This window comes from Anolis carolinensis, chromosome 1, assembly GCF_035594765.1.
Source record: "Anolis carolinensis isolate JA03-04 chromosome 1, rAnoCar3.1.pri, whole genome shotgun sequence".
Classification (NCBI taxonomy): Eukaryota; Metazoa; Chordata; class Lepidosauria; order Squamata; family Dactyloidae; genus Anolis; species Anolis carolinensis.
This window is the reverse complement of record NC_085841.1, coordinates 168,510,959-168,799,316: the sequence shown is the minus strand read 5'-3', so window position 1 is coordinate 168,799,316 and position 288,358 is coordinate 168,510,959. Positions and strand designations below refer to the sequence as shown.

The window sequence follows — 288,358 nt, the reverse complement described above, 5'->3', positions numbered from 1 at the left end:
CTTCATTAAGCCATCTAATTCTCCTCTCGGGGCTCCAGTGTTATTTAGGAGAAAGAAAGACAATTCCCTAAGATTGTGCATTGATTATCGAAATTTAAACGCAATTACCAAGGACAATAAATACCCTATGCCCTTAGTCAAGGATTTAATTACCGTATTGAAGAAAGGGAGCATATTTACTAAACTGGATTTAATTGAAGCGTATCATAAATTAAGGATCAAACCGGAGGATACTTGGAAAACCGCATTTTCCTGCGCATTCGGCCATTTTGAATACGAAATTTTGCCTTTCGGGTTAAAAAATGGAAGCGGCTGCTTTATGCAGCTTATAAATGAAATACTACACCCGTTATTGTACAGAGGGGTGTTCATATTCCTTGATGATATCTTGATCATTTCTGAAGATAAGGAAAAGCACGTAAAATTGGTCCGGGAAGTTTTGCAGAGACTAAGAGAAGCAAAGCTGTACGCAAAACTGTCCAAATGTGAATTTAATAAAACTCAAATTGACTTTCTGGGATATCGGATGTCTCCAGAAGGGTTAGCTATGGATCCAGCTAAAGTAGCAGATGTGAAAGAATGGGGAGTGCCTCAAACAAGGAGGCAATTACAATCATTTCTGGGGTTTGCAAATTTTTACAGACCCTTCATAAAAGGCTTTGCACAAATAACCGCACCCCTTACAGAACTTTTAAAAACAAAAGGGAAAGGGGAGACAGCAAGAGTGAAAGCTCCCGGCGCCAAACTGAGTTGGACGCCAGAATGCCAAAAGGCATTCGAGACCTTAAAAGAATGCTTCACTGAAGGACCCATCCTAAAACACCCTGATATCAGGAGCCCTTTCATAATCCATTGCGATGCCTCAGACTGTGCGTACGGGGCAGTGCTATTGCAAAAGGATCAAAATGGGAACTTAAAACCCTGTGGATATTTGTCACGGAAGTTCAGCGAAACTGAAAAAAGTTGGCCAATATGGGAAAAAGAGGCATTAGCCATATTAAAAGCATTAGAATGCTGGCGACACTTCCTCGAAGGAAGCGGAATCCCATTCGAAATTTGGTCTGACCATAAGAATCTCCAGTATTTAAAGTCTCCTAGAAAATTGTCCCCCAAACAAATCAGATGGGCGCAATACTTCAGCAGATTCGATTTCCAATTAAAGTTTTTTCAAGGGAAACAGAATGTCTTGGCAGATGCTCTTTCACGCATGCCTCAACACGAAGGCCTAACCACAGCAAAGGAGGGGACAATATTCTCTGACAAACAATGGGGCTTAGCTGTCAGGACAAGAGCACAAACCCAAAAGGAGGACACGGCTTTTGTCGAACTCGGCGGGGAAGATAACTGGGGAAATGAACTAAAACAGTCTTATAAAGGAGATCAATGGATCGCGTCCAACGCAGAAAAGGGGGACCAGAAGGGGGGATTTTGGTTTGTAAACAAGAAACTGTATATCCCAGCAATATTAAGGATTAAGATTCTGCATCGTTTTCACAACAACCAGAGCGCTGGTCATACAGGAATTACCAAAACAACAAAGGCAATAGCAAAACATTGTTGGTGGCCAGGAATGAGGAAGGACATAAAGAATCATGTTGTCCAATGTGATGATTGTGCCAGAAATAAATCGGGAGGAGGGAAGCCTATGGGATTGTTACAGACAGTAGCGGAACCTACCAGGCCTTGGGAATGTGTAGCTATGGACTTTGTGGGAGAACTGCCAGTCAGCAAAGGACATCGTTATATTTGGACAGTATTAGACCTGTTTTCTAAACAGGCCCACTTTATAGCACTGACGAAGCTACCATCGGCTGAGAAACTAGCTGAATTGTACATAAACCATATTTACAAATTACATGGATGTCCAAGTAGAGTAGTCAGTGACAGAGGAGTACAATTCACAGCAAAATTTTGGGAAAAATTCTTGGAAATGCTAGGAGCAGAAAGGAGTTTAAGTTCTGCTTTTCACCCCATGACAAACGGGGCGGTAGAACGTACTCAGCAAACGCTTGGGCAGTTCCTTCGAATGTACTCTAACATGAGACAAAATGACTGGTCTAGGTGGTTGGCGTTTGCGGAACTAGCCTTTAATTCAACTATACATTCAGCAACAAATAAAACCCCCTTTGAAGTAGTTTACGGGTATGAAATACAACCTTTACCCCAATTGCCGAGGTGGACAGAAAATGAAGGAACAGAGGCAGGGAAATGGAAAACGCAAATGATGGAATGTTGGAATCAAGTGACTGCATCGTTAAAAGAAGCACACAAGAAGTATAAAACGTTCGCAGACAGAAAGAGGGTGGAAGGCGATAAATTAGATAAAGGAGATCTAGTGTGGTTAAGTACCCAAAACATCAAATTGGGGTTACCTTCAAGAAAACTGGGCCCCAAATATATTGGACCATTCAGAATACAGGGTGTTATCAATGAAGTGACTTTCCAATTGGCATTGCCAAAAAGTTTAGGGAAAATACACCCAGTCTTCCATCGCAGCTTGCTGAAAAAATATATGGGGACTTTAGACAAAATGGACCCATAGAGTTATTGTTTGATTTGTTTCAGGACTATGGTGAAAGAAGAACCGAAGAGGAGGACGAAGAAAACGGGGGCGCCATGTCATGCAGCCAGATCCCAGGGCTGAATTTCCAAGCCCTGAATCTGACTTCATAACATAAACATGCGAGCACCTGGCGGGAGAAGATAAAATGAGCCTGGGAACTCAGGGGTGAAAGTATAAACAATTATAATTGCTGTAGTGTGGGGGGGATAGAAACCTTGGTGGAAATGTGATCCAGAAGGTGGGGTTTGATGATGATATTTGCGTGTGATATTACGTTGCATCAGAAGTGATAAAATTAGATGTATGTAAACATTAGGTCATTCTCGACTTTTCCAAAGTCATGTATTCTTCAATAAAGATTGTGTTTGAGAGCAGCTGTCTTTGATCTGCGTTCAGACTGGTCCTTTGAAGTAAGCCTGACACACTATGTCACAGGCTTGGTTATCTACACAACTTAGTATGTTACCTTCAAATGTAATTAGTTATAGGTCATTCTAAGTCCCCAAGTAGAAAACATAGTCCAGAGTAGAGTGGGCAATTACTGCTATTGTTTTGATTTTTTAAAAGTAATCCAAAGTAGAAAAGCAGTTGCAACCTCATCAGATGAAGGCAGAGCAGCGTCTTCTCACCACTTCTCTGTGTGGCCGGCACAGAGTCCCCGGAGCTAATCTCATGACACAGGTCTACTGGCGGAGCTCCAGTGTTGTGGGAACGGAGCCCAGAGGAGTCGGGTGTACACTCAACTCTTCATAGAAGGAGCCAAGAGAAAGCGGGGAACATCAGGGAAATGTCATTGGAAAGCAAAAGACAGATCCCGATTATAGGGAACACAACGAGACAGTTCCCTATATTGCCCCACTATTTTTCCTGCTGCCCCCAGCTGTCCCTTGCTTCACAAAGGGCCAACTGATGAGGTTTCAATAAGAATTGGACTCTTGGCCCTTTAATGGTTGTATAGAACAATGGTTCTCAACCTGTGGATCCCCAGGTGTTTTGGACTACAACTCCCAGAAATCCCAGCCAGTTTAAGAGCTGTTAGGATTTCTGGGAGCTGAAGACCAAAACCATCTGGGGACCCCAGGTTGAGAACCACTAGTATAGAAGAAGGAATTCAGCAGGTGCAATGCAAGTATCATCTGCTGAAATTTCCTCCTCTATAAAACCATGAAAGATAGGCATCTTGACCTTATTTCACCCAACAAACTAGTGGTGAGAAAATCAAAGGCTTCCTAGGCATTTCCCTTCCTGTATTTCCTTCTCTCTGAAAAGGAAAAATTGTACAAACTTTGTATTTGCCCCCAGATGTATACATCTTAGGTAGGAAAGCAATTGGAAAGGGAGAAGTGCCTGCAAGGAAGGGATTATGTAGCTAGCTACCCTTCTCTTGCTGCCGCTACCATTGTTGCTGTTCTGCTCCTAACTGCAATATTTCAGTTTTTCATTTAAAAACACCAGCAGCTCGTGTTATTAAGAGGAAGGAGCATTCAATTGCATGTACCTTGACCAAATGCTGGAAGAAGATAGTGGAGGGCAACTGCATCCTCTTCAGCCCCAAATAAGCACATTGTAATTGTCAAGCCTGTTTGCACAACAGTACACAGTCTGTCAGCACATATCAATACTGGATGGAAAGCATCCATCTGCCCACGCACATTCAGAAGTCAGCTACATCAGTCGTGTATCTCACTTAACAAATCTTGACAGGAGTGAAGGCCTTTCCTTTTTTTTTCCCTTTTCCTTCTCTGAGGCAAGATGCAGACAGCATCGATGAGGCATTCAGAAAATAATTCCGGGAAGCAAGGTTCAATTTAGGGATAGATCAACACAATTGATTTCCCAGGGACAGTGAGAAAGTGCTGGCTTCACGTCAAAAATGCCTCATTGTAATTGATGCTGCTTTGAAATGGAACCTCAGCATTTCAATGTTAATCAGTTAGTTACATTGTGTTGTCCTGGATTCTCCGCATACAGAAGATAGTCTGGGCTTTTCCACTCCAGCTCCACTATTCCATCCACTTCCTAATTTCTCATTCTGCTCCTTGGGCAACTACAGAATAAGGAAGAAATAGCAACTGCAAATCTGTTATGCTGACATTCTCTAAAGTTGGATCTACACGGACTATACAGTATAATGCAGTTTGGAAATACATTATATAATCAGTATAGACCAGGCATGGGCAAACTTTTTTTGCCTTTAGGACGCATTGCAGTCCCGGTAAGGAGGGCCGGGCTAGGAGGGAGGGGGACCGCTCATACACTGGGTGGGGAGGGCCCAGGAGAGGGGAGGACCAGGAGGTGGCAGGGCAGGGCTGCTCGCCCCATTCTTATGCTGGGAGGAAGGCGGGACACATGGTGACTGCACCTATCCTCCTCCCCTAATCCTCAGGCTGTCCTCTTGATATTATGCTGGGAGGAGGGCAAGACAAGTGGCAGCTGAGAGTGCTCTGAGGGCTCTCAGCCACTGCGTGCCTTCCTCAAGTCATCTTCCCAGCATAAGGATAAGACCTCTCGCATCATCCTTATGCTGTGAGGAGGACGAGACACACGGTGGCTGAGAGCACTCCAGAGGGCTCTCAGCTGCTATGTGCCTTACTCCCCCATCTTTTTGCCATAAGTACATGTTAGGTCACTGTGTCCTCCTCCCAAGAGGACAGGGAAAATGAGGAGGGCTTGAGGTAAGCACCCAGGGGGCTGCATCCCGCCCCCAGGCCTTAGTTTGCCCATGCCTGGTATAGACACATATAACGCACTTTAATTGCATTGAACTGCATGACATGGGCCTACACTGACCATATAATGTGGTTCCAAACTGCATTATTGATTCCAGTGTAGATCCAGCCTAAGAGGTGCATTTTAATCTGATTTTTATATACAGTCAGAAAACAGCTCACAGTATATTGCTGTTTGAAAGTGGGTAAGATCCTCTGTGTGTGTGTGTTTCACACACGTACACACTCCAAGTGTTGAAGTTAATTGGATTTTCTGTTGACTCCTAGTTAAAGCCATGTTTTGATTTCCCTTGGGAGGCACAGACCCTTGGTTTTCAGCTCTTGTCTTAATTTGAGCACCTGAGTCAAACTGCACTGGCACCAATTAATCAGAGTACCAGTGGGCTATTCTCAAATGCTGTCAATCTGGAAATAAACCAGATCTGGGCCTTTGTGTGTCTGTCTCCAGTTTATGTCACCCTTCACTCAAAAAAAGTTAAAAAAAATATCTGCATCCATTGCTGTGGATGTTTATTAGTCTTATTTATTGTAATACTCTGACACAGAGCCGAAGCTGAACAGAGCTATTCCAGTATAACTATACTCAAAGAGAGAGCTTGAACTGAATTCTTCCATCTTGTCATATTGTATAGCCTTCTGCAACCTTGATAGGGCTGCACAGAAGGAGTTTTGAACTGATCAGAAACTCCAAAGTAGAATAATCACTTTAACAGCTCTTCTGAGTTACTGCTAATTAATCTCTCAAGAGTAGTCAGGGATTATAGGTTAGCTTTAACAAGATGATAGTAAATATATGGCCTGTGACAACTGAACAGTAGAAACATTTCCCAAATATTAAGCTACCGTGCTTGCAAATTGAGAACATAGACTTTTGTTGGCCTACTTCAGAATAATGCTGGCAAAAGTGTTGACCAAACCATTGATAGCCAAATTCAGTGAACGTGGGTTGCTGTGAATCTTTCAGGCTGTATGGCCATGTTCCAGAAGTTTTCTCTCCTGACGAATCAAGGAACATGAAAGGCACTGCCGACTAACTCAACCAGAGAAGTCAGCCATAGTACAGCACTTGATGAACCAACCTGGACATAGCATATTATTTGAGAATACAGAAATGCTGGACCACTCTAACAACCACCATGTCAGACTACACAAAGAAGCCATTGAAATCCACAAGCATGTGGACAATTTCAACAGAAAGGAGGAAACCATGCAAATGAATAAAATCTGGCTACCAGTATTTTAAAAATTCTAAAATTAGAACAGTAAATAAAGAACAACACTCTGAAAACAGAGAAATTCCAGACATGAAACAATCAGAAACAGCTAACACCTCCAAACAAAGGATTCTCCCAGACAGGAAGAAGCCAGGCCTTGAGGCCACAGGGCCATCAAATGCTAATCAAGGTGATTAATTACCACACCTGCCTCCAACAGACAAGAGTTCTTTCTCCTACCCTGGACCTCACACAGATATATAACCCCCCCCCCCCTTGTCTAGTTTCCAACATACCGCACATTTCTGAGGATGCCTGCCACAGAATGTAAGCGAAACATCAGGAGAGAAAACTTCTGGAACATAGCCATACAGCCCGAAAGTCTCACAGCAACCCAGTGATTCCGGCCATGAAAACCTTCAACAATTCAGTAAACATGGTTAGCACAAAATTTCAAAATCTGTTTTGTTTTTAAAGTTTTTTTAACGTAGTGAAAAGCAATGCCAGCCTGGGCCTTGGTCATACTGAAGAGGTATTTTCTCTGAACAGCTTATCTCTTTATAATTACAGAGACTATATTCTACAAGGGAGCCAGCGTGATATGATGTAGTAGTTTGAGTGTTGGCTGCAAAGATTCCCACTTGCCCCTGACCTTGGGCATGTCACACTCATTCTCAGAGGAAAGCAAGGGCAACCATCTCTGAACAAATCTTGCCACTACAATTCCATGTTGGTTCATCTTCAGGTTTCCAGGAATATAAGGCACACATTATCAATATATTATCATTTTATAATTTCTGTGTTTGTGTAGAAAACTCAGACAAAATAGGAGCATCTACTATTTAATCCCTCACTTGGCCGCTTCTAGATGTGTTGGACTACAACTTGCATCATACCCTGCCAAGATGGTCATCAACATGTTTTTACAGTATTTTAAAACATCTAATTTTCTTGAAACAAAAGAAACATGATTGTTGTTGCTTGAACCACATGACAATACTGCCCTTAAGATTTCTATCTGGCCTGTTATTCAGGCTAACCAAACCTATGGAAAACATTTAAAATTTGTTCAGGTTTTGTAAACCGTCTGCTTTGGAAATCACCCCCCAAACCAAGCTAGCAAAAACATGAAGGCAGGCTTGAGGCTGCTTCTTTTCTAAAGCTGCTCATCATCTTGAGGATCACTTTAGATTAAAACAAAGATGAAAAATGTAAAACTTCTACTATTTTAGACCTGACAAAATATCTGCACTGCATAGAGATCTGGTGGGGGCAGCATCAGGAAGGCAGGCACAAAGGGCATGTGAAGGATGGCCGCCATATGAGAGGCACATGTGCTGTCTGGAAGAGAGGGGTCAACACTGGCAGGAGAGATAGCACAAGACATCCAGAAATCCTCACCTAAATAAAATTAGATCTGAAGTTTACTTGAGTTGCATAACTTTTGGCTGAAATTAGGAGGACATCTAGAGGCAAAAGGATGCAGTTAGCTACCCTGAGATTGCTTCCTGCAGCTCCATTATAACTATGCCTCTCAACAATGCTTGTTGTTGATAACCAAGCATATATGTATCTATCTAATTACAGTAGCTTATTTGTAAATTCCACAAATCTGGATTCTGTCCTTAATCCTCTTAATCTTGTGTAGCTGCTGCAGTGGGGAATGTGTGAAGCTATCCGAGTCTTAAGAGTCTTAAAATACTTTGGGAAGGGTTTTCTCCAAGTCCTGCCACTGTCACTATTTCTACTCCTACTGGACAGGTTTTTTCAAGTGCTTGTTTTTTTTATTTTGAAGCATAAAAAGGAGGAAGGAAAGAAGAAGGAAAAACTGGAAAGTGGTAGCAATTGGTTTTTTTATTTTCAGATGCAGTATTGAGTGATATTAAAGCATCAGATATACAGTCTATATATACATTTGTGGGGGCTTCTGGTGGCACAGTGTGTTAAAGCGCTGAGCTGCTGAACTTGTGGACCGAAAGGTCCCAGGTTCAAATCCTAGGAGCGGAATGAGCGCCCACTGTTAGCCCCAGCTCCTGCCAACCTAGCAGTTCGAAAACATGCAAATGTGAGTAGATCAATAGGTACCATTCCGGCGGGAAGGTAACGGCGCTCCATGCAGTCATGCCGGCCACATGACCTTGGAGGTGTCTATAGACAACGCCAGCTCTTCGGCTTAGAAATGGAGAGGAGCACCAACCCCCAGAGTCAGACATGACTGGACTTAACGTCAGGGGAAAACCTTTACCTATATACATTTGTAGAAGTACAGTGTGATGTAATAGGATACTGAAAAATGCTCCCTGTTGAAAGCTAATCAACTTGTTTCTTAGCTTACTTTGTCCCTGGAATCTGCATCTTCTGTAGCAAGTAAATGGAAATCTTTCTGGATCCTATTACATTCCATCTTCCAGTGTGCCTTCAATAACTGATCACATATATAACTCTTCAGTTTTGATTATCTCGCCCTTATTTGAAAATAATCGTCTCCATTTACACCTCCGAATTCTCCTATTACACTACAGCATTTTATTATCTACCTCATCAGATTTTATTATTCTCTCCTCATACTACTGCCCAGACTTTTACTATTTTAATGTTGATGTAATTGTTTTTATGTAGTATGAAATTGTATTTAATTTGTTATATGCTCTTATTTGGTTGGTTTTACTTATTATCACCCTATTGTTTAAAATGGTCAAATTTTGTATAATTTTAATGTTGATGATAATTGTTTTTGCTCTGAATTGTATTTTTTATCTTGTTGTATTGTGATAATTTGAGCTTGGCCCCATGTTAGCCACCCTGAGTCCCTGCGAGGAGATGGAGGTGGGATACAAAAATTATTATTATTATTATTATTATTATTATTATTATTATTATTTTATTTTATTTTATTTCATTATGACACAGCAAACAAGATAGACATGCTGGATTTCGTATCACAAAATCACAAGTCGAACACTTCCCAAGTGTCTAGGACTGTGTGATGTGTTTTCGGATGATGCGTGCAGATCCCAGTAGGGTGGCCTTTTGCAGTTGGCAGATCGTGATTTTGTCAATGTCTATTGTTTCCAAATGCCGGCTGAGATCTTTTGGCACGGCACCCAATGCGCCGATCACCACCAGGACCACCTGGACTGTTTTCTGCCAGAGTCTTTGAAGTTCAATCTTGAGGTCCTGATAGCGACTGCGTTTTTCCTGTTGTTTTTTGTCAATGCGACTGTCCCCTGGGATGGCAACATCAATGATCCAAACCTTGTTCTTTTCCACAACTGTGATGTCTCGTGTATTGTGTGGCAGAACTTTGTCAGTCTGGATTCGGAAGTCCCACAGTATCTTTGCATGCTCATTTTCCAATACTTTTGCAGGTTTGTGATCCCACCAGTTCTTTGCTGCTGGGAGGTGGTACTTGAGGCATAAGTTCCAATGAATCATTTGGGCCACATAGTTGTGCCTCTGTTTGTAGTCTGTCTGTGCGATTTTCTTACAGCAGCTGAGGATATGATGATGATGATGATTATTATTATTATTATTATTGTTATTACTATTATTATCATCATCCCACAATTATATAAATTTGTTTTTTTTTACTTGAGATCTTAATAAAGCTGAGTACTGCATCCAAAGAAGTGGGTTTATATCCACAAAGGTTCTTGAGAAATTAAGCTCCAGTAAGTATTAAAGATGTTGTCACACACACACCCTTTCTCCTTTTATATTAATATATCTGTTCACCCTTTATACCATCTCAGTGAGTGGTCATCAAGAGACTTTGTGACAATCCTATTAATATATTATGCACTGTGTAATAAGGCCTCTTGAGAGTCCAATAGTCGCAGGCTAAAACCTGGAACCTCAATCTATGGCTGATACCAAATGACAGACTCCTTCCTGGGCACACAGAAGATTGGGCGACTTGGAAGGCACTGAACAGACTGCGCTATGGCACCACAAGATGCAGAACCAACCTTAAGAAATGGGGCTCCAAAGTGGAGTCCACAACATGTGAATGTGGAGAAGAGCAAACCACAAACCACTTACTACAAGGCAGCCTGAGCCCTGCGACATGCACCTTCTTATAGAAACACCAGAGGCATTCCAATTGGCCAGCTACTAGTCAAAGGACATTTAGTATAATGCCAAGTTTTTAACTTTGTTCGTATTTTCAAATACATTACAACTGTACTCTCGGTTCGCTTCTGACACAATAAATAAGTAAGACCTCTATTCTGACTCTCAGACCTATCAGCTGCATTGGATAGTCCTGATTTTTAGTAGTCAGCCATCTGCATCCTCAGATTCTATACTCATAGATTTAACCATCCATGGTTTGAAACTATTTTTAAAAATCCACAGAGCACACTTTGATTTTAACATTTATATTTTACTATGACACTGTATGTTGTGGGACATGATCACCCACAGATTTTGTTATCTATGGAGGGGCCTTGAAACCAAAGCCCAGCAGATACCATGGCATTGTGCATCCATAATTTTGCAAACCTCTATCCTGCCTCACCTCATTCTATTTATATTCATAGCATCATGCTCCATTTCTTTTTCAGTAAAGTGGTCGAGCATTACTAGATTTTTGTGAACAAAAGCCCATTGTAAAAAAAATCCACTCAGCATTTAAGAATGAATATATTTTTTAAAATGTTGAATTTTAGATGGTTTTTAGCAATGAACCTCTGTTCAAAAAAAATCTAGCAAAGCTCAAATCGCACCATTATGCACAATTTCTTTGGGAGTAAGCACCACAGAACATAGTGGGATTCACTTCTGTGAAAATATATGAAGATTGCTTTTAAATTATACTCATTTATGATTTCTGCAACAAGAAAAATAACATTGATTCCCCCCCCCCCCATTGGACTCATTTGCTATGTCAGCTGCTTGGATAACTAAATGTGATAACCCGTAACTGATTTTTCAAAATGAAATACAAATTTATTTGTCTTACCCATAGTACTTTTAGCTAAAAGCTCAAATTCATTGGTTTACCTAGAATCTGTGTCTTCAGTATAAAATAGAATATTAGCTTGAGAAAACTACAGAGGAGTTTCATATAAACCTAGTACATCCACTGGAGGTCAGCACAAACCTGCTGAAAAATTTGGTATGATCTACAAAAGCAATTTTATAATCGGATTACACAAGAACTGTTTGCAGGATGTGAAGCAAGGTAGGGAAGAAAAAAATGCACAGGCCTAAAGGCTGTGGGTCACTTGAAACAGCAAATGATAGTCTAAAGCAGTTAGAGGTTGCTGCATCCAGAAGGGAAGGAAATGTTCCTGGAGAACACAATACCTGAGAGATTTTCTTTTTGACTAATCCTTATTTTCACAGTTAATTGGTTCAGATTTGTAACGCTACATCCACAAATACACCATACCACAGGTGGATGCTGTAAGTGTCTCAACTTTCTCTCTATTAGAGAGTGCTGATGTCCTAGTACAAATGCATAAGATGGTATTTCCTAAAAGCAGCAGCAGCACCACTAAAAACAATTCAAAGGAAAGTATACACTCATCCAGGATACAACTGTGGGTAAATGAAAAGAAAAATATTGCTATTGGATGCTTTAAAAGTCCCCAAAAATGCCCTGGTAGCTGCAGAAAGCTATATATATATATCCTTTATATACAGAGACTGAAGATAATTTTACACAACCTTTTAAACAATTTTGCCATGACAAAAAGTTTGTGTGTACCAGCAGAAACCAACAGTGTCCCTATTTTGGAATTTCAGATAAGAGATGATCACCTTGTACAATTTTTATATCTCTGGGTTATTGTGGACACACCCCTGGAAACAAACAAATTTATCTAACCCAATGGAAAGAGAACATTCTACCCAATTCAGTTCAACCATTCAATTCAGAAGTCTAAAAAGAGAACTACAACATAGTTAAATAAAATCCAATATTCATAGACATGCACAACTGATAGATAAAACAACTGATTAATTTTTATCCTTTGGCGCTGTACACATTATGTTTTACACATGCATGATATGTAAATGTTACATTTATGCATGGATATCCAAGGTATGATTGCCATATCCAGGGTATGATGTGAATCAGAGGATAGGAATTATGAATTTTTCCATTACACAGTTGGGTAAGAAAATCAGTATACCCTGTTGCTATCCTCAATCCTAGTAGACTAAAATGTAATGCCTGTTGCTTCAAAGTAATGCTCATGGCTTCAAAGATCTTACCTAATGAAAAATGAAAAGTCATGAATATTCTGCAGAAAACCAAATCATGATGCCATGGTTTGAGTTTTGACAGAAAAGTGATTTATGTAGGCAGTGAATAAACATTATAAAATAATATGTTTCCATTTCACCTCTTACTTAGCAACTCTAAATACATCTGAGGAGAAAAAAGAAGGTCAAAGTAAAGATTGACTGGCAGAAAACTTTTAGGTTCCTACTGAAAATCTGGAACTTTATTACATATTTCAAACAAGAATAATACAGTAATTGGAAAGACAACAGAATTTTGAACAATGCTTAATATCAAATACAGCAAAGTAAATAAAGGCACATATAACTATTCCATCTTAAAATGCCTTCCTGTTGTTGTTTTTTAAAAAGAAGATAGTTAAAAAGGCAAGCTAGAAAAGGAACAAGAAGTTCAATTTTTTATTTCATTTTTGCACAACACTTCTGGGCTTCTTTGCTTTTAGCTATGTTGGTGGGGCACATTACAAGCTTCTATTCGCAGAAGAAATCAATGGCCTAAAAAAGAAGCAATGATTTGTTGTTAGAATCCATTTGCTTTCATAGGAAAATAGGGTTATTCAGATGCAACGCTAAACCAAATTTACCATTATGTGTTGTTCTTTTATATGCTGTTTATATTGTATTGTTCTGGGCATGGCCCCATGTAAGCCGCCCCGAGTCCCCGTTGGGGAGATGGTGGCGGGGTATAAATAAAGTTTTATTATTATATTATTATTATTATGAACAAGCTCCCCTTCCCACCCCAGCCATACACACTTGCATGTGCTTCCTCATTTTTCTTCAATAAAGTCATAAATACAACTTTGGAAACTTTTGCTTTGGTTGTAGATTAAGGAGCTGAACTGCAGATAGTATGGCACAGTAGCCAACTTCAAATCCCAGTTTATGCAAGAACTTCCTGCACCCAGACTAAAGGAAGAGGTTAGAAGTGAGTGTTGGTATATTGACAGCTAGACTGCTGCTTAATGTCAAAACACAGCCAATGTCTTACAGCCATTTCTGACTCAACTTTTCAAAAAGTAACAGAATAATATGCAAAGGTATTGTGTAAGAGTACCCTCACATGACTAGGCAGCATAGCCAGCAAGGAATGCTGGGGTTTAACAGTATCTGGAGGCTGACAGTTGGCCCACCATGGTCTAGGTTATGCCTTTGTGGCAGGGACTGACACAATTGAATGTTCTGTATATAAAAAACCTGTATAATGGGGAGAAAGAGTGGGCGGTGGGATCATGGATCTTCAACAATCTTTGATTTGAAGGCCCATCTGCCTGCAGCCTAATGTGGTTATTGCTGGGGATTTGCAGATATCAGGCTACCTTAATATATGGGTTTTTTTCTAACAATTCTACCCGAGATCTACTAGCATTTGTAGATGGCTTTCAGAAGAAAATTTTTTAAATATCAAATCAAGGGGTATTATGGTTTAGTTTTGAATATGTTTTTAACCAATGTTAAGGAATATAATCAATAAATGGCAAAGATGACATGGACTGAACTACGGACAAAGCATGAGGATGAACGGATATGATTTTATGTTTGAAATTTATATTTTGAAATTTATATTGTATTTTAATAGTTTTTAACTGTTTTATGCATTGTTTGATATTGATTTTGTATGGGCATCGAATTGTTGCCGTTACTGTAAGCCGCCCTGAGTCCCTTCAGGTTAGAAGGGTGGGATATAAATGTGAGAAATAAATAATAAATAATAAATATATTTCTTAATTATAATCAATACCATTGATGTATAAGTATATCTTAATGTTTGTATATTTTTGTATTTTAAATTGTATTAAAATGCTTTTAGTGTAAAACACTTTGAGCCTCCTTTGTGGAGAGAAAATGTGAGGTATAAATAAACATACTGCCATAATAAGCAAAAGCAGTCATAGCTGGTGGCTTTGGCATAAATGGTACAGTAAATCCACTCCAAGTTGGAGTCTGTACTGTAAATGAGCTATCCAAGACACTGAACCTAGTCTTCAGACAGGATTCAGCAACCTGGGCAGTTTATTTAAAGCTCAGGCAGGTTACCTACCCCAGTGACATAAAGGCACCAACCACCACTGCATAAAGATTTGTTCTCAGGGAAACTACAAGGCTCAGGCCACTGGGAACCTGAAACAAAAGCCTGACTTTGGCTGAGGGGCAGGGTGAAAATAACTGCACACATATACACCTCATTGCAGAAAAAAAAATTGACAGTTGTGCACTGTTTAAAATCAGCAACCCCCCCCCCCCCTAAAGCCAAGAGTGACAGCAAACTCAGGAAACCCTCCATGCCAAAAGACTTGGGTGAGCTTGCTTCCATTCTCATGTTGGGGAGAAATGATTTAAAATGAAAATGGCGCACAAACATGACCTAAAAAGTGCATGGCAACATCTTCTACCATAGTTAACTTGTTTTCTCCTCGGTCTGCCAGCCAGCCAAGTGAAGGGAAACCTCACTCTGTATTTCCAAGGATGGAGCACAGCAGGGCCATCTGCTAAAAATTAAAATAAAATGGGGCAGGGCCATTAGAGAATGACCTAATGACAAGATTGGCTCCAAATGTCAGCCCAGGCAGATGCAATGGTCAGGAGTGCTTACTATCAGCTTTGGCTGATGTGCCAGCTGTGCTATATTCGGAGGACCTGAAGATGGTAGTGTACACACTGGTAACCTCAAAGTTGGACTTCTGCAATGTGCTTTATATTGGGCTACCCTTGTACCAAGTTCGGAAACTTCAGTTGGTTCAAAATACAACAGCCAGATTGGTTACGGGAACATTTAGGAGTGAGTATATATCCTAACATCACTCCACTGGCTGCCAATTAGTTTCTGGGCAAAGTACAAGGTGATGGTTTTGACCTACATGCTTTGGATCCATGTTATCCTAAGGATTGCCTTCTCCTGTACAATCTGCCTCGAACACTTAGCTCCTCTGGTGGGGATGCCTGATGGGACCCGACTGGTACCCATCACCCACAGGACCTTTTCATTGGCTGCCCCACAACTCTGGAACAATCTACCAGAAGAACTCCGACAGCTAAATGAGCTGTCGGAATTTTAAAACCATCTAAAAACCTATCTCATCTGGCAGGCCTTGTTAGCAAAGGTAAAACCCTTAGCTTGCAGAGTATCATAGAAAAATAGAATAAAGCTGCAACAGAAACACAGCCCCGAAGTAATGTGGTCATTATATGCAAACATTATAATACTTTCAACAGGCCTACCCAGACAGTTGTTAAACATGAATTTTAAAGATGTGTCCTTTGTTTAATCTCTGTTTTGTATATTTTAATACATATATTATATGTTTTAATATGTATATTTCATAGAAATACATTTTAATGTGTGTATATGTGGAGTTTTAAAAATGTTTATGTCTTTTAATTATTCTGTAATCTGCCTTGAGCCACAAGGAGAGGTAGGTAAGAATTATTATTATTATTATTATTATTATTATTATTATTATTATTATTATTATTATTATTACCTAACAAAAGGTTATATTGATGTGGTTGCTAGCATAATGGTGAGGCCCCATCTTGGCTTCCCTCAAACATGGCAAGGCTTCTGTTTACCTGCGAGAACATTTCTCTGCATGTCATTTATTTATGGCATTTTAAAAATCCTGCTCATCAAACAGAAACTCTCCTGTGTTAGTCAAGAGATTGACAGAAATAAAGCAATGACCAAAAAATTACTCAAAAAGAAAGTAGTATGGGAAGGAGAAAATATGTTTTCAATAAAACAGAGCACTTAACACCCAGGCAAACAGGCAGAATAATAAAGTCCAGTTAGAGAATTCCTACCTAAGTTAGAATTAGGTACGTTTAGGGAACCATCCCATTTTCAGAACGCAAACAGAAAGTGGGAAAAGTGATCAATTTACTTCGTGGGCAATGCCTGCTGCAAAGGAAGCAATAAGGCAAAAGTAAAGAAAGTGGCATACAGCCCAGTCAGGAAAAAGGGAGCTTCTGGCAACAGGAAGAAGATCTAACAGCAAGTACAGTGTCTACCTTGTACTCAGAGACATCTGTCTGTCTCTCAGTACGTACAGGAAAAAAGTCAAAGACAGTAGGGAATCTTCTGCATTTATTCAGCAATTGCAGTGAAGCGACATTGTCTTTGGTTAGTACTTGGATGGAAAAGCATCAATGAAGACTGGGTGCAATGGGCTATATTTCAAGTAATTTTAACCAATTTCTATTTCCAACCTTTTCTATTATCATGCCTGTGGGAACTATTAGGTTTATGCAATAAGTTTAAACAAGGGAAATACAGTGAAAATTTGAGAAAGAAGATGGAGGAAATATTTAGAAAAATACAGAAATCAGAGAAAGGAATGCCAGGATCAATATATAAATTGATGATAAAGGATGATGAATACATGACAAGAATAATACAAACTAAATGATAGAAAGAAGGCCCACTCACAAGTTGAACAATAGAGAGATTAATGAAGGGGATCAAGAAAATTAAAATGGAGAAATACAAAGAACTGGAAAGGAAATTAATATTGAAATTATATATATATATATATATATATATATATATATATATATATATATATATAGGGTTTAGCTCTGTTACCATATATATATATATATATATATATATATATATATATATATATATATTTACTTGAAGTCACATTTTGAATAGTTTTTCCATTTTCTTCACCATTGTTCCCCCAAAGGGAACATTCCCATCGCACCGTCCTTTATTTAATCCCCAGTGCCAACATATTGGGTTTAGCTCTGTTACCATATATATATATATATGTATATATGGTAACAGAGCTAAACCCAATATGTTGGCACTGGGGATTAAATAAAGGACGGTGCGATGGGAATGTTCCCTTTGGGGGAACAATGGTGAAGAAAATGGAAAAACTATTCAAAATGTGACTTCAAGTAAATATAGATTTGATGCTAATGGGAGTATTAGGCAACTATACTCAACAAATTAGCTGCTCTGAGTCCCCTTCGGGGTGAGAAGGGTGGGATATAAATAAATAAATAAATAAATAAATAAATAAATAAATAAAGTAAATAAACAATATAATTAATGTAAAATATCAAACATTGTTTAAAGCCATGATTTTAGCAGGAAGGCAGTGATAGTGTAATGCTGGAAAGATAAAAAATGGAACATGGGAAACTGGAATAATTACCTTTACGATCAGGTTCAATCTGACATTTTTGCATGTTTATTTTAGCACAATATACAGGAAGATAAAATAAGAGAAATTAAAGATAAATTGATGGTTTATATGGAATAGATAAAAAGTGATGAAGCCAATGTAAATATTGTACAGAAACTAAGAAAATTGTGCTCATAGTTAAAGATATAGAGGACATATGTGGTGGTGTGGTTGGGAGGATTTAACAAATAAAAATTAATAAAAATATTATTGGAAAAAAGAAAAATAGGCTATAATTCAGAGGAAGGAACTGGTGAAGCCACCTGAGCATTCCTTAAGAAAATCCTTTGGAATCAATGGAGTCCTCATAAGTCTACAGGTAACTTGAAGGCACATACACACACATTGTCACTTGGTTAAATTCATAGACATCTCAACATGCAAGATGTTTTTCTCTGCTGTGGCTAAAGGTGATGACACTGCAATGATGAGCTAGACCAAAATATTTGTGTGGCAACATTAATGTAACTACTAGTTCATTTTTTAAAATTTTCTTTTACCTTTGTGGCAACTGTCTTGTTTGCTTCCTGATAGACATGCTGTTCTGTGACTAAATTCCTGGGGAAATAACCAACAGTGCCCATCTGATCCTCATAATGCTGGCCGTAAACCTGAAGAAGATACATCCAAGAAGCCCAGAATTAAACATAGTTATTATTGTGTTGTCGAAGGCTTTCGTGGCCAGAATCACTGGGCTGCTGTGAGTTTTCTGGGCTGTATGGCCATGTTCGAGAAGCATTCTCTCCTGACAGGCATTCTTAGAGGTTGTAAGATCTGTTGAAAACTAGACAAGTGGGGTTTTTATATCTATCTATCTATCTATCTATCTATCTATCTATCTATCTATCTATCTATCTATCTATCTCTGAAACATGGCCATACAGTCTGGAAAACTCACAGCAACCCAACATAGTTATTATTCATTGTAAACAAGCTTGATTTTCTTTTGGGAGCAAGGACTGCAGCTGTCTTTTTATATATTGTTTGAAATTAGTTTAATTATTATGAAGTACTAACAAAACACATTGTTTTTTTATCAATCATCTTTTGAAAAAGGGGTTATATGTGTGTGCATGCAATTATAGTAATGAAGTTCTGTGTAACACAAAGCAGCACACATTGGCTGCATCCAGTATAGGATCAACACTCATGGATCAGGGAAGTTTAAATCTTCCATCCAGTGCAGCAATTTTCTTTTCAAAAACGGCTGTTGTATGCTGCTGTGAATGCTGATCCTGCATAGATGACAACATTGACAATCTCTACTTGTTTTCATGGCCCTAGGAATGCTTTTAATAATAATAATAAAGTTCAATCCAGTTTATGGACCATTCCCCTTCTTCATTCATATTAGACCTGAGCCAGTTGTCCCTAAGCATAAAGCAGTCCCCTCTCCAAAATACAGTAGAGTCTCACTAATCCAAGCTAAACAGGCCGGCAGAACCTTGGATAAGTGAATATCTTGGATAATAAAGAGGGATTAAGGAAAAGCCTATTAAACATCAAATTAGGTTATGATTTTACAAATTAAGCACCAAAACATCATGTTATACAACAAATTTGACTAAAAAGTAGTTCAATATGCAGTAATGTTATGTTGTAATTACTGTATTTACGAATTTAGCACCAAAATATCACGATATATTGAAAACATTGACTACAAAAATGTATTGGATAATCCAGAACCTTGGATAAGCGAGTCTTGGATAAGTGAGACTCTACTGTACAAGGAAATATAAGGAAAATATAAGGAATATAAGGAAATGCGATATAAGGAAAAATGGTCTTTCTTGCTGCATTACAGTATTTCAGGCTTTTTTCTTTTCTTTTTTAAGATTCAGTCTTTTTGCTTCCTAGTTCCACTGTTTTTAAGCATGCAATGATCCATAGTAGAAAAAAAAGTAGATATACACCTGAACCTAGAACATGAACTATTATAATACAAGTTTAGGATTGCCATTTGACTTTTTTTATTTTTAATGTAACTTTAACAACTTTTAGAATAAAGTTATTTAAAAATGTCTATTACTTATTCATAAATAAAAAGTAGCATTGTGAATTCATTACTTTTCATTTAATAAGCATTCAAAATGCAAAAAAGGCCAAAATGTTCCCAAATTCTTCAAAATATCACTTAAAATATTATTTTGAAGTAGTGAGTAAACGTTATTCGTAACACTAAAATTCAATGTCACATTATTTTTCAAAGTTTGTCCATGCCATTCCAAAAAGTGGCACCTTACAAATAAAGTCATGACTTGTGCTATGTCTGAGCTCTGTCTGTCCTTCCGTGAAAAGAAGAATCTCAAATATGTCCCCCTGCTTCTTCGCCTTTCAAGGATTCTGGCATATCTTTAAGTTGTGTGCGTTAAAAGTAAATAGCTAAGAAAAGGCAAATATACTGGTGTTTATATTCTTTATATTCTTACACTTCCAGCCCAAAATTCTCCAGCTCCTCTTTCTGGCACAAGCTTGGAGTAAACATAGACCAATTCCCCCTTTTTAATATTAATAAATCGGCAGTCTGGTGCGTTGTAGTCGTCTTCTGCTCTTGCCAAGGAAATTGTATCTGCGGGATCAAAAGCACAGAAGCAAATCTGTAAATCTTTAAATACAACCTTTCTCCTTCATACAAACCAAGAGAACTGCCTGACTTCATCAATTACAGTTCTTTTTCAAAGCACAGATGCCTGCAAGCCTCTTGAGGTCAGATAACAGATACCCAGGGTTTTAGTTAAGAGACCCACAACTTAACTTAGGAATTGGGCAATTGCAGTAAAGAAGTCTAAACTTTTAGGTCTCCAAAGTCCACATTCAAAGCACACAGGTGAACAAACAGAAGTGAGAGAGACTTACACAAACACTCCTCGTCCGCACACAGCTTCTTGCTGGCAAGTTTGTCCATAAAAATTCCCTTTGTGATCTGGAATGTAAATCCTAGAGACAGCAGAAATATCAGCAAACTAACAGTGTGTGACATTTTCTTTTCCCGTCCTCTCATTCGCAAGTGCCTTGCTCTCCCTGTCATAAATACGACAGAAGTGGAGGAACGGATCTCTTTTATAGAAACTCTTTCACATTCATCTGCAGGGAACCACCTCTCTGGCCAATGGGAAGCAATGATGGCAACATTGCATCCTTTTTGCAGAACTGCAGCGGGACCTTCGATGCCTTCCTCCCTGCTCCACAGACCGTTTGAGGCAATGTTATTCAAACTACATTGAGCACATTTTTAAAAAAGAACAGAAATTTAACAACCCACTGATTGCACTATGTAACACAATTTTTGTTTCTGAGTTGTAAATGTTATTTCCTAATTGGTTCTATCATAATAACATGGAAAAAGTTTATTAAACTGCAAAAAACTTTTGTTTTGTGGGAAATCCTGCAGCACATTTTGCTATAGTTTTTCAATGAATATCTCATCGACTCTCAACCAATTCAGCATAGTTTGTGGCAGACACAAAAATGAAGTTTTCCAATGACAGAAGTGGAGGATGTCACAATCTCCTGCTTCTCTCAAATCTGTTTACTCTTAATCTAGAGCAGTGGTTCTCAACCTGTGGGTCCCCAGGTGTTTTGGCCTACAACTCACAGAAATCCCAGCCAATTTACCAACTGTTAGGATTTCTGGGAGTTGAAGGTCGAAACATCTGGGGTCCCACTGGTTGAGAACCACTGATTTATAGCGATAATGTATTGTAACAACACTTTCATCTGATCTCCTCTGCAAGTTTCTTTCTAAAGAATCTGAAAAAAATATGTAGTTTCCACGGGTTTTTACAATCTACTTCAAGTATTGCCTCATTTTTAATCTTAATTTTATCAAACATTTTGAATTTTTGGCCTGGACTCTATTTGTGTCAAGTGCACTTTGTAACTGCTTTTTATGTATTGTTTGCCAGCTGCTCTGATTACAGGTGTGAGATGGATTTATGCCTATTGTCTATCAACTGACGCAATAGGCCAGAATCAAGGTTTTTCCTTCAAGTAGAATCACAAGTGAAATTTTCTTTTCCATTTTGTCGTTCTCTATCAGTAAATTCCCAAAATAAATGGGTGAATAATGCATGCATTAAATTAAAAATCATGTTACCTAATACATCCCTATAGTCCTATCTTTGTCCTTTCATTTAGTAATATTGTATGGGCAAAAACTACCGATTGGCTTGTGCCAATCACCAAGGATAGAGATTTAGATGAAAGATAATTCAGTGCAATTTCTGGGGTGTATTATGCATGAATATAAAACACTTATCACATCAAATTAAAATTGTATCTTTCTTGAGCATCTTGGAAATCTGATAAGATGCTATTTTCTTTTCTTATGTGTCTTCTTTATTAAAAAAAGAATCTAATAAGTAATTTCTAAATATTATGCAGTAGGACAATAAGTGCTATAATTTTATAATTATGTGGATAAGGCAGACCTCTGAGCTGTTTAAACTCCTGCTTTACCAAAAAGAAAAGAAAATTTTAAAACATTTAATTTCTAAATCAACCTCTTTTCTATTGCTGTGAGCATAGTAGTATTATATCAAGATTGGACATAACAGCTGGTTGTAAGAGATAAGGACTTGCTACTACATTCAGCCAGCTGCTGTTTGCTAACCCTTTAAAATATTCAGATCTACAAATTGACTGAAAGGGATTCCAATTTGTTTGAATCTACAAATTACTCAGTTGTAAGAAGTTGATTTCTCTGTATTAAAATAATTCATATTCATTTTACTGTTTTATTAACTACTAAACGAATGTCTAATCAATTGAACATATTATGAGTGGCTTGTGTTAGCATTATACTGTATTCTGCAACTGTCACAAGTTCAGGTCTCCCTCTTGTAACTCATATTAATAACTCAGTGGCATAAATGGGTTTCTCAATCTCAATTTCCTTACTTTTAATCAATTTCAATTTCTTGACTTTCCAGAAAACAGAAACAAGAGTGGGAATTGGAAGAAGTGATAATTTAGATCAGATGTGGGAAAACTGACTCTCCGATGCTTTCTATTTTTATCACTCAGAAGCCCCAGCTAACACTGGCAATGTGATTTAGTGAACTGTTGTCCAAAACATCTTGAAGGAACCCCACTCCACATTTTTAAATAATCAGAGAAATGCCTCTGGACAGCTAGTAGTGCATAACCTACGGGAGTTGTATCAAAATATCTCAAAACAAAGGCTCTGTGGTATATGACATGATGGATATTCCCTTTAAATACAGTATAGCCTTTCTGATATGCATGTCTTCACAAAGACCTGGGATGAAGACAAGAACTTATTCCTTCAGATGCATTCTATTAATGTGGATGTCTCCAACAAGAGTTGCATTACAACATATGGAAAGGAAAACATTACTTTATTGTTCTAAGCAAGCTACATGACAGTTACAGCCTCCAATCAGGTCATCATATGTAGTCAAATCACATTCTACAGCAGCGTTGGGGAACTCTTGCTGTCACAGGCCTCAGGGAAAATAAGATATTTCTGCAAGTGGTGCATGTGCTGCAGCCATCAGGGCAGAGTTAAAAGACATCAATGAATAGGATACAGTACAATGGCTTTGGAAACATAAGTCTCCTCTAACTTTTCACAGGATTGGCATTTCATAGAATCATAGAGTTGGAAGAGACCACACAGACCACCCAGTCCAACCCCCTGCCATGCAGGAAAAGCACAAAGCACCCTGACAGATGGCCATCCAGACTCCGAGGCAGTGAGTTCCACTGAATAGGTCTTACAGTCAGGAAGTTCTTCCTAATGTTCAAGTGGAATCTCCTTTCCTGTAATTTGAAACCATTGCTCAATTGAGCCCTAGTCTTCAGGGAAGCAGAAAACAAGCCTGCTCCATCTTCCTTATGACATCATTTCAGATATTTAAATATGGCGATCATGTCTCTCCCCAACCATCTCTTCTGCAGGCTAAAAATGTCCAGCTCTTTAAGCCACTCCTCAAAGGGATTCTGGTCTCCAGACCTTTGATAATTAGTCTCTCTCCTCTGGACACGTTCCAGCTTGTCAATATCTCTTTTAAACTGTGGTGCCCAGAACTGGACACAGTATTCCAGACAAGGTCTAACCAATATTACTAGAATATATTACTAGCATTTTCCAAGAACATCCAGTTTCCATGTAATTCCTACATAACAATTTGGACAAAGTAAGACTGCCCCACGGATTCCTTACTGTATCAGGAAATAAAATGCAGCATTCTTTACAAATAGGCAACTTTATTGTGCAGAACGTAAGGTCACTGACCTATATACATAAACAAAATTTCCATCATCTGTAGTTAGCATTCCTTGAATGTATTCAGAATTCTTACAGTTGTCTACTGACTTCCAACAACTCTACTCAATATATTTCCCTTACAAAAAAGGAACTGAACTTCAAGTTATCAAAAAAACCCATAACATATTGAAAGAAAAAATGAGAGTTAGTCCTTTGAAGATTGTAGGTCACTTCCATCACTTCTTTGCATAAGTGATTTTCATGGCATGTGAGGGGGTGATTTTAAATCCTTGGAGGGCATCCCGGGCTGCTCCCGCCTGACCTTCATTTTCAAATTCCACAAACGCAATATCATGTCTGCCAGGGACCAGACGCACTTCTTTGAAACCAGGGAACCTTGGGAGAGAAATATTTATCATGAAGCTCAGGTTATTGAAAACTAATACCATTTTTCTACCTTTCCCTTCCAATAAGTTCTGAAAATTGAGTCGTAATTGAGAAACGAAGGTGAATGCTACAGGAAGATTGTTCCAAGCAAAACATGCCAAAGGAGTTAGGAACATAGTTACAACACAATGGAAATAGGTTTGACAATCAGGGATTATAAATTGGGTTTGCAGGGTGAGAACACTTTATAATTAACATGCTGAACTATTTTTACGAACTCTCATTCAATATAATATTTTAAATACTTCCTATTGAGTACAGTTAGTCCTCTACAAGTTCTGTGGTAAGGGATAAAGTGTCCCTGAGAAGGGCGGGATATAAATGTTGGAAATAAATAATAAATAAATAAAATAATAATAAAAAATTGTGGTGGGTTTTTCATCAGAGAGAACACCTCTCTAGTAATTTTTATATCTTCCAGTATGTCTCTATGGGTGACGTTCCTAGAAGCTGACTATACTCATACATGAGGGTTTAGTGGTTCCTAGGGAGATGTTCTCTCTAGAAATTGCTAAATTCTACAGCATAACTGGAAGAAATTGACCATAGGGCCACAGTGGAGGACCTAAAGATTCTTAGAGAGAATATTTTAAATCAAATCTGTGTGTAAATAAATCTGCAAATGTCAAAATCGTATTCATGGAGGAACAACTGTACTTTCAGCGAAGTCCTTCTTCACATCAACATAGGCTGCAGTCTTATACTGCATCAGACTGGTGCAGTGCTGTCAAAACAGAGTCTTCTAGATTTTAGGTCAGGGTTTTGCCAGATCTACTTGAAAGCACCATGTAAATAACACAAAACATACCAGCTACCATCAAAGTATGACTCTCTTAAGTATATTCTGTATTCCCAAACCATCAATTCTTCAGAAATTTTAAAACCCTAAGATGTGTGGTTCCTGTTTCTAAAAACCAAACCCTTTCAGAGTATAAAAATGAATCTTTCCAGTTAAATTTGAAGGAGGAACATCCACTAAAGAAAAATCAAAATGAAGCAGTCACTTTATTAGCTACTTTAGGCGTCCAGAATCAAATGCACATATGAGAGCGTGCACTACTCCTTTCGTCTTCAATCTCTATGTGGACAGCAATAATCTAAAAGAACCTCTCCTCATAATCCTCCCCCCATGAATTATCAGGGTTCTGGAGGCTATCATCTTCAAGCCTTTCTCTCTATAAGGAGAGGAACAACAAAAAGGGAGTATGGCTGAACAGAAACTGTGCCCTGTGGGCTTTTAGATTAAGAAATGGGTCTTTTTATTCCACTTCCTTTCTTCCAATTTAATATAAAACATCAGACTGAGAGCATGGAAAGTACTAAAGGCCATGAGACTACATTCTTTCAAGACAGTGTTTTACGGAAATTCATTATTTGGTGGGAGGGAACTTTCAAAAACCTAAAATCTCATCAATCTCAGTGAAATTCAATGTTGAGAAAACCAACACAGAATCGCAGCGGAAGTATATTTTACAAACATAGAATTACATCTATTTCTAGATGTACTTACTGGTTGAACAGCATTGACAACATCATTTCATTTGTCTCTTCTGGCAAATTGTTGAGGAAAAGTATATAGTTTGGTGGATTATCAGGCACCTGCAATAACACAAACAAGAAATCAAAGAATACTATGCAAAAAAAACTTCTTGCCTTAGTATTTATTTACAAGGATTCTGTTCACTTTCATGGATGCATTTATCCCATCGTGCTGTTAATTCTCCACTTGATCATAGCCAACAAACTGGGAAAAGCATAAGCAACTTTAGACTGCTTCTGTATTTCTAAGTTCTAGGTTAACAAAGGAGTTAACTTAGCAACTTAGCAGTACCTTTATTTATTTACAGTATTTATATATTTATTTGCAGTATTTGTATTCCACCCTTCTCTAAAAGAGTAAAGATTTCATTTGTGCAAGATAACCTTCTTGGTGTTATCAGAGAGGCACAATAAGACAGTATTGCACATGCTAAACCATTTTATTTTATAGAAGAACAAAAATTGTATATTAATAAATACTCTAAGCAAACGCTGACAGATAAAACTGATCAATTGCTAGTTTATCTTTTACATAAACAAGTTGCACACAAAGAAACTTCATTGTTTCAATACAATTCATCTATATAAAAGTTATATTGGCTCAAAAAGACCAAAGGCACTGATAATCTAGCTATACATATAATAAAAGTGAAAATCTGTATGTGTGTACGTGGCATGGGTGTCCATTCACACAGACAGTCGACAGCCTCCACAAACAGGCTATAGATCCCAGTGCTGAGGAGCCACCAAGTCACTCCCTCCCAGGACAATGCAGGTTACAGCGAGCACATTCCTCTCTCCACTTGCATGATCCACCTACTCCCTTTCTCTTAACCCTTTCCTACCATTCCTATGGCACAAAGCAAACAGAGCAATTGATCAGCAACCGAACATACTAGAGAGAAAGGTTTGGGAAGAATTTACCATGATTTCTAGGAGTTGTAGGGACTGGGATATATAGTTCACCTGCAATCTAAGAGCCCTCTGAACTGCACCAACAATGGACCTGGAACTAACTTGGCACACAAACCCAACATGGCCACATTTGCATACGGGCAGGCTTTGGGGGTGATTGCCCTGGGAATCTGGAAATTGTAGTTCACCCTTATCCAGAGAACAATGAACACAGCAGATGACGGACCTGGATTAAATTTGGCACACAGACCCAACCTGGCCAACTGTGAATACTTGGGGAATTTTGTGGCGGTTGACCCAAGATTTTGGTGAATTTTAGTTCACCCATATCCTTTTGCATTTTCTAATAGAAGCATTAATAATAATTAAAAAAACAAAAGCAATGACTGAGGTTTTTTCTAAGAAATAGTGTAACGTGTGACCAAACTGATATTACCTGACATCCAAAAACATACAAGGCCCTTTTCAAATCACCCAAACATCGCCGGGTACCCAGGCTAGTGATAATACATTCAGATCCAACTGATAAAGATGACAAAAATTACCTGCTGGTTCTGTGAGTTTGCTTGGGTGTTCGCTGAATTCTGATTTGCTCCCTATTAAGAAATAAGAACAGTAAATATTGTATATATTAATGTGAGTTACAGTTCCTCTTTTTAAAGAACACTGAATTATAAAACCGTATTCTAACAGGCTCCAGTTTAAAAAACAAAACACATACAGTACATGAATATAGTGTTCCCTCACTACTTTGTGGTTCACTTTTCGTGGATTTGCTGCTTCGTGGTTTTTCAATAAATTCTAAAAGACTATTATAAATCATAAAAAATTACAATTTACAGCCTAAGGAAGGGAGGAAGGAGAAGCCAAAGGGAGAGAAAAGGAGCCCAAGTAGCAACAGGAAGAGGAGGTGGCGATTTATCAACACACAACTGGTTGATAAAGACTTAAAATAGTGTATAACTGCTAAAATAATGTATAAATATTAAAATAAATATAATGTCCCTACTTTGTGGATTTTCACTTATTGTGGGTGGTCCTGGAACCTAACCCCCACAATAAGTGAGGGAACACTGTAGTTAGTTCACACAAACTATTTGTGATTTTTTGGGGGGCTACTAACATTTCTATTATCGTTTCAGGCACAAGAGACAGCGTTGTTGTTATTATTTCTTAGAATGGTAAGACAGTCAGGTAATACCAAATAACTTTGAAACAAAAACAATCCTGAATTCCTTAAATACTTTTCTTTCAATAAAACCAGCTGCTGATACCCAAACAGGCAAGATTTCACAATTCCCCTGCTTATTTGATCAGAACATAATGTTATGTTTGGACGACAACTACCAATGGCCATGTTGGTTTTGGAATTACAAGAATTGTAATTTCAAAAGTTATCTTTCTAATATCTGCAAATGTGGCAAAAAGTAGGTAGCATGTCCTCAGCTGAAACATTACAGTGAACATTTTTTTTTGTCAATTCCAACTTGCCTGAAGCTATCAGAATTCAAATTCACCACTTAGCTCTAAAATCCAAAATCATTTTAAGTCAGGGATAAAAATTAGATAGAAAAAGTGAATTAATGCAGCATTCTTTGACTGCAATTCTCAACATTCCTCACAATTTAGCTACGCTGGTTAGATTGCTGTGATCTTGAATAAAATAGTACAGTACATGCAGAGCTTCTCCAGTTTAAGTGCTTCTCAAATGAAATTTGCTCCCAAATTGTTTTGTTGACACGTCTATTTCATTTTTTAAAATTAAAAAATGAACTTAAATCATACTTCTTTTCAGTATGTGATGCAACTAATTATCCTACATTGTTATTCACTTTATTAAGGCAGTAGGCAATCATCAGTCTGCTTATTCCTTGGTGAAGGGTTTTACAAACAAGACTTGGACAGAAAATCTACAAGTCTATATTACCTGGTTTGGCTTTTTTGCAGCATTGGCCGACTGTTCCAAAGACTTGGTTTTCTTTTTCTCTCTTCTCTTCTCCTTATCAGCGAATGTACCACGCATTTTAGAAATTACATCAGAGTCTGTTTTTGCATACTGAATGCGCTGTTTAAATTAAAAGACTACATTAGGTTCAATCAAAGATGGGTGTTTCAATTAGATGCTAAGGAACAAATTTGCTACTAGAAGTGACAATCCTGTCTGTGTGTTGCATTCACGTCACCTGTCAACTTATGGAAAGTCTTCTTCTAGACCAGACATGGGCAAACTTTGACCCTTCAGGTGTTTTGGACTTCAACTCCCACAATTCCTAACAGCTGGTAAGTTGGTTGGGATTTCTGGGAGTTGAAGTCCAAAACACCTGGAGGGCTGATGTTTGCCCATGCCTGTTCTAGAAGATGGCAAACTATCCTTGAGGATTATTAGAGCTATTTCTGTTTCGTTCTTGGTACAATTGATACTGGGGCACAACTGATGCAGTTGTACAGTAATGCTAAATCTTGTGAGGATACAACAACTGAAGAATTTACAGTGTAAATTTCAAGAGTACAATTACAACAACAAATATTTTAAAGACTTTTTCAAGATATATGCACTCTACCACGTTTTCATACCATGTTTGCAATAAAATATTATACTCACCATTGGTTTGCTATAAAATGGAAAGCCTTGTAACTGTCGCAAGGCATTGGTGGATGAGCCAAGCTCTTTATATATAACAAAGGCCTGTCCTCTCATTTTCATTGTTTTTAGAGCTACAATGTCCACTACGTGGCCAAACTGAGAAAATAGTGCATATAAAGATCTTTTCAGTTCTGTAAAAAGAAATAAAAGAATAATTAAATGACTAGCACTTTCCAATTTCTAAAAAGCTGGTCTGTCTTATACACCAAAGACCAACAAAGGTGACAAACAACACCTGACTTGACAGGGAACTCAGTTGAACTTCTAACATCAAATGCAGAAGAGTAAGAACATGTTACAGGTCACATTTGAAAGTATGGTACATGTTGCCTTGGCATACTTCCCCTTCCACCTCCACACATGCTGTATTGCAGGTTTTGTTTACTCATGTTGCAAATTTGTTTATTGTGTCAGAAGCAAATTGAAGGTACAGTTATCATGTATTTAAAATCACAAAGTTTAAAACTTGGCATTATGCTAAATGTCCTTTGACCAGTAGCTGGCCACTTCAAGTGCCTCTGGTGTCAATGTAAGAAGGTCCTCCATTATGCATGTGGCTGGGCTCAAACTGTATTGTACTAAGTGGTCTGTGGTTTGCTCTTCCCCACACTCGCATGTCGTGGACTCCCCTTTGTAGCCCCATTTCTGAAGACTGGCTCTGCATCTCCTGGTGCCAGAGCACACTGGTATCAGCCATGGATTGAGATTCTGAGTTTTAGTCTGCCATTTTTGGACTCTCATTTGCTGAGGTGTTCCTGCAAGTATCTCTATAGATCTTAGGAAGCTGTTTCTTGATTTAAGGCATTGGCATGCTGGCTGATATCCAAACAGAGGATGGGCCAGAGATGTCGCTGACTTGGTCCTTTCATTATAGGCTGCTACTTCCCAACGGGTGTCAGATGATGCAATATCGATTAAACAGTATAATTTCTCCAGTGATGTAGGGCGTAGAGATCCTATGATAATGTGGCACGTCTTATTAAGGGCCACATCCACTGTTTTAATGTGGTGAGATGTATTCTACAATTGGCATGCTCTGTTGCAAATGAGGTAATGGAAGGCTGATACAGTACATTGTACCATTATAAGGTTAATGGACTATAAAACTGGTGTAAAAGCCTGCTCTTCTCTTTTCTTCACTTTCATATTCTTTAGCACTTTTTAGATTGCAAACTAAAGGACTATGCTGTAGCCATATACATTCACTACACAGAGACTAGGTAAGGTAATGATTTCCCCTGACATTAAGCCCAGTTGTTGTTGGGCGTTGGTGCTCATCTCCATTTCTAAGCCGAAGAGCCGGCATTGTCCGTAGACACCTCCAAGGTCATGTGGCTGGCATAACTGCATGGAGCACCATTCCCTTCCTGTTGGAGCTTTACCTATCGATCTACTCACATTTGCATGTTTTCAAACTGCTAGGTTGGCAGAAGCTGGGGCTAATAGGGGAGCTCAACCCGCTCCCCAGATTTGAACCAACAACCTTTCAGTCAGCTAGTTCAGCAGCTCAGCGGTTTAATCCTCTGTGCCAGCGGGGGCTCCAAGAGAGACTACTGTGTTGTAAACAGTGGGCTAAAAGTTTAAAAAAATCAAATGTATGCTTCTACCACGTTATTATTGTAATTGTCCTCAGAAAATATACCTATGAAAACCACCACAGCCTACAATAATAATTAAATTAATTTGTTTCACATAAGCTGCTTTCCATTTTCACCAAAATGGGAACCAGGAAGATCCTGATATCTACTGGAGATATGATGCCTGACACTATGGACAATAGTGAACACTATATTTTGACTGCACTTTTGCTGGAAGCATACCAGAGATTTGCACTGGAGCACCTAGAAAGGCCCACAAACACAATTGGAGCATGGGTAGTTGAAACTATGGGTATTAAATCTGTGGATAAGAGGGCCATACTATATAAATACTTTTCAGTGCAATCTTAAAATATGTGTCTTCACAAGAAAATCCTGCTGGATTCAATGGAGATTATGTCCAGGTAAAAGTGGAAAGAACGGAAGCTTAAAAGACAACAGTTAACTGTCAAGACATTATGCAGTTCACTCCAATAACAACCAAATCAGTTAAAGACCATTCCTATTAGAGCATGCATGGGCAAACTTGGGCCCTACAGGTGTTTTGGACTTCAGCTCCCACAATTCCTAATAGCTTATCGGCCATTAGAAGAATTGTGGAAGTTGAAGTCCAAAACACCTGGAGGACCTAAGTTTGCCCATGCCTATATTAGAAAGAGAATTATGAGCTGGAACATTGTCTACATATGTTTCTTTCTTGACTCAAGGCATCCGAACACAATAGAATGAAAGATCTTACCTTCTTTTTTAATTTTGTCATTAACATTATTGATGTAAAGAGTGTGATTTGGTCGAATATCCATCTTCTAACTTCCCTAGAAAAGAAAATAGTTTATTTAGCCTTTTCTCCAAGGAGCTCACTTCCTTTTTTTCTATCTTCCACACAATTCCAATCCAAGCTGATCCTACTTACAGGGGATTTCTTGGCAAGATTTATTCAGTAGGGATTTGCCTTTGCCTTCCTCTGAGGCTGAGAAAGTGTGACTCATGTAAGGCCACCCAGTGGGTTGCCATGTCAACATGGGGATTATGTAGTTCAATGTGCAATCCTTAATGCAGAATGATCTGAAGGAACTCACAACTCTTTCCACAAAAGTTTATCTCACTATATCCTTATCATTACACTGTGAAGTGGGCTACTGGCCCTATACCATTAATTGACTTTTGAGACAGGGACTAAGGCTAGATCCCAGGATCTGATCCCAGGTTATCTGTTTTCAGTCTACACTGTCGTATAATCCAGTTCAACGCAGATAATCTGGATCTATATGGTAGTGTGGATGGGACCATACACCTTCTCCCTTTTTTCTTTTCCTCTTCCTTTACACATAGTTCCCCCCCTTCTTTCTTTCCTTTCTCTTTCCTTTTTTCTTCCCTTCTTTCATCACTTTTCCATTCCTTCCTATCTTCCTTTTTCTTTCTTTCCTTCCTCCCTTCATACACAAGTCACCTAGCAACAGCCAATCCACTTCGCCCCCTTTCTTTCCCAGTCACAAGACAGAGGGCCACTTTACTTAGCCACAGCCAATCCATTTTTTTCTTTCCCTCAGCTCTGGATCTGAAAGGGATAGCATGGATGTGTGTCTCTGTGTGTGTCTGTGTGTGTCTGTGTGTGTATAACAATTCAATTATTTTAAATCGAATAGCCAAGAGTATGTGTGCCAAGAATGGTCTGGATCCATCAAGCCTTTTAGGAGCCTTTGTGGTATACACAAACAAAAACTTACTTGCCTGTTTACACAGAGAGATTTTAAATCACAAAACAAATCACAAAACAAGTAACACAACAGCAACACAAACCCTTATGGGAAAATAGGAAATAAATAGATTGGAAAAGGGCAGAACCTATATCTATATACATAACAGTGAACGTGTGTGTGTATGTATGTATGTATGTATGTGACAGTATACATTTGAGGCAGCTTTCCTATTGGCTCCCACTTCCAAAGACCACTTTGAGCCCCACCAATGATCGACCTGGACCAAACTTGGCACACAAATACACCATGGCCCACTTTAAGTCTTGGTGGTGTTTCCTGGGGGAAGAAACCTGGATGATGGGATTTGCGGTACCTTTACCCACATCCAGAAACTACTGTGAATCCCTTGAACCATGGATCTGGATCAAACTTGGCACAGAGATATTCCATGATCCACTTTAAGGCCTGGTGGTGTTTCTTGGGACAAGAACCCTGGATGAACTCTGCAGTACCTTCATCCACATCCAGAGATTGCTGCAAACCTCATCAGCCATGGATCTGGACCAAACTTGGCACACAAATACCCCATGACCCACTTGAAGTCCTGCCTACCTTCACGACCGCGTTGTCCCCTATGAACCTACGCAATCTCTAAGATCTTCCGGGGTGGCCCTTCTCTTGCTTCCATCTTCCTCACAGTTACAACTGGTGGGGATGAGAGAGAGGGCCTTCTCGGCTGTGCCCCCCCCCCCACTCTGGAACTCCCTCCCAATGGAGATTAGGTTAGCACCCTCGCTACCTTCCTTCAGGAAACAGTTAAAGACCTGGATGTTTTGGTTGGCTTTTGGTTAGACAGTCATTAGATAATCAGCCCCAGATGGTATTATTATATCCTGTATTTTATTAGGTCCTTACTGTCTATGCACTTAACTTATCATTCTATTCTTGTATTGCTGCTCCAGTTTCTTCACCTAAGTAGATGACAGAACCGCGCCTGGTGGTTGACTGATACTATCAACAGTTTTATTCTTGTTTTACATTGTATTACTTTTTTATCTTTTATACTGTGAATTGCATTTACAGTAGAGTCTCACTTATCCAACATTCACTTATCCAATGTTCTGGATTATACAACGCATTTTTGTAGTCAATGTTTTCAATATATCATGATATTTTAGTGCTAAATTCGTAAATACAGTAATTACTACATAGCATTATTGCATATTGAACTACTTTTTCTGTCGAATTTGTTGTATAACATGATGTTTTGGTGCTTAATTTGTAAAATCATAACCTAATTAAATGTTTAATAGGCTTTTCCTTAATCTCTCCTTATTATCCAACATATTCGCTTTTCCAACGTTCTGCCAGCCCGTTTATGTTGGATAAGTGAGACTCTACTGTATATTGTTGTTTAATGTGTTGTCGAAGGCTTTCATGGCCGGGATCACAGGGTTGTTGTATGTCTTTCGGGCTGTGTGGCCATGTTCCAGAAGTATTCTCTCCTGACGTTTCGCCCACATCTATGGCAGGCATACCTCACAACCTCTGAGGATGCCTGCCATAGATGTGGGCGAAACGTCAGGAGAGAATACTTCTGGAACATGGCCACACAGCCCGAAAGACATACAACAACCCTATTGTTGTTTATTTCATCAATATTGTTCGGGCTTTTGCCCCATGTAAGCCGCCCCAAGTCCCCACGGGGAGATGGTGGCGGGGTATAAATAAAGTTTTATTATTATTATGGTGCAGTTTCTTGGGGGAAGAACCCTGGATGATGGGAGCTGCAGTAACCTCACTAACTACTGCCAACCCCATCAGCCATGGATCTGCGAGATTTTCTAATGGGTCCATTCGCAACATCCAAAAACAAGCAATGCCTTTTTCAAATAACCCGGTCATCCCAAGCTAGTAGACCAGGCAAAGGCAAATTTGGGCCCTCCAGGTGTTTTGGACCCGAATTCCCACCTTTCCTAACAGCCTCAGGCCCCTTCCTTTTCCCCTCAGCCGCTTAAGGAAGGGGCCTGAGGCTGTTAGGAAAGGTGGGAGTTCCGAGTCCAAAACAGCTGGAGGGCCCAAGTTTGCCCTTGCCTGTGGTAGACTCATAAAAAAAAACCATACTTCGACCGTTAAATGACAAAACAAATCCGAAGGACCATAATTACAACGCAGAGCCACCTACCTGAGCGGGCGGAGGGAAGTGACTGCGTAATGCCAAGCGGAGAAGGCAGCACGAGAGACTGCTTCAGCCAACGGCTCACGAGCCCTGCCTTTCCGCTTCCGGGCCCAGCAGCTCCTTCCTGCTCTCCACGAAGGGGCGGAGCTTTCTCACGATCGAGTTGCTAGCGTCGTCATGGCCTCGCAGGGTGAGGAGAGCCTTCCTAGAGTAATAGTAACCCCTATAGAAAAACGTTTAGTGTTATTTTGGGAGAGCAGAGGGAAAAGGAGGACAGGAAGGCCTGGCCTTTTGCCTTCACCGGGTTCAGGAGCAGAGAGCAGGCCTGGGCAAACTTATCACTGTGTTCATACAACCATAGGGTAAGAGCCCTATATTTGGCTACATGAATGCTGCAAAGGATCTTTTCAAAAGAAGTAGTGCTTTGTATTATTCCAGTGGGCCAGGATAAAACAGCCCAAGAGCACGTTTCTTTTATCTATGATGTCCACATGGAACATGGAGTCATGAAACCATCATAAACAGAAAACAGGAATTCCATAATGGAAACAATCAGGGCCAGTGTGTTGTCGAATCAGGGCCAGCTAACCTCTCCCAACAAAGTATTCCCCGCCATGCAGGAAACAACCAGGCTTTGAAGCAGCAAGGCCATTCAGTGCTAATCAAGCTGGCCAACTGCAACATTCACGCTTGCCTCAAGCAGACAAGAGTTCTTTCTTTCTCTCACCCTGGACATTATTCCACAGATATATAAACCTCCCTCCCTTGCCTAGTTTCCAACAGACCTCACAATCTCTGAAGATGCCTGCCATAGATGTGGGTGAAACGTCAGGGGAGAATGCTTTTCGAAAATGGCCATACAGCCCGGAAAACACAGCAACCCAGAAATAATTTTGGACAATCTTTGACTCCATTTAATCCACTGGGCAGTGACTTTGCATATGTCAGTGGTTCTCAACCTGAGGTTCCCATATGTTTTTGGCCTTCAGCTCCCAGAAATCCTAACAGCTGATAAACTGGCTGGGATTTCTGGGAGTTGTAGGCCAAAAACATTTGGGGACCCCATTTTGAGAACAACTGCCATAGAGCGAAGTAAATGCAGCTACATACACTTTGGTAATGGCACGCTGGCATTGAAAGACACATGCTTTCAACCAACATTCACTTATCCAACATTCTGGATTATCCAATGCAGTTTGCCTCCCGTCCTGATCCACAGCTGTTTCTCTAGGCAGCAAGGATTGAACTTTTAATGGATTTAATTTCTGACAATGTTGCTACTGTAAGTTCATTTTGCAATTATGTAATTCTATATTTGTAGTCAATTTGTTAGTAGCCAATGTTTTCGTAGTCAATGTTTTCAATATATTGCGATATTTTGGTGCTAAATTCATAAATACAGTAATTACTACATAACGTTATGTTTTGGACTGCTTTTTCTGTCGATTTGTTGTAAAACATGTTTTGGTGCTTAATTTGTAAAATCATAAAGTAATTTGATGTTTAATAGGCTTTTCCTTAATCCCTCCTTATTATCCAAAATTTTCGCTTATCCAACGTTCTGCTGGCCCATTTATGTTGGATAAGTGAGACTACTGTATATGGCAGTGTAGAAGGGGCCATAGTTTGTGGCTGCCACAAGAACAAAGTTTTTGGAGTAGAACAACTGCTTTCAAAGTAAGGAATGCACAACTAAATAGGAAATAACACTTTGAAACCTGGAACAGAAAATCTTTCAAATTTTGTTGCATAGTGTTATTTAATCAGAGTTACAGGTACCATCTTAAATTAGCTAACATGTTTAAATGGTCATTCTTGCACAACCATGCAGTGCTGGAGTTATTAAAGCACAGAGTTGCAAACCTAAGTTAAAGTTTCTTGGAAAGTGTATACAACATACACACACACGCACCTACCTGATAACAATATGTACATTTTTTGTACTCATTGCATATTAGAAAAAAAGAAAAGGCAGTAGAATCTCTTGTGTCATGGCCAAACATTGGTCAGACCATTTCCATTTGCATCCTTTGTGAACTAAACTGTACAGCTGTTGACCCTTTTTTGTTGAATATGTGTACAATGCAGGACTCTGTGGTCAACATTTTTTTGAACTGGTTTGAATTGTTACTATACTTACTAACTTAGACTGTGATGGAACTCCTATCCCAGTTGGTTGTGTAACTCCAAATCTTGGGTTCTCTCCCCCCCCCCCAAAAAAAAAAGATACTTGCCTAGATTTGGCCCTCAAAATTCTGAACAATTGGATGTCTTGGTCTTTAAGTTCTATATAGTGAAGTATAATCAATCCTCCTTGTTTATTATTAAATAAAAATATCTAAGCACAGATGTAGCAAATAAAATCAGTAAAATAGTTAATACATATCATGCTACACAATAAAATCTCTGAAATTCTTACATATTTTCAGCTACCATGAAACTGAAAGTCTGCTCAGGTCTTACCCCTAAGACTCCCCTGTATCCATTTTTTCAGCTAAAGGCTTTCGTAGACAGATATAATCTAGTTCAAAGCAGATAATCCACAGATGTAGGCAGTGTAGAAGGATCCTAGGAATAAAAACCAACGGTTGCAGAAGAAACGAATATTATTTCTTCCTATTCTCTATGCTTCTCTGTAGTATGAATGATAGAAATTCCTGCTAATCTTGGAAGGCTACACAACCTGGGAATTGGAACCAAACATTTAGAAAGATGAAAATACTCAATGATATTCTTTCCTATCATCCTAAACAATAAAAACAAAAGCCAGAATTGTGTAAGAGATGTCAGCCTTGTCTCTTGGCTCATCCTCCTGCTTTCACAGATAGAGTTTGGGATCGAGCTAAAGCAATAAGAACAGTCTTATCCTTATTCATCTGGAACATTGGTTCTGACATAAAGATTATAATCTGAAAGCAAGAGCAGAGGCAAGAGATGAGAGAAAAATCCCCAGTTCTGCCAACAGAATTCTGGGCCTTTCTCTGATAAACATGTTTTTTCAAGGGAAGTTGCTGCCAATTGTGAAAAGGTTGAGCACTGTGAAAGCCACCCACTGCATGGTTATCAGCCTCCTCAAAGTAGACTTAAATCAAGGTAAAGTTTCATGAGAACCACCACTCTTCTAAATGTTCCTCCATCAACAGCAAAAATTGGGCAAACCAAGAATGAGTAACTTGGAAATCCCCGAACAGACTCAGAAGCATAGCTGGCCGATCAAAAGACAACCTGGCTAAAGAGCACTATCTAGAAGAATCCTCCATCTTGTTGAAAAATGTTGGAAGCTGTACTTCAGTAATATCTAGATGGTTGTCTCCCACCACCCCCTACCCCCTTGGTAAATATTTGGGAAAATTATTAATTGGCACATGTCACTCCTCTGCCACTTTGATAGTAGATTGCAAATGGTCATCCAGTAATATGTAGCAGCAAATTGGAAGGGGACATTTTTGCCATCAAGTCCACGTTCCTGCTCTGTGCAGGATCTCTAGATAGGACATACTCAATGGATAGTTCTCCAGCTTCATTTCGAAGACATCCATTGTGGAAAACCCCAGTTATACATGCTCCTATTCCTGTTACATAGGGTACCAAGGAAGCGGTTGGCAGAGCATAAAAAACTTCCCAATAATTGATTTAAGAGCTATAGAATTTTTATGCCTCTTCTATATTAAATTCAATATTAATGTTGTGATCCTACAAAGAGAACTTCCATAATCTGAGGAGATCAAAGGAGGTACATCAATAAAAGTGTAGTGTGCTTTAATAACAACTTCAGTGAGTGACAGAGGAACCTTCTTTTCCCTGTGATATGGACTGGGACAGAACCTTTTTGAAAAATAAAAAGATATAGTGAGTTCCGGTTATATATGAAATCCCAGCTGAAGAGAGCAGGAGTAAAAAGGAGACCACAGAAGCCTACAAGAGCCTGTTCTGATTGTTTGCAGAAACAACCCTGAAGGTTGCTTTTACACCCAGAGTTTCTGCATTGCCTACCTTCTGGGCCACAGGATAAGAATGTCAGTGAAGGCCCTTCTACACAGCCATATCACCTAGAATATCAAGGCAGATAATCCATAATATCTGCTTTGAACTGGGTTATCTGGATCCACACTGAGTCATGTAACTCAGTTCAATGTGGATTTTATACAGCTGTGTGGAAGGGGCCTGAGATGTGGCCCCTCCCAGTCTCTGGACACCAACTCCCAGCTGATCAGACAGCAGGAAAAAGGCCATAAAACCTATTATCTGTGAAGGGAACTTTCTCCTACAGAAAATCCAGAGGTTAGGAGCAGTGGGTCCAGTGCCAGTAGATTGTTATCCCAAGGTAGGGAGGGGGATCATGGCCCTCAACAGCAGTTAGCCCAGTTATACAGGGGAGAGAAGGATACAAAAATGGGGAACAGACATAATTGCCCAGTGGGCAAAGTTAACAATTGTGTTGGTCACACCAAAACTCCCCCATCCCAAATAATCATGATAGTCTTGGTAGCAATCCGCTGAGCTAAAATGCTCCTGCTTAATGCCGGGATGGTAAATGGCACAACAGCTGCCATTCAGAAACTGATCCTGGATGGGCATGCCAACCTAGCACGTATTACAGAAACCTAGTTGAAGGAAACTTGGGGAGCCAATCTCTCTCAGCGCTGTCCACCAGGGTTCTCTCTGCAGCAGCAGGCAAGGTTCTTTGGGAGGGGGATGTGGAGTTGCAGTGAAACTCTCTCTTACCAGGTGCCCTCAGTCTACAGAATTTGAGTGTTTACCTAAAGGTGAGGAGCCAGGACAGAATAGGGATTCTGTTGGTGTACCACCTACTCAACAGTCTCCCTTCCAGAGCTAGCCAGGGTGGTCTTGGGGTTCGTGTTGGAGTCTCCCATAAGTCATTGTGTTTGGGTTTACAACTTTAGAGAAATGAAATATGGATGCTTTGTTATGGAACAAAACATTTGCAGGTGAACATGAGATGAGACAGTTTTTATTGTTTTCCCCTACAGCATTAATATGTGACTCAGCAGGTTTTGAACTAGCAGTAAAGACAGAGCTTTCAAAATCCCTCTATAGACAAAGAATGTTTGTTCAATAAAACTTGTTTTAAATGATTGAAAAAGAAAGATTGTAAAAATATTTTGTTCCATTTTCCTGAGTTGCCTAGAGGAATAAACATTCCAAAAAGTTCAGATGATGAATGCTAGAAATCGGTTTGCTGACAAAATGCCTTGATCTGTGTGAATAAGCAGCAGGGATTTCTTCTTTCAAAAATGCATTGTTCAGATCTCTCCAGAAAACAATTATAATTCAGTTGGTATTCTTTTTCCTTGGATTTTCTAAAATCCTATTATACTTAAGCAAAAATCAGGGGTATGACATTCAGTTTCCCTACCTCACAGGTTAGCCATAAAATGGATGGGCAAACTTGGAAGACTTGGGGCCCAAATATTTATACCCAGTGCTCATCACTGCCAGATCCAGCTCCAAAAACAACAAAAAATGAAAATCAGAAGTGTGTGGCATGTGTTCAGTATCCATCCTTTCTCACTCCTCCGTTACACCTGAGTGACTTCCTTCATGTTTCTTCTTTTTCTCCTGGACTGCTAGAGTTCAGTGCTATTCTTCAGCTTGTATTGCCCTCCAGTCTTTTACCTCATGAAACAAAGGTAAGGAGCATATCCTCCAGGTGTTACGATTCTTCCATGTTATGGTCTATCCTAGTCTGCACAGCCAAAAGTGGGAAATTCTTAGAGTTGTAATCCGGTAACATGTAGAGGACCATACAGTCTCCCCTCACTTCCCATAATGTCAAAGCTACAGAGTTCATTGTAATGGACTGAAAGCTCAAAATTCTTACCTGGTATACAGTAGGAGAAAATTAAATAGGTGCAGATTTAGCAATAGCTATCACATGCAGATTAAATCAGCCCCTTCAGATATCATTGCTGCACCTCAGACGCAGGAAAAAGAAACATCAACAATCTAAGACATGCAGATGACACCATATTACCCATCTGGGATTTAGTGCTGGAGAAGAGTTCTGAAGATACCATGGATCACAAAAAAACACACACACACAAATGAATAAATCCAAGTCCAAATCAGGCCTGAACCCTCCCCACAAGCCAAGATGACTAAACCCAGGCTGTTATACGTTGACTATATTGCAAGAAAACATGACTCATTTGAGAAGACAATTATGTTTGATAAATGGAGGGCAGTGGGAAAAGAGGAAGACTGAATTTCAGATGGATGAACTCAATCAAAAAAGCTACAGCTTCCCTGAGTCTGCAAGACCTGAGCAGGACTGATGAGACTGGGGTGACTGAAAGGTTTCATTCATAGGTCCATAAGTCAAAGTCAACTTAAAGGTAACTAGGTAAAGGTAAAAGTTTCTCCTGACATTAAGTCCAGTCATGTCTGACTCTGGGGGTTGGTGCTCATTTCCATTTCTAAGCCGAAGAGCCGACGTTGTCCGTAGACACCTCCAAGGTCATGAGGCTGGCATGACTGCATGGAGCGCTGTTACCTTCCCGCCGGAGCGGTACCTATTGTTCTACTCACATTGGCATGTTTTCGAACTGCTAGGTTGGCAGGAGCTGGGGCTAACAGCGGGCTCTCATTCCGCTCCCGGGATTTGAACCTGGCACCTTTTGGTCCGCAAGTTCAGCAGCTCAGTGCTTTAACACACTTGGCCACTGGGACAACTAGCAACAACAAAAATCTCTGCTATATGACTTCTGAAACTGAAACAGATGAAGGTCTCATCTACAAATGCTGAGGAAATTCCACGCAGTGCAGGAACAAAGACCATATGGCCCTCAATCACAGGTTTTGCAGGCTAGGATTGATGGGAGTCACAGTCCAACAACATTCCTGAAGATCCACATACAGAAATTCCAGGAATGATGGACAGAAATAATTTCACGCATAGAAATTATTATTAAAAAAGGAATACTAGTAACATTCCTAGAATAAACAAAGATGCTTAAGGAAAAAATAGGTGTGGTAATAAGCACCTTATATAGAGAACTAAAATTAGTACTATATTTTAAAGTTGGCCATTTATCTAAAGAAAACGATAACAATATTTTTGTCAACATCTCCACATCTTAAAATATTTTGTACTTAATGCACAGATGATGTGTCAATTCATCTGTATGATTGTGTGATGAAAACATAAGATTGGGGTTGTCCACAGCAAAAAGCCCATAATTGTGAAGATTAATATACTGTTTCTCTCCGTCTGTTTCCTCTGAAATAAAAGAGCGAAGGAGAATGGATAACGTGATCAACTGATATTTTCAATAGAGTTAATGCTGTCATTTTATTATCTAGAAAGGTTCTTTCTTCAGTCTGATTAAAGTTCAGACTGATTTAACTTTTAAGTGTTCCAGAACTAAAAGCAAACTAAGTTTTTCCCATGGCGTAAGACCCAAATCAGAGCAAGGACACTAGTTTTTGATGCCGCCTTTTAATTCTTCAGCCATGTACATAAGAGATGCATAATAATGTTGTGAAAGAAAAAAGTGCAAAAGCTGGGTTGCAGTTAAACATCAATAAAACCAGGATTATGGCTACCAGACTGATTGATAACTGACAAATAGAGGGAGAAAGGGTAGAGGCAGTGACAGACTTTGTATTTCTAGGAGTGAAGATCACTGCAGATGCAGACTGCAGCCAGGAAATCAGAAGACATTTACTGCTTGGGAGGAGAGCAATGGCCAACATCGATAAAATAGTGAAGAGCAGAGACATCACACTGGCAATGAAAGTCCACATAGTTAAACCAATGGTATTCCCCATAGTAACCTATGGCTGCGAGAGCTGGACCATAAGAAAGGCTGAGCGAAGGAAGATGGACGCTTTTGAACTGTGGTGTTGGAGGAAAATCCCGAGAGTGCCTTGGACCACAAGAAGATCCAACCAGTCCATACTCCAGGAAATAATGCCCGGCTGCTCATTGGAGGGAAGAATATTAGAGGCAAAAATGAAGTACTTTGGCCACATAATGAAAATTCAAGAAAGCTTGGAAAAGATCATGATGCTGGGGAAAATGGAAGGAAAAAGGAAGAGAGGCTGACCAAGGGCGAGATGGATGGATGATATCCTTGAAGTGACTGGCTTGACCTTGAAGAAACTGGGGGCGGTGACAGCTGACAGGAAGCTCTGGCGTGGGCTGGTCCATGAGGTCACGAAGAGTCTGAAGCATCTGAACGAATAAACAACAACAAAGTAATGTTGTGTTGTAGAACCCAAAGGACAAAGTTACTATTTCCTTTTATTCTAAAAGAACATCTAAGTATTCACATTTCCAAAGGCTTTCTCTACTTCCTTCAAGGCCTCTTTGACACTGCCCCTATATCCCAGGATCTCTTCTTATCCCATATTAACTGGCAGTGTAGACTCATATAATCCAGTTTAAAGCAGACAATCTGGGATCAGATCCTGGGATATCGGGCAGTGTAGAAGGGGCCTAACAGAACTGAAATATCTGAATTACATGTCTAAAGTAAGACTTTCTTCTGTATCCTTCTTGTAAGACCAGGCAGTGATTTAAAGGCATAGAAACTTCTGTTTTTATACATAGACTTTATTCTGCATTTCCAGTTACTGGTTATGAACAACCAGGGGGAAAATACATAGATCATCATCCAGAGATTGTCATGTTAAATTAAGTGTTGCATGCAACTATTATTTTGAGATAGAGGGTGGACATGTGCATTTCCTTTAATCATTACCAAAATAAACCATCCCCAACAGATTGCTGAGTCTTCACTGTCACATCATATATCTGTCTGTTCCTGGTATGATTGCATCCTGTGTCATTTTTGACACAGACACTTAAAGTGCTTGAAACTTACTTGTAACTACTTTTGTTAAATGAACTGGCATGAATCAAGTTGCATCTTCTTGACATTTGGAGCTAATTGCATCTCACACAGACCGTGAAATCATGCCCCCTTGGAAATAAAGTATTACTTAAAAGGGTAACAGAAAGATGAAAACAAATGAGTATTACTCACTTAAAGTGAAGCATTGCCCCATACAACTAAGTCATTTGTATCATATATAATATAACATCCCAAATGCTTTCCCATCCCCTATGTTTTCTCATACTGCTTTTTGAGCACAGTATGTATCAAAAGTAAGAAGCCACAGTTTGTTAGGTCTTTAATGGAATGAACTACAGTCGGGCCAATTATTCAATGCCATTTGATGCTGCTTGGTAATTGTATAGATTCACTATTACCCTCTGTCTGCAACTTGTCATATTATTATCATTAGCTACTTTTCCAGATATACTTTTCAAACTTGCTTGGCTTCAACATTTAGTAACAGTATTGTTCAAACTCTTCCAAATTAACATTTGAATTAAATAGCTGGATGAACAAGTCTATGTGAGACAAAAAGCTAACATTAATTGCAAAGATATGTCTGTAGGACTGAAGTCTTCTCTGATGCTCATGACATGATCTTTCATAGGAGTTTAATAAATGGACAATGATCTATTTCTACTGGACCATATTTTAGAATGAGTACAAATGCCAAGCCTTAATAATGCTTTCCTACAATGAATTATACAGGAATGGGAATTTTTTTTTTCCTATCCGCAGACGAGAAAAACCATTGTACTTTAATGTATTGTCGAAGGCTTTCGTGGCCGGAATCACTGGGTTGCTGTGAGTCTTTCGGGCTGTGTGGCCATGTTCCAGAAGCTTCCTCTCCTGATGTTTCACCCACATCTGTGGCAGGCAATCTCAGAGGTTGTGAGGTATGTTGGAAACTAGACAAGGGAGGTTTATATATCTGTCTAAGGTCCAGGGTGGGAGAAAGAACTCTTGTCTGTTGGAGGCAGTTGTGGATGTTGTAATTAATCACCTTGATTAGCATTTGATGGCTAAAGAGCTGCCTGAGGTGGCAAAGAAAGAGTGGCACCCTTGGCTTCCCGCAGAAGGGTGCCTCCGACTACCCCAAGGTCATCAAGAGCAGGCCTCAATCCCTGAGCAGCCGCGTGGCCATCTGCCGAGCCTTCACATCACATTCGTTGGACGGTGACCTGAACCACTGTTGTGAGTCTCCCCAAAAGCATGAACAGAGCTGCTAAGCATGGAGCAAGTGCCGGTGGTCTCAAGAGCAGCAAAAGCAAAAGACTTGCAATATCTTCGGAGAGAAGATCAAGGCAGGACATCCCAATACAGTGAGCTTGTTAAGAGGTTGCTAATCCACCTTTCAGTGTCATGAAATATGAGGGCTGGATTGAATGGAATTGTATGAAAGGTGAATGGCTGGAGTCTATATAGAAGCTAGAGATGCTATCCTAAGAAGTGAAGCCTGGAAAACTACTAAATTCATGTACTGTAATTAAAAGTGACTGATGAGAACTGTTGATGACCAGAGATAAATGGTTAACTCTGGTAGAAAACAACATGTTTACACTACCAAAGACAATGACTCTAAGTTAAGAAGGAAGCAAACAGTGGTCCTTAAGAAGGAAAACCAATTATCGATTAAGGAAGAAAAGTCAACATCAGTCCAGGAACTAATTGAATCAGGATGTCTTAGCTTGAAAAACACCTGTCATTCATGTACAACTTTTTGGAACAGCACTAGCAAGAAATATGCTATAAGAGATACTTTAAAGTAAAGATAAAGGTTTTCCCCTGACGTTAAGTCCAGTTGTGATCGACTCTGGGGGTTGATGCTCATCTCCATTTCTAAGCCAAAGAGCCGACGTTGTCCATAGACACCTCCAAGGTCATGTGGCCGGCATGACTGCATGGAGCGCTGTTACCTTCCCGCCGGAGCGGTACCTATTAATCTACTCACATTTTGCATGTTTTCGAACTGCTAGGTTGGCAGGAGATGGGGCTAACAGCGGGCGCTCATTCCGCTCCCGGGATTTGAACCTGGCACCTTTTGGTCTGCAAATTCAGCAGCTCAGCGCTTTAACATACTGTGCCACCAGTGACACTTTACTATTCCAAAATTGTGGCAGACAATCTTCTCCAAGTAGCAGAGGAAGATGGTGTATTTGCAGATTTGCTAGGAATGCAATCTCGCCAATGTTCAGGGTCTCTTTTACAGGAGAAGGAGAGATGGTAATGTATGCATGATGATGAATGAATTTTTATGTGTGTGTGAATGTTGAGTGAAATGTAATTTTGCTTTGTTTGTATATCCAATATAGCTAGAGTCTGTGTGTCTACTTTCTTTCTCTCTGTTGCTCTGTAGTATACTCTGTCTCATTGCAAACAAAATAAAATGCCTAAATGTTTTATGTTGTGTCTGTGATTGCTATCACAGTTTTATAGTTTTAATGGTTTTATTCTATTGTTATGTGTTGTTGATTTGATATTTGATGTTTACATATGTGAGATATTGAATTTTGCTATTGATTATGCTGTGAACTGCTTTGAGTCCCCCCCCCCCTTTTTAGGGGTGAGAAAGGTGGTATATAAATGCAACAAACAAACAAATAAATAATATTTTTTTAAATGCTTTTTAATGTTTAAAAAGTATCCTTGACACCAGGAGATAATATCAGTGTCAATGTGAGAATGAGATGAGTGCTTTTTTCCCCCTGGAAAACTAGTCTCTTTTCCCTGTAAGAAGGTATACACACATGCACACAAAGAAAATAGTACAAAATGATCATCTAAGTAGTCTAATGATACAAACAACCCATCCAGTACTTATATTGCTTTTTTTGGTCCATGGAACACAACAACAACCATCACTTTATGCATTTATATAATCTACAGGAAAATTGATTGTGCAAATCACTGCTGAGACCAACTAAAAAAGCCACCATTTTACATGTGTTGAGAAAAATGATTATAAAAATGAGATGATATTGAGCAAATAAGGTTGGTACAGTAGTTTGAATGTTGGACTATGACTCAGAATCATAGAGTTGGAAGAGAGTACAAGAACCATCTAGACAAATCAAACCATCTCTGACAGATGGTCATGGAAGCTCTGCTTGAAAACCTCCAGAGAAGGAGAGTCTACTGGACTCCCAGACAGTGAGTTCGACTGCCAACTGACTGCCAGCTCTTACCATCAGGAGGTTCTTCTAATGTTTAGATGGAATCTTTTTTCCTGCAATTTGAATTCACTGCTCTATGTCCATTGATCTGGAGATCAGGGTTTAAATCCCTGCTTGACCATAAAAAACACTGGCTGACCTTGCAAAAGTCACTTACTCAATCTTTGAGGAAGTCAAAGGCATAATCTTCTCTGAGCAAATCTTGCCAGGAAAATCACATGATAAATATGCCTTAGGGTCACGATACATTGGAAATGGCTTGAAGACACAGAACAATAAAAAGAGTTGTATCCCAGTTTTGCAGCTCTTTTATCTTCTCCATTATTTTAGAGCCACCTTGGTCGCTCTACAGCTTCATGTGAATCTCTTCAGCATCAACAGATAGCTGCACTTATTCAAATGTCCATGAATAAAGTGTGACATGGGTTTTTAAAAAGGAAAATGTGAAAGCAACATGAGATTTTTTCACTTTTGCCAATTTTACATCTTGAAATTTGTTGAAAAGTACATTGCTTCCCTGAGGTCCCCTAAATTCAGCTTTGTATAGGTCCAAAGCAATATAATGCTGGTGGAGGAACCGGAAAGGAAAGAAACCTGAAGAAGCATGCACATCTCATGGAAAAAGCAGATGTAGGGTTTCAAAAGGATATCAAATAGAACAAATGTATTTGGAGACAGGGAAGGAAAGACTGCTTAATAGTAATCAAACCCTGTTAAAAATGCTTCAGTTTTACTAGGGCACTCAAGACATAAATTCTTCATTATAACCTTTAGTCCTTCTAAGTGCTTTTAATGGTGCAAGCAAACTCAGCCTTAAGAGTCAACTAAAGATCAGTTCATCTACCTCCCTGTTTTAATATATGCCTTTAGTTGCAACCTAGTATTAAGAGTGAGACAAATGCAACATATCCTAACATTACAGCCAAAAATCTGGGGCAGGGTTATAGGTGTTATATCTTACACTTAGAAAATTGTTTGACATTGTTTTGACACATAGGAGTATGAGAGCAGGAAGTCTGAAGTTGGTGCATTTATACTGACATTGAGAGGGAAGTGCAAGATCATTAATTTTGATATGATTCCAGGTTTGACAAAGGATTTAAGCAGTTTGTCAAGGTTTGGTCAGGTTTTTCTCTCTACAGGCATTGCAGGAGTTGGACTTAATTTAGCCAATCTTTTCACTTGTGCCTCATCTTTTAGAAACACTCTTTTGTGATAGCTGATATTATGTGCTTCACCCCGCTAATGGTATCTCCTGTGTAGTTTTTATTAAAGAAGCAAAAACGTGCCCTATTTTAGGCTCTAGCTGGTATGTTATCCTAATTGGCTGTCTTAACCTATCTATGGGAAACTAGATTTCTATGTTCTAGAAATATTATTGATGTAGTAAAATGTATTGTTATAAAGAAAGACAGAAAATACTTGTACATCCTTCAGTGGAGTTGATTAGCTTCAGCAAGGTTGGTTCATTATGTCTCTCATCTTTCTTCAGTGTCTTGCCCTTTAAATGGTTTCAGCTATATTTACAATCCCCATGGTGACAGGTAATGATGAAACTATATTCAATTCCTCCTGGAAGATCCCAAGCTAAGGAAGGCAAGAGAACAATTTCTTAAGTCTTTAGCCATATTAACGGATTCCCTGATTCTCAGAACTCCATCTATCATAATGTGTACCAGAGTTTGCCAGCAGATCATCTTTGTATTATAACCTGCATTATGTGGCATTAGCAGAATATTTTCAACAGTTCTTTGAATGAATGCAAAGTATTATTTTGAGCTGGTTAAAATTTGCTTACTGAGTTTATAAAAAGAAAAGCTGGTTAATATTTGGTTACTGTGTTTGTAATAAGATCCTTTTTTATCTTCCTTATAACCATCCTACTCATCACTCCCATCTTGAGCATGAGCATTTTGCTTCCATTATAGTCATTTGGTACCTGTGAGCATTACGTTATCTTGTTCATCTAAGCACCTCCAGGTGATGAATATTTGCAATTTTTTGCATACTTATTTATTCCATCATTTCTACATGCTGCCAGAGTAAAGATGGAACTGGTGGATGACTTCAGTTTAATCCAAATGGCAAAAATTAGTTCTAGCTATCTGTATTTCCCAGAAGATTATTGTGGATTAGGTATGGTGCCATTCAATTTTATTAGCACTTTTTGTTTGAGGAAAAACACTTTCCTTGAATATATCTACAATCATTCACCTCAGTCTTCCATGGGGTTTTGATTTCTAGCCGGATATACTGTTTTCTTTTAAAAATGAATAGCAGTAATGAAAGAATATGGCTGTGTTTTGTAAAAGATTGTATGATTTCAATTTTGTTTTACCAGTCTAATCCATAATTTCAGGATTACAATTCTTAATTATTTCTGTGATATAATTTACATCCACACATTTGTACATTGAGTTTTCCCTTAATATTGGCTGGCCATGTCATGTTCCCAAGGTATTAGAGAGAAATTGGTAATCAGATCATATTGAACTAGATGGACAAGATCTTTTTCCTGGAATAAGCCAGCTTTCAAACTGTATTAGGGTTGGGGAGCTACTGCATTAGCCCTTAATGCTGCGGATAAAGGATGCATTTCATTTGTAAACATCACAGCAGGAACTTAGGAAAGCCACTTCTCTGATAAATAAAGAAGAAAAGAACACCGTCTTTAGACATTACAGCAAATTGGACTTCAAAGAAACTCTGCTGAGGATGCAGCCTAATATAAAAATAGCTGAGCTTTAAGCTTTCCATCAATTTTTATTGGTGTGGATTATATTAATATCAAACTCTACATTTTCATGGAACATTATTGCTAGAGAAGTCACTGGAGATTGTAATTATCTGGTTTGAGTTATAAATTTGACGAAATAGGTAATGCTTTGATATATTTCAACTTCAGTGTCATCCTTCCCCTGCCTGTCACTTCTCCTGTTCTGAATATATAATAAGATTCTGCCCTTATGCATTAGCATTCAGTTGTTGTTTTGTAAGTCTCTCTTCAAAGACTGCTTGTTCTCAAATATTTGTGATCACTGCAGTATTATATAGTAAAAGATAAAAGACAGCTTCTTTAGAGGAACAGGAAGTCAACATCATTTAATATTAATATCTTTTCTAAATGAAACTCTTGTGACTTGCAGTTGACTGTACAACTAGAACTACCCAGGCCTTGGTTCAATAGGTCTAGCCCTCACTTTCTCTCTCACACACACAAAACATTTCTTCCCTTGTAAGAAAAAAAATGGGTTTTTTTTTGTCCCAGGTGACCATCTGTCATTGGTTAGCTCATTGGGCTTCAGAGCAAGATATGGAGTTGAGACTGCTAGGTCACCTTAGTGGATGATCTCCTTCTGAACACCAACGGGGAGTGTATCCATGTTGGTGCTTCTAGACCTCTCAACAGTTTTCAATCCCATTGTCCATGGCATCCTTTTGGAATGCCTGGAAGGACACAGAGGCACTGTGTTTCAGTGGTTCTGGTCATAGCTCTCAGGCAGATTCCAGGTATTTCTGTTTGGGAATAGCTGCTCCTCAAAAAAGGATCTGTTATGTGGCATCCTATAAGGCTCCATTCTGTTATGTGGGCCACAGTGTTATCAATATGGTGATACCCAAATATATTTCTCCATGCCTTCAAAGACAACCTCAGCTAAGGATAGTTTGTCCAGTTTGAACAAATGCCTGGAGGATGAAAAACAAACTGAAACTGAATCCAGGCAAAACAGAGGTGCTTGCCATCAAGAGTCCTAATCTGCAAATGGAGGTGTGTCAACCAGCTCTAGATGGGGGTTACACTCCCCTTGAAAGACTGTGTTTTCAGCTTGGGAGTTCTGGATCCATCTCTCCAAATATCAACCCAGGTAGATGTGACAGTCAGGAGTGCTTAGTACTACCATCTTCAGCTGATATGCTGTGTTCTCCACATCTTGGGGGAGGGGGAGGGGTCTTAAAGGGAAAGAGCTAACTATGGTTCCCTCCCATAGGCTATACAATAAAAAAATGAACCCCTTCTAACTATGGGAGGCTTGATTAGATGAAACCATTTCTGTGGGAGCAGGACATGCCTGCTGCGCCCCTTCCTAGATTTGGAGGACTTGACAATGGTAGGTTGGAACTATCTTGAAGGTACACAGAAACAAAAATGTTCTGAGCTCTGGTTGCCAGCTAGTTGTGGGGTTCCTGTACATGACAAAAGGAAGAGAAGCAGATGTGATATGAATGTTGAAGTTGTCCTTTTGGCACTGGTTGAGTGGTAATTCTCTCTGATTCAGCAAGCTAATGCCCTTCTATATATATAAAAGAGTGATGGCATCAGGGCAGCGGACAAAACAACAAAACTACAGCCCCCCCAACCTTGAAATTTGATAACACAACCCATCATCCACGGCTCTAGGTTGATACAACAAAAAGAAAAGAAAAATAAAGTCCTAATTAGAGAAAGAGGAATAATAGTTTTTATCCAATTGCTGCCAGTTACAAGGCTAAGTTCCACCTACTTGGTCTCCTAGCAACCTACTCAGACCAGGGGACAGGCACAGTTAGGCCTCACTTAGGCCTCTTCCACAGATTATCTAATTTGCACTGGATTATATGGCAGTGTAGACTCAAGGCCCTTCCACAGCTATATAACCCATTTATAATCTTATATTATCTGCTTGGCACTGGATTATCTTGACTCTACACTGCCATATAATCCACTTCAGTGTGCATTTTATACAGCTGTGAAGAAGGGGCCTCATATAATCCAGTTCTAAGCAGATAATATAAGATTATGAATATATAGTAGAGTCTCACTTATCCAACATAAACAGGCTGGCAGAACGTTGGATAAGTGAATATGTTGGATAATAAGAAGTGATTCAGAAAAAGCCTATTAAACATTAAATTAGGTAATGATTATACAAATTAAGCACCAAACATCATGTTATATAACAAATTGGACAGAAAAAGTTCCATGCGCAGTAATACTATGTCGTAATTACTGTATTTACAAATTTAGCACCAAAATATCACAATGAATTTAAAACATTGACTACAAAAACATTGACTACTAAAAGGCAGACTGCATTGGATAATCCAGAACACTGGATAAGCGAATGTTGGATAAGTGAGATTCTACTGTAATATGAAATAATTACTGTGATAATCCAGTCCAACCCAATTCTGCCATGGAGGACACAATCCAAGCATGCACAACAGATGGCCAGCCAGCCTCTCAATAATAATAATAATAATAATAATAATAATAATAATAATAATAATATCATACAATCATAAGGTTAGGAGACACCCCTAAGGATCATCAACTTCCTTCTACCATGCAGGACGACACAAACCAAGCACTCCTGACAGATGGCCATCCAAGATCTGCACAGTAATAATACAAATTGAATCATAGATTCAGACAGTTAGGAGAGACCTCTAAAGGCCATCCAGTCCAACCCAACTCTGCCACTGGACGATACAATCCAAGCACTCCCAACAGATGGCCAGCCAGCCTCTTAATAATAATAATAATAATAATTATTATTATTATTATTATTATTATTATTATTATTATTATTATACTGTGGGACTTCCGAATCCAGACTGACAAAGTTCTGGAACACAACACACCAGATATCACAGTTGTGGAAAAGAACAAGGTTTGGATAATTGATGTCGCCATCCCAGGTGACAGTCGCATTGATGAAAAACAACAGGAAAAACTCAGCCGCTATCAGGACCTCAAGATTGAACTTCAAAGACTCTGGCAGAAACCAGTGCAGGTGGTCCCGGTGGTGATGGGCACACTGGGTGCCGTGCCAAAAGATCTCAGCCGGCATTTGGAAACAATAGACATTGACAAAATTACGATCTGCCAACTGCAAAAGGCCACCCTGCTGGGATCTGCACGCATCATCCGAAAATACATCACACAGTCCTAGACACTTGGGAAGTGTTCGACTTGAGATTTTGTGAAACGAAATCCAGCATATCTATCTTGTTTGCTGCGTCATACAACGTCGTTGTGTCAATAATAATAATAATAAAAGCATAGAATCCAAGAGTTTGGAGAGACCCCTAAGGGCCATCCAGCCCAACCCTTTCTACTATGCAGCAGGACACAATTCAAGCATTCACAACACATGGACAACGTATAAATACTATACAATACTACACAGGGACATAGACCCCCTCTCCCCTCACCACTTTCACAGTACACAAACAACCAAATGCATACTAAACATAAAGACAACCATACAACAGACATTCAATACCACCACTACCTCAACAAGTTCTCACCACACCACCAGACAACACCACAGCAACGTGTGGCCGGGCACAGCTAGTACTTTCTAAATTAGTTGTCTATCATTCCTCTGTATTCCAGAAAGCAGTTAAGGACATATTTATTTGCATGAGCTCTTGCAGTAGCAGTATATATTTTAGCTATCTGGTGTTGATCGTTCACATTTTTAATTGGAGTTTTGCAATTTTTAATTGCTGATATTTACAATGTTATACTTTATAGTTTGTGGCTTTGTGTGCATATGACTTCTCTAACTTCATTTAAATAAGAGCAGAAGAAGTCAAATATACAAAAAACTCATATGAATCATAGAATTATCGAGTTGAAAGAGATCCCTTGAGCCATCTAGTCCAACCTCTGCCATGCAGGAAAAGCACAATCAAAATACCCAGGCCAGCCTTTGTTTAAAAGCTCCCAAAGAAGGAGCTTCCACCACACTCCCTATATTTGTTGAACAGCTTGTAGGGTCAAGAACTTCTTCCTAATGTTCAGATGGAATCTCCTTTCCTGTAATTTGAACACATTGCTCCTAGCTCTAGTCTCCAGGGCAGCAGAAAACAAGCCTGCTCCCACTTCCTTATGACACCCTTTCACATATTTATATTTGAGGATAAGAACATCCATAGGGATACTAAGGTGCTTGTTTATAAAGCTATTGTCCTCTCGACCCTGTTATCTGCCTGTGAAATGTGGACTGTCTACAGACATCACACTCAACTCCTGGAACAATTCCATCAATGTTGCCTCTGAAAAATACTGCAAAACTCTTGGAAAGACAGGCAAACAAATGTCAGCATGCTGGAAGAAGCAAAGACCACTAGCATTGAATCGATGCTGTTACACTATCAGCTTCGCTGGACTGGCCACATTGTCCAAATGCCCGATCACCGTCTCACAAAGCAGTTACTCTACTCTCAACTCAAGATTGGAAAATGAAATGTTGGTGGACAGGAAAAGGGATTTAAAGATGGGCTTAAAGCTAACTTTAAAAACTGTGGCATAGACACTGAGAACTGGGAAGCTCTGGCCCTTGAGTGCTCTAGCTGGAGGTCAGCTGTAACCAGCAGTGCTGTGGAATTTGAATAGGCATGTATGGAGGGTGAAAGCGAGAAAAATGCCAAGGGGAAGGTGTGTCAAGCCAATCCTGACCAGGACCACCTTCCACCTGGAAACCAATGTCCTCACTGTGGAGGAACATGCTGGTTAAGAATAGGACTCCACAGTCACCTAAGTACCAACTGCCAAGACACTGCAATTGGAGGGTCGTCATACTTGGACAACTAGGAATTGCCTAAGTAAGTAATATATATACATGGCTATCATGTCTCCTCTCAAACTTCTCTTCTGCAGGCTAAACATGCTCATCTCTTTAAGCTGCTCCTCTTTGATCATTTTAGGCACCCTCCTCTGGACAAATTCCATATTGTCAATATCTCCCTTAAATTGTGGTGCCTAGAATTGGACACAGTATTCCAGGTGTATTCCAGGTGAGGTCTCACCAAAGCAGAATAGAGAGTCCCTTAATCTAGACATTAAATTCCTTTTGATGCAGCCCAAAATCTCATTGGCTTTTTTAGCTGCTGCATCACTCTGATGGCTGATGTTCAACTTGTTGTCCATGAAAACTCCAAGATTTTTTTTCAACTGTACTGTTGATGAGCCAGGCATCCCCCATCCTGTGTCTGTGCATTTTGTTTTTTCTGCCTAAGTGAAGTATCCTACATTTCTCTGTTGAAATTAATGTTGTTAGTTTTGGTCCAGTTTCCTTATCTGTTGAAGTCATTTTGAATTCTGATCCTGTCTTCTGGAGTATTGGCTATTCCTCCTAATTTGGTGTTATGTGCAAACTTGATAAGCAAGTCCTTTAAAGATGTCAAACCGGACAGAACCCTGCATCACAACACTTCTTTCCAAGATGAAGATGAACCATTGGTGAGCACCTTTTTACAAATCTACCTAACAATAGTATTATATAGCCCACAATTTACTAGTTTGTTTGCAAGAAAATCTTGGGGAGCCTTGTCAAAGGTCTTACTGAAATCAAGATATGCTACATCCACAGCATTCATTGCATCTACCAGGCTTGTAACTCTATCGAAAAAAGAGATAAACTTAGTCTGGCATCACTTGTTTTTGAGAAATCTATGTTGACTTTTAGTAATCACAGCATTCTTTTCTAAGTGATTGCAGGCTGCCTCCTTAATGATCTGCTCCAAAATCCTTCCTGGTATTGATGTCAGACTGACTGGATAATTGTTTGGGTCCTATTTTTTCCCTTCTTGAAGATAGGGACAGCATTTGCTATCCTCTGGTCTGCTGGGACTTCTCCTGTTCTCCAATAATTCTTTATCTATTTTGGGTTGCACTTTCTCTATTACCTCGTTTGCTCCATATTGCTCAGGTTGAACACCAATCTCCTTTTGAAAGAAGACAGAGGCAAAGAACATTTTGAGCCATTCTGCCTTTTCCCTATCTCCTGTTAGCATTTCACCACCTTCACCATGCAGAGACCCTATTGTTTCCTTGTTCTTCCTTTTTCTACTGGCGTAACCAAAGGACCGCCATTTATTGTTTTTAATCTCTCTGGCAAGCTTGAGCTTATTTTGCGCTTTATCCTTTTGGACTGTGATGACTCATGGGCCTTGTAGTCCTGCTCAGGACATGGTAATTCCTGATGAAGATGAAAACTTGGGTTTTTTACCTTCCCAGTCTGAACTGGATTCCTCTCAGCCAGATCTTTCCCAGGCAGATCTGGGAACCTTGCACCTGCAAGAAAGTTGTCTCCCAGAAGTATGTCAAACAAGCCCAGAGCCTACTTCTCCCGTGTTCTTGCGCCGGGAGTTTTGTAAACAACAGAGAAGTTTGGATTCAGCTTCGCGCAGGAGTGCAAGAATTGCAGCTAAGAATGTAGCCAATTAAGACTGCTTCTCGTGAGAATCTTTAAGGAGTTTAACATCTGGTCTCAGAGTTTAGCTTTCGTTTCTGATTCCCAGAGATCTGCTTCGGTGGGAAAGTTAGACTCTATATAGGTGTTTTGCCCGCGTAGTAACTTCGCGGAGTCAATTCGTCAGCCTACGGAGCGAGTTGTGTCTGGACAGCGCGCTCCGATTCAAGCCTCGCTCCTGCTCAAGCCTTGCCTTGCTATCCAGCCTTCGCCTTGCTTCCCAGCCTTTGTTTATCTACGGACTTTGCCTTGTTTCCCAGGACCAATCCTTGCCTTGTTCCACGGATTTTACCAAGTTATTCCACGGACCTTGTTCTTGTTCCTAGTTACCTTGTACCACGTTTTAAGCCTTGTTTCAAGTATCAAGTTATTTCCTAGCCTCGCTCAAGTTTCATGGACTAAAGGACCTTGTCATCTCCTCTCACTTTGCTTGTCAAAGTGAGTGTTTCGGTTATTGGATTACAACTTTGGACCTTAATATTTCATATTGGACATTATTTCTTTGGACTAATTTTGACCTTTCCTGAAAGGTCTGCTTCTGGACTATCTTTTACATTTGCTTTTACTAACTTTATATATTTCCTTAATAAAGATATTAGATAGAATCTGGCCTCTGCGTATGGTTATTGGTGCTCTGTAGCCTGGGTCGTGACAGTTTGACTCCGCGCCCCTAAGCACCAATTAACCTCGGCCAGAATGTCTACCGGAACCGTGCCCGGTGGGCAGCCACTGAGCTACACCATCAGCAAGGACGAAGTGGATCGCATCCGCGACAGACTCAACGCCCAGGATGGAGAAATAAAGGGCTTGCGGGAGCGCGGAATCCGCCTCCCGGCCATGGCGTTGCCTACCAAGTTTACTGGAGAAGCTTCTAAGGTTCATGTTTTCCGTCGCCAATGTCAAGCTTATCTAGAGGCCCGTGATGCCGAGTTTCCCCAAGAAGACATCAAAGTGGCGTGGGTTTACAGTCTTCTAGACGGGCCAGCGGCCAATTGGGCGACGGCACTGTTCGACCAAGCCTCTCCACACCTAAGATCAGCGCAACACTTCTTGGACCACCTCAAGGAGACTTGGGGAATCGAGGACAATTTGGAGGCAGCCGGTCACAAACTCCGTCGCCTTTTCCAAGGAGACAGACCTATGTCTCAGTATATAGCCGAGTTCCGAGTGCTGGCCCACAACACCGGCTGGAACGATGTAGCCCTCAGAGGACAATTCCGGGAGGGTCTCAACATTGAAATGCTGGAAGAAATCTCCAAGGTGGATCCTCCCCAGACCCTCGAGGCACTCATTGATCAATGTTTACGGGCTGAAGTCATGATTGCCAACAGGAAACAGTGGGTTCGAGGCCAGGGCAGTAGAGCCGGGGCAAAACCCCCCGCTCCCGCCAGCGTTCAGCCACGTCCAGTGTGGAGACCCCCACCGCCAACCCCATACCCCAGAGGAGGCGAGGAGGTGCCGATGCAGTTGGGCAATGTGCGTCCCAGACTAGATGCCGCCGAGAAGGCCCGTCGTCAACGCTTAAACCTCTGTTGGTACTGCGGGAACGGGGGCCACTTCGCCAGAGAGTGCCCAGCCAAAGGGAAGCCTGCCGCCCGTCTTGCGGCGGCGTCCTCCACGGAGACAAAGGCGTCTGAGCCGACTGGCACACAGCCGGCGGGGGAAGCCAACGACCGGGTGTAGAGAGGCTCGCCAACCCGGTCAAAAAATCCATTCAAGAGCCGCCAACCGGGGTCCTGTTCCTTCTCGTGGTCACATTATGGTCAGCTAAAAGGGGACCCGTCATGATCCACGCCATGATAGACTCCGGAGCCACCAACAATTTCATTGATAGAGAGTATGCCGACTCTCTGGGATTACAATATCATGATTTCAAGAATGCCCGTGTGGTGCAAGCCATAGACGGCCGCCCCCTCAAGACGGGCCCCGTAAGTCAGTGGTCGGAACCCACCAGAATGTGGATAAGGGAACATATGGAAGAGATTTCCTTCTTTGTTACCGAGGTTCCCCATTTCCCTGTGATTTTGGGAATTCCATGGCTGACTCTCCACGACCCTAACATCTCCTGGTCCAACAGAGAACTGCAGTTTGCTTCACCGTACTGCCAAAACCATTGCCTCGTAGCCAAGGTCTGCCATGCCACGGACACCGAGCCCATCATCACCTTGCCAAAGAAGTACTCCGAGTATTGGGATGTATTCAATGAGAAAGAAGCCGAAAAATTACCCCCACATAGACCTTATGACTGTGCCATTGACTTGGTGGAGGGGGCCCCGATCCCGCGAGGGCATCTCTACTCCCTGACTGAACCAGAGCAAGAAGCTCTCAGGGAATTCATAGAGACAAACCTTCGCAAGGGATTCATCAGACCCTCTCAATCCCCAGCCGCCTCCCCAGTGATGTTTGTGAAGAAGAAGTCAGGGGAACTACGCTTGGTGGTGGACTACAGAGCATTGAACAATATCACCAAGTGGAACAGCTATCCCCTGCCCTTAATCTCGGATCTACTGGATCGGCTTCGAGGAGCCAAGGTTTACACCAAGCTGGACCTTCGGGGGGCTTACAACTTAGTTCGCATCAGGGAAGGGGACGAGTGGAAGACCGCCTTCCAGACCAAATTCGGATTATTCGAGTCCCGAGTTATGAATTTCGGGTTATGCGGAGCTCCCGCAACGTTCCAGCATTTTGTCAATGACATTTTTCAGGACTATCTAGACAGGTTCTTGATAATCTACCTGGACGATTTTTTGGTGTTTTCTAGATCACAATCAGAACATGAGAACCACGTCAAAATGGTGTTACAACGATTGCGGGATCATGGACTTTATGCCAAGCTGGAAAAATGCGCCTTTGATCTACGAGAGGTAGATTTCCTTGGTTACCGCATCTCGCCTCTAGGGCTTTCCATGGATCCAGCCAAGGTTTCAGCAGTATTGGAATGGCGGGCGCCAACTAACAAGAAAGAGGTGCAGCGTTTCTTGGGGTTCGCGAACTATTACCGCAAGTTCATTCCAGATTTTGCCCGCTGGTCCGACCCCATCACTAGCTGCATCCGTGGAAAGCAGCCTTTCCGCTGGACTGATCAAGCAGAGAAAGGGTTCCAGCAACTAAAGAAACTATTCACCTCCCAGCCAATTCTACAGCACCCAAATCCTGGAACCCCTTTTGTTGTGCAAGCGGACGCCTCAGATGTGGCAATTGGGGCTGTACTCTTACAACCGGTGGGAGATCACCTCCATCCCTGTGCCTTTTACTCTCGTCAACTAACCACACCAGAGAGGAATTACACCATTTGGGAAAAAGAACTACTGGCCATAAAGGCAGCCTTTGAAACTTGGAGACATTGGCTAGAAGGGGCCAAATTTCCCATTGAAGTCCACACTGATCATCGTAATCTAGAACATCTAAGAACTGCCCGCAAACTAAATCAGAGGCAGCAACGTTGGGCTTTATTCTTCGAACGTTTCGACTTCCAGATTCATTATGTGACCCCAGCCCAGACCAAGCAAGCAGACGCCCTGTCACGTAAACCGGAATACGCTGCAGGACGCAAGGAGACCTTTGAATCCCAACTACTACAACCCGAGAACTTTGCCACGCTCACAGTGGGGAACACCAAATCCATTCCCATTGGTTCAACTTCCTCTACTCCAGGACCCCTCTGTGCTCAAGAAATCAGGGCTAGTCAGCAAGCAGATGCCTGGGCGCAGGACCAACTTCGCCAAGGTCTGCATTTTCCCTTTTCGCTTAAGGATGGGCTGCTTTGCTATAGAAATCATGTTTATATCCCACCCGGACCGGGCAGGGAAAAAGCGCTTCGTCTGTGTCATGATTGCAAACCAGCAGGACACTTCGGACTATTTAAAACCATGCATCTGATCCTAAGGGATTTTTGGTGGCCCAAGATCCGCAAGGATGTGGAAAAATATGTCAACACCTGCCCAGTATGCCAGCGCTCCAAGATAAGAAGGGAGAAGCCCTCAGGACTTTTACACCCCCTTCCTACCCCATCTCGCCCATGGGAAATAATTTCTGCGGATTTCATCACTGACCTACCACCTTCCTGTGGATTCACCACGATCTTAGTGGTGGTGGACCTTTTCACCAAGTTAGCCCATTTCATTCCCTGCGAAGGCCTCCCCACGGCCAAAGAGACTGCGGATCTATTCCTTCAACATGTTTTCAGACTACATGGATTGCCCAAGAGTTTAGTCACAGACCGTGGATCTTAATTCACCTCTCGTTTTTGGAAGGCGCTACAAAAACTATTGGGCATAGACTCTCGCTTATCTTCAGCTCATCATCCCCAAACAGATGGGCAAACGGAGCGCACCAATGCCACTTTGGAGCAGTATCTTCGCTGTTATGTAAACTACCAACAGGACAATTGGGCTTCTCTGTTACCACTGTCTGAGTTTGCCTACAACAATGGAGTTCAAGCTTCTACAAAAGAAACGCCGTTCTTTGCAAACTACGGCTTCCATCCACGTTTCTTTCCCCCTGTCATTGAAACTTCAGAAGTTCCCGCAGCAGAGGATTGGCTGCAGGAACTCACAGCGGTACAACAACTTTTGCTCCAGCAACTGGACCAAGCCAAGGAGGACTATAAACACCACGCTGACAAACATCGCCAGCCGGGCCCCGAAATCAAGGTAGGAGATCGGGTTTTTCTGTCCACTCGCTTTCTGCCCTCCCACCGCCCTTGCCGGAAGTTAGATGCCCGTTTCATTGGCCCCTATCCAGTGGTGGCGCAATTAAACCCCGTGACTTTCAAACTCCAACTTCCGCGTTCAATGCGCATTCACCCAGTGTTTCACCGTTCCCTGCTCCTTCCGGCGGATGGTGTGCGTCCTGATACAGACCAACCGGCCCCCCCTCCTGTTTTGATGAATGGGGAGGAGGAGTTCGAGGTTGAGGACATTTTGGATTCTCGCTTTCACCGCCGCCGCCTACAATATCTCATTGACTGGGTGGGTTTTGGCCCTGAGGAACGCTCTTGGGAAGACGCCTCCACAGTCCATGCTCCTGAGCTAACCCGTCGCTTTCATCAGACCTATCCCGCCAAGCCGCGACCTCGCGCCTCGGGGAGAGGGCCCCAGTTTGGGAGGGGCCTTGAGGAGGGGGATAGTGTGATGACTCATGGGCCTTGTAGTCCTGCTCAGGACATGGTAATTCCTGATGAAGATGAAAACTTGGGTTTTTTACCTTCCCAGTCTGAACTGGATTCCTCTCAGCCAGATCTTTCCCAGGCAGATCTGGGAACCTTGCACCTGCAAGAAAGTTGTCTCCCAGAAGTATGTCAAACAAGCCCAGAGCCTACTTCTCCCGTGTTCTTGCGCCGGGAGTTTTGTAAACAACAGAGAAGTTTGGATTCAGCTTCGCGCAGGAGTGCAAGAATTGCAGCTAAGAATGTAGCCAATTAAGACTGCTTCTCGTGAGAATCTTTAAGGAGTTTAACATCTGGTCTCAGAGTTTAGCTTTCGTTTCTGATTCCCAGAGATCTGCTTCGGTGGGAAAGTTAGACTCTATATAGGTGTTTTGCCCGCGTAGTAACTTCGCGGAGTCAATTCGTCAGCCTACGGAGCGAGTTGTGTCTGGACAGCGCGCTCCGATTCAAGCCTCGCTCCTGCTCAAGCCTTGCCTTGCTATCCAGCCTTCGCCTTGCTTCCCAGCCTTTGTTTATCTACGGACTTTGCCTTGTTTCCCAGGACCAATCCTTGCCTTGTTCCACGGATTTTACCAAGTTATTCCACGGACCTTGTTCTTGTTCCTAGTTACCTTGTACCACGTTTTAAGCCTTGTTTCAAGTATCAAGTTATTTCCTAGCCTCGCTCAAGTTTCATGGACTAAAGGACCTTGTCATCTCCTCTCACTTTGCTTGTCAAAGTGAGTGTTTCGGTTATTGGATTACAACTTTGGACCTTAATATTTCATATTGGACATTATTTCTTTGGACTAATTTTGACCTTTCCTGAAAGGTCTGCTTCTGGACTATCTTTTACATTTGCTTTTACTAACTTTATATATTTCCTTAATAAAGATATTAGATAGAATCTGGCCTCTGCGTATGGTTATTGGTGCTCTGTAGCCTGGGTCGTGACATGGACCTTTTCCCTACATGTGTTATTCATTTGAATTCCTCTTTGGTTCTTTAGCCCCTTTTCCATTTCTTGTGCATGTCCCTTTAAAATATTAATTTGGTTGAAAGTTCTTTGGACATCCATTCTAGTTTTTTTTAAGACTTCTTTTTTTTTCCTCCTTGGTGGCATTGCTTGCTTTTGTACCTTCAGCATCTCACTTTTAAGAGACTCATCCATCATTAACTCAATTTGTTTTTAGCATTTCTATCCATGGGATCACACTCAGTATCTAAGCACTATAGTGGCAATTCAAAATCATACCATTACCAGGCCCTGATGTTTCTAGGCAGAGTTTAGGAAGTCTCCCTGGGTACATTTGGAGAATCCTTAGCCAGTAGCTAAAGACTTTTATTGAAACTTGGCACTGGATAGAATGGGCCCCAAGTTCTGCTCTCACTGCTTGGGTCGGGGTGTTTTTGTCTGTTCCAAGTATTTTCCTTAGAAAACAGCTCTGTGCCTTTTCCAGAAGGGGTACTTTTATTTGATTTCACAGTTCTGCCCCATAAGATAATATAGGCATGATTTTGGCCTTGTATACTTTTAGAATAGGAGATATGCTGGTGGGGTGGTTGTAGCTTTGCAATTTATAGAGTACATTGGAATTGGCTATAGCTCTCTGTTTGTTTCTACTGAAGTGGTTTGACTATGTCCCTATATCTGAGAAAAGTAGCCCTAGATATAAGTAGGAATTAACTTGCTCAATTGACACCCCATCCAGGTACCAATTATATTGTTTGTGCCTTTTCCCAAATACCACCACTTTGGACTTACCTTGTTAATTACTAGTGAGTTAAGAGTAACTAGATTCTGTAAAGTCAAGAATGATAGAAGACATGACCACAAACGTTGCCACTTTATCATCAAGAACAGGGGCAAGTCTGGTGGGAAATCTGAAATTATCTTCCAACACAACCTTAGAGTAGACCATATGGATCCCCGGAAATGTCTGTTTGACTCTCACAGATGTTTGATATTTATTAGTGATTTTATAGCTCTTGCAACTTTGGCTCACAATGCATTCCTGGGGCCTACTGCCATTTGCCAGCAAGAATATTTCCACACAAGCATCTGCCAAGTGTCTCTAAGTATTTATGGAAGTAAACACTCATTTAAATCCCATTAATAATACATGTCTTTACCCATTCCTACGAGAATTTCCCATGGGCAAGGAGAGCATATCTTGACTTTGCTAAACTCAGTATGAGAAGTTTGAGGCAAGAATCTGATTAAAGCTCTCAGAGCACCAGAAACAAAACACCAGACTCTCCTCCAGTTCCCTTGATAAAGTTTTATTTGCATGCAGCTTCTCAGCCTTAGATTATTACAGTAGCATGCCAAAAGGTTAACAATATAAATAAAAACCTGGTATAATAAAATTATAAAGCTAGCAAATTGTGGGCCTTAAAAAGTAGTTATACATGGCATATAATATGTGGGTTTTAGTTGAAAATACAAAAAACCCTAAAGTTATCTAAAATGATAATTATTGAAATCTGCAAATCTGAGCATTGATGCTGAACTCCCAATGATACAGCTCCTCTGAGGGCAAAACTATATGCTATATCAAATGTATTTAAAAAAAACAAACGGATTATTTCAATGAAACCCAAGGAGGAGCTAATTGGAATAAAAATTGATGATGTTGACAATGTTTTCTCTACCTCTATTGTATTGTCTTCCCAGTTGCTTTTCCATTCTGAGGTTCCAGTTTTCCAAAAACATGTTTTTCAATATTACGACCTGACAATGGCCTCCCAATTGTAAGTTACATATCAGGACAACCAAATGTTATGGTCTTATCTTCTGGCACTGTCCTCTGTATCATATTGGATTGTCTAATAGAGTTTTGTGGTTCAGGAGTGTCCTTTTGAGCAATACTAGCAAGAGTTAGCTAAAATGGCACGGCTATTGCCTCAAAAAAAAACCCTTTGCTAGTGATAGCCCAATACCACTGCTGCTGCCCAGTAGCTGCTTAGCCCATTTGGTCTGGCTCCTCAGCAAAAGCCTGTCTGACACGGATGACCTTACCAATAGCAGTGTTACTAGAAGCATAACTTTATCATGACTCTAGGAGCAATCAGTTACCACTGTGGAAAAGTAGTACCAAAGTGGTCTAGTTAAATAGAATAGGTCTGGAATAAGATGCATATACAGGAAATGATTAGAGAAATATTGTATTCTCCCCTTTAGAAATCTTTTGCTTGATTTTACAGTGACACACTTATTACTCATTGAAGTCTGAACCACACAGCTTGGTCTGTGCGCAGGTGGACTAAATGTCTTGCAGATCATGCAGCTAAGAGACTGAACTGTACTTCGGAAAGTCTTTAGTTTGAATCTCAGTTCATCTGGGAGCTTATTTGGGGGTTTTGTACAAATCAGGCATTTTGAACCCTTGAAAAGCACTGTTTATGTGTGTGCATGTGTGTGTGTGTGTGTGTGTGTGTGTGTGTATATATATATATTTACATCTGTCTTATTTCTTTCAGATCATAATCAAATGTAGAAACTATTTATCTTTTACTTAATCATATTGATTACTTGAAAGGACAAGAATATTTTGTTTTGTTGCCTTTTTAACCAATCATCTCAACCTAGCAATCAGCTCAAGCACACTCTCAGAATTACCCCAGTCAGCATGGCCATCTGTACAGTGTTCCCTCACTACTTCATGGTTCACTTTTCGCAGATTCGCTGTTTTGCGGTTTTTCAATAAACTCAAAAAGACTATTACAAATCATAAAAAATTACAATTTACAGCATAAGGAAGGGAGGAAGGAGAAGCCGAAAAAAAGGCGCCCAAGCGGCAACGGGGGGAGGAGGCGATTTATCAACACACGATTGGTTGATAAAGACTTAAAATAGTGTATAACTACTAAAATAATGTATAAATATTAAAATAAATATAGTGTCCCTACTTTGTGGATTTTCACTTACTGCGGGTGGTCCTGGAATCTAACCCCAGCGATAAGTAAGGGATCACTGTAGTTCAAAAAGTCATATCTCTGTATTGCAAAAATGATTTTTGAGCTCTAAAAACATCAGATGCTCCTCGTTGTCAGTCAACTGCCTTGTTTGCTTCCATTAATAAAATTTATCTCTGTGAGCCTTTTTGTTTTACAAATTCCCTTTGGAAAAAGGTGTAGGCTTTGAATTTTGTTCCTGGATTCTACACTTCCATGGGCTTCTATAAATGTACATTGTAAAATTAGTAAGCACTGCTTTTAGTCTTGTTAAAATTAGACATCTTCATTCTTGCATTCTAATCTACACAATTAATCCATCCAATTAATGCATTTGGAATTACTCTGATAGTTAGGCCAGGATAATATGGGTATTTCTAAAGGGCTGCCTAAATGGTAAATTTGCATACATTGTAAGCTTTAGTGATATATTAAGAATGAAAAGCTTCACAGATGGATCTGTTTTTTAAAAGTCTAAGAAGCCATTAGTAGATTCCAAAATGTAATCACAGCCTGTCCTTCTGTATCAAAAGCACCAGGTATTAAAAGGCCCAGGAAAGCAGGTAATTTAAGCAAAGGGTTTCTCCTGATTAAATATAATAATAGAAACAGAGAGTTGGAAGAGACCATAAAGGCCATTTAGTCCAACCCCATGCAGCCATGCAGCAAGGCACAATCCAAGCACTCCTGATTGGTGGCTATCCAGCCTGCATTTTAAAACCTCCAAAGGAGGAGTCTCCATTTTTCTGGGGCAGCATTTTCCATTAACAAACAGCTCTGACCATGAAGAAGTTCTTCCTAATATTTAGGTGAAATTTCATTTCCCATAGTTTGAACTGAATGCTCTGTGTCAAGAAGAATCTACACTGATCAATTAAACGGGCTGATCCAGCAAGTAAGCACTTCCGCAGCCACTGCAGAGGAGGAAAGGAGTCTCAACATTGAGCAATGCCAAACATAGTTGGATGATGCCGCATGACCACCCTTACCAATCCCTCCTATCCTTTGTGCTGCAGTGATCTCAGAATAGAGTGTTCCCCCCCCCCCCCCTTCGGTAGGCACAATGCTATTCATACAACCTAAAATCGCATTGGCTTTTTTAGCTCCTGCATCACACTACTGACTCATGTCCAGCCTATCATTGTCAAGACAGAAATCACATCCTATATCCATGCATTTCATTTTTTTCTGCCTAAGTATAGTACCTTTTTATCTTTTTGAAATCTATTTTGTTAATTTTGTTTCAGCTCACCAATCTGTTAAAATCATTTTCAGTTCTGTTCCTGTCCTCTGGGATATTAGCTACGCCTCCTAATTTCGTATAATCTGCATATTTGAGAAGTATGTCCTCTATTCCATTATCCAAGTCATGAATAAAGATGTTGACTAGCACTGGACCCAGGACAGATCCCTGTGACACCCCACTAGTTACTTTTCTCCAGCATGAAGAGGAGCCATTGGGAAGCACCCTTTGGGTTCCACCAGTCAACCAATTCCCAATCCACACAACAGCTGCACTGTCTAGCCCACATTATACTAATTTGTTTGCAAGAATGACATGGGGATGTTTGCCAAAGGCCTTACTTGAATCAAGATATGCCATAACCACAGCATTCCTTTCATCTTCCAGGCTTGTAATTCTATCAAAAAAGCTCTCTCTTATCTCCCTTTGACGGGGCCAGTAGGAGATGAGCACTCTGAGCCCATCCTTTTCAGCTGGCTGCGAAACCACAAGTGCGAACAGGGGCCTGGGTTCCTATTTGGAGCCTCCTGATGGAGGAAGGCAGGGGGCGGCCTAGGAAAGGCCCAGTATTCAAGCCAGGCCTGGTCTCTCCCGGTTGCCCCTGGTATCTCTGGTCCTCCTCGAGTCTAATGCACACCCTATTTTGGCTGACGAATTTTAGCCAATAAATTTGCTCGAGTAAATACAGTATGATCCAATAGTATTACCATAAGAATTCTATGTAAACTAAATAGCTACTTTACATAATATACCTTGTAACAGAAAGAAAAAAGTGTAAAAAAACAAGAAAAAAGAAAAAGGGAATAAAGGGAGGAAAGGAAAAATACTGAAAAATGCCTTAAAACCCTTTGTTTATCACAAGCAAAATCCTCATCTATATCTACACATTGCTCTGTTGATAGTTGATTGATGGAGTCCCATTTCTTCAAAATGGAGCCTTCTGTTCTTTTCCGTGGCCTTGTTCAGGAGCGATTCCTCCTCCAACTTGCAGGAACACCAGCAAACTCCTTTGTTTTCCTTTTCCCCTCAATCAGGGATTTTCACTCTCATCTGGGCACCAAGGGCAGCAAATTCTGTTCTTTTCCGTGGCCTTGTTCAGGAGCGATTCCTCCTCCAACTTGCAGGAACACCAGCAAACTCCTTTGTTTTCCTTTTCCCCTCAATCAGGGATTTTCACTCTCATCTGGGCACCAAGGGCAGCAAATTCCTGTCCTGTTGTCGCCACAAATCCCCTTCTCTGCCCCGTCTCACAATCTTCAAGGGAAAGCTCCACCTGTGTCCAGGTCCTGCTTTTCCATGTACTCTTGTCATTGGCCTCCACTCCATGGGTCAGCCACCAAGTCCTGGTAGATCTCAGACGCTTCTCCCCTGAGAGTCAAGTTTTGATTTTTAGCTAGAGTGCAGTAGGTTTTTCTTTTCTTTGGCACTCTTGCAAATCTGACATTGCAGTCTTTTACAGAACTCTTGGTAGATAAGGAGCTAAATGGCTTTGCAGCTCCTCCTTTTGTCCCAATGTCATCCTGTGATATTCAGATGTCCGGACGTATTTCGCTGCACCAAGTCACAAGGGCTTCCAAGGGGTTGTTCGTGGTTTTCCTCCTCCACCCCGAAGCTGTGAACACCAATATTAGCTGGTTTTCAAGCCTGTATTTTCATTGCTGAATGGCTTCCTGCATATTATTGAGCTTTTCCTCATGTCTTGGACTTATTTCCAAAGCTTCTCCCACTGTGTTGGTGTGTGAGACGGTGGCAGTCCTGTGATGGTCCTTCAAGCGCGAAGAAAAGGCAGCCATCCCACTTGAATGTCGTTTCATGGACACTGCCATTCGAGTAGGAAAGGAGGCTCACGTGATACGGCCATGAGGCCCTCTGCCGTTGCCCTGCGTTCATTCTCTGCCCCCTCCCTCTGTATCCCTCCTCTGTCATGGTGGCTGCACTTGACCAACTGTCGACCACCAACTGACTTCTCCTCCTTCCGATGGGCTGTCAATCATGCTCCCAACATTCCATTTTCTCCCCACCTGGCCTCCTGACCAACAAATCTCATGTATGAAAGAGCACACGTGCCCACCTAGAGCCCACACGGCAAGAAGGGAGTGACACAATAACCACTTCACCACATTGAAGCACATTGAGCTCAGTCTACACTAATGTTGAAGCAGGTAAGCGTAGAGCCAGAACTGTGTCCTGAGTTGGTTTAAATAGCTGATTTTAAAGTAGATATTACTGATTTTAATGTTTGTTTATATTTATAATTATTTTATGTCCCGACATGGAGTGTTTGCCGTATATATGTTGTTCTCCGCCCTGAGTCCCTTTTTTGGGGTGGGTGGGGGGTGGAATATAAATGTTTTAAATAAATAATAATAAATAAATACTCTGTTTTGAAATGAAACAGATGATTTCCCTACCTTAATCGGACTGCTAAATGTCTTGGTGTTACTCCGTGGTTCTCAGCATTCTTTCCATAGAGTTGCCATCCCACCATCCCTTCCCCTCCCTGTTCTTTGGGGAAGAAACCTCCTCTCTTTGAAATGCCCGGTGTTCCCTGTCTTCATTTCCGGTAGGAAGGAAGGAAGGTGGCAATGCTCTCTCTCAATCTCTTTCTCTTGACTGCCCCACAGAGAAGGGTGTGATCCTTGGAAAACGATAACTCCCAATTCTGCATAGTATGGAGCTGTGATATATTTAAAGTAAGGTCCAGCTGCATTGATTTCACAGTGTAGGTGTATCCAGAGAAGGATCATGGACCTTGCGAAACTGCAATCCCCAAGACCATCTCATGGAGACATGGCATTTAAAGTGAGGTCCAACTGCAGTCATTGCACAGTGTAGATGCACCCAGACCTTGGGAAACTATAACTCCCAGGAGGACTCCCTTGCATGGAGCTATGGCATTTGAAGTAGGGTGCAAGGACATTCATTCCATATTGTAAATGCACCAAGAGAAGGGTATGAACCTTGGGAAACTGTAACTCCCAGGACTGCACAGCACGGAGATATGGCATAACAATAATATTCCTCCTCTCCTGGCTTTCCCATGCAACACAAGGCACAGGCATATCACGGAGGGAAGGGAAGGACCCAGAAAGCCTATCTTTTAAAAAGGTATCATTCTGGCAAAGTAAACACTCAGTGAGCAAGCGGTACCACTTTCCTCCCATAACTTCCCCTCCCAGAAACTGGGAAATTGGCCAGTTCTCTAATGCTATCACATGAGAAAACAGGCCAAACATCTGGATAATTCCCCCAAAACTCTTCTTCCCGGCCACCTCCTGAAATATTCGAAAAGGATGCTGGCCCCGCGCTTAAAATACGCACAGAATGCTCCATCCGACACTTGAAGCCAAACTCATGTGATGGGAACAGTGGCTTCCCGGATTTGAAGTGTAGCACTCCGTGTGATGAAGTAATAATAAGTGAGGGTCCGGCTCTGTGATCCTGGCTGAGGCCGAAAGGGGGCTGAGACACAGCGCAGTTGTCAGCAGCTACGTGGCCTCCAGTCTCTTGGGGGCGCTGTGCATGTGACGCTGCATGTGCCTGGAACAGGAGAAAGGCCTTTCTCTCCCCCAAAGTGGCTGCCTCATGGTTTCGGCCTGCTTTGGTCTTGAACAGTTGTATGAACGTGTAGGCCTCCTTTGGCCTTTCAATTGGTTACACCAAATTTAGCCAATGTTTAGGCCTCCGAGATTTTAAAAAACCGGGCCTTTAAAATGAAGTCTGATTAAGGTGTCCTTTGTGGTTGGGTGGCTCACGCTCTCTCAGCCTCAGGAAGGAGGCCAGGGGAACCCCTCTGAGCCCTTCTGGCAGGACTGTGCTTTAAGTGCTGGGCGAATCACTCTCTCTCAGTCTCAGAGGAAGAAGGGAATGCAGCTCCTCTCAACCCCCAGGCTGGCGGCAGCAGCGAAGGGCCAAAATCTCTGGGGACAGAGCACTGGCCACATGTGATCAAAGGTTTTTGCATCATATATCGTTTATGAACAGGAGGTCCCCGGCTTACAAACAAGGTTGGGTCTGTTCTTAAATTGAATTGCTTCTAGGCTTTAACAATTCTTTAAACCCAGTACACATATTTAAACTATGTATTTATTCTGATCCTGTTTTGTTAATTTTCACTTGCTTATGATTCTTGGTTTTATATTATGTCCTGTCTTTTTGCTTATGTATGTGTTATGATTTAATTTTGTTGTAAGCCACCCAGAGTCCTTTTGGAGAGGAGTCGGGATATAAATAAAGTGCCTCTGTTCCTGTGGGAATTGGATTTTGAAAAAATTGGCTTGCTGTGGAAACAAGGATTGGTGAGAAAGCTTCCTTTGAGACATCTTTTCCCCAGGATAACTCTTTCAGGATTGAATTTCCCTTCCAAGGGGTAGATTTCTTTCACTTTCTGTTGTCTCACCCCTGCTCTTAAGTGTAAGTTGGATGTTTTTAACTCGGGGACAGCCTCTGTGGAAAAGCCTCCATAGAAGTAGACCAGCACACTCCCAGGCAGCCAATGCCACTCTCCAACATCTCTTACTATCAGGATGTTCTTCCTCATTTTTTCAGTCAAATTTCTTTCCCTGTCATTGGAACTTATTACCCTTCTACATCTTGAAACATGCTTCTCATGTTCCCTCTCTACTTTCTCTTCTAAACAGCCCCCAGGAGAAAGGGAGGAAGAGAGAAAGAAGAGTGGAAGGAAGGAAGGGTGGAAGGGAATGGTGTGAGGAAGGAAATAGAAAAGGAAGGAAGGAGAAAGCAAAGGAAGGAGGACGGAAAGAGGGAAAGAAAAAGAGGGAGGTAAGGAAGGGAAGGAAGGAGGAAGGAAAGAGGGAAGGAAGGATAGGAGAGTGAGAGACAGGACGGCCTAAGAAAAGAACGCAAGGGGCCACTTCCAGCCCCCGGGCCTGGGTTTACCCATACCTGTTCCAACACATCACAAATGAGTTAATTTCCATTGTATCAGTTTTCTTTCCTGGCTTGACCGCAGTACGTGTGAAAAACAGTGTCATGCGGCAGCTAAAAAAGCCAATGGGATTCTGACCTGCATAAATAGGAGTCTAGGGCCCCTGGTGGCACAGTGTGTTAAAGCGCTGAGCTGCTGAACTTGCGGACCAAAAGGTCCCAGGTTCAAATCCCGAGAGCGGAATGAGCGCCCGCTGTTAGCCCCAGCTCCTGCCAACGTAGCAGTTCGAAAACGTGCAAATGTGAGTAGATCAATAGGGACCGCTCCTATTGGCGGGTAGGTAATGGCGCTCCATGCAGTCATGTCGGCCACATGACCTTGGAGGTGTCTACGGACAACACTGGCTCTTTGGCTTAGAAATGGAGATGAGCACCAACCCTCAGAGTAGGTCACGACTGGACTTAACGTCAGGGGAAAACCTTTACCTTAAATAGGAGTCTAGTGTCTAGATTCAGGGAAGTCATGCAACCCCTCTATTCTGCCTTGGTCAGACCAGGCCTGGAATCACACTGTGTCCAGTTCTGGGCACCGCAATTGAAGGGCGATGTTAACATGCTGGTTTAATGGCAAAGGTGCTTCCCAGCACCTCCAATTTTTTCCTGGGAAGAAAAGGTTTCAAGCCACCGCCTCAAAAGCCTATGAATTCAGAGAATCCGCTCCTTCTCTCAAGTTGCAGCAGGAGCAACCACGTCTGAACGCAGCGGGGCGTGGAGCCACTTTTTCAGGAACTGCTTCCTGATGCGTAGGGGTGTGTATGTGGTTCACATAACACACGCCTCTTGTTTACAGGCTTCCCGAGTAGTGGCTCATAGACCCATGTCGAGTTGCAAGCAGAAAGCAAACACAAGACAAGAAGCACTGTCCTGGAAAGAAAGAGAAAGAGAAACTTGGGGCCGGGCAACGCGTTCGGGAGGCGTTTGTCCCTCGGCGGCACCCTTAGCCGGGGAGGGCGCGCGGCACTTGTTTTGGTGAGACGGTGCTGACGGCAGAGAGAGGAGGGCCTCGCGCCGGCGGAGTCCGGCCTCAGAGCAGCATGTGAGGACGGGAAGCGGAGGAGGACGCGCCATGGCCTCGGTTAAGGTGGCCGTCAGGGTCCGGCCCATCAACCGCAGGTGAGAGGGAGGGAAGGAAGAGGGAGGGAGCAAGCAAGCGCCTGCCTCAAACTTCCTCCTCCGGTGGCCCTTGTTATGCACTGGGATTTGGTTCCAGGACACCCAAACCCGCGGGTGCCCAAGCCCCGTTGCGTTCAATGGCATAGTCCAAGCATGGGCACACTTCGGCCCTCCAGGTGGTTTGGACTTCAGCTCCCACAATTCCTAAAAGCCGGTAGACTGTTAGGAATTGTGGGAGTTGAAGTCCAAACCACATGGAGGGCCCAAGTTTGCCCGTGCCTGGCAGAGTCGAAGAGTGCTACTTATATTAGTTTGGAATATATTTTTAACTGATATGTTTTTTAATACTAATGATATTTAATTCTATTTTAATATTTTTAAAACATTGTATTGAAATGCTTTTAATGGAAGCTTTGAGTCCTAGAATAATAGTGTTGGAAGAGACTGCATGGGCCATCTAGTCCAACCACTTGCCATGCAGGAAAGGCACAATCAAAGCACCCTTGACGGATGGCCATCCAGCCTCTGTTTAAAACAGTGGTTTTCAACCTGTGGGTCCCAACCTTTGGGTCCCAGGTGTTTTGGCCTTCAACTTCCAGAAATCCCAGCCAGTTTACCAGTTGTTAGGATTTCTGGGAGTTGAAGGCGAAAACATCTGGGGACTCACAGGTTGAGAACCACTGGTTTAAAAGATTCCAAGGAAGGAGCTTCCACCACAATCCGAGGCAGAGAGCTCCACACTTCATCACACTTGAGCATTTATTCACTTCAATCCACTTTAAATGCTGTAACTGCCTTCTGCAGAACTCTGGGGTTTGTAGTTTAGAGAGGGATCTAATCATCATCATCGTCATCTTTATTTATATCCCGCCCCATCTTCCCGGAAGGATTCAGTGCAGCTTGCAACATATATAAATACAATGAGCAATATGTGCAAAAAATAAATAAGCAGGTAATAATATGACAAGTCAATATAAAAGAGAAAACAAAATAGACAAATTAACGATAAGCGATATAAAATATTAGTTAAAACAATGGTTCCTATAGATTAAATAAAAGCCAAAATACTTGAGTCAAATTATATCTATAAACCAAAGACCTTGTCCATATTAAGGGGATATTAATTAATTGTTGTCAAAGGCCTGTTTGAATAGCCAGGTCTTCAGGTCCTTAAAAGGCATGAGGGTGGCTGTTTGTCTAATTTCCCTGAGGAGGGCATTCCAGAGCCGGGAGGCCACTATTGAGATGGCCCTCTCTCTCATCCTCACCAGCCTCTCTTGCGATCGGGGTTGGTTGGATCGAGAGGGCCTCCCCAGGTGATATTAAAGCCCGAACAAGTTGATAAAGGGAAATCAATTGCATAAATAGGCAGGACCTGGACCATTTAAACTTTTCATCCAAAGAAGCTCTGCGCCTCCGTAAACTACAAACCCCAGAATTCTGCAGGAGGCAGTCACAGCATTTAAAGTGGATTAAAGTGGACAAATGCTCAAGTGTGACCAGGTCCTTATAGTAAAGAAATTCTCCCTAATATTCAGGTGGAAGGAATCTCCTTTTCTGTAGTTTGAACCCATTGCTCCGTTGAGTCCTAGTTTCCAGGGCAGCAGAAAACAAGCCTGCTCCCCTCTTCTTTATGACAGCCTTTCACATATTTATACATGGTGATCATGTCTTCTCTCAACCATCTGTTTTGCAAGGTAAACATACCCAGTTATTTAAGATCTTCCTCATAAGGAACATGGTCTCCAAACCTTTGATCATTTTAGTCACCCTCCTCTGGACACCTTCCAGCTTGTTGATATCCATTTTAAACTGTGGTGCCAAGAATTGGGCACAATATTCCAGCTAAAGAGGTCTAACAAAAGCAGAATAGAGAGGTACAATTTCTTCCCCTGGTCTGGACACTAGACTCCTGTCAAGAGTCAGACGCCAATTAGTGAACAAAAATAGAGTTTATTCAGCAGATAAGCCAAAAAGTAATGTTAACACAGAAAAAACCTTGAAACACTTCACTATCAGTGCTTCAAGAGCAGTTCAAACAAAAATATAATTCAGCAACACAAGCAGGTAAAAACAAAGCTAAACAAACTTAGTGCAAACTGCACTTTCTGAGTCCAAGCCCTGCCAGCCGGCTCTGTAGTTTTCAAAGGAACAGTTCCCAAAAGAAAACACCAAATTGGTCAGGAAACAAACAAACTAAGAATGCAGTAGACTGCTTTCACAATGTGGATAAAGCCGAAGGCTCCAAAAGGATGGTGAAAAGACGTCGTCCGGGATTCCAAGGTCAGGTCAGGAGATAACAGCGGTGTCCAAAGAGCAAGCCAGGAGTCAAAAGCCGATAGTAGTCATCAATCACAGGGCGAAGGCAGTACAAGGTCAAATTCCGATCCAAGGTCTGAAGAGGGTGCAGTCATCCAAAACAGGTCCACGATAAGACACAGCGAGAGCCAAGCTAGGTGATAACAGCAGATTCAAATCATAGTCCAAGTCCAGTCTTCATGGAAACACAGAGATCCCAATGGCACCTCAGCAACACCTTGCCACACGCAAAGTGCAGTGGCCAAACATTCCCATTTTATTCCCCTTCCTCCTGGGTGACCAAACACTCACACCCAAACACCAGGTGTCCCAAATCTACTCAGAGTCTGAGCTCCACACAGCTAGAGCTCGTGGATCTGGAGTACCTAGCAATTCGTCGGAGTCCCAATCATCCTGCCCACACTTAGCCCCATGAACACTTAAAGAACCATCCTCCCTTCTCCAAGCATCCCAATTGGGATCAGCTCCTGCAGAAACCCCAGGTTCAGAAGTATCCATAGACCCCAAATCCCCAGACATCTCCGGTGGCTGTGCCCATTCAGTGCCCGCTTCCCCAGCCACCACCTGTTCCTCAGCATCCATCTCCCCATCTGAATCTTCCTCAGAAGATCCCCCATATAGCTCTCTAAGTCGCTTCCTGCGCAACTCCTCCAGTGAACCCTCATCACGAGGGTTTTTTCTTCCTCTTCGAATTCCATCCCCATCAACCATAATCCCCGAAGGCGCAGTCACAACACTCCTTTTGATGCAACCCAAAATCCCATTGGCTTTTTTAGCTGCTGCATCACACTGTTGGTTGATGTTCAACTTGTTGTCCACAAAGACCCCCAAGATCTTTTTCACATGGACTGTTGTCAAACCATATCTCATCCATTCTGTATCTTTGTATTTCACTTTTTTTGCTTGAGTGTAGTATCTTACATTTGTCATTGAAATGCATTTTGTTAATTTTGGCCCAGCTCTCTATTCTGTTGAGGTCATTTTGAATTCTGATCCTGTCCTCTGGAGTATTAGCTATCTCTCCTAGTTTGGTGTCATCTGCAAACTTGATAATCATGCCCTCTAAACCTTCATCAAAGTGCCTGCTTAGAATTTCCTTCTATATAAACAAAAGTGTTTGAACACTTTTGAATATTTATCAGAGTACATGCTTCAGGATTACATTGTTGAAAGGGGATTTAAATATACAAATGGACATCCTAAGGAGAATTGGGAGTTGAAATGGAATGGTCTTCTAGCCAGAGTAAAGGAAAGGAAAATACAAGGAATTGAATCAGACAATCTTCTTGATTGAACAAATGAAATAATATAAAGAGCAGAGGTACAACATTCCTGGAGGGAGGGAGGGGGAAGGGGGAAAATTGGATATGCATAAGTACCTAGCAGATAAGTATAGAAATGTAAAGGATAGGAAAATAGGAATCTTCATAAATGTTATGAAACTATATGGAATTATTTTTTAAAAGGTGACTGTGACAATGTTATAATTTACTTATGTAACCAAATAAAATTATTATTATTATTATTATTATTATTATTATTATTAATAGTAAAAGAACACCAAAGCTTTCAGCAATGGAAAAGAAAAACCTTGGGGTGCATATATGCTGTAGAATGAATCCACTTTAACAGCTCTTGTTCAGTGCTGTAGTGGGGGCTGTAGTTTGGGATCATAGGGGTCGCCAAAGAATGCTGATGTCTCAATAAACTACAAATCCCAGCATTGCATAGCATTGAGCATGGCAATTAAATTACAGGTGATGTCTGTCATTTAGGAGCTTCAGGTGTTATTTTGCTGTGGCTCAGTGCTAAGATTACCATATTATGTGAACATAATGCACACCCTCATTTTGGGAAGATAATTTAGCCAAAAAAGGTGAGCATTAGAGTCAAGTAAATATAGGTACTTTCAATTGTGTATGGTTGAATCAGTGGATTTGGAGGGCTGACTATATCCTGTAAAGCAGTGGTTCTCAACCTGTGGGTCCCCAGGTGGTTTGGTCTACAACTCACAGAAATCCCAGCCAGTTTACCAGCCATTAGGTTTTCTGGGAGTTGAAGTCCAAAACATCTGGAGACCCACAGGTTGAGAACCACTGTGATAAAGGAAGTTTTAATAATTGTCCACCTACAGGTAGACAGACAGCTGAACCCCTTGCTCTCCAGTTATCATCCTGAACTCTATTTGACCGTAAAAGAGTGAGTGGTAGTCATAGCTTCATCCTGGTTTTTATGTGTCACACAAATGAGGCTGGATTGACACTGTTTTATAATCCAGTATCTGAGCCCAGATTATCTACTTAGAAATGGATTATATGTCTCCATGGCCATGTAATCCCATTCAAAACAGATAATCGGGGATCAGGCGCTGGATTATAGGGCAGGGTAGACCCAGTGTGAGCGAGCTGCCCCATGACAGCACTCTGCTCGCCTGAGTCAACCAGATCCTTGCACAGGTATGCAGTTCTGGATCTTCTAGACCAGTGGTTTTCAACCTGGGATCCCCAGATGTTTTTGGCCTACAACTCCCAGAAATCCCAGCCAGTTTACCAGCTGTTAGGATTTCTGGGAGTTGAAGACCAGAAACATCTGGGGACCCCAGGTTGAAAACCACTGTTGAAGGGGCAAAGCCAGGCTACACCCACTTCTTGGAGCATCCTCCATCCACCTGGTTGTATTGGCAGCAAGGAGTCACTGGTTTGAGGCTGGAGGGCAGACATCCTCAAAACTGTGGCCTTCCAGCTGTTTGGGCCTCCAACTTCCAGACGCCCTAGTAGCTTATTCAATGGTCAGGAATTTTGGGAATTGGAGGCTGCAGGGTCACAGTTTGAGGAGGTCTGTCACAGGGGTTCACTGTTAAACCTGAAAGCATAAGATCCCGACTGGTCTTGGAAATCTTAGAATTTGTAGGTGAGACTGAGGGAAGAATTGGCAAAACCACCTTGCCTAAAAAAGCCCTGTGACAATTCATGGGGTCCACAGGCAGCTGGAACACAGACATCCACACTACGCAAATGTAGCAGTTTGACACCACTTTAACAGCCATGATCCCATCTTTTTTAATTTTCTGATTGGCAGTTTTTAATGGATTTAAGATTTTTCTGGTGCATTCTCTTGAAGTATAGTTTCCAAGCTATCCTGATTTAATTTTCAAGCTGCCTTCTCCAGAGGAGTGTACTTGATTCTCCTTTAGACAATGATGAGGACCTAGTTGCTTTGTGTCTTCAGGTTATTTCTGACCCGGTGACCCTAAAGTGAACTTACTACAGGGTTTTCTGAGGCTCAGACTGAGGAATCAAACCCTGGTCTCCAGTTGTAGTCCAACCCTCAAGCTACTGTTTCACCAAACTGCAAAGCTCACAATTTCACAAATGGAGCTGTGAGAGTTAAAATGATATCAAAATGTTATCTTAATACAATCAGGAGACACCCCTTATGTGGTAAAGGCACACCCATCAGATAAGCTTCTTTCTGTTTGGTTAAAAAAATGGAAATATATTTACAAAAATCTGGTTAGGAAAAACTAGAATGTTTTGCTTTTGCAAGACACAGTCAAGTGTATTTGGTATTCAAACATACAGAATGTAATTCTCTTGCTTAGGAAACTGTACTTTTTATAGAAATGTGTGTATGTGTCTGTTCATGGGAAAATGCCGGTGAACATGCCGACTTTTCTAATTTTTTCAAGTAGTTTTATGATGTTTGGTTGTTATTGTTATTATTTCAACAAAGTATGTTATTGTTGTGTCCCAAGACAAGGTGCCCGGTAGTTAACATTTGCTGAATGTATTTCCACAATTGACAAAGCCATCTAGGAATGAGTATCAGTCTAGCCCAGGGTCCTCAAACTTTTAAAATAGAATGTCAGTTCACAGTCCCTCTGATTATTGGAGGGAGGGGCAGACTATAGTTTGAAAAAAAAAAAAAAACACACACACACACACACACACAAATTCCTATGCACATTGCACATATCTTATTTGTTAATTTACTGTTATGTACAGAAACTGCATGAACGCATTGGGTAGTTGAGAAAAAAGTGAATAAATTCAAACTAAGTATGGTGTTCAGCATGAAGCAGCAGCTGTTCATCCTACTAAAGATAAAAGAATTATATGTTTGATAAAATATATTTTCTTTATAGTTGTTGGACAGATTCATCTTTAGACTTTCAACCAACCTGTAGCTGCCTAGAAGAGTTGCTAAGCTACATTGCTATGCATACAGAAATATGTGTGATCATGTGCCAGTAGATTCGAATAGTGTGATGCAAGCCAGATAAACATCTACAGAAAAAATTGGCAGAAATATCAGTGTTGGTCAATACTGGCAATTTTGCCTGCTCTGTTAGTTCAGGTATGCTACCGCTCCTGACAGCCTTGTATTTTTAAAGAGCAAGATAGGTTTCTGCAGTTTTTGAAATCAAGCAACATTTCCTAGCAAATGCTAGGTTTGTATCTGTTCCTGTAGATACATTCCCCTGTACACTTTACTGGACAACTAGGATTCAAACAATTAGAGCAACAGAATTTTCCACAGTGATTTAAAATTTGTCATTGCTACATGTACTTCAGTCTTTGATCCAGGCAAATGCTTTAAATAAATATTGGTTTATATCATTTTTGACATAACATTAATCTGTTTTCACCAGTATTCAATGACTTTGCAAAGCTTATAAGTTTGGAGAAAAGCTTCATTAAACTGTGGGAATTATTGATACTTTGTCTTTACTGTTAAGAGTTCTAGTGTTTGCTTATGCTTTTCTCAAGTTACATTATTGTATTGTCCAACACAGTAATTTGTTTGAACACAAATAACTTGCCAAACATTGTTTGAATACAAGGTACTGAATGTTTAAAATGTTTGCTCTTTCCGATGAAATTAGATTGGGTTGTGCACCTGGCTTTATTTTCATTAGTAAATGTGGCCAAGTTGCCTTCTTTAAAATGAGAAAGGTTAGGCTTGTAGGTACTAAAAATGTTTGCAGGATGTCTACTTTGCATCCAACTCAACCATGGGCGGACTTCGACCCTAAGTGTTTTGAACCTCAACTCCTGGAAACCCAAGCAGCTTAGCAGCTGTTAGGAACTGTGGAAGTTGAAGTCCAAAACACCTGGAGGGCCGAAGTTTGCTCATATCTCGACTGTATCAGTTCTAATTGCTTAGATACAGTTATCATGATTTTCTGTGGGTAAGCAGGTGGTAACTGGCAGATGCCATATATTCTGCTTCTCAAAAACTAGAGCTGATAGGGATAAACTGCTGTTAAAACACCTGGAGGGCTGAAGTTTGCCCATGCCTGATCCAACACAACCGCAGCAGTTGGGCAAGCTATCTTAGTGAATAGAAGCAGAATGCAGGCACTTTCCCCTCAATCTTGTGTTTCTGCCTCATCCCAAGGACTGGGAAACTCCTAGTCCTTGTGGACTGTTGACTCAAAATCCTGCAATATTGTGAACATTGTATGATTTTGATCCTGGACAACTACTTGCAGTTTTACTATGCTTCAAGTCCACTCCAAATGAAGTAAGTTCTATACTGAGGTTTTCTTGACAAGAGTTATTTAAAGGAGCTTTGCCACTGTCTTCCGCTAAAGTTGAGAGAGTGTGACTTGCCCAGTGCTATCCAGCTTGTTTCTTTGATCAGCTGTAAAACTCTTTGCTGCAGAGTGTGGTGAAAGTTCCTTCCTTGTAAGCTTTTAAACAGAGGCTGGATGGCCATCTGTCAAGGGCACTTTGTGCTTTTCCTGCATGGCAGGGGGTTGGGCTAGATAGCCCATGTGGTATCTTCTAACTCTGTTATTCTATGACTCAGTCGAGATTTGAATTCTGGTCTCCTAAATTTAGTCCAGCTTAAAATCACTACAAGACATAAACTCGTTTCATCTTTTTTGCTATTTTTAGTCTGTGACAGTTTGGTGTAGTAATCTCTGTGTTGGAGTATGGAGACCAGGGTTTGAACCAACTTGGACATGGAAACTCATTAGGTAATCTCAGGCAAGTCACATTCCCAGCAGAAGGCAATGGCCATATGTGTGCAAGAGAGAGAGAATACACGTGGCTTGCTAGCATTTTCTGGATGGAGAATTTAACCTTAAACCTGTTTCAGTTTAACATCCCCTCTCTAGATAATTCCTCATAATTTGAACAGCTCTTGTTATCAGGAAGTTCTTCCTAATATTCATATGGAATCTTTTTCCACCTGAATTATATAAGAGCAGGGAATTTCTGTGGATGTTCTTTACATCTCTATCATCTATTGTGGAGTTAAGTAGAGTCCTGGATTGGGACATGTTTTTGGGTTTGTAGTTTCTTAGCCAGTCTGTTTGCCAGGTATAAGGGCGTTGGTGGTGATGGAGGAGTAGTACAAGGAATCTTTGAGGATAGACGCCACGTGTTTGCTTAAATCGTTAACGTATTTAATATATTTTAATCTATTTTTCAGTCAGAAATTAGTCCTAGAGTAGCTTTGGTTTTGTCCTCTTTACAAGTTAAAATCTAAAAGATGGGGCACATCACGGAAAGAAGAATGGGAGAGTGCATAGCTGTTTTTTCTACATGCCCCCAAGTGTATAAAAAGTCACAGTATAGAAATAAATGAGAAAAATAGATAATGAAATTGTACCACCAGAGTTGACCCCATACTGTTTGACCTTTAAATTTTTCTCAGTATAGTAGGATAAAATCTCAATTCTTCTTCAATAGCCAGCCTCCCAGCTTTTATCTACAATTTATTTTGCCTACTGTTAAAGGGGCAAAAGGGTTTTCTATTATGCATTTCCTGACTTGAATCACAGTGGGAGATCTCTCAAGCTCTTTGGATTTAATCTTACTGCTACACCAAAAGGTTATTCAGAAGAAGTTGATCCAGTAATGAATTAAACATCTTATTACTCCAATAATGGCTAATAAGAGCAACTGGCTAAACTTCCTAGACAGGTATGTTATCAAGCAGTGGTGAACAGCCCAAATTATGAACAGTTATAGCCTATTCTTTATTTTAAACCTCATTAATGTGACTATCAAATAGCAAACTTGGTCTGCTATGTGTAAAAACATGAAATGATTATTTTATTATACTTTACCACTATAATAACAACAACAACAACAACAATGATAATACTTTATTTATATTCTGCCCTATCTCCCTAAGGAGACTTAGGGAGGATCACAGTACACATAAATGGCAAAGTTGTGTCTACGTCCAGCTTTATTTATTTATTTATTTACAGTATTTATATTCCGCCCTTCTCACCCTGAAGGGGACTCAGGGCAGATCACAATGTACAACATTCAATGCCATATGAACATAGAGACAGAGACAGACACAGAGGCAATTTAACCTTCTCCAGCTTCCAGCTTCCTGAGGGTATGCTTGATTCCGACCACAGGGGGAGCACCTGCTTCATCATCCACTGTGACACTGACTTCCTCATTCCAAATGGCAGCTGGACAATTTTTATGGTGTTGTAAATTAGTTAAATCAGCCTCCCCACATATAAGTGGTACCTAAATTTCCTACTTGATAGATGCAACTATCATTCGGGTTGCTTAGGTCAACAACGAGCAGGACTATTTTTTATTTTAATAGTTGGGTGCTCACTCCGCCATGGGCTGGCCTCGAACTCATGACCTCTTGGTCATAGTGATTTATTGCAGCTGGCTACTAACCAGTCTGCGCCACAGCCTGCGCCACAGCTTTGGCGCCTTGGAGGTTGTGCTTGAATCCAGCCACAGGGGGCTGCTGTTGCTCCATCCTCTATGATGAAAAGTCCCCAGGACTTCCTCCTTCCTTTTGGTTGCTGGGCATTTTCTGGTCTTGTTCTTTTATGGTGTCATAAAATACCACCCCTGCTTTTTTTTAGCAGTACCTAATTTCTCTCCTTACAGCTCTAAGCTGTTTTCAAACTGCTTAGGTAAACAGTGAACTGGGCTGACAGTCGGGTGCTGATTCCGACACTGGGCTTTGAACTTGCAACCTTTCGGTTGATAGATCTTATTGCTGCTGGTGATTTACCAGCCATGCTAAAGCCTGGCCCTGGGAGTTTGTTTCCATTTTAATAGTTAAGATGGAATATAATGGTATGGGATGTCATCTCTTCCGTTCTCCAACTTTCTGAAATCTCTCGACCATATTCCTTCAAGTATAGTCTGTCAGAAGCCAATATGGTAATATTAGGTGGATTTAAAGCCCAAAGTAGGTGAGTCTGCCTTTTGTCTATAACAATGCCATACAAAATCCAGAATATCTGCTTTGAACTGGATTATACAGCAGTGTAGATTCATAAAATCCAATTCAAAGCAGATAATGTAGATTATCTGCATTGATAATCTGAATTATATGGCAGTGTAGAGGGGGGGGGCTATGTCATTCCCTCCTCTCTATCTTTCTTTTTCATCTTCTGTTGATGGAAGTTGGGTAAGTAAGAGACAGGTTGCTCTTGCTCAGGCCCTGAACTATACATTGCAGCACTTGGCTGACCTTTGTTTCACCCTGTCCTATATCCTACAGCAAGTCCTGTGCATCAATTTCTCAGCCAAGTTGAAATTATTCAACCTAGTCTTGTGTTAAGAGTTTTCTGATGGAATTAGCAACAGCTATGTTCCCCTGAGCTTCTTTAGTCAAATATCAGAAAGTCAAGTAGAAGAATTTTCCCTTGTTGCCCTCTAAAAGATTTATAGTTATTTATTAAAAATGATTTTAAAAGGTCCACAGGATTACAAACATTGTATTTGACAGTCCCTGTTCTCTGGCTCAAAACCTAAAATAAGACAGGATACACAAGGGGGTAAGATGAAAGATAGGGCTGGAATTTAGATCAGCTCCAGCTTGGTCCCGGTAGGATGGAGATTTGGCTGGTTGCTGCTTTTCCTCTGTAGCAAGAACAGTGGCAGTGGGAATTTGGGGGAAAAGGCTTTCAATAGTTACAGTAGAGATGCGCCTAGATGCTCTTTTCCCCATCTGATCTTTGCATATCCTCCAGCAAATATGGCACACCTGTCTTGTTAAATAATTACATAAAACATCAAAAACCCAACACATTCTCACTTTTTTTTTCCAGTTCAGTGAGTGCTGTGCTTGGATGTTAAAATGTATTTTGATTAAGTAAGTTACATCTAATTTTTAAAAATGTATTTGTTATGCAATGCTTTTGACACGAAATAAATAAATTAAGTAAATTGATCTGGAGATGATGTTTTCAAATTACCTTCTTTTGCTTCAGTTCTCTTAGCTAGTTTTAATAATAATAATAATAATAATAATAATACTTTATTTATACCCTGCTCCATCTCCCGAAGGACTCGGGACGGCTTACACGGGGACAAACCCAAAACAGTATTACATCAATAAAAACAGTAACACAATAAAATCACAATATAATAACACTTCTCACAAAAGTTAAAATAATTTAAAACAGACTAATCCCAATCCGTAGTCAAGCACCATAGGCCATGGGCCATTTTAAGGGCTGTGGCGCAGCTGTTGAGCAGCTGCCTTAAATCACTCTGACCATGGGGTCATGAGTTCGAGGCCAACTCGTGGCGGGGTGAGCACCCGTCAATTAAAAATAAAAAATAGCCCCTGCTCGTTGCTGACCTAGCAACCCGAAAGATAGTTGCATCTATCAAGTAGGAGATAAGGTACCACTTATAAAGTGGGGAGGCAAGATTAACTAATTTACGACCTGGAATGAGGAAGTGCCGTCAGTGTGGATGATGAAGCAGCTGCTCCCCCCTGTGGCCAGAATCGAACATCCCCTCAGAAGAAGGTTAACTTGCCTCTGCGTGTGTCTCTCAGTCTCTGTTTGATGTGTTTATGGGCATTGAATGTTTGCCCTATGTGTGTTATAATGTGATCCGCCCTGAGTCCCCTTCGGGGTGAGAAGGGCGGAATATAAATACTGTAAATAAATAAATAAATAAATAAATGGAAATCTGAAAATGCATATTCTTCAGTGACTAGGGATGGAAAAGACTAAAGGTAATAAAGTGCATGGAATGGCCAAGGCTAGGTAAAGCACATGGACAATCAATTATCAGTTATGAGAAGGCACCTGTGAACATCCAAGTTTTCAGATTCTTCCGGAAGGAATCCAGGGTGGGAGCTAATCTAATCTTCTTTGGTAGGGAGTTCCAGAACCTGGGGGCCACCATTGAGAAGGCCCTCTCTCTCGTCCCCACCAACCGTGCTTGAGACGGAGGTGGAATCGAGAGGAGGGCCTCCCCAGCAGATCTTAGAGCCCGTGTGGGTCCATAGGGGAAGATGCGTTCACAAAGATAGTTTTTTTAGACACTTCTGTTTTCCTAACCAATCTTATAGGATATTTGTGTGGGGATAACTAGGAACTTACCCCTGTCTATCTTAAAAGTGGATCTGTATGCCAGTTCCTAAGCCAGAGTAATAATTCACCCATCTAATTTGGCTTACCTGGTGACTTCTACGGGTTATAGGAATAGGAGAGTACTAAAGACTTCCTAAAATATTCCAGAAATATTCAAAGGAAAAAATTGAGTTTATACCAACATAGGTATCAATTTAGAAAGAATATGAGGGCAGAACCTGTTTGAGAGTGGCGGATTATAAAGTTTTGTCAGGTAGAGGTAGGATGGATACAGCCAATCCAGAAGGCATGGAAATGCAGTCTTCCAGATGTCCCTTTGGAGCTTTAGTCCTTTTGGTTTGGTAAGGACAGAGGTGTATCTGGGTGCTATCCAGCAATTGTTAGACTATTGATTAAATGCCTTATACAGAGTTTTCACTAATGTTCTAAGAAGATTGTAGCCATTGCCTGCAACTCTTATTTTTCTACACTTGTGTAAACCTATTATAATTTGTTAATTTTACAGGGAGAAGGATTTTGATGCTAAGTTTATAATTTCAATGGAGAAAAACAAAACAACTATTACAAATGTGAAGGTGAGTGTTTTCAGCTACTATGGAGCTCTACATTTGCGGGCTTGACTTTGGCGGATTTGATTATTCACAGATTTGGTAAAAGGGGTCTCTTTAACAATGTTTAGATCCTTCAGTGTGACTCAGTGGTCAATGTCTGGCATACGTTGACTGTAATGTTGTGTTGGAGGATCTAAAGATTCCCAAAGAGAACACCTTGTCTAGGAATCTTTTGGTCCTACAATGTAATTCTATGGTCCACTGGAACATGAGCTAGAAATTTGTAGAAAGGTGTTCAGTCAATTTTTAAAGAGGTGGGTGGGTTAATTTTTTTTTAATTTTTTCCACTTTCACACAGGGGTCTTGCACCTCTAACCCCACTGAATGTGGACAGCTTGCTGTTCTCTTTCTTTTGTTTTTTTGTTTTTAAAAAACATTTACATCCGGTCAAGGAAGGTTAAAAAAGAAGAGCGTTAAAGTGCAATAGCAATGGGTTAGGGAGGCTATACATTTTTTATCATAATGATATGGAATTAGTAGTATGTTCAGGATTTTTAAATTGCTCTGAATCAAGAAGGGTCTAATTTGGTTTGTCTGATTTAGATGTAGTAAACAAAAACATTTGGTTAATATGATTTAGATTTAGTAAACAACATTATAAATTTGTTAATCTTATAAACATTATACACACACACACACACTATTGCCCTCTCTTTCCATAGTGAAAAATAGTTTAACTGAAATGTATGACTAAAAAGAAAATTCAGTAAAGTGTATTTAATCGGCTTCCTAAACAAAGAGAAATTCTAAACTTTCTGTTTGAGTTTTAAAGAAGAAAACACATTGAAAATGAGATATTGATAATAATAAATGTACAGTATATGTGCTTATTGGACATATGAAACTGACAATAAAACAGTACCTTAACTTATTCTGCCATGTGTTCACTCATTGTTACATCAATGAATTGTATGAACCAATACATTTTAATGAACAAATCTTTAGATTGACAGCTTTGTACTTTGTATTTCTGGCCTTAAACCAAAAACACAAAGACAACATTTATTATTACTGTCAAATAAAGTATAAGGTAAAGTAAATAATCAAGGGACTTTGGAATCCTATTTGAAAAGTTCAAACCGGAAAAGAAGTGTAAGAATTAAGTTTTGCGAGGAAAAGAATTAGAGTGTGATATAAAAATTGAACTGCTAACCCAGTTCTTCATTATTCTGTATTCAAGGAGCTCTTATCTTTTATGTTTAAATGTCATTTCATTGGACTAGTAGAGGAGACAGATAATTTCAAGATATTTTCTGTTATCTCCAGAGAAGGTACTGGAAATGCATACAATTATCAACTTAAATTGGAAACCAGCCACAATTTGCTGTTTCTTTTCCTTAGATACCTGAAGGAGGAACTGGAGATTTGGGAAGGGAACGGACAAAAACATTTACATATGATTTCTCCTACTTCTCAGCTGATCCTAAAAGTCCAAACTATGCGTCTCAGGAAATGGTAGGCAGCTAGAAATTTATCATTTTCATTCATAATGAAAATGTAGTGTTACAGTTTGTTATTCATTACTAATCTGTCTGCATGTTAAAAATGGCAAAGATGTTTTGTTTATCTAATGCACATTATGTCTTTATTTTAAAAATAGTGCTCTAGATCACGGCTTCTTAAGTGACCCCTTTTTGCCTGAGAATTGTTTTTATGACCACCAGGCCTGTAGCCAGGATTTTGATTCGGGAGGGGCTGGGATTATGGTTTGGGGTGGGGGGGGGGGGCAGGCAGGATCTACCCATGCAAACATTTGTATTGTTATCCCAATACCCCCATGCATATGGGATATATTGAGCATGGTGATCAAATCATGATATGAATAAACGTAACAGTTTAAATAATAAATGTAAGGCCTTCTCACAGACTACCCTGAGAATTCTTTTGGGGAGGGGGCTGAAGCCCCTCAAGCCCCCTCCCCACTACATGCCTGATGACCACAGTTTTCTAGATATATATAATACGTATAAAAATGAAATATTTGCTGATAATATACCAGTATTTTCAAGGCTTGCAAAACAGGCTGAATTTCCATTTTATGAAGTATAGCTGAAGCATTTTCTACAGGGTTCACCTTTTTGCTCACAGATTCATGTAAATGTCTAAAAGTCTCTGGGTGGTATTCAGAAACCTTTTCCTGTTTCCAAACTTTCTGTGATTGCAGCAATGAGCTAAGGGGACTCCTACTTGAGGCCAGGACCCACAGTTTAAGAAGCAGTGCTCTGAATCAGTGCTAATCAGTGTTGAAGTCATTAACCGCTGATCATCAGATCAGTCTAAAAAAATAATGAAACAGATGTCCCAGTGGGCACTAATATGGTGCCTGTCTCTAGTACACAGGAAGAAAATAATTGTAGATCACTTGCACCAAAAAGCCTAAAAAGCTAATGTTCTGCATTATTTTTAAAAAGGTAAAAGATAGTATACAAAATTTTAAAAGTATAAAATGCATCAATTAAAATGTAACCATTTTAGTTCATTTAAAGACATAAGTTAAAAAATTTCCTTGCATACACAGAGGGCAAAATTCAGACGACCAATCTGATTAAATGGATAGTGGCTGACGCTGATTACTGGTTGGGTTGATGTGTATGCATGGACAAACAGACAATTTAAGGCTCTCCTTATGCTCATTAAATAATTCAAGTAAATTTTGACTTCATTTTTAAAAAGACCCAACTTTTAAAAATACCTGTTTAGAAAGTATATTGTATTTTTTAAATTTCTAGAGTCTTAATTTTTTATTTTTTTCTTCGTCCATTTGATGGGTATGGGAAGTATTTTCTTTGGATCTTACATTTCAATGCTTTCCAATATTAACAGTTAAAGTAACTATTTACTATCATAGTAACATGCTAGCTTCTTAGTAATCTATATATATATAAAAGAGTGATGACATCAGGGCAGGGGACAAAACAACAAAACTACAGGCCCCCCAACCTCGAAATTTGACAACACAACCCATCATTCACGGCTCTAGGTTGATACAACAAAAAGAAAAGAAAAATAAAGTCCTAATTACAGGGAGAGGAATAATAGTTTTTATCCAATTGCTGCCAGTTTGAAGGCTAAGCTCCGCCCACTTGGTCTCCTAGCAACCTACTCAGCCCAGGGGACAGGCACAGTTAGGCCTCACTTAGGCCTCTTCCACAGATTATCAGATTTTAACTGGATTATATGGCAGTGTAGACTCAAGGCCCTTCCACACAGCTATATAACCCATTTATAATCTTATATTATCTGCTTTGAACTGGATTATCTTGACTCCACACTGCCATATAATCCACTTCAGTGTGCATACTAAACATAAAGACAACCATACAACAGACATTCAATACCACCACTACCTCAACAATTTCTCACCAACACCACCATACAACGCCACAGCTAGTACTAATAATAATACAGGCAATCCCTGAATTACAAATATCTGACTTAAAAATGACTCATAGTTAAGAACGGGGACGAGACAACAGGAAATGAGGGAAATCCACCCCGAGGAAGGGAAATTTATTGAAGCTTTCTCACCAATCCATGTTTCCGTATCCAGCCACATTTTTCAAAATCCAGGTATTCTAGGGACAGAAAGTGAGGTGAAATCTTCTGACCAGGGTACTGATAGCAAACAAACACTACAGGGGTGTTAACCCTTCCATATGCTGTCCAAAGAGATAGATAGATATGTGGGGCTGGAGTTACACTTTAAAAATGTACCTGTTCCGACTTGAATAAAAATTCAACCTAAGAACAAAATTACAGAACCTATCCTATTCATAAATTGGGGACTGCCTGTATTAACATGTTAGCTTTCTCAGAGTTTGTTTCCTGCAATCAGTCTTTCCACCAGTATATGCAGAGCCCCCCCCCCCCTTGCTCCTTTGATTTGATTTGTAGGTTGGAAAGCTGTTAATCCTTGTTTAGTGGATAAGCAGAAGATTGTGATGCTATTGCACATTTAATAGTGGGATACAGCACAGATACCACTGGCGTATGTTTATTCTATTCTAAAAGTGGACAAGGCCTTGACCATAGTTTGTTTTGTCATAGCAGATGTCATGCTTTAATGAAGATACATAATTAGAAGTTATATTTTGAACTTTATTAACTCTAACTTTCCCTCTTTCCTCCTTTCTCTCTCACTGTTCTTGTTTTCCTAGGTGTTTAAGAATCTTGGCACTGAAGTCCTCAAATCTGCTTTTGAAGGTTATAATGCTTGCATTTTTGCATATGGACAAACTGGATCTGGAAAGTCATATACAATGATGGGAAATGCTGTATGTCTTCTTTCTCGTAATTTTACTTGACTTTTATAAGTGTACTGCTTTTCTGTTATGTGTTCAAGGTAACCAATGTATGCAGTATTTATCATAAGCAAGGTTTTGGTTAATCCCAGTTACTCTATGTCAAATGAAATAATTTGGAGGAACTCTAAAAATAGTCAACACATTCTAGTTCGTTTTAAATGGCTGATGGGAAGAACTTACCAGACTGACATGATTGGGCCATTCTTTAGCTCAGATAATGGCACCTTTACTTTCTGATTGTTCAATGTACACAAACTTTGTTTAATGCATAAAAATATTAAAATTAAAAATAAGTTTTAAAAATTACTTTCAGGATATAAAGTAGATATGAAACATAAATGAATTTTGTATTTAGATTTGGATCACATCGTCAAGATATCTACATCATCTATATCTATACACACATACACACATAAATACAGTAAAAAGTACCATATATACTCTAAGATAAGCCGAGTTTTTCAGCCCTTATTTATGAGCTGAAAAAGCCTCCCCGGCTTATAATCGGGTCAAGGCCGGCAATGGAGCCTGCAGGCTATTGCTTGCAATATGATCTATTTCTCTCTCCTCCTCCTTTATCAGTATGTTTACTTTTGCAAAGCCTCCCTCGCTCTTAATCAAGGGAATGTTTTGAAAAGAGAGACACCCTTGCAAGTCAGGAAGAAGAAAAATATATGTTCATTAATCTTATGAAAGCATTTTCCCTTGAAATATTTGTTAAACTCTCCTACAGATATAGGCATTAACCCCTTGAAAGCTTTTGCTATTTATCTTTATATGTGTATCTATCTATATACATTCATTTTATATATGAATTTACCCTCATATGTTTGCAAGTCTCTGCAAATATCTATATAAAGAGAGATGTCTGGATAGATATGAATATATTCTTACCTACCTATATATAGGGCTTGGAAATATTATAAGGGGGAAATGAACACACAAATATAGATAGACATGTCTAGATAGATATGAATATATATAGGTAAAGGTAAAGGTTCCCCCTGACTTTAAGTCCAGTCATGTCTGACTCTGGGGGTTGGTGCTCATCTCCATTTCTAAGCCGAAGAGCCAGCGTTGTCCGTAGACACCTCCAAGGTCATGTGGCCGGCATGACTGCATGGAGCGCCGTTACCTTCCCGCCGAAGCGGTACCTATTGATCTACTCACATTGGCATGTTTTCGAACTGCTAGGTTGGCAGGAGCTGGAGCTAACAGCGGCTGCTCCTGCCGCTCCCAGGGTTTGAACCTTTGGTCTCTAGCTCAGTGCTTTAACGCACTTCACCACCGGGGGCTCCTCTGGGCTTGGAAATATTGTAGGGGAAATGCACATACACACACAGAGGGATTTGCAAACGTTTCCGGGGGAAATGCACATGTGAAATTAGTATCTGTAATTATAGATCTATATCAATATCTAGCTCTGCATTGTTTATATAAGCATTGAATGTTTGCCTGTTACTATGTTGGAAGCCGGCCAGAGTCCCCATGGGGAGATATGGTGGGATCCAAATGAAGTTTCATTATTATTATTATTATTATTATTATTATTATTATTATTAGGTTATTGTTGATACCATATTGTTTTTGTTGCCCCTACCTTTCCACTTATAGAGCTAGTTTATTGCTTTTCTTTGAAATACGGTAAATATTCAAAAACATTGGACCTACTGATACCTCAATTAATGAAATTTTATTGCTATCTATTTTTATTTTGAAATTTACCCATAACTGCTGCATTTCCCACCCTCGGCTTATACTCGAGTCAATAAGTTATCCCAGTTTTTTGTGATAAAATTAGGTGCCTCGGCTTATATTCGAGTCGGTTTATACTTGAGTATATACGGTATCCCAAAATCTGAAGGAATCTGAAAACCTATCCCAAGGATTTCATTACTGCCAATTTCACTTGTAGCTTTAGCAGATTTTAAAGTTAAATGATGGTAAGGTCATTTTTGGATAAAAGAGAAGCCAAGATGAAATTCCACCTCTCTGCCTTTTAATACTTTCCCTATAATTTTTCAGATTATCGTTGTTGCCTTTACAGTATGAAGTTGCTTTTATTGTTTTAGGGAGATGTTGGATTAATACCTCGGATTTGTGAAGGTTTATTCAACAGAATAAACGAGAAAACAAGATGGAGTGAAGCTTCATTTCGAACAGAAGTCAGGTAGATGTATATAGCAAATTCATAACTATAATGTTAACAGTGTTGTCTAACTGCCTCTACCATCCTTTTTTGCTGTCTTCCCCGCATCAAATTATATAGTTTAGTTTACAGCATATTTATTCAAGATGAGGAAAGAAATAAAGTTATGAAAGACTAAATAATAATTTCAAACTTGATGTTCATTAACTTTTAATCCAATGATCATATGTTCTTTTTAGTGTCTTGTAGTATCCTTAGAGGCTCTATTAAGTTCATTTCTGTAAGCTCAGTTTACTCCCTGTAGGCTGTTTCTCCCAGGATGGAGACAGTTCTGAGCTAGGCTAATCAAAAGGGCACAAAAACGTGTGCTAGCTTTGAAGATTTCAGTACAGATATTTAGAAAGGTATTACAAAATGCTGGTGGTGGAATTAGAAGAAAAACCAACCTGATATTAAGTCATTTTGTCTGCATTTTGTCTTGCAGCATAATGGAGCAGTTTTGAGTTTTGCAAACAAGATTATTCATTTATTTTAATTGGGCAAAAAACTCCCCCTTTTCTTCCACTGGCTCCTCCCACTGAATCTTGATCCCTTCTGTTTTGTAAAAGGGCAAGTCTGTGTCCAGTCTACTGTAAAAAGCATCATTCAAAGTATTAATAACAAAATGGTGTTTTTAAAAATAACCTGTGTTGCAAGTGCCCTAGCCCTTGAAATAGTTCTGACAATCCTGTGAAATAAGTTATTAGTACTCTCGCTTTACAAATCTGAAGCAAGGCCTGAGAGGGTAAAATGGACAGAACACTTGATGTTTGAAATTTAAAACCAGAACAGTCCATATTTTGGCCCACCTGGCACTCACATACTGGAGGTGTTGTGACTGCGCCTTCGGGGATTATGGTTGATGGTGATGGAATTCGAAGAGGAAGAAAAAACCCTCGTGATGAGGGTTCACTGGAGGAGTTGCGCAGGAAGCGACTTAGAGAGCTATAGGGGGGATCTTCTGAGGAAGATTCAGATGGGGAGATGGATGCTGAGGAACAGGTGGTGGCTGGGGAAGCGGGCACTGAATGGGCACAGCCACTGGAGATGTCTGGGGATTTGGGGCCTATGGATACTTCTGAACCTGGGGTTTCTGCAGGAGCTGATCCCAATTGGGATGCTTGGAGAAGGGAGGATGGTTCTTTAAGTGTTCATGGGGCTAAGTGTGGGCAGGATGATTGGGACTCCGATGAATTGCTAGGTACTCCAGATCCACGAGCTCTAGCTGTGTGGAGTTCAGACTCTGAGTAGATTTGGGACACCTGGTGTTTGGGTGTGAGTGTTTGGTCACCCAGTGTCAGGACCCAGGCTGCAGAACACCAATAACCATGCGCAGAGACCAGAATCTATCTAATATCTTTATTAAGGAAATATATAAAGTCAATAAAAACAAGTGTAGAATATAGTTCAGAAGTAGACCTTTCAGGAAAGGTCAAATATAGTCCAGGAAAACAAAGTCCAATATGAGATATTAAGGTCCAAAGTTATAATCCACTTCACCGAAACACACACTATTTACCAAGCAATAGTGTGGGGAACTGTCCTTAGTCTTTGAGGCTTGAGGTAAATCCGAAGTAAACTGGAAAACAAGGCTTGAATCTGAGAAGCAAGATCCGTGGCTTAAAACGCAAGGCAAGGCAAGGCTTGAAACAAGGCAAACATGAATTCGAGAACTGAGTCCATAGAAGTCTATGGTACAAGGCTGGGCTGGAAACTTGATCCGGGAACTGGAACTGGAGTACGAAGTCTACACACGATCTCACTCCTCCAGCTGACGAATTGACTCCGCAAGGACCCCTTTGCGGGCAAACACCTATATAGGATCTTGTTTTCCCGCCAAGGAACACTTTCTCTGGGGAACAAGAAACGAAACCTATACTGTGTCCAGATGCATTGACTCCTTAAAGTTTCCCAAGGGAAACAGACTTAATCAGCTAATTGTCTGGCAGCTATCCTGGCGCTCCGGCGAGTCGACTCTCGAGCGCTTCTCTCTTGATTATAATAATCCCGGCGAGAAAATGGGGGAGATTTCTGCTCAAGGCTTGTTTGGCTGACTTCTTGTGGGCAAACATCTTGCAGGGGCAAGGGCTCCAATTCTGGCAGAAACGGTGGGAAACCCAAGTTTTCCTCTTCATCTGCCACATTAGTGCTAGGAACAGGACTACATGGCCCATGAGTCATCACACTATCCCCCTCCTCAAGGCCCCTCTCCAAAATGGGCCCTCTTCCCGAGGTGCGGGGCCGCGGCTTGGCAGGGTAGGCCTGATGGAAGCGGCGGACTAAATCGGGGGCATGGACTGTGGAAGCGTCTTCCCAAGAGCGTTCTTCGGGGCCAAAACCCACCCAGTCAATGAGATACTGAAGGCGGCGGCGATGAAAGCGAGAATCTAAAATGTCCTGAACCTCGAATTCCTCCTCCCCGTCCACCAAAACAGGGGCGGGGGCCGGCTGGTCCACATCGGGGCGTACCCCATCCGCTGGAAGGAGCAGGGAACGATGAAACACCGGATGAATCCGCATGGAGCGCGGAAGTTGGAGTTTGCAAAGAACGGGGTTTCTTTAGTTGAAGCCTGGACACCATTGTTGTAAGCAAACTCTGACAGAGGTAACAGGGAAGCCCAATTGTCCTGCTGGTAGTTTACATAACAGCGAAGGTATTGTTCCAAAGTGGCATTGGTGCGCTCAGTTTGCCCATCCGTTTGGGGATGGTGAGCTGAAGATAAACGAGAGTCTATGCCCAATAGTTTTTGTAGTGCCTTCCAGAAACGAGAGGTGAATTGAGATCCATGGTCCGTGACTAAACTCTTGGGCAATCCATGTAGGCTGAAAACATGCTGAAGGAATAAATCCGCAGTTTCCTTGGCCGTGGGGAGGCCATCGCAGGGAATGAAATGAGCCAACTTGGTGAAAAGGTCCACCACCACTAGGATCGTGGTGAACCCAAGGGAAGGTGGTAGGTCAGTGATAAAATCCGCGGAAATTATCTCCCATGGGCGAGAAGGAGTGGGGAGAGGATGTAGCAGCCCCGAGGGCTTCTCCCTTCGTGTCTTGGAGCGCTGACATACAAGACAGGTATTGACATATTTCTCCACATCCTTGCGGATCTTGGGCCACCAGAAATCTCGTAGAATCAAGTGCATGGTTTTAAAGAGTCCAAAATGCCCTGCTGGCTTGCTGTCATGACACAGACGAAGTGCCTTTTCTCTGCCGGGGCCTGGAGGGATGTAAACATGATTCCGGTAACACAATAGCCCATCCTTAAGTGAGAAAGGGAAACGTAGTCCTTGGCGCATCTGTTCTTGAGCCCAGGCATCTGCCTGCTGGCTGGCTCTAATTTCTTGAGCGCAAAGGGGTTCTGGGTTGGAAGGGGTTGGTTCAATTGGAGTAGATTTGATGTTTCCCACTGTGAGCGTGGCAAAGTTTTCGGGTTGCAGCAATCGAGATTCTGAGGTTTCTTTGCGTCCTGCAGCATACTCTGGTTTCCGTGATAGAGCATCTGCTTGCTTGGTCTGAGCCGGGGTCACATAATGGATCTGGAAGTCAAAACGTTCAAAGAACAAAGCCCAGCGCTGCTGCCTTTGATTTAACTTTCGTGCGGTCCTTTAGTGCTCTAAATTTCGGTGATCAGTATGAACCTCAATGGGAAATTTGGCCCCTTCCAACCAATGTCTCCAATTTTCAAAGGCTGCCTTTATGGCCAAGAGTTCCTTTTCCCAAATAGTGTAATTCCTCTCTGGGGCTGTTAGTTGACGGGAGTAATAGGCACAAGGATGAAGATGCTCTCCCACTGGTTGCATGAGTACAGCCCCAATTGCCACATCAGAGGCGTCAGCCTGCACAACAAAAGGGGTTTTAGGATCAGGGTGCTGTAGAATTGGCTGGGTCGTGAATAACTTCTTCAATTGTTGGAACCCTTTCTCTGCTTGCTCCGTCCAGCGGAAAGGCTGTTTTCCACGGATGCAGCTGGTGATTGGGTCAGACCAGCGGGCAAAGTCTGGGATGAATTTGCGGTAGTAGTTCGCGAACCCCAAGAAACGTTGCACTTCCTTCTTGTTGGTTGGCGCCCGCCATTCCAATACTACTGAAACCTTTGCCGGGTCCATGGAGAGCCCTTGTGGCGAGACGCGGTACCCCAGGAAGTCTACCTCTTGCAGATCTAACTTGGCATATAGTCCATGATCCCGCAATCGTTGTAGCACCATTCTGACGTGGTTCTCGTGCTCTGATTGTGATCTAGAAAACACCAAAAAATCGTCCAGGTATATGATCAAGAACCGATCTAGATAATCCTGAAAGATATCGTTGACAAAATGCTGGAATGTTGCGGGAACTCCGGATAAACCGTAATTCATGACCAGGGACTCGAATAATCCGAATTTGGTTTGGAAGGCGGTCTTCCACTCGTCCCCCTCCCTGATGCGAACTAGATTGTAGGCCCCCCGGAGGTCCAGTTTGGTGTAAACCTTGGCCCCTCGAAGCCGGTCTAACAGGTCTGAGATCAAGGGCAGGGGGTAGCGGTTCCGCTTCGTGATATTATTCAATGCTCTATAGTCCACAACCAAGCGTAGGTCCCCTGACTTCTTTTTCACAAACATCACCGGAGAAGCAGCTGGGGACTGAGAGGGTCTGATGAATCCTTTGCGAAGATTTGACTCTATGAACTCCCTGAGAGCTTCTTGCTCTGGTTCCGTCAGGGAGTAGAGGTGTCCCAGCGGGATTGTGGCCCCCTCCACCAAGTCAATGGCACAGTCATAGGGTCTATCTGGGGGTAGTCTCTCGGCTTCTTTTTCATTGAAGACGTCCCAGAAGTCTGAATATTTCTTGGGCAAGGTGATGATGGGCTCAGCGTCTGTGGCATGGCAGACCTTGGCTACTAGGCAATGGTTTTGGCAATACTTGGAAGCAAATTGTAGTTCTCTGTTGGTCCAGGAGATGCTCGGGTCGTGGAGTGTCAGCCATGGAATTCCCAAAATCACAGGGAAGTGGGGCACCTCGGTGACGAAGAAGGAAATCTCTTCCATATGTTCCCTTATCCACATTCTGGTGGGTTCAGTCCATTGGCTTACTGGACCCGTCTTTAGGGGACGACCATCTATAGCCTGCACCACTCGGGCATTCTTGAAATCATGGTATTGTAATCCCAGAGAGTCGGCATACTCTCTATCAATGAAATTGTTTGTTGCTCCTGAGTCTATCATTGCATGGATCATGACGGGTCCCTTTTTCGCTGACCACAACGTGACCACTAGGAGAAATAGGACCCCCGTCTGCGGCTCTTGAGTGGGGTTTTTTACCGGGTTGGCGAGCCTCTTTACGCCCGGTCGCTAGCTTCCCCTGCCGGCTTGGCCCCAGCCGCCTCGGCCGTCTCCGGCTCCACGGAGGACGCCGCTGCCAGGCGGGCGGCGGGCTTTCTTTTGGCTGGGCATTCTCTGGAGAGGTGGCCCCCATTCCCGCAGTACCAACACAAATTCAAACGTTGGCGGCGGGCCTTTTCGGCAACATCCAGTCTGGGGCGGACATTGCCCAACTGCATCGGTTCTTCCTCACTTCCCATGGGGTTTGGGGCTGGCGGTGGGGATTTCCATACTGATCGTGGCTGAATACTGTTAGAAGCGGGGGGTCTCACCCCGGCTCTTCCACCCTGTCCTCGGAGCCACTGTTTTTTGTTGGCAAGCAGGACTTCGGCTCGTAGACAATGATTAATGAGTCTCAAGAGTCTCTGGGGGATCCACCTTAGAAATTTCTTCCTGCATCTCGAAGTTAAGGCCCTCACGAAACTGCCCTCTGAGGGCGATATCGTTCCAACCGGTGTTCTGAGCCAGCACCCGGAACTCGGCTATGTACCGGGACAACGGCCTGTCCCCTTGAAGGAGTCGCCGGAGTTTATGGCCGGCCGCCTCCTCGTTGTCCTCGATTCCCCAGGTCCTCCTAAGGTGGTTCAAGAACCCTTGCGTGGAGCTTAGATGCGTGGAACCTGCATCATACAGTGCCGTCGCCCAATTGGCCGCAGGCCCATCTAGAAGACTATAAATCCACGCCACTTTGACATCTTCGTGGGGAAATTCAGCTTGGCGGGCTTCTATGTACGCCTGGCACTGGCGACGGGAAACATGAACCTTGGAGGCTTCTCCAGAAAACTTGGTTGGAAGCGCTAGGGCAGGGAGGCGCACTCCACGTTCCTTCAAGCCCAGAATTTCACCCTCCTGTGTTCGGAGAGTATCACGGATCCTGTCGAATTCTTCCTTGAAAATGGTGTAGCTGAGCGGTTGGTCTTCCGCCCCGGTTCCCGTAGACATTCTGATCTTAGGTTAATTGGTGCTTAGGTGGCGGAGTCAAACTGTCAGGACCCAGGCTGCAGAACACCAATAACCATGCGCAGAGACCAAAATCTATCTAATATCTTTATTAAGGAAATATATAAAGTCAATAAAAACAAGTGTAGAATATAGTTCAGAAGTAGACCTTTCAGGAAAGGTCAAATATAGTCCAGGAAAACAAAGTCCAATATGAGATATTAAGGTCCAAAGTTATAATCCACTTCACCGAAACACACACTATTTACCAAGCAATAGTGTGGGGAACTGTCCTTAGTCTTTGAGGCTTGAGGTAAATCCGAAGTAAACTGGAAAACAAGGCTTGAATCTGAGAAGCAAGATCCGTGGCTTAAAACGCAAGGCAAGGCAAGGCTTGAAACAAGGCAAACATGAATTCGAGAACTGAGTCCATAGAAGTCTATGGTACAAGGCTGGGCTGGAAACTTGATCCGGGAACTGGAACTGGAGTACGAAGTCTACACACGATCTCACTCCTCCAGCTGACGAATTGACTCCGCAAGGACCCCTTTGCGGGCAAACACCTATATAGGATCTTGTTTTCCCGCCAAGGAACACTTTCTCTGGGGAACAAGAAACGAAACCTATACTGTGTCCAGATGCATTGACTCCTTAAAGTTTCCCAAGGGAAACAGACTTAATCAGCTAATTGTCTGGCAGCTATCCTGGCGCTCCGGAGAGTCGACTCTCGAGCGCTTCTCTCTTGATTATAATAATCCCGGTGAGAAAATGGGGGAGATTTCTGCTCAAGGCTTGTTTGGCTGACTTCTTGTGGGCAAACATCTTGCAGGGGCAAGGGCTCCAATTCTGGCAGAAACGGTGGGAAACCCAAGTTTTCCTCTTCATCTGCCACATTAGTGCTAGGAACGGGACTACATGGCCCATGAGTCATCACACCCAGGAGGAAGGGGAATAAAATGGGAATGTTTGGCCACTGCACTTTGCGTGTGGCAAGGTGTTGCTGAGGTGCCATTGGGATCTCTGTGTTTCCATGAAGACTGGACTTGGACTATGATTTGAATCTGCTGATATCATCTAGCTTGGCTCTTGCTGTGTCTTATCGTGGACCTGTTTTGGATGACTGCACCCTCTTCGGACTTTGGATTGAATTTGACCTGGCTTCTGTCTACGCCCTCTGACTGACGGCTACTCCCGGCTTCTGACTATTGGTTTGTCTTTCGGAATTTCTGCTGCCTCCTGACCTGACCTTGGATTCTTCTGACGACGGCTATTCATCATCCCTTTGAGGCTCTCGGCTTACCTGCACCGTGGAAGCAGCTTTACTGCTTTTCTAGTTTGTTTATTTTCCAGCAATTAACTCTATATGTTTTCCAAAGCTGAATTGAAGCGTTATTTAGTTTTTTATTGAATGCCAGCATGGGAAATTAGCGTGGCTCGTTTTTGAGTTATTATTGTCCAATCTACTCTCGAAACACTGAAAAGTGAAGTGTTTCAAGGATATTTCCTGTGTTTATGTTATTTTTTGGCTTATCTTCGAAATAAACTTTGTTTTGTATGTTAACTGGCGTCTGACTCTTGACAGGAGGCGAATTCAATGAGATCACCTGTTCAGTTAAAGTTCTTAGTCCATGACTCACTGGAATTTGTAGTTTAAATCTACAATCATATGTCTATATAAGGGTGTTGTTTATATATTATATAGTTAGTAGGCTGCTTTTTAAACCTGAATAATCTTCTAATTTTAAATACATTCGTTTCACATTCCAGTTACCTGGAAATTTACAATGAACGTGTCCGAGACCTGCTGAGGCGCAAATCTTCAAAAACTAACAATTTGAGAATTCGTGAACATCCAAAAGAAGGGCCTTATGTAGAAGGTAAGATCAAAACTGCCTATATGTACTTCCATATATATTTACATCCAACTGCATTAAATATATTGGCCATGAAGATAAACTGAAGGCCAGGGCAAATGACGTTATAAAATTCTATGTTCCAAGCTTGGCTTTGCTAATTTTTGTGTAGCTTGTCTCTAGTCACTCTGTAAATTTTAAAGCTCTGCTCTAGTGTGTGATGTCCTGCTAATTGATTTGAAACTAATGATGGGCCTGGCTTATAAATCAAAGACAGTCATGATGGAAGAGTAGTTATTAGAATTTAATTGGCTTAATCCATCCCCTTCCTGTTTATGTCATAGTGTCTTGAGAGTACAAAATGTTTAAGGAGTCTGCAGATTTTTCTTCAGGTCAGCATTTACCATTCCTAGTAGTCTTCTGCAAAAGCAAATAAATAGGCCATCTTAAGCTCATCAAGTAGCTTCCACATTGTTGTGCCACAGTGAAATCAAGCTCAATCTTTCCTTCTCATCCTAACCTTAAGTACATTCTTAATTTTAATTTAGGGCATCCTGATGTTTAAAGTAATAAATTGTAATGAAACAAATGAGTTTTAATTAATTAAATGTGTATTTGTCTGATCCTTCTGAAGAGGAAATACTTTGTTTCTAGATGGTGTTTTGTAGCAAGTCCTTTTTTAGAGTCATTACTTCCTTTGTAAGACTGAATTTTAAGATTATTTGACACCTGAAGTATATATACTAACTTACTAAAATAACTTCTTAAAAATATATGTTGCATAAATTTGGAGGCATGCCCTTGCAGTCTATGAAGGATGTTGACCCATTACTCATATATGCTTGTGTTTTTATCAGACTTGTCTAAACACTTAGTACAAAATTATACTGATGTAGAAGAACTTATGGAAGCAGGAAACATAAATCGGACCACTGCAGCAACTGGAATGAATGATGTTAGCAGTAGATCCCATGCTATTTTCACAGTCAACTTCACTCAGGTAAAAGAAAGCAATTACAGTAGAGTCTCACTTATCCAACACTCGCTTATCCAACGTTCTGGATTATCCAACGCATTTTTGTAGTCAATGTTTTCAATATATTGTGATATTTTGGTGCTAAATTCATAAATACAGTAATTACTACATAGCATTACTGCGTATTGAACTACTTTTTCTGCCAAATTTGTTGTCTAACATGATGTTTTGATGCTTAATTTGTAAAATCATAACCTAATTTGATGTTTAATAGGCTTTTCCTTAATCCCTCCTTGTTATCCAACATATTCGCTTATCCAACATTCTGCCGGCCCGTTTATGTTGGATAAGTGAGACTCTACTGTATTAGTGAATAGTTGTTGTTTTTTTTTTTTGCATTGAGTTATTGGTTGTCCCTATTAAAATTGAGAGAGGAATTGAAATATGGTTTTTGCCTCCTATTGAATTAAGTGGAAGCAAATTTTATCTAATACTGAAAGAAGAATTATGAAGTCAGTGCAGTTTTTTGAAAATGAGAGGTACTTTGGCTGGGGCCAAACTCTCTTAATCCGTAGGTTTCACTTCTAATCTAAAACACACGTTTTTTGGTTGTGGTTGCTGCTATGCAGCCTCGTTTGCCAGTTCAAGGAGAAAATGCTGAGATGAAAAAACGTTTCTGAAGTTTGGATCTAATAGAAGACCTGACTGAGTACAGTTTAGAAAGTCTATGATTGAATCTCGGAGTGCTTTTCATTTTTGATCTGTGGGCTCAATACTTGATTTGAGAGTAGCACGTAGGAAGGGGCATTTATCATTTCCCTCAAGTCAGAATACCTCCTTCACAGCAACAGTTGACTGTAAGGATAAGTGTGGCTTTGTGGGTGGTGTTTAGACTGGAAAAATAACACAAACGGGATTCATACTTCTCTTCCAAGTCATTGCTTCTCTGATCATATCATCACAGTTGGGTTTAAATTAAAAGGGAGCAAAAACAACAAAAACAAACCCATTCTGAAATCTGAAGCCAGTTTCTTATGTATTTCAGTCCTGAGATTAAACACTAGGAATAGAGAAGCGGAGAATTAACACAGATCAGACACAGCTCTATTTTGACACAGATCAGAGTTAGAATCTGTATGTCTTACTACCATCTTTGGATTCTTTATTTCAAAACTGAGACATGCATGGACTCTGATTACTCAACAGAGATATGTTATACCAGGGATGGGCAATGTAGAACTCTTCAGAAGTTGTTGCAGTCAACCTCTCAAATCATCATCATTTCTGGTGAGAGGAATGATGGAAACTTCACTCCCACAACATCTGGAGGGTCATGCTTATCTATATATTCATAGAGGTGCACTACTCTTTATCATGTTCATATTGTAGGGTTCAGCCATTTTCTAAAAGGCAGCCATACTTTAAAAATATAGATGGAAAGGGACGAGATGGCTTTCTTTCCTTTTTACTTGCAATGTTATTTACCAAGCACTTCCTGCTTTTTCCCATGATAAAGAATTCATTTCTAGCAAGAAGTAACATCCTAACATTCTGATGTCCTTCTTACGGCAGCCATTGTCGTTTAGATTGGGATATTGGAGAGGGAGGATACAAACATAGCTCAGTGATTGAGCACATGCAAAAGTCACCACGTTGAATCCTCAGCATTTCCAGATAGATAGGAAAGTATCCTGCCTGTGACCCTAGAGAGCCACTACTAGTTGTTTTCAACAACAGTGGCTGATGGTAAATAAATTCTATTTGGATATGCCGCATGTTATTCTTTGTGGGGTTGCCATCTTGTACATGCGAGTTTTCTTGAAATTAATGGATTTCTAAGCACGTGACCTTTGTAGATATATTCAGGTACTGGTGGAAGGTGGCATACTTTCATGGCAAAATAACTTGATCACCTATAAAATTAAGTTGGGACAAGAGGAAAATTGACCTTTTAATGCCACCTTTGTACAAAAGGTATGGTTTGGAGTTCTTGACTTATCTGGAATACAGATTTATCCTTGAGGAGTCTAAATGTAAATTACCATATATGCTCATGTATAAGTCAATCTCATGTGCAAGTCGAGGGGAGGTTTGGGGGCCAAAATTATGGATTTTGATATGACCCATCGATAAATCAAGTGTCATTCATTGGATTGGGGAAAGTGCCAGCATTGTTTTGGGTGTGGGGGATGTGGGGTAGGCAACTGCCCCTGGTCACCACTACAATTTCCATGTCAGAAATGCCAGAAGTTTTGCCATAGCAGAGACTGTAAATGGAGTCAGTGCTTCTTTTAGGTTCTTCTGGGGTGGAAGGAGCTTTTAGCTTTCACCACTCTACTTAGAGGAGGCAATTGCTCCTTTTTTTGATAAGAGTTGAGGTACAATACTTACATTGACCTGTGAATAAGTCATCCCAAGTTTTGAGAATTGTGTTTTTTAATTAAAATTTCTAGACTTATACAGAGTATATAGAGTAAATGCTTTTATCATGGGTTGCAAATATACTTCACAGGTGTGAATTCATTGAATTTCAAGTTAAAGAAAGATACTTTCATTAGCATCAGTGTGTACATTATTTTTGTGTTAGAACTACTATTCAGAGATGATGATACAAGTGCCTACCTAGTATACCTGCATTTCTATTATAACAGGAAGCAGAGTTTTTATTTCAATCCTTTTAGAAACACTTTAAGAATATAGGGCAACATTTTGTTTTCTCTCTCTTCTTCTGTAGGCCAAGTTTGATGCTGAAATGCCATGTGAGACTGTCAGCAAAATACATTTAGTGGACCTTGCTGGGAGTGAGAGAGCTGATGCCACTGGTGCTACAGGTGTCAGATTAAAAGAAGGAGGGAATATTAACAAATCCCTGGTTACTCTAGGAAATGTTATTTCTGCCTTAGGTATGTTGTTTTAATTTGTTCCATGTTCAAATGAAAGCTGAGCTTCTTAATCTGAACCCTCTCTAGTGTAAATGTTGCCTTCTTGTTTTTTCTGTTTCACAGCTGATTTATCTCAGGATGCCTCAAACCCTCTTACCAAGAAGAAGCAAGTATTTGTGCCTTACAGAGATTCCGTTTTGACATGGCTTTTGAAAGATAGCCTAGGAGGAAACTCTAAAACAATAATGATTGCAAGTGAGTGTGTGTTAAATATGTGATGTTATCATTATTCATATAGCAGCAGTGCTGTTTACTCTTTGCAATAGCACTGTCTTTCCAACAGAGGCTTAAGAATGGCTTACTGACAGGGAGGAGAGTAGTGAAACTGGAGTCAGTACTCCTTGTTGGGTGAGAAAACTGTCTTTCTCTTTATTGGATACACCATTCCATCAGTATCTCAGGGCATGGACTATCTGTCCTATCAGCCAATTTACCAGAGGTGGGGCACATATAGCTTTCTTGTCTTGGGTTTCTGATGAATTCATCTTTAAGGAAGCTGCCTCAAAGGCTGTTGCAGATTTTTTTTCTACACTCAAGACTCCAAGCCACAATGCCTGTCTCTTCCAAAAGTGAATGAGGATCAGCTTAAAGGATTTTGAGGGAATCATGATGACTCTAGGAGCCCCTGGTGGCAGCGGGTTAAACCACTGAGTTGCTGAACTTGCTGACTGAAAGATTGGTGGTTCGAATCCAAGGAGCAAAGTGAGATCCCGCTATTAGCCCCAGCTTCTGCTAACCTAGCAGTTCGAAAACATCCAATTGTGAGTAGATCTATAGGTACCGCTTCTGCGGGAAGGTAACGACACTCCATGCAGTTATGCTGGCCACATGACCTAGGAGGTGTCTACGAACAACGCCGGCTCTTCGGATTATAAATGGAGATGAGCACCAACCCCTAAAGTTAGACACGACTAGACTTAATGTCAGGGGAAAACCTTTACCTTTACTATGTTGACTCTTAGGCCTTGATCTGAGTGGATAGGCAAGGAACAGAGACAGGTCTGGGTTAAAACTGATGAAGTATCTGGCTATGAGAAAAACAAATCAATAATTTGGCTGAAACTCCCAGCGAATTGTTCTGATGACTCTTAAGTATAGAGTGTGTGCCCCACTTTAAATTCTGTGGCTGCCTTCTATAGAATGCTGGGGTTTGTAGTTTTATGAGGCCCAAAGCCACTCTACCTGATAATTTTAAAGGTCTCCCTAAATTACAAACCCCAGAATTCTACACATGGCAGCCACAGGATGTAAAATGGGAAGTGCAGTGTGATAATAGATTGTGTTTCTACACTGCAGCTCAGAGTGCTACTGTACTGAAAACAAGAATTTCTTTTTGTCGTTAATAATGTTACTAAACTGAGAATGAATTTATTTCCTTGGAGTTAGCCATAACCCTCCCCTCCAAAACCCCCACCCATCTAGAATTTGGAGTAGAAGACGTTAGTTGACTTTAACTGTAAATGATTTCTTCATCTTTAAAATGCCTCAGGATTCTTTGATGTAGACACATCTGAGCTGTGGCATTATATGGATTGTTTGCTATGAGCTATTGTGATAATGACACCCTGTCGTTATTCCAACCATTTATAGCAACACAGCTATTTGGGAGTCAAAGGGCTAACATTTGGGTTCAGGGCCAGCACTGTTCCAGAGAAAATAATAATGATAATAATAACTGTTCCCATAAGAGCTCCCCCTTTCTGTGTCTGTGCAATTTGTGCTTGTGACTTTCGTATCTCCCCTAGGAGGGAGGTTGAAAAGTCTATGGGAAAAACCAGGAGGAGAGGAGGGCAGGATGAGTCGCTTGGCAACTTTGCAGTTAATTAATGGATTGCACCGCAATTGATGGCAGCTATTGAAGGATTATTTAAAATAACTATTTAAAATTACTTAACAATGTGGAGACTACTTGCTATAGACTGTTTCAAGCTCCTGTCAGAGGACAAAAAAGCTATGGCATTCTTGTAAACATGTGATGTCCTTTTTTGGTCTCCTTACTAGAATTTAAAACAGTTCATATTGAATTATATTATGCTTCCTAGTAAAGCCATGTGCAAACTTTTCCCCCCTAAAATATTATCCTAATAATTGCAATAAAAAAGTACAATTTACTTTCTCTCCACCTGCAACTGAAAGGGCCTTTCAGGATTTCTAAGTGAAATCAGAGGTATATATAATCTGATTCTGAATTTAATTTCTTTAGCTATTTCACCTGCTGATATCAATTATGGAGAAACCTTAAGCACCCTTCGTTATGCAAACCGAGCTAAAAACATAATCAACAAGCCTACCATTAATGAAGATCCAAACGTCAAGCTAATTCGTGAGCTTCGAGCTGAGATAGCCCGACTGAAAACTCTGCTTGCTCAGGGGAATCAGGTTAGCTTGTACTCAAGACATGAATAGTTTCTCTGAGTAATGCCATCTGTTTCAATATCTTAAGGGAATTGATGCTTTAAAAATTGTATTGATTTGTATGAGTCAATCTTCTTTAATATATTCTTCTCATAACCTTGGATAGTTGATAACATCAGTGTTGAATGCCTTTTAAAATGTCTTTTACTACCTTTTACTATTTCCTTTCCCAATTCTAGAGAAACACAGTCTTTTTCTCGTCCTGGGAGAAGGCAATAGACCTTCCTTATCAGTCATTTAGAGAATTATCCCAATTCCTGTTCTTGTTGTGCCTGTCATGCGCCCATTATTTGCTGGGAGCTTCCTTTGTGTCATTTGCTATGCCACAATTGGTCCCTCAATTGGCAATGTAGATAATTTCTATTAGGGCACTACATGGTGGATCTGTTGCTAGGTCACATTCCTCAATGGTGTTATTGGTACACATTATTGGTCACATATTTCCAGTAGTGTACTTCTACTGAATTGTGCTGCCCCTGCCAGAATTGGTGATCTGCTCCCTGTTTTCAATACCCTTTATACTTTAAGCATTTGCTGTGGAGGTATGGGAGCAATTTTTAATGCCATAGAGCAATTTCTGGTGTCACTGGTCTAAACTGGGAGGGGAATTAACCTGCTGGTGTTGGGAGTTGGAGTTGGGCAATATAGCAGCAAGTTATTCTACATAAACATTAACACAGATAAAACATTGTTAATATTACTCAGTAAAAAAAGAATTTTCAAAGGAAGATCTTCCTTTCATCTGATCCAGGATCATGTACTCCCCCCCCCCCCTAAAATCATGATTTGCATCACATTCAAGAATAAAATAGGATAACATCAAAAGCAAACTCCTTCAGAATGCCTTTCCCTGGCTCTCTCGAGAGGATATTTTACTGTTCTTTATCAAAGACTATTGTCATTTTGACAGTACGTAAATCAGCTAAGTACTTAGGAAACATGAGAAAAGATGGGGTTAAATATACATGTAACCTGCTTGATGTTCAATGTGGGGACTCTGCCATTTGATATGTCACAGTGATACACATTTTGCTTTTTCAAATTCTGAGGATAACATGTAGAACAATTCAGAATGAAAAGACTATTTAAAAGATTTTTTTTGTTTTTCAGGAAAGGGGGCTTAACTCCTCAGCTTCAGTCGGTGTCAATTCAGATACTTGTTTAAATATCATCTTTAGGTTCATTTCAGGAGCACATCCTGACATTACACTGAATTTATCAAGAAATATCTAGAAATATCTACATTCCATTCTACTCTGGAAATTCTGGCACCTTTCTGATAAGCCTTAACTGGTTGACCCAGGATGCTATCCAGTCCCTCTCCAGCCCCCCATTTCGGCCCCAAAACTTATCAAAGAAGCCTGTTGGCAGTGCAGACCCCTCTCTACAGTCCTTCTGATGCGCAAAAATGACAAATCCCTCCTTTTCTCCCACCTTCTGATGCACCATTTTCTTGCACCAGGAGGACTGTAGAAAAAGGCCTGCACTGCCGGCAGTCCTATCTGGTAAGTTTTGGGGCTGAAAAATGGGGGGCTGAAAGGGAGGGGATGGTTGCTATCCTGCTCCTCTGGGCTTTTTGGAGCCCAAAGAAGCAGGATGTCTGTGAGGACTGACCCATGGGACTGCAGAAGCAGTCCTGGAAGTCAGTCCCCAAGTGCCCTCACATCTAAAGATCTGAACCTTAGCTTTAGTCTGATTAATTCGCTTTTACCTGAGGCATCATTTGGACACCTCAGGTAAAAAGCGAGACAGGTCCCACATTTTGGACCTGTCTGGAACAGCGCTCATTCAACTTTGTTGTAATATTCAGGGTTACTACCTTATATACTCATGTATAAGTCTAGAAATTTTTAACAGTCCGAACCCTGATTGACTTATCTTTTAGTGTTAGAGCATACAATATACCTGTTCTTGCTTACCTTCCTCAGTGAAATGGTTCAGCCCTAGAACATTTGAAGCAATATGAAAGATAGGAGACACTTAAGCACGTCCAGGTTCCATAATTTTCACCTTAATAGAGATGGAGGGACAGAGTGAAACAAATGTAGGCATGGAAATTCAAATAAGAAAGCACAGATAAGGGAGGTGGTAGGATGAGTGAAACACAGAGTTAGAAGAATATGTAAATATTATTGGGGTTTATATGTGGAGGGCATAGAGTCCAAGAGAACTAGGGGAAAGAAAAGTTGCTAGCCTAGAAATTTAGACACAGTGATGATGTGGAACAGGAAGCAATGCAAGAAATAACAGATAAAATGAACATTTGTGATGCCTACACGATAGCTTGAGTGGGAAATGGGTATATAAGAATATACTATAGAATGTGTATGTATCTAGGAGGTATTAAGTGTCTCTTTAAAAAGTATCTAAATGTAATTCTAGTGTCGTGAAGTGTGCTGGAACTTGCAGTTGCATGGAAGTATTTGTTTTCCTTTCTTTCTTTCTTTCTTTCTTTCTTTCTTTCTTTCTTTCTTTCTTTCTTTCTTTCTTTCTTTCTTTCTTCATGTGTTTGGGTACAGTGGTCTAAAATATAACAATATTTTGCTGTGTAATTTTGTGTTTTATCTGTTTAACTTAGATTGCCCTTCTGGATTCACCAACAGCATTAAGTATGGAAGAAAAACTTCAGCAAAATGAAGCAAGAGTAAGTTTTAGTTCATGAAATGATTTAAGCCCCATCCCTTTTATAATAACCCAAAGAATGCCTACTCTCAGTTAAGTCCCATGGAATTTGGCAAAACCTAATACAGGGGAAAGTGCATAGGATCCCCATGTTTACTACATTTCTAACAGTTTATATAAAAGGGAATCTTGGTAAATTTTCTGATGTTAAATTATATTTTACTTATTGAAATTATACTGATGCCTTGGTCTTTAATTGAAGTTTTTTGGGGATTTAATATCAACATTTTGAAACAGTATGAATCCATATGTAAGAAATACAGTAAAAAAGTGAAACACAGTATTTACATTCAACAAAATGTATATTCCTACTTGCTATTCTTGCTAAGATTGTTTTTTTTTAATTTCCAGCTCCAAGGCATTTAGATTTACAATAAATAAACAATCCCCATTTCCTTTGCATGACCTGCACATTTGATGCCAAGGTTATATATAATAGAGTCTCTTTTAACCGGAACTCTCAAGCAGCCAACAAAAAAAAATATAGCATTAGTTAGACCTATTTTAATAGTAACTCTCAAATAACCAAAAACTTTATTTGTTTGGCATCTCCCAATCACCGTGGGTGTCAGTTAACTAAGAGTCTACTAGATATACATTGTTTTCTAGCAACAAATGTTGCTATCATACACATACTTATTACAAAGCTATAATTTGCTACAGTTTTCTGTTAAATATATTCACAGCAAGTTTGTATTTGTCACTCCATGGTACATGAAATGCCATACACAGCCAAGAGATCTCATGGGCAAAAGTAATTAACTGAATAACTTGGTCAATTGATTTATAGCCTTGATATCCATTGGCAGTCTCCCATCTAAGTAGTAACCATGGCTGACTCAGCTTCTAAGTTTACAAAGGATCTGATGTTTTTAGGGCATTCGGGCCTTTATTGCTATTCTCCTCATATTAGAATTGAAACCAAAGGAGATGGCTATTCCAGTAGGATTAATGCAAGACAATTGAAATACAGTATATGTGTTAATATGTATTTCTCCTCTAGTAGAATTAGCCAGAAAACAGATAAGAAACATTTTGACTGTTTTGAAATATTTTTTGTTTTTATAATAGGTTCAAGAGCTTACCAAAGAATGGACCAACAAGTGGAACGAAACGCAAAATATTCTAAAAGTAAGAGTTGGCAAAATGCCCTATTGCAGTGGTTCCCTGGCATCCGGGAACCCCATAGAGGTTGTGAAGTCATCACAAGGCGTCCGGAAAGGATTAAATTATTAAATTATTAGCTATTATTAGTATTGATACTAGTATTTTAAATATGTATAGAATCATTATAATCAAAATACAGACAGTTTGTTCGCATGTTTGTTCTCAAGTTGAATTTGTTTGTAAGTTGGAACAGGTACATTTTTAAGTATAACTCCAGCCATATCTATCTACCTATCTACCTATCTTTGGATAGCAGAGCCTTAATACCCTCATGGTGTTTGTTTTTCTGTCTTTGCCCCTTTTCAGAAGATTTTACCTCACTTTCTGTCTCTATAAGAATTAAGTTTGGCTTGTTGTGAAAACAAGGATTGGGGATAAGGCTTTAGTTGAGACACCTTTTCCCCATGATAACTCTTACAGGAGTGAATTTCCTTTCTGAGGAATAGATTTCTATCACTTCTTGTTATCTCACCTCTGTTCTTAACTATGAGTCATTTGTAAATTGGATGTTTGTAACTCAGGGACTGCTTATATTACGGTATATTATATTATAATAGGAGAGATGTGCTTTAACAGATTAACATACTTCCCCTTCTCTCTAAATTTGAAGGACCTTCATGAGAAAATTAAAATAATTATTTGATGAAGTCTAGTGCCAAAATCTTGAGTTAAGTCTTGGGAATCCTCGGTTACAAAAGGTATTTAGAAGGGGGAAGAAAAGGTTGAAAATCACTGCCATATTGTATATGTATCTGAGTGTTTTTATTTAAAGTGGGTTCTGTGTTTGTCTATACATTTTATACATCCTTTGTAGTGTTTGAATTTTTCAGAGCGCAGTCACTTCCCTTTGCTCTGAGTTGAGATTAAAAAATCTCAAGTCTTCCTTTAAACTTAACAAATCTTGAAATTCCTCTTGGAGAGTTTGCTTAATGGGTGAGCCTAAATGATAATTTCATTTAAAGTGAGAAAGCATTATAAGAAATTACGAAACATACTAGTTTTAAAGATAGCAACTGAATCGATCATTAAATCTTCATACATCTGTTTTTCACATCTTTCTCTAATAGCACCTAATCTTCTAGTAATGATTTTTGGAGTTTAATGTACATTGTGTTCTTTGGTAAAGAACTCCTTATTTTTCAGTACAATAAAAGCATTTCTATCTAAATATTGAAAGAGTCAAAATTTTAGGAAGCAGCTTAAGAACAACAAAAAATTAAGGTTTTTCTGCCCCTAGTAGAAATGTGGGAATTGTCTTCTGGGTGCTATTTAACTGCATTTTCCAACATTCTTCACTGTTGGTTAGGTTGGGCTCCTAAGAGTCGCAACACTTTTGGACAACATAATTCACACCCCTATCCTAGGATTCTTTTTGTTGTTAGGGGGTTGGGGGTGAAGCAGGATGTTTTTACATTTGGAGAGTCGCATAGATGGCAGTGGCCAGTGATGAGATAAACAGGTGCCACACATCTCTAATGTCAACAGTGGTACAGGAAGAAGAGCTGGTAAAAATTAAGGCTGGGTGGGTCTTGGTGGACAAGATATTTGAAGAAACGAGGAACAGAGAAATGTGTGAAAAGAGAAGCAGTGAGTTGAATGAAGCAGGAGCCAGTGTGAGGATGCAGAATGTAAACTTTGGCAGATCCGGGAGGGAAAGAGAGGAAAAGCATCACATTTTAGGAGACTAGTATGTTGAGAGAATGTAAGTCAGGAGGAGACTGGAGGAATTAATACTAGGGGCAAACAGATGAGGGAATAAATAGATGATGAGTGGGAACAAATGGAGGGCGATGGATGGAGATTTAGAAACAAGTCAAACGAGAAGAGAAACCCGAAAGGGCTGAACTGAAATGACAGATAGGAAAAGGATGCCAGGGAGAAAGACTGGACTTTGCTGAGAATAGTAGGCTGAGGCTTGGTTGAAGGAGAAGTGAAGAACTACATAGAATTAGCCAAAGAGAGAACTGACAAACCTTTGAGGACTGATTGTATAAATAGGCCTTGCACATTAGGCTGGATTTACTGTTTATTATTTTGTGGTGCTGTTGTGTGTGTTTGTTGGGGGGAGTTGTTTACATTTAACTGGTTTTAATTTTTTTATAGTTGAATCACTTTTTAATGTTGATACTTTGTGAAATTTAAATGTTTTTTAATTTGTTGTAAACCACCTTGAGTGCCAAATTAGGAAGAGGCGAAGCATCATCATGATGATAGGACTTTGTAAGAGACAGTGACTCTTCCCCAAGATGTTAATACGGGGAAATAAAGATTCTTTTTATTCACCTTACTCATGGTTGCTTTAAATTAGAGTGGGGGTGACAGAACTGTATAAAAAGCAATCCAGTATTACTGTATTTAGGAATAGTTTATTATCTTAGGAATGGGAGCAAGGCTCCGTCAGTGCCTGCTCCACCAGACTTTTCCTAAACCTGAAACATTTTGTGCAGATTATTATTAGATAGAAATCAAAATGCATATGGGCAACTCACAGGCTACATGTGACCTGGGGAATTTTGCCCACTTTTCCTCATAGCCCAGTTGATTAGTGCTAGTTGTGGAAGCAGGTGGATGCTTCCCTGCTGCTAATAGTATCTATATTGTGAGTTTATATAGAAGATTAGGTACCTCCATATATCAGTGATTTTCCTCATTGTTGCTATAAATAAGTAAAAACAATGTATCCAAATTGCTGCAATGAGGAAACATTTCAACCTCTCCACCCTCACAGTGGTTCCAAGGTAGATGCAACATGTTGTTAACAAAAACAAAACAAAAAACCCCAAAAATCAAAAGCAGCAATACCATAATTTGTATTTAGAATAGTTTAAAAGTTACACAGATATGAATAAGCTTTGAGCATCAGCATGCTTGACCAAGTCGGCTGATATTAAAAAATGAGACAAAGCCTAAGTCTGTTGTGTGAAACAATAGAAATGGAGGAGCTGATCAACAGCTTTAAGTAAGCTCAGTTATGCTTGCTCCTGGAGGATTTCTGGTTGTATCAGAAGGCTACACAGAAGTATGGCTATTGTCCCTTGGGAAGTATACAAAAGTAAATATTTCTAAAAAGAAAATTATGAAAAGCCATTACCGTATTTAGGTTGCCTCTATCAATACTTAGAGTGGGTAGGTACATTGTAAGAATGGACACCAAAGTCATGAAAACCTATCTTCTATCAGTGCCTTGCTTCTAATTTCAGTCTTCTATATCATTTGGAAACCTCTAATTAGTTAAACTCTCACATGGAAACTGAGCTGTACCTTTTTATATGTGATCAATAAGGAAAAACTAGCAATGAGGGACATGATTGGACAGATGTAAAACACTCTCTTTACTCCCCCCCTAGTTGCAGCAAGAAAACCATGTTGATAAACTGTTGTGATGACTCATGGGCCATGTAGTCCCGTTCCTAGCACTGTTGAGACAGATGAAGAGGAAAACTTGGGTTTTCCACCGTTTCAGCCAGAATTGGAACTTTCCCAGCCAGAATTGGAGCCCTTGCACCTGCAGGAGGTTTGTCTTCCAGAAATCTGCCAAACAAGCCCTGAGTCAGATTCTCCCCCATTTTCTCGCCGTAGTTATTATCAACAACAAAAAGGAGTTCAACAGGCTAATCGCAGAAGCCTGAGAATCGCAGCCAGGCATTCAGCTGATTAAGTCTGCTTCCATGAGAAACTTTAAGGAGTCATGCATCTGGACACAGAGATTGACTTTCGGTTCTGGTTCCCCAGGGAAGTGTTCTTTGGTGGGAAAACGAGACCCTATTTAGGTTCCTTGCCCCGTAGGAATCTTGCGGAGTCAATTCGTCAGCTACTGGAGTAGTGTGTGAGTGGACAGCGCTACTCCCGCTTCCAAGCCTTCGTTCCCGCTTCCAAGCCTTCGTTCCCAGCCTTGTTTTGCTCCACGGACCTTGCCTTGCTTCCCGGACCTTGCCAAGTAATTACCACGGATCATGTTCTTGCTCCTCGTTTCTTGTTGCCTTGAATCAAGCCTTGTGTTCCAAGAATCAAGTTACTTCCTAGCCTTGCTTAAGTTTCATGGACTAAAGGACCTTGTCAGCTCCCCTCACTTTGCTTGGCAAAGTGAGTGTTTCGGTTATTGGATTACAACTTTGGACCTTAATATTTCATATTGGACATTGTTTCTTTGGACTAATTTTGACCTTTCCTGAAAGGTCTACTTCTGAACTATTTCCTACACTTGCTTTTATTAACTTTATATATTTCCTTAATAAAGATATTAGATAGATTCTGGCCTCTGTGTATGGTTATTGGTGCTCTGCAGCCTGGGTCGTGACAACTGTATGCCTTGTGAGACATTAGTTTTGCCCCTTCTCTTATATTGCACTAGAAAGTATTGGATCCTTGAAGAACTCATAGGACTGTTCTGTACTTCTCCAAGGCGCTTTTTGAATTGTGGTCCACATTAATATGTTTGACATATTTATCATATTGCCTCTTTCTCCCCTGCTACCCTTGTTCATCATAGTTGCACTTAATAAAAAGCAAGCAGCTTACTATTTGTATAATGCTACTTGTCTTGCCAATAACATAATGGCTTCATACTTCAGAGTACACGCAGTTTGGAATGAAGTGTCGAATGCAAATTGCCTGACAGATGGCATGACAAAATGAACTGATATATTTAATTTCTGCCTAGATACTGAATTGAGAATTAATAATATTCATATATTTTAGAGCTGTGCAATCTACCTCATAAAGAATTTATATTCTTTATATAATCTTTTAAAAATATTCTCCCCTTTTTCTTTAACCTGTTTTTTCTACCCTGCTTATTATATTGATGTGTCAATCATATTGAAATAGATTATGCTTCAGATTTCAACTTGCATCTGTAACAGTTGCTTCAGGGTTAAATAGAAACATCAGCTAATCTAGCTATTCTACTTTGCTACAGTATTCTAAAATTGTCTGGGTTTGGAAGTCCCAACCTTTACATGTATCCTCTAATATATACTGCTTTTGCAACATAAAAGGAGCCGGAAGTATTGATATGCTACAGCTTAGATTGGATCTTTTTCAGGGATAGAAAGACTATTTGGCAATGTATGAAAATAATAGTTGAAAAGTATGTTTTTCTGGACAATGAAAATCTTAAAAGTTTAATACTTTAGAAATAAGATGAATGCATTGAATCATTTTCTTTGCACAATATGGTGTTTCCCTACCCAGAAAATGTTATCGCTGAAAATTTACCATTTATGAATTTTGTTCAGAGTAAATCCCAAACTCTAAATGAATAGTCTTCGAATTTGAAGGAGGAAAAACTATTTTTTCTCCCATTATAAGAGGGGGAAATTACCAAAATTACTTGTTGCTTCCTTTCAGAATGAAATGAGCAAAGAATTACACCTTGATGTTTGGTGGACTTGCAGTTAGCACTTTTTTTTGGTTTTGGGGTTTTGAAAATTGAGGTACACATTAGATTTGATGGTGCATTAGACTCAAGTAGATAGGTCTTGAAATTGGTTATTCAGTGAAATGGACAAATAACTGTTTTTGGTAATAGCAGTGTATGTGTTTAATGTGTACCTAATACTGCTTTTAATCTTACTGGTCAGTTTCAACTAGAGTTGACCCATTGAGTCAATTGTTCACTGTTGAGTTAACATATAGGTCAATTCCATACACTATTCATGTAGTGAAGGAGTATATAATTGCAGTGGGTTTTTCCTCTCATTCATTCCTATAAGCAAGAGGGAAGAACAAACCACTGTCTGAGACTCTCAGACTCTCAGAGAAATAAAATATTTAAAGTAAATAAATAAGTCTGTTCCTGCCTTAGCTCTGGTAAGTTGCTTAGGTGGCAGTGTACAATTTGATCCTTTCACTTTTGGCAAGAGTTCACTCCTTTCTGTTTCTCTTTCTTTACTTCTGGCATTTTTTCCATTGAAAAACACTGGAGACATGCCAGGGAACTCTCCCTTCAAGTACAAATAACCATTCAACAGACTCCTGCCAAGTGGATAGGGCCACGCAATCAGAAATTCAGAAGTCTTCTGATTACTCAAAAGGTCAGGAGGAAGCTCTGGCAAAGAATACCAAACTGCACACACATACACAATCTGCCAGCATTCTGTGAGTTATCAGGAATAAGGTGAGAGTTCAAACACCAGTGTCATGAGTAGAGATGGGGCACCATCATGAGACTTTAATATGGAAGATTCCTTTAATAAGACAGAAATGTGGTAGTTCTGAGTGCCCTTTGCCATCAGTCAATGCTGCATGCACCAACCTTCTACAGCAATCTGAAAAAATGTTTCTGAAAATGGCTCTTCTTACATTGAATGTACCTTTCACTACTAATTTTATGGAGTTCATGAAGGAAGAAAAGTAAAAAAGAACAACCTAACATCAAAGCAGTTCAGCAGTAGAAAAAAGTTCTAAATGTTACCTAAAACTGTCATGTCATGTCACCAGTTTCCACCAGCAAATGAACTTGTGTCTTATATGAACTCTCCTTGTACAGCAAAGAAGGAAAAGACACTTGAAAGCACATAAAAGCGTAGAATTGTCATTAAAGAGGCTGTTTAGGCATTCAGGGGAATCAGGCTAGGTGAGTCATACAAAACCCAAAGCCACAAAGAAAGCCTTAGTGTTTATGCCCCGAAGGGGGATCAGGGTTCTTCTTGTACCATTCCTTTCATTCATCCTATACATCCAAGGACTGCAAGGGTGACTTCTTCTTGTGGAATTCAGACCCAGCTTGGAGTGAAGCAGAATGGCAGCCAAGGCAGAAAAAGAGCCACAAAATGTGGAACCAAACAGCAGTCTTGACACTAGAATCCTTCGTGAATGGAAGGCTTCATCACTTGAATAACTCCTTCTAATCCATGATAGATCTTGAATAAACTTGGTAAAAATTGTATTGGAGTCTACATTTTGTTCAGCAAGGTTTCGTAAATCAGAAAAAATATCTCGATCCAGCTAGCAATCTGTCGCATGTAGGAAGATTAAAATTGGTACCACCTTTAGAGGGGTCCTCCAGTTCAGAATGAAGATACGAATAGGCAGTTCCTATCAGTATTGGACCTCAGGGAGACTCATCATAATAGTTCTTATATTTGCTCACAAGACATTGCTGAGCTGTTATGTGAGCTGTCATCTCTCACACTTCTCACAAAGATCTTGGTGACCTTTGCAAACAACAGGGGAAGTATATCTTTATTACGGTCAATGAGCAGCTCGTAACAGGGGTACCCAGTTCTGTACATCCATGTCAGACTTCGTTAATAATAAAAAAATTATAATAAAAATTTAAAAACCATTATAAAATTGAATTATTTACCAATTTAAAATCTAGGCTAAAGACTACATTAATCCAACTAATCCCACAGGATCCTCTGGGGCAGTCTCAAGGGAGGGAGTGTCTACTGTATGCAGACGATGCAGCACTGATTTCAAGAACTCCAATAGGCCTCAAAAGAGCCTTGAAAGCATTAGCACAATATTGTAGGGATGATCAGTTACAACTCAACTATCAGAAAACGAAAATCATGTTTGCTAAAAAAAACCTTAGCTCCACCACTGGACTATAGATGGAAAGAAAATTGAGCAGGTCCCTTGTTTCAAATATTTGGGAGTAGTCCTCCACTCTTCCTGCAGCAGAAAAGCACATGGAGGCTATGTGGCTGAGAATGCACAAAGGAGTTCGTCTGCCATACCTGAGGTCAAAAGGGGGGCACTTTATACCAGCGGCACTCAAACTTTTTGAAGCCAAGTCAATTGCCCAACTCCTTTATGGGGCCCAAATAGGACCATTTTCTGACTTTGCCCCACTGGAGACTATCCAATCCGAATTCTTAAGATCTGCCCTACAGGTACCAAGGTGTGTCTCCAACACCATCGTTCGCCTGGAGACTGGCTTCTTGAGAGTTGAGGCCAGGGTGTGGATGGTAATACTGAATTACTGGCTCAGACTATCCCTCGCACCCCTGGGTCTTGCACCACTCTCTATGAAGTATTCACTCTATAGAAGCTGCACTTGGGCAGAGGATCCTGAGCCTAGAGATAAATTGGCTGAGTAGGATTGAGGTGGATAATACGGCATGGTCCTTTCATGAGCATGTATTCATTCAACAGATTGGGGTTCCTCACGGTCAATTGATTTGTATCAGCAGTGAAGAAGTGATTTTTTTTTTCGTGTCAGGAGCAACCGGAGTTGCTTCTGGAATGAGAGAATTGGCCGTCTGCAAGGACATTGCCCAGGGACGCCTGGATGTCTGATGTTTTTACCATCCTTGTGGGAGGCTTCTCTCATGTCCCTGCATGGAGCTGGAGCTGATAGAGGGAGCTCATCCGCGCTCTCCCTGGATGGGATTCGAACCTGGCAGCCTTCAGGTCAGCAACCCAACCTTCAGGTCACAAGGCTTTTATCCCCTAGGCCATTGGAGGCTCCGAAGAAGTGATGATGAGTCACTTTTCATTGTGCTTTGCAATGGAAGAGGTGGGAAACTTCAATAAATTATTGGCCTGCTGGTTTTGGGCTTACTGTTTTCTCTTCTTGCTAGTGTGGGACAAGTTACTCTGAGCACCTGGATTTAGTAGGCAAAAATACTCTTTATCACTCCTGACTCACTATGGAGAGCTTGGACATCCTAGACCTTCCCATAAACCACTGTTTTGTTCTCAACCAAGGAGCCATACCCCACTGAGACCTGGAATGGCTCCAACTTCATGACTTTTCTGCAAATGTGATGGTGTCCCAAAAGCATAATATTCACAGAATATTCATAGCTTCTCAGCCTTCTATTCATGGTGTAGGAAGAAAACTGTTTTCTTAAGTCATCGATCCATTGACAATTTATTTCACTTTCTGTAGGAAGGCATGGATAAGTACTACCATCCTCACACCCACAGGAAGCAGGCTTCAGTAGTCCCTACATCTTTTGTGTTTGAGAAGTGGTCTGTTTTCCTTGTATCACATCCACATATATAGTTCTTCCTCAGGAGAACATCTGTGCTTAAGCCACCACGCTGTATAGGTACCTGTTATGGGATCACCATAAGTTCCTCAAGTCTTTCTGAAGGACTGTTCTTGGAAATTTTTGTAGTTAGTGAAGATTACTTCAGTACAACATGTTTCAGAATTCGGGGTGCTTCAGGCCAGGATTGTTTTGCTTCCCAATGATTTCTGTTTCTTAGAGCTGTTCTGCCATCTCCACACTAGGAAGAGTACAGACAGATAATGGTTGGCCTTTGCTCCTGCATATTGGAGCAGGTAGAAGAGACAACTCATATAATCCTATCACTACAGAGAACCATAGTATTACAGAAAGTGCCAATGGTTTTATGGTGGAGTTAGGACTGCCAGTAGGATTCAGTTGCAATAGGATTTAGTTGTCCCTCACTGAGCAATATGGATTAATAAAGGAAATTACTGTCTGTCTGTAATTGGTAATATGTTGCATTGGCATGATAAATGCAAGTGTTGTTAAAGTTGCTGCCATAATATAATGAGTGTTTATACAAATTGAGGAAGTACCTATTCCTGATTGAGATGCGTTTTGATAACCATATTATCTCTTTGATTTTGTACATAAAAAGTTCATAATGCTTTGTAAAACTTGCAGGGGAGGATCATAAATACAATCATGATGAGTATATTTACATTTGGGAAAGAAATGTAATTTATATTCTGGAGTCAAATGTACTTTCATCCACTCATTTTCAGTTTTATGTACGGAAGAATAGGGTGGTTTTGTTCATTTACATATTGATTTTCTAGTTTTCCAACCAGAAAGAAATGGGGTGGGGTGAGAATTTTTTTAATTTGCAGAGCTACAGCCTAGTGTGATGATTTTACATTTGATTTGCCTTTGCAAGTGTGCCTTTAGAGCTACTGAAAAGTCATTTGGTTTTGAAAACCAAATAAGATGTTTACTGTTTTAATCCAGTAAACTGCCTACTACATTTCCAAATGTCATTAGCTCTATCAATACAAAATTTGCACACCATGAACTGTGTCGGAAGGGAGACTCTTGTGGTTTGACCAGTGCCTTATTAATCCTGCTTACCTCACTTCTCTAATTGCAGAAGAATTGCCTGTTTGGGGTGTGTGTGTGAAGAGGGTCATTATTAACTTTTCCTGTCATAAAGTTTGGGTAACTAGATGTGAAACCTTGCCTCTGAATGTTTAGCTCTGAGTTGGCTCACTAGGCTACATATACAGTACACCATGATAATCACAATTAATAATAATTAGTCTTATGTGGGTGGATAGCTTTTAATTCAGGAACCCATTCCTTATACTGGACATATTAGGTGATTTATCAATCAGGAAACACTATGTTCCTGAGATGTAGGGCTATTAAGAGCTTCATAATGCTTTGCAAGAAAATGGATAGTGTAAAATGTGTCACTTGTCTTATTTGGTAAACTACTTTATTTGTATCACTGGATTTAAATATTGTAATGCTTCATTTCCATGAAACCCTTTGGCTGGCGTCCTCTTCCTGAATTATATCACCAACTTTGTGGTCATTGAGGATGATGCAGAATTACCCAAATGCTTTCTAAAACTTACCTTATTAGTAGCCCAGTTTCTCCCCATGCCAACACAGCTGTTTTGTTGGAAAGCAGTAGGGTGAGTGGAGATGCATCCAGCTATTCTCCTGTAGCTGGACATATTACTAGTATGTCATCTTTTAGGGATATCTGAAGAAAGAAGTTATGAAAAAAACTTTGAGTTCTCTGCAGGATGTGTTCAAGCACATCCAACTACAGCAAAACATTTAGGAGTAGCTTTGGGAGATGAGGTTACAGAGATGTAGATACACGAGAGACATGTTTTCTACTGCAGGATGCTGGTTATCATTTGTTTCGTAATGATCAACATGTTACAACATGTGTTTGAGAAACATCATATCTTTTTTGTTTCACTCATCTAAATATTAAAGACCACTGATCTGCAGGTTTGTAGTTGGCATTGTGAACTATCACAAATAGAAACTTTGAATGGTTTGGCTGTCGAATTTTTTTATGCTTCTCTATATGCATCTCAATAGTTGGAACAGGAGAGGACCACATTCTTCAGTACTGGAGGCTGAATCCCCTATGGTTTGGAATACAGTTCCCAGAATCCTTCAACTAACATGGTCATTGGCCATGGAGGCTGATCAAATTCTCGGATCTGCAGTAATTGGAATATGTGACTTTTCCAAGCTCTTTTATCCATACAAAACATAAAATGGTGAACACTGAGAAATATAGCCAACAAAATATTATTCTAATATGTTCTAATTTACAGGAAAAAGACATATTTTAATACTTGAGCAAATAAAATTTTTTGTACTTGATATTGCAGGAAGATTAAGTTAATATTATATGCTCTGGACTAAATTGGGAGCCAGTATGGTGTAGTGTTTTAGGTTTTGGACTAAGACACTGGGAGACCAGGGTTTGAATCCCCACTTGGCCATGAAAACACACTAAATGACTTAGCCAAGTAATACACTCAGCTTCAGAGAAAGCAAGGGAAAACCCAATCTGAACAAATTCTGCTAAAAAAATACCAATAGGTTTGCCCTAGGGTTGCCATATGCCAGAAATTACATAAAGGTAACAACAACAACCAGACTAAATTAGTATTATCTAACTTAACAGGATGAGATAGGATAGGTTTTAAAGAATATAAAGATTATGTTTATTTAATAAGTGGCTTGAGGCTTCCAAATTAAATAGTCCACTATTAACTTGCTAGCTAATACTCTACTGAAGCTGAACATTTCATATTAAAGTTTTAAATTTCATACTGGTTTCTCTGTATAGCATATACAATCTAATATGCATACCTCATAAATAAAAATGTCACCCTTTTCTTGCAACAAGAACCTTTTAAAATGCAACCCAGAATATGTTAATTTGCATTGCTCTAATTAGACAAACATATTGCATATGCATTTGATAGTTTATTTAATTGATAATATTAGTACATTCTTAATCTAGAAGCAAGATCCCTTCAAAAGCGATGGAGATGCATAAGTGCCCGTGTTTATATGCATATGGATAAAGATACTTTTTTAATACTAAAGCTTCTTCCTGATAGTTTAACTAAACCATTATGAACACATTTCAAAAAATTGCCCAGCAGTGATAGCCTTTTTATAATATTGATCTGTTTTATAATTTGAAGCTTTCTACCTCTGTGAGGTTTTTATTATGTTCAGACTTATTCAGTGCATTCATTTACTTGTTATATTTATCTCCCACCTTGCTTCTAGAGGTTCAAAATAGTCCTCCTCCTCCCTGCTTTACACTCAAAATCATTACAAAAATTGCATACTATCCAAATATCTTTCTTCCCTCCTTCCTTTGTATCTACCTGCTTACCTACTTACCGTATATACTGCTTAATGAACCTGGCATTTCAAAGCAATATTTCTCTCAACCCAATTGCTTCAGCCTGCAAGTAAACCTTCAAGGGCACAGCAGGGAAACTTGCTGTTAAAGTTTGTCTTAAAGCCATAAAGGCCCTAAGTTTTTTTTAAAGTTTTTTAAAAGGACAGAACTACTGTGTTTGGTAAATGTCTTCGGTATTTATACACATTCTGATTATTTGCTGTTTTGCATTGCCTGTTACACTAGGTTTTCAGTATAAGGAAACAATTTGATCCTACTTGCACTTGTGATATTTGCTGTTGCAGTGTTGTCTCAAGCTTTCTGCCCTGCTTATCTTAGTTTGCAGTCCACCTGATAATCTGACTGAAACATTGAGTCATGGTCCAAAGTTTGAGCATCATTGTAAATTCTGATACGCCTGCTATTGATATATAATATTACTGAACACATCACACTGTGTCCTTCAGACTGAAATGATATGTCTGACTCAGTTCTGTGTGCTTTGTCGATGGTAACTTTTCTTTGGTCAAGGAATAAGACTGAACTGTGTCTTCAGCTTCACTGAAAGATTGATTGGAGAAATGAATCAGAAACGGTTGGAATTTCTGAAGCAGAATATATACTGTATTTATTTGAGTATATTGTGCCATCAAATGTAATGCACACCTCAATGTTGAAGGTGGAAAAATGGATTTGCCCTTAAATTTAATGTGTCCACAGCTCAATTACAGCATGTCAGGGAGGCAGACAGCACGAATGAGGTCATTTGTGAAGTCATGCCCCTCCGTCAGGCCGAGTCTGGCAAACTAGACAGCCTTGCACCATTTCCAACTGGCGTCATTTATGAGGCCCTTGAAACCACCTCCATGGCTTGAAGGCCTTGTGAATGTGGCCATTTGGGAACTGCATGGGACTGAGCTTAGGGACGGCCAGGCAAAAGATCCTGAGGTCCACCCAGAAGTCAGGATCCTCGGCTAAGTGGCAGGAAGGGCTGGGTCGCCAGCCAGGCGCCTTCCTCGTTCTCCAGGCCCCACAGAAGCTTGAGCCTGCTGCCACCTCTGAGAACTGTCTCTTCACACACACCCCTGTCATCCGGTCTCTGGGTTCTTCTGGGCCTTTTCACTCAGGTCAGTTAATGTGTGTGATTCTAGCATGCCATTGAATCTAATGTATACCGCAATTTTGTCAATGCAATGTAGCCAAAGAAGGTGAGCATTTGACTTGAGCTAGTGTGATGTGTGTGTATGTTCTTTGGGTACATGTACTTTGGGTACATAACTAGTAGAATAAGGTCTATGAGTACGTACAGTATATTAAGAAAATTACTTTAAAATGGGTGACTGTATTATTTTTACCAGTACTCCATCTCTGCCACCTTGTACGTTCTTTTCTATTATTTGCACATTGTAAGTTTAATGTGAGGCATACCTGAAATAACTTGGTGATTCCTCCAAGTGATTTAGGCAAATAGGAGCTGCATTAGATAAGGGGCTTATTGACACTTTTATTTTTAATGCATCTTAGAGACAACTTCAAAGCGCAGCAGCACTTTAAGTCTTTTAAACCAAGATAAGCAAAATTGGGGGTTATTCCAAAATAGAGTATCGGCATTCTCTAGTTTAAGCTACATTGGCTGGTGAAATCAGCTCCAAAGGATTCAAACCACTGTGCAGTCTCTCAGAGCATTTCACTGATGCACACATACACATTCTGTTATCTGGTTTGAACTGAATTATATGAGTTTACACTTCCATATAATTCAGTTCAAAGCAGATAATCTGAATTTTATATGGCAGTGTAGTAGGGGCCTTAGATTCATACTGCTGTGCTAAGGGAATGCATCTTGCCCCTGAATTTTTCTCTGATTAAGAAATTTGTAGCATAATCCTGTCTTCTGACTACATCTTGCTTGCTGACAGGAGGCATTGTTTTCTTTCCTACTTTACCCTTCCTGCCAAATCCTGGCTGTTCAGCCCATACATACTTATTAATAGCATGTCTTCAGATGTAGGACATTCCTTGTCAAACACCATTTTTAAACTGCATTTTTCTATATCTTCTTTTCAGTCTTTAAATGCTTTGTGGGGGAGCATATAAATTCAAAGAAACTGTCAGGGTTGACTATGTTGTACTTTTATTGCATTGTTCAGTTAGGAGGAGAACCACAAAGGTTTTAATTTACCAAAACTCGCATGCAGTTATTTTTTATCATCACTAGATGTCAGTACAGATACAGCAATTCACTTTAGACATGATTCCTTGGATATCTCAAAGGGAAATGGATTGGAATAATCTGGCTTCATGTTTTATCTAGATAGCAGTTTTAAGAACTGTGAAATATTACTATGGGTCCAGATTGTAACATGATAATGTAATTCTGCTGGAAACACATGCAGATTGCTGTTCTTTGTTGAAATTGTACAAACAGGTGAAATATTAATTAGTTTCCATTGTAATTTACTTGAATTTCATTTGGCAGAACCAAAAGTATTAATAGGAGCAGAATCCCTCCTTTTCAGGTTGCTATTTGCAGTGGAAGGAATTCAGTAGGAACTCTCCTCCAATGAAAATAGCAGCTTTCCGTAGTTATTCCGTAGGACAACTGGTTTATTTGTGTGTTATGGTCCTATTAGTTATCATTCATAGTGTTTATTTTAAAGAATGAGGAAGTCATATATGTCCATGTTTATGAATAGTTAAATGAAAATGATGTCATGTCATGCTACAGCGTTATTCCTTGGAAACATTTTTGTTTGTTTTTGAAAAAGATGGCTGCCCCTAGTAAAGGTAAAGGTTTCCCCTGATGTTAAGTCCAGTCGTATCCGACTCTGGGGGTTGGTGTTCATCTCCATTTCTAAGCCGAAGAGCCGCCGTTGTCCGTAGACACCTCCAAGGTAATGTGGCCGGCATGACTGCATGGCGCGCCATTTCCTTCCCGCCGGAGCGGTACCTATTGATCTACTCACATTTGCATGTTTTCGAACTGCTAGGTTGGCAGAAGCTGGGCCTAACAGCGGGTGCTCACTCCGCTCTCTGGATTTGAACCTGCGACCTTTTAGTCCACAAGTTCAGCAGCTCAGTGCTTTAACACACTGTGCTCTAATATAATCAATTGTGGCCTAGCTTCTGGGAGAACTACATTCTTGTGAGTAAAATCCTCCTACATCAGAAGCAAGGCATTCTCACCCCTTAAGATCTTTCCCAGAGAAGGCTAAAGATAATTTCAACCTACAGCTCTCATGATTCCATAGCATTGAACCATAGCAGTTGTAGTGGTGTCAAATTGCATTAATTCCATTGTGTAGATGTACTCCTCTTAGACTACTCCTACCTAACTTCTTCCAGACTGGTTACGATTGGAAATCAGTACATCTACAAGGCTGTGAGCCCCTCAGTTTACAAGATTCTATTGATGGGGGGATTAATTTCATCAATTTCCCTTTTTTCTGCATGCCCCTTGTTCCGCCTGAAAATCTTCTCTAGGGGATTTGTGATTTTTGGAAGAAAGAAGAATGTAGGATATACCAATCCTATTTCTTAGGTCTCATTTAAGTATTTCATGTTAATAAGTTTCCTTTTCACAGGCAGAACAAAGTAGATGTAACCTGACTTTTATCATTTCCCCCAATTAAAACAATTACATGTGCATGTTTGTCTTCATCTCAGGAAGAAATCGTTCTTATTTCTTAAATTGTAAGTTATTCTGTTTTGTATTCGCACTGAAACACTATATTCTGGTGCATATAGCCACATTTTGCAAAGTATTTTTTTTTAAAAAAAATGTAAGCATTAGAATGACCAAATACCTTCCAGCTCAGCTGCTGTTCCATAAATTTCGTTGCTCTGACTCTTTCCTAATTGCTGATTTCTGATTAGGGATGGCAAGTTGTTTTCATGTTTTCATGTTTCATGTTAAATTTCATGAAATTTAATGGCAGATTTCTCTGTGCAGGTGCACTCTACATTTTAAAGGTTATGTTTTAATTTAATCCACATATCTGAAAATCAAAACTGTGTTTTCTGGAATTCCTTTTTATCTGTTAAAGGTTTATAATGGGATAAACTAGTAGAACATAAAGTAGCATTGTCTTCATGAACACAACAATAATAATTTCTTCTGTGTTAACCATGTTCAATATTTGTATACCTAAGTTAGCAAGCAATTTGTTGGAGTGTGGTAATAAATAATGGAAAGAGTACTGACTTTTATAAAATCCATCATGAGCTTGTAATTCCTGCCTCATCACTTGAAAAGAATGGTATCATTAATTTCTTATCACTGTAACTTTACTATGCCAATAGTTGTTCGTTTGGGCAGAGTTGCATACTATATTTGCCCTTTAAACATTCATTCTGAAACCCTTCTGATGTTGAACTGCGTTGACATCACCTGTATTTGCTCTATTAGCTTTTCTCAATTATACTGTAAATGTAAAAGGCTCCTTCTTTCTATTAATTGGCTACACATTCTTTAATTGATTATCTTAATTGGTAAAATAGTATAATGTAAAACACATACACACCCTCTTTCTCTCTCACACAGAATTGAATAGCACATTTCAGTATATAGAGTATTATGAATCTTGTGTGTATTAAACATTTTTAGTCACCAATAAAGAAGACATTTAAAACACTGATTCGTGTAATAATGAAACAGAAAGTGTGTGTGTGTGTGTGTGCGTGCCCATCTCTGCCAAAGTTCCAATGTGGTCTGCATACTAAGAAGATCCTAACACGTGCCCCTTAATTAATTTTAATAAATTCTATAATTTTAATTGGAGCCCCGGTGGCGAAGTGTGTTAAAGCACTGAGCTGCTGAACTTGCAGACCGAAAGGTCCCAGGTTCAAATCCTGGGAGCGGAGTGAGCGCCCGCTGTTAGCCCCAGCTTCTGCCAACCTAGCAGTTCGAAAACATGCAAATGTGAGTAGATCAATAGGCGGGAAGGTAATGGTGCTCCATGCAGTCATGCCGGCCACATTATCTTGGAGGTGTCTACGGACAATGCCAGCTCTTCGTCTTAGAAATGGAGATGAGCACCAACTCCCAGAGTCAGACATGACTGGACTTAACGTTAGGGGAACATTTACCTTTACTTTTTAAATAATTTTAATTAATGTATAGCTGCCTGTAACCTGCAGTATCACCTTAGTCAGTAGATGGTGGACATTCCTAACTAGGACATAGCTATTAATTAGGTGGCTTTCTTAAAAGAAAGAATTTATAAATAGTGTGTATTGCAGAAGGTTTGCTGAAACTGAAATGAGAATACCTGGGAAACAGAGCAGCAGACAGAGGAGCAATAGGAATCATTCAGAACAAGAGCTTGAAACTATGTAAGTAAATAAAAGAAGAATGGCTACATTCAGAACAACTGAGACCCCAGACCACAAGACAGAAAGCAAACTGGCCCGGGCTGTGGCGCAGGTGGGAGAGCAAGCCAGTGCAATTAACTGCAATGAATCACTCTGACCAGGAGGTCATAAGTTCGAGCCCCACTCGGAGCCTATGTTTGTTTGTCTTTGTTCTATGTTAAAAGGCATTGAATGTTTGCCTATATGTGTAATGTGATCCGCCCTGAGTCCCCTTCGGGGTGAGAAGGGCGGAATATAAATGCTGTAAATAAATAAATAAATAAATAAACTGTATGCTAAGATCTAGGAATCACCTGTTGAGATGGAAAGAGACCAATTTTTATCACAGTCTGGCCTTACAAAATGACTGAAATAACCCACTGGATGACCTTGGGCAAGTCACATCATTTCACCCTCAGAGGAAGGCAAGCCTAAACTTACAAAGAAATATTTTGATAAAAGCACTGTGATGTGTTTGCTTTAGGGCAGGGTTGTCAAACTCATTTTCACCAAGGCCACATCAGCCTTATTGTTGCCTTCAGAAGGGCCTTTTGTAATTGTAAGACTACATATGTAACTGTTGTCCTGGCATTGAAAGCCTCATGGGCCACATAAAATGACACTGAGAACTGGATAGAGCCAGCAGGCCTTGTGTTAGATACATGTGCTTTAGGGTCTCCATAAGTTGGAAACTGACTGAAGCTAAGCAACAGCAATTGTTGATATCCATTAATTGTGGTGAGCTCATTGTTAAATTTGTGTAACCATTGTCATGTAATAGGATAGAAAGGATAACTTATATGTTACAATCACAATACTATTGAATAGCTCCATAGAAATGGCAACACGTATGTAGAGAACAACTTATGAGAAGATAGAATGTATGCCTTCAGTTCTTATAGCTTCACTTACATCAGATGATGTCAATGTGTTTGAGAGCTCCACAATGTTGCCTTTTGCATTGCACAGTGAAATGGCTATTCTAATTTTTATCACATGTGAATCCAAGTGCTTCTACTCTTTTTATTTCAAAAAAAGTTTAAGAAATTTTGATACACATAATTGCACGGTACAAGAGTAAGTATCAAACAGTGCAATTCTTCAAAAGTTTATTGGTGTGAGTCAAAATTTAAGTACAGTAGAGTCTCACTTATCCAACACTCGCTTATCCAATGTTCTGGATTATCCATTTTTGTAGTCAATGGTTTCAATATAACGTGATATTTTGGTGCTAATTTTGTAAATACAGTAATTACAACATAACATTACTGCATATTGAACTACTTCTGTCAAATTTGTTGTAAAACATGATGTTTGGGTATTTGTAAAATCATAACCTATTTTGATGTTTAATAGGCTTTTTCTTAATCTCTCCTTATTATCCAACATATTCGCTTATCCAACGTTCTGTCGGCCCGTTTATGTTGGATAAGTGAGACTCTACTGTATCTGCAATAATGATGGCACTATCATAGGTCCTGTTTCTTACAAATCTGCCTCCCTCTCTATGATACACAGAGTGTTGAGGACTTTGGCGTATGGAATTGACCCATTCCACTGACTGCAACATAAGCTGCATTGAGGTTTTTAAGCATGGTGTCTAAGTAGTCTTTATAATAAAGTACAGCAGTCCAATATGGATAAGATACCAAAGTATCTTATACTGATCTTAAACAGATAGAGGACACAGACATTTTAATGTCAAATTAATCAGTGCCTTATCACTTCTACAAGAAGTTTCAGATATGTCAAAATAACTTCCTCACAACAGGTTTTGGCATTCATAGTCTTGTCAATCATACCCAGTGCTATTGAATTTTTCTTCAATCTTCACTGTTTTGTCTTAAGTAGCCTGATTGAAGTTACTGAAAATCAAGCCAAATCTCACTCAGGAAGCTTTCAGTTATAAAAAAAATTGTGATGTGTGGATTTGAATACACTCTTTCCATGAGCTGAACAGCTGTCATGCAAAACTCTGTTGGTGAAAATGAGAAGAGGTTTTCTAGCAATCCTCCTACTTCTTTGTCCTTTGAAAGTCTGTTCTGAAGTCCAGAGATGGCACATTAGGTTACACCACCAACCCTCTTCTAGCAATTATGCAGTGTCTTTTATAGTCCATAGTACTCATCTTATTTATTATTATTTATTTATTTACAGTATTTATATTCCGCCCTTCTCACCCCGAAGGGGACTCAGGGCGGATAACATTATAACACACATAGGGCAAACATTCAATGCCCATAAACACATCAAACAGAGACTGAGAGACACACGCAGAGGCAAGTTAACGTTCTTCTGAGGGGATGTTCGATTCTGGCCACGGGGGAGCAGCTGCTTCATCATCCACACTGACGGCACTTCCTCATTCCAGGTCGTAAATTAGTTATTCTTGCCTCCCCACTTTTATTAGTGGTACCTTATCCCCTACTTGATAGATGCAACTATCTTTTGAACCTTATGGCTCAGTCTACACATTGATGAATACTTGATGTTTCATTTTAGTACACATATTTTTCCCGGGGTTAAGACTTGTATTCTAGCCCTACTGTGTTCAGCCAACAAAATTTATTTTAGAATTACAGTACCACGTCTTTATTTAATGGGTAGATTTTAATGTATAAAATTATAAAATACATCATAATTTAGTAAATTAGAATGCCCATCAAAAGGTCAAAACACAGCAAAAATGTTGTAACATTGACTTAAATTGTACACTGTTTTTAAGGCATTGAATAGTTGCCTGTATGTAAGCCTCCTTGAATCCCCTCTGGGATTGAGAAAGGCAGGGTAGAAATGTCATAAATAAATAAATAAATAAATAAATCCTCTGGATAGGGCAGAACATGGAATCATATTTGTTGTCATTGTGTTTTGTGCCTCTAAGTTGTTTCTGATTAATGACAACATAAGATGAACTTATCCTTGGAGCCTGAAAGAAGGTGACTTGCTTAAGGTCACCCAATAGGTTTATAGAGAAGTAGGGGTTCAAACCCTGGACCCCAGAATCACAGTCCAGTGTTCAAACCACTACACCAGCCAGAAGAATTGTAATCGAGAAGAAACAGAGCTATTAAGAGGGTGACTAATCATTAGTGTCAATGCCAGTCTGCATCTGACTGTTCATGGTCTTTGCTAATTCTTGCTATTTTTTTCTTGGAACTTAATCTTATGGGTATGGGTATTATCGTGTTTTATATCTGTATATTCTTCCTTAATTATTAGAAACAGGACACAGGATAGCTTTAAAATGTCAAAAAAAGATACATCTGTGTCTATATCTATGTAAGAATATCCAAAAAACATAACTAAGTCACCTGTCTATTAAAATATAACTATTTAAAATATATCTGTTAAAAACATTTTTCTTCCAGAAATGTTCTTGAGGATGGCAGAACTAAGAGAAGGGTGTTCCCCAGGCAGGCTTTTGTGAAAGAATGCAGCCTTTCAGATTGTCTAGACCTGAGTCATATATTCTATCTTGCAATTCAAAACACTAGATCAGTGGTTTTCAACCTGGGGTACCCAGATGTTTTTGGCCTACAACTCCCAGAAATCCCAGCCAGTTTACCAGCTGTTAGGATTTTTGGGAGTTGAAGGCCAAAAACATCTGGGGACCCCAGGTTGAGAGCCACTGCACTAGATGATGGACTTATATGTCAGGGGGAGAATTATTATGCATATTTCTCATTGTGAATTTAGTGGAACCTATCATGCTATGTCAGGTGGATATTTTGCAATGTATTTATATTGCATCAGTACTAATGCAGATTAAGCTTGGAAAAGGTGATTATCTTAACAAGGATGTGCATGCTTCTATAAAAGCCACCTGCAAAATCCATAGATATCTGACCACAGCCAATTATTTATGACATTTGAGAGCAAGAGCACCAATTATTTTATGATATCGGTATGGAAAATCAAAATGATGTGTTTTAAAGGCCATTTCATTTGTCTTTACGGAAGACAAACTTGAGATCAACATGACTACATTTTTGCTGTGTTTTGACCTTATGATGGGCATTCTAATTTTGTATTAACTTTCCAGTAACTCATAAGTTAAGCATAACACCATTGAAATATGATCCACTGAAAATGAACAGATTTATTTCTAGGAGAAAATGTTAGGTGACAATAGCGTCAACTATGAGAAAATGTGCTGTCATTTCTAATCCCTCACACAAGGATTTGTATCTGAGGATGATTTTGCATAAAGCAAGGCAAAGGACTTGATTTCACGGTTACCACCTTCTGATGTAATCCTACTTTGCCGTGTTTCTTTTATTCTAGAAATGCCCCTAGCATGGGAAAGTGATATCACAGAGGTCTCTCTTTTTATCATGGATTGGCAAAAAAACCCCCAAAAACCCAGGTTCATTTTCATGGTCTCTGTTCCAGTCATAAATGTGCAGACGATATTATTTTTCTTACTTCGTTAAAATATAGTTCAGTCTCTTAAATGCATTTCCTGTATGCTTCGAAAGATCCTATGCTTAGTGTAGGTAAGCAGCTGTCCTGTGTATTCTCACTTGGAAGTTCCGTATTTTTCGCTTTATAAGACGCACCTGATGATAAGACGCACCTAGTTTTCAGAGGAGGAAAATGGGGAAAAATAATTTGAACTAAAAGATGACCTAGAACATTTCAATAAAATAACAGTAAGGGAGAATTGGGCGATTGTGATTCCTTTACCACTTTTAAACTTAATTTATTATGCAATGCTTTTAACGCGAAATAAAAAATCCCGCATGGCAGGGGGTTGGACTGGATAGCCCACCTAGTTTCTTCCAACTCTCATTGAGTCCCATTTTATGTTTTAATGGCAGTGTAGAAAGGGGCTTATTAAAGTGATATACAAGAGGGAATTGCAGCCAGTGTCAACAAACAGCTCTTGGTGCTGAAATCCCCCCTTTCAACAGTGTGTGTTATGAGGCTATGAATGGCAAGCCTGTAAGTGCCTTCAGGCCCCATATATCTTCACTGCCAGCTTGAACTGGGTACTATCAACCTGCATTATATGAGTCTACACTGGTCATATAATCCAGGCAGGGGCCAGCTTGGGTCCTCCAGGTGTTTTGGAGTGTGGGAGTTGAAGTTAGCGACACCTGGAGGGCCGAAACTTGCCCATGCGGGCCTCAGAGGGCGAGCTGTGGCGATTCAGGCTGGCGCTGAGGCGACTCCGATGGGCAACAGGAGGAAAGGCATTTGGCGAGGGGAGGGGGGAGCACGGGTATCGCGTCTCGCGCTCGGAGGCTCGGCTCTCGCGAGGTTTCGCCGCCGCGGCTGTCACCTTCTTGGCCAGCCGGCACGAGCTTGGTGCCGCTTCAGGACTCAGGCGAAGATGGCAGCCCTGAGGGGGCTCCTGTGGTGGCGGCGCCGCCGCTGCTGCTCCCCCTCCGAGCTGCATCCGCGCCGCCTGCTGCTGCTCTGGAGCGCGAGAGGCAAGGGCCGGGCCGCGCCGAAGAGCGGTCTGAGCACCGTGGCGGCGGGGGCTGCCGGCGGGGCGCTGGCTTGGCTCGTCTGTCAGCTCTTCTACGGCGAGCGGGAAGCATTGTTTGGCGGCAAGGGACGCCCGGCGGAGGGACGGAGGCTGCTGCCCATCCCTGTGGCGGCGGCTGCCAAGGAGACGGCGGTAGGTGCGAAGGGAGGAGGAGACGGGGAGGCCCTCTTGCTGAGAGGTAGAGAATGAAGGCTGTGGCTGCTGCTGTTATGGATGCCGTCTGTCTCTTTCCAGCCTCTTTGCTTTCTCTCCTTCCCTGCACTGCGGGAGGGCGATCTGCGGACGCGTCCAGGAAGGGAGAATGGGGCGATCTGTGCCGTGCGCACGCGCGGACGGCACAGATCGCCCCATTCTCCCTTCCTGGACGCAGATTGTGTTTATAAGACGCACTGACTTTTTCCCTCTATTTCGGGGGGGGAAAAGTGCGTCTTATAAAGCGAAAAATACGGTAAGTTCCACACAGTTGGTAAACACTGATTTCTGAAAAAAACATGCATAGAATTGTGCTACCAAACCTATGTGACATCGTTAGAATCTGTGCACAAGATAATTATCCATTTTTAAACTGTACTAGTAGATAACAATATCCCACAGTAGATCAAGCCATCAGTTTGTGCATATATATTTTGTTTGTATTGTGGTTTGCAGAAGCCTACTTAAGTTCTGTGTTCAGTAATGCATCTATTAGGCTGTTTTCTAAGTCTTGTAAACTTGTAGATTATCTACACTTTTGTTATGGCTTGAAACCTGTAGAACCCCCTGAAAGGATCTGAAAATAGAGCCATAATTGCTTATAATAGCAATTCCAGTGAAGTATTAAGCTAAGAACATTCTCATGCATTTCACTGATTTCTCTCTGCAGCCTGATCATTTTTAAATCAGCCTGTATTAGCTGTAAATTACTAATAAGCCCTATGGTGAAACATTCTAAATTTATAGGTAGCTTAATCTTGTATAACACAATAGAAACTACTTTGTGGCATGGCTCACAATGGCTTCAACTAAATCATTCAATTTAACACAACAGTTTAACCAGGTTTAACTTCTTACTGCTTAACTAATCATGTAGTGACAGGAGGCATTCATTTCCTGTCCTGTTTTACCAGATCCATGGAGATTACTTTTTAAAAACAATCTGCCTATTTGAATTTTGGCTAGTTCGTTTTGACATTCCCTGTGTTTCCAGTTGCTCTTTTCATATCAAAGGTGTTGTCTCAAAATAAATGTTTGCTCATCAGCATAATATTGTTTAGAGCTGTTAGTTTTAAAATTGTAAAGAAGATGTAATCTTGTCCATTTATATTTTTTTCATCTTACAATAGTTCTGCTTTTTAATGGAAAACTTAGGTAACAGTAGAGTGCCAAAATATGTTTGAATGTTTCCGTTTTGCATGTGACAGCAGTTATTATATCCGATGTGATCAGTGCATAATGCTAAGACACAGTTGGATAGAGTCTAGATTTAAAACAAGCTGAATCAATGTTACTTTAAAAGTTCTCTTTGATTCTTTTCTGATTAGGGAAGCAATGATTTCTTCATTTTCTTCTCACTGTAGGAATGTATTCAAGAACTATTAGCAGACTTTGGTTGTGTGTGTGTGTGTGTGTGTGCAACATTCACACAGCTTATGCCAAAAATAATGATTTCTGTACAGGAAGGAGTACTTTTTGTCCAGCAAATAATATTCCTGTTTTCTGTGGAAACCAATTGTGAATTTTGTGCATAATAATTCCCCAACTACAGTATATTCAGAGCAGGAAACTGCATTTTCTGTGTATAAAATGCGGTTTTCTGGAGAATACGACCATGTATAAATATTGCCTAGAATAAGTCCCATACTCTGTAGACTCTCCATCCAGGATTCTTCTCATCAGGGCTTCTTGATACATTTCCCCACCATTTTCTCCAAGTATTTTCAATATTTTCTCATCTCTTTTTCTTACTATTACTGTTACAAGTATAAGTTTCAAGTCTTCATTTCTACAATAGTTAGGGTATATCTGCCTTATTTGTTTTTTGATTGTGGCAAAGTTGTATTTTTCTATTTTTGCTCCCAGGATTATTGGGCCGTCTGGAGAACTAACTTCACCTAAGTACTTTTGGATTTCATGAACAAATATAGTGTAATAATATAGTTTGTCTTCATCAAGAGAGATTGGAATATTCTGGCGTGATTTCAAACAATCATGTGAATCTTTTAAATAATGCCTTAGTTCTCACTCTTCTTTGTCCACTTGATTTTGCATGTGTGAAACTGTAAGAAACTGTTGTGTTAACTATAGATATACTTCATCTATAGTAGTGGTTATTCTTTATCAGTATTGTTATTTCAGTGATTTTTGTGCTATTTGTATTTACAGGAGCAGACATTGGCTCTGAGAAAGGAAGGCATTGGTGTTGTGTTAGACTCTGAACTTCCTCACCTAATAGGCATTGATGATGATCTTCTTAGTACAGGTATCATCTTGTATCACTTGAAGGTAATTCAATACTTATCTATTTTCTAGTTCCTAAATAGACAATTTTAATTGTACTGTTAATTTGTTAAAATGAATGAGGTGCCCACCATTTCTCTGCAAATAATGGAGCACCAGCCGTTTCATGCTCTTAATTTGTTTAGTATAAAAGTATCAGTCAACTAGTGCTTATTTCTGTCCTGAAAATCAGTGATAAATGGATGGCATTCCTCTGGGCATATTGATTTTTCATTAATTTTGCTGTGGCCATGAGTAGGCTAGAAACTTTCAAAGTGCTTACTCCCTTACATTTGTAAAGATACAACTGTAAGGGAGGCACAACAGTAATGTACAGTCATCTGAGATAAGCTCTATAAATAATTCATTATTTTAAAAAACGGTTCATTCAATTGTTGGCTTATAAAATAAATATTACCAATCTGATGTAATTTAGTGTTTGTACAGTAAAGTATACCACTTTTTTCTTATAGGAAGGTACAACACATGTTGGCAGAGAAGATGCTGCAACAGAACAGGATATTGGTAAAAAAAATTATGTCTGTCATTAAGAACTTAATGGAGGGTTATTTCCAAGATTGGAGATCATTATTCTGTTTCTACAGCAAAATCTTAGAAGTATCAGATTCATAAACTTGAAAGGGGTCTTAGAATGTTTAGCTTGTGTATGATATCAATCACAGTATACCACTGATGAGTGCTCATTTAGTAAATAATTTCTAATGACCGGAAGTACCATATATACTTGTGTAGATGTCGATCTTATGCATAAGTTAAGGTTTGGGGTCTAAAATTATGGATTTTGGAATGACCAGTGGATAAGTTAGGGATCATTCTACAGAGAGGGGAAAATATCAGCACCATTGCAGGGGGCCAGCCACCACCACCATTTCCCCACCCAGGCATTTAAAAGAGCCAGAAGCAGGGCTCTGGTAGAGGAAAAAAAAAAGAGGATTTGTGCTTCTCTGGGGTTCTTTTAACACAAACTAAGCTCTCCCTTTTGTAACTCTACTTAGAGAACAGAATAATTTCTTTTTTTGGATGATAGTTAAGTAACAGTATTTACATTATCTTGTGGATAACCCAGGTCTTGGCTGATTTTTTACTAAAATTTCTAAACTCATACCCGACTACACACAGTACACGTTCAGCTTATTAAAATGTTTAAGGCACTGGGATCATGCCATGTTATGTATTCTTCTTCCCCTCAGTTATCTTTTTTGAGTTTTTTTTTAGTTTTGAGACTTCTTCTGATGCCCATAACTGTGCTTAGTATTATGCCTACACTTACAGTAACTAAGAGGCATGCTAATTAAGGGTTACATCTTAGCATTCAAAACCAGCCATTAGCCACTCCAGTCTCTGAATGATAGTAAAAGAATGGACAGAGTTGTGGCTGAATTGGCCCCAAGAGTGACTTAGATAATAAAAGCAGTTATTTCATAATGGAGAATATGTATCGTGTGGGATTGCCAAGGAAGCCCTGAAATGTGTGAAGGATTGTTTTTCTATAATTGGGCAAGACTTGTATAGTACCTCTTAAAGGTATGCCTCCTGAGGCCAATTGTAATGTGAACTGACCCTTAGCCTCTTCTGTTGGTTAATGAGCTTAATTTGTAAATAGTTATTATATTATGTTTTAATACTTCTAGCATTTTAATCTTTACAGATAAGCTTGACAAATGAGGCCATTTATGTAATTTGCCCTTGTTGCACTGTTCATTGTTAGTCTTTTCTTTCTTTTCAGACATTTATATTTATACCTATAACTATGCAAGATAATATTACATCACAATGCTGTCTTGGCAGTGAATGGAATAAAAGAGTCCATAGATTTAAATTCTAGGATAAGGGCCATACGATAGGCACAAGTGCTGGTTTTACTGATTATTAAAGAAGAAAATTCTGTTTGTGTTTTGTAGTGCTTCATGGCCTCGACTTGGAAAGTGAGCATTGCATCTTTGAACACTTGAATGGAACAGTTAATTTAATACCACTCAGTGGAGCACAGTGTTCTGTAAATGGAATTCAAATTGCAGAAGCCATGCAACTCAACCAAGGTATTTGTCTAGAAGAAAAAAATCTTACCCTTCACAGTAGCACTGAAAAGTCATAAAATCCCGTTTTTCCTCTTCTCTATATAATGAAACAGCTTGTGAACTATTTACTTTTTGTTCAAAAGAATGCATTCTATAGTTCTCCAGATGTCTTTGAACCACAGCTTCCTTTGGCACAAGCTAACTTAGACAGTGATTATGAGTGATGGAAATTTTACTGCAACTTTTAGAAGTCCAGGCATTTCTAGCTTTAGTCATAGTTCATTTGAGCAGATGATGAGAAAAATAGTGTGTGTGTGCGTGCGAAGGAAGAGGTGATCAGACTGGGTTGTGATCTTCTTTTGTGTCAAGTGAGTCACTCCAAAATAGAAACTACCATATTTCATGGCATAATAGTTGCTGCCATGTAATAATTGCACCTGTCTTTTGGGGGTTGTAAAATTGGTTATTTGTGTTCCTTACATAATAGTCGCAGAGCCATTTGGGACTGATTCTCCCTTCTTTCTCCGAAGGCAAGGCAGTTTTAAAAACCTGAAATAGAGGTTTCTGGAACATGAATCTTTTCTCCTAGACTGATTCCCCCTTTTTGTGAAGTACAGCTGAAATATTTTCTGCAGAATCCACTGCAAACACTGTATGTTATTGCTAACAGATTTGTGTAAATGGGTGGCATTCAGAAACCCTTTGCTGTTTCCAATTTTTAATGACCCCAACATTGAGCTAAGGTGGTTGGGACCCACAATTTAAGAAGCAGCGGGCCACTAACCATAACAAGGAGGTGAGCAGGTTTGATGGGGAGGGACAGGTTCCTAACAAATCCTGTCAATAAACCTATAATCAAGATTTCAAACGACATCTTTCCAAATACCAGTTTTGGAGGTGTGATTTTTGTTTTGGTTGTGATAGAAAACATTAAATTTCAGCTTCCCTTTTTTGCTTCTAAACGTCTACTCATGATTTCTGGTGGTTGCTATTTATATATTAAAGTATATATTAATTGCTCTTACACAGTTTACATCCTGTATAGTTGACCCCATGAGATTAAACCTGAACTTGAAGTCTGTGTTTCAGATCTGACTTGAACGAGAAGGGAGTTCACTTTTTGATTTGTTGAATAAGCAGTCGGGAGTACTCTACATTATCACAGTCTTTTCTCAGTAACCATTGGGTCTCTTTGGAACTGATTTGTTTCTTGAGAGAGAGAGAAAATGCTAAAGCTTAGCCTTATTACTGTTAAAGACATATGGTCTTCAGCCACAAAATCGCTCTGAAGTCTGAGACTCCCTGTATTCTTGGCAAAGTGTGTGTATGAATTTTTATAGACCTGAAGTATAAATGTATCATTTATCTCTGCATTTTGCCATTGCTTCCAAAGACCTGACCAAGTGTACTTAAATCATTCCCTGAGATTTTAAAAAGAAAAAAAATATATTTAAATTTCCAGTTGGCAGAAAGAAAAAGAGAAAGAGCTTTGAAAAGTAATGAACATATTCAAGAGTTAAAAGAGAAACTCTTTTTACAATGTTACAGGTAAAATTATAACCAGCTGGGACCCTTTCCTTATAGTTTCATAAAAACACTATTCCAATGGAAAGGAAGGCCAATCTGGTGCAACACATAAATTATAGTGATGGTATTGAAATAGCTTTGCAGCATAAAGTTTTATGAACAGTAAATCTCCTTTAAGATTAGAGTGCGATAAAGTGCGATAGGCAACGTTAGCATAATTTTGAACTGAAAGAATGAAAAGACTAGATTCTGCCTTTCCAATAAGCAATTTGGCATAGTCTGCAAAATATATTCATTTTACAAACCTTTATTGCATTTTAATTTCCGTGGCAAATTGGGCAAGCTACCAGAAAGCAAAACCGTGATGCAAATACCTCAAGAAAAGTTTGTGGCATTGAGGTTGTGTTTCTTGTTTGGCTTTTACTTTCATCAATAAGATATAGGATCATGGATTGAATGAACAAAAGACACTGTACTACAAATTCTTAGTTGGCAGTGTGGATTCAAGACTGACTTTGACATCATGTATATCTCATTCCAACCCACTGGTAACCCATATTTATCTTTAAAAAGATGAATAATTCATAATTTAACAGCCCCTTTTGCCCTATGTAATAATTTAGATTGCAGTCTTGCCAGTGCACATGACATTTTATGATATTTACTGCATGGTGTCTAGTTTATAACAGGAGCCTCCAGAGCATTATCATATCTTGCCAAGTCAGGAAAACCACTTGAACCTTTCCAAGAGTAATTAAAACAGAACACAGAAACTTGACTCATATGGAAGCATCTGCTGTTGCTTAGAACAAACAGATCAAACTCAAGATACGGTTTGGAGATGCAGTTTGGCATCAGAAAAAGTAAAATTAGTGAAGCTGAAATCCCATGTGTAAATTACCTTCTGACCCACAGAAGATAATTCTGTTCTGTTCTCCAGTCCTATAATGTCTTCCAGACCACTCCAAGCAAACAGTGGAGCACAATGAAACACCACTAGAAAGTTTCATTGTACTCCACTGTTTGCTTGGAGTGGTCTGGAAGACATTCTAGGACTGGAGAACAGAACAGAATTAGTTTACTCATTTCCCACTTTAAGTAACAGCAGTCAAGCAGCATGAACTACAGTGCTGCATGTAAGCAGTAGATTTCGGTGCCTTGACTTTCTGTGTTGTCCAGCTCTTGCCAGAAAATTCTGTGTCATTAATTTTCCTTTGAAGTTATTAGTTGCGTGTCTACATGCTTAGTTTAGGCAATACTTTCTGAGTTTCCTTGTTTTTGGAAAAAATAAAGTCTTTGATTGACATGTGTTGATGCAATATCCTTCCCATTTCTCCTAGATAAATACTACATTTGTCTGAATTTATGATCTATCAGAGAGCTATGCATCTCAAAGAAAGGACACAACTTGGGGAAAATTGTCCTTTTATATTGATTTTGTCTTTCTATTTATTTATTTATTTATTTACAACATTTATACCCCACCCTTCTCACCCGAGGGGACTCAGGGCGGCTTACAAAAATTGGCAAAATTTAATGCCCAAAATGCAATCATAAAAACAAAACAATATAAACAATCCATTAATAACATTGTTAAAACACATTATAAAAACCTTAAAAACGTATATATAATCAATTAATTCTTAAGCTGAATTTATTTGAAAGTCAGAATAGGTACATTTTTAAGTGTCATTCCAGCCAAAAATATATTATGTTTTAGCTTTGGATAGCATAGGGAAGGATTAGTACTCCCCCATGGTGTCTGCTTTGCCATCTATGCCCCTGTTCAGAAAATTTTGCTTCACTTTATGTCCCTGTGATAACTGGATTTTGAAAAATGTGGCTTGTTGTGGAAACAAGGATTTGTGATAAAGTTTCAGTTTCACTGCCTCAGCAATTTCTCACCAACATCGCCAGACAACGCCACAGCAACGCGTGACTGGGCACAGCTAGTATTTTATATTCTTCCACAACAAACTAAAGTTCTTGCCTTTTACCACTGCATCCAAAGAAGGGGATGGTTCCTTTTTTGATAAAAAGGAAAGTACAGTCACTCCCCAAGTTACAAACATCTGACTTACAAACAAATCATAGTTAGGAACAGGGGTGACACAACAGGAAGTGTGAGAGAGCTACTCGTTAGAAGGGAAATTCCTTCCTGACAGAGTTATAGTGGTGAAAAGGTGTCTCCACTGAAGTTTTCTCACCAATCCTCATTTCCACAAGCCATTTTTTTCAAAATTCAGTTTTCACGGGGACAGAAAGTGAGGTAAAATCTTCTGAACAGAGGTGCAGACAGCAAAAGCAACACCACCAGGCAGGCTGTTAACCCTTTCATATTCTATCTATAGATAGATAGATAGATAGATAGATAGATAGATAGATAGATAGATAGATAGATAGATGGGCCCGGGCTGTGGCGCAGGCGGGAAAGCAAGCCTGCTGCAACTAGTTGCAATGAATCACTCTGACCAGGAGGTCATGAGTTTGAGGCCCTCTCGGAGCCTATGTTTGTCTTGTCTTTGTTCTATGTTAAAAGGTATTGAATGTTTGCCTATATGTGTAATGTGATCCGCCCTGAGTCCCTTTCGGGGTGAGAAGGGCGGAATATAAATGCTGTAAATAAATAAATAAATAGATAGATAGATTTGTAAAAATACAAATTCAGCTTAAGAACAGACCTACAGAACCTATCTTCTTCGTAACTTGGGGACTGCCTCTGCTAAAATTGCTCCATGGATAAGTCAACACGAGGCCCAATTATTTGAATAAATATTCTAGATGTATACATTAGTATATGCAGTACATGCTTACATAATTATTAATTGCAGTTGTATCCAGCTCCAGTTACATAGATTAAGTAATGTGTTGAGAGTATTTCTCCTAAAACCTAAGTCTCCTAGAAAACTTTCTTCTGAATATGAATACCTTGGTGATAAAGAGAAGTGGAAGCATTTATAGGTTTATGCCAATTTTGGGTTTTTTTTAAATGGCTCTGCTATTCTGCCCAATGGGTTTGAAGTAGGGTATAATGTTATCCACTTATTGCACTTTTTCATCCCTCATTCCATTTCTTCCAATGCTTTTATCTAGCCGTGGATACATAATAATATAATTTCCAAAGAGCTGAGCAACCACCCAAGCATCATCCTCTGAAATAGTATAGTAGAAACAGAACTGATGCAGAATAGTATGCCCATCATACCATCCAGACTCCTTATTGAAAGCCTTCGACAACACATACTTACTGAATGTTGGTAAGAAATCCAGCAGCTGTTTGTCTTTTCATTCTACAGGATAACCAAATTAATTTCCATACCAAACCCAATCCTGAAACCACATTCAACTAGGGCTAGACTGTCAAAAAGATCTCTGGAGCTGGCTTGCAACTATCCAAAAAAGCATCTTTCCAAGAAAAGTGTTGTTGATGGCTTCAATGACACATCTTCCACACATACTTTTTGTACTAGTAGAACGTATAGTATATCCAGGATTCCTGTTTAAAGAGATCTTGGACAGTATAGGGGGACAGACACAACATACAAGGACTCTGAGGATTTTGTGATACAGTCAAATAGTGGAGTAAGAAATTGAAACCTGGAAACAGTTTTTGGGTGGCAAAAACATGCTTCTGTAAAACAAAAAAATCCTATGAAAATGACTCCTGAAACACAAATGCATGTTTAATGAATGTATAATTTGTGCACAAAAATTGGGATTTCCTAAAAAGTCTTTTTGAGACAAAGTCTTTTGCAAAACCCCACGACTCTCCGATGTTTAAATACTGAGACATATTGGCCAAAATTTTCATCACTGTGTTATTCTGACTTGGGTTTCCTAAACATCAATAAATCCATTTTTAGCCAGGAAATGAACGATGGTGGATATTATTTCCATTGCTAGAACATTTCATTTGTTGAAAATAATGAAAACATTACAGAAAGCAAGAAGGGCTTTACTGACTGAAACACAAAGTGTTCTACTTGCACCCCTATGAAAGGCTTGAAGATATATATAAGAAAAGTATTATGAAATAATTCTTATTGCTAATACAGTAGAGTCTCGCTTATCCAACGTAAACAGGCCGGCAGAATGTTGGATAAGTGAATATGTTGGATAATAAGGAGAGGTTAAGGAAAAGCCTATTAAACATTAAATTAGCTTATGATTTTACAAATTAAGCACCAAAACATCATGTTATACAACAAATTTGACAGAAAAAGTAGCTCAATACATAGTAATGCTATGTAGTAAATACTGTATTTACAAATTTAGCACCAAAATATCATGATGTATTGAAAACATTGACTACAAAAATGTGTTGGATGATCCAGAACGTTGGATAAGCGAGTGTTGGATAAGTGAGACTCTACTGTATGTTGCTTTTTCTTTGTCGTAATTATCCATTTTTCCCCAGTAAATGTCTTTGTCAGTGTTGCCCTTAAAGTGGACATTTTTGGTGTATCTATGTCTTCAGTGATACTATGAATCTTTCTTACTAGGTGCAGTAATATTACTTGGCAGGACAAATATGTTTCGTTTCAATCATCCCAAAGAAGCAGCCAAATTGAGGGAAAAAAGAAAGGTGAGATTAAAAATGTGAGAAGCTGACATTATTTGTAATTAACACATTTAGTATGACATTTTGCCCTAATTATAATTGGAATTAAAACGTGTTTTCAATGGGAAATGCTAGAATTATTAACAACATTCATTTAATACTAGCAAATAATGATTGAATTTGTTTGCTTCCTTTTTTAGAGTGGACTACTTTCTTCCTTCAGCTTGTCCATGTCAGATCTTTCAAAATCTTGTGAAAATCTCTCGGCAGTTATGCTTTTTAATCCAGGGTAAGCATATTTCAAATAGTACTGTTTTAATTAGAGTGATAATATAGTAAGCATAGTTGTGTGTGTATATATGTGCATTAAAGCTGATATTTGAAATGAGAAGTTTTCCTAACAATCTTGCTGTCTGCCTGTATTTACAAAACTCAGATTATATATATTAAATAATATGGATAAATAAAGCTCGGAGAGATGAGAGAAACAGTTGAAAATGTTCTGTTTAATGTAGGGATGTTGCAACTATCCACTACTGATTTCACTATTTTGAATTTTAGCAGTACAACATTTAGTACAACATTTTCACTATTTTGAATGTTAGCAGTACAAGATCAGAGTCAGTCGACATACCTGTATTTTGAGAGTTTTGTAGAAGTATGAATGATTATTAGGAAGAAGTGAACAAACTACTATAAAGAATAGAACTGTTTAAGAAAGAGGATATTTTTATATTATGAATTCTATTCATATCTTAAAGTTAATTTCTTTTGCTAGTAGATTAGTAATATACATATAAATATGTATTATAATTATCTGTCATTCATATAGGAACTACACATAATAAATCTTAGATATACAAGTTATATAGTTTATACACACGTATTATTTCATTATATTTTTAGTTCACAAATCCTATTGCAGTCATCTATCTTCTTCTGGTTTTTTTTTATACAATCCATAAAAGGTTTCCATTCTTCTTGTAGTTTTATTATCTTGTTGTAGAGTTAATGTTAATTTGTCAATTTCAGCCATTTCATTTTTTTTTTGTAATCCATTCATCAGGTGTTGGTGTTCTTTGTTGCTTCCATAGTTTTGCATATTCAATTCTTGCTGCTGTAGTCATGTACAGGAAGATTTTTTCCTGGTGTTTCTGTATTTGCTTGTCTAATAGTCCCAATAAAAAAGGTTTAACAGAGTAATTTTTTGTAAATTGTATTCTTTTCTTCCAAATTTCCTCCCATTCTTCTAAATTTATTGCTTGCCCTATGTTTTTTGCCCATTGGATCATGGAGTCTTTTATTTGTTTATCAATTGTGTATTGTCGAAGGCTTTCATGGCCGGGATCACAGGGTTGTTGTATGTCTTTCGGGCTGTGTGGCCATGTTCCAGAAGTATTCTCTCCTGACGTTTCGCCCACATCTATGGCAGGCATCCTCAGAGGTTGTGAGATATGGATAAACTAAGTAAGGAAAGGAAAGAATATATATCTGTGTAGAGTCCAGGGTGTGGCAAGAGTCCTTTGTCACTGGGAGCCAGCATTAATGTTTCAGTTAATCACCCTAATTAGCATTGGAAATGTTTTGTCTCTTGCCTGGGGGCATCCTTTGTTCAGTCAAGCCCTCAGAGAGTTGGTTCCCATCTGGTAGCCAGATTTTGTTCATTTTCATGGTTTCTTCCTTTCTGTTGAAGTTGTCCATATGCTTGTGGATTTCAATGGCTTCTCTGTGTAGTCTGACATGATAGTTGTTGGAATGGTCCAGCATGTTTGTGTTCTCAAATAATATCCTGTGTCCAGGCTGGTTCATCAAATGCTCTGCTATGGCTGATTTCTCTGGTTGAGTTAGTCTGCAGTGCCTTTCATGTTCTTTGACTCTTGTTTGGGCGCTGCGTTTGGTGGTCCCTATGTATACTTGATAACAGCTGCATGGTATCTGGTAGACTCCTGCAGAAGAATTGTGTATTCCTTCAGAAGGTATTGATATATTTTCCCAATTAATTTGTTTTTTGTTTGTTGTAATAAATTCCATTGAGTCTCTGATTCTTGTATGCAGTGTTCCCTCACTATTTCATGGTTCGCTTTTCACGCCCTCGCTGTTTTGCAGGGGGGTTTTTTGTGGTCCAAGAATTCCTCTCAGAATGCCTTGGACCTTAATGCTATCCAATCAAAAGTGGTATCTATCTATCAAAGTAACCAATTAAACAACACAAAGCAACTCATGGAGGACTAGGCCACCGTGGAGCCTATCTTTTGCACATGTGTTCTCGCCCTGCCCCCTCTTCCAGGAAAGCTTCACTGACTCCCCAGGAATCCTGGGAGTTGCAGATTTACAGCTTTCTCTGCCAAATTGCTGTCCGCCTCACCAAACTAAAACAACTACTATGCAAAACGGGCTTGCAAAGGAGAGAAAGGCCACCCAACTACTAAAATAAGGTATAAATATTAAAATAAATATAGTGTCCCTACTTTGCGGATTTTCACGTATTGCAGGTGGTCCTGGAACGTAACCCCAGCAATGTCACTATACCTTGTTTTTGTCTGAGCAGAGTAGAGAATTTTTAATATCAAATATGTGAATAATTAAATCTGCAGAAGTCAAAAACACAGATGTGGGAAAGGGGCTAATTAAAACACACTCAAAGAGATTAAAATATAAGCATAAAAACAATTAGACAATTTATATTGTTGAAATGTATTAAAAACTTTATACAAACCTTAAAATCCCAATAACACATCCTTTAACAGCCTTGTGTGGCTGTATGTTCCTGAAGACAGAGAAATGTTTTTACCTGCTAATGAAAGATGAGGAGGGGATGGGGCCATCCTGGCTTCTCTAGGGAAGCTCCAGAGCCTGGGAGCAGCTCTTGTTTCCACCAAATAAGCTTGAGAAGGTGGCCGAACAGAGAAAAGGCCCTCTCCAGGTGGTCATAGATGGACTCATAAAGGGAGATAAGGTCCTTCAACAGATAATTACTTTCTTACCATTTCTCTGCTGCAGAGTAACACAGTTCTCTTTACTTTGCTTCTGTTTAGTTGTAGTATGTCCTATGTTGTGTGTATGCACATCCATGTATGCTGCTACCAATTTTTTATTATATCCTCATGACGAATTGTTCTGATTGTGCATGTGTGTGAGTGCGTTTCTGGCAGTGATAAAGCAGGTAGTAAAATGTCACATCTTACCTTCTCACCTCCCTTGTTTCTCATTCAGTGTCTTGGGAAAAGAAAAAAAATCTGTGCTAACTTGCTATATTCTTTCTGTTTTTGACCACTTTAAAAGGTGGTTGTGGCTGATCATGCCTCACTCACAACAAACTCCAGTTTATAGCTTCTCTCTCTTCTTGCACCTGAAATCTTTAAGCCTCTCTGGGTTCGTTATTTGCATCCTACAATGACTACACCAACATACCACATGTGTTTTGTTTTGGGTTTCTATATGTATGACCGAGTTGGACTAAAAGCCTTCAACAGAATGACACCCAGACACTGATGTAAAACTGTAACAGCAACAAATATTGTTTATTGAATAATGGGCGGCTCAAAACATCAAGGTAACATCATGCTTCCACTTCCGCTTTTTCGTCAGGCACTTCCATTCCAACTCTTCCTTCTTATGCCAAACACACACTGCTACCAATTAGAGATGGAAAAATACTCACTTTTTGTTGTCAGGTTCAAAAATGGATGTCTTGGTAGCAAGGAAAATTGGGACCAGTGAAAATTTTACGTAATTTTCTCTTGGTATTCAAAATGTCCCAAACTGTTGCTGAGGAATTATTCTGCTTTTTAAATAAAAATATCCTGGTATCTGTTGTTTGTAGGCCGCTTGAACCATTGCAAAGACAACTGTGTCCCTAAAGTGAAGCCAAGAAGTACCTCCTTAGTGCAATTGTAGTTCCTTTTGCACACAACTGCTGTGTGAAAAGTCTTTTAAAAATACATCTGGCCTTAAATATCTTGGAGATTATGCTGTACCTTGAAAATTTGCTATGATGATAGGATCTTAACAGTGTGGTTCATCTATTATGCTCATCTATTAAGTGTATCAAAGGGAAAAGCCCTTTTCTTCCCTCTCAGGTTGCAATGAGAAAATATATTGGATCGCATTGCATTGCAATCCTGCTGCTCTACTGAAATGGTATCTAAAGCACCTTTAAAGAAGATCTAAAACCTTGGATCTAAAAACTTGATAAAAGGTTAAAACACAAACAGGCTGTTGATTTTTAAAGCCCATAAAATTGTTAAAAAAACATATCAATAAAGAAAAAAATGCAGTACATGTAGCTGATGAAGAGATCCTTCTGTATATCCAGTCTTAACTGTCCCAATATGCAGGGTGCACAAGAAGAGTTGCTTGGACATGATTTTTTGGTTTTTTTAAAGGTGGGAACCCATCCTATATATTTGTACTAAACTTACTAAATATGTTTAAATATTTAAACATTTATTAAATATATCCGTGAGGATTGGTAGATGCTGGATAAATGTATTATATGGTTGTTTGAAAGTTACTATTAAAATAGGCCTTTGACTGTGTGGATCATAATAAATTGTGGCAAGTTCTTGTGGTATGGGGATACCAAGTTACTTTGTCTGTCTCCTGAGGAATCTGTATAACAACCTAGTAGCAACAGTGAGAACAGGCCATGGAACAACAGACTGGTTCAAGATTGGGAAAGGAGTATGGCAGGGCTGTATACTCTCACCCTACCTTTTCAACTTGTATGCAGAATACATCATATGATGTGTGGGGCTTGATGAATCCAAGGCTGGAGTTAAAATTGCTGGAAGAAACATTAACAACCTTAGATATGCAGATGATACCACTCTGATGGCTGAGGAGCCTTATCACCAAGGCAGGCATGTAGCCGGGGGGGGGGGGGGGGGGCTTGAGGGGCTTCAACCCCCCCCCCCCAATTCTCAGAGTGATCCGCGAGAAGGCCTTACATTTATTATTTAAACTGTTATGTTTATTCATATCATGATCTGATCACCATGATCAATATTTCCCATATACATGGGGATATTGGGATAACGATACAAAAGGTTTTCTAGGGTAGACTCAGCCCCCCGAAACAAAATCCCAGCACCCCCCGAATCAAAATCCTGGCTACGGGCCTGCACCAAGGTGAAAGAAGAAAGTGCAAAAGCTGGGTTGCAGTTAAACATCAAGAAGACCATGATGATGGTAACCAGACTGATTGATATCGGGCAAATAGATGGAGAAAATGTGGAGGCAGTGACAGATTTTGTATTTCTAGGCACGAAGATTACTGCAGATGCAGACTACAACCAGGAAATCAGAATACATTTACTTCTTGGAAGGAGAACAATGACCAACCTCAATAAAATAGTGAAAAATAGAGACATCATACTGCCAACGAAAGTCCGCATAGTTAAAGCAATGGTATTCCCCATAGTTACCTATGGATGTGAGGGCTGGACCATAAGGAAGGCTGAGAGAAGGAAGATAGACGCTTTTGAACTGTGGTATTAGAGGAAAATCCTGAGAGTGCCTTGGACTGCAAAATGATCAAACCTGTCCATACTCCAGGAAATAATGCCCGACTGCTCACTGGAGGGAAGGATATTAAAGGGAAAGATGAAGTACTTTGGCCACATAATGAGAAGACAGGAAAGCTTGGAGAAGACAATGATGCTGGGGAAATAGGAAGGAAAAAGGAAGAGGGGTCGCCCAAGGGCAAGATGGATGGATAGTAACCTTGAAGTGACTGGCTTGACCTTAAAGGGGTGGCAACGGCTGACAGGGAGCTCTGGCGTGGGCTTTTTTTTTTTTTTTTTTCCGTGTCAGGAGCAACTTGAGTTGGCGTGGGCTGATCCATGAGGTCACGAAGAGTCGGAAGCGACTGAATGAATAAACAACAATTAAAATAGGCCTAATATAACCTATATGATACCATACCATAAACTCTGTATTGATTTGATAATAATATTAAAATACAAACAAAAAAGGAAATAAAGACGAATAAAAACAAACAAATTAATAAGACAGTTTTACAGTATTTTTTATAAAAACAGCTTTGTTTTGATAAAAAATTATTTTAATTTTGAATTAAATATTATTTTTTCATTTTTGTTGGTTGTTTGAGAGCTCCTGTTGCTTGAGTTCTGGTTAAATAGAGTGTATTGTATGTGGAGGATGCCCTAACCCATCCCCCCATCCTTTCTTGAGGATTTTAAGGAGAATCCTGAGCAGAATGTACTGTCGCAAAGTAGCTGCAGGGGAAAATAGTAAAACCCTGTGTTAGTTAGAAGTGCTTTCCACCCACATTAGCATCATATGTTTGTGTATATGTTTGTACATGTGTAGAATTTGCTGTTAAGGTGTTAATGGTTTTCTCTGCAATCTTATCTCTGTACACCCTTTGCTTAACTGACTCCTTTATCTCTGTCTACCTCTTCTGGCAGCCTTTTCCCCGTAAAAGGACCAATCTGTCTCAGGTAGAGAAACTAAAATTATTTATACAGATTACTATGCTTATGTGTCTCTAACTTCCAAATAAAGTGCTAATCATTTATCTGTGTCATTTAATGTGTTGTGTTTTGATATCAATTAAATCTTTAAAAAAAACCTAATATTTTGAGTGGAATGTATTAAAGTATGAAAGGGAAATTATAATCATTGTTCATTTAAAAAAAGAAACGTAATGTTTTCTCCAACAGATTAGAATTTGAGAGACAGCAACGAGAGGAACTAGAAAAATTGGAAAGTAAAAGGTAAGTGATAGGGATACTTGTCTCTTATTCTCTCCCTCTAATGTCAACGGAATAAACTGGAATGGAAGATAGATGTTTCTAATTCATCTGAGAACTCTGCTCCCAGTAGTATAAAAACTCTGGATTGAACTCATTGTACTCATTGATATCTTGTGCTTCCAGATATAGATTTTAAAATAGTAGTTCTAAAAAGTATATCACCAAGAATGTATTTGTTCTTATATAAACACATATTACACATAAAATTAATAAATAATGTATTGTGTCTGTCATTTTAAATACATATAATGCCTAATATGCATTACCTTATGTTCTATGTTGTTAACTGATAGTATATATTGTATGTATGTATGTATGTATTATTATTTGCTGGTACACAATTTATCTTGTTCAAGGGCTACTTTTCTCCGTTTCTTCATAACAGGACAATATTTTGAACAAATAGCCTTTGTCTAAACCACTGCTTCTTAAACTATGAGTCCCGACCCCAAATGGGGTCCCCATAACTCAATGCTGGGGTCCTGAAAAAGTTGGGAATAGTAAAAGTCTTCTGAACATCACCTAGTGGCTGTTACAGACATTTACATGAATCTGTTGAAAAAGTAAAATACCTTTTCTTAATTTTTTTTTTAGAAAGCTGATAGAAGAAATGGAAGAAAAACAAAAATCTAACAAAGCTGAGCTGGAAAGAATGCAACAAGAAGTAGAGTCTCAGCGTAAAGAAACAGAAATAGTTCAGCTCCAAATCCGAAAACAAGAGGAAAATCTTAAAAGGAAAAGCTTTCATATAGAAAGTAGGATGAAAGACTTGTTGGCAGAAAAAGAAAAATTTGAAGAAGAGAGACTACGTGAACAGCAAGAAATTGAATTTCAAAAAAAGAAGCAAGAAGAAGAAGTTTTTTCTCGAGTTACAGAAGAACTTCAGCGATTACAAGAGCTCAATCAGAATGAGAAAGCAGAAAAAATGCAGATTTTCCGAGAACTGGAAAAGCTTAAAAATGAAAAAGAAGAACAATATGTCAAATTAGAACTGGAAAAAAAGAGACTGGAAGAACAGGAAAGAGATCAAGTACTGCTGGTGACAAACTTAGAAGAGCAGCTTAGGGACAAACAAGTCATGATACAGCTGCTCAAAAGAGGAGATGTTCAAAGAGTTGAAGATGAGAAGAAGGACCTTGAAGACATCAAAGAATCTCTCTTGCGAGTCAAAGAAGCCAGATCTGAAGATAATGAAGACTGTGAAGAGTTAGAAAAGATACAGCACAATTTTATGGATTTTAAGAGAAAACAGCTAGAACAGCTAACTGGCTTGGAGAGAGACTTGGTGCAACAAAGGAATCATTTAGAAAAAGAGATAGCTGATGAACGCGAAAACCTGGATCCTTTAAAACACTCCTATACACAGCACTTACATCTTGAGAAAAATGATGGAAGCATACTGGATACTGCCTTAGCAGTTGAAGAATGTAACAAAATAAAATCAGCTGAGTATAGGGCGCAGTATAAAGAACGGCAGCTCCTGTTTCTGATGAATAATCATTTGCCAGCTTTATTGGAAGAAAAGCAAAAGGCCTGCGAAATACTTGATCGAGGCTTCCAAAGCTTGGACAATACTCTTTATGAAGTTGAGAAAGAGTTAGAAGAAAAGGAAGAACAGCTTGCACTGTATAAGGACAGTGCGAGCCAGCTACAGCAGCTTCAAGAAACATTTGAATTCACGGCCAATGTGGCTCGGCAAGAAGAAAAAGTGAGGAAAAAGGAAAAAGAAATTCTAGAATCAAGACAGAAGCAGCAGCGAGAGGCTCTGGAGCAAGCAGTAGCCAAGTTAGAAAGACGGCACTCGGCATTGCAACGTCATTCTACCATCGAGATTGAAGAGCAGAAACAGAAGCTTGCAACTCTGAACAGCAGTTGCAGTGAGCAGGCCGGCTTGCAAGCTACACTGGAGGCAGAACAGAAAGCATTGGAGCAAGACCGAGAACAGTAAGAGGAATCCAATTTGTTTTTAACACACACATATCCACATACCTCTGTTTCACTTATTGTAAATACCCAGTTTCAATGCTGCCAACAGAAAGGTAGTTACTTGAGCAGAAACTATAACACTCATCTCATAGTCAAAATGATCCTAATTTCAGGGAACGTGCTCATCCAGTGTAAACTTACCTCCCTATATAAGTAGTGATTTTTGGAAGGGTATTTTATCCCACCTGCTGCTACTCTGAAAATTACACTGGCCAACACACATTTTAGTGTCTCAGATGTTAGACCTCTTTCCGGGTCTATCTGACCTGCTGATTGCAAAAAATGGCACCAGTTTTCTTCTATCAGCTTTAGTTTTTGAGAAGCAGAACATATGGCATCTACCAGTCACCATCTGCTTGCCCATAGAAAATCGTGATAACTATATCTAAGAAATTAGAGCTGATATAGTCTATTCCAGGTATGGGCAAACTTTGGTTCTCCAGGTGTTTTGGACTTCCAACCCCCACAATTCCTAACAGCTGGTAAGCTGGCTGGGATTTCTGAGAGTTAAAGTCCAAAACACCTGGAGAACCAAAGTTTACCCATATCTTGTCTATCCAATGCAATTTTCTGTGCCCCAAATAGCCTCCGGAACAAGCCTAAAAACCAAGAAACCTTTTTTTTGGTAGGACTGTGTTATCAGTCAGTTGATTACAGAAAAAAAGAGCACATGCTTGTTAACAGTGAAGACAGTTTTAGTGTCAGAGCTGGTTTGCTTTGTTAGGCTACAGCAGACATTTCCTTCCTTTTAGCCAGATGGAAGGTTTCTTCCTGGGGAAACAGGATGAAATGTCTTAACATCTTTAAATGACTAATGGGACATTGTAACATCATTTATCTATTAATATGTATTAATTCTTCCAGACTTTGCACACTATTTGCATTTTGTGTTTATGGTTTTAGCCACTGCAAAATCTAAGATAAATATTGACGCCATGGTCTAACATACTTTTAGTGCCTCAGTATGAAATAAGCTTCTTATGTGATGGTAGCTGTAGAGTACTTCTCATTGTGAATAGATTTTTAGTTTTGAAGAGCTGCTAATTGTGGTGTAGTAACATTAACCTGTTGTTTAAGCTCTTTAGAAGGTTCCTTTAAGACCTTTGTAGAAACAAAACAGAGCTGGGGTTAAAAATCAAATTTGAATCAATAATTTAGTTTCTTCCCTACTATACAAAGAATTATAGAGAACATGAACAGAAATTTTAGGAGGATATAGTCTTATTCGTTATTTCTTTTCCAATGCAAATCTTAGATTATCATTAAAATTTGCCTGCTATCTGGAGTGATATGTGTTGGGACTTTTTTTGTTTTGTTTTGGACCATGATAAAATGTGAGGCTGCTTACATTTGAAAGCAGCAGATGTTAATCTTCCAAAACAGATTGTCTGCATTGGTGTTTGTTTTAACATATTAGTTTTCTACTGTGCAGCTGTTGTTGATTTTAAAATGGCACCAAGCGATGATGGATTTAAGCTTTTTTAAAGGATTTTTCCATGAATACTTGAAATGGTTTTTAAAAAAAAAACAAAAAAAAACTATTTACCTTCATTTGTATCTCCTGACTTGTGCCAGTTTGCCCCAAAGCTAAATTGTTGACGTTTTCGCTCAAAATGAACCAAGCTTACTCAAATGTTACTAATAGTCTAAGACTCATGAATCAATCTAACATTTAATGAGCTACAATATTTCCCCTAATACCAGTGGATTCCAGAATCCATGAATGCTCAAGTTCCATTATATACAACATAGTATATAAGATGTCAAAATGAAGGTTTGCTTTTGGGGTTGTTTTTTTAAAATTAAGCTATGTATTGTTGAGTCTGTGGGTATGGAATTGGTGGGCCAACTGCAATGTGTTTTTTGATAATAAATAAGTACTTTGCTATTGAAACAATTTTATTTTAGATTATATGTATGTATATCTTAGGGATTGCTTCTTGTGTGATAATAACAGGATTTAATTTCTTTTCAAACGATATTGGAACTCGTGATTTTTCCACTCAAATACAATTGGATATAAGGATATTCTGAGGCAGCTAGTTGCAAGGACTGTCAGCCTTTCATATCCACATCTTGAATATACATATATTCATTCATTCATTCCCCAAATAAATCCTTTATTTTGCACTTTTATATAAAGGATGCCATTTTAATTCACTATTGTGTATGTGTATATATATATATATATATATATATATATATATATATATATATATTTCCTGTCAGGAAAGACTTGAGAAACTACAAGTCGCTTCTGATGTGAAGTATATAATGAGAATTTAGCATCCACAATTTTTGGTATCCATGAGGAATCCTGGAACCAAACCATGGTGGATACTAAGGGCCCACTGTAGTGTAGAAATCAAGGTTGCTTATAAAGGGGAAATGTCAACATTTATTTTATGAAGATGCTGATATAATCCATGAGTGGTTGTCTATCATCTCAACATGCTGTGTTGATATTGCAAAGGGCCATTGATATTATGTTTTCCACATTTAAAAAGTTTTTTCAAGATGTTTGGATTGCAGACACTCAAGGGGAAGACAATGTCTGCAAATATATTTTCTCTTCATCTAGATAAACTGAAAGTAGTAGGCTTGTGTTAGGGAAGTTTCACATAGCAAATCTTACTTTAGCAACCCCTCTGTGCAAAAATGTTTTAAATAATATTTGGTGAATTTTCTTGACAGTTTGGATTTACAAATAGAGCAGTTAAAGCAGACAATATATGAAGAGGGTGGTGCTGAAAAGGGGTCTTCTGGAGCCATAGAAGAGAGACATCCTCCGGTTTATAATGTTACGAAATCTCAACCCCATTTCATTCCATTAGTAGATGACGGGTGTGTATGCATGTTTTGTTATCTTGTATTTCTTTAGAACTTCTATAACCTAGTTTTCTACTGAAGTATTTTTAGATGGATGCCTTTAATAAAATTGCTAAAATGCTTTTACATTGTAATTGGAGTAGAATGGCACAGTTCTATTGCTTTGAAGATTTTGAAATGTTTCCCAAATAAGACTGAACCTTGTTTTTGCTTTTTCTCAGTGTAGCCCATGAGTTTGAGTTTTTAAAATTGAGCCCCAAGGGTTTCTAGCATTTTATGATTATAGTTTCACAACACTTGGGAAATCTGTTTAATGCCGTGTAATCATGGGAATACAAAACATTACCCAATAGTATGCGCAGAACAGAATCTCTCATCCTACCACAACTCCCTTGAGGTTTTTTTTTCCCAAACATTATCAACACACACACAATTTTTCTCTCTTCTGTTGCTTTTAACCAAATTTTTACTCTGTAGCAACAGTAATATAATGCTTTCTCTTATTATAAATAAGCAAATTTCACAGTGGAATCTAGAATTATATGCTGCAATCCATGATAAAAATCTTGCTGCTATTGAAGACAATAACAAAACCTCCACTGATGTTTTCAAATGGAGGATTGAAGCTGATAGCGGCTGTTGTATGTCACAGTGGAATGGAGAAACGGACTACCACCAAATCTTCAGTTGACTGCAGTTAGGAACTATAACAAATCTGAGAGCAAGAAAAGCAATTCCTACTACAATTTAAGAAAGATTGTGGTTATTTTCTTTTTTCCTTTTAGTCAGTTCAGGATTCAAGATAGGTTGCAATATATTAAACTGTAAATCTGTTTTTCATTCTCTTATCATCTTGCCTCATTTCTAATCACCAAGAGTTATTTCAAAGTACCTTGTTTATATGTTTTCTGTGCTCAGTATTACCTAAGGGACAGTGCCTTTGCAGTCCTTGTTTATGAGTAAACATTTTTTTTCTTTTCATTCACAATCTTAAGAATAAATGCTTTTATTGAAGAGGAAGTTCAAAGACGCCTTCAAACTTTTCACTGCAGCTCTGGTGAGAACAATTGCACGCTGTCACATTCTACAGAACTTATAAAGGTATGGTGGTATTTTTGTCTACTGTAAACATGTGTTTATGATCACCTCTGCTGAAAAAAAGTCTCCACAAAGTGGTGTTTCCTTCTTGTTCTTCTGAGAGTTCAAGGTATCCAGCTCAAAAAGAAATTATTCCATGGACTCTCTTTATTTGCAATTCTTTCACTATTGTTCAAGACAAAAACAGCAGCAGCTGGATAGGGATCTGTTTTTTCTCTTTGGCAAAAAGATTTTCAGCTAATATTGGTGCCATGTATGTAATTTGGCATTTTACATATGACAGGTACAAGAGGTTCCTGTTTTTCACTTTATACACCTGTGTGATCAGGGCATCTTCATTCCTTTGAGTGCCCAAAGAAAATATGCCAGCTACTATTGACATAGAGAACAAAATATTACAGTGTAGATGTTGTGCAAGTTTCTGTGGCTGAAAAAATAAAAGTAGCATCAAAGCCAGAAGTGTCTACTTTTGGCCTGCCTTCTTGTGCAAAATTGAAAGTCCCGCTACATGTGTGTAGCTCAGTGGGACATGGTTCCAATTAGTACTGGATTTTGCCTGGAAGGACTTAACAGGAAGCACTATAAGTAGATCAACTTTTGCTGCAACTTGAGAACTATGCTGGATTTATAACAGGGAATTGCCATCTCTGACGTGCAATATTAGCAGTGGGCTACTTTATCTCAGCACTCATCTTGTGTAATAATTGATTCCAATGCAAGGTTATTGTGTACTATTTTCTGCTTTCTAAAGGATAAATAAAGGGGAGAACTCTTCAGGGATCATAAGCTTCTCTCTCGGCTTCAGCTCAAACATGAATTTGGGTCTTAGGCTGCTGAAGAACATTGCAAGGTTGTGAACCACTTAGTACCTGGCTTGTACAGTGCAGTGTAAACTATACTGAAGGACCATCACAAGTTTTTCTTTTCGAGCCACACAAACAACAGATCTGAGAAGTTTTATGAGGACATTTGTACTGCATTTGTTTTGTGGAATGTCTGTGACCCTGACTTTTTTTTAAAAAAATGTCTTAATTTAATACCAAAGAGTACAAACTTCCTTCTACTAACCTTTGGGATGTTTTCTGGCTTTCTGTTTGAATACTTTGGTGTCCAATGTTCCCTGTGTTGAAAATCCCACTGTCTCTCTGTAGAGATTTAGATATGGCTTTTTGATGAAGCTAGGAAAGAATCCACCCAGAAAATAAGATGGCTATCCTTTTGTGTCTCTATGACTTATTATTATTATTACTACTACTACTACTACTACTAGCTGTGCCCGGCCATGCACTGCTCTGGCTTATGGGAATCATTTGTTGGCCAGGTGGAATAGCAGTGAATAGCCTTGCAGCCTCAAAGTCTGGCTGCTTTCTTCTTTTGGGAATCCTTGTTTGGTGAGCTGGAATACAGTGGAATAGGCTTGCTGCTTGGAAGGCTGGGCACTTGCGTTCTAGGAGAATGGTTTTTTGAGCTGCTAGAATTGCAATGAATAGCCTCACTACTTCAAAGCCTGGCTGCTTGCTACCTAGGGGAATCTATCTACCTGGGAGGTGTTAGCCGGCCCTGATTGTTTCCTTTGTGGAATTTAATAGAATCATAGAATCAGAATAGTAGAGTTGGAAGAGACCTCATGGGCCATCCAGTCCAACCACCTGCCAAGAAGCAGGAAATCGCATTCAAAGCACCCCCAACAGATGGCCATCCAGCCTCTGCTTAAAAGCCTCCAAAGAAGGAGCCTCCACCACAGTCCGGGGAAGAGAGTTCCACTGCCGAACAGCCCTCACTGTGAGGAAGTTCTTCCTAATGTTCAGGTGGAATCTCCTTTCCTGTAATTTGAAGCCATTGTTCCGTGTCCTAGTCTGCAGGGCAGCAGAAAACAAGCTTGCTCCCTCCTCCCTATAACTTCCCCTCACATATTTGTACATGGCTATCATGTCTCCTCTCAGCCTTCTCTTCTGCAGGCAAAATGATCCTTCCGCAGGTTCACCTACGGAAACCTTGTTACGACTTTTACTTCCTCTAGATCAGGGGTCCCCAAACTAAGGCCCGGGGGCCGGATGCAGCCCACTGAAGCCATTTATCCGGCCCCCACGGCACAAGGGCTGAAGGGGGTTGGGCTAAATTATCCAAGAGGTCTCTTCTTCTCTTACAACCATTATTATTATTATTATTATTATTATTATTATTATTATTATTATTAACATTAAGTCTGGGTGGCCATCTGTCAGGGGTGCTTTACTTGTGCCTTTGGTCCACAGAGGCAGAAGGGGGTTGGACTCAATGACCCAAGGGGTCTCTTCCAACCCTCTTTATTATTATTATTATTATTATTATTTATTAACATTGAGGCAGGGTGGCCATCTGTCAGGGGTACTTGGCTTGTGCTTTCGGTACACAAAGGCAGAAGAGGATTGGACTCAATGGCCCAAAGGGTCTCTTCCAACCCTCTTTATTATTATTATTATTATTATTATTATTATTATTATTATTATTTATTAACATTGAGGCTGGGTGGCCATCTGTCAGGGGTACTTTGCTTGTGCTTTCGGTACACAAAGGCAGAAGAGGATTGGACTCAATGGCCCAAAGGGTCTCTTCCAACTCTCTTTTTTATTATTATTGCTGTTGTTGTTGCTGCTGTTGTTGTTGTTGTTGTTATTATTATTATTATTAACATTGTGGCTGGGTGGCCATTTGTCAGGGATGCTTTGCTTATGCTTTCGGTGCACAAAGGCAGAAGGGAATTGGACTCAATGGCCCAAAGGGTCTCTTCCAACCCTCTTTATTATTATTATTGCTATTATTATTATTATTATTATTATTATTATTATTATTATTATTATTTATTATTGCTTGGTGGCCAACTATAGTCCGGCCCTCCAATGGTCTGAAGGATTGTGAACTGGCCCCCTGTTTAAAAAGTTTGGGGAACCCTGCTCTAGATAGTCAAGTTCGACCGTCTTCTCGGCGCTCGGCCAGGGCCGTGGCCAACCCCGGTGGGGCTGATCCGAGGACCTCACTAAACCATCCAATCGGTAGTAGCGACGGGCGGTGTGTACAAAGGGCAGGTACATTTCCAATTTCCCTGCTTTCAGAGTGTTGGTCTTTATTTACTGTCCTGGTTTTGGAGGTTATATTGTTCTATATTATTATATCAGAGTAATTATTATACATTATATTTATAATCTTATATTATCTGCTTAGAACTGGATTATGAGGCCCCTTCTACACAGCTGTTTAAAATCCACACTGAACTGGATTATATGGTAGTGTGGACTCAAGATATCCAGTTCTAAGGAGATACTGTGGAAGATATTCAGGGTAATATAGCTGTGTGGGACAGCCTTGAGTCTACACTGCCATATAATCTAGTTAAAATCAGATAATCTGTATTTTATAGGCAGTGTGGATCAGGCCTAAGTTCCTGTCCCCTGTGTGCCATCTTGGCTGAGGGAGTTGCTAGGATACGAAGGGGGCGGGGCCTAAGGGCAGCCGGGCTGTGTGTGCTAAAGGCAGCAGAGCCTACCTTTCTAACTGGCAGTTAAGGGGAGAAAGGCTCTTTCTCATCCTCTGTAATTTGGACTATTTTTCCAGGGGGTTTTGATGTAAAATACAGACCGAATGACTACCGTGTTTCCCCTAAAATAAGACTTCCCCAAAAAATAAGACCTAGTAGGGGTTTGGGGGGATTGCCAAATATAAGGCCTCCCCTGAAAGTAAGACCTAGCAACTAAGGCTGCAGCAGATTTCCATTGGGAAGCAGCACTCCTCATACACACCAGAGGGAGGGAGAGAGAGTGCTTGCTTTCTGTGCCTCCCTCCCTGGCTGGCCTTGCCTGTCCCCCAGCTGCGGCTTGAAAAACCTTCCGTGGCTGCTGCTGCGCTGCCATTTCTTCCTTTGGAGACAAGGCCATGCTCCCTTCGCCCCCAAGGGTTCTGATTGGCTCCTGGAGCCAGGGCAAGGGAGGGTTGGAGGGAAGGAAGAGGGCTTTCCATTCGTCCTTCTCCTTCTGCTTCTTAAAGGTACAGGACGTATTGGGATTCTCCTCTCATCCTTATTCCTATCCTATGCCATGAAACTTATTATTTTATACTATTATTCTATTACCATATTATTATCATCATATTCTGTTACTATTATTATATCCCATTATTATATTATCCTATTAATATATTTTATATCATTATATTTTTCTATTATTATTATATCATTATATTATTATTCTATTATTATTCTATTATATTTTCATATTATTATATTATTATTCTGTTATTATATTCCATTTTATATTATCCTATTAATATATTTTATATCATTATATTCTATATTATTATTCTATTATATTATCATATTATTATTATTTTATTATTAGCATATTCTGTTATTATTATATTCCATTTTATATTATCCTATTAATATATTTTATATCATTCTATTCCATTCTGTTATTCTATTATATTATCCTATTAATACCATATTATCATATTCTGTTATTATTATATCCTATTACTATATTATCTCATTAATATATTGTATATTATATTATTATTATATTATCATATTATTATTATAGTATATTATATTATTCATCATTCATGACTACATTGAAACTAGAATAGAGAGAAATCAGCGTGGAAACCTTGTGAAACCTAAACTGCAAGCGGTACCATAGATTGTTGTACATGTAAATAGCGGTAGTAACAAGAAATTCTTGATAGGATTCATAGTTTGTCTGGTTATGCTGGTTTGTGATGACAACTACTTTATAGTATATAATAAATGTTCATTTTGTTGTTCAACAATAAATATGAATTCTTCTTCATGGAAAAATAAGACTTCCCCTGAAAATAAGACCTAGTGCATCTTTGGGAGCAAAAATTAATATAAGACCCTGTCTTATTTTCGGGGAAACAGGGTATGTCTTTTGTTGTCAAATTTGGTGTTATTTGCTCCAGTAGTTTAGTTGTTTAAGTTAAGGGAAAAATGGTCAGAACATTTATATATATATACTAGCTGTGCCCTGCCACGCGTTGCTGTGGCTTAGTCTGGTGGTGTTGGTCAGTCTACATTAGGTTGTATTTATGCTGTGACCTCCACCCTTCTTTATACTCACATTAGTAGTAGTGTATGAAGTCTGTTACCTTCTTCAGTTTTTGTGTTGATTGATAATTGCTTGAGATCCCTGTTGTCTTTGGTTTGTTGTTAATCGTGATGTCTGATTCTGCTGAGTGCGGTTTATATTTTTATTGTGGCACAATAGTCTTTTTTTTGCCTGTTTTTATTGTTGTTGTTATAGTGGTCATGAAGGTTGGATAAGTTAGATGTTACTGTATTGTTTTTTTTGGAGGCTGAGTGTAGCACTGACTGGCCTCTCGGCCTCAGTGCCTGACTGCTTCTTGCCTGTGATGGTGTTGATTCTTATTACAATAATAATATAATAATAATAATAATAAAACTTTATTTATACCCCGCCACCATCTCCCCAACAGGGACTCGGGGCGGCTAACATGGGGTCATGCCCAGAGCAATACAATATAATAAAATAAAATATAAAAACAACATATCATAACACAATTAAAACAATACAATAGATAATAATATACAATACATCAAGAAGTCAAAGAAACAGTAAAAACAAGGGCGGGCTGCATGAACACAGAGATAAAAACTCGGGGTGAGAGAGACAAAGGAGTACACCACAGGGGACAGGGACAAATGAAAGTGGAACAGTCTAGAGGATAGATGTTGGAGGGGAGTAACAAAGAAATATATGGCAGTAATTACTCACCAAAAGCACAGCGGAAGAGCCATGTTTTTAAGTCTTTTTAAAAAGCTAACAGTGGGAGCTTGCCTGATCTCAATGGGCAGTGAATTCCATAATCGGGGGGCCACAGCAGAAAAGGCCCTCTCCCTTGTACCCACAAGGCGGGCCTGGGATATAGGCAGTGGCGATAAGAGGGCCTCCCCAGATGATCGCAGAGATCGGGCAGGTTGTTGTCATTGTTATTATTGTAATTGTTTTTTTGGAGGCCAAGTGTGAATGTAGGGATTGGGGAGGTGGATGAGCACTGAATGGCCTTGTAACCTCAGTACATGGCTGATTCTTGCCTGTGTAGGTGTTTATTATTAGTGGGTGACTGGATGGATAGATAAGTGGATGGATAGAGTGGGTGCTCTCCTTGTTTCCTTTATTCCTATGCTGTTCCCTTTCTGTGCTCCGATCCTGAGCTCGCTGATAAGAACACACTGGTCAGAAAGGAGGGTAAATATAACCGGATCAATGGTCTTTTTCTCCGTTTTACTCTTTGCCTTCCGGGCAGGGAGGGAGGGATCTTGTCCTTGGCGTTCCTTCGCTTCCCTTCCCTCCCTCTATCCGTCCCAGCCTTTCCTGCCTGCGGAGCCATGGAACTGGGTCAGTGGGTTGGATGGCGGGGAAAGGGAGAAGGAAGAGGCCTCTAATTGAAATGCATGGACTCCATGCCATGGGGTGCTGGGATTTGTAGTTTGCATCCAGTCCAACCCCTTTCTTTCTTTTTGTCATGGAGGAAGACCCCACCCAAACCCCTTAGACAGATGGCCATCCGGTTTAGTTGTGTTGTTATAGTCACAATGCCTTGTTGTGAGTTTTGTGGGTCCGGATTGTGGTTTTGTGGTGTGGTTGTGTTGGTATTTCTGGGGTGTTTGTTGTGTTATTATAGTTGTTTACAATTTTTAGTCGTTGTGAGTTTTGTGAGTCCGGATTGTGGTTTTGTGGTGTGGTTGTGTTGTTACAGCCGGGAGGCAGGGCTTTTGTGTTGTGTTGTCAAGTTTTGTATTTCTGGGGCGTTTAGTTGTGTGCCAAGTTTCATATTTCTGGGGCGTTTAGTTCTGTTGTTATAGTCACGATGCGTTGTTGTGAGTTTTGTGGGTCCGGATTGTGGCTTTGTGGTGTGGTTGTGTTGTTACAACTGGGAGGCAAGGCTTTTGCATTGTGTTGTCAAGTTTTGTATTTCTGGGGCGTTTAGTTGTGTGCCAAGTTTTGTATTTCTAGGGCGTTTAGTCGTGTTGTTATAGTCACGATGCGTTGTTGTGAGTTTTGTGGGTCCGGATTGTGGTTTTGTGGTGTGGTTGTGTTGTTACAACCAGGAGGCAAGGCTTTTGCATGGTGTTGCCAAGTTTTGTATTTCTGGGCCGTTTAGTTGTGTTGTTATTATCATGATGTGTTGTTGTGAGTTTTGTGGGTCCAGATTGTGGTTTTGTGGTGTGGTTGTGTTATAACCAGGAGGCAAGGCTTTTGCGTTGTGTTGCCAAGTTTCGTATTTCTGGGACGTTTAGTTTTGTTGTTATAGTCACTGTGTAAACAACTTTATCCTTTTATATATATAGATAGATTATTACTATTATTTTTGACCCTGTTTTTTTCTTTAAAAAGAGACCCGAAAAGGCTTACAGTAAAACCAATACAATACCTTTTAAAGCCTAAAATATACAAACATTAACATAGAACCTTCCTGAATAAAAAGGTTTTCACCTGCCACCAAAGGACAGCAAGGAGGGGGGGGGGGCATTCTGGCATCCCTGGGAAGAAAGGAAAAAAAAGGCTTGCTCTCTCATTCCCACCAACTGAGTTTGCGATGAAGATGGTATCCAGTAAAGGGCCTCTCCTGAGGATTTTAAGAGTTCATGCTCTTTTGCTTATTTTTCTGAGAGGAGGAAAGAAAAGTAAATGACAATGAAGGGAAAGACACTTGTTATGATACATCATTCATGGTGAATAAACCTTTTTGATTTTGTACCAAGAAGATGATCTGTTGTGTGTCATGACTCCCACCTCCGATAACTTCTGCTTGCTAGTTACCCAGTTGTGTGATTTATAGAGACCTCGACAAAGAAGGATAGGTTACTTACCTTTAACTGTATTTCTTGGAGCGCTCATCTGTGAATTCACACAATTCCACCCATCTTCCCTACGCAGGGAATATGCCACCTTAACTCTCACTTTGGACTTCAGCTGCAGCCTAGGAACTGAGGGGTTTTGGGGGCAACCCGACCTTATATAGCCTTGAGATGGTGGGCGGGGTTACTGCTGAAACTTTTCTGCCTAGTGATTCTAAACGTTTCCAGCCAATTTAACTCTCACTTTGGACTTCAGCTGCAGCCTAGGAACTGAAGGGTTTTGTTGGCAACCTGACCTTATATAGCCTTGAGATGGTGGGCGGGATTACTGCTGAAACTTTTCTGCCTAGTGATTCTAAAAGTTTCCGAACAGTCCTCTGCACTTTGTGTGAATTCACAGATGACCACTCAAAGTAATACGGTTACAGATAAGCAACCTGTCCTTCTCATCTGGCATGGTTTTGATGCACCATGCTAATTTCCTTATATATGCCATCCCTGGGATTGGATAAGAGTGTCTAAGTCTTCTTAGTACATGGAACCAGCACATACAGTTCTTGCTTTTCATTTATTTTACAGGTTGCTATTTTCATTTTGCCATGTTTAAGTATTTGCATGTAAACCCATTTTGTACCATTTTTATCAAAAAAAGTGGCTTACACTGTTAATATAGAATCATAGGGTTACAAGGGACCCCGTGAGCCATTGAGTTCAACCCTTTTATGTTCAACCTCCTCAAGGGTTTGTATAGAGGAAATTTTAGTATTACAATAGAGTCTCACTTATCCAAGCCTCGCTTATCCAAGTTTCTGGATTATCCAAGCCATTTTTGTAGTCAATGTTTTCAATATATCATGGCTTTCCAAAGCTATTTTGTTGACAAGATCTCACTACTACGCCGGGACCTCCCTGCCACAATTGATACAAGGAGAGAACTTGAGACTCCGTGGCACTTGCTGGGCCTACCCTCGACCAGTTCATCCCACTGGATGCAGAGGCTGTCGATAGGCTCATAGCTGCAGCTAGACCGACCACTTGCTCCCTCGATCCGTGTCCCTCCTGGTTGGTAAAATCCTGCATGGAGGGATTACGTGACCCTCTGTTGAAGATAATAAACAGCTCCCTTGAGCAAGGAGTCTTTCCAGAGGGTTTAAAAGAGGCGGTGTTCTCTCCCCTGCTGAAGAAACCAGATTTAGATCGTTCGGTTCCCTCCAGCTATCGCCCAGTTTCGAACCTCTCGTTCCTGGGCAAGGTGATTGAGAGGGCAGTAGCGGAGCAGTTGCAACAGTTCCTAGACAACACAGGCGGATTAAATCCCTTCCAGTCCGGCTTTCGTGCGGGGCATGGGACAGAGACTGTGCTGGTCTCCATCACAGATCACCTTCGATGCCAGCTTGATCAGGGTGGGTCAGTGCTGCTCGTGTTATTGGACCTCACTGCAGCATTTGACACAGTCGATCATAATCTTTTGACCCACCGCCTTGCCGTTGTTGGAGTCAGGGGAACAGCTTTAAATTGGCTGGCCTCCTTTCTTCACAACCGTGGACAGCGAGTGGAGAGGGGAGGCCTGGTCTCTGAAAGGTCCCCTCTACTTTGTGGGGTGCCTCAAGGGGCCATTCTCTCCCCTCTGTTGTTTAACATCTATATGCGACCACTTGCTCAGCTGGTCCGAGATTTCGGGCTCGAGTGTTATCAATATGCTGATGACACTCAGCTTGTGTTAAAGATGGAAGGCCGACCGGATTCTGTACCCGACAATTTTCATCAGTGCCTCAAGGCCATTATTGGATGGTTGCGTTCCAGTAGGTTGAGGGTGAATCCAGCAAAGACGGAGATCCTATGGCTGGGCCGACCGGGCAGTGGGGATATCCAGTTGCCAATCCTGGATGGCGAAGCACTACGCCCGTCTGCACTAGTTTACGAGTCTGGGAGTCCTCTTGGACCCTTCACTGACAATGGAGGCCCAGGTTTCTGTCGTTAGCAAAACCGCCTTTTTTCATCTTCGGCAGGCTAGACGGCTAGCCCCCTATCTGTCTAGGGACAACCTGGCTACGGTGATCCAGGCTACGGTCATCTCGAGACTGGACTACTGTAATGCCCTTTACATCGGCCTTCCTGTGTCGGTGATCCGGAAGCTCAAATTGGTGCAAAATGCAGCTGCCCGGCTCCTTGCGGGAGTCCCGATGAGATGCCACATAACACCAATCTTACGGCAGCTGCACTGGTTACCAATTGAGCACAGGATCACTTTCAAAGTGATGGTACTTACCTTTAAGGCCTTACATGGTCTAGGGCCGATGTACCTGAGGGATCGCCTCACTCCCTACAAACCCCAGAGATCCCTGAGGACCAAGACCTGTTGAAAGTCCCCAGTTTTAAGGCCTTGTGTCTAACAGCAACTAGACGCAGAGCCTTTTCAGTAGTGGCGCCATCTCTCTGGAACACCTTGCCACCTGAAGTCCGTGCCTTGCGGGACTTGTCGGTTTTCCACAGGGTATGTAAGACACACCTGTTTCGGCAGGCCTTTGAGTTCTGTTAGATGTTTTAAAAGGTGCTTTTAGGATGTTTTTAAGATATTTTTAAAGATGTTTTAAGATGTTTTTAAATTGTTGATTTTAGCCGGGTCTTGTAAGCCGCCCCGAGCCCTAGGGGAGTGGCGGCATATAAGTTTGAAAAATAAATAAATAAATAAATAAATATTTTGGTGCTAAATTCGTAAATACAGTAATTACAACATAACATTACTGCGTGTTGAACTGCTTCTTCTGTCAAATTTGTTGTATAACATGATGTTTTGGTGCTTAATTTGTAAAATCATAACCTAATTTGATGTTTAATAGGCTTTTCCTTAATCCCGCCTTATTATCCAAGATATTCGCTTATCCAAGCTTCTGCCAGCCCGTTTAGCTTGGATAAGTGAGACTCTACTGTATTAATGTTTTAATTTATTAAGTGTTTAATTGTTTTTCTATCTTGTGTTTATATTTTTATTGATTTTATAATGTTTAACATATTATTTTAATATGTTGAAGGTTAATTGGTACTGGTAGGTAAGTAGATAGGCAGAGCTGGCACTTCAAGTTTCAAAAGCAAAAAAATCAAAAAATAAAATCCTAGTACCGTTAGCAGAGCAAAATAAAAACATTCAAAATGCCCTTTGAACTCACAGCTGCTGTGCCCCCCCCCAACACATGCCCACCCACACCTCCCTAGCATAATTTGGGAAATAAAAGATGGAATAAGGAATATATTATAAAGATAATAAATGAATGAAGTCAAAAGAAAAAGAATTTTCAAAAATCTAGTAACGCTAGCTCTCCTAAACAAAGGCAGGGAGCAGTAGGCCCTGAAGAAACAAACAAACGGAGCTAGAAGAACATAATACTCTCTCCAACACCATAGCACCCACAGAAAATGGAGGGCCTCACATGGCTATATATAGAGCAAGCTTTGCAAAAAGACACATGATCCACTTCCTTCTTCTGATTGGCTATGGCTAGGCTAATGAAGAAAAAAATGCATTCAGCTTTTTTCAGTCATGCTAGCAGCTGCTGTCCAGCCCCTGGAGTAAAATCTCATGAAAAATCAGCCCAAATCAACAAATTCTTCCCAAATTTAGTCAAAAGATTTGGCAGCTCATATTTTGTTCCAATAAGGCTTCAGAGGTGGTTCTTCCCAGTTCATATTTCGGCAGTTCATCTGCCAAAACACTGAAATTATTCGAAATCCAAATCGACCTCTGAAATTTTGCACATCTCTAATATTTAAAGAGTGTGACCATATTCCCCTTCGGTCTTCTCACTAAGTTAAACATCCTGAGTTCTTTTAGTTTTTGCTCATATCATACATTCTTCTGGCTGTATTGGACCATTTTGGTTTTGTGCCACATTTTTGAGAAATGTTTTGATCCATGCCTTTGTTTTGCTTTTTAGAGTAACGAGAAATTTCATAATGGTACTGTTCAACGCAAGTTGAAGTATGAGGTAAGTCATAGCTTATCATCTTGAGAAAGTGCTGATCTTAAATTACAGCATGCTGTCTAATTAAATTTCTTAGCATTTTGCAGCATAATTATAATTCTATATTCCAGCAAGATTAATGACCAGTGGAAAAGACTTCAAATTAAATCTGCTGCTGTGGTGAAGGTTTGGGTAGTTTTGATTTTGGTAATAGTTGTTGAATGTCATTATATGACAACAGTATCCTTTCGAAGATCTATAAAAAAGTAACAAGGTTTTTACTCAGCAGTAATTGGTTATAATACAAAAAAACCCACTAGATTTGTCTAAATTCCATCTCTTTTACTGAGAGGGAACCTTTTTTGTCAGTAGTATACAATCTGCCACCAAGAGTAAATTCTCTTTCAGATTTTCAAAACTTTAAACACAGCGTGGAACTATGTTTGCTTAAATAAGTTGAAAGAATCTTAAGTCTCATTGTAATGTTTTTCCAATTATGTTTTCATTACTCCATCCCAAATTAAAATAGATATGTTCTAATTAGTTCGTTTTTTGAATAAGCATGTTTAGTTCTTTCATTTTTAGGAATTGGGACTGTGGAATTCAGTCAATTCACAAAGTTGAGTGTTCTTTCATTTAGAAATACAGTAGAGTCTCACTTATCCAACATAAACGGGCTGGCAGAAAGTTGGATAAGCAAATATGTTGGATAATAAGGAGGGATTAAGGAAAAGCCTATTAAACATCAACTTAGGTTATGATTTTACAAATTAAGCACCAAAACATCATGTTATACAACAAATGTGACAGAAAAAGTAGTTCAATATGAAATAATGCTATGTAGTAATTACTGTTTATGAATTTAGCACCAAAATATCACTATGTATTGAAAAATTGACTACAAAAATGCGTTGGATAATCCAGAATGTTGGATAAGCGAGTGTTGGATAAGTGAGACTCTACTGTACTGCATAAACTGATTTTCTAGAATGGATACTGTTTTAAAGGCAAAGTTGTGGGAAAGGGAAATCCTGCTTTTTCTTTTTGGAACACAATTGATCATGATTAATTTAATTTTGTTTTAATCTTAAGTAATTGTGGTTGCACAACACAATTGAATCTATATATAAAATTTTAAATCAGAACAGTTTTCCTATTAAATACATAAAGGGACCTGTTCTGCATTTGTTTTATTTTGTTTTTGACATTTTTAAGCAGAGAAGACAACACTGGCTAAACCATTATGCCTTTTTTGCAATATCCAACGATGGCGACCATTTTCATAACCCGCGTGGTGAAGACACAAGAATAACAGCCATCAGTGAGCAGGACAAAAATGTAGACACATACTGGAGAACAGTTCTGCCATTCCATATGACTCAAAAAGCTGCAAGTAAAAATTGGTTTAAAAGGCAATGCATCAAATGTCTGTGCAGTGCTGAAAATGAATCTTACCAACCCAGAGTCCTGAACAACAAGAGAAACTGCTCTACCGGGTTGCTTCATCAACATCGTAATGGATATGGAATTACTCATTTGCCTGACCATAGAGCAGGGCTGGAAATACAAGTCTACCTGGTGCTTCCTGGGAATGTAATACCACAAGAATTGAACCTGATTCTTTCTATGCCCACCTTACATCTTCAGAACATTTAGCCATTGTTAGACATCAATCTGGTACTTGCTGTTCTCTTTCTTGCAGAGAATATTGTGATAAAATCCTTCCAGTTTCTGAACAGGTCCAAAACCAGCTTTTGGATGAGAGGGTTATAAAGACCAGTCAGCAACAAGTATCAGATTCAGACATTTACAGCCTGGGGCATCTCTTGAGGAAATTCTCTGTTTTATACATAGTTTCATTTATTTAAGAATAGCTGGATTTCCAAGTCTATCAAAGATCTAGCCAGTTTGTATGAAAAAGAAGAGAAATATATATGGATGTCATCACTGGTTAAAAGGTTTCCATTTGTTAAGAAATTAAAGTTAAATGTGCTTTTAGGCAAGGAAGTAATTGGCACTCGCAAAGTCAGTACTGTGCTAGGAAATCCTTTGGAGAAAGATGATGCCATGAAGTTCTTGTGCTCAGATATCTCAGGTGATCTGTGCACAAGAGATCATACGGAGGCACTTAGTAATTGTTGTGGAAATGAAATACTGACAACTAACCTTGTGCTTAGGCAAAATTTTGTAAGCTTCTCCAATGTGCTTCTGAAATTGCAGTTATATCACTGGAATGAATTACTTCAACATCTGATCTATATCTTCCCAGAAATTTGCGCCAAACCCAATGAGTTAAAAGGAATATATTGGATTGCTTTAGGAAACTATAAAAAACCAGGTCCAGAGCCTGCATGCTTGCTTTTACTTGATTCTGTTTTATATGCCATAATTTCATCATCCAGTCAACTGGAGAGCAATCGGGACTTTCTGGAAATGTTTCATATTATCCCAGTGACTACATTAACTGAAATCCAGATTGGGTATGCTGGACAGCACATACAACTTTTGTGTTCCAATGAAGAAAATGGAATGAAACTATTTACCTTTAACAAATATTACACACAAAGAATATGCCATGACATACTTAGCACCTTGATTTCCTCCTCAGATTATGCTTGCTTAAATCATCCTCTTTTAAAAGGTGATCTGTTAAAACTTTCACTTGACTGGAATTCAAGACTTACTGACTTAACATTTGAAAGCGGCATGTGTCTCTCATGCAATTTTGAGAAAAAAATTAGCCGATCTGGTTTACTTACTCCATGAAAACATGGAAATCAACAAACCTACTTTAGGAAATGTTCAAATTCTGCTCTATACAACAGTGAAGCTGGCGGGTGAAATCTGCTCACTCATCCTCACTACTTCTCATGTGGGTCTTCTACAAGAGTTTTGTGGCCCTCAACCACTGCATTCCTTCAGTGATTGTGTGCAGTTTGACCAAATTCAGATACGTTGTTTAAGTGAGCTGAAGTGTGTGATAGTCTCAGAGAAAGATAATCTAGTAGAGATGGAGCTTGCATTTTTGAAAGGAAATAAGGGTGGTTATGATCCAGCCAAGGGTTCATCTTGCGTTTCTCAACGAGAAAATGTCCCAATGAGATTTGTGTCATCCTTTAGTAATATCCATGGTAACACTCCGTCGGATATCTGGAAACTGACATTCAGTTCATATGAAGATGCTACTAGGCTCATGCTACATTTGACAGGATAGTTATTCTGAATTAATTTTAGACCTTAAACACAATAGTGAAAATCTAGTACTTGGGGAAAATATGCAAATAAACCCCATGTCTGTGTGCAAATGTGTGAGTGTTCAGGTATTTCTCCAACGAGAAATATACTTGATTTTAGGAAACAGGTTTGCTTTTGAAGAAATGCTATTGTTGCAGAACCACTCATTGTAGTTTTATCTGGGAATCATTTTTATGCATTAATCATTAGTATCAATTCCATAAAACAGAGGAAGAGAGATTCATGTTCTCAAGTTTTATTGTACCACATGGCAGAATATTTCTTGGCTTCTCATATACTGTTATATTTGGGAAGACATGGCTTGAGGTTTGAGATGTGAGGACAATTATATGTAGGGATTAATCTCTTTTTGTATGAAATTAATATTTGCCAAGCAGTAAAGGCAACAATGAATCTGGTGGGACTTTAAAGGATAAAACAATCATTGTGGCATAAGCTCTCTTGGACGCTGATCCATTGAATCAAAAGCCAAATTGTTAGCAACAGATGCCAATGAATATTTGTCTCGCTGCACTTATTTAGGAAGGATCATTTTCAAAGCAGCAGATTGTCTGCAGATATGATGATGATGATGATGATGATGATGATGCAGTGATTTCACCTTCTCAAATTATTTTCTCAACAAAACTCATGTTACTCTCCCTTTCTTGAATAAATACAGCTATGCCCATTTTGACTATTAAGATCTGTTCTTTTTCTGTATGTCAGTCTATCAAATATTTGCAACTGTCGGGACATACTGTCTTTCGTCAATTCTAAGACAACATTGATTGTAAGACTCACACTAATTTCAGTACCGCCTACAGAAAAAGCTTTATTTAAATTCTAAGATACACCCCATTGTTAGAGATATCAATATGTGGGGGGAATGTGTCTTAGAATTGAAGAAACATTCTTCTTAAAGTATAAACACCAAGTTGCACACCGGGGAGAAAATATAAAAACATGTTACACTTTTCAAATGGAGCCCCCAGATGGTGTAGTGGACTAAGTGACTTGAAGGTTGGGTTGCTGACCTGAAAGCTGCCAGGTTCGAATCCCACCTGGGGAGAGTGTGGATGAGCTCCCTCTATCAGCTCCAGCTCCATGCGGGGACATGAGAGAAGCCTCCCACAAGGATGGTAAAAACATCAAAACATCCGGGCGTCCCCTGGGCAACGTCCTTGCAGACGGCCAATTCTCTCACTCCAGAAGCAACTCCGGTTGCTCCTGACACGAAAAAAAAACAACTTTTCAAATATAATAATGCACATCTGTATTCCAAACTTTTGCTAGGAAGTTATCCTAAGAATCTTTTGAAAACAGTCTAATTTTTAATGTAAATAAATACATTATTTTATAAATGGAGACACCCAAAAATGTGGATTGTCTGTGAGTGAGATTGCTATTACCAGAAACAGTGATGGTGTGTGTTCTAAAATAATATTAAAGGGAAAACTGTTTTGAAAATAATTTGCCAACATTTCTACATGTTCCTATAAGTAAATCTACTTTTATATCCATCATTTTTAAATATCAGAAATATTATATCATTAATGGTCTTAAGGAAAAGAGGAATTGGGTCACTTTCATTGGGAGAAAACAGTAAATTAGAATAGATACAAGTTATTAGCGGAAATTTTCATTTTATAATTTTGACTTTGCTTATAATGAATTAAAAGTGCATACCAAAAATATGCATACACGTATCTCTTTAATTTACTTCAGTGCAAAATCAGTTCACTTGATAAAATTGCTGGTTGCTTTGGTCTTGCCAGTTGTTCACAATCATTATTTTTTCTCCTTCATTCAGATTAGCATATTACTTGGAAAAATATATTCAAGCAGAATTCAGTCTAGTCCAACAAAGACACAATGAATTTGCACAGTTGCAAAAGGAAAAACAGAAAACTACTCTTTTCAGCAGAGTCTAAGCATAAACTTAGTGTTGCATCAAAAACAAATCTTATGGTGTAACAAACTTACATAGTCCTTGCAAGCATTGCAAGACCCAAAAACATGGCTTCTTCTTCTTCTTCAAAATGAGAGAGAGCAAGAGCGAAAGCAAGAGCAGTAGCAGAAGTGTATCCTAATACACACACATAGCCCCCCCCCCCCCCCCCGGATGTGGTCCAAACTTATTTGCTTAACTGCTGACCTAGATTAGCTCCTGCATGTTATGATCAGCAGTATACGTTTTTCTTTAAAGCATACATCCTTGGTGTTGGTTATTTTAAAATGTACCCCATTTTCATTATACCCTAACACAGTGGTTCGTAACCTGTGGGTCTCCAGGTGTTTTTGCCTACAACTCCCAGAAATCCCAGCCAGTTTACCAGCTGTTAGGATTCTGGGAGTTGAAGGTCAAAACATCTGGGGACCCACAGGTTGAGCACCACTGCCCTAACAATATTGGCAGTAATGTCTTCCAAACATGAAAAACGTTGACTAGATATGCAAAGAGATGTGGGAGGAGCAGGGAAAAATACTGCCTTAGGGGACTTCTGTGTTTTCCTTCCTAATGAAATTGCATATCGAAGTCTTTCAGACATATTTAGAGAAAGCCATGTTGTTCATGCAGTAAAATACAACAAAATACAAAATTCACAAAACTCCTTGAGAAATTCAGTGTTCTCTGCCTTGGCAAGGAGCAGCAAACTTTGCACAAGACTGGTATGGCCTGGGCTTCTCTTACTAATGATGTTTAAATGTTATTACCTATCTTTTATTGTCCTTTGTTTCTGAACTTTTGCCTGCATTGAGATCCCTACAAACAACTGAACTCCAACAGAAAGAATATATGGAATAAAATGTAGGTCGGTGACTCTACCTTTGCCACTTCTCCTGAAAGATTTTTCAACATCTTTTGCCTGAAGAAGCCAGTGCAGCTTTGAAAGATTGCAGGATGTTTTTGTATATTTTAGTTGTCTGAGAAATGTCTCATTCTTTTGTAGATTTTGTATTTTGAAGCCTTCCTTTCAACTATGCCATTTAAGATTCTGTTCCAAATGCACAGGATAGCTAATTTTGTTTGCATTTAGTATCATGCTTACAGTGTGGTCATATGCATGCTTATTTAAAGATAATCTGCTAAGTCAAACCATTTTCTCCAAGTGAAGTGTCTGTGAAATGAAATGATGCCAGCACTTATATTAATCTGCCTTTTCTTTGCAGTCAGAATGGAAGGATGTTATGCATTTACATATCTTTTAAGGGTAATTTACTTTTCTGTACTGGAGTTCAATTGGTAGAATTCCTTCTACAGATACAGTTGCTTCATGCTATTTTTTCACAGTACCAAATCAAATGTTTTTATTTTGCTACCTGCTGGTTTGGTCTGAAATTTTCAATTTTCATTTGTTTTCTGTTCTGAAGGTGCTTGCGTGAAATAAATAAATATATTCTGTATTGTTTTATTTCTGATTTAAAATTCTTATAGTTATGGATTGGATACTGAATTGACCTGCTAACAAATAGAAGGACTTCTTTGACTTGTAGAAGGGATTACAATATAGCAAAGACTCCCTTCTTGAAAGGAATGATTTTCTCTGATTCATCCTTATCACTTCCCATGCTTTTTTTGAAGAGCTCACTAGCTTTACAGAGCAGATTTTCAAGGGATATCAGGGAAAAGGATGAATTAGGAAAAGTAATTTCCTTCCTCTTCTGGCAGCAAGAGTATCCTATGAGTGGAGTTTTGACCAACAAATAGAGAGGATCCAAGGCTCTATGCTTCTGTTATGTATTTGGATGAAACATTTTAATTGTTTGTTTTCCCTTGTTACTAAAGCTGCTAAAAGAGCAAGCAACACTTTGTAGTGATGTTTTCCATTTTCACCCCTGTACCATAAAGTGCTTGGCCATTCAGAAGAGGATTGCAATTCACTTCTGCCCAAATCTTTCTTGGGGGAAAAAAACTTATTTTATTTTACTTCTCTGTCAGGTAATATGCCTTGGCCTCATAGGGTATTGTTCACAGAGTGATGTGGGTTTTAATTTGTTCTTCCTGTTTGATATTCATTTGATAGCGAATGATCTGTCGCTCTGGTAAAACAAACCCAGATGACCTAAAGAATCCAGTCAAAATTAGTATTCCACGCTATGTCCTTTGTGGGCAGGGAAAGGATGAGCATTATGAATATGAAATAAAGGTAAGATTTTTGAGGGTTTAAAAAAAATCAAAGCTATTTTCCCTTTTTTTGCATGGCATTACAAGGGATGATTAAAATTTTCTGCAAGAGTTGCCTATGGGTTACTTTTTCTTATTTTGTTTGTGGGCGTTCTTTGAACCAGAGCTCCCAATAGTAAATCTAGTCTTTTACTGTTGGCATGTAACAACAGTAATGAAGCATGGAGGTGACATTGGGTATAACCACTTGTCTCATTATCCTATTAAAATCTGATTTTTGCAGTTTTCTCCACCCATTTAGCCACATCTCCTCAAAACTATTTGTCTGGAGGACCCTCTGGAGCAGAATGAGATATGGAACAGAGTAGACTGGGCAGGAAAGAGCTTCATGTAGAGATTCAGAAAAGATCAAAAAGATGGATAAGATTATTGGCAGACATTTTGAAGCTGGAGGTAGAGGACAGACATAGAGAAAGAATATATGATTTCATGGAGTTTGCGAAATTAGTTTGAGTCAGTACTAATTACTAATGTAATTCTCTGTTTTGTGTTTTATACTGTTGAGCCTGTGGTCTAACCCTAGATTTTTTTTTATGATTCTGCATTAGTGAGTCTGTTTCCTTTCCATGAATTAAACTGACAAATGCCAATATATGTGTTCAGCAGAACATAATTGAGTGAAGCCACATTTACAGAGTTGATGGCAAACCAGCTCTTGATTTCAGTTAAGCTGTAACAATGTGAGCATCATTTCTCTCTTGCATGATGCAGCAGTATGTGAATGGGTGGACATAGTTACAAGTCCCCTTCCTATATTATTGGCAACCTTCTTCCAAATCTGTTTGGAGGAGTAAATCCTTGCAATCAGCCCTCCTTATAAAATTCAGTTGTTTATCTGCAGCCTACAGCCATGTGGAATCATTCCTAGTTGCTTGCATGCAACTATGACTATGAGTAAGGAATCTTTCTGAATACTGAGAATGCAGGTTTATTCTGTTCCCAAATCTAACTGGTAGTTTAGCATCCCTCCATGCTCTCTTTCCATTACTCTACCAGTAATAGTTTACCTGGGAGCAATCAGCAATTACAGGAAGCCAAATAAATGTGTTTATCTGAAAGTGAAATGTTTCTTTCTCTTTATTGATACCATTTCTCTACCTTTATGTAACAGATTTCAGTCCTCGGTGAGACATGGACAGTATTTAGGCGATACAGTCGTTTTAGAGAAATGCATCAAACATTAAAATTAAAATACCCAGAGGTAAGTTCGCAATATTTTTTTTACTCATGTTTACATTAATCATTTGGGTCTATGGTGATCATGCAAACAGAATTCTCGGAATTTTTGGGGGGTATTTTATCACAAATGGAACTCATGGTGTGTGAGGGGGTTTTTTCGGTGTCAGGAGTGACTTGAGAAACTGCAAGTTGCCTCTGGTGTGAGAGAATTGGTCGTCTGCAAGGACATTGCCCAGGGTGTGCCCAGATGTTTGATGTTCTGCCATCCTGTGGGAGGCTTCTCTCAAATTTCTCCCCGCATGGAGAGCTAGAGCTGACAGACGGGAGCTCATCCCGCTCCCCGGATTCGAACCGCTGACCTTTCAGTCAGCAGCCCTGCTGGCACAAGGGTTTAACCCTTGTGCTACCGGGGGCAATGTGTGAGGTTACGGGGTGTTGAAATTTGTTGACTGGCTGACGGTGTTGCTTACTAGAAGAAAGCTTTAAAAGATTTGCACAAAAAAAGTATACTTGACTAATTTGTACCAAGTTATAGAATGTCTTGAATTTTAAACTGGAATCTTTCTTTAAGTATATATGTCAGGGGGAGAACGTTATCGAATGGTGATAAATTCATGAGGTTTGTTGACTTACTAATCTGGACCTATTATTTCACAACTGGGAGGATCTTTCTGTCCAAAGGGGTGAAATAAATCCAACAGAAACTGCTGTTCAGCTAAGTAAATAGCCATGTATTGGGCAATAGACATCCGATCCCTTCAAAACAAGTTTTCAGGGTAATAATAATAACAGTAATTATAATTATTTTATTTTATTTCTTACCCACCTCTCCTTGTGGCTCAAGTTGGGTTACAATATAACTAAAAACACATGATCATTGTAAACATTCTATAAAATATACATATTGAAACTTATGTCTATAAACAAAATACATATTAAAATACACAGAACAAAGATTAAAACACAAGACAAAAGTTTAACATTCATTATGAAAACTGACTGGGTAGGCCTGCTGGAAGAGATAGCTCTTCTAACAGGTCATTCCAAAGTCTAGGGGTGGCCGATGAAAAGGTCCTCTGGGTAATGGTTACCTCTCGACTTCTGATTGGTTGGAGTAGCTGCCGGCTGTGGATTGTATGGGAGAAGGAGATCCTGTAGGTAACCGGGACCCAAACCATGTAGGGCTTTAATGGTCAAAACTAGCACTTTGTAATTTGCCTGGAAACTAAGTGGCAGCCAGTGGAGTGTAGGTGTAATTTTCACTCGCCTCGACCAATGGGATAATCTCTTCATCCTATGCCACTGTCTGCACAGTTCTGGGTCCATCCTGTTGCACCTTTTGAGGTGTTCCTTCTGAATTTCATTTTTTTTTCTATTTTGAGGCTGAGAGATAGCAACTGACTCACAGTCATCCAATAAGCTTCATGGCAGGGCAGTGTTGGGTGTCCAATGCTCCAATAAAACACCATAACTATGACAGCACCCTGGTGTAAAAACAAAATGAAGTTTTAGAAGTTCCCTCTAAACTCCCTTTAGAAGTTTTGTGTAGCAGTGCAGAAGAAAAAGTGAAACAGTTGCTCAATTCTAGTCCTTCTTGCAGCTACCAGCAACTCTGTAGTATGGGAAAGCGTTTTTGGCTGTCAGTATGGGAGTCTCAGAGTAACAAAGGTGGTTGTATTTTTCTTGGGTACACTTGCACATCGACCAATGTAGCAACTATGACATTCTTTTCAAGATAGATCTATTCTCCATTAAAACTGAGAATAGTTGCTTGAAGGTTTTCTTAGCCTTTATTTGACATTTGCTTCCTTATTATAATGAAGCTAACTTTAGGGCATTTGTGAATTACTCTTTTCACTGATGATTTATTGTAATTTTTCTTTGAATTCCTCCTTGTACTTCTCTTATTCATGTGCTCTCACAGCTTAGTATTTCATATGTATTTTTAATATTTTTGAGAGCTGTTTAAATACTTCTCAGTGTTCTGTTGGAAACTCTTGTAATATATATGATGCTTTCCTTTGTACCTTTATGAACAGGTTTTCATTTTTTGAGGAGAGAATTTCTTGGCACAGGTTGAGTATCCCTTCTCTGAAATGCTTGGGACCAGAAGCATTTTGGATTTTTAAAATTTTGGAATGCAAGTATTTGCTTATGATTTATATGCACTCTTCAGAGTGTTTCAATTGCCAGATCGCACTGCCCATGCCCCATCCACTCCCCACCAGGTCCCAAACCATTGCAGCTGTACTCCCCTCACAGTCACCTGCCTGCTTGCCCACTCAAGAGAGTGAATACCAAAGGGTGGGGAAAGATGGAAAATGCAAATGTGAGGTACAAGGGGTGAGTGAAGCGAGACCTCTTTGCTGCCTAAACTGTTCCCAGCCTGTGGTAGCAGAAGTTGCAGCATTATCATCATTACTGATACTGATGACACCCACCATTCCCACTCTCTCCATCCTCCCTCTACACACTCACCTTCTGCATTTTTGTAACCTGGGGGCCTTGCTGAGAGTGTCATGTTTTCTGTTAGCAATGAGAAGAAGGAGGCCCAGTTTCTCTCTTTGCTGCTACCATCACCTCAATGGGGCTTCATCATAGTGGACATGAGTCAAGAGGAGCAGCCTGTTCTCACTGCTAATGCCACCAATGCAGGGATTTCATGATGCTACTTATGCAAAAAGCCCTGAGATGGGGATGGGAGGCAGGACTGGCTGACAGCGGCCAACGCAACAAGGAGGAGTGAGGTGCTCCTTCTTTCCTTTCCTTTTCTTTTTCTTCCCTCCCTCCTGAAACAGATGGTAGACAGTAGGGTTGTCCATATTGTCGTAAAAATATCCCTACCGTAATTATTTCGTATTGTTCCCGTTTTTTGACACGAGTATTGAAACGTTTTCCCTGGGCGCAATTGGCAATGTAATACGATCCATCGTTGGCCCATTTTGTAATTGTGTCTTAAAATTTTCGTTAATTTTTGTCCTTCCAAAATATTTTTTTAATATTTTTTAAATATTATATTTTTTGTTTGTTTCTGCAACCTAACATGAACGGGAGCCTAGCGCAGCCTAACATGGCTCCCGCTCCCTGCCAATCAGAGTCTTCCACGATGGCTAAAAAAGGTGGGGGCTAGCGTCCTCCCGTCGACGTGTAGAATCGCTATAAAAATCGCCTCCGCACGGAGCCAAGCCATTCTGAGTTGGGATACCGAGGAGAGAGGGTGGTTCGCGCGCGCCGTGAAGCAGAGAGGGCAAAGTGGGGGTAGAGGGTTGTTGCCGGTTAGATATTGTGTTGGGGGGAAATTGGCTTGGGGCAGAGTCCTTGCTGTGGATGTTGGGAATTTTTATTTTCCTAAGGAGTCTGCGTCCCTCCCTGTAACCGCTAAGCTTTGGGGCTCTTTTTACTTTCTGAGGGAGACGTTTTCCCTTTCCTTTTCAAAGTTTTCTGGAATAAAGCAATCAAGCCATATCAGGCTTTCCAAGCCTGCAATGGAGGGTGCACTGCTTGCGTCCCTGTAACCACAGAGATTTGGGGTTCTTTTTACTTTCTGAGGGAGACGTTTTGCCTTTCCTTTTCAAAGTTTTCTGGAATAAAGCAATCAAGCCATATAATGAAAGCAAAGAGTGTGGAATGTGTTCTCCCACTGTACCAAATTTGATGAGAATAGCTCAAGAAATGAGGGCGGGAGACCCCCAGAAAAGTCCCCCCCGGTTTCCTGTTTTTTGGCAATTGTGCATGCGTGTCCGCCATTTTAGAAACATTTTAGAAACATTACGAATTTTCGTAAATATCCAAAAATTTTGGGTGAAACATTTAGAAATAATTTCTACATCGAAGAGCCGGCACCCCCTACTTTAGAAACGAGAATTGAAACAATTTTTCCATCGATCGGACAACCCTAGTAGACAGCAGGAAGGAAGGAGACAGTGGGCACCTGGCAGCAAAAACTTTCAGGTTTTTTGGAGATTTTGAATTTTATATTTCTGGATTAAGGATACTCAACCTGTGCATCTTTGGATAAGAAAATTTGTACTTGTTTGCACTGAGCATAGTTTTTTTTTCATATATTGAGTAATAAACAAAGAAATGTTGGTTGATATATATCCATCTGGGGATCGTCACACTCCAGACCTTCAGTCTGCTGGAATCATAATCCAGTTTTCCACTTCTATTGGTAGCGATTACCCATTTTTCTAAAATGCATATCTTCCTGCATCACATTTAGTTGTACATTCTCCTTACCCTGGAGTAATATGGATTTGCTGTCCAGCAACCTCTTTTGTTCCTCCGTGCCTTGTGCTTTTGTTCATTTTGGGGGATTGCTGTCTACTTTGTTCTTGTTCATTTTTAGGAATTTGGGTTAGTTGATTTTATGTGATTTTTATTCCTAGTATATTTGCCTTAATGAAGAGAGGGAGAAGAGAGCAAGAGAGGGAGGGAGGCTGGAATGGGTATAGTATGGAGAAAATGATGCTTCTGCCTCTTCATTTTTTTTGCTTTGTGCTTCCTTACCATAACTTTGTGCTTCTGCCATTTGAAATTTGATCTATCTTATTGTTCCATGTGAATGTGCATGTATACATTATTTGTTATTTTAAAGTTGCATTTTCTTGTTTTAAAACATGTAAAAATGTGTAAAAATGAGGTTCAGGGGGGCTGGAATGGATTAATAGTATTTATTTATTTCTCATGGCACGTGCACACATCGAAAATAGCTGTTAAAAAGTGTTTCTGTGACACATTTGTCTCCAGTAACTCATGCTTTTTATAGACACTTATATGCTAGATGTCATCAAAGCTTATACACACTTCACACTATTACTCCTGTGTTCCAGAGACGAGGACTTAACCAGGAATCGGTTTCACATTCTGTAATTACTGATTTGTTGTTATATGTGAATATGAAGATATGATTCAAAAGAAGCTCTTGATAGTTAAATCAACAAAACCAACTGTAGTTAGTAAGTAGCGGGGTTAGCTATTAAGTAGAGCCTGTTTAACTGTTGTTTCATAGTGGGTTGTGTAACAGGAAGTTATATGTTGCAGAAACAAAAACTGAGTGGTGGTTAAGGTTTCTTCTTAGCAAGTGAAGAAGGATTGAACCTTTGAGCCCAAAGCTTAAGAGCATTGAATCCTGGCTTTCCGTTGTGTGCAAACCAGGCCTCTTTCCCAGTTTCATTAAACAGAGTATACCAACAACATTACTTGAAGGAAAATCAAAACAATAGAGAGAAAAGCTGAGATGAAAATAACAAATCACTACTATGAACTGAACATAATGAATATGGGGATTTTGAGAGTTTTGAAATAATACTCTTGCAATTTACGCAGAAGTGTGCTTAATGGTCCATAAACACAAATATTTCAAAGTGTCCTCTGATTTCAAAATGTGAGGCCAGCTTAGGACAAAATGCATTTTGATCCATGTTGATAGCTTTTTTAAAATCTCATCTTGACAATATTTATAGTCAGACAGTTTCACAATTACCATATGCTTCACTTTGATATTGACTTGATGTAATGCCACTTTTAAGAAATCCAAAATACTGCATACTCATAATATTATTTTAGTAGGACTATTTTTCACAGTTAATCTTCTGACTCCAGATTTATATTTATTATAAACACAAAGATGTATGCTTGCCTAATATATGCTGTGTCTGCTAGAGGTGAACTTTATAGCTCATTCGTTGTTCAGTTCTGGGCTACTGCCTCAGTATTTTTAATTTGAATCTGCATTTCATGTTTCTGCCACCACATTCCCAAAAGAAGTATATTGAAATATTGATTTATTGGGAAGGTAATATCTGAGCACTTTGAAAAGGTGAACTGCTGGCATCTTCCAGTTATAAAATTTGCAGTATATAATTTTGTTGACTCATGCATATAAAGCAGATAAATAAGTTGTTATTGATAACTGGAAGAATGCATCGAATCAAAATGTGGGCCATGTGCATTTCAAAACTAATATGACTCCATTTAAAATGTTGTAGATGTAGGCAGAAAAGACTGGGTATTAATTATCCATTTGGCATTAAATCATGTCTAGATGTCTACCAGGCATTTTAGAGACTCATTATTTCTTGACCTTGTAGCATGTTGGATGCAAATGGTCCTTGACAATACAGTTTCAGTGCTAGAGTGGCAATGGACATAAACACTGTGTAGAATCAATTTGAACTAAGATGAGCTCAAGACAGAAATAAATGAAATAGCAAGAAGAATAAAGTGTTTTGTTGATTGTAATGATACACAGTGAATCCAAATATAAATAGGGGAGTATAGTGAAGCTTGGATATTTATTTCATACATATACTTCATTTTTTTAGCTCAAGTAAAAAGAGTGGAACAACTGTCGCTCCCCTAAAAGGTTGTCTTATTACTAAGTTATGTCTTTGAAATGTATTTTCCTGCAGGTACATTTTAATGTAGGCCCAATTATAGGAAGACAGCTTCTAAACGTTCAAGTCTTTTAAAATCCATAGCAACTTGCTTGCAGAGTGGTATTTTTTATGAGGGACAGTAATGAACCTTCACTGCCCCACATCCAGACCCTGCACTCTTGCCACTGTCTCTCACAGTTTCTTAAAAAGTTTGATTAGGCAAGATATTTGGAATCAGCAATGAACCAAAAGTTAATAGAGACAGGCTACCATGTGTCTCTGCTGAAGTTCAGCCAAATGCTTTAAAACATATTAATTATGAGTAATCCCTATTCAGGCCTGGGGGGTTCAACTATTATGCCTGCATTGCAGCATGCGTCCATATTTGCAGAAAAGTGTGTTATGCATTGAACAAGAACTGTAGATTGTTTAAGGTCTAGGGCAATATCCTTGCATTTGGGTCCCAATCTGGGGGAAGACAACATGCAAATGCAACCAATCAATCAATCATTGGTTGTAAAAGAAAGAAAGAAAGAGAGAGAGAGAGAGAGAGAGAGAGAGAGAGAGAGAGAGAGAGAAAGAAGTCTTATGCATATAAAAATATGCAGTTTTATAATGGTTGTGTTTTCCATAGTTTTCTGGGCATTAACAACCTCTTGGAATATTATATGAGAAAACTTTCCTGCTCTGGATCTGATTGAAAGAACAGCTTCAGCAGTAGCTGTTTGAACGTTTTCCATTTTCCTTAACTGTTATAAGAATTTTTTGAGTCCAATTGTTCTTAAATATTTTCCAAGTGTGCATGAAAAAAATCTCTTTATAAGCACCCAGTGTGATGTCTCATGGGCCTTGTAGTCCCGTTCCTAGTGCTATTGTGGCAGACGAGGAGGAAAACATGGGATTTCGACCGGTTCAGTTTGAAATGGAGCCTCTCCACCTGGAGGATGTTTGTCCTCAGGAAGTTACCCAAACAAGCTTTCGGCAGAATTCTCCCCCGTTTTCCCGAAAGGACAATTATAATAGAGATAGAGGAGTCAGGGAGGCTAGTCGCCGGAGTCTTAGAATCGCTGCCAAACAACTAGCTGATTAAGTCTGCTTCCCTTGGGAAATTCTAAGGAGTAATGCATCTGGACTGTGATGACCCATGGGCCTTGTAGTCCTGCTCAGGACATTGTAATTCCTGATGAAGATGAAAACTTGGGTTTTTTACCTTCCCAGTCTGAACTGGATTCCTCTCAGCCAGATCTTTCCCAGGCAGATCTGGGAACCTTGCACCTGCAAGAAAGTTGTCTCCCAGAAGTATGTCAAACAAGCCCAGAGCCTACTTCTCCCGTGTTCTTGCGCCGGGAGTTTTGTAAACAACAGAGAAGTTTGGAATCAGCTTCGCGCAGGAGTGCGAGGATTGCAGCTAAGAATGTGGCCAATTAAGACTGCTTCTCGTGAGAATCTTTGGGGAGTCTCACATCTGGTCTCAGAGTTTAGCTTTCGGTTCTGATTCCCAGAGAACTGCTTCGGCGGGAAAGTTAGACTCTATTTAGGTGTTTTACCCGCGTAGTAACTTAGCGGAGTCAATTCGTCAGCCTACGGAGCGAGTTGTGTCTGGACAGCGCGCTCCGATTCAAGCCTCGCTCCTGCTCAAGCCTTGCCTTGCTATCCAGCCTTCGCCTTGCTTCCCAGCCTTTGTTTATCTACGGACTTTGCCTTGTTTCCCAGGATCAATCCTTGCCTTGTTCCACGGATTTTATCAAGTTATTCCACGGACCTTGTTCTTGTTCTTAGTTACCTTGTTCCACGTTCAAGCCTTGTTTCAAGTATCAAGTTATTTCCTAGCCTCGCTCAAGTTTCATGGACTAAAGGACCTTGTCATCTCCCCTCACTTTGCTTGGCAAAGTGAGTGTTTCGGTTATTGGATTACAACTTTGGACCTTAATATTTCTTATTGGACATTGCTTTTTTGGACTAATTCTGACCTTTCCTGAAAGGTCTAATTCTGGACTATTTTCTACACTTGTTTTTATTAACTTTATATATTCCTTCAATAAAGATATTAGATAGATTCTGGCCTCTGTGTATGGTTATTGGTGCTCTGCAGCCTGGGTCGTGACAGTTTGACTCCGCCACCCTAAGCACCAATTAACCTCGGCCAGAATGTCTACCGGAGTCGTACCTGGGCCGAGCGGCCAGCCGATTACCTACACCATCGACAAGGATGAGGTGGACCGAATCCGTGATAAGCTCAATGCACAGGATGGAGAAATAAGGGGTTTGAAGGAACGCGGAATTCGTCTTCCGGCCATGGCGTTGCCAACCAAGTTTACTGGAGAAGCTTCTAAGGTTCATGTCTTCCGTCGCCAATGTCAAGCTTATCTAGAGGCCCGTGCTGCCGAGTTTCCCCAAGAAGACATCAAAGTGGCATGGGTTTACAGTCTTCTAGACGGGCCAGCGGCCAGCTGGGCGACGGCACTGTTCGACCAAACCTCTCCACACCTAAGATCAGCGCAACACTTCTTGGACCACCTCAAGGAGACTTGGGGAATCGAGGACAATTTGGAGGCAGCCGGTCACAAACTCCGTCGCCTTTTCCAAGGAGACAGACCTATGTCTCAGTATATAGCCGAGTTCCGAGTGCTGGCCCACAATACCGGCTGGAACGATGTAGCCCTCAGGGGACAATTCCGGGAGGGTCTCAACATTGAAATGCTGGAAGAAATCTCCAAGGTGGATCCTCCCCAGACCCTCGAGGCACTCATTGATCAATGTTTACGGGCTGAAGTCATGATTGCCAACAGGAAACAGTGGGTTCGAGGCCAGGGCAGTAGAGCCGGGGCAAAACCCCCCGCTCCCGCCAGCGTTCAGCCACGTCCGGTGTGGAGACCCCCACCGCCAACCCCATACCCCAGAGGAGGCGAGGAGGTGCCGATGCAGTTGGGCAATGTGCGTCCCAGACTAGATGCCGCCGAGAAGGCCCGTCGTCAACGCTTAAACCTCTGCTGGTACTGCGGGAACGGGGGCCACTTCGCCAGAGAGTGCCCAGCCAAAGGGAAGCCTGCCGCCCGTCTTGCGGCGGCGTCCTCCACGGAGACGAAGGCGTCTGAGCCGACTGGCACACAGCCGGCGGGGGAAGCCAACGACCGGGTGTAGAGAGGCTCGCCAACCCGGTCAAAAAATCCATCCAAGAGCCGCCAACCGGGGTCCTGTTCCTTCTCGTGGTCACATTATGGTCAGCAAAAAGGGGACCCGTCATGATCCACGCCATGATAGACTCTGGAGCTACCAACAATTTCATCGATAGAGAGTATGCCGACTCTCTGGGATTACAATATCATGATTTCAAGAATGCCCGTGTGGTGCAAGCCATAGACGGCCGCCCCCTCAAGACGGGCCCCGTAAGTCAGTGGTCGGAACCCACCAGGATGTGGATAAGGGAACATATGGAAGAGATTTCCTTCTTTGTTACCGAGGTCCCCCATTTCCCTGTGATTTTGGGAATTCCATGGCTGACTCTCCACGACCCTAACATCTCCTGGTCCAACAGAGAACTGCAGTTTGCTTCACCGTACTGCCAAAACCATTGCCTCGTAGCCAAGGTATGCCATGCCACAGACACCGAGCCCATCATCACCTTGCCAAAGAAGTACTCCGAGTATTGGGATGTATTCAAGGAGAAAGAAGCCGAAAAATTACCCCCACATAGACCTTATGACTGTGCCATTGACTTGGTGGAGGGGGCCCCGATCCCGCGAGGGCATCTCTACTCCCTGACTGAACCAGAGCAAGAAGCTCTCAGGGAATTCCTAGAGACAAACCTTCGCAAGGGATTCATCAGACCCTCTCAATCCCCAGCCGCCTCCCCAGTGATGTTTGTGAAGAAGAAGTCAGGGGAACTACGCTTGGTGGTGGACTACAGAGCATTGAACAATATCACCAAGCGGAACAGCTATCCCCTGCCCTTAATCTCGGATCTACTGGATCGGCTTCGAGGAGCCAAGGTTTACACCAAGCTGGATCTTAGGGGGGCTTACAACTTAGTTCGCATCAGGGAAGGGGACGAGTGGAAGACCGCCTTCCAGACCAAATTCGGATTATTCGAGTCCCGAGTTATGAATTTCGGTTTATGCGGAGCTCCCGCAACGTTCCAGCATTTTGTCAATGACATTTTTCAGGACTATCTAGACAGGTTCTTGATAATCTACCTGGACGATTTTTTGGTGTTTTCTAGATCACAATCAGAACATGAGAACCACGTCAAAATGGTGTTACAACGATTGCGGGATCATGGACTTTATGCCAAGCTGGAAAAATGCGCCTTTGATCTACAAGAGGTAGATTTCCTTGGTTACCGCATCTCGCCTCTAGGGCTTTCCATGGATCCAGCCAAGGTTTCAGCAGTATTGGAATGGCGGGCGCCAACTAACAAGAAAGAGGTGCAGCGTTTCTTGGGGTTCGCGAACTATTACCGCAAGTTCATTCCAGATTTTGCCCGCTGGTCCGACCCCATCACTAGCTGCATCCGTGGAAAGCAGCCTTTCCGCTGGACTGATCAAGCAGAGAAAGGGTTCCAGCAACTAAAGAAACTATTCACCTCCCAGCCAATTCTACAGCACCCAAATCCTGGAACCCCTTTTGTGGTGCAAGCGGACGCCTCTGATGTGGCAATTGGGGCTGTACTCTTACAACCGGTGGGAGATCACCTCCATCCCTGTGCCTTTTACTCTCGTCAACTAACCACACCAGAGAGGAATTACACCATTTGGGAAAAAGAACTACTGGCCATAAAGGCAGCCTTTGAAACTTGGAGACATTGGCTAGAAGGGGCCAAATTTCCCATTGAAGTCCACACTGATCATCGTAATCTAGAACATCTAAGAACTGCCCGCAAACTAAATCAGAGGCAGCAACGTTGGGCTTTATTCTTTGAACGTTTCAACTTCCAGATCCATTATGTGACCCCAGCCCAAACCAAGCAAGCAGACGCCCTGTCACGTAAACCGGAATACGCTGCAGGACGCAAGGAGACCTTTGAATCCCAACTGCTACAACCCGAGAACTTTGCCACGCTCACGGTGGGGAACACCAAATCCATTCCCATTGGTTCAACTTCCCCTACTCCAGGACCCATCTGTGCTCAAGAAATCAGGGCTAGTCAGCAAGCAGATGCCTGGGCGCAGGACCAACTTCGCCAAGGTCTGCATTTTCCCTTTTCGCTTAAAGATGGGCTGCTCTGCTATAGAAATCATGTTTATATCCCACCCGGACCGGGCAGGGAAAAAGCGCTTCGTCTGTGTCATGACTGCAAACCAGCAGGACACTTCGGACTATTTAAAACTATGCATTTGATCCTAAGGGATTTTTGGTGGCCCAAGATCCGCAAGGATGTGGAAAAATATGTCAACACCTGCCCAGTATGCCAGCGCTCCAAGATACGAAGGGAGAAGCCCTCAGGGCTTTTACACCCCCTTCCTACCCCATCTCGCCCATGGGAATTAATTTCCGCGGATTTCATCACTGACCTACCACCTTCCTGTGGATTCACCACGATCTTAGTGGTGGTGGACCTTTTCACCAAGTTAGCCCATTTCATTCCCTGCGAAGGCCTCCCTACGGCCAAAGAAACTGCGGATCTATTTCTTCAACATGTTTTCAGACTACATGGATTGCCCAAGAGTTTAGTCACAGACCGTGGATCTCAATTCACCTCTCGTTTTTGGAAGGCACTACAAAAACTATTGGGCATAGACTCTCGCTTATCTTCAGCTCATCATCCCCAAACAGATGGGCAAACGGAGCGCACCAATGCCACTTTGGAGCAGTATCTTCGCTGTTATGTAAACTACCAACAGGACAATTGGGCTTCTCTGTTACCACTGTCTGAGTTTGCCTACAACAATGGAGTTCAAGCTTCTACAAAAGAAACGCCGTTCTTTGCAAACTACGGCTTCCATCCACGTTTCTTCCCCCCTGTCATTGAAACTTCAGAAGTTCCCGCAGCAGAGGATTGGCTGCAGGAACTCACAGCGGTGCAACAACTTTTGCTCCAGCAACTGGACCAAGCCAAGGAGGACTATAAACGCCACGCTGACAAACATCGCCAGCCGGGCCTCGAAATCAAGGTAGGAGATCGGGTTTTCCTGTCCACTCGCTTTCTGCCCTCCCACCGCCCTTGCCGGAAGTTAGATGCCCGTTTCATTGGCCCCTATCCAGTGGTGGCGCAATTAAACCCCGTGACTTTCAAACTCCAACTTCCGCGTTCAATGCGCATTCACCCAGTGTTTCACCGTTCCCTGCTCCTTCCGGCGGATGGTGTGCGACCTGATACAGACCAACCGGCCCCCCCTCCTGTTTTGATGAATGGGGAGGAGGAGTTCGAGGTTGAGGACATTTTGGATTCTCGCTTTCACCGCCGCCGCCTACAATATCTCATTGACTGGGTGGGTTTTGGCCCTGAGGAACGCTCTTGGGAAGACGCCTCCACAGTCCATGCTCCTGATCTAACCCGTCGCTTTCATCAGACCTATCCCACCAAACCGCGACCTCGCGCCTCGGGGAGAGGGCCCCAGTTTGGGAGGGGCCTTGAGGAGGGGGATAGTGTGATGACCCATGGGCCTTGTAGTCCTGCTCAGGACATTGTAATTCCTGATGAAGATGAAAACTTGGGTTTTTTACCTTCCCAGTCTGAACTGGATTCCTCTCAGCCAGATCTTTCCCAGGCAGATCTGGGAACCTTGCACCTGCAAGAAAGTTGTCTCCCAGAAGTATGTCAAACAAGCCCAGAGCCTACTTCTCCCGTGTTCTTGCGCCGGGAGTTTTGTAAACAACAGAGAAGTTTGGAATCAGCTTCGCGCAGGAGTGCGAGGATTGCAGCTAAGAATGTGGCCAATTAAGACTGCTTCTCGTGAGAATCTTTGGGGAGTCTCACATCTGGTCTCAGAGTTTAGCTTTCGGTTCTGATTCCCAGAGAACTGCTTCGGCGGGAAAGTTAGACTCTATTTAGGTGTTTTACCCACGTAGTAACTTAGCGGAGTCAATTCGTCAGCCTACGGAGCGAGTTGTGTCTGGACAGCGCGCTCCGATTCAAGCCTCGCTCCTGCTCAAGCCTTGCCTTGCTATCCAGCCTTCGCCTTGCTTCCCAGCCTTTGTTTATCTACGGACTTTGCCTTGTTTCCCAGGATCAATCCTTGCCTTGTTCCACGGATTTTATCAAGTTATTCCACGGACCTTGTTCTTGTTCTTAGTTACCTTGTTCCACGTTCAAGCCTTGTTTCAAGTATCAAGTTATTTCCTAGCCTCGCTCAAGTTTCATGGACTAAAGGACCTTGTCATCTCCCCTCACTTTGCTTGGCAAAGTGAGTGTTTCGGTTATTGGATTACAACTTTGGACCTTAATATTTCTTATTGGACATTGCTTTTTTGGACTAATTCTGACCTTTCCTGAAAGGTCTAATTCTGGACTATTTTCTACACTTGTTTTTATTAACTTTATATATTCCTTCAATAAAGATATTAGATAGATTCTGGCCTCTGTGTATGGTTATTGGTGCTCTGCAGCCTGGGTCGTGACATGGACAGAGTTGGGTTTCGCTTCTTGTTCTCCAGGGAAAGTGTTCTGTTGGCGGGAAAACAAGACCCTATATAGGGGTTTTGCTGCAAGGGGAACCTTGCGGAGTCAATTGATCAGCTTGAGAGAGAGATCGTGTGTGGACTTCGTACTCCTTGTTCCCTGCTTCCCGGATCTAGTTTCAAGTCTTGCCTTGTCTCACGTTTTGCCACGGACCTTGTTTCATGCTTCAAGTTGCCACGTTTCAAGTCTTTGATCCAGCCAAGAATCAAGCTCATGATCCAGCCTTGTTGTCAAGCTTCAATGGACTATAAGACCTTGTCATCTCCCCACACTATTGCTTGGCAAGGTGTGTGTTTCGGTTAATGGATTATAACTTTGAACTCTAATATCTTATATTGGACAATATTTTCCTGGACTATATTTGGCCTTTCCTGAAAGGTCCGCTTCTGAACTATATTCTTCAGCTGTTTTTATTGACTTTATATAATTCTTTAATAAAGATATTAGATAGAATCTGGTCTCTGCGCATGGTTATTGGTGCTCTGCAGCCTGGGTCGTGACAGTTTGACTCCGCCACCCTAAGCACCAATTAACCTAAGGCCAGAATGTCTACAGGAACCGGGGCGGATGCCCAACCACTCAGTTACACCATTTCCCGGGAAGAATTCGACCGGATCCGAGATACTCTCCGAACACAGGAGGGAGAAATACGGGGCTTGAAGGAACGTGGTGTGCGCCTTCCTGCCCTAGCATTACCAACCAAGTTTTCTGGAGAAGCCTCCAAGGTTCACGTTTTCCGTCGCCAGTGCCAGGCGTACTTAGAAGCCCGCCAAGCCAAATTTCCTCAAGAAGATGTCAAAGTAGCGTGGATCTACAGTCTCCTAGATGGGCCTGCGGCCAATTGGGCGATGGCGCTGTTTGATGCGGGTTCCACGCACCTAAGCTCTGCGCAAAGTTTTTTGAATCACCTTAGGAAGACCTGTGGTATCGAGGACAACGAGGAGGCGGCCGGCCATAAACTCCGGCGTCTATTCCAAGGGGACAGGCCGTTGTCCCGGTACATAGCCGAGTTCCGGGTGTTGGCTCAGAACACCGGTTGGAACGATATAGCCCTCAGAGGACAATTTCGTGAGGGCCTTAACTTCGAGATGCAGGAAGAAATCTCTAAGGTGGATCCTCCAGAGACTCTTGAGAGACGAATCAACCATTGCTTACGAGCCGAAGCCCTGCTTGCCAACAAAAAACAGTGGCTCCGAGGCCAGAGTGGAAGAGCCGGGGTAAAACCCCCCGCTTCTACCAGTATTCAGCCACGTCCCGTATGGAGACCCCCACCACCAGCCCCAAACCCCATGGGAAGCGAGGAGGAGCCGATGCAGTTGGGCAATGTGCGCCCCAGACTTGATGTTGCCGAAAAGGCCCGCCGCCAACGTTTGAATCTGTGTTGGTACTGCGGGAATGGGGGCCACTTCGCCAGAGAATGCCCAGCCAAAGGAAAGCCCACCGCCCGCCTGGCGGCGGCGTCTTCTGCGGAGCCGGAGGCGACCGAGGCGGCTAGAGCCAAGCCGGCGGGGGAAGCCAGCGACCGGGCGTAGAGGGGCTCGACAACCCGGTCAAAAACCCCACTCAAGAGCCGCAAACCGGGGTCCTATTTCTTCTGGTGGTTACGCTGTGGTCGGTGAAAAAGGGACCCGTCATGATCCATGCCATGATAGACTCAGGGACAACAAACAATTTCATCGATAGAGAGTATGCCGACTCTCTGGGATTACAATATCACGATTTCAAGAACGCTCGGGTGGTGCAGGCTATAGATGGCCATCCCCTAAAGACGGGTCCAGTAAGCCAATGGACTGAACCCACCAGAATGTGGATAAGGGAACACATGGAAGAGATTTCCTTCTTCGTTACCGAGGTGCCCCACTTCCCTGTGATTTTGGGAATTCCATGGCTGACACTCCACGACCCAAACATCTCCTGGTCCAACAGAGAATTACAGTTTGCCTCAAGATATTGCCAAAACCATTGTCTAGTAGCCAGGGTCTGCCATGCCACAGACACTGAGCCCATCATCACCTTGCCCAAGAAATATTCAGACTTTTGGGACGTTTTCAATGAAAAGGAAGCTGAGAAACTACCCCCACATAGACCCTACGACTGTGCCATTGACCTGGTGGAGGGGGCCCCAATTCCGCGAGGACACCTCTACTCCCTGACTGAACCAGAGCAAGAAGCTCTCAGGGAGTTCATAGAGTCAAACCTCCGCAAGGGGTTCATCTGACCCTCTCAATCCCCAGCAGCTTCCCCAGTGATGTTTGTGAAAAAGAAGTCAGGGGACCTACGCTTGGTAGTGGACTATAGAGCATTGAACAATATCATGAAGCGGAATCGTTACCCCCTGCCTTTGATCTCGGATCTATTAGACCGGCTCCGAGGGGCCAAGGTTTACACCAAGTTGGATCTCCGGGGGGCTTACAATTTAGTTCGCATCAGAGAAGGGGACGAATGGAAAACCGCCTTCCAGACCAAATTCGGATTATTTGAGTCCCTAGTCATGAATTACGGATTATCCGGAGCTCCCGCAACATTCCAGCATTTTGTCAACGATATCTTCCAGGATTATCTAGGTCGGTTCTTGATCATATATTTGGACGATTTTTTGGTGTTTTCTAGATCACAATCGGAACACGAGCAACACGTCAGAATGGTGCTACAACGATTGCGGGATCATGGACTATATGCCAAGTTAGAAAAATGCGCCTTTGATCTACAAGAAGTAGACTTCCTGGGATACCGCGTCTCGCTACTAGGGCTCTCCATGGAACCGGCAAAGGTTTCAGCAGTATTGGGCGCCAACCAACAAGAAGGAAGTGCAACGCTTCTTGGGGTTTGCAAACTACTACCGCAAATTCATCCCAGACTTTGCCCGCTGGTCTGACCCAATCACCAGCTGCATCTGTGGGAAACAGCCTTTCCGCTGGACGGAGCAAGCAGAGAAAGGGTTCCAGCAACTAAAGAAGTTATTCACGACCCAGCCAATTCTACAGCACCCTGATCCTAAAACCCCTTTTGTTGTGCAGGCTGACGCCTCTGATGTGGCAATTGGGGCTATACTCATGCAACCAGTGGGAGAACATCTTCATCCTTGTGCCTATTACTCCCGTCAACTAACAGCCCCAGAGAGAAATTACACTATTTGGGAGAAAGAACTTTTGGCCATAAAGGCAGCCTTTGAAAATTGGAGACATTGGTTAGAAGGGGCCAAATTTCCCATTGAGGTTCATACTGATCATCGAAATTTGGAACACCTAAGGACCGCACGAAAGCTAAATCAAAGGCAGCAGCGCTGGGCTTTATTCTTTGAACGTTTTGACTTCCAGATCCATTATGTAACCCCGGCTCAGACCAAGCAGGCAGATGCTCTATCACGGAAACCAGAGTATGCTGCAGGGCGCAGAGAGACCTCCGAATCTCGATTGCTGCAGCCCGAAAACTTTGCCACGCTCACAGTGGGAAACACCGAATCCACTTCAGTTGAACCAACTCCCTCTAACCCAGAACCCCTTTGCGCTCAAGAAATTAGAGCCAGTCAGCAGGCAAATGCCTGGGCTCAAGAACAGATTCGCCAAGGACTACGTTTCCCTTTCTCACTTAAGGATGGGCTACTATGCTACAGGAATCATGTTTACATCCCTCCAGGTCCAGGCAGAGAAAAGGCACTTCATCTGTGTCATGACTGCAAGCCAGCAGGGCATTTTGGACTTTTTAAAACCATGCACTTGATCCTACGAGATTTCTGGTGGCCCAAGATCCGCAAGGATGTGGAGAAATATGTCAATACCTGCCCGGTATGTCAGCGTTCCAAGACAAGAAGGGAGAAGCCGTCAGGGCTACTGCATCCCCTTCCTACTCAATCTCGCCCATGGGAGATAATTTCTGCGGATTTTATCACTGACCTACCACCCTCCCTTGGATTTACCGCGATACTAGTGGTGGTGGACCTTTTTACCAAGTTGGCCCATTTCATTCCCTGCGACGGTCTCCCCACGGCCAAAGAGACTGCAGATTTATTCCTCCAACATGTTTTCCGACTACACGGATTGCCCAAGAGTTTAGTCACTGACCGTGGATCTCAATTCACCTCTCGTTTCTGGAAAGCACTACAGAAACTATTGGGCATAGACTCTCGTTTATCTTCAGCTCACCATCCCCAAACGGATGGGCAAACTGAGCACACCAATGCCACTTTGGAACAATACCTTCGCTGTTATGTAAACTATCAACAGGACAATTGGGCTTCCCTATTACCTCTATCGGAGTTTGCTTACAACAATGGTGTCCAGGCTTCAACTAAAGAAACCCCATTCTTTGCAAACTACGGCTTCCATCCGCGTTTCTTCCCTTCGGTCATTGAATCTTCAGAAGTCCCTGCAGCGGAGGACTGGCTGCAAGAACTCACAGCGGTGCAACAACTCTTGCACCAACAACTGGATCAAGCCAAGGAGGACTATAAACGCCATGCTGACGGCCATCGCCAGCCGGGCCCTGAAATCAAGGTAGGAGATCGAGTTCTGTTGTCCAATCGCTTTTTGCCCTCCCACCATCCTTGCCGGAAGTTAGATGCCCATTTCATTGGTCCCTACCCGGTGGTGGCGCAACTTAACTCCGTGACTTTCAAACTCCAACTTCCGCGCTCCATGCGCATTCATCCAGTGTTTCATCGTTCCCTGCTCCTTCTGGCGGATGGGGTACGTCCTGATGTGGACCGGCCGCCCCCCGCCCCTGTTTCGGTGGACGGGGAGGAGGAATTCGAGGTTCAGGACATTTTGGATTCTCGCTTTCATCGCCGCCGCCTTCAGTATCTCATTGACTGGGTGGGTTTTGGCCCCGAAGAACGCTCTTGGGAAGACGCTTCCACGGTCCATGCCCCCGACTTAGTTCGCCGCTTCCATCAGGCCTACCCTGCCAAGCCGCGGCCCCGCGACTCCAGGAGAGGGGCCATGTTGGAGAGGGGCCTTGAGGGGGGGGGGATAGTGTGATGTCTCATGGGCCTTGTAGTCCCGTTCCTAGTGCTATTGTGGCAGACAAGGAGGAAAACATGGGATTTCCACCGGTTCAGTTTGAAACGGAGCCTCTCCACCTGGAGGATGTTTGTCCTCAGGAAGTTACCCAAACAAGCTTTGGGCAGAATTCTCCCCCATTTTCCCGAAAGGACAATTATAATAGAGATAGAGGAGTCAGGGAGGCTAATCGCCGGAGTCTCAGAATCGCTGCCAAACAACTAGCTGATTAAGTCTGCTTCCCTTGGGAAATTCTAAGGAGTCATGCATCTGGACAGAGTTGGGTTTCGCTTCTTGTTCTCCAGGGAAAGTGTTCTGTTGGCAGGAAAACAAGACCCTATATAGGGGTTTTGCTGCAAGGGGAACCTTGCGGAGTCAATTGATCAGCTTGAGAGAGAGATCGTGTGTGGACTTCGTACTCCTTGTTCCCTGCTTCCCGGATCTAGTTTCAAGTCTTGCCTTGTCTCACGTTTTGCCACGGACCTTGTTTCATGCTTCAAGTTGCCACGTTTCAAGTCTTTGATCCAGCCAAGAATCAAGCTCATGATCCAGCCTTGTTGTCAAGCTTCAATGGACTATAAGACCTTGTCATCTCCCCACACTATTGCTTGGCAAGGTGTGTGTTTCGGTTAATGGATTATAACTTTGAACTCTAATATCTTATATTGGACAATATTTTCCTGGACTATATTTGGCCTTTCCTGAAAGGTCCGCTTCTGAACTATATTCTTCAGCTGTTTTTATTGACTTTATATAATTCTTTAATAAAGATATTAGATAGAATCTGGTCTCTGCGCATGGTTATTGGTGCTCTGCAGCCTGGGTCGTGACACCCAGATATTTTATTCATGCAAATTCATTGGGTTTCTGCAGTGCATAATTTGCATGAAGGGAAAACCTCTGTATTTTTATAGGGTTACTCTCTAGGCACAGTGAATTCTGTTAATACACTAAGCAGCTTCTTTTGCCTTCGAGTAATAGCCTGGATGCAGTGCTGATGAAGGCTTTAAGTCTTAAAATTATATGAAATAGATCAAGGTCATAAGATTAACAGGAGAATGACAGTCTTGGTGTGAAACAACTACTTAAAACACTTTGTCTTCCCTTGCACCTCCATAATTAAAAGTTGTCCTTACCTGTGTCCGGAAATCATGATACATTGTAGATGTGTTTCGCTATCAGAAGTAGATTATGAACTATGGGATGCTGATGTATTCTGGTAGTGCTAATCATACGGCAAGCATTTTTATTAGGGAGACCTGAGAAGATTTCAGTGTGGGGTTTTAAGTGTAAACGGCCTGTGAAAAGTGACATTTTGACATTTTGTTCAAAGTTTGGAAATATCTCTCTTGTATCCTTTAATGGGAAGGAACCTGCACTTATTTTCATGAACATTTCTCATTTTTGCAAACTTTCTAGATGTCACGCCTTTCTCAGAAGTTGCAAAGGAGGACGGAACTTTCACACTTAAGAAAATATAGGAAGAGAATCTCTTGGGTAGAATTCATTGGTTCAGTGAATCCAGTTCAGAATATATGTTATCAGTTTAACTAGCTTTACAGCTAGTGAAGCAGAACAAACAGATTTTGGGTACATCAGCTATTGCACCTGGAGGACTATAACTGACCCCTCTCTGTTTTGAGCTACTGGTATTATGTCTGCTCTGGCACTCCTGGGCCTCGAGACAGCTGGGATGTCTGCATTTAAAAGTCAATTCTAGATAATTCAGGCAGATTACTTTCCTCTCTAAGCATGGTAAAAGAAGAAAAACAGAAAATCACAGGCATCGTTATGTCAAAAATGAAAAGCCACTTCTTATATTTGGCCTTAGTGATGAATATTTCTAGACAGAGTTCAGAGTTTTAGATGCTTTTGGTAGTTTCAAAAATAACCCTGTCAAGTGTATTTATGTATGATGGAGCTGTATTTTTATTCCATAGTGCTGTAATGGGGTGAGCAACCTCCCCTCCCCCTATCACCGTCAATTTTAACTGGAGATTATTTATATATATCACCTAAGGCCAGAAAACAGACATAGGGAAGCACACAGTCTGGAGGCAAACATTTTTAAAAAATTCAAAGTATACATGCACAGTGTTTAGAAGATAGATGCTTGTAGCAGCAAGCATTGTGTTTGCAGCTAGCAAAGTGTATAATGTATTTATAAATATAGCCTCTAGCAATGTACTCATCTGTGTAAAGATACAAAATCAAATGCAAAAACTTCTTTTAAAATGTTTCAAAGAGTGCATTTTTTTTTTAAATGTAGTTTACTCTGAACAAAATTTTGGCCTAAAATGTTAACTTATTTGGCTCAGGGGAAATGTATCATTTCATTGAAAAATATGTACATGAATGGGACAAAGTAAATGTAACCAGTATTTTGTGCAAGAAAGCCCTATGGTAAGATACAAGTTTCATCATTGGTTGATAAACACAATATTTGTCATTTTGAAGTGATGTCCTCCTTCCTCTGTGTTGTATAGTTTATCTTGGTTTTACATCATACTTAGCACTGCACATTTAAAAAATACAAGGAAACATTTCTTCTTGTAAGTGCCCTAGCATTCTCTGAATGCTTGCTACAAACTTCCATGCTTGGAACTGTCAGTTTTACTATTCATTGGCAGAGTTGGCATCCACCTACCTAAAACTTATACACCAAAAGATACAGAATATTTGTCTTTGTATAATGTATAATGTTTAATAAACCAGATTCTTAAGTCTTCTAAACTGAAAAAGGCATGACATAGTACTTAACGTTTTGATTGTTCTGAGTTTCTGAAGATGGGAAACTTTATCTTGTGTTTCACCTTTGAACAAATGTTCTCTATGATGGTGGAGATATTATAGGTAGTACCCAAAACAAATGGAACACATGGTTTAAATGACTGTAATTAGTTTAAATGTGTAGTTTAAGTTTCCTTAAGAAGGAAAAATATGTATTTGGATAATATGCAGAATCAGAATAGAAATAGGTCTCAGAAATAGATATTTGAGGCATTTTGGACCTAAAGGCCCATAAAAAAATCAAGGCAGCAGGTGGGAATAGGAGCAATTTTCCCATAAGATTTCTATAGTTATCTGCAGAGAAAGACAAAGAGTCAATCACTCTAAAAACTGAGTAAACGAGAAGAAGCCTAAAGCAAAATTAACTTCATTCTGACCATCCTTTTGGTTCTGTTATTTAATCTTTTATTCTGCAGTGACATCATGTACACATAGCAAATCCACTTCTTGGCTCTATGTGGAACCTCTGGTTACAGTAGCAAAGATTAGTCCAAGTCACTTGCCAAAGCAATGGAAAGACTTAATCTAGAATACTAAGAAATATGCTAGAATGATTCACTAGAATAAATTATGAGTATTTAAGTTCTGTAAACAGTTTGCCTGGTTTAACTGTGGTGATAGGGTGGAGAACAAAGGTAGACAAACATATTACATGGGATAACATATAGTTGGGAAAGGTTAGGTGGGTTGTGTGTCTACACATGGGTGTGTTATGGGCGACACCATATATTACCTCACTGGATGACACCAACCCTCGTAACATGACTGCTGTAATTTGATCTTCCTCTTTTTCTGTGGCTTTCAGGTTTATCAAGCATTTCAAATAATATTAAAAAAAACTGTTGTACAATCTTGGCACTTGCTTTTTAATTTGTGGAATTTCTTTTCTTTCTTGACTTTACTTCTTTTTTGCCTGTTTCCTAATTCTGATAATAGGGTTCTAATTGTTGATAAGATACCTTTTCTTCTTCTTCTGGCATATGACAACAGTAATGTTTCAAGTTTTAAAGGAGGTGTGTGTGTGTGTGTGTGTGTGTGTGTGTGTATATATATATATATATATGAAGATATGTGTGTGATACACACATACATACATACATACATATAAAATTACATATGTTAATATTATACATAAAATTATTTTTAAGAAAAATTAAATGATGCATAAACAGCTTAAACCACCTCATGCTTTTGCCTGGCTTTTCCTGGAGAACAGACTCACAACAAATTAAACCTAGAGGAGGGTCGCTTGTTTGCTTGCAGGTATATTTTTATATGACAGCTGCTATTTTACACCTCGGGACTTGCTATTAATTCTGGAAAGTCAGAAACACATCCATCTCATCAGCACTAAGAATTATTGCTAGCCTTTGATGAGATTTCATTATTAGCATTTCGCAGTGGTGACTGAAATTTACAGCAGTGTTTGGCTATAAGATGAGAATGCTTCATAAATGCTTCCAGATGTTGCTCAGCTGAGCTGTGCATCTGGAAAAGCATTTTTGGAAAGAACTGTTAATGCTATTGTGAAGATTTTTGCTCTATTTAGAGTGATCCACCCTCTCAGTTTCAGAAACTGAGTCAAAAGTACCACCGTAATGGAAAATTAACACACTTAACAATGTTACTACATATAGAAGTGATTTTGTAGAAGTTATTCAAGATGACTGACATTTTAAAATTGTCATTTGAAACTTATATTTTACCAAATAAAAGGGGCATAATTTCCACTGAAAATCATTTTAGTGTTTATGTTTTGCTGCAATCCTATTACATTTGTTGGACGGATATAAAGCAGAAAGTTTAGGCCAATGAATTACACAGAAAGCTTAATTTTCATCCACAACTATCATGCAAAATGTAGTCTTTATAGTGATCAGTATTAGTTTCTGGGTCTACAGCAGTGGGGAAATGATGTTATTACTACTTGGGTCAAGAATCCAGGTGAAGAGCGAAAACTTATATCTTATACGATGTTCCTGGAGTTAAGATGAATTTTGATAAGTGTAACATCTGGCCAGGTTTTCAGATCAGATTCTTTTGTGTCTGCCCTTTGCTTGGATAAAGATGTTAAGTCCAGAGCAAGTTAAATGCAGTGGGCCCTTAGTATCTGCTGGGATTTTTCCTTGTGGAAACCAAATCCAGGGATGCTCAAATCCCACTATGTCTAATGACATACTAATATGGCATCTTTTATATAAAATGGCAAAATTGATGTTTGCTTTTGGGATTTTGGGATTTTTAAAATATATTTTCAAGCTGTGGATTGCTGAATTCATGAATATTGAATCAGTGGATATGGAAGCCAACTATAACTTTAGGCCTGGTGAAATAAATGGTATTTAACTCAGCAGCTGATTGCCAAGCTCAGTATCAAGGCCATCTAACAAGAACAGGTGAGTTTAAGACACATACCCATCCATAGTGTTTTGGGCCCAATCTGGATTAGATTACTCCCGGCTGTCCCTCCCTGCCTTCCTTCCTTCCTTTCTTAAAAGCCTGGATGTTAGTGTGCCATTCAAAATGCATGCTTAGCACTGTGCAGTTTGGACTGTTGCTTGCATACGAGCAGGAATATCCTAAAACAAAACAGAAACCAAAGCATCATCACAATAGCTGTACAATAATATTCAGATGTAGGAAGGGGTTAACATGTTACAAGATGGCAAAATATCTGCTTTAGTCAGTATCACAGACTCTTAAAATTAACAATACATGGAAACTCCACATTTAGTGCTGGAAAATCTTGGAAAAAGCGGGATCTTTAGGCTTTAGGTCCAGATGTTACTCTCACACCTTGAATCCTTAAAAGGTTGATATCTGCAAGTATATAGAGTGAAACACCGGTCCTTTAAGACATACCTTAAATTGAAAGGAATAGACAGAAGCAGTAACTAATAATGTGTGTTATAATTATAATTATATAATAATTATAATTATATATAATAATTGCTCATACTGCAAGCACACTTCACCTTACTTATTTTTGGTTAGAAATTGTATGGCTTTTGGGAATAAATATAGTTCCATGATAATTTTTATATTCGTAAATAGTCTCTTGCTTTACAAGTCTTTTTTTTTTTTTTTTTTGCTAAGCAATTTAAAATCCAGTTAAGGTTTCATAGTATTTATAGCATTATAAAAAAAAAGCTTGTGTGAACTTCTAAATTGCACTATGTTCACTTTTTATAAGCATTCGGCATGTGAATGCTACCATACTATTTGTAATGAACACAATGGTAAAGTAATTTGTCATATTATGTTACCAATTGTGTTTGATAGTATCAGTATCTACTGCTAGATCTAGCTAGATCCAAAAATTTGGGAAATGAAAGATGCCCCTTAACCGAAACAAATTTTTTCTGCAGAATTTAATTTGTTTCTTTAATAACATCAGACAGACTGACGTTAAAAATAATGTAATAAGCTGTGGTGTTCAGACTTCCCTCAGAACACCCATATGAAATTGGTTTAGGATTCCAGTAAATGCTTGCTGCAAAAACCTGGCACGCTGGCATATCTTTTCTATTCTAGTCAGCCCCCCACATTCACTGGGGGTAGGGGCAGAGGATGCCCATGAAAGTTTTTTTTAAATGAATTTTAAAATTATTGGGAGAGGGGGGTTGACTGAGAGAACACCTCTCTGGGTATCGCTAAGTCCTTCTGCACAACCCTGTGATCAGAGTCCACTGGTCAGCTTCTGTAGTTTTGACTATTCTTGGATTTGATTAAATTGTTCATAGATTTGCACTAGAGCACCTAGAGATTCCTGGACATAACATTTTAGTCAAATCCTGAAATAATCAAATCCTCAAAAGTCAAACCTGCAAATGTGGAGGACACATGAAGAGTATTCAGTTACTGCATGTTGTTGATAACTTTACTGTTAAATCTATGATAGTCAGAAAATGGAACTTTGAGGAAAGGAAAGGCAAGAACACCTAAATGTGCCAGGCAGGTGGGTAAAACAGATTTGTTTTCAAGATACAAGCCTGAAGAAGTCATCTGTGGGCAGTATTCTTCAACATGTTTTTCTGGGCACACAGCAGCCTGCAATATTTGTAGGGTAACTATCTGCCAGGTCAGTGAAAAGGAAGTAATATGAGCATCATAGTTTCCAATCAGTTTTAATGCTCTGGGCAACTGAATGCCCATGTCACCTTCTCTGACTTGAGCAAATTGACTGGCCTGAGAATAAAGAAGCAATGACATGCCTGAGTCAGGCAGAGGTCAAAACAGCTACACAGAGAAGGAAGCAGATAAGGATTGTCAACAGAGCATTTTAGTAGTCCTAGTGTCCACTTACTCAGTTATGTCCACTCTCCTTTTAGGATACAAAATGCTGTGCAAACTGTCCTGAATATACTGTGAAAGGACTTTTGGAAATAATAGGGCAGAAGCAGCCAAGTCCTTTATATCTCACTGAGATATACAAACCTAGGACTATCCTACACTGTAGGTGGGGGCTTGTTTTATTGAATGCCTCCTTTTATAGATACTGCAATGACATGCAACTAGAAAATTGGTATATGGTGCAGAAAGTTAAGCTGGGACTTTTTGCCTTAAGAATTAGCTTTTAATATGTATTTTTCTTTTTAATTACAGGGAAGAGTGCATGATTATGTTGTCTAAAGTGATAAAACTGATCACCGCAATGACTTGTTTTGGCATGGTAATAATTACTAGACTTGAAAATTAATTATTTTCCTCTTTGGGTAGAAAAAATTGATTGAAGGCTTGTCTGCAAGGCTGCATAGCCCACTTTGAGAGAGAGAGCACTACATGATGATCCAGGCCTTAACTCAGAGTAAAGTGGGTTAAACCAGTTTAGCATCATGCTAAGGAAAGTTGGGAAATACTCAGGAGTTTGGCCCAGACTTTGGAGCAACCCACACTTTGGGCACACCTTGAACAGTATGGCTGGATCCAATACGTGCTGGTCCTCTGTCCACATGGGCTGCTGCCATTGCCTTTTCCCAATGCACAGACATTCACGTAACTAGGGAGAAGGAGGTAGGTTGTTCACCTTCTCATTAGTGATAAGGTGCCTTTGCTGATGTCAAAGCAGGGCCCCATGATACCCAAAAGATCTCCTGGAGCTCGGTGGCCATTCACCAGCATCAACCATGAAGCAAACGTAAACTGTGACATGTGGACTCCACCCCACCACTGTGAGTTGGACAAAGAGTGTGTAGATGCTTCTGGGACACTTCTGGAGCATTTGTGTTCTAGACTGGCCCTGCAATAACTGTCTTGTGTAGGTGAGACCTTAGATTCAACAGGATGAAATGCTTTTTAAAGGTAAATTCACTAAACTACTAAAGCAGGGTTCTATGCTTTGACTAAAGTTAAGCAGATTATCTCTGTCACCTTTACCAGCTACACTCTAAGCTTTGAGCCATTTACTAAAAGGAAGACTATGTGGAGAAGCCCCTTTATCTCATTATACTTTGTATTGGTGTCCATTGTAAGGAAGATTGGAGGAATCACTGCCATATAATGTAGATCCATCCCTAGGGATCCATGTGGCCAGCCAGCACTATTAGCTGCCATGCCAGTGCAGATAGATCATTTGGGGGGGGGGGGGTTAAGGGAAATCCCTCATCTGATTAAACTGCATATTTCAGGACAGTGACTTCACCTGCACCTGGCTGTGCCTGTCATCTCCCATACATAGTGCTTGAAAGAGGTATTCGTTTAAGGTTGCTGCTTTAATTGGGTTTGCTCAAGTTGTTCTTTGTCTTTGACCTGTTTCAGAGCCCCTTGTTATAAAAGTAGCATTTCCACCATTCACTGAGTTTTGCCTTTCTTCACATGCCTCTTCTGAGCTCTGTAGAAAAGCAGACAAAGGCTATTTTATCCTCAGATGAGTTACTGAAGAATTTTCCTGGAGACGAAAGATGAGAGAACTGTCAAATTTCCAAATATATAGTGCTACTTCCAACTTGAGAACAGTTTTTTCTCTACTTCTTTTACTGTAGGAGTTTCAGGACTCTTCTAGAAGATGAGGATTGAGTTACCTTGTTTAAACTTCAAAAACGTGAAACTAGGACACATATTTTTTTCCTGTCATTATTAGCTCAAAAGTAAGTGAAGCAGCCTCTATCTACAGAATGAGACCACTTTTCATTGTTCTCATATCTGACACAGAAAAACAGGACAAAAGATTAAAAGTGAGGAGCACCACTTGAAAAATTGAAAGAATCTAGGCCTGTGAATGTTAAGAGACTTCAGCATATTAGATGACATTATTTTAATATATTTTTCTATGAATACTGAAAGCAATGCACATAAAGCTAACAATGAAAGATTAAAAATTGTTCATGTTCTGCTTCTCCTTTAAAAAAATAAAGCTATATTACTGGTACTGAAACATACCCTTTTTTTTTGATTTGTAATAAAAGGGTGGCTGTAACAATTTGGGTGCTTTTTACTAACTATTGTTAAGAGAATATTTTGCTATACTGATCCTGCTTGTATAATAGTTATCATGCACTTTATGAGGGCCTGCACTTCAACATTGCAGGTGGTCCAAAATGTAGCTTCCTTCCTCCTTATGAAAGCAGGGGATCATGAACAGATTCAGCCTGTAACCCATTGTCTGCACTAGATGACAATGTTCTTCCAGAACCATTTCAATTTGCTACATTTTCCTTTTGACCTGAAAGACATACACCATAGAAAGTTATTTGTGCTTGTATGAACCCCTACAATGATTACTTATTTTGTGTCAAAAGCATTGCATAATAAATAAGTTTAAAAGTGATAAAATAAAGAAATCACAAACAGCTAAATAGTTTTGGACCAAAGCGGGCAACAGCAATCGCATGGTCCGTAGCTTTAAACAACTCCTCCTCCGTGCATGAGGCAGGGCATTGTGGGCAAGCATACATATGAGGAGTTGTTTGTTCAGCTCCACAGTCACACAAAGTGGAAGATTCCTCCAGGTAGTGCCATTTTACCAGGTTGTCTTTTGATCTGCCCACTCCGTTTCTCAGTCTATTTAGGGACTTCCAAATTGCCCATTCTTGGTTTGCCCCTGGAGGCAGACCCTCATGGGGGGGGGGGGGGGGCATCCAGTTGGGATTGCCTGGTTTAGCTGCCCAGAGGGACACCCTTGCTGTTGCTGGGGTAACATCAAGAGGAGTGGTGGTTCTCATGAAGCCCTTCCTTGATTTGAGTCTGGTGGGAGGAGGCTGATAGTCATGCAGTGGGTGGCTTTCACAATGTTCAACCTTATTTCTCTCACAGTTAAGCAGCAACTTCCTGTCGCACGTCAGGAGGGGCAATGCCAGCTAGCTTATAGAGTTTATCAACAGGTGTAAATGAAACATGCAGAATACTCATAGGATGCCTTAAACCTACACTTGTTGATAAACTCTACAAGTTAGCTGGCATTGCCCCTCCTGATGTGCGACGGGAAGTTGCTGCTAACAGTGAGAGAAATAAGGTTGAACACTGTGAAAGCCACCCACTGCATGACTATCACTCCTCTTGATGTATGCTTGCCCACAATGCCCTGCCTCATGCACGGAGGAGGAGTTATTTAAAGCTACAGACAATGCGGTTGCTGTTGCCCGTTTTTGGTCTAAAACTATTTAGTTGCTTGTGATTTCCTTTCCCCCCCCCCCCATCATTTTAAAATGTATTTGTTATGCAATGCTTTTGACATGAAATAAATCAACAGGTGTAGGTTTAAGGCATCCTGTGATTATTCTACATGTTTTGTTCAGTGCTATATCCACCTGCTTCGCATGGGCAGGCTTGTGCCACACAGGATAGGCGTACTCTGCAGTTGAGAAAGACAAGGCCAGGGCTGATGTTCTTATTACTTGTGGGTCTGCACCCCATGCACTTTCCGCAGGATGTTATTGCGTGCAGCTACTTTGTGCTTGGTGTTCATGCAGTGTTTCCTATATGTTAGTGTTCGGTCTAAGGTGACACCAAGGTATTTAGGATGGAAACAGCGTTCGAGCTCTTGGCCTTCCCAAGTAACTTTCAGTTTCCTGTTGGCTTCACCGTTACGTAGGTGGAAAGCACACACTTGTGTTTTGGCAGGGTTAGGCTTCAGGTGGTTCTATTTGTAGTAGCTGGAAAGATCTTTCAAGGCATTAGTGAGCTGGTTTTCAACTGTTTCAAAATCTTTTGCTTGTGTTGTAAGGCCAAGGTCATAAGCATATATAAAGCTCTTTGTGAGTGGTGGTTGTGGCTGATCGTTTGTGAAGATGTTAAATAAGGTCGGTGCAAGAACGCTTCCTTGGGGTAAACCATTCTTTTGCCTCCTCCATCTACTTTTCCTGCCCTGAAACTCCATATAGAAGGTGCGGTTTTCCAGGAGGGTCTGGACACCCCTACAATGATCACATTCCTGGAATCAGGACCTGTTGGTCTAAGCAGAGACTTTACTATAAATGTCTCCTAAGACTGTGCCAAGCAACTCCTTCAGGAAAAGATGCAAAGCACAGTACACTATGTCTTAGTTTTTGACTGACTAGGGCTATATCTACACTGATATATAATGCATTTTTCAGAATGCAGATTAAAGGAATTGAACTGGATTATATCAGTCTACACTGCCATATAATCCAGTTTAATGCAGGTAATCTGCATTCTGAAACTGTATTATACAGCAGTGTAGATCCAGCCTAGATGTCACAAGGTTGCATAAAACATGAGCTAGTAAAAATCACTACTTTTTTGGTTTTAGTATTCTCTGTTCCCATTATCTTAAAGATTGCTTTGCTTGCTTGGAAGCTACTTTGGTTCAGTAGAATATGGCATATTAAAGTTTTCTATAATTCATTTAAGAAAAAAATCAAGTGAAGGAGAGAAAGGCCACATCTACACTGCTGTGATGTCTCAGTCACCTTTGGCCCATGATCCCGCAGCCATCATAGATCAAACTGAAGAGGACTTGGGCTTTCTTCCATCTCAGCAAGATTCTGTCCCTTTCCAGATGTCTCCTGTTGACATTTCCGTGCCAGAGCCAATTAGGGACGCCCTTGAAACGGAGCCTGGTTCTCCGGAAAGTTTGGTGTTTGATAGAAGGGCTTTTCTCAAAACAGATCGCTCCCAAAGACAGAGTTTAAGGAGAAGCGTGAGATTAGCGGAGAGAGGCGATTGTGGCTAAATCAGTTCTCTTGGGAAGTTTCAGGGAGGCAGGCATCTGGTGCGATTGGAAAACAGCTCCATTCCTGGGAAGATTTGGGGAGTCAAATACCTGCTTGGGGGGAGCTCTTGAACTTCAATAAAAGTTCTGCGCTGAGCTTTCCCTGTTGCGGTGTCAATGTGACTATTGACTAAAGAACATCGTCTCTTGTTCCTGAGCTTCCAAGCGGCCCACCGGCGCGTTTTACTCACGAGTAGTCTGGGAGTTGCGTCCCACTCCTTGCCAAGTTTGGACTGCATTTTCAGATCCATCACGAAATACCTTGCCTAGCCTTGAATCCTTGTTCTGGACTTTACTTCAAGAATCTTCCTGCGAAACCTTGTTCTTTCCCCACTCAAACTTCCAAAAAGTTTGAGTGTGTTTCGGTTATTTGGATTATAGACATTAGACTCTAATACTGGACACATAACTTCATTTTATTGGATTAATTTTGATCTTTTCTAAAAGGTCAACTGCTTGACTATATACTCTGCTTATTTTTGTTTAGAACTTTTTTTGCTTTAATAAAGATATTAGATTGTTTATTGGCCTCCGTGTTGGTTTCCAGTGTTCACGCTGCTTAGGGGTGTTACAACTGCCATATAAAATTTATTTATTTATTTACTTACTTACTTACAGTATTTATATTCCGCCCTTCTCACCCCGAAGGGGACTCAGGGCGGATCACATTATGTACATGTAGGGCAAACATTCAATGCCCATAAACACATCGAACCGAGTCAGAGACAGACAGACAGACAGACAGATGCAAAGGCAATTTAACCTTCTCCTGAGGGGATGTTCGATTCTGGCCACCGGGGGGAGCAGCTGCTTCATCATCCACTCTGATGGCACTTCCTCACTTCCTCATTCCAACGTTGTAAATTAGTTAAACTTGCCTCCCCACTTTTATAAGTGGTACCTTATTTCCTACTTGATAGATGCAACTATCTTTCGGGTTGCTAGGTCAGCAACGAGCAGGGGCTATATTTTATTTTTAATTGACGGGTGCTCACCCCGCCACGGGCTGGCCTCGAACTCATGACCTCATGGTCAGAGTGATTTATTGCAGCAGCTGTTTACCAGCTTGCGCCACAGCCCGGCCCACAAAAATCCACATTATCTGCTTTGAACTGGATTATATGGCAGTGTCAGAGGTTGTCAGAAGTTGGGAATAACTAGTTTATTAAATTATTGATTGCTCCATTCCTTCATCTTCTAACATTGTTTAACATTTCTGAGGACCCTTGCACACCGCCCACGGATTATCTGGCCGTGAAGACTCAAATAATCCGGTTTAAAGCAGATAATCTGGGATCAGATCCTGGGATATCGGGCAGTGTAGAAGGGGCCTAAGTGATGCTAAATTTTTCCACATACTTCAATGGGCTCAATTATTTTTGGAATATTAGAATTCATGAGAGCGGATGGTTCTGCTTCTAACAGATTTAGAAAGTCAGCATGGCCTAAGGAGGACTAGAATTAAGATATGTTGAAATGCATCACATGGCTCTTTTGCCAGGTAGGCTAATCTTGCTATGTCATAATGGGGAATGAGTTACTTCTGTAAATCTACCAGAAGAATAGCTGTGAAGCAGTTAAAGAGGTGGGATTGCAGAGCAATTGGTGAAGAATAGAAAAAGCTGGAAATTTAAAGTATAGAATGGGAGGGGAAATCGTTTATTTGCTTAGCACTCATGTACCTTACTGAATGTAAGACTCTTTAGGCCTGAAAGGTTGGTATTCCCTTTCTGTCACAAATTCCTTGTTCATCTTCTTCAGAGGTGGGGAGAACAGTTAGCCTTCTCTTCTCTCCTGCCCTATTGCTGATATTTAGGGTTCATTGTTTATTATCATTTTGTTTATTGTTGCTCATACAACAATAATTTTTGGGTGATCAGGTAGAGACCACCCTCTCAATTTTGTTTTCCACACAGCCACTACTTCAGCGGGCCACTTGCTTTGGGGTTTTTGGAGTTGTGACTTTTTAGCCAAACGATTTGTTTTGCCACACCCATGTCCATCCCATTTTTACTTAGTAGTAAATTCCTTTGAAACCCTTTGTAATATTTTACTGTGCTATTATTGCTTACATAGTGACATTTAAGTAGAAAGTAGCCCTCACCCCTCTTCAGTTTTTTCTTTCTCAGCATTTATCTCTCTCACTGTCCATGGCCCATCTATCCTCTTACCATTACTCATACTTTCCTTCTTCAGTGGATCACACACATAGTTAAGAATAGAGACCAAACTTTCAGTTAGCTAAAATCAGGTTCTTCCATTGCTTATTTTTAAAATCTACTCAAAAATAAGTCTATTTGCTCTACTACAGATGTTTGCAGATTATATTTCTTGATAAGGAATGGGGAGACAGATAGTGTATAATAACTCATTCCGATTGAAAATGAGGGAAAGATGAAAAGAACATTTCACAAAGCATTTCTAATCAAGAAATTCTCAGTCTAGTGTTTCACTGACTAATCTATAGCCCATCACTTATAATAATAAGTGACTGGCTATAGGTTAGTCTCTTACAAATGACAAGTGTCTTGTTAGCTAAAATATTGTTACATGCTACCTTTTCACACATTCCTTATTAACTTTTAATAAGTTTTAATAACTTTGCATTTGAAGGGGAAGTGAATAGTGTATGTGTTGCTGCGAGTGTGGGGCTAAAAGAAGAGAAGAGATATGGAGGATAATTGAAGGGATTGTAAGAAAACAGCCAATGCTTTAGAACTGCTGCTCCAATTCTGACAACCTTATAATGTATTTCAGGACATAGGTAATAGTTCTATTATGGTCTTTATTGGGAACTGAAACTTTAGTCAACTAAGTAATGATAATTTAATACATTTATAAATTCAATTATGAGTGCTAATGGCAATGATTCAGTTCCCTAATCTTAAGAATTTGATATTGCTGAATTAATTTCAATTAATTAATTAATGTTCCAAACACTGACTCTGGCAAGTGAATGTTTTGCATCCTGCCCCCTTCGCATCTCCTTCCTCCAATACCCTTTTCTGTTGTATCTTTTAGAATGTAAGTCTGATAGCAGGAACCTTCTTACAGCTGCTTTCTGTAAGCCTTTAGAATGTTTATTTTTAACGGAGGAAGGTAAAAATCCTTAAATGAATAACAATAAATAAGCAATATAACAATAAATAAGTAATATTCATTTTTTTTCTTTGCATCTGCTTCATAGCATTTAATAAACATATCTCAACTGATTCATTTCCTATTATCTCTCGAAGCTGACAGAGTTAGAGTTTCCTCCCAAGAAACTCTTCGGAAATAAGGATGAACGAGTCATTGCAGAGCGCCGGAATCACTTAGAGGTAATAGAATTTCTCTAAAGCAGTTTTATGTAAGTATATTTATACGATTCTGTCTGTTTGACCAATAGGAAGTGCTTCCATGTGATAGAAATTAAATAGTATATAGGCAACTGTGCAATTGCTGCTGCTTCATTTAAGAGAGGAAATGGCAGTGTTAGATCATACAGTTATGAGACTTGTACATCAGAAATATTGTTCTGGTCCTGTTGGGAAACATCTAGGGAGATTATAAGAAGTATTTTAATCTTGGAGGTAAGAGGATATACGTGAGTTAATTATTTAGAACAGAAAGATTTTAAAGAATTCTATTACTTTGAATATTTATCACTGTCTATGTTGCAAAGGTGAATGCCATTGTTTTTGTTAGCAATTCAATGGCCAGACATGTACCAGAGGGAAGTATTGTTCAGGCTTGGAAGTAATCTAAGGTTTGGAAACCCAAAAAAGGCCTTTGGGTCCTAAAAACTGGTGGGGGGGGGTAGGCCATAGCCAGAAAAAAAATTCAGAGGGGGGGGGGGGGTTTGGGGGAGGTGAACCCCTATCCCCCCCCCCTGGCTACAGACCTGTCAATATCTGCTTGAGATAGTGCCTGGAGGGACTCTTATTTTTTTGCGTCTCATAGACTTAGCATGGGGATTTGGTTAGCCAGTTAAAATTCATGAGTAAACCAGGTTTTTTTTTAACCTGAAATTTGGGGGGGGGGGGGTTGAACCCCTAACCCACCCCCTGGCTACAGGCCTTGGGGGGGGGGGCTAGTCAAGGCATCTAGGGACTGGCAAGGAATGGGAAAAAGCAGGGAAGAGAGGTTTAAGAATATTTCCTGAATGTCTTGTAAACTTTCCATGCTTTTGTTTGAAGTAGTGCAATCTAATTTTGTAATTATTTCACATCAGTGGTTCTCAACCATTATACCTCCAGATGTTTTGGACAACAACTCTCATGATCACATACCATTGCCCATATTGTGTTGAGCTTCAGGAAATTAAAGCTCTGGAGGAGCTAACATTTAGCCGAAACTTCATGGAAATGCTTGAACCTGCCTTATATGGCCCCCATATTAGTCTACCTAGCCTGTGTCCTCCGTCTCATGCTGGATTTCCATAGTCACTGATTAATATCATGATTCTTAAATGCTTTTGACTGGAAATGGCAAGAGATTTAAGTAGAGATCTTTGGTATGCATAACTTACACTCTTCCAGTATGTCAAGCCTGTGAAGGTTACTTCAGAATCTCAGTTTTTCAGAACCCAAATTATGTGAACACATGCTTACTGTGCTTTCCCCCAACCATTTATCGGGTATCTACATTTCACTGGGCTTTATTTATACTCTATTTTGATGCACCTTGTATTTCAAGGAGCTGGGAAAAAAGTGAGATGTCATGTTCAGAACAAAGCTTTATATTTTCTTATTGGGTTTATAGTACCATTAAAGTTGATTATAAATAAATGTTTAAAATTGTCAGCACAGTTATATTTATAATATTACACTACATTTATAACCGATGGAGGGATCTAAGAAGGATCATAGTGGGGCAAAACTGCCAGTGTTTTTCTTTCTCAGCATTCAAATTAGTACTTTAGGGAAGTTGAAGAAAAATTTTCAGGGGGAAAATATCAATACTGACAGCTTTGACCTTTTAAAACCTGTCTTCTGTCATTCTTTTCTTTATCTGTTGCTTTTATACTGTTTCCCCCCTTTTTGCCTGGATTACTCACACAGTCTAACCTGATTGAAGCTCATGTATTATTTCTGCATCTCTGTGTTTGGGGAACCATTTTTGTATAGAGATTGTTGAATACAGTTGGGAATACAATTTTCACCTTTAACCCAGCATGCAGAATTTAGAATGGGTCCATCTAATGAACAACAACAACAACAAAAAAGGAAGGAAGGGCTGAAAAAAGTTGGTGGTGGAGGACCTTCTGTGTTTTGAACCAAAAGGACAGGGGCTTGTGTAACAGGACAGCTGCAGACAGTTTAGAACAACTTCCTGAACAAAGGAACACTTCTCAGGTAGTCACTTATTGAAGGAGTTGGGTTTTTTTCTGACCATGTTGAAATTGTGCACAAGACACAATAGTTTCAGTTTAACCCTTTCAGCAGCATGTATTTCATGTACAATAATGCAATTTCTCATAAAATGACATCCATTAGCTACAGTAAAGCAGGATGGGAAAGAAAATAGTTGCATTTTTCTTTTTTCTTTCTTTATTTTAAATAAATTTTATGGAATAATTTACATATTTGGTACTTAAAACTTCTTGTACATTCTTTAACAAATTTGCAGTACAGAATTATGTATATCATATCTCCTATAATATTCTCACTCTCTAACTATATTACATACTCATTATTTACCATGTTACCCTTCACATAGTTGCATTTTCCAAACTATTGTGTTTGTCCCTGTAGTTAAGCATTTACAGCCTACTGCTATTTCTATGCAAAATAGGAAATACTACGTAATTTATCTTAAATTTTTAAAAGTATTGTTCAGAATGCATTCCGATACCCATGCTTGCATTATTTCTCATACTCTCATAGGTCATAGTTGGTTTGCAGTTTAACTCATATATCTGCACTTCCCTGATAATTATTAGTGTAATACAGACAGTGAAAGGTATTGACAAGCACATACTCATAGATCTTAATTGATATCCATGAGGTAGTTTAAAATAAACACTAGAACTATCAAGAAGAACTATATTCTGCTTGGGTTATTTGAGGTGGCAAAATTATGGACTTTGATATGACCCATGGATAAATCAAGGGCCAGCTGCCTCTTACCACAGCTGCCATTTCTTTGCCCAGGCATGTGAAAGGGCCAGAAACTGCTACAGAGAGAATAAGAGGGGGTTCACACTTCTTTTAGGTCCTTTTGTAATGTATGACACGCTTGCTTTTCCCCACTATATTCTAGTAAATGGGTTTTTTTTTGGAAGAGTTAATGTACAGTATTTACTAGAGGAATGCATGAAGCTAAGAAATCTGCATCATTTGTATTTATGAAATTCATGCAATCCTTGTTTTGATTCTAAAGTGTTTTGAAAAATTCTTAAGGGGTCTGGGTCATATCTATTACAGAGTTCTAAAAATGTTGTTAGTTTTATTGCTAAGTTATTTTTAAAAACCTACAAGAGATAAGCTAATGCTATTCCTGGTGGAGGAGGCCCCACAAGGCTTAGAGTAGCTCCTCTCCATCGTCCGCTGCCCAGCCTTATGCAAACATGCTGTGTCCTACACTGGGGCTGGGGTGAGCTGCATGCCCGGTGAAAGAGGAGGCCCAAATGAGGGCTTCAAGGAGGCTCGCGAGATGTAGTACCAGTGCAGGAGACCTCCTCCCGTCAGGTGTGTGGCTCACCCCAGGCCCAACACAAGGCAGGGCCAGCATGTAGTCCTCTCTGGGACCTCCTCCACCAAGCACGTGGCTCACCAGGAAGGGGAGACCAATGGGTAGGTGGAGAGAGAAGGTGAGCAGCCCTGCCACCGCCATGAAGGGCACAAGGAGGGAGAGGGAGGTGGGCAGAGAGAGAGAGATGACACAAACCAAATAATTTCTTTACAAAAACTTGGAGGTGGGTGTTTTGATTAGTTTGTGTTCAATGAGTGCTCTGGGTGTCGTAAATCTGGTCATGAATACAGATTTAACAAAACATTTATGATTTACGGCCTTCTTAACAATTTTTTGCACAGCTGTTGTACTTACATTAACTCATAGATAAGTCAACCCATGGTTTTTGGAGTGATATTTCTAGCCTCGTACATGAGTAGTTAAAGCAATGGTATTCCCCATAGTAATCTATGGATGCGAGAGCTGGACCATAAAGAAGGCTGAGCGAAGGAAGATAGACACTTTTGAACTTTGGTGCTGGAGGAAAATCCTGAGAGTGCCTTGGACCGCAAGAAGATTTATTCAGTCCATACTCCAGGAAATAATACCCGGCTGCTCACTTGAGGAAAGGATATTAGAGGCAAAGATGAAGTATTCTGGCCACATCATGAGACGACAGGAAAGCTTGGAAAAGATCATGATGGTGGGGAAAATGGAATGAAAAAGAAAGAGAGGCCGACCAAGGGCAAGATGGATGGATGGTATCCTTGAAGTGACTGGCTTGACCTTGAAGAAACTGGGGGCACTGACAGCCAACAGGAAGCTCTGGTGTGGACTGGTCCATGAGGTCACGAAGAGTCGGAAATGACTGAATGAATAAACAACAACAAACATGAGTACATAGGGTAATTAATATATATGTATTCAGGAGCACTGTAGAATGTGTATTAAGTTTCCAATTACTTATTGACAGTTTGGTAAAAGAATTACAAATTGAAACAATTGAAAATTGCTACACATGTTCTCTGCCAGCCTTGGAATTGGGTATCTGTCTGCTTCCCTCTTTCCTCTGGTAAGCAAAAAGTTGCCTACAGGCAATGTGACAAAATGTCATTGCTTGCAGGCAGTGAGTACAAATCTGGTAGTTACAACGTTCAGCCTTGTTTTTTACATATAAAAACAGAACATGGCATCACAATAGTATGGCATGCCTGTTACCAAATGGAAGACGCTGTGGTCCAGTTGTCTGTCCTGTGATGTAAAGTCTGCCTTCCATGCCATTGGAGAATACTGTAGGGTTAGTCATCCGGTGGGAAAGATCCATATCCATATGATTTTAATATGTATTTTAGGCTCCCAGTAGCATGTATCTGTGAAGAAAGTCTTTCTTTATTGGGGAAGGGAAAAGTAAATGAGAAAGACGCCAGCACTACGCTACAGCATTGGGTAAAAAAATCTCCCACAATTTTGCAGCCACATAGCTACTGGGAATTGTAAGAGTTGTAGTCCGAAAGAGTACTGTGTTTCTCATTGATTTGAAAGCAACTTAGTTAAAATCCTCTATCATTGATATAGAAGGATAGCACCCAAACACAAGTGTCTTAGCACAATGAGAAGTAAGGCCAGTGTCTTTTTCTCTAGCATACATATTTGACAATGTAGTCACATTGGATCCCACAATTGCTTTTTTTAAAAAATGATCTTTATTGAGTATTTCACAAAGCATACATAGATATACATACATTGTAAGTAAAAAGAAAAAGAAAAAAAAACAGAGAAACAAATACAATTTTTTGCTTTCATGGTGCTCTAACAAGCTTCTGACCTATGCCTAAATCCTCATTTTTAATCAGCAATTAATTTTGTGGTCTGTGTGGGCTTGCTGCACAGTAAAATTCTGAATGAATTGTTCAGCAGTTTTAAGTACTGCAATTTTAACTTTAGAGCCAAGCTTGCTTGATTAAATCTGCCTTGACTGACATAGCCAAGAATTTTCTTGATTAAAGTTAATGAATAGAACTTAATGTTGTTTATCCATTCATTCCATTTGATAACTATAAATAGAGAAAGGCTGTCATTATTTGTCTCTCTTTTAATGCCCTTGCAAAATTTATGCATTTCAAGAGGCTGGGGGGATTGGAAGTATGGGAGTCCCGTGTTTAATATTGAAATTATTGGAAAGAAAAAAAGAAAATGTCCTTTTTAAGATGTTTGATCTATTTCTTTATAAGAAGTTTTTATAAGCACTTTCCTTAGATAAATCAGGAGAAACAACACAACTATTATGGTTTGATCCCAGATGTTTAATTAAAAAAAACATTGGAAAATTAGAATATCATCAGTAGTGATTTCGGAAAATATAGATGCAGATGGCCATGCAAGTTCTATCAAATACCCACAGCAAATACCTATATAAAACAAGTGGTTCTATTCTATCCAATGTATGCTGCTGTCAGAATAACTTGTATTTGATATTGAATCAGATACTGTGGCTTTGCTTTTTAATCAAAATGCCTGAGTATAATATGTAGTAAAGCTGACAAGAAGAGCAGTTTACTTATTTTAAAGGTTACAGAATCCCTCTGCACTATTTAGTATTTTGAAACAAAAAAACCCTTTTTCAAAACCGAAAAGTTAGTTTTGTAGCCCTTTTTCTGAGATTTTTTTTTTTTGCTTAGTCCATACATCCACCAGGTTTTACCCACACGTCTGTAAAACCTCTCCAGCATTTTTCAAGTCATATAGTTATTTTATTATCTTCTCAGTCAATTATGATTTCTGCTTGTGGTTCTGATAATCCTTTGCTCCTCTTAGACCTTTGCATTGCTGACATAATATCAAAAGGGATGATGTTGCCCTGATGCAGTACTCTTTCAGTCTTCCGCTCTATCTTACAGACACAGGAGCTAAGCAAGGTCAGCTCTGATTAGTATTTGAATGATCACCAATAAATGCCAGGTGTTGTGGTATAGATTTCAGAGGAAGGAACTAGCAAAACTGCCTCTAAGGATTCCTTGCTTAAGAAAATCCTGTGAAATTAATGAAGCTGCCATCATTCGACAAGCAACTTGAAGGCATAGGATAGACACAGCTTCGTCACTGTAGTATTTTGTATTTTAGAAACTGAACATATTTTAATGTCGTAACATGCTAATGGTTTGGTTTATTGAGTGGTGGGACAGGTTCATCAATAGAAAAAAGCCTAGAAAAAACGTTACAGAATTACAAACATCTGACTTACAAATGACTCATAGTTCAGAACAGGGGTGAGATAACAAGAAGTGAGAAAAATATATATGTGGGAAGGGAAATTCACTCCTGAAAAAGTTATCATGAGAAAAAGGTGTCTCTACAAAAGCTTTGTTGCCAATCCTTGTTTCCACAATAAGCAGAATTTTTCCAAATCCAGTTGTCACAGGGACAGAAAGTGAGGTGAAATCTTCTGAACAGGTTACAGACAGCAAAACAAATCCCACAGGGGTGTTAACCATTCCCTGTGGTATCCAAAGTTGGAGTTAGACTTAAAATGTATCTGTTCCAGCTTACATGCAAATTCAACTTGAAAACAAACCTACAGAACCTATCTTGTTCATAATTTGGGGAGTGCCTATATACTGTTTAATACTGTTCCCAAAGCTCAACAAGATCAGACATCTTTTGGGACTCAAAACTGCGTATCACAGGACTCATGTCATTCTCAGTTTACTTCCATCCAAAAGGTGCAGAGGCAGAAAATCCTCAAGCTTACAAATATTCCATTTTATTTATTTATTTATTTATTTATTTATTTATTTATTTATTTACAGCATTTATATTCCGCCCTTCTCACCCCGAAGAGGACTCAGGGCGGATCACATTACACATATAGGCAAACATTCAATGCCTTTTAACATAGAATCATAGAATAGTACAGTTGGAAGAGACCCCCTGCCAAGAAGCAGGAAATCGCATTCAAAGCACCCCCGACAGATGGCCATCCAGCCTCTGCTTGAAAGCCTCCAAGGAAAGAGCCTCCACCACAGCCCGGGGGAGAGAGTTCCACTGCCGAACAGCCCTCACAGTGAGGAAGTTCTTCCTGATGTTCAGGTGGAATCTCCTTTCCTGTAGTTTGACGCCATTGTTCCGTGTCTTAGTCTCCAGGGCAGCAGAAAACAAGCTTGCTCCCTCCGCCCTATGACTTCCCCTCATGTATTTGTACATGGCTATCATGTCTCCTCTTAGCCTTCTCTTCTGTAGGCTAAACATGCCCAGTTCTTTAAGCCTCTCCTCATAGGGCTTGCTCTCCAGACCTTTGATCATTTTAGTTGCCCTCCTCTGGACGCTTTCCAGCTTGTCAACATCTCCCTTCAACTGTGGTGCCCAGAATTGGACACAGTATTCCAGGTGTGGTCTGACCAAGGCAGAATAGAAGAGTAGCATGACTTCCCTGGATCTAGACGCTATACCCCTATTGATGCAGGCCAAAATGCCATTGGCTTTCTTAGCAGCCGCATCACATTGCTGGCTCATGTTTAACTTGTTGTCCACAAGGACTCCAAGATCTTTTTCACATGTACTGCTGTCTAGCCAGGCAAGACAACAAAGACAAGACAAACACAGGCTCTGAGCGGGCCTCGAACTCATGACCTCCTGGTCAGAGTGATTCATTGCAGCTGGTTGCAGCTGGCTTGCTCTCCAGCCTGCACCACAGCCCGGGCCCAAGCAGGACATGAGACTATCTTGTATCACGGCTTCCAGAATCCTATCTTCAAAATAAGGATTAGGTTGTGCATTAGATTTGTGTAATATGGTATTGTTAGTCCTGAGCCAAAGCCAAAGGGGAAGCTGTTTCAGAAGCATCTGGAGCTCTTATTTGAGGGACGTAATCTCTAATTCAATTGCCATGGCTCAGTGCTCTTCAATGCTGGGATTTGTAGTTTGGTAAGGCATCAGCATTTTTTGGCAGCTGTAACGAAATGCCTAGTTATAATGTAGAATTTTAATTATGTTTGTTGATGTTGGGACTTGACCTCCCTTATAGGGCTGGCATGTGAGCAGCCATTTTGTGGTTCTCAGGGAGCAGCAGCACCAGGAGAGGAGCTATTTTGCATAAGAGCGACCTGATTGGTTGTATGCAAGTGAGCAGGTGCCAAGATTTGAAAGATGAGAGAATCAAGGATGGCAGTTGGAAAAAAAAAGGAAAAGCCCAACTGAACATTCTATGGGAGCTGAAGTCGGTTAGTAAGTGAGGGAGTTAGCTGGAGAGTCATGATAGTTTGTTAGTCAGTAAGTAAGAGTCAGGGAGGACGTTAATGAAAGGTAGTTGGAGAAATAGTCAAAAGAATAAGTTAATGATAATCGAAAATCTGTATTTACATAGTAATATCGCATTCCTTTTTATGAAGAAAAAGATTGGAGGAGAGTTGTACTGAAACGTTGTTTCTTAACTACTAAGCATTTATACCTTTATAACCATTACACTTTTGCCACGAGAACTCTATAAATAAACTAAGTTACTGTTTCTCTTTAAATAAAGACTCTTTCTCAGTATCCTGAATATAATTCAAGAAGTCACAAAAGGTGGAAGAAGGATTAAACAGTCATTTACTTCTTTGGTGATATATTCGTATAAGCGGATAACCTGACCTCTTCCTGACTGTTTTACATTTCTCATGAGATAGATAAGTAAAGGGACTCTTCTACTACGCAACAAATTGTAAGTGCCTCACATAGTTGAATGTTGGCAGCGGAGGGATAGCCAACAAAGGACTCCTTTGCCTGAAGGTTTCTGCAGGCATCACTAAGGAGAGGGTGCCTTCATGATCCTAAACCACAGCCCCCATGACCCCATAGCATTAAGCCAGGGCAGTTAAAGTGGAATCATTTTACAGCATAGATGTTCCCCAAAGTTTCTTTTCCATTGCTCAAAGTTTTGGTGTTCTAAAACTTCAGTAATAATTCCCTGTTTTTAAAGAAGGACTTATAAGCATGCAGCTGCCACAATTCACATTTTTTTTGGCCAGATTACAAAGAGTACACTTTTTGCCACTGCGCATTACCTTTGCCAGCAAATACTTTTTTTGGTTTAAGGGTTTTGAAAATCAAAGTGTGCATTAGATTCAATGATGTATTAGACTCAAGAAAATACAGATATTTGTATGCAGAAATATTTGTGATTTTGCCCTTCAGGCCAGAAGAAATTGTGTATTAGGTTTTTAGGAAATCAGTGAGATTTACATTAGTTTTGACAATTGCATCCAATTGATTTCAGTGGAAATTAATTGCTAGTATTGTTGTATGGATTAGAGCCTTTAGGTTGAGTTCAGAAGTTTCATTGGTATATATGCATTTTCAATACAGCAGTGTAGCGCACAGTTGTATTTCTGCCAAAGATACAGGACTGTATTAGGTTGTTCATTAGTAGAAGTTTCATAAAAATATTGCCTTGCATTGTTTTGTCTGAGTTTTCTGCATTTTAAATACAGTCTCACTTATCCAACATAAACGGGCCGGCAGAACGTCGGATAAGCAAATATGTTGGATAATAAGGAGGGATTAAGAAAAAGTCTATTAAACATAAAATTACATTATGATTTTACAAAGTAAGCACCAAAACATCATGTTTGACAACAAATTGACAGAAAAAGCAGTTCAATACACAGCAATGTTATGTAGTAATTACTGTATTTACAAATTTAGCACCAAAAATCACAATGTAGTGAAAAGGTTGACTACAAAAACATTGACTACTAAAAGGCAGACTGCGTTGGATAATCCAGAATGTTGGATAAGCGAATGTTGGATAAGTGAGACTCTACTGTACACCCATATTCTTACTCTAAGATGTTTGCTTCAGTCAGTTTCTTCATTGTCCACATGAACCAGGACATGGGACCTCATCCCATGAAGGCGGAAGGTGTGGGTAATCGTCCTCATACCCTAGAGTTTCATTCCATTTATAGTGAAAACAGATAATATATTCACCCCCATCACACACAATGTACTTTTATCCATTTCTACAGCAATCCTTCGTGTTTTGAGTCATCACACAGGCAAGTGTATTCCTTGCCCATACCACTTTCTTTTTTTCTTTTTAATTAACAAAGGGGAAACCTCAGAATTGCATAATTCCAAAATCTAGGTCTAAAGGGGAAATATAGCAACAGATAAATGATGATGTATCGAAATTGTGCAATTCCCGATGAATAAAGTAATTGTAAAGATATCGTAAAAGAGTCATGCAAGAAAATTACTGGTGACAAAGGGAGCATTAATGCTCATTTGGAGACCTCCCACAGGAACATCCAACACTTTTACACTACAATGCTTTAAAACGGGAATCTGACATCCCATCACACGTTAAAATTAAGCACATTTAATAATAATAATAATAATAATAATAATAACTTTATTTTTGTATCCCTCCACCGTCTCCCCGAAGGGACTCAAGAGTGTCTTACATGGGGACAAGCCCAGTCAGACATAGTTAAAATATACCACTGTAAAATTTATTTTAAAAAAATCATAGAACAACATAAAACTATTGTAAGCCGCCCTGAGTCCCTACAGGTGAGAAGGGCAGGGTAGAAATGATGTAAACAAATAAATAAATAAATAAAAATAACCAATCACAAACAACCAAGAGCCTGACATACTAATCAATACTAAACTCAGGCGGGCAGGGGTTGGTGCAATACAGTTTATCTGTTTCTGCACGAAGCAGGATCTCTGAAGAAAGTTGCTCCCCAACTCTATAACCCTCCTTTTCTGCACACATTTGAAACAGTTTATAGACAGAGTCCCACGGGCAATCAGCAGAAGTAGTTCTGTGTCATGTGATGGGCTCCGTGGGACTCCATCAAAAGTGTGTGTGGGAGGAAAGAAACGACCCTGCGTCTTGCTTGCTTCTAAAACCAGTAGTAGTGAGTAGCTATTTTCAGCTGACAAACCCTGAATGGTTCGATTCTCTACTCAGAAAAGTTTGTATACTGATAATGAGTTATTCACTAAAACGTGCAGAAACAACATTACAGTTAATATTATGCTAGTAGATGTCTCCTCCTCCTTCGCCCCCTCCCCCATACCCCCTGCCTGCTCAGAAAGCCCCCTTCCCTCCTCAGTACAAGGGAGGTTGGCAAGGGGGCAAAAAAGGAGAGCTAATCTAATCCACCAGCCTTTTCTCCAGGGTGTTGGTGAACACAAACCTTGGCTATGGAACCCTGGTTTTACTGTCTTGTCACACTTTTGCTTAGTGTATAACCAGCTAAAGAAATAAACAAATAATAGAAATGGTACAGTACATCAAAGTGGAATGTTCTAATCTAAGGGAGCATATGCTACTTATGTGAAGCAGTGGTTATTATAAAGCAGTGCTTCCCAGAATTTGATCTTCCAGGTGTTTGGGCCTCCAACTCCCAGAAGCCCTGGCCAACTTGACCAATGATCAGGAATTCTGAGAGCTGAAATCCAAAATATTTGGAGGGCCAAGTTTGGACACTATTGTTTTGAGATAACACGTTGTTGAGGATAGTTTGTCAGGTCAGGATTTAGTTCGTCAAACGCCTAAATACTAGGGGTGTGCAATTCGGCTAAACCCCAGTATGTTTTGGGTGTCCCTCCCTTTCCATTTTTGGGGACCTTCCCGAATTCAGGAGGACTGAAATCCATTTTTCAATCCAGCAACTGAAAGATCCAGCCAATTGGTGGCAATGGGGAACTTAACAAGTCTCCCCTTTCTGTCATTTTTAGGGCACCAGTCTTAAGAAAAACCCCTTTCTAGAAGCCTTTCTCCTTAAATCCTTCAATAAGACCTGGATTAAAAGCATCAGTTTTAAGAACCCCCACATTTTAAGCTTACGTCATGTGAAGTTTCTTAAATGTGTAGAAAGTAAACTGCTAATTTATTGTTATTTGAGTCAAAAAGTAAGCCATGCCATGCAGAGCTGTGAGCAGCACTGAGAATTTAGTTCACCAATCTGTCTCTCAGAAGCCTGCTTGCAACAGAAAAATGGAAGCCCAACTTGGCTAACAGCCACATCAAGGTTTTCTTCTTTTCTGGTTAGCTTAACTGACAAGGCTCATAGGGAAACCCATGTGTCCGCCCGCAGCTGTCTTTCCGTGCTCCGTGTTTGGCCAAAAGAAACCGAAAGCAGTAGTTTTCGGCAGCCACATGGCCTATTGCAGCTGGAAAAAAAAAACGGTGGTGGAGCCTGTGCCATAACAGCTGGCCGGACCAGCTGGAGCCCATTTTTCAAAACTGATATGTGCACAGCTGTACTAAATACCCCAGTGTATCAGATCTTGCCTAATCTTTGAAGCTAAGCATGGTGAGTCCTGGTTAGTATTTGGATGGGAGATCAACAATGAATGGCTGCTGCAGAAGAGTATATTTCATAGGAAGAAACTGGCAACTCCATCTCTAAGGATGCCTAAGAAAACCTTATGAAACTGCCATATGTTTATGGGTGATTTGAAGTCACATGCACACACAGAATAAACAGAAATTGCCAAAGCAAGCTGCAGAATCCAGTTATTTATTTGGGTCTGGGGTGAGCTGTGTAATGTTTTTTGCTGTTCAAATTGCTTCATCTCCTTTATCTTGATATCAATGTCCTCTTTTGTTTTGTTTTCAGAAAAATTGAACTAGCCTCTTCTAGTTAAAGAAGGGAAGATTGAACTACTTTTAAAATAGTAACAAGTGAGAGATTTAGTTTTTCTAGTAGACTTTTACACTACTATGCTCAATTATGAAAGGCTGTCAAAGCTATTAGTTGGATGTCAATTCAAAAAGAATTATTAAGAAAATGGTTTTGGATTCCAGTGCTAAGGCTTTAGAAGAATTTCCTTAAAGCAGCTTCTTGTTATCTTGACTCTTCTGCTTTTATTGGACCTCAGATAGCATTCCTTCTCCTCTTTTGATTTTCTAGTTTGATTTCTCAAAGGTTTCTATTTTAATTTTGCATCTTAGTTTTGTAGATTGGTAGATAAACATTCACAATTAGCATGATTAACAAACAGAAGTTAATAAATGTGTTTTCTTAACTCATTTATTGTGTTTGCCTGGTAATCATTTTGATAAATATATATTAGTCATTAACTGTATCCTTCTGGAAACAATTTCCAGATGCGCTGTTTGTTTTAAAATCATTTATGTGTAGGTATAAAAATATTTAACACACATATATTTGCACTACTTTCAAAAAAGTGGCAAAGGGCTATGGATGATTTTAATCTTAATGGAAATAGAGAAATAAATTACTAGTGCTTCGTTTTGCCATTGTTTTTACTTTTTGGCAGTTTCCCAATAAAACCTAATCCAATCTCCTTTGATGTTAGATTGGGACAATTCCTTCATTTACACTTGTCGGCCCACTGGCTGAGCATATGCCTCCACAGCTTCGAAACTGTGATTTCAAAAATATTCAGAGCTCAAGTGTATCAATAAAGGGAGCACTCAGGCAAAAACACAAGATGCACTTGAGTCTTGTCCCTTTGCAGAGCAACCTTATCAATCATCTTTCCCTTTTTTATTTCACCCAAGGAAGTAAAGGTGATGCATGCCAAACACTTGGGCGGGCTATTTACCAAGGCCACCACAGCAAATGACATCCTGTCACTGCTGACCCAGAAATGTGTCGTAAATTCAATTCCTTGGTTGTTTTTTCTTTGAATAGATTTTGACAGGCCTTGTTTTAACTGGTGTTCAAGAGAAAAGATTGATTTCCTTCACGAGCTGTGCTTATTTTAATGTTTTAAAGTGTGGCTATGTACATTCAAAAAGCAGATTCAGAGAGCTGTAAATCATAGGTTTTCCTTCCCTTAACTGTCCAAACAGTATGTTTTCACATTTGCAGTGTATTACATGCTGCAAAAGGAAAATGGAAGTTTGGTGGATTCCCACTTAATTTATTAAAGTGCAAGAGAAAGCATTATTGCAGATAATTATTTGAAGTTGACTTTCTGGGACAATTAATTTGATTGATGAGGTTCAGTGTAATTCAGTGTAATGTGCTCATGCCAACTGAGAAGCATTGGAAAACTCTCAAAAATAATGCATACCAGTGGAATAGACCTTGTAGATAATCTCATTTTTGATTGCTGCAGTGCTAGAGTGGCAATCGTTCGGTTCAAAGGCATTTCCATTACATCAGGGTGGGCAAAAGATATAGCAGGATCTGGTCATAGATCTCTGGACCATTTGCTTTGGATCAGCAAAGGTTTATGACTTCCAGCATTTTGGCAATAGCAGAAACAAAATCACTTTTCTCATCTAAATTAGGCTTCTAAAATGAAGAACACTTGGTATAACCTCAGATGGATTTTCTATGATAAACCTATGAGTTCAGCTTAATTTTAATGTATAAAAAATCATAGGTTCAGCTTCAGATTGTATTCAGAATTTCCTTTTACTTTGCCTTGACAAAATGTAATCCTTATGGGATAAGGAGATTGGTTCTCGCTCAGTAACTCTTTCAAAATAGGAGGCAGAGGGGAGACCCAATATCATCTTTCTGAAGGAAGGAAGCAGAGTGATTGCAATATCTTTCCTCAGAGACCTTATTTACAGCTAGGCAGAGAAATGTCATGAGAAGCCTATTTCTATTGTGTCTCATTTATTATTTTTCCATTGGTTACCTGACCATCATGAAGAATATATTAGATAGGAATCTGATTTAATGGAATATGATATTTCTTAGGTTTTTAGCTCATTGTGCAATACTTTATGTTATTCATTGAAGACAGTAACATTAGAAAACACCACTGTTCTTTGTAACAGATGACCTGAATCAAGAGCTAAAACATGATTTTTTTTTGCTGTCTTTATGGTTTCTAAATATGCGGACAAGAATTTGACACAGTTAAAACAACACATTTTTAACCTGCATCATGAATATAGTGTGGCTTTCATTCGTGTCTTTCTACATTATTACTTTTGATTAATATTTTAAGAACATAAATTCTTTCAATTAAGATGCAGTCATTATTAATATTGCATTGACGAAGGCTATACAGCCCGGAAAGTACACATTACCCCATTTATTAATTTTTCTTGCATATTTGCAGTAACTTGATGCACTTTGTAAACCAAAGATGTAGGACCTGCTTGTAGCCTTGTAATAGATTAGATCTGTGGGGTTTGGCCTACAACTCCCAGAAATCCCAGTCAGTTTACCAGCTGTTAGGATTTCTGGGAGTTGAAGGCCAAAACATCTGGGGACCCACAGGTTGAGAACCACTGGATTAGACTATGGAGAAATTGGAATGGTGACCTCCGAAAGAATTTAGAAATAATGTGCTTATTTTTTTCTGAGTCTATTATGGGAATCTGTATTATCTATAGGATAGTGGACCAAATGGAAATCTTACATTATAATGTCTTAATGATGTAAGTATTGTTTTTATATTATTATTCAATTCACAATTTATGTTTTATGCTCTTTTAACATAATTGTTGTTTGATTGTTTAATTGTTTTTAATTTAAACTGTTAGATATTTTTTATTTATTGTTTCCATTAGCTTATTATTTATTGTTATTGTTAGATGTTGTGAGTCTCCCTGGGTAGAGGGGTGGAATAGAAATAAAGTTTTATTATTATATTTTTATAATTGCCATCCTCCCCAACTGTGCATTTGAAACCCTACTACAACATTTGGTGAAGTGAACAATTTTGCTAAGCACAATACAGAATCCTACAAGATAGGATTTATGATCAAAAAGTGAAACTGAATTTACTTATAATCATAGGTTAAATGATATTAAATAGAATAATGGATTGTAGAGCAAGTTGAGCATGGAATCTCGCCAAGAAAGCAGGATGACTAGGCTGAAACTGTTGTGTTTTGGATATTTCATGAGAAAACATGACTCAATAGAAAAGACAATACTGTTTGGTCAAATAGAAGGCAAGAGAAAAAGAGGGAGTCTCCTTATAGATGAATAGACTCAGTCAAAAAAGCCATAGAAAAGTATGTAATAATATATGCAGTAACAAACGCACTTGTCAGTGTAAGTGCAGACAGCAAGAAAAAGATGTAACATGTTCCAATAGTGTGTGAAATAAGTAAATGAACAATAATAAATATAAAAAATAGGTTCCCCACAAAACTCTGCCGCTTGCGTCCTCAACGCAGCGTTTTGGCAACAATGCGCAGCTGCGGAAAGAGTGACCGGCTGGTTGAGGATGCAAGGGGCAGAGTTTTGTGAGGAAGGAGTTGCCAAGCTCATTCATCGCTATGATAAGTGCCTGGATTTGAATGGCGACTATGTTGAGAAGTGGTATTTGGGTGTGGCTTTCAACTGCATATGGTAAATGTTTTCTCCTATAGTTTGTTCATTTTTAATTCCAAAACATAATCTACTTTCTGGATAACCCTTGTAGTATGCACACCACAAGCCAGTCTTTCTCCACATGCTGCAATTTCCTTACTCCAGCTCTTGAATTTGACAAAACTGGGAATCGTCAAACAAAATCCAAAAGGTGGGATATTTTCTAGGGGCTGTTTTCAGATCTCCTCATCTGAAAGCCATTCATTTTGTATAAGAAATCAGTGATGGTGAAACACTTCATTCTGGATTGAGGCCACAGTGTCAAGCTGAGAGACATCTGTCTTTTTAAAAGAGCACACACAATTTTAATAAAGCATAGAGAATTGGTTCTTCTAGAAGTCTACAATTAGTCTAACTTGATTTTAGGCTGCTTAGATTAAGAGTTTTTAAAGTCCGTAAGGTCTTAAGACTGTGAACACCTTCTATCTGAGAGTATCAGGGAGTCCGTACCAACAGGCAGAGAGGATATTAAGCCAGATGCATCAACGGTCAGGTTTTTGCATTCGCACACATGGGAAATGTGAAATCTGGTTTAACCCTCCTTTTGTTCTACTTTCTTCCATTAACCCCTTTTCAAGTCTTGTATTCTTGTTGTATGGCATACTTTATGCTATTAAAAATTAATCAAAAAGCAGATTGCTAAAATAGGGGTTACTGGAGATGCCAAAGGAACCTCTTCTGTAACTTTCTGTTATAATTCAGGGAGAAAGTTAACATAACCTCAAAAAGTTGTTTTGATAATCTGGAAATGCTTCAATCCAAACTTTTCTTGACATTAGTTTTCAACTAAAAAAGCTTGAGGCAAAGTAGGTAATAGTAATAATTATAAAAAAGAAAAGTTTCGGTTTTGGAGATAGTCCTCATTTTCACAAGAACGGTGTGAATGAGCTGTGTTCCCTTTAAATATGTCACAACTAGAGGAGCAATTAGATCAATTCTTCAATTGCCAGAAGCAATTCAATTATAATAATTTTAATAACTTTAGATTAAACTAAGATTTATGTTGCATGGCATTAAAAATCCGAGACCTCAGAATGTAAGAAGGTGTAGAAAACATTAGAGCAACATCTTTCTGTTGATATATGGCATATCACATGAACATTAGGTCAAAGTTATAGAGAACATCCCTGCTGAAATTATTTCTAATAAGGTTTAAATGGCATCAGTTTCACTTTGGTCCTAATTAAAGCCTAAGAAAAAAATGTCCAAACTAGTCAATAAAGTAGGAGAGTTTTAAGAGGTTTCCTTGCACTTTTCCCTTTCAGGGCTGTTTGAAAGAAAGATTGAAGCTTTGAAGGTGAACTAAGTGTAGCTCTCACAGTATAGATCACGCTAACCAGTCTAAAGGGCATAACAACGTAGAATAAACCAAAAGGCCATGCCATCCCCCTTTTCAAATCTTGGCTCAGAGTTCAGTTAAGTAGTAACGCTCTAAGGCAGGGGTCCCCAAACTAAGGCCCGGGGGCCGGATGCGGCCCTCCGAGGTCATTTACCTGGCCCCCACCCTCAGTTTTATAATATAATATATTGTATATACATATAATATTGAGAATAATGTTATAATGTAATACAATATAATACTAATAATAATACCATATAATAATATTAATTATATATTCTATATTACATATAATATTACTAATAATATTACAGTATAGTGGTATAGTTCAATATAGTAATATATAATGCTAATATTGTGCTATGCTAATAATATATTGTATGTACATATAATTTGTAAACCACTCTGAGTCCCCTTTGGGGTGAGAAGGGTGTGATACAAATGGAGTAAATAAAGGCAGCAAATAAATAAATAATAATAAATTTTAGACTTAGGCTCGCCCAAAGTCTGAAATGACTTGAAGGCACACAACAACAACAACAATCCTAATTAACTTGACTATCTCATTGGCCAGAAGCAGGACCACACTTCCCATTGAAATCCTGATAAATGTATGTTGGTTAAAATTGTTTTTATTTTTAAATATTGTATTGTTCTTTCATTGTTCTTGTTGTTGTTGTTGTTGTTGTTGTTGCACTACAAATAAGACATGTGCAATGTGCATCGGAATTTGTTTGTATTTTTTTTTCAAATGTTAATCCGGCCCCTCAACAGTCTGAAGGTTTGTGGACCGGCCCTCGGCTTAAAAAGTTTGAGGACCCCTGCTCTAAGGCATGATGAAGTTTGAAACATTTCTTCACCATTGGAGTACGTAATAAAATCTTTTTGCAAAGCCATCAACAGTCTTTATAATACTGTCCTAGTAGGATAATAGTGGGTCTAGAAAGGGTCAGGAAAACAAAACGGCAATATCACACTTTTTAAAAAAATTGAGCAAATCTTTCAGGTCCACTAAAGAAAATCAATTGTACAAACCTAATTCAGTTATTAATTTACAGTCACATGCACACACAGAAATAGTAAAGGCAGCATAAGGCAGGTAAAAGACAAAGTCAGTGTATAACAATTTGAAACATTTATTTTGTAACCCTAATTTCTAAGTCGTAATTTATCAAAAATGTATTGTGGCAGTCGGATAGATTTCTCCCTCAATTTAGATGCATCATCACATTGTATTCAGGCAGCACTTTGTTTTAATTGGTTTATTTTAATAAAAGAGAGGAAAAAAGAGGTGGAAAAAAGCATATGAAAAGATGGTGGGCATATTTAGGGGAGGAAACATTTTGCATTTTTGTATTTAAATTTGCCTCTAATGGATAGTTGTTTTATTATCCAGAATGTAAAGAAAAGCTTCTAATGTGATCTGAGTTATAAGCTTCTAATGTGATCTGAGTTATGCGCTTAATCAAAAGAGCAGGTGTTCGGTTTGAATAGTATAGGGATGTAAAAAAACAACATAAGGCTAAAATCATTCATAATAGGAACAACATCCCCACCCCACAATTAAGTAAGGTATCGGATTGCAAAAGCATCGAATTAGAAAAAGTTTAAATATATTTACAATATAACAGATGAAGAAAAAAGCACAGTATCTCTCCCCTAACAGACTTTCCATAACAACCATTTCATGCCCAAAGGCCTGTCTAACTAGAAGTATGTTTGCCTTCTAGAGAAGGAAAACAGGAGGTCCAACCTCCATGGAAGAGACTTCTGCAGCCTAGAAGAAGTCACCCACTCCCATGTTGTGCTACAATACACCTAAGATGGTGATAGAAGTAGAAAAAAACCTTTTCCCCAAAGATCCCAACACTCAGGCTCTTGCCTTTTTCTTGACATTGACATTGTATGCCTTGTGGTGTGGTTTATGGTGACCTATCATGAGTCTTTCTTGGCAAAAATTTGTTCAGTGAAGGTTTGCCTTTCCCTTCTTCTGAGACTCTTGGAGCATGACTTGCCCAAGGTCACCCAGTGGCTTTCCATGGCCGAGCAGGGATTCAAATGCTGGTCTTCCAGGATCCTCATCCAACACTCAAACTACTTTTTTCTTCGTGTACTCTGTGAATGCACACTAATGGAGAGGCTGCGCCTGCGCAGGTCCCAACGGAAAACTCTTCCCAAGCTGAAGTTTAAATTTTGGCGGTAGCCACGCCCCTCCGTCCCCGGAGGGCATATAAGGCAGCCCTCGGCGTCTCCTCCCCAGTTCCTTTTTTTCCGCCGCAAGGTTCACTTCGGATTCTCATGTCTACGACTCGCTTCAAGCGTTGCACTCAGTGTGCCGCTAAGATTCCTGATTCCGACGGCCACGCCAAGTGCCTCTACTGCCTCGGGGAGGCACATGTCGTCGGTACCTGCCGTTTCTGCCTGGCCCTAACGGCTCAGGCAAGGAAGAATAGAGCCGCGAGGCTTAGAGCGGCGCTCTACGAAAAATCGCTTGCCCCTGAACCCGCTCCGTCGACTTCGGGCACGAAGCCGCCGCTTAATCCGGGATCGATGTCGGCTCCAACACCTAAAGCTCCCTCGGTCTCGTCTAAGGCGTCCAGAGCCTCCAGATCGTCTAAGGCCGCTAAACCACCGTGCACACTCACCACGGCTACGGTGTCGACACGTTCTGGCCGGGTCGGCCCTTCCTCGACATCGAGCTCGGTGGCTTCCGTATCCTCGGCTCGATCCCATCTCGGAGCTCCTCCGTCGACCTCGGCGATGAAGATCGCCCTGAAAAGGGCTCACGAGGAAGCTCGTCGGACCCAATCCGACTCAGCAATGGTCCCTCCCACACCGGGTAAATCCTTGAGGGTTCCATCGAAGCAACCGCTCGCTAAGAAGAGGGCAACCCAACGCTCTTCCTCTTCTGCTTCCTCCAAGGTGGACGTCCTTTCTTCGGCGACTTCCTCTAGAAGATCCTCTCCGATCGCTCCCGCTCAGCGACCTCGCCAACCTTCTCCTCAGCAACTTTCTGATGGCGAGTTGCAGGACTCACCCCACCACTCCACCCAGACAGTGGTCAGGGTGCCATCTCCTCGACCTGTTGTCTCTCATCGTTCGTCTCGTCAACAGCTTTTTCCCCCGACCTCGACACCGGAACGGGGTAGACAGACCACTCGCCTGGCTCGAGCGGCCCAGGCCTCGGCCTCCAAAGAAACTCGGCCACAGATGGCTCCTGCTCTTGAGGTTTTGCCGCCACCAGAGACTGTGTTGTCATCTCCCCCCCAGTCCCCTCAAGGGGCTGGGGACGATGAGATCGATATAGATCGCCCTGACTCCGCTCTCTCGGCCTCGGTGGTATCCTTAGGCCTTGATCTCTCTCCTCCTCATGACGCCTATGAGGTGGACCCTCCTTCGCCTACCGACAACATTCGGGCCTTCTCCGAACAGATGATTAGAATGGCCGATGCCCTGGGTCTGGAAATCAAGCAGACTTCCAAAGCAGTGACTGACCCGGTCTTCAAACGGGTCCAAGCCCAGGCCCCTCCAGCCACGCTGTTGCCATTTTTGCCTTATCTCCTAGATGTCATCCAATCTTCGTGGACGACTCCTTCCTCGATCCCTCCTACCTCGAAGAGAATCGAGTCTTGGTATCGTACAGATGACGACACTTTAGAATGGCTTAAACACCATCCCGACCCGAACTCCATGGTCGTTAAAGCTTCTCAGTCTTCCGGCCGTGAATCCACTACCCCTGCAGACAGAGAGGGCAAGAGGTTTGACGCGGTCGGTCGGAAGCTCTATTCCGGAGCCCTTCTACTCTGTAGAATGGCGAACTATGGGGCCTGTATGGAGGCATACCAGCAGATCCTTTGGGAGAAAGCTCAGCCCTTCTTCTCTAAATTGTCGGATGAAGACCGGTCCGTCATGTCCACCCTCCAACAAGAGGCCGACTCGCTAGCACATCATCAAATCCAGATGGCTAAGCATACGGGCGACACGGCCGGCAAAATGATCGCCCACGCCATTGCCATTCGTCGCCACGCCTGGCTGAGGTCGTCCGGATTGTCTTCCTCCTCCAGGCAAGTCATCGAAGACCTCCCCTTCGACGCCATGGGCCTCTTTAATTCCGGTACGGACGACAAGCTCAAAACCAATCATGACTTTAAAGTTCTGGCCACTAAATGTGGTGACCAACCTCAAACACACCGCACCAAGTGGTTTCCTCAACGTTTTCGGCGCTTCCCGCCTCCCTCTTACCGCCAGCAATCCTTCAGGCGTCCCTCGGTATCCAACAACCAGAACCGCCAACAGCCTCGTCGGGCGACTCAGCCGCAGAGACAACGTGGCCGTACCACCCCCACCGCTGGTCAACCTCACCGGCGCTCCTGACGCCATCTCTCCCTCCAGAGACTCTTTCTCCGGTACCGATGCGGTTCTCACTCCTCTGCACCTCTCTCTTCCGCCAAATCAACCTCATGGTCTCTTTCTGGACCGCCTGGCTCCCTTCTTTCACCGTTGGAAATCTATTACTTCAGATGCCTGGGTTCTCAAAATTGTCCAAGAAGGCTATGCCTTAGAGTTCGAGGGGCTCCCGCCCACGGGACAGGTCCTCCTCTCCAACCCTTCCCGAGAAATTCTTGCAGAGGTCGACGCCCTCCTCGCGAAAGGGACTATTCGGCCCTCTCCATCGGTACGGGACCCTCAAAGCTTCTTCTCCAGATACTTCACGGTCCCGAAGAGAGGCGGGGGCCTCCGCCCCATTCTGGACTTACGTATGCTCAATACCTTCATACGCCCGACCAAGTTCAGGATGGTGTCCATCGCCTCCATCCTACCGATGCTTCAACGCGGAGACTACTTCGTGTCTATAGACCTACGAGACGCTTATTTCCACGTAGCGATTCGAGAAGCCCACAGGCGTTTCCTCTGCTTCAAAGTTCTCGACCATACCTACCAGTTCACCGTTTTACCCTTTGGCCTCGTTACGGCCCCAAGGGTCTTTACCAAGGTCGTCGCCGTTGTGGCTGCCCACCTCCGACTCCAGGGGATCACAGTCTTTCCTTATCTGGACGACTGGCTTCTGGTCGGATCCGACCCTGCCCTCCTCCGACGTCACGTCGACTACACCCTCTCTCTTCTAGAATCTCTCGGTCTCCAGCTAAACCACGACAAATCTCACCTCACCCCGTCGAACAAAATTCGCTTCATCGGTGCCCTGTTCGACTCAATCGCTCGGACTGTCTCCCTCCCGCTCGACAGGTTTCTAGCCCTTCGCCAACAAGTCATCTTCTGCGAGACCCACCGGAGGGTTCGGGCTCGATCCATCCAAGTACTGCTCGGCCACATGGCCTCCACAGTCCTCACGACCCCGTTTGCCAGGCTCCATCTCCGGACCCTGCAGAGGTGGTTCATAGACGTTTTCAAGCCATTTCGCCACCCCAACTCGAGGTTTCTCTCGGTCCCGCCCCATGTTTGTCGGTCGCTTCTCTGGTGGAAATCCCTCTCCAACGTCTGCAGGGGTCTTCCGTTCCACCCGATTCCCCCCTCCACCACCATAACCACGGACTCATCCAATTTCGGCTGGGGAGCCCACATGAAGGGTCTCACTGTTCGAGGCCTCTGGTCTCCCTCCGAGAAGGCCAATCACATAAACTTTCTGGAACTCCTTGCTATCTTCAAGGCTCTGAAAGCCTTCTCCCGCCTGATCTCCCAAAGGTCTGTCCTCGTCCAATCAGACAACACGGTAGCAGTCTTCTACATCAACAAACAGGGCGGCACGGGTTCAAGGAAGCTGATGCTCCTCTCCTCCCAGCTGTGGTATTGGTGCATAGCCCGCAACATCCAAATCTCGGCGATTCACCTTCCCGGGATCCAGAACAACTTGGCAGACGCCCTCAGCAGGATGACGACTTCCTCCCACGAGTGGATGCTCGACCCCGAGACTCTTCTTTCTCTTTTTCACAAATGGGGCTTCCCCACTCTAGACCTTTTCGCTTCTCCCCAGAATGCTCAGCTGCCTCGATACGGGGCAAGACTTCCCCCGTCCTCCTCTCCAGGCTGCCTGGGAGACGCCTTCCTTCTGGACTGGTCTGCGGAACCGATCTACCTCTTTCCGCCTTTTCCTCTCATACCAAAGGTCCTACAGAAACTCCGGTCGGTACCGACGTCGGCAATCCTGATAGCTCCAGCCTGGCCCCGTCAACCTTGGTTCCCGGCTCTTCTTCATCTCTCCAGAGCGACCTTCTGCACTCTGCCCCTTCTACCTCACCTCTTGTCCAGAGAGAACGGCCAGATCCTGCACCCGGATCTCCCCTCTCTACATCTCACTGCTTGGAGGATTCTCGCCTGACCTCCCTCCCGCACAACCTACAGGAGGTCCTCCGCGCAGCTCACAAGCCGGCTACAACCAGGGCCTACACTTATAAAGTTTCTCGCTTTCGTTCTTTTCTTCGCTCCCGGGGAATTACTGCCTTCCCAACCTCGGTACCGATTGTCCTGGACTTCCTTATGTCTTTGGCAGACCAAAAACTTTCTCTTGCTTCTATGAAATCTTACTTGGCCGCTCTATCCTGGTGTTTTCAGCAACATGGTAGACCGTCGTTGTTCTCCGATCACCTTGTCAAAACCTTCTTGAAAGGATACAATAACATCTGCCCACCGTCTCAACCTCCTACTCCGGGGTGGAACCTCGAGCTCGTGCTTTCCCAGCTCACTGCCTCCCCTTTTGAACCATTGGCTTCGACCGACCTACGTCTCCTTTCTTGGAAAGTTGCCTTCCTGGTGGCCATAACCTCGGCGCGCAGACCCTCGGAGCTGGCGGCCCTTCGGGTTGATGAACCTTACCTCCGCTTTCATCATGACCGCGCCGTTCTCCGCCCGGACATCACCTTCCTTCCCAAGGTGGTCTCGGCCTTTCACCTTAACCAGGACATTGTCCTTCCCGCCTTCTTCCCAGACCCCTCGTCTCCCCTTGAGCGGAGACTGCACCTCCTCGATGTGCGTAGAGCACTTCTTTTCTACCGGGACCGTACTAAGGACATTCGAAAGTCCCCAAAACTTTTTGTGGCCCATGCTCCAGATAAACTGGGCAATCCTATTTCTTCACAAAGACTGTCCCATTGGATCGCTCAGGCCATTGAACTGGCCTATGAACTAGCCAAACGACCTCCCCCTCCGTCGGTCCGCCCGCGCTCGACGAGAGGTCTCTCCACGTCGACTGCCTTCCTAAGGGGCATCCCCCTGGACTCCATTTGCAGGGCAGCGATCTGGTCCAACCCCCTTACATTCGTGTCTCACTATAGGGTGGACCAAAAAACTTTAAAGGATTCAGCCTTTGCTAGGGCAGTTTTATCTTCATGCTTGTCCTAAACCTTATGCATTTATGACTTCTCTGTGGATGTTTTCCTCATGCGACTTTTTTGTCGATTTTCCTGTTCGGTACTGTTCTCTTTGACAATTTGTGCCTTATTTGCAACTGCCTTCCCCCTTTGGGGGAATGATGTTCCTACTTACACATGTGCTCTTAAATGGTTATATCATGCCTTACCGGGTTGCTCTCGGTGTTTGGCGTGTGTTAATGCAATACTTTAATGGGTCCTCGGACCATGTTTTGATGTTTAATAAACATATGTTTGGACATTTTCTCGTTGTCAGGGTTTGCTTAGCCCGCCTCCGAGACCTAAGCTTGCTAGTCTCCATTAGTGTGCATTCACAGAGTACACGAAGAAAAAGGACAGGTTGCTTACCTGTAACCATGTTTCTTCGAGTGTACTCTGTGAATTCACACAAGCCCGCCCTTCCTTCCCCTCTGGCAAACCCTCTTCCTTTCTCGTTGCCTTAGCGGCGTAGGAACTGGGGAGGAGACGCCGAGGGCTGCCTTATATGCCCTCCGGGGACGGAGGGGCGTGGCTACCGCCAAAATTTAAACTTCAGCTTGGGAAGAGTTTTCCGTTGGGACCTGCGCAGGCGCAGCCTCTCCATTAGTGTGAATTCACAGAGTACACTCGAAGAAACATGGTTACAGGTAAGCAACCTGTCCATACCAGAGCTTTCCAAACATTTCACTTTTAGACATGCATCATTTCATGACACACTTTTTCACTTAAAATATATATGTTTTATTCTTTATTTCACATAAACACAGAGGTTTCTTGTTATGTTCATGTGACACACCTACACACTGCAGCCGATACACTAATATATTGAGACACACAGTTTGGAAAGCTCTGTACTTGACCTTTATTTATTTATTTATTGTATTTATATTTTGTCCTTCTCACCCCAAAGGGGACTCAGGGTGAATCACATTGCACACATACACAGACTGACAGAGGTATTTCGGTATTTTCCAACTTCGGCATCTGGAGTTTATCCTCAGTTCCAGACACAAGGGGGTGCAGTCACTCCATCCGCAATAATGACGAGCCCTTTTTAGACACAGAATTTTCCCTCCTTGTTCTTTGATCACCGGCATTTTTTATGGTGTCGTAAAATACCTCCCCGCTTTAAGCTGTTCCTAGTTTCTCTACTCACAGCTCAGCTGTTTTCGAATTGCTAGGTGGACAGTGAGCTAGGCTAACAGTCAGGTGCTCAATCCGACTCAAGCTTTGAACTTGTCAACCTTCCAGTCAGCAGTGATCTATTGCTGCTAGCAATTAACCAGCTGTGCCACAGCCCGGTCATACTTTATTACATGCACTTCTATACTGGTAATCAGTATATGGAAATATCTATTTCATATGATCTTGAAAATGTATTTGATTTGTATGTTTTACATTCAATGAATTGGGGTTTTTTTTACACTTGTTAAATATTTTTCTCCCCAAAGAAGTGTAATTGAAGTTATCTCAAATCGCAAGTGCTAACAAATAAATGCAACAGTAAAATCAGTTGAATCTATTTTAATTCTCTAGTCCTTATCCCTGTCTGTAATAAAGGTTATGAACATGGTACTGCAGCTACTTAGTTATTTTTCTCCTTATTTTTCTCCATTTTCTCCCCTTACCAATTTAATGTCTATCGTACTACTGTGTCCATACAGAGATTGCCACTTCAGTAGTTTTTTTTTGTTTTTTGTTTTTTTGCTTTTATTGCACTACAAAGTTCAGTATTGATAACTAAAATTTATTTCAATTGACTATTATGTACTTACATTTTTTATTTCAGTTAATTAAAATTAAGAAGTCTGTATTTGTAACTGAAATGCTATACATTCATAATGCAGTTAAGCCATTTAGCAATTTTGAACCCAGTCTTTAAAAAGTTACAACACTTGATTTCAGAACCTGTTAGCATACATAACCTAACAAATCTTTTGATAAAGGTTTTTTTTTTTATTATAATGGCTTTTTACATCAGCCCACCCCTTTTTTCCTCCTTAGCAGCATTGGTATTAGGAGAATGTCTCAGGAGGTTTGGAGAAACACAGACTTTCAGTATCAGGCTCTAGCAGTGTGTCTGCAACAAACAATGGAAACAAGTTTGTGTTAGGAAAGAATGGGATTCTTTTCTGGTTGATCCTATTATAGTGTAGGTGCTTGCCTTCAATATGCAAAGTAAACTGGCATTGCCTCCAAAATGCCTTATTCTGCATGTGTGAAGAACAAAGCAGAAAGAAATAGGGGAAATTAGACAAACATGTTTTTTAAAATGCATCAATCTGACCACCAAAATGGAAATCATAAGAAAAATTGAGAAATAATCTCTAGATACATTTTGGAAGAAACTTTAAAGCAATCTATAGGGAGGGCAGAATCTTATGCTAGACTTGTTTCACGTGTGAATATTGTTAGTTTCGGGTCTGGCTTATCTTTAGTGATCGCATCTCTTACTATGAACCTGCAAGAACCTTGAGATATGCTGGGGAGGCCCTCCTCTCGCTCCCACCGCCGTCTCAAACATGGCTGGTGGGGGCCGAGGGAAAGGGCCTTCTTTGCAGCGGCCCCCTGGCTCTGGAACTCCCTTCCGAGGGAAATTAGATCAGCCCCAACTCTTCTGAAAAAAGTTGAAAACCTGGCTATTTCAGTGTACGTTCGACTGAATATACATATTTGACGCTGTCCCTCTCCATCTATCCCCATCTGCTGCACTTTTTCTGGCCCAGCTCTAGAGATTGCAAACATATTATATCACCTGACTCCATTGAATACCCTAACAGTGCCTCGGCTACTGGTTGACTATTCACTATGTTTTATTGTTTATATGCTTGTTTTATATGTTCTTGCTTTAAATGCATTTGATACCATATTTTATGCTGTACTGGGCTTGGTCCCCATGTGAGCCCTCCCTGAGTCCCTTCGGGGAGATGGGGCGGGATACAAAAATAGAATTATTATTATTATTATTATTATTATTATTATTATTATTATTATTATTATTATTCGTTTGGGATAAAATATTTTATGAAACTTGTTGAACTGCTGTTCTTTTTTTTTTGTGGTGTGGGAAGTTATCACGATTCATAGAATCTGTCAAGACACTGCAGGAAGAACTTGGCAGATGTAGGCAAGACCACTCACAGTCAACACACAAGGAGTTTTTTCAGAGTTTAAAGCAACAGATAATGCCAAAATTCCAGTCCAAAGGTCCTATAAACATGAAGCTCACCAAACTAAGTCCAGGGTCATTCACAAAAGCAGTCCAAACAAAATAGCAGGTATTACACATCACCCGAGACACCAGTCTAAGGGTCAAACACATAAACAGTTCACTAAGATCCACAATACACCAAACACGGTCCAAAAGTCAGCCACCACTGGAAACATCCAATGCAACTATTGCTTCCAACAATGTTCTGTTTCCAGCACTCTTCTTTTATGCTGCTTTTCTTAACAAATCTACAGCTAAGTCTTTCTTCTGTTGGGCTAATCTCTTTGACTGGCACAGCTGAATTGAGTCCACTCTCAACTGCAATTGAGCAGCGAGCATTAAGTCCTGCCCTTCCTCCTGAAGGCCTTCATCCTGCTCTGACTCAGTTGCCACTACAGGGTCCTGCTCCTGTGCAGCAGTATCATTCTCAGACATGTGCAGTGGTTCCTCACCCATAGGCTCCAACTTGGCTGCTGGGAGACAAACCCCCTCCTCCTCATTCTCCTCTTGGCCCATGGTCTGACACCCTTCCCCCACCTCACGCAACACTCCTCCCTCTCCTGGAGGCTGTAGTTTTCCTGGGTAGTCCTGATAAAACTGGGTTACCAACTCGGGGGCATGCAAATCCACAGCATAATCCACCAGATATTGGAATCCACAATCTGGCTTACTTCGAACTCTGTCCACATGCACCAGAACTGGAGGTACTGCTCAACCTGCATCCGGATGAACATTGGTAGTAGGGACCAAGAGAGAACTATGGATGTGAACCCCTTTGGGCAGCTGCAGCTGAAACTGACAGAATCATGGAGTTGGAAAAGACCCCATGGGCCATCAAGTTCAACTCCCTGCCATGCAGGAAAAGTACAGTCAAAGCATCCTTGACAGATGGCCATCCAGCTTCTGTTTAAAAGTCTCTGTGAAGGAGTTTCCACCACACTCCAAGGTATTGAGTTTCACTGCTGAACAGCTCTTACGGTCAGGAAGTTCTTCACATTGTTCAGGTGTAATCTCCTTTCCTCTAATTTGAACTCATTGCTCTAAGTCTTAGTTTTGAAGGCAGCAGAAAACAAGCCTGCCCCCTTTTCTGTATGGCAGCCTATCAAATATTTAAATAATGGCTATCATGTCTCCTCTCAACCTTCTCTTCTGCAGGCTAAATATTCCCAGCTCTTTAAGCTGCTCCTCAGAGGGCAATCCTTCCATGTTATTTCTGCAACAGGTACCAGATTTTATGTTAAAGAAATTATACTCGGGAATACATCAGCTTCATTGACCAAGATATGCTCGCAGTATGAACATAAATTATTACTGTGTGCAGAGACTAGCAATTAAAGTTTGATTTAATAATCATGGTTTTATTTAATAATGTATTCTTGAATACGTTCAAAATTCAGCCTCTTTAATGTTCATAGGAATTGAAAGAGAATGGCATGGGAGCCATTCAATTACTTATGTAATATTTGTACATGTGGAGAACGGAATATATTTTCACAAAATGTTTTTCACACAGTTGGAAAATGGGGCACTGTGACAGAGGTTTTAAATCACAGCCATTCCTAAAGATTTATTTTTGCTACTGTATACAGGAAGCTAGGTCCACTTTTTAAAGTGGCCACCTTCTTGTGTCCTGCCATTGTTTTGAAATTCAAATTCATCTGTAACTCTACCTGCACAAGGTAGAGCAATAGCTATTCCCTTTTACTAAAACTCACCCATTTCCTTGATCTTGCTTTGTAATAACACACATTTCCCTATTTTAAACTGCTTACTCATTGGCATTCATTTGAAAGGTATTTCTTCATATCTTGGTGAAAATGTTGTTACAAATGTCAATGTAACCTGCAGGATACATTAATAAAAAAGATGAAGAAATTGCATATGTACTAACTTTTGTCCTGTAATCTAACATTGGGCTGTATTTGCATAATGGATTTCTAAGAAAGTTAGAGGGAACTTGGCCATCCAGATGCATTTCTGTTGAGAATTTCCTCTTTAAGACTGAAGCTGTATGTGATGGAAGTTCACAAAATACATTTGCTGCTCCATGCATCACCCTGCACTGTATCATGGGGATAAAGCAATGCTGTCATTATGCAATTGGTAACTGAGTGAGCCTTGCTTTCTTTCAGTATTTGGGGAATTTTCATTACATCATTTTTTTTTTTTTGCTTTTGCTTTACTCCCTAACAAATGTCATCCCTCACATCCCTTTTCTTACCATGATATGTGTGGACACTTCATGTGCATTTATTAATCCCCCACTCAACATTCATAACCTTTTTACCAAGTGTTTGATAGTTTACATAACTCACCTTGGTGCCGTGACAGTTCATTAGTTGCAACCCTTTTCATATAATCATTAATCAATGATATTTCCACCAAATTAGTGGGCCATTACCTGTTTTAAGAACAGATAATTTCTTTACATTGTTTTGCTTTTGTATTATCCAAAGGGGAGCTTCAGATATTCCAAGAAGTAACAGGAAGAGAATATGCAAAGGATTTGCTCCAACGTAATTCTAGTACAGTGAGCCCTTGTTATATGTTGGGGTTTGGTTCCAGGACCCCCCATGGATACCAGACTCCGTGAGTGGTCCATTATATACCACAATAAAATGGTGGCCCTTGTATAAGATGACAAACTCAGTGTTTGCTTTCTAGATTTTTTTCAAGTAGTGGATGGTTGAATCCATGAATACAGAGGTCTTACTATGATATATGTGTCTTCCCTGGGTACGATGTGTGAACTCGCACTCTGTCTGAAATTTGTACATCTTCCTTCAAGGGACATCTTCCGCTTTCTTTAGATAGGCGATGGCCATGCATAGAAAGCACCAGGCTTCTTTCAATGCACAACATGACAAACTTTCAATGTGTGAAATACTCAGGGCTATGTCTGTTTTTATTGTTGCTTTTATTGTTGTTTTTATTGTTTTTATTGTTATTTTAAAGCTAAATGTATTGTTTTAATCTATTTCTGTAAACCGCTCCGAGCCAAACTGGGAGTAGCGGTATACAAGTCTAATAAATAAATAAATCAATCAATAAATAAAATGTGCTAAATTTGTATTTGTTTATTTACCGTTTATCCCCCCTTTCTCTTGGCATTGGGCCCAAAGTGACTTTAGAACTAGGTTAACATAAGATAGAACATTAACCTTTTATTGTCAAATTAAGACATAAACAACCTATATTTAATTTTTTAAAGTATAGACTAACTAGAATGGAGAATTCAGTTGACCCAAAACCTTTCAGTTGAACATATCTATGTTCACTCAGCTTCCAAAATAACTGAAACACTGCAGCTGCTGTGTAGTGTGCTTTTCTATGCTGTCATTTGTTCAAAATGGGCATTTTTTTTGAGGTGTAGGGACATTTATTGTAAACTTTCATGGGTGCTTGTTTGATACTAAATGGTATCTTTTTACTATTTGGTAGTTCTAGAGGTGCTAAGCAAGGTTATGGCCTGTTTCTGGGTTGCTGGCATACTAACCAAACAGACGAAATATACAAAAAAGGGGAATAAATATTTGAAAAAATCATAAAGGTTATGATTATACATTGATAATTAAATATTTAGACATTTGTAATGATGTTAAATCCATTGATGATTGCTTATGGACACTTATCAATACCATTAGAAATTTCAGGAAACTATTTGTCCTTCGTTTTTAAAAATGCATTGGGACAACAAAACCACACATTCATGCTGGTTTTTAAAATTGTTTTCAGGTATTAGACACATACAAAAATAGTTATAAGTTATCATTTTCTCTTGTAATATTTGCATGCAGTATTTAATATACGTTTTAAAGGATTGTGGAAAATTGGACTTTTTTGTGTGTCATCATTGATAATTGCTATAAAACTGTCATCCAAAGTGTTTAATGTTTTGATGGCAAGGCACCAGCACATGTTGATAGAGAAGGCTAAAAAGGCGACGATTCCATAGTATTGAGCTATGGCAGTTACAGCGGTGTCAAACTGCATTCATTCTACAATGTAGAAACACCCCATGTATATCTATTAGGAAATGAGATCTTCTGCAAGAAGGATTATCCTTCTTGTCCCAATAGTGGGAGGGATATCTCACTTGGGGACATGGGACAAGGCCTTTTTGGCATCCTGTTTATTAAATGCCCTCCCTATGGAGACCCAATTGGTGCCACTATTGGTTTCTTTCAGGCACTGTGTTAAAACATGATTTTTAATTAAAATATTTGCAGCCTATTTTCATTATTTGAAGAGTACATGTAAATTGTTCTAACTATTTTAGATTTTTCTACTCTTTCAACTTTGTGTTCTAATTAATGTGCTTTTATCCTATCTATACTATTGCTTTTATTTGTTTATTTATTTATTTATTTACAGTATTTATATTCCGCCCTTCTCACCCCGAAGGGGACTCAGGGTGGATTACATTACACATATAGGCAAACATTTAGTGCCTTTTAACATAGAACAAAGACAGACAAACATAGGCTCCGAGGCTCAGAGTGATTCATTGCAGTGATTCATTGCAGCTGCTCTCCAGCCTGCGCCACAGCCCGAGTAACACTATTTTTGTTTCTGGGTTATAAATGCTATTCTCTAATTGATTCTATCATTAAAAAGGTGAAAAAAAATTATTAAACTGCACATCCTTTTGCACAGTTTGCTATAGTTTTTCAATGAGATAGCTCATTTGAGTTTCAACCAATTCAACATAGTTTGTGGCAACCACAAAAATGAAGTACCTAGAGTATAACAACTACTTTCCAAGTAAGTACCACACAATTAAACAGGAAATAACACTTTCAAACCAGGAACCGAAAAATTTTAAAATTTTGTTACGTAAAATAGTGTTACATATTTCCAAAAACAGTTTCTTTTGATTTTAAGCTTTGTTAGGCATACTGCACAAATATATGCCTGAGTGCCATATTTTCTAACAGGTACCAGGAAAACATATTCCGGGCATTGGAAAACATGGTTCAGTTAAGTTGACAAGTTAATAAAGGTCCAGATGTTGACAGCAAAAAACTTTCATTTTTCAGAATTTGCATCTGAAGGAATACAAGGACACTCCCCCCCTCTCTCTCTCTATATATATATATTGCATGATTTTGCAAGCAAAATTATTCTCTTCACCATCTTAATGTTCTGATTCTTACTTGTTTTCCACCCCCCAGAAATACCTCAGAAACTTCTTCAGTATAATGCTTGATTCCCCATCATCTCCCCTGCATGTAAGTAAAGAAGACCTGGCTCTTTCCAAACATGCTATCTGTGAATTCTCATCATTCTTCAAGAAAGGTGTATTTGACTACAGCAGCCATGGCACTGGCTAACAGTTGGGGGCTCTTTTCCTCCTTGAAGAAGAAACTCTTGTTTTCATTTTGCATCAAATCGTTTTGCATCCCTGGAAGACTTTCACTAGAAATACTGTTAAAAGCAATTTTAAAACATTTACTCTGTCCAGAACCTGCTTTGTTTTCCACAACAGAAGTTGGATACAGCTGGCCACTCTGGGCTGCTTTGAAACCAGATTCAACTTATCCAGTTTGGCTCCAACTCAACAACACAAGTTCTTCCTTGCACAGGTTTCCTGTTAGTCTTCCATTCGCAGATATCTTTCTTAGCACAGATGCCAACTGATTCTTAACGAAGTTTCTTGGTTTTGTTTTGTTCCAATTTTTTTAGACTGGATTTATGCATAGATGGTGTACATCCATCTTAAGAATTGCACTCCCATCTATTTGATCCTGTCAATTTCCTCTTCTGAATATTAAATCATGTTAATGTTTACAAAATAAATACTGCAAAGGATTTCCATTTCCTTAAGTCTTTCACACTTGGTAAAGGAAATCTTTGCTGTCGATTTAGAAGAAGAGGAAATGGCAGCTATTTCTACAAAGTGTCCTTTCCACGTTTTCTGGTTCCACAGATTGTAATTATGTACCATGATGTATTACTTATGTGCTTAAGAAATGCAGCATGGAATCTTAGCTTCGCAGATATTTCCTATGGTAAAGGCATAAGACTATGACATGAACTGATCCTTTGTTGCAAAAATAGGAATTAAAGATTTGTTAATGCGCTTTAAGTTTTCCTCAGGGCTTGTGTAGGATTGCACATGTATAGAGGGAACAGCATACATTTTGTAGAAGTACAAACTGAAAAACATATTGTGACCTACAGTGGAGGCATGTACATATTCTGTACATAATAAAGGTTTGTAAAAAGCAAAAGCATTGGTTGCGACTTACTTAGAGACACCTGCTGTCATTCATGAATTCTCTTTCATACAATACAAAAATGATTTTTCACTTCATCAAAACAGAGCCTTAAAGATTTTTTGGTATTAAGCGACATGTCTACAGGGTTTTATATTCCAAGAGAAGCTAATCTTGATTTTATTGTTGCCGAGGGAAGGAATTCTTCTCTTCATCGAGGGTATTCAAGGCTCCTATTTCATGGTTGCATTAAGGTTAATACTAGGAATTCTGTCTATAGAGGTTTGAAGGAGGAATGTTTGCTTAGGCCATTCTTTGGGACAATGTACTTTTCTTGCAGTAGATCTGCAAGTAAAGTTATTTCTTGCATTGGGGTAGTTTTGGAGTCTGGTGTAAATGCCAATATGTGCTACAGAAAGGCATCATGTCAATGTACCTTTCATAGGGTTACCATACTTATTTTTTCCCCAGATAAGTCCTCTTTTTCAGATTTAAAACATTTGTCTAGGAAGAATTTTAAAATATAATTGTCTGATGAAGAAGATAATGGGGAAAGGTATGGCTAAACTGTTATTTAAATAATGCAATGAGGGTTACAAATATTTCTTATAGAAATTATCACAGATTATATAGTAGGGATACTTAAAGCAGGAGCAATCATAGTGGTTGGTGGTTTGAAAATGTTGCTGTCATGATTTTCAAAATATATACCTGTTTTATAAAGAAACAAAACAAAAAGATATATTGCATCATAAGGGGAGGGGTTAGAGTTAACCTTTTTCTTTTTCTGGCCTTAGTTGCCTCAAGCAGGCACTCTGTTGGGGGGGGGGGGGAGTGGCTTTGGGAAGGGATGGAGGAGGCTGCCGGGGATGAAAGAAGAGGAGGAGCTGTCACCACCAGGTGCCCACTGATTTGCGAAACCACCCACACGCCGCAGCCTCCACCGCAGAGTGCCACTCAGCCCCATCACCCACATTAGCCGAAAGATCCAGTTGTTTGTGATCTGTTTCAGTTAAAGCTTCAGCTGGGTCCTGCCAAAATTGTTTTTAGTGATCCAGCTGCTGGATCGCTGAATTTTCCCAAATTGCCAGATGGAATTCTGCACATCTCTATTATGCATACAAGTGAAATAAAAGTATATGTCTGTAATATAGTATAATTGATATGCTGTCATACATACATGCAAATATACCGTTTAAATGACACTATATGGTTTCAATGGATATATTGAAGCAAGGGAACTCTGCAAACTATGGTTATATAACTGTTCCTGTTGACAACATGAAGAAGCAATAATATGGGAGTAATATGCTTCAAAAATACCAAATGCAATTTTAAATTTTTTATAGCTTTGCTACTATTTTTCCATTTCCCTGTGGAATTTCACATGTGTTTAGCAAATATATATTTGAGCTTCGTTGCACATCTGGTAAGGAAATTCACATTAACTTTCCTGATAGATTTCATTTGTGTATTTTTCAACTGTCAAAATACGAAAGACTTCACATTTTGGTTAACACCATTGTATCCACAAATACTCTATGTTCATACTGCTGGATCTTTATTACTCTCCTCCCCCCCCCCCCCCAATAGTACTTCATGACATAGATCATTTTATAAACCAATTTTTCTAAAAGAGTTCTGCTGATACCTTTCAAAATGTGAGCCCTCCTGATTGTAGAATGCACTTTAAGTACATAGAATCAGCAGTATTTTTACAGATTTATCTGTACCTTGCAGAACATTTGAAGTGTCATCTGTCTTTTCAGTTTTGTTCAGCACCTAAATTGCTAAATTCTTACACGCCTACACTTTTTACCCCATTTGTCCTGTTGTTTTATGGTTGTGTGTTTCATACAGTTTTCTCATAATGATGCATTACAACAAGTACCTCAATTTTTATTTCATATTAGTCCTTCTGACTAATATGATTGAGTCCACTCAAGAATGGCCATTGTCTGGTTAGCATTTCACTGAAATTCATGGAATTCCTATCCAACAGGTTTTTTTTCCCTTAGCAAGTAAACTGGGTTTATCTTTAAAAGCTGTATGATTGGGATATTAAAATATATTTTAATTTAAATGGTTTAAAGTGTATTAAGTTATGTCCTTGTATTGTTTTTTAATTACCAATGGTTTATTTTCAGTATTAGCCATCTTGAATTCCTATATTAGGAGAAAGGTGGGATAACAAATAAATGTATGTCCTTTCTTATTGTCAGATTTTCAATCATACATACAGTTTTATTACAGTCCATAGACCCATCAGTGAACAAAAGTAGTTAATAAATTCTCCCATCTCAGAAGAAGTACATTGTCCAAGACTAATATACATGGTTTCAAGTAATACCCCTATGCGAGGTTAGTTTTTTTCCTCAGCCTTGTTGCTACTGTGAGTAATTTTGCCACCAGGGGGGTAATGCTGTGGCACTTGTCCTCTAAAACATATCCCACAACTCCCTGTGGGGGATGGCTGGTCATGCAGGATACAAAAGTTGGCTACGTAGCACTGTGTAATAGCGGCACTGCAATAAAATGTGTTCTATTGTTTCTACTTCATCTCCCTCACAGGGGCATAGTCTTTGGGAGTAAGGAGTTCCGGACAGTCTGCCTCTTAGTAGCTCTGAGGGAAATACGTTTAATCTCGCCTTTGTAAAGAATCTGCAATATTTGATCACTGTAAGTCTTTTTAGGTATTCACAATGGTTCTCTCGTTTCTCCATTATCACAGGTTCGATTGGTGGGGACGAGGGAGAGAGCTTTCTCTGTGGTGGCCCCCCGGCTCTGGAACTCCCTCCCTAGAGAGATTAAGCTGGCCCCAAACCTGTCTGTTTTTATTAAACAACTTAAAACATGGTTCTTTCAGCGTGCTTTCGATTAAGCAAAGATACCACAGACCCCGTGACAACCATGCTGCTATGTTGCACTTTATCTCTTGTCCCATCCTACCCCTAACGTTCACTTTAGGAAACCTTGGGACACGAGTCCAGGCACTTCATCAAATGATCTGGCTACTACGCACCTTGTTCTGACCCTCCATTGTATCCCTTTGGTGGTGAAACTAATTATTTTTATACTTTTTATCTTGTTTTATGGTTTTATTTGTATAATAGTTGCTTGAATATTGTTATACTGTTTTGTTATTTTATTGTTTTGTTTTATATTTTAACTTGTTTGCACTTTGTCTTCTTCTGGGCTTGACCCCATGTTAGCCGCCCCAAGTCGCTTTGGGGAGATGGTGGGGGATACAAAAATAAAGTATTATTATTATTATTATTATTATTATTATTATTATTATTATTATTATTATTATTATTCTCTGTATAGTAAATTTAAGACTCTGGGGGAGCATGGTGAGTTTGAGCACGCTTTAAGCTCTCCCAGGGCAATGTCCCACAACCTTTGCATCAGAGATTTTTGTGCCATTTTGTATCCCAAATTGAGCAAAAAAAATGTGGATAGTCCAATTGAGGCCATTTTCTGTTCAATTCTCCTCAACCAAAGGGGTTTGGAGGTTTCATAGGGGAGGTGATGTAGTAAACTTGTTCCCAGTTTAAATGCCATTGTCTTTAAGATTTTCAATGAAAAATACATAGAACCCTATTAGTTAGACTGATAATAGGTTCATTACTAGAGATAGGAAAATAATTGGAAAGTACCAGAATGTGTTGTCGAAGGCTTTCATGGCCGGGATCACAGGGTTGTTGTATGTTTTCTGGGCTGTATGGCCATGTTCTAGAAGTATTCTCTCCTGACGTTTTGCCCACATCTATGGCAGGCATCCTCAGAGGTTGTGAGGTATCATATACCTCTGAAGATGGCAGCCACAGATGCAGGCGAAACGTTGGGAAAAAATGCTGCTAGACCATGGCCATACAGCCCTGAAACCACACAACACTCTGGTGATTCCCGCTGTGGAAGCCTCTGATAATACCCAAATAATATGAGCAAAATGTGAGATTTCACAGTTTTGTTTAAAGTTGGTTGCAACTTCAATGATTTTGGAAACGGGCAACCATCTTGATTGGTTGAATCTGCCATTATGGGGCTGTCATTATCCAGTCAAATGCTTTTCTTTTTTTTAGCATTGTAAACCTTTTGCTGGCAGTTTGAAAAGCAACTTTAAAATAGTTTTACCTTCTGGTTGATATTACACAAGACCAATAACTGTTAGAAGAATGCCACTTTCATCCTGAAATCTTTTTTTTTCTCCTCTGACCCTTTTTGGATGACCTATGTTTCATCCCTTAGTTGCTAACATTTCTCTGTGTCCCTGCTAGCTTTTGAACCATTTCAAAATGTTCCTTGGGGCAAAATGTCAAAGAATTCCTCCTTCTGTCTAATGAATGTTGCTAGAAGATCTCACCTATTGATGCCAAAGGGCTAAACCTATTAACCATTTTAATGTCCGCCCATTACTCCTCACCTAGATGGTATTATTAGGCATTTGATCCAATCAGCATATTGAAAAGACCTTTTAAATGCCTATGTGTGATTATTTTGTTTTTGACTCTAGATAAGCTAATGCCCTAATTTTTTTAAATGTCCCCAAACTTGCTGGTTTTAGATCAGGACTCTAATGTTAATGGTTTGCTTCATAGCAGAGGGCAAAGGCCAGTCAGTTAGATAACAAGGTTATGAAATACCTTTGTTAGTAAAGAGCTTTCAACCTGCCTCTTGGCAGTCTTTGCCCTTGCCTTCAAAGGAAAACTATGCCAAACTTCTGGTTTGCATCGTTGTCCTGCAGTTTGGTGAAATGGGAAGACTTTGCGTCCCATGGATTCTAGCCTCTCAAGGCTCCCATCACCCTTTTGCCTTACCCAGGTCAGCCAACCAGCATTCAAGGCACATGGAGGGTTATGTACTCATAATGAAGCTTATGGGCTTACTGTTGTGACCATATGGCCAGCAACCCAATATCTTTTTGAAGAAGCAGAGTGATGGGGTTAATTTAAAGTGTTGCTACTATCTTCGTAGGGTGCTTCAGAGCAGACTTCCGCTGAGCTCTAGTAACCTTTCCCTACTCTTTTAAGTGTTCAGAGAGTTGCTCCAAAAAAATTGAATGTTCTGCCTCTCCCTTCAACCTCTGCATCAGTCTGAATGTAGTAAATTAGGGTTCAATTTACTAAAGTATATGACACAAATTACCATTTATATAACTGTGAATTTGTCTTTATGCAGCAGCCATTTTCGTGGTGATAATTCTAGTCTTTTGCATAAAAATTGCAAGGCGCAAGGTAAATTATTATTCCTACCAGCGCTTTTTACCACGTATACATGGGAGGAATAAATGGGTTGCACATTTCTAATCATAACTTATGTGTAGAAACATTAATAACAACAGTCTAACATGAAAGCTACATTTTTCCTCCTTTGTAAACTGGAGTAATTACAGCGTCCATCAATTCTGCTGTAAGTAGAGGCACCAATTTGCTGGAGATTTTTTTCTTCCCCTCATGCAACTTTAATGAACTTCCTTGCTTTGAATACAACACTGTAAATTAAAGAATTAAAAATGTAACAGTGGATTGTTACCCTGATAGCAAAAAGGTGGCATTTAGTCCTTTTCACCCCTACCTCTCTCTTCCACGCCATTTACACTGCAGCTGATACGAGAAAGAAAATACATGTCAGACCCACTGTACTGCCCATAAATAGATGAGCCTAAAATCAGGGCTAGTTTTCTTTCCCAAGGTGGTAAGGAAAATGACAGCTTTTTTGTCATGTAGTAAATATAAATTCATTTCTGGTCCTTTTCTGTACCTACTCTCAGAAGTGAATAGCACTGCATTTAAACCCGACTGTTTATGCATTGCTTTATTCCCAGATTGTTCAAATGGCAATCCATATCTATGAATTCTGTATCCACAGACTGAAAATATTATTTTGAAATTCCAAAAAGCAAAACATGGCTGTGCCATTTAATATAAAGGACAACGTTTTACGACACCATTGTATATAATGGAATAAAACATCCACAGTTTTTGCCACCCACCAGAGCCAAATCTTAGCAGATAACAAGGTCCCACTATACTCCTTATCCTTTCATAATACAACGATACCTTGACTTAAGAGTAATTTCTTCCATGACTGAGCTCTTAACTCAAAACACTTGTGACAAATGACACTATAGGTTATTGGGCGCTGTTCAGAGTTCAAATTGTTTTATACTAGTGGTTTTATTTTGTATTGTACTATGTGTTTATTTTATGCATTGTTTTGGGCACCTTGTGCTATATGTAAGCCGCCTCGAGTCCCTTCACTTATAAGTAATTCACTTATCTCAAATCGAAGTTTCCCATTGAAATGCTATTAATCTGTTCTCCCCCCTGAAACATCTTTTTGTTTAAAAAAGAAAATTAATAAATAACGAATTTGTATAAATGCACATCCACATGGAATAATAAAAAAGAAAGATCAACTTTAAAATGGTAGGAGCACAAAGTTGTGGCAAGGAAGCACTTTTCAGGCAACAACATGTGTGCCGGCCAGTGTAACAGCAAGGCAAAAGCTGCACATTCACATGGAAGAATAAAAAAAGAAAGATCGAGATTAAAAGGGTATAAGCACAAAGTTGTGGCAAGGAAGCACCAAATGGAGAGGTGGAAGCATCCTTCTTACTATACTCATTGCAGCCTCCCTCCCTCCCTTGCTCTCTCCCCCTCTCTTCACAAAGCCAAACATACAAAGAATGTTCAACACAAAATCAACTAACCCAAAGTGGGCAGAATCTAGTCTCTGGCTTAAAGGGACTGGCATTTTGTAAAAAGTGTAGGTGTTTGAGGACCAAGTGAAAAAAAACCCAGTTCCTCATCCAATTTCCCTCAGTTTTAGACCTCTATTATGCCCCTTCCGTCCCCCTCTTCTTAACTGCTCTTCAACTCCAACTTTTCAGTTGTTTCCCTCATTAATTTCAGCTATGTGTCCAGAATTTTTGTTACTCCAAAAAGCAATGATACAGCAAGTAGAAGAGGCTGTCTAGCAACGTGAAAGGTAAAAGTTTAGTTTAATCCTTAGACCAGGCATGTCCAAAGTCTGGCCCGGGGGCCAATTGCAGCCCATGCTCTAATTTCCACCAGCCCACAGCCTCTGTCATATAATCAATAATATGTGGCCCACCAGCACTGTTGACCACAGTATAAAATACATATGTACAAAAATGCTATTTTATATTTTACCAGATGATGATCAAAACCACAGTTTTGAATATGTACTGAGATTTTTCAATCCATGTGTCATTTGTTCTTTTGTTTTTCAATTGACAATCAAACCAGATCTCATAAACCCGACAAATTAAATATTAAAATCAAATATTAAATATTAAAATTTGGTTCGGCAACCCATTTTTCCATTTTGTATTTTTTATCTGAGTCTAAAATTGAATAAAATAAAATAAAATATGGCCTTCTTTGTTTTTGATACCAAATTCAAAATCAAATAACATATTTTCAGTTTTTTATTTTTGATGGTTAGTTGAAAAATGAAAGAACAAGTGATGCATGGATTCATTTGGCCCTCAGTGTTCTGTACTGCTGAATAAGATAACTGTTAGTGTTATTTTCCTGTTCACATGTTTTGAATTTAGAAGTTAAGGTGAGCATTTAATAGTGAATAATATGTAATGTTTCAAATGAACCTAGATATGTTTAATCTTCCAGACTTTTTCTTTATTTTATGTGGTTTTCAAATACGGAAGAGTGATTTTTGTAAAACCCTGTTTAGATTTCTTTGTGTTTTGCGTTAAGAAATGAAAATTTGCAAAATTGCATAAAATAGTTCATTTGCCTTTCATGTTAATGGTTCAAATAATGTCAGGCTGAATGTTTGGCCCCTACACATTTTCACCTCACCAAATCTGGTCCTCCTTGCAAAATGTTTTGACACCCCTGGCTTAAACTTTAGGTCTTTGTAAACTAGATGGATGATGGGGTATGCCACATTTTGTGATGAAGCTGGAATTATATATCACATGTTGCTAGATTTATGGTCAGATATGTAGAGAGGAAACCAAAGAACTGGAAGCTGCTAAAGTTGTTCTAGTGAGAGAGAAAATACAAAAGGGAGAGGAGGAATATAGAATGGGTGTATAGTCCAACTAAATGGTTGCGTTGCTAGCAATTGAATTCACCATTACTGTGAAAACCTTAAATCCTAACAAAAATTATGTGCTGTGATCTACTTTATTTTCTGAATAAAACCTTTAAACTGTTAAGAGCTTTTGCTTTCTGAACTGGAGTTAGACTGCACCTTGTACTTGTATGCTCTTTCTGAAATGATAAATAGACCATATCACTTCACCACCTCGAGAAATTGCTTTCTTGCTTGATGTATAACTGAGCTAGATTATGGAAAGACTTTTTTCCTTTTTCAAAGCAGAGTATGGTGAGCATCCTTTGCCATATTTAAGTTCTCTTTATCTGGCTGACTGATTTGTATTCCTGACCAGACATGGCTGTATGGCATGGGTGCATTTTCAAATTATACAGGAGTGACAAATGCCCTTTAGTGCTGATCCTGGTCTCGGGGATTTAATATTGTATCTTCTGAGCATTCTGGAGAGCTAGTGGCTGCGATCTATAAATCCTAGGTGAAATTTAAAACTTTTGGGGAGCAAATGGAAACATTTGGGATTTTAGATAGCCAAAGATTTATAAGAAGGAAGAGTAAGTAAGAGTAAGGGCATGGAATTTCCCCATAAACAGCACGGGGCAGCAGATTCAGTACTTACCCTTGTCACAGTTTTCCCTGATATTATGAGATATCTTTTCTTTTTTATTTCTAGTAATTGTCAGGGTGTTGATAGCCTTCCATTCCTACATTGGCAATGTATATGCGGATAATGTACATACTATTCATGTCTCCCTCTGCTCCTAAAATAAAATGCAAGAGGCCAGGCTGTTCTTCAATTATCTCCTAGAAATAAAAATATGAAAACAAATATATCCACTCAGAACAAAAATCAACAACAAATTACTCTATGCTCTGTCCATCTATAGGTGCACATCAACAGAGAAATTGCCCAGAATATATAAAGGTGTTTCTAATGTATGTTGAAAATGTGAACAATATAAACTGATATTTTACCATATGTGGTGGACATACAAAAAGGCTAAAAAAGGACAGAGTTCAAATATATACATTGATTTAGAGGATCTTAAAAGGGTAATGCTCAATTAAAACCAGACTTTTCTCTTTGAACTTTCATATGCATGCACTAGTGAGCATAAGCAAAAAAAATGGAGCTAATTGTCTCAAAATTGGGCTTTCTTAGACTTCTGATCTATGTCCATTTTCCTTCCATTATTCAAGGAGCAAGACACAGGATAACAAGAAAAATGTTACTTGGATAGTACATGGCTTATGACTAGCTGTAGGACTGCAAAAGTAGACCACCTTGGAGTATTCCTTGTGTAAGAAAACTGTATGGAATCTTTAGGATCACCATAACAGGTGACTTAAAGGCACAAACTAGGTGTTTGAAGTATTGATTTAGGTAAGTCTGCTCCCACATTCTCTACCGTTAATCTCAACCGTTGTCTAGGATTCTAAACTGGAATTTCACTGACTTTCATCATTCAATTGACTTTAACAAGGAGTCCAAGCAATGCCTTCTTATTTGTAACAATTCTATGTTTTAATACTAAGACTACTACTATTACTAATACTGCTGCTGCTACTACTACTACTACTACTAATAAAAATAATAATAATAGTGTGGTTTTCTGGCATTGTATATTTTTGCCGCTGTTCATACGGTTCATTTGTATTTTGATTCCGTAGCTCACTTGTCGATGGATGTCCAGATCAGCAGCATCCACTGTGGTCCTTTTTATCCTGGGCGACGACTGAGCCAGTATAGACTTCGTTTTGGTTTGATTCTTCATAATGCTAATGGGTTAGGTGCACTTGGTTCCACTCCTCAGCTGAGGCCTCTCTGGCTTGGTTGGAACTGCCGGTAGTTACACTACCGCCAGCACAGCCCTCAGTCATCATTGGAGTGGTTAAGCCCCCCCACCATGACAAGGTGGCACCTGCGGGGGTTTTCTGTGTCATACAATAAAATTATTATTATTATTATTATTATTATTATTATTATTATTATTATTATTATTATTATTATTATTATTTTATTATGACACAGCAAACAAGATAGATATGCTGGATTTCATATCACAAAATCACAAGTCGAACACTTCCCAAGTGTCTAGGACTGTGTGATGTATTTTCGGATGATGCGTGCAGATCCCAGCAGGGTGGCCTTTTGCAGAGGCACAACTATGTGGCCCAAATGATTCATTGGAACTTATGCCTCAAGTACCACCTGCCAGCAGCAAAGAACTGGTGGGATCACAAACCTGCAAAAGTATTGGAAAATGAGCACGCAAAGATACTGTGGGACTTCCGAATCCAGACTGACAAAGTTCTGGAACACAACACACCAGACATCACAGTTGTGGAAAAGAACAAGGTTTGGATCATTGATGTCGCCATCCCAGGTGACAGTCGCATTGACGAAAAACAACAGGAAAAACTCAGCCGCTATCAGGACCTCAAGATTGAACTTCAAAGACTCTGGCAGAAACCAGTGCAGGTGGTCCCAGTGGTGATGGGCACATTGTGTGCCGTGCCAAAAGATCTCAGCCAGCATTTGGAAATAATAATAATAATTATTATTATTATTATTATTATTTCTTACCCACCTTCTCATGTCTCGAGGCAAGTTACAGAATAATTAAAACATATGAACATTGCAAAAACACTACAGATGCATATATTAAAATGTATTCCTATAAAAGCTATATATTAAAACGTATTTCTATAAAATACATATTAAAATACAGAAAATAGAGATTAAACAAAGGACACACATTTAAAATTCATGCTTAAAGACTGGGTAGGCCTGCCAGAAGAGATAGGATTTCCTGCAGCTTCTTGAATCTCCTTTTTTTCTTTCCACAGAAAATCCATGAAAGAAGGAAAAGATGGATTAGCTGTACATGGTCGCTGTATACCAGCTTTAGGGTAGGAACTGAAAAGGGAAACTCAAACCATTCATACAGTTACTGGAGCTTGTATAGCTTCTGAAGCCCTTCGACAGAGCCCATTTTTTTTCCATTTTTGGCATTATTTTCCAAATGTCACCCAGCTTGACAAGTTAAGCCCATGATCATAATCAGCAGGCCCAAAAGACATTGCCTCTCTCAATGTCTGAGATCGCAAGACCCCCCTCCTGGTCTCAGATCTTGGCCTGAAATCTATGGGATACTAGTGAAATAGTAATCCGGGCCTTTTGTTTTCACTTCTTCTTTTGGTGGCAATCGTTTTACTCTGGAGGTTTTGTGTAAATCAAACCCCCCATATAAGAAAAAAAAAATGACTTCCTACCTTCCAGTCCAAAGACATCTTATATGAAAAGAAAAATACCATCTTTTCGCTACTGGATAATATATATAGCCTCTAATTACCTTATAATTAGAAACGTATATAATTTAATCTTCAAATTCTTGCAATAATGTTTTTCTCCTTCTTTAATGAAGGTCAAGAAGGAATCCCAGTCTTTTGAGAAGCTATCTAAAGACTTCACTTTTATCAAGTTAGATAGTGTGTCCATTTCTGCCATTTCAAATACCTTTAAAATCCAATTTCCTTTTTTAGGTAACTCCATATTTTCTCATTTTTGTGCATAAAGTAATCTCTCAGCCAGAACGATGTACTGTACTAGTTTAAAGTTCAAGCCTCTAATTTGTTCATTCAGTAATCCTAATAAAAATAGTTCCAGATCTAAGTCCACTTTAATTTTAAAATTCTTTCGCATCGCACCTTGAGTCATCTTCTAGTATTTCTTAGCTTTATCACCCATCCAACACATGTGATAAAACTTGTCTTGATGTATTTCACATTTCCAACACATTTTGGCCTCTTTATACATCTTATATAATTTTGTCAGAGTCAAATACTAACTGTACACCATCTTATAAAAGTTTTCTTTAAGATGAAAACTTAATATATCTTTCAATCCATTAGATTCCCAGCTTTCCAACTCAGCTATGGTCAGTATTTTGGGCGCATCTAACCACAATTGTTCATCTTCCAATTACATTAGCAATTTGTGCATTTTTCCTTCAGGTGGTTATAATTTATACATAAATTGATCTCAATTTTATTTTTTTCAAAATTAAAGATCTTTTGTCAATTTTATATCTTTTGTACTGTTTTGTATAAAACAGTAAAAAATGAAAGTTGCATCCCTCTAACAGTAGCTCTTGCTGTGTTTTGAATCTGTGTTGATCATTTTCAAAACAATGTCAAGTCCTTGTCCATTTCTCAGAAATGCCTGCTTAGTCTTCTTGAAGCCATTTGATGATGTGTTCTCTGATATAAATGAAGGGAAAGGACTGGAAAGAGAGCTGATATATCCACCTACCAAGCCATCTGAAACAAGGCAATGACTGAAATACCTGTGACTAACATATACGCCTTCTTTTTGTATAAACTACAGTAGGACATGGAGAAAACTTCCCAACACTTGCAGTTATGCTCCCACAAGTTCCAGGAGCACGATGTGAGATGTGAGAAACAAAAATGGTGGTAACCGCCAGTGCCAGATTTACCATTGTGCTTAGGTGTCCTTAAGCACAGTTCCCCATTGGTCGAGGAGGGGGGGATCTTTCTGCCAAACATTTTGCTGCTACAATGGATTGTGCTTTTGTGGTGCACTTCTAAATTTGAAGGTGTTCTGTTTCAGATCAATTCCAGACATAATGATAGAGCTGATAGTCTATGGGAGTGTGCCACAAAATAGGCAGTATCTACCTACAGAACCTACCTCCTTCAGAACCCAAGTAAGGGGCCTCATAACTTAATGAGCACAGTTAAGCTATAGATTTGGTCCTAAATCCAGAACTGGCAACCACTATCGTTACTGGGTATATTATACCACCTGCATGACTGCTAAAAATTATGTTTCTGGGTTGCCATATTTCCTAGATGGTCGGATTTCACCAACATGGTCATAATCTGCTGGTCCAAAAGACATTGTCTCTCTCAACGCCTGACATCACAAGAACCTACCCCTGGTCTCAGATTTTGGCCTAAAATCTATAGGATGCTAGGGAGATAGTAATCTGAAACTTCTGTTTTCACTTGCACTTTTGGTGGCAATCCTTATACTCTGGAGTTTTAGTATAAATCAAATTCATTTTTTTTCCTGGAAATCAGTCTGGGCCTTTTAAGAAAATTAAGCACATATTCAAATGGAATGTTTAGGTGTGCATCCATAAAGTGGCGACTGGCCCTGGCAGATTCAGAGAAAGAAGATTGCATGAGCTGAACAAAACTTGATTAGGTCAACAAGGAAATCTGTAAGATAAGTGAAGGACTACAGTCAGATCTCTGAAAAATAAAATAGAATAAAGGAGGGACACAAGAGGTGTGTCTCAGATGTGATTACAGGTCTCACACTTGCATATTCTTCATAGTTTATGCCCTAATTCTCTGTTTGTGTAAATGTAACCTAACCACTCTAACCCTGAAACAGTTTTGCGTAAATGAACAGATGTTTGGGTAGCATCAAGACATGCATGGAATTTCCTCTCTCTTCTCCAAGCCCTGTAGTCCTACAATAAACAGGAAACAGATGTAGCAACATTATGGTTTTCACAAAGACTTGTCTATGTATCTTCTACTTGGCAGAGCTTCCTTTTGGTGCTCAATGGACATACTTGTTTTCAGTGTAATTGTCACTAGGAATTTATACAGGCAAACAAACGACTCAGAATTCTAAGATGAACATGGCACTAAATGCAACTATCTAGACAGACTCATAATAAAACTTCTACACCATGTTATTGTCACTCACAAACAATCACCATGTTATTGTCACTCTAGTGGATATATGGCAGTATTCAAAGTAAACATAGTTGTCTATAGTTTCCTAGCTTTACATATTGGAGTGGTGTATTATCATCAGCTGTAAGTTGGAAGTCCAATCACCATTAAACACATGACCATATTTTCATTTCAATGTCTAAGTTACAAGGCTTCAGAAACAGATTTTTACTCATTAATGCTACCTCCCTCTCTTTTTATGTAAATAAGATGTAAAATATAAATGTAATTAAAAAAACAAAAATAAAAATTATGTCTTATCCTTTATTACAAGATTTCAGATGGGTGCCTTTCCACTTGCACTCTTCACCTGGGTGGACCTCTAAACAGACACAAGCCTTCAAATATACCAGTGGCAAATCAGTGCCAAGAACAGACAGTGCATCCCGTCCAACTAGCCTGCAGATCCTAGCCTGCCACATTGTGGACCAATTGACACTTGGGGCAACAGAAGTCCATTGTTTCACACTGCTATAAATATTTCTGTATGTTTGCATTGAGGTATGTCAGTTCTTTGGAGCACAGACCCTGCTGACATCCTCTTTGGCCAAAGAGAATAAATTCCTCTGATTTTGCCTCTAACTCATCTGTGTCCTATCTAGTCCTTTGGAAACTTGGCACTCTGAGCCCTGAACCCACTGTTTTAGTGGTGCTGAAATCACATAATACTGTGACAAAGGTAATGCAATATTTTAAGTTGCCTATCACACATTTGTATAATGCAATCTATATTTGTGAAGGCTGCACTATTGACATGAGTCACACTTGTTATGGAATGAGTACATATTTTGACACATTATATGGGGTATAATACACTTCCAGCCCTTGACCTATGTCTAGAGGGCATAGTTGGCCCTCTTGGGTCTTTCAATGATATTTAATACTATTGTTCATGACATCTTTCTGAGGTGTTAGGCTACTCTAGGACTTATAGGTATTGCTTTGTAGTTATTCAAGTCTTTCTTAGTTGAACGTTTGCAGAGGATGGTGCTGGAGGACTGTTTTTCAGCCTTTTAGCCATCAGCCTGTGGGGGCACCACAGCAATCAGTACTGACATCCATCCAATTGGCCAGTCATCTTCTGGCATGTTTAATCAGTGAGGATGGCCATAGGTCTAACAGATATGGGTTTTACTTGCCAATATGATCATACTCATATGTCTAGACAGACCATGGGACTACATGATTCATTGGAAAAGATAAAGTTCAGCTAAAATGGAAGGTAGTAGGAAAGGAGAAAGACTATGTTATAGGTGGATTGTTCAACAAAGTAAAACCATGACTCTGAGTTTGCAAGACCTGAGCAGGGCTGTTAATAACTGTTTCATTGTGGTTTCTCATTCACAGGTAAAAGCCAACTTAATGGCACATAATAGCAACAGCAACCAATTTAAGTACCATGTTCCCTTCCTTTCTTCTACATCTTTCCCCAGCATCTGCTCCTCCTCACCTCTCATACAATGAGTTAGGGGCAGATCAGTCAACATATGAGAAACTCCTTTGAGGCTACTGTGAAAGAAGCACCACCAGTGTAGTGTCGTCTTCAGGGCAATAGCCCTGAAGACTAGGGTTCAAATCCCTGCTCAGCCATAGACACCCATGAAGTGACTTTGACATTCTCTCTCAACAGAAAAGCAAAGATAAACCCCTACGAACAAATTGCCCAGAGAACCCCATTATAAATTTGCTTGAAGCCACCATAAATTGGAAATGATTTGGAGGCATGCAACAGTGCCTTCCGATAGATGCAGTGGAGAGAACTGTATCTAAATATCGTCAATGCAGCAGCTTTGAGGCTAGAGAGTGACAGTGTGAGATCTACAGCTTCATTCCAGCCCGGGGATGTGGAATGGCAGACAGGCTCGAGGAAAGAGATTTTAATCTTTTCACTACTGGATTAGTGGTTTATTGAACTCTGTACCTTCCTTTTTCTATTGTCTTGTTTTGGATGAGAGGCTGAACTTGAACACTATACTTCTGAATTGTGGCTATTCTTTCTATCTTTCCCTTCTCATTAAATAAATTCTGGTCACTAAATATTTTATCTTTTCATTCTCAAAGTACCAAGGTTTCATAGTACTTTCTTCAGTGGACATTTTTAAAAAAGCTAAACATGGCTTACTTTATAATAGGTAAAACTACTAAATTTCCATAAATCATAGGCTTATATGTACAAGCCCCACAAAATATACAAATACAAGATTTTGTGTAGAGTAACCTTGGCTCCCCAAAATTATTGAGCATCTATTATTTGTACCGGCCTTTAGTTAAACCTGATTTTAGAACTCCATGACTAGAATCCAGACATATGAATTAGATATGGCTGCTAAGTCCTACATGGAGCTTCATGCTCAACATATTAAAATCTGGGAAGCTACAGGCTTACATGTGTTCTCATGTCATTTTTCTCACTTGAGCTGTACACATAAACAGCAAACTCTTGGATGAGTTTTGAATGTCACAGTGAATCAGAAGTGCACAGCTTGACAATCTGCGCACAGATATTGAATGCATTTTAAGTAAAGTGAAGATTCCTATTGTAACACTTAGTCAAGGAGAAGACAGATTTCCACGCTGAATTAAACCATCTATTTCTGGTTTGAATTAATGCTATATTCTCTGCTACAATGAGGAACCTTGGTGCAGATCTTCAATGAATATGAATGTGGTGCTGAAGGGGAGTACTACGGATACCATGAACTAAATCATAAGCCAAAATCACTAAACTGAAACAATTGTACTTTGGACACACCCTAAGGCTCACTGGAAAAGATAGTAATCCTTTGTAAAGTGAAAGGCAAGGCTATGTTACAGGTTTATGTATTCAGTCAAGGCAGCCTAATGCTGAGATTGTAAGATCTGGGAAAAGCTGTTGAGGAACAATGCTAAGGGAGCTCTCCTATTACTCAAGTTGCAATAAATTGAAGCCAGCGTAATGGCAAATATCACCAAAAACAATGACTAGTTTGGATATCTTACATTGTGCTAGTCTTGTTGAAAACTTCTTTAAACGTCACCTCTGTTTTAGGTACAGTAACTCGTGATTTACAAAAACTCAACTTTGGCTGAATTCAAGGGAAGAGAATGCCAGATGGGATGTCATATCACTCCCTATTATAGTTACAAATGGCTAACACTAATCCTTCTCAGGCCTTAGAGGTGCTTTTGTCATGTCACAGCACTTGAAGTCCTGTTTGAACCTCTTCTAGCCAGTTCTGGATATAGGTGTGGCTTTTTCACCAAACAGGACATGACTGAGCCACCACATCCTATTAGGATGAGACTTTAAAATGAAAAGAAATCCCCAAATGCAGGAAGATGACCAGTGACATCCCAAGTGCTTGGTGTACCATTGGCATTTGTGGAGAAAACCAAAAATTAAAAATCAAATCCCATTTTCATATCTGTTGAGCATGCAGGGACCTGGTGACACAAAAAGACCTGGAAAAGGGGATACACACTTCCTCCATCACGGATCTAAATACAATTACTAATCCAATGTGGACAGATTCTTTGAATGAACTCAACGTTTAGAAACAATTTAGGTTAATTCCACTGATTCACTAGGTCTACTCCAGTTGAAATTAATTATTGGATTTAGGTCTATTTCTCCAAAAGAAACACATTCAGCTTTTCAGTTGTATACTCCTTCCTACATACATCCGTATACTGAATCCCTGTAAAAATTGCATTCCACATTGGTTTTTCTCCTTTCTGCACCGTCTTTTATTTTCAAACTGACTTTGCAAATTTTTCTTTGTCTTTTGTACAATTTCTGCCCTTGAGGAATTAATGTTGGTTATCCTCTGGTCCCTGTTGTTCTGTGTTAGACATACTACACTTTCAAAACATTCCAGGGGACAAAATCTCAAGTGTAAACAATAAAAATAACAGCAGGCAGCACCATGTGCTTGCTGCTCAACTACCTGATTAGTAGTACGTGATTAAAGTGCTTCACAATACCAACAAGAACAACAAAACTTATCCATTGGTTGAGCTGAAGTTTTACCATCCATTATTCATCCACACTGACAGCTGCCTGGGATAATCAGCCAACACGATCAAGAAGCCACTGCTTTTCTCCTTAAGTGTCAGAAAGTCAAGGAGGGTCAGTGGCAAACTAGCACCTCATACTTTACAGCCTGTTGTTGCTGTGAGTCTCTCAGTGGACCCAATTGGCACCACTCAGTTGCTGTGCCTCGGGGGCTGTCACAGTGTATGGATAGATTTATTAGCTGGGTAAACAGTCTAGTTCATCCCCACAGGTGGCAGAGATCACCTCTCAGGTTGGGATGGATTTTCTACCCCCATGGCTAACAGAGCGGTTTGGCCATCAAAGGCAGCTTTCTTCTAAACAGCTGGAGAGCTAACAGCAACATCCAATTTGTTTCAGGCCAAAAGAAATCTTAAAAAGACAGAGTCCAGATTCTGATATATTTTATGTCTCCAAGGGTGAAGGTGAAGAAACAATAACGGAACCTTTAGGTCCTAGTCATTTTTCCTTTTAGCTTCCCGCTAAGGAATGCACTGTTACTCTACTCAGGATTTGTACACTTTCCAGCAAACTGCTCTGGCTTGGCAAAACACTGAATTGGAGCCCAATTTGGGTGGGTGAAAACCAATTTCTCTGTCACCTTTCTCCTTACAGCAGACCCGTCAAGCACTTGGTTGAGAAACTCAGTTGAATGGGTTTTGGCTGCAGTACAGGATGAGGGACATTTAAAAAAAAATCCCCCAAAACCTGCCCAAGACACTTTCCAGAACCAAAACTTCCTTCCGTTCAGAGATTCTGAATCCAATCTCATAGATCCCAGAAGCAATCCATTGTACAACAGGTCCCTCTGTTCATATCTTAGTCAAATGACAGAAAGCAGAAACAAGACTTCTTTTTATGTTCCCCAAAGTACCTATATCCCACTTTATGTGCAATATTCCCTGCATCCAGACTGATTTCTTACAACTTTCTAGCATATTTGTAGGTGATGGGAGGTTTGAATGGAATGATACTGATGGGTACCTGGAATGGAGTCATTTTGCTAAATCTGGAAAGATCAGAGAGAGAGAAAAAAATTAAGGCAAATTACCTAAATCTTTCTTTTATTTGATGGACAATCTCTCCCACCAAGATGCTTGGAGACAAAAATACAGCCAAGCAAAGAAGTTTCCCTTTTTTTTACCTTTGGGCCAAACTTTAAAAGATTTCAATATTGTTTCAACATTGCCTCATTACAAGCTGCTTCCAGTGGGATAATGAATTCTATGAACGGAAAGAGAGAGTAGCCGTGGGGAGCCCCTTTAGCCCTGTCATAGCAAAGGTTTATATGGAACACTTTGAGAAACAAGCCCTGGAAACACCACCAAAAAAAAAGCCCAGTATATGGTTCTGACGTGTGGATGACACTTACTATTTGAAGCCATGTAGAGGAAGAACTAAACAAGTTTCTGGACCACATCACCAACATCGACCCAAACATCCAATTTAGCATGCAAAATACTAGAGTGGCCTTCTAACCACTGCAGGAATCTACCATATACAATGCAGCTGTGGACAAGTCTATATGGGACCACCAAACACAGTGCCCAGATATGAATCAAAGAAGGCACTGCAAACTAAATCAACCTAGTCAGCTATAGCAGAGCACTTGATGAACCACATGGACACAGAATATTATTTGAGAACACAGAAATGCTGGACCACTCTGATAACCATTATGTAAGACTGCACAGAGAAGCCATTGAAATCCACAAGCATGTGAACAATATCAACCATGAAAACAAACAAAATCTGGCTACCAATATTTAAAAAACACCACAATCAAGACAGTAAATGAACGCCACTCAGAAACAGGAGAACTCCAGACAACAAACAATCAAGCACCAGTTAACACATCCCAAACAGAGGATGCCTGCAGGCAACAGAAGCCAGGCCACCTCTATGTAGATACACTCACTGATTGACTTTGCAGATTCATGGCTACTCATGCTATTCAAGCTTGATAATTGCAACATTCACACTTGCTTTAAACAGACAAGGGTTCTTCCTTCCACCCTGGACATTCCACAGAGATAGATAGATAGATAGATAGATAGATAGATAGATAGATAGATAGATAGATAGATAGATAGACAGACAGACATATCCATACATACATACACACACATACACACTCCACTTGCTTCAGTGCCAACAGAATCTCTGAATATGCCAGCCACAGATGTAGGCAAAATATCAGGAGAGAATGCTACTGGAACATGTACTTGCCATACAGCCCAAAAAAAACTCAGCAAACCATAGGTTAAACAAATTTATAATGAGCAATGTGACCAAACTGAGGAGACTTGGTCTTCCTAGTCTCAAAATCTATTATGCATGCTATTTGACTTGGTTGAAGAACTGGTTGTTCTTGAGAAATGAATGTTTACTACAACTAGAAGGAGAAGATCTGAAGTTTGGGATTCATGCTTATCTCTAGTATGATAAAATAAAGGTAGACTCTAATTTTAATAACCACCATGTAAGGAGATTATTAAATGTGTGGAATATGTATAAGAAAATATAACAGAAAGTTGTCCTCATGAAGCTCTGTTTAGAAGGGGAATTGTCTTGAAAGAGGAATGGTTGACTTATAAAGACTTGTTGGTGTTTGATAATGATCTATATAGAATAAAGACAACAGAGGAACTACTGTCTGAAAACTTCTTAATACAGTGGTTTCCCTACAGACAATCAGTAGAATGATTTAAAATGGATAAACACTTATTTGGATTTGTTACGGTTACTGATAAACCTAAACTTGAAACTGTTTTGGACTGGAAATGACCACTTAACTGCTAAGTTGCATAAATTATTGTTGAAATATAAAATGGAGGAAGAACAGGTATTGTATGGTTAAGTGGGCAAAAAAAATTGGTTAACAAATACAAATGAAACAATGGGAAAGGGTCTGGACAAAAAGTCTGAAATTTACACTGAGTAATGACTTGAAATATTTTTAAATAAAATGATGTATAGATGGTATCTGACACCAAAGGGATTGTTAAGATGTATAAAAATAGTTCTAGTGATTGTGGGAAATGTGAGGAAATTGTGTGGTAGTCATGTAAAAAGGCCCAGAAATCCTGGGCACAAATACATGTGATTTCTTCCAAATAAGGGAGAGGGCAGCCAATAATTCTCTGGGCAGTAGTTATAACCCTTTGTAGTGCCTTCCTATTTGCCACTGTGCAATTAGCAGATCATACACAGCTGCTTTAATCAAAAGTTTGCTAAATCTTGCAAAGATAATCTTTTTGCATTCAGGCTACAGAGCTGTAATATTTTAAGATTATAATGGCAGTATATGAAAGATGAATAAGAACATTTAAAAATGCCAACCAGGAATAGCGCTCATAGATTGCGTATGTCTAACGATATTTCCTTGCTTTGACTTGGTTTACTTGTCTGCTTATTCAACTCAGGCACACCCATTTTCTGCCTTCAGTCCATCACTATTTGAAAACGTTTTTAAGAACATTAGCTGAGCATAAATCATTCCAGGCTGTCACTTGCGACATTACTCGCACTCTTATCCGATACGTTTATAGCAATCATTGGCTCTTTGCCATTGTGCTAGATGACTGATTGTGGGTCAATAAAGAAAATTACTTCCCTTTGCTCGTTCTAATGACCAACTTGAGTGTTCTGTTTCTTCACCCTTTCTCTAATCCCTTAAAATGGTCCCTGGTGATATTTATTTATTGCTATGGGCTTTGCTCTTAACAGAAAGAGAATAGAAAAGGCCTTCTTCTGTGCTTTACTCGCACTGGAATTTATTACTGAAAGTTTGGCATTGACTTTCTCTTGTTTTAGCATGCTCATCTAGTTAGCTGCAGTTTTTCGTAAGTGAGAATATAACCATGTTAACAGTTGCTCACTGCAATCTTAACAAAAGCATTTCATTTGAAACAGACACAAATTCAGTGTAGCTTTACAGTGCAGAATTCTGTGGTACGCATTCTCAAATAGGTGTGTATAGCTTTGGGCTAAACACATGTTTAATATTCATAAGAAAATGAACACTTTACATATCTGACACTTTGGCTCTTTAAAGCAGAACTGCGTAGCAGCTCACATTAAAAAAAATACAAATTTGTCGTCATTGTTATGTGCCTTCAAGTAATTTTTTTATTCATGGTGACCTGTCGGGGGTGCTTTGAATGAGATTTTCCTGCTTCTTGGCAGGGGGTTGGACTGGATGACCCGCGAGGTCTCTTCCAACTCTATGATTCTATGATTCTATGATCCTAAGGTGAAACCATTATAGGATTTCTTGACAAAATTTGTTCAGAGATGGATTAGCATTGCATTCTTCTGAGACTAAGAACCTTATCACACTCCCTTCTCCCCAATACTGTTTTGCCAGTAAATGTAGCAAAATGGAACTCCATCACCCAACCATTGGAGCCAGCACAACATGGGAGCCTTCTGATGTTGACAAGGAAGTGTTTTAGGACACTTCCATCCTGGTTGGAGGCGGGACTTCCACTGGAAGTTGAGGGACATCAACTTGCTGGAAAGCATTCTAGGATGCTTAAATTGGCAAGTGTGATGAGGTCCTACAAGAATGTGACTTGCTCAGGATTACCCAGTGGGTTTCCATATATGAACAAAGATTTGAACTTTGGTCTTCAAAAGCCCTGGTTAAACTCAGACCACTAGACCACACTGGATTCCTAAAGATGTATCTACATTAGAAAATTGCTACAGTTTGATACCACTTTATGGAAATGTGGAAATTGTGGTTTGGTGAGACACCACTACTCTTTGAGAAGGCTAAAACCTTGTAAAAAATCCCATTTCAACCCAATTTTGGACCATGTGAACATTGACATTGTAGCATTATTCCAAATTGAAATGATTGAGCTCTAGCTGGTATTCAAGGCAAATGTTTGATTCAAAACAAAACAAAAAGAAATCAAAGTAAAACAAACACATTTCTTCTTAAAGACTGGTAAAGATGAACTTTTCCTTGTTTCATTAAGAATGCTTTTTCTCAGATATATTTCTACCCAAAGGCTTGCTGCTTCCTTGATTTAATGTATTGATCTAATCTGTTGCTCTACAGAGAGCTTTATTAGAAACATGCATATCCAACAGCCTTAATGCAGGGAGTAGAATTTAATGTTCTTTTAGAAAGCAGCTGATACTTGCTTTGCCCTGACTGTTGGGGAGGAAGGCAGGGCAGGGGGTCAGATTCCAGCTGAAAAGAAATACAGCTCTCCTGCGAGCTGAACTAAAGAGGCGCTGCTCTTTTACTTCATGCCTCACCTCACAAACTGCAAAGTCCGTTTATAATAATGACCCAGCTTGAGTCTCTTAGCTCTCGTTTGGCAACCAATTTCTCCTTAATGATGGCCTTGGAGGAACAAGCAACCAGGACATGGCTGCTACTCCCCTTTGTATATTCTCACACTGGATCAAGGAAAAGCAACTTCAGTGAGTTGGCGGTTTTCTGATCCATAACCTATTCAACCATGAACGTCTAGGCCCACCACCATGTCATTCTGGACATTACCAAACTTTTGGAAAGTCAGCAGTTTGGGCCTGATTAATATTTGGGTGAAGATAGTCAGGTAATACCAAGGATGCTCTAGTAGGGCTTGGGAAGAATTCTTAAATCCCTGGAGACCTACAAGCCCATTGGAGGTGACATTATTGGGTCAGATGGATCAATGGCTTGACTCAATATATTTACATAGACCTATCATAGATAGAGCTAAAGCCACTAGTGAAAGCTTTACATGTGCATGTTTTATCAAGGTTATGGCAAGAATATTTAAATGTAGGTTATGTTCTGTAAAATGTTTGAGACAATATCATGAGGTATGTCTCTAGAAAGGAAAAACTGGTTTATTTTTTATAAGCTTGCAGGACACAGTCTGGAGTCAGCATGGTATAATGATTTCAGTGTTGATTAGGGAGATCAGCATTTGAATTCCCACTCAGACATGGAAACTCACTGAATGATCTTGGACAAGTCATACCCTTTCACCCTCAGAGGAAGTCGAGGATAAACTCCTCTGACTACAGCCTTGTTTAAAACAAACTATCTTGAATATATAGGTTTTAAAGCTGAATTGTTTTGAACAAGCCACACATGTGTCAAATGTAAAATTTGGAACACCACAGTTAGTCTAAAATAGAGGTACCAGCTTCCAAATTCCTTGCAGCCACACCAGCAGGTGGTTATATATGCAAACCCAAGATTCATTCCAGGTTAAACTATAATTTGGTATCACATCTAAACTAGACCAGTGTGTTAAAGGTATGAATTGCAGTTCAACAATATCTGGTGCCCACACTATCCTCACTTCAATATACAACATAACTGTACAATCCTACAGTTCTATCTATTGGTAGATTGCTAATAAGATGCTGACATCATCACAATTTATACCTACCCTGGCAGGTTTTTGCTATCCCTTGCACCCTTACCTAGATTTGTGGTAGAACTGGGCATGAATCAGAATTTTGTGAACTGCATCTCATCAAAGCAAGTTCATTTGATTTGGGACTTCATCACATTGAGGTCATAACTGGTTGTGATAGCGAGGGGATTTGCCATGGATCATGACAAATCTGGCATTGCCCACATTGCCCCTTACCTCATTTTTCTTGATGAGAACACAGGAAACCTCCAGGAAACCTCCTGTGTTCTCGCTGCCCCCTCAGTTTCACCTCAGCTCAGGGAAGGAGCCCTGCCGAAAGCAGTTCTGTGTCATCCGATGGGATCCTGTGGGCTTCGTCTCTGAACTGAGGTAATACTATCTTAGGATGAGCCATTTTGCCCATGTGATGAGGTGGTTGTTCACTTTATTATTGGGAGGAATTTTGCTCTTATGAGTCCCATGCTCTTTTTCTTCCCAGTTTAATATCTTGGTGTTCTCTGTGGCGAATGCCGGATCAGCCCCAGGATGGTTTACATTGTGACGGAATGAAAAATCAAAATGCGTAGTCCACACACTGCCTTGCCAGCGGAAGATGATATGTGCCACACAGGTGAGCAATAAAGAACAAATAGTTTATTTTTCTTAAACCCAGAACAACATATATACAAGGTGCTCAGTCGCACCAACTTACATAATGTCCTTTTATGAGAAATTTAAAATAGTCTTTCCTTTGTCCATGTGGATAAATTCCTTCCAGCAGCTCATGAAGCAAAAGCACACTTCAAACTCACTCTCTCTCTCTCTCTCTCTCTCTCTCTGCTTCTCTCTTCCAACTGTCACTCTGCACCTATTTAGCTCAAGCCTGAACAAAATTGCAACAGTATCAAAAACTCCCAGGCTTAACAGCTCTCCAGATATGGTTCAACTAATCAGTTGCATGCATTTTATTTTGCAGTTGACACACATTAACTGATTTGCCCGTGGGATGAGGTGGTTGTTGTTGGACCTCATCACTACAGGTGACAAACAACGGGCATGACTTGTGCCACTTAAGCTGGCCACCACAACAAAGATCGGAGGGGCGGCCAATGAGTGTCATCTCATATGCCCAGGCCATCCAAGCCCAGGGAACATGAGATGGCCATCTAAGCAATTGGAGCTGGTTCCATCTTGAAACTAGTGCAAAGGTTTCATGGACCCAAAGTCATATTTTTCCTCCTGGATACTGGTGAAAAAATTGGTGCCACTCATGTACTGTAGTTAGTGAATGTATTTCAAGGCCACATAAAGCAGCTTTGGCTCATGTTTACTGGGATCAGCTGCGTGCATCATTTAGCCAGTACACTGTTGATTCACAGCCCTTCACACTAAGCACCCTTGGGCTTTTATAGCTTTGAGCCCCCTTCAGGGGAGATAAAGCAGGGTATAAATAAATATAAATAAGAATAATAACTTTATTCTTGTATCCTGCTACCATATCCTTGAAGGAACTCAGGGTGGCTTACACAAGGCACATGAAATAAAACACAGTATAAAATACAATTGAATAAAACACATAAGCACGTAACAACAGCATAACACTCAGACTAAAACAGCGCCTGTTCATCAACGGTGATAGCTAATGTAATAATAATAATAACAATAATAATAATAATAATAATAATAATAATAATAATAATAGCAGCTATATATTGCGGAATATAGGTTAGATAAGGCATGGGCAAACTTGGGCCCTCCAGGTGTTTTGGACTTCAACTCCCACAATTCCTAACAGCCTACCGGCTGTTAGGAATTGTGGGAGTTGAAGTCCAAAACACCTGGAGGGCCCAAGTTTGCCCATGGCTGGGTTAGATGGATCCCTCTGACATCTACACAATACTGTTATCAAGACAGCTTTTGTTAAGACTCTCTGCAGTCCAAAATAAACTTGTGTTTGGAAATAAGCTTTCTTGAAATCAATCAATGGGACGTTATTTAAGATTGAAGTGTTAAATGGCAAGCAGCAAACATGATGAATGAGTTTATGGAGAAGCTGTAGGCTGTAATTCAAAGAAGCACGGGCATGGTGTTTCTGCTCCAACAATCCCACTACCAAAGAGTCAAGTTGCTATTTTAGCTTTGGGGGTGGGGGGGTGGGGAGTTTGTGTATTCAAGTAGTAAAAACCTGTGTGCTACAAATGTTAAACAAAACTTCAGCAATATGCTATCAAGTTTGCATCCACAGCATAGAAAACATTCCTATTAGCAGTGGGCTGCTCATGGCCTTCAGATTTGTTCCCGGCATTTGTCCAGAATTTGTGCCAAGGGAAATTACTGCCATTGTAAAAACATGGTAGTCTAATAGATGACCTCCATTTCGTTATAGCAGCCATCAGTTTGTCCTCCAGTGTTACAAAATTGCTCAGCTTTTGAATTATTTTCAGGAACAAAATATCAGTTATCTGCTACCCTCAGGAATCCTGTGTGAGAGTTACAATCAGACTTTGAAAATTACTGTAACAAATAGGTATTTCTAATTCCTTTTCCCAGTAAAAAGATGTTACTATACCTTGGGTGCATCTACATTGTAGAATTAATGCTGTTTAATACCTCTTTAACTGCCATGGCTTAGCATTATAGAATGCTGAGATTTGTAGTTTGGTGAGACACCAGCACTCTTTCACAGAAAAAGCTAAGACCTTGTAAAACTACAGCTCCCAAGATTCCATAGCATTGAACCATGGCCGTTGAAGTGGCCCTATCTATGTCAAGGCTTTGAGAGAGAGTTTACATATTTTTCCTTGCAGGCCTTCAATTGTTTTCTCTATTTCTTTGCTCATATGCCATTTTTCTACTACAGAGGAAAGAAATATTTCAGCATAACAATAAAAGCAGAGAGGGCAATGGAAGTAGCCCAAAGGGCAGACATTCCTCCATATAGAAGGTTTCAGTCCTCAGCACCTTCAAATAGGAATGATGTTTTGAACCTCTTAGAGCTCTTGCCTGTTTGTTAGATCATATTTAATTAGATGGAACCACGGCCTGACTCTGTTTATGGCTGTTTCCTACATCTAGGTTGGAAACAGCAAGGAATCCAAGTGTCAATGGATATCCATGGGATAGGACAACTCATAAAAAGGTAAAGGTTTTCCCCTGATGTTAAGTCCAGTCGTGTCTGACTCTGGGGGTTGGTGCTCATCTCCATTTCTAAGCCAAAGAGCTGGCGTTGTCCGTAGACACCTCCAAGGTCATGTGGCCGGCATGACTGCATGGAGTGCCGGTATGACAACTCATACCTGTCATCAATGTTTGTATGTCATGAATCTGTTTGAGGAGTGTGTTATAGAAACCTTATGTCACCACTGAAATAGCCTGTCCAGTCGCCAACAGCCTAATCTCTGATATGGATATTCTGGGCTGCATCTATACTATAGAATTAATGCAGTTTAACACCACTTTAATAGACATGGTTCAATACTATTGAATCCTAGGAGTTATAATATGTTGAGGCACCAGCACTCTGTTGCAGAGAAGGCTAAAGACCTTGGAAAATGATACCTCCCGTGATTCCATGGCATTGAACTATGGCAGTTAAGCTGGCCTCAGTTAAGCTGCCATTAATTCCACAGTGTAGATGCACCCAAAGTCAACAATAGGATAACTGGACATAGGTGAAGATAACCTTCTAGAATGGGATGGAGGTATTCAACAGATGCAGCATCTCCTACTACAATGTATACTGGACAGTATCTGTCTCAATTTTTGACTGGTATTCTATTAAAAAAAAACCTGCCAGAAAAGTGGCTAACAACAAAAGCTGCAAATGAGAATATTCCCGCTTCTCACCTTGATTTTTTTAGAGTTCCTTAGCTGCACAGCATCTTCATTCATTGTATGTTTCCCTTCCAGACATCTTGCTCTGATAAAAGGCAACAGATGGAAAACTTTGCAAACAGCTGACACCTCTGTTCCTGGCAGTAAATCAGAATCAAGAACTGGCTCAGGTGTTGGCTTCTCCTCCTCAGTGTTGGAGTTAACTAGATTTGTCTAGAGGATTAAGGAGGTAATGGTTTTCAAAATTATGCATTTGCACACATGTAATTTGTCTAGGTAAGTTTTCAGGGTTGCTGATGAGAGATGGATAAATAAATACGTTGCGAAGGAAATACAGTGGCTGCTTTATCCCAATCCTATGTAGCTAGACCATCAGCTTTGGATAAGATTTACCTCTATGAGAAATTAAAATTTGGTGCTGTTCATTATCCAAGGGGAAGGCCACTAGGGGGCGCTTGAGAGAGAAGGATAGTACATTTTACAGGAGTTGAAGGAGAAAAACAATTTCCCTCATTTCACTGGTTCTTCCCGCTCCCCCTTTCCCATATCATAAACTAGGATTGTTTCCACAATGGAGACATGAGTGGGGGAATAACAGGAACATGGGGAAATGGTTTTACTCCTTCAACCCACGTTCCATCGCCATAAAATGTACTGTCTATCTCTCTCCAGCACTCTCTAGTGGCCTCCGCCTGGATAATAGAACTGTACCCAAATTTCTTTAGGTCACTTTGCCTTCCCACTTCAGTTTTCCATATATGTTAGATGATAGAAAACTTCTCTTTTCCTCATGACTACAATTTCCTTTACATGCAACTTGACAGTAAAATCTCTATTATTTATTAGAGATGAAATAGTTATTAGACTATCTGTCATTGGCATGGTTCACTGTAACTAACAACTGCTGTTTTGTTTGTCCTACATTTGTCAAAAATGAGTGACAGCATCCATTCAAAACATGGGGCAATAACAGAGTGGTATTCTCTGTTTGCTCTCCAAATATTTGCAAGACCCTGATGGACCATTTTGGTAATGGAGGAGAGCATAAAATGGGCTGCAGTTGACAATCCAAGATCTCAGATACTAGTGCATTTCATTTTTCCTGTCCTAAAACATGTATTTCTTGGTATTTTCAACTATTTTTTCTGGCTTCTGTTATTGTTTCCATCTCAACAGTGCTCTTTCTGCTCCCTCTATCCTTGAGAAGGTTAATTTGTAAACTTTCTGGCTCTCTCTGTTTCTCCTAATAGATAGTTTAATTTTCAGCTACTCTGACTAGGTTCATTGCCCAAGCACCATTTTCTCTCTCTCTCATCAAATGTAATTTGTTCCTGCTTTATTTTATTAAGAAAATGCAGGAATCCATCACTTTTCTTTCTATTTCCTCTGCAAAGGCACTGGTTTCGGATATAATTGTTTTCACTTTTAAATTATTGTAATATTCCATTTTCTGGCTTTCCTCTCTCCTACATTAAACCTTTTGTTACTATTCAGAATTCGCCTGCCCGCATGATCCATCTCGCAAGGTGCTTTGATCATATTGTGCCTCTTTACAGTTCACTTCACTGTATTATCTTTCATATCCAATTCGTACTGTTGCTTCTTACTTTCAAAGCCTTGAAAGTCTCGGCCCCTCTATACTTGTCATCTTTGATCTCTTGTTACATTCCATCTTGTGCTCTTCTCTCTTCCCACTTTTGTCATCATGTTAGACCTCAGCTCTCTTGCTCTGTCTCTCATCTCCATCTTCCTTTAAAAAACTCATCCAAATGTTTTTCTCACCATCTCACCATTCTTCACTTTCTTTTCAAAGTTCCTTAAAATGTGCCCCTCCAGTGTAATCTTTGCATAAGAGGTAGTTTTTTATATAAAAAAGATAAACACCTTTAATTTAATTACAGTAGAGAGGACAATTCTGGTTGAAAGATATGTTACATTGTTGGATAGTCGAGTTTTTATTCAAGTAAGTTAAATAAAGAAACAAATAAAACGCTTGAAATACTTGTTTACCACCTTTTTTCATAAACTTCAAGGCTGTTTGCAAAAATTAGGTGGCTGATAAGGTAGTTATTTAAAAAGCTGCTCATAATACCCAACAGATAAAAGTGCTTTTAAAATCAATTCACAGAAAAGGCATTTTGATATGGTTGCAGTCAAAAGGGGAAAAAATGTACACATTTGTTTCTGAGCAGCATAGTGTGAGTGTGTTTTAAGCAATGCTTGGAATCACTGAAAGCAGCCAATCCCAGCATGGTGAAGTCTTTGAGGGAGAAAGATTTGGGAAATTATCACACTAACTTTAACAAGATTTACAGCTCCCTCAACCATGAGTGAAAGCTCAAATTAGCACACAGCATCATACTATATCAGTGCTAAAGTCATCGGTAAAGTCACCTGTTGGAATTTAAGAAACAACTGAAGACCTATTTCTTCTGGCAGGCCTGCCCAGTCAGTTTGTAATCTTTGTTCTGTGTGTGTATATATATATATATATATATATATATATATATATATATATCTTAATGTTTTATGATGATGTTTTTAACTATGTTGTGCCCTGCCTTGAAAAGAGGTGGATAAGAAATAATAAAATAATAACATATAGGGATCATACAACATCCTTGTTGCAACAACCTCATGAGTACAACTCAACCTATAAAGGACTATGTGACTCAGATCCAGTGTATCCAGGAGAGAATCTGCTCCAGTGGGGAAACTCTGCTGGGAGAGAACTTTCTCAATGGCTGTTCCTAAGGGAGATACTTTGGCCTCATGCCCACTGGCCAGTTAATCTGGAGCTAACCCAGAACAGAAACAATTTGGACTGCCACCAGAAGCAGTATGTCCCAGACCTGCATTCGGAGTCCAGCTGACCGATAGTGCATCAGCCCTGATATTGCCAATACTGCATCTTACTGTGCCTCCACTGTCAGATGACTGCAGATCTCCTTGAGAGTTCATGGCAATTATGGGGACCTCATGCTAACATCAGCAGAGGCACCCACATGACCAGGAAAATGCAGGAAGCAACCCCCCTTCCTTTAATTGGTTAAGCAACCAAACCCAAAGGGTTCTTACCTATGATTCCCCTTCATCTTGGAAAGAAGCGACTAGTGAAGTGCCGCAGGGTTCGGTTCTGGGAAACATCTTTATTAATGACTTGGATGAAGGTTTAGAGGATAGGTTATCAAGTTTGCAGATGACACCAAATTAGGAGGGATAGTCAATATTCCAGAGGACAGGATCAGAATTAAAAATGACCTCAACAGATTAGAGAGCTGGGAAAAAATGAAATGCAAAGATACAGGATGGGTGATTCCTGGCTCAACAACAGTAAATGGGAAAAAGATCTTTGAGGCTTCATGGACAACAAGCTGAACATGCAACAACAGTGTGATGCAGCAGCCAAAAAGGCCAATGAGATTTTGGGCTGCATCAAAAGGAGTATAGTGTCTAGATTGAGGGAAATCATGGTGTCTCTCTATTTGGCTTTGGTCAGACCTCATCTGGAATGCTGTGTCCAATTCTGGGCATCATACTCAAAAGAGGTATTGATAAGCTGGAAGGTGTCCAGAGGAGGGCAACTAAAATGATAAAAGGCCTGGAGACCATGAACCCCTATGAAGAGTCTCTTAAAGAACTGGGCAAAGGTTGAGAGGAGACATGATAGCTTTGTATAAATGTGTAAAAGGATGTCATAAGAAGGAGGGAGCAGGCTTCCCTGGAAACTAGGACTTGGAGCAATGGGTTCAAATTACGGGAAAGGAGATTCCGCCTGAACATTAGGAAGAATCTCCTGACAGTAAGAGCTGCTTAGCAGTGGAACTCTCGGTCTCAGAGTGTAGTGGAAGCTCCTACCTTGGAAGCTTTTAAACAGAGAATGATCCATTCTCTTTTCCTTGCATTGAAGAATGCAGGGGAAAGGGAGAGGCGATGGTATCTTGTGTGGACCATGGATCATCCAAATAAAACCTGATGCTCCTGTTTACATTGCACTGAAGTCATGGGGATGGCCCAGAGTTTTCCTAAAACTCTGGAGCATCTCCTGACTTTTCTTAATGTGAGACTAAACTGGAATAATCTGGTTGATCCTGCGTACCCACTGAAAGGTCAAACATGTCATGGGCAGAGCCAGGATCAAGTGCTTGTGTAGATCAGCCCCAAGTTGACCTTTCACTTTCCTTTCCTGGCAGTTTCTAACTGCTTGGTTTGGGAGGATATGGTATCGATGTGCTGTTTATATATGTAGGAGGGGCTTTATCTGTTTGTATTATTTAAAATCAGTGTCTTAGGCTAATAATTATTTAATTCTTTTAAACATTTGTTTCTGATATTATTTTAGCAATTTCGTTTTAATTTATGTTGCCTCATTTTGGAAGAAAGGCAAGAAAGGTAAGATATATGTCAAATTGATTTATTACATTATTCTTCCCTCATTTCTAAAGAAATACCATGATTATGCTTACAGTAATTTTTTCAAGCCATTCACTTACCATGCACAGAATTCCTCTTCACCCCCCAATGAACTGTTCTGAGCATACGCCTGTTTTATGAATTCTGCCTGGAATCCAGCAATGCCTCTTCAATATTTGCCAAGTTTTGTCACCAAAGAGGGTGTCCTTCTTGACACCAAAATGTCACTCTTTGCCGTCTGTTCAATTTCTGCCCCAAGGATTTCCTTTAAAGGCTAAGTGTAGGAAAAGGATAACACGCATCTGCCCATCTGTTTAAGATTCAGCAGACTTCAGGCAATTTGTGCAATCTGATCTGTGTGCCTGAGAGTAGCAATTTCATTTAGTTCTCACCAGAATGGCTGGTAATTGGTATGTTACAGGTATCTGCTGTCTCATTCATAAAAGAACAGGGAAGCATCTATCTTAAATAGAAGAGACTGCATCCTAGAAATAGCTAGACCAGATGTCTGAACTACTTTAGCAAAGAGGCAGCCACTGGCTGCAATCCTGTACATGTTTATCTCGAAGCACGCCCCACTTAAAACAATGAAATGGGAGTTACACATTGAAAAACAACCTCTTTTCTTTTTTTGACTAAATTACACTATATTAGAACAAAGAAATTATTAGTGAGCTAAGAAATTAGAAGGGACAAATGGGTCCCCCACACCACCACCACCATTTTAACATGGTTTGAAATATGTCAACAAAAAAGTTGTGTGGCTTTGCTGGCAGAAGGAGGAAACAGCATCTCAGCTAGAGGTGTTTACTCTTTGCAGCTGCTGACAAGAAAGAGATCATCCTATTACTTTGTTACTCTGCTAGCACTGAAGGCCTATTTCCTTTCTATTCTGTCCATAATTGTATTTAATGAAAGATGGCAGGAAACGTCTGATAAGAAGAGGGTGTCTTGTGATCTGATCACTGTGCTGTGTCCAAATGTAGCTGGAACAGGGCACTTTCATAAAGGTATTCCTGTCCTTTAGAGCAGGGCTTTTTAAGCAATCTGATGTGGGGGACTGGTAATCCTTGCCATTCGATATACCAGGCATCAGTAACATATTTATACCCCTTGGCTACAAATATTTATTTCTTGGTTGTTTTCTAGGGAATGGTAGCAGATGGCTTAGAGACCAGCACCAGTTTATGAACCATCACTTTGAATAGCACTGATTCAGAGTGGTCCCAGGGCTCCTCCACACAACCATATAACCCAGAATATCAAGGCAAAAAAAAAGAAAAGAAAAAAGAAAGAAATCACACAATATCTGCTTTCATAGGATCATAGAGTTGGAAGAGACCTCACGGGCCACCCAGTCCAACTCCATGCCAAGAAGCAGGAAAATCACATTCAAAGCAACCCTGAAGATGGCCACCCAGCCTTTGCTTAAAATCCTCCAAAGAAGGAGCCTCCACCACACTCCGGGGCAGAGAGTTCCACTGCCAGACAGCTCTCACAGTGAGGAAGTTCTTCCTGATGTTCAGGTGGAACTTCCTTTCCTGAAGTTTGAAGCCATTGTTCTGCGTCCTAGTCTCCTGGGCAGTGGAAAACAAGCTTTCTCCCTCCTCCCTATGACTTCCCCTCATATATTTATACATGGCTATCATGTCAGTCTTCTCTTCTGTAGGCTAAACATACCCAGCTCTTTCAACTGCTCCTAGTAGGGCTTGTTCTCCAGACCTTTGATCATTTTAGTCCCCCTCCTTTGGACACATTCCAGCTTGTCAACATCTCCCTTCAACTGTGGTGCCCAGAATTGGACACAGTATTCCAGGTGTGGTCTGACCAAGGCAGAATAGAGGGGGAGCATGACTTCCCTGGATCTAGATGCTATATCCCTATTTATGCAAGCCAAAATCCCATTGGCTTTTTTTGCTGCTGCATCACATTGTAGGCTCATGTTTAACTCGTTGTCTATGAGGACTCCAAGATCTTTTACACACGTACTGCTGTTGAGCCAGGCAGCTCCCATTCTCTATCTTTGCATTTCATTTTTTCTGCCTAAGTGGAGTATCTTGCATTTGTCCCTGTTGAACTTCATTTTGTTAGTTTTGGCCCATCTCTCTAATCTGTTAAGATCGTTTTGAATTCTGCTCCTGTCTTATGGAGTGTTGGCTATCCCTCCCAATTTGGTGTCATCTGCAAACTTGATGATTGTGCCTTCTAACCCTTCGTCTAAGTCATTAATGTTCTGTTCGAGATGTTGAACAGAACCGGGTCCAGGACGGAATCCTGTGGCACTCCACTCGTGACTTCTTTCTAGGATGAAGAAGATGCATTGGTGAGCCCCCTTTGGGTTTGTTCACTTAGCCAATTACAAATCCACCTAACCGTAATTTTGCCTAGCCCACATTTGACTAGTTTGTTTGCCAGAAGATCATGGGGGACTTTGTCAAAGGCCTTACTGAAATCTAGATACTGGGTTATCTGCCATATATTCCAGTTCAAAGTGGAAAATGTGGGGTTTTATTCAACTACATGGAAGGGGCCCTAGATGATGACCAAAACAAGCACTATATTTCTCTGTGGCTTCCAAAAGATTGAAACAATAGTGACGTTGACATTTGGAACAGCAGTAATTAGATCATTCCTATAGTTTAGAAACAGAAATACAACGTTCAAACATTGTAATACTTGGGGTAGTGAGCAAGCTAAAGTGGATATAGCAATGAAATATTTTGAATCAGATAATTGAGGCACCATTAATAGGAAGGAGAGATGTAGCAAAAGTAGTCAAAGAGTATAATGCAAAATCTGTCTGAATCATATCAATAAGACTTCAGAGAAAACTCACCAATCTAATCATAATCCAAGTTTATGCTCCAATTTCATTAATCAAAGGAAAAACAAGTATACAAAACAAGACCGGTATAGGAAATGGTCTATTCTAACTGATAAAATAGATGATGATAGGTATGGCATCTTGAATTAGGCTTTCCATGCGGTTAAATTGATGCAATGACATCATTTGGAATTGCTGTTCCAGGAGGTAGGGGGAAATGGGGGAGAGAGTATGGATAATGAGAGATACACATCTAAGAAATGTATAAAGTAACATATAAGGTAAAGTGACTTGTGGAATAATGTGTATTGAGATAAGACTTGTATGGCAAAAGTTTGTTAAACTGAATGGATGTATCAATAATTAGAACAAAATAAACAAGTTTATGCTCCAACTACAGAGGCAGAAGAAGAAATTGAAAGATTATGTGATAGAGGCAAGGTCAGGATCAAAATTCTGCAACAAAGACTTTTACTATATATGTAACAAGAAATGCCAGATGTCCAAGTTGGAAAAGAAGAGGCAAAAGTCAAATAAAAGGGTGCACCAGAGAATTTCCAAAGAAAATCAATCTTTGCTTTATTATATTACTAGCTGAGGTACCCAGCAATGCCCAGGTTAGGGAATTTGTAACACAATTTATTATAAAAGGTCAGTCTTTGTTTTTTTTTAAAATGACTGCTCCTATTTGAAAATGAATAAAGATGTTGGTGAACTACAACTCCCAACATTGTGGGCCAATCACCCTCAGACTCCACCTACATTCAAAGTTGGCCATGTTGAGTATGAATGCCAAGTTTGGTCCAGATCCGTCATTGCCTGGGTTCAGTGCTCTCTGAATGCAGGTGAACTATAACTCCCAGATTCCAAGGTCCATAATCTCTAAATCCTGCCAGTATTCAAATATGGCTATGTTGGGCCTGTGTATCAAGTTTGGTCCAGATCTTCCATTGGCTGGGTTCAATGTGTTCTCTGGCTGCAGATAGCTACAACTCCCACCATAGTGGGTCACTCCTCTCAAACCCCTCCAGTAGATTCAGTTGGTTATGGGGATTCTGTGTGCCAAATTTGGTCCCAGTCTATTGTCAGTGGGGGTCACAGTGTCTCTGGATGTAGGTGAACTACAATGCACAGAAATCAAGGTCAATGCCCCCAAAAGCCTCCAGTATGATGGTTCTGTGTGTCAAGTTTGATCTAGATCCATTGCCATTGGGAGTCATAGTTTCCCTGGATGTAGGTGAACTACAATCCCCAAAATCAAGGTCAGTGCCTCCCAAATCCCTTCAGTATTCAAATTTGGGTATATTGGGTATGCGTGCCAAGTTTGGATTCACAGTGTTCTCTTGATGTAAGTGAACAACTCACCCAAATCAAGGTCAATTCCACACAAAGCCCTCCAGTATTTTTTGCTGGTCGTGCTAAGCCCTCCATTGGGAAAATAGCTTAGAAAGGAAAAAAAGATTGAGGTTCTGTGTGCCAAGTTAGGTCCAGATCCATCCTTGGTGGGGTTCAGAGTGCTCGTTGATTTCAGCTGAACTATAAATCCCAGATGGATGGACGGTATCCTTGAAGTGACTGGCTTGACCTTGAAGGAACTGGGGGCGGCGACGGCCGACAGGGAGCTCTGGCGTGGACTGGTCCATGAGGTCACGAAGAATCGGAGATGACTAAACGACTGAGCAGCAGCAGCATAAATCCCAGTATCTTCAATTCCCAAATGTCAAGGTCAATTCCCCCCAAACCCCACCAGTATTCAATTTTGGGCATATCAGGTATGAGTGCCAAGATTGGTCCAGATCCATCATTGTTTGGGTTCATGGTTCTCTCTGGATGTAGGTGAACTACAACTCATATAAGTTAAAATCTTTCCCTTCCCCCCAAAAAACTTCTCCAGTATTTTTCATTGGCCGTGGTGGTTCTGTGTGCCAAATTTGGTCCAGGTCCATTGTTGGTAGGGGGCACAGTGCTCTGTATTGATGCAGGGTGAGCTACAACTTCCATCATGTTGAATCAGTCCCCCAAACCCCTCCAGTATGTACAATTCTGCTCTGTTTGCTGTGTACTATAGAAAAGAATAGGAAAGGGTTATGGGAGAAGCAGTGGGTGGGCTCATGCTAATTCCACACCAATGGAGAAAGTAAGAAACACTGAGATGTCTGTGGTGGAGGAAACATAAAATCTAGGATGAAATTGTTCCCGTATGAAAGCATTCACTTGAGTGGTGGGCAGTATTGTGTGCATGGAGGACATTGGCAGCTCTTGTGCATGTTTATGGTACACTCTATAACCTGCAATGTTATTGGAGGGGGGGGCCTTTGGTAGCTCCTCATTGGTGGGGGGGAGTCATAGCTGTCTGTGAAAGTGGGATCCCCAGCCACATACATACATACATACATACATACATACATACATACATACCTTCACTTTTATCATGGATAATGGATAGATATAGATAGCAAAGTCTTTGATTGTGTAGATCATGAAAAACTATGGATGGCTCTTAAAGAAACCCGTAATCATTTATTATCCTTATAGGTAACATGTACTTAAGAAAAGAGGTTACTCTTAGCACAGAATACAACAATATGGAATGATTTCTAATGGACTAGGGTGACAAGTAAGGCTACATTTTATCACCCTATCTGCTTAGCTTGAATGTCAAACATATCATACATAAAGGAGGATTAGATCCTCAACAATTAAAGATATGCAGATGAAACCATACTGCTAGCAGAAAATACAAAGCAGAACTTAGAACTATTACTGAAGAAAGTCAAGGAAGAAAATGCAAAGACGGGTTTACAGTTGAACATTAAGAAAACAGTAAGACGTGAATTCTAGATCAGTCAGGAGGACTGCAGTAGAATATGTAACTTTCTTAAGTCTTTACCTTGCTAAATTCCAGCTGTCAATATTGAAAACCCCATCTTAACCAACAAGGGATTGCCCTGGCTTAACTCCCAACCTCACCATCTGTTAGAGTGGAACAATGCCAGTTGTGAGAGTAGCTTGCCAATTTAATTAGGGACATAAATGCCAGTCCTAAATTGGTTTAGCATAGAGAAGCAAACTTGATATGTTACAGGTTGTTCCTCCTTCTTCCCCTGCTGGTAATCAGACACCTTCTATACAACCCACTGGTGTCGCAGGAATCTTTCTACAACATTGTGCTTGTTCCTAAATTTTGAGTACTTTCGAAATGTTCAAAGGTCTGTTGAGTTCTGTAGCCAATTGGGACATTTCTTCCCTCAACAAGGAACATGTGTACAAACCCCATGTCCATAGGAATAGGTCATATCAATAGATGAAATATTCAAATTCTGGCATGGCAGTATTATGTGAACTTAACTGAGAAGTGCCAGTATATATTTTGCATGGATGGATTCCAAATGAGCAATTCTGTATGAAGTGCCTCAAACCTCCATTACTTCTAAAAACCACTCAAATGATATACCGTGTTTCCCCGAAAATAAGACAGTGTCTTATATTAATTTTTGCTCCCAAAGATGCTCTAGGTCTTATTTTCAGGGGATGTCTTATTTTTCACATTTATTGTTGAACAAAAAAATGAACATTTATTATATACTGTACAGTAGTTGTCACCACAAACCAGCATAACCAGACAAACTGTGAATCCTATCAAGAATTTCTTGTTACTACCATTATTTCCATGTACAATACTCTATGGAAGGTACATTTACCAATCCTGCATGCTCTGGTGTTCTGTTCATTGGCCATGCTTCAAAACAAAAACTTTGCTAGGTCTTACTTTTGGGGGAGGCCTTATATTTAGCAATCCAGCAAAACCTCTACTAGGTCTTATTTTCTGGGGATGTCTTATTTTAGGGGAAACAGGGTATATGGTGATGTTTTAAAATGAAGATGTAGGTAACATGAATACAACCCATCGGAGCAGGAGGGAACAAACTCTAGCCCTCCAAATGTTGCTAAACTGAAATTCACAGCAGTCCTAGTCAGCAGGGTCAATGAACATGGTATTTCCTGGTAGTCTCCTAAGCCAGTAGCTTACAAAAGCAGATGAGATCAACTATATATTCAGGGTTGTAGTGGACAGAAGAGGTAATAAATATGAATAATTATCAACTTGAGATTATAAGTGGAAAGAAAGTAAGATCTTTCTATAGTTCTATAACTATATTGACCAAAAATCTAGTTCATTAAAAATTTAAATTTTATGTCTCATTGGTATTGAACTTGTTACCCAGGTTCTGTTATGAATAACTTTTCAATAACTTTAAAGCATGGGTTCTTTTTATTGCAATTTTCCAGTAAGAGAAAGGTTATCAGACTTTTACACTTTTATACAAACAACATTGGACATACAGGCATATAGATTCTATGTAACTACATTGAATCCACAAACAACCTACAGTTACATTGGCTAACAGACAAAAGGGAATTACATTTTTACTCAGCATTCACATTACATATACATATTCATTCATCCTCATGCATACAAATATTACCATTTCCTCTCTCCTTCCTTGGAGAAGCACCTCTTAGGCCAGATTTCCAATATTTCCAAAACTTCCAAAATGTATCCTCTTTCCCTAAGAACAATGCTAAGGATCAGATCTGTGTTTTCCCTACAGCAGAAACTGACTTTCTGCAAACATATCATAACTCCAAAATCACACTCCTTTCTCTTCCCCTGAGAAAAGGAGGCAAGTGTCCAGAATCCTGCTTTCCGATAGCAGATCTGACACTCCCAAGATACACCATCTCTTTCAATAGAGCATGGTGGGGTGAACAGTACAGCTGTCTGTCACACTTGAGAATTATTAGATTAAGTCTATAGGAATATTCTGCTGATGTTGTTCCAAAGTTGCAAATGAATGATAGATGTTTCTCCTTCCTGAAAAATTTTGGCTTCATCACAGTTCCTGACTGATGTTGACTCTCCTTAATTGGTGTTGATAAATGTAAGGAGCCTTGTGTTGACTTGCTTCTTAATGTATATTTCTTTCTGGTCAGTAAATATTGACAGATGTAAACAGATGTAAACATTTCTCTTATCACTGTCACAGTTCTTATTACAGTTTACTAGGGCAGATCAACCATTTCAAAATTATTAGCTCTCATTTATTCATTCTTTTCATTCAGTTTATTCATATCCACAAATATAGAATCCACATTTGCCAAATCTATACATCATTTTAATATGACAGTTCCTGTTAACATCAAAAGTAACATAGACACATGATGGTTTACCATTCTTCTGTAATGGAGTCATAACAAATGGAGACAGAACTATTTTATTGCTGCAGTGAGTAAGATTTTCTAATTATTTTAAGATTACATTTAAAGGTTCACTTAACATATCTTAAGAGTCCTTTAAATAGCATTCTTTCATATTTTTTTCAATTTTCTTATGATCCAAGGTTTTCTTTGAAAAAAAAACTTAACAAACATCACAAATATGAACAGCAACACTAATTTAAAAAGTAATTTTTGAAGCTGCTTGTCACTGAGAAACTACTTAAGAAAAAAAATCACTTAGTCAGATTTTTGAGAAACATGCTGGTAAATGGGTAAAATAAATTAGTACAAATCATATTGTCCTATGATTCATTCAAATTGTTTGTTTAATGTAGAAAAAACGGTAAAGTTAAAGGTTTTCCCCTGACATTAAGTCTAGTCATGTCCGACTCTGGGGGTTGGTGCTCATTTCCATTTCTAAGCTGAAGAGCTGGCATTGTCCGTAGATCATGTGGCCAGCATGACTGCATGGAGTGCTGTTACCTTCCTGTAGAAGCAGTACCTATTGATCTACTCACATTTGCATGTTTTCAAACTGCTAGTTTGGCAGAAGCTGGGGATAACAGCGGGAGGCTGCTTTCTGTGCACAATAACAGTGTGAAGATTTTGCATAGAATTAGCCTCAAACTACAAAGCTTTTCATTAGTTTAAGATTTTTCTCATCAGGATTTCTTGAGAATTTTTTTTACCTAATTTTCAACATTTTGATGTTTGTCCTTAAAATGACGTGGGATGTAGCTATTGCTTT

The 288,358-nt window shown here is 40.1% G+C and overlaps 3 protein-coding genes and 1 long non-coding RNA gene across 12 annotated transcripts; 1 reads left to right on the top strand and 3 right to left on the bottom strand.

The window, feature by feature from the left end:
• Positions 1-13,141: 13,141 nt before the first annotated feature.
• Positions 13,142-21,005, bottom strand: otor (otoraplin). The gene is made up of 4 exons (XM_062958401.1): positions 20,810-21,005; positions 20,383-20,522; positions 18,454-18,564; positions 13,142-13,253 (listed from the first exon to the last, which is right to left on the bottom strand). The coding sequence occupies exons 1-4, from the start codon at positions 20,979-20,981 to the stop codon at positions 13,230-13,232; spliced, it is 447 nt and encodes a 148-aa protein (XP_062814471.1). The 5' UTR covers positions 20,982-21,005; the 3' UTR covers positions 13,142-13,229.
• Positions 21,006-23,296: 2,291 nt separating this feature from the next.
• On the bottom strand, positions 23,297-36,423 carry snrpb2 (small nuclear ribonucleoprotein polypeptide B2). The gene is made up of 7 exons (XM_003215232.4): positions 35,214-36,423; positions 32,068-32,143; positions 29,689-29,861; positions 29,014-29,151; positions 27,632-27,682; positions 26,143-26,231; positions 23,297-24,581 (listed from the first exon to the last, which is right to left on the bottom strand). The coding sequence occupies exons 2-7, from the start codon at positions 32,129-32,131 to the stop codon at positions 24,422-24,424; spliced, it is 675 nt and encodes a 224-aa protein (XP_003215280.1). The 5' UTR covers positions 32,132-32,143; positions 35,214-36,423; the 3' UTR covers positions 23,297-24,421.
• A 36,105-nt stretch (positions 36,424-72,528) lies between these two features.
• kif16b (kinesin family member 16B) lies at positions 72,529-246,980 on the top strand. Of its 9 annotated transcripts, XM_062958355.1 has the most exons (28): positions 72,532-72,892; positions 86,059-86,128; positions 87,506-87,619; positions 90,322-90,438; positions 92,541-92,638; positions 100,717-100,826; positions 101,660-101,802; positions 104,513-104,681; positions 104,784-104,915; positions 106,924-107,099; positions 109,714-109,779; positions 110,889-110,948; positions 136,555-136,674; positions 137,142-137,193; positions 138,591-138,728; positions 144,737-144,819; positions 144,996-145,084; positions 151,227-151,259; positions 151,482-151,535; positions 152,169-153,518; positions 156,255-156,404; positions 157,385-157,490; positions 169,293-169,343; positions 176,582-176,704; positions 177,854-177,943; positions 212,112-212,195; positions 241,903-241,969; positions 245,922-246,980. In XM_062958355.1, the coding sequence occupies exons 1-28, from the start codon at positions 72,846-72,848 to the stop codon at positions 245,954-245,956; spliced, it is 3,927 nt and encodes a 1,308-aa protein (XP_062814425.1). In that variant the 5' UTR covers positions 72,532-72,845; the 3' UTR covers positions 245,957-246,980. The 9 variants fall into 9 exon arrangements, with proteins under 9 accessions (XP_008113218.2, XP_062814425.1, XP_062814447.1 ...); XM_008115052.3 differs by lacking the exon at positions 241,903-241,969 and having other exon boundaries at positions 72,533-72,892; positions 212,112-212,224; positions 245,922-246,056; XM_008115005.3 differs by lacking the exon at positions 241,903-241,969 and having other exon boundaries at positions 72,534-72,892.
• Positions 74,826-100,509, bottom strand: LOC134292879 (uncharacterized). The gene is made up of 2 exons (XR_009999987.1): positions 99,929-100,509; positions 74,826-75,428 (listed from the first exon to the last, which is right to left on the bottom strand). It is a non-coding gene; the product is annotated as an uncharacterized LOC134292879 (long non-coding RNA).
• Positions 246,981-288,358: the final 41,378 nt, after the last annotated feature.

Coding starts and splice junctions, on each gene's coding strand:
- snrpb2 (XM_003215232.4), bottom strand. CDS start 32,131: ATGGATATTCGACCAAATCACACTCTTTACATCAATAATGTTAATGAC. Junction 27,683..29,013: donor CTGCAAAAAAGCCAAACCAG/GTAATATAGACT, acceptor ATTTCTTAATAG/GGAGCAAATCAGAATTCAGC. Junction 24,582..26,142: donor TTGTCAATGCTGTTCAACCA/GTAAGTACATCT, acceptor TTCTCTCCCAAG/GTTCCCTGGTTTCAAAGAAG.
- kif16b (XM_008115005.3), top strand. CDS start 72,846: ATGGCCTCGGTTAAGGTGGCCGTCAGGGTCCGGCCCATCAACCGCAG. Junction 90,439..92,540: donor ATACAATGATGGGAAATGCT/GTATGTCTTCTT, acceptor TTATTGTTTTAG/GGAGATGTTGGATTAATACC. Junction 104,916..106,923: donor TAAAACAATAATGATTGCAA/GTGAGTGTGTGT, acceptor TAATTTCTTTAG/CTATTTCACCTGCTGATATC.
- otor (XM_062958401.1), bottom strand. CDS start 20,981: ATGACAGGGAGAGCAAGGCACTTGCGAATGAGAGGACGGGAAAAGAAA. Junction 20,523..20,809: donor TGCGGACGAGGAGTGTTTGT/GTAAGTCTCTCT, acceptor TTGATCCCGCAG/ATACAATTTCCTTGGCAAGA. Junction 13,254..18,453: donor ACAAGACAGTTGCCACAAAG/GTAAAAGAAAAT, acceptor CTTCTTTTTTAG/GCCATTGATTTCTTCTGCGA.